The following is a 249,893-nucleotide window of genomic DNA, read 5'->3' on the forward strand; positions in this document are numbered from 1 at the left end:
AGAACTGGAAAACCTTACTTTTCAAATTATTAGAAAATATTTTCATAAAGTTAAATGAACACTATAAACAATTCCTTTTTTAAAAAAAATTAGAAAAACAGAGACCACTTTAGGGTGAGGAACTACATTTAGTGTTTTCATTTTTCTCAAACGAGTGTTTGTTTTAAGTAAGTGAGAAAAACACCTAAATATTGCCCTTGAATTGGGTTAACTTAATCCTTATTTGTTTGATAAGGCCTTTGGCATGCTTTTAAGTCAGTTGAGTTAATCTTTCTTTTTTGGCTTAATGGATGTATTATGTAGTGAAAACTTGGTATTGGCCTCAGTATTCTACATACTTCTTTGACTGGAAATTTTACTCTTCAAAATAAACTCTTCCAAGGAGAGTTTAAAATTCCAGCTTTAGACAAGTACAATGGATATTAAATTAAGAAATGGGAAAGTCATCAAAGTGATGAGCCTGCAGCTTGCATTTTTTCCCAGCCACAGATACTGAACAGTGAGTGAACCCCTTGTTCCTGACCTTTGTTCAGGAAAATGGATCTATTTGTGTCTCTTCTTGACTGACTCCCAAACCCCATTCCTCCCCTCCATCCCCACCCCACGCCCTTCCCGCCAGTGTAAGTACACATTTTAACCTAAGAGCAACTCTGAAACATTAGATTAGTGAAAACAACTTGTCTAAACCTGGGAGATGAAAATTGTCAGAGCATAAAGTGCCGTCTGTCCTAGGTTATGAGTCTATGTTTGATCTGTACATAATCTCAAAACTCACCTGTAAAGTCAACCAATCTATACATAAAAGAAGCCCAGTTAATATCTCTATCCATCAACATTTTATTATAAATACTTTAAAGCATAAAGAAAAGCTGAATATCATATAGTGAACATTCACATATTTACCATCTAGCTTCTATCATTTTTAAGCATTTTGCTGTATTTGCTTGATCATGTACCTATGTATCCACTCTTTTTTGCCTTAATTCTTGGTACATTTTAAAGTAAGTTGCAGACTTCCAGTACATGTCACAATATGTCATTTTGGACACCACAAAAATTGAGTTGGAGATAAATTTTGTGTGACTATAATTAACCTCTAAGAATCATATGTGAATTCACCATAAATCCTAGGTTTTATCATTATTAGAAAAATCCATTGCTATGAAAATCCTCTGAAAAATGCATATTTTGGGTATTTTGTGTTCCTTTCCATGTTACTTTTAGCTATCCCAGACCCCTATCATACAGACAACCTTTACAATTTCTGCCATATTCAAGTACCATGTGTAATATTATTTTCTTATTTTCTCTAAACATTTTTCTATTAAATTTATTATTTATTTTATAATTTTATTATAAAATAAAATTAAAATTTATTATTATTATAAACTTCATATTGTTACCATAAAAGGAAAACCAGTGATCATTTGTCATAAATAAGTTAACTTCATTTTTTTTTTTCAACACACTAAAACAGATTCATAATGTACACCTTGGCATACATACCACACTTGGGGAAATACTGAATGACAGTCCCTGTTCTTTCCAATTTTCCTACCAGAAATACTGGGACACAAGCAAAGTCAGAGCTGCACTGAAAGTTGGACACATAGATAACACCAGGGAGGGACAAAAACATCACATCCAGATTTGCACAAGTCTCATTTGATGATGGAGACAGCCAAAGGGTTTCCTAGCAGCGCTAGGAAGGGTCTGTCAGCAGCCTGTCTGAGATATGCCCTGGGTGGGGTCCATTATTCATGAGCCCCATGCTGCCAACTCCAGTGGCCCTGCAGGCCCCACACTGGCAGGAACAGAACCAAAGTCAATCTTTGCAGCTGGGGTTCCTACTTTAGGGTCTTCTCAGGGCTGTGGCCCTGACCACAACCACAGTTTTCATTTTGTTTCCTCTTTTAGCCCTCTCCTGCCAGCCCCTCTTCTCCGCAACTATGTCTGTGCTAGCATGTGTTGTAGGAGACCGACACCACGCCCATCTTTCCCTCCTGAAATTAGAGCCTATTATTGGAGAAGGCAATGGCATCCCACTCCAGTACTCTTGCCTGGAAAATACATGGATGGAGGAGCCTGGTAGGCTGCAGTCCATGGGGTCGCTAGGAGTCCGACACGACTGAGCGACTTCACTGTAACTTTTCTCTTTCATGTGTTGGAGAAGGAAATGGCAACCCACTCCAGTACTCTTGCCTGGAGAATCCCAGGGACGGGGGAGCCTGGTGGGCTGCCGTCTATGGGGTCGCACGGAGTCAGACACGACTGAAGCGACTTAGCAGCAGCAGCAGCATAGGAACCAGACACATGGAGATAAAAATAGCAGGTAAGGTAAGCTGGAGGACTTCCCTGGTGGTCCAGTGGTTAAGTATCTGCCTGCCAACGCAGGGATCACAAGCTCAATCCCTGGTCTGGGAAGATTTAATATGCTGCAGGGCAACTGAGCCCATGCGCTACAACTACTGTGCTCTGCAACAAGGGAAGCCACTGCACCTCAGCAAGAGAAAGCTCACGCAGAGCAACAAAGACCCAACACCATTAAAAATAACGTTTTAAAATTTTTAATGTATACACACACACGCATATATATATATATATATTCTAGTATTAGTAAGCTAGAGAATGTGACTTTGGTCTGCGGTGAACTGGGCTTCTTTCTACATCCCTGTGATCTGATCGCCTCAGCCAGTCACTGGCAGCGTTGGTAAAAAACAAGCCTCTCCTGGCAGAGGTGGAAGCTGTCAGAGATACAAAAACATATGCATATTACCTACTACCGACAGGCTGGCTGTGTTGTGAGGGAACAGAGAAGGCACCCAGCCAAGCAGGCTCATGTCCTGCTCAATCCCACTCAGATGAGTCTGTCTTCTTGTGACTTGAACTGTAAATTAGGGGCAGAGAGAAGCTGAAGCGTTCCTCCTGTGCCCTGTTCCCTTGAGAGGTGGGGGAAGTTCCCTCCCTTTCATACAAACAGGAGAAGAACAGGATGTTATCGCCCAACAATTACCTCCTATTGCTTCCTCCTCTAGTGACCAAATGTCACAGGATGAACTTGGGCACCCTTCATCAAATGCAGCAGGAAATAGAAATGCTGAATGGCATGTTGGCAGCCAACAACAATATACCAAGGTTTCCCAGGTAATTGCTAGGAAATCACTGTCATTCGGCACCCTGGTTAATCTGCACAGTGACCAAAACTGGGCATATTCTCGCCTCTCTTGATCAGTCCTTTTCTCCTCAAGCCTCTCAGGCCATGTGCCAGCTCTGGTGCCTCAAGCTTCAGGGGCCCAACCAGTCTTGCCCTCCCCTCCCATGCCCAGCACAATCTGCCTCCTTCTCCTCTGCCTCCAGGGAAAACTCACCTGTTTGACCCTCCAGTGTCACCGGAAAGTGTGCAGTGCCCTCGTCTGATTAAAATGCTATGGTGTTGATGGCAGGGTTATCTGTACTTTATTTTAAAATGAGAGCATCTATTTTAAAATTAAGCCTCTTTTAAAGAATATGCAAAGAAAATATCAAGGGAACTCTATGAGTTTCTCTGGGTTCTTTCTGTTGACTGTGGGCTCCCTTGATGCTGCTGCTACCCTGCAAGGTCACATTCACTTCTGGGAGATTGTAAGCCATTGTATGAGCCATCTCCACTTCCCAAATCTATTTACATCCTTAGCCACTGCGGAACAGTACTTAAGTTATCATCAGCTCTGTTCTTCATGCACTTACACAAGGCCCAAGTCATAAAGGGGCTGAGCTTCTAGCAAATCACTTAATGGAAATTTTATGAAAGCCAGAATTGCATGTGTAAATTAATTGCATATGAAAAGCCTAGGCTAGCCAAAACAATACTGGAGAACCAATACTACCTGATTTTAAGGTGACTTATAAAGTGATACTAATTTAGACAGTACGGTATTGGCACCAGGATAGACAAAACATCCATGAAACATAATAGAGGGTTCAGAAAAAGATTCATATGTATATGGACAACTGATTTTTGACAAAGGCAATCCAGGGTAGAAAGAATAGTTTTTTTCAACAAATGTTGCTGGAACAATAGGATATTCATTTGGAGAAAAACCTTCATTAAATATCTTATACCATACAAAAATTAACTAGAAATGCATCATAGATCTAAATGTAAAGCATAAAAGTACAAAACTTCCAGAAAAAAAAAAACCCTGGGTTATGCAAAAATTTCTCAGGTCACCAAAAATGTGATCCATAAAAAAACAAATTGCTTAACTGAAGTTCATCAAAATTAAAAGCTTCTGCCCTTTGAAAAACATTGTTAAGAGAATAATAAGATAATCCAGAGTGGGACTAAATGTTTGTATATATCTGATAAAGGACTCGTATCCAGAAAACTCACAAATCTGAATAGTAAACAAACAACAAAACCTCCAAAATAATGAGTAAAATATGTAAACAAACACATATTTTCATGAAAGAAGATATGTGGATAGAAAATAAGTGCAACAGTGACTCATTAGGGGAATGCAAATTAAAACTACAGTAAGATACTACTACATCCTAATTAGAATGGCTAATTTTAAAAGACTGACCCTGGTGGTCCACTGGTTAAGAATCCACGTGCCAATGCAGGGGACACGAGTTTGATCCCTGGTCTGAGAAGATTCCGCGTGTCGTGGAGCAACTAAGCCCTTCACAGCTGCTAAGCCTGACCTTTGGAGCCCAAGAGGCACGACTACTGAGGCCCAGGCAAGTACAGCCTGTGCTCTGCAACAAGAGAAGCCACTGCAATGAGAAGACTTCACATTGCAACTAGAGAGGAGCCCCGCTCACTGTAACTAGAGAAAGCCTATGTGCAGCCATGAAGACCCAGGGCAACACTCCCCTCACCCCAAAAAATAGCCTGACCCTACTGGTGAGAATGTAGAGGAACTAGAACAGCCATCATGCTGGTGGCAGTGTAAAATGGTTTGTAAACATTTGGCAATATCTTAGAAAGTCGATGGAGAAGGCAATGGCCACCCACTACAGTCTTCTTGCCTAGAGAATCCCAGGGATGGCAGAGCCTGGTGGGCTGCCGTCTATGGGGTCGCACAGAGTCGGACACGACTGAAGCGACTTAGCAGCAGCAGCAGTAGAAAGTCAAACATACCCACACCATGTGATCCAGCCATTCTACTCCTGGATATTTATCAAAGAGAAATAAAAGCTTATGTCCATTAAAAGGCTTGCACAAGAATGATCATGGGAGACTAGTTTGTTATGAGCCCAAACAGGAAATAACCAATTCAAGTGTTCATCAAATAGTGATATATCCATATAATGGAATATATCTCAGCAATAAAAAGTAATGAACTATTTATACCCTCAACATGGATGTATGTCAAAAGCGAAAGACTAAGACAAAAATAAGAACATATCATATGATTCTATTTATATAACATTCTAGAAAAATACAAGCTTACCTATTGTAATAGAAATAGCAAATCAGTGATTGGGAATTGAGGGGAAATGCTTAAGGGAACTATTGAAAAACAGCATGAGGAAAATTTGGGGGTGATGGATATGTTTATTTCTTGACATGCCCATATACATATGTCAAGACCTAAAAATTTGTATATTTAAATTATATACAAGACTTCCCTTCTGGTACAGTGGATAAGAATCTGCCCACAAACTCAGGGGACATGGGCTGGATCCTTGGTCCGGGAAGATATCACATGCTATGGAGCAACTGAAGCTCTTGGAACACAACTACTGAGCTGGTATTCTGGAGCTTGCTTGTTGCAGCAACTACTGTAGCCCACAAGCCGTAGAGCCTGTGCTCCACAACGAGAGAGACCACCACAATGAGAAGCCTGTACACCGCAACAAAGAGTAGCCCACTCACCGAAACTAGGGGCTTCCTGGTGGCTCAGCAGTAAAGAATCCGCCTGCAATGCATGGGCCTCAGAAGATGTAGGTTGGATCCCTGGGTCGGGAAGATCCCCTGGAGGAGGATATGGCAACCCACTCCAGTATTCTTGCCTGGAGAATCCCATGGACAGAGTAGCCTGACGGGCTACAGTCCATAAGGTCACAAAGAGTCGGACACATTTGCAGTGACTGAGCCCACACTCACCACAATGCATGGAAGATCCAGTGCAGCCAAAATATTAAAAAATCAGTCTTTAAAAGAATAAAATATATACAGTGTATTTCATGTAAATTATACCTTAGTAACACTCTTAAGTGTATACATGTGCAATTGTGTATTGTACCTCTGAGACTCGTGTAGCACATTATTCTAAGATTCACAGTGTAACACTGCCTGTGAGAGCAGGAACTCTGAAGCCAGTCTTGGTTTGTGTCTCACTACATTTCTTGGGCTATTAACATGATTTTTCTGTCTCAGTTTTCTTAACTGTAGTATGGGGATGGTACCCACTACCTCTCAGAATTGTTGATGGGATTAAAATATATTAAAGCATTTAGGAGAGTACCTGATGCTGTAGTAAGAGCTCATGAAACGTTAGTTATCATTATTAGTAGTGTGGCATTAATTTACAGTTTTCAGCAGTAAATATAATCACTTTCAAATCATAAAGGCCCCTTATAGAATACTCAAGTAATACAGATCTCTTACAAGTGAATGTCCCTTTGCTTCAAAAAAAATCTCAAGTGATGAATAAAATAGATTCAAGGAGATTAGCCATGTAGTGATCTTCATTAAGGGCTTCCCAGGTGGCACTAGTGGTAAAGAGTCTTCCTGCCAATACAGAAGACATAAAAGATGCAGGTTCGATCCCTGGGTTGGGAAGAGCCTCTGGAGAAGGAAATGGCAACCCACCACAGTACTCATGCCTAGAGAATCCCATGGACAGAGAAGCCTGGTGGGGTACAGTCCATGGCGTTATAGAGTCAGACACAACTGAAGCAACTTAGCACACAGCACGATCTTCATTAAAGCAGAATGCTAACTCACCTCTTGTCTCCTATTCCACTCCTGAAAAGGATTTGGAATGAGGAGGTTTTCTTAGATTATCCAGATGGTCCCTAAATATAATCACAAGTGCCCTTATAAAAGGTCAAGGGAGGTTTGACTGCATAATTAGTGAAGGGCGGTGAGGGTAGGTGGGGCGTCCCCTGTGTCTCAGGAGTAAAGAATCTACCTGCCAATGCAGGAGACCCAGAGATGCAGGTTGGATCCCTGGGTCAGGAAGATTCCCTGCAGAAGGAAATGGCAATCCACTCCAGTTCATACTTGGGGAATCCCATGGACAGAGGAGTCTTACGTGCTGCGGTCCATGGGGTCACACAGAGTTGGACATAACTGAAGCAACTGAGCACCCAGCACAGCAAAGGTGGGCGAGGAGATGAGTGACGTGCTGTGAAAGAGGGATGCCCGCAGCCCCCTAGAGGAACGAGGAGCAGGATCTCCACTGCATCCAGAAGGAAGCAGCCCTGCCTGGATTTTAGACCACAAGACTCAGTTCTGACTTCTGGCCTCTTGTTTTTTTTGTTATTGAGTTGCCAAGTCATGTCTGATTCTTTGTTACCCCATGGACTCTAGTCCTCCAGGCTCCTCTATCCATGGGATTTTCCAGGCAAGAACACTGGGTTGCCATTTCCTTCTCCAGCGGATCATCCTGACCTGTAAAATAACAAATTTTCACTTTTTTTAAGCTGCTAAATTTGAGAAACCCTCTTTAGCTCCTCAATTTAAACCTGCCTAAATCTTCAGGCCTCAATTCAAAAGGTGCTTGCTCAGAAGCAACTAGAATAGATGCCCTCCTGTAATTGCTTGTTCTCCCATGTCTACTGCTTTTGACCTGTGATTCTTAACCCTTGCTGTGCATCTGATCTTCTACAGTCATCGCAGGTCATTGTGACATGCAAGCCAGACTGAGAACCGCTGCTCTAGATGCGGGTTCTTCGGACTAGTTGGTAGTAAGAATAGAGCAACCTGGGCATGCGTGCATGCTTGCTCAGTTGTTTCAGTCATGTCCGACTCTTCGTGACCCTTTGGATTGTAGCCCACCAGGCTCCTGTGTCCAGGGGATTCTCCAGGCAAGAGCACTGGAGTAGGTTGCCATGCCCTCCCCAAGGGGATCTTTCCAACCCAGAGACTGAACCCTCATCTCTTATGTCTCCTGCATTGACAGGCGTGTGCTTTCCAGTGCTACCTGGGAAGCCCAGCCTGGGCATATCCAAGTTTAGGAGACGGTTTTGCAAATGCTTGCAGGTCTTTGTTCCTTTCTAAGACACATTTACTTGAGCAAGAATTTTGATCTTACAAAATAAAGTACTCAAAGCCATCAGAAATATTTCTCTAATATCTTTTATTCTTATATATTTGTTTAAAGCTAATAGATTTTAAAAACTTGGCTTTATTTCTTTTAAATGAGACAGTTTGTTTTTAAAAATTCAAACAATATGAAAGATACAAAGATGAAAGCAAAAGTCATCAAAACTCTAAACATTCAAAAAGTGGTTTGGTAACATATCAGTGACTATCCTTTCAGACATCTCAGAGTCTATTTAATATTTATATAGTTTTGTGTATGAAATCTTACAAAATGGGACTGCATATGGGACTTGCTTTTTAAACTCAATATCATATTCTAGGTCTTTCATGGTCAATAAATAAAGTTCAGTTCAGTTCAGTTGCTCAGTCGTGTCCGACTCTGTGACCCCATGAATTGCAGCACACCAGGCCTCCCTGTCCATCACCAACTCCCAGAGTTCACTCAGACTCACGTCCATCGAGTCAGTGATGCTATCCAGCCATCTCATCCTCTGTCGTCCCCTTCTCCTCCTGCCCCCAATGCTCCCAGAATCAGAGTCTTTTCCAATGAGTCAACTCTTTGCATGAGGTGGCCAAAGTACTGGAGTTTCAGCTTTAGCATCAGTCCTTCCAAAGAAATCCCAGGGCTGATCTCCTTCAGAATGGACTGGTTGGGTCTCCTTGCAGTCCAACGGACTCTCAAGAGTCTTCTCTAACACCACAGTTCAAAAGCACCAATTCTTCAGCGCTCAGCTTTCTTCACAGTCCAACTCTAACATCCATACATGACCACAGGCAAAACCATAGCCTTGACTAGACGGACCTTTGTTGGCAAAGTAATGTCTCTGCTTTTCAATATGCTATCTAGGTTGGTCATAACTTTCCTTCCAAGGAGTAAGCGTCTTTTAATTTCATGGCTGCAGTCACCATCTGCAGTGATTTTGGAGCCCCAAAAAATAAAGTCTGACACTGTTTCCACTGTTTCCCCATCTATTTCCCATGAAGTAATGGGACCGGATGCCATGATCTTCGTTTTCTGAATGTTGAGCTTTAAGCCAACTTTTTCACTCTCCACTTTCACTTTCATCAAGAGGCTCTTTAGTTCTTCGCTTTCTACCATAAGGGTGGTGTCATCTGCATATCTGAGGTTATTGATATTTCTCCTGGCAATCTTGATTCCAGCCTGTGCTTCTTCCAGCCCAGCATTTCTCGTGATGTACTCTGCATATAAGTTAACTAAGCAGGGTGACAGTATACAGCCTTGACGTACTCCTTTTCCTATTTGGAACCAGTCTGTTGCTCCATGTCCAGTTCTAACTGTTGCTTCCTGACCTGAATATAGGTTTCTCAAGAGGCAGGTCAGGTGGTCTGGTATTCCCATCTCTTGAAGAATTTTCTACAGTTTATATACATCATCATTTTAGTGAATTTATAGTATTGCGTCTTATAGCTTCTCAATGATGTACATGGGCTTCCCAGGTGGCACAGGGCTAAAGAATCCAACTGCCAATGTGGGAGATGCAGGACACACAGGTTTGATCCCTGGGCTGGGAAGATCCCCAGAGTAGGAAATGGCAACCCACTCTAGTATTCTTGCCTGGAAAATTTCATGAACAGAGGAGCCTGGCAGGCTACAGCCCATGGGGTTGCAAAGTATTGGACACGACTAAGCAACTGAGCATGCACACATGAATGATTTACATAATCAGTCCTCACTGATGGATATGAAGGTTATTTCTAATGCTCCACTGTTATAAGCAGTACTGGTATGAACAATCTTGAGCACAGAGAGGCTTTTTAAAATTTAAGAGCATAGGGATGCATGAGTTAGTGAATGAGGGAGTGAAATTGCTCAGTCATGTCTGATTCTTGGCGACCCCATGGACTGTAGCCTACCAGGTTCTTCTGTCCATGGGATTTTCCAGGCAAGAATACTGGAGTGGATTGCCATTTCCTTCTCCAGGAGATCCTCCCGACCCAGGGATTGAACCCAGACTCCCACATGGTAGGCAGACGCATTACCATCTGAGCCACCAGGGAAGTCCTCTGGGGATGCATAGCGGAGGGACAAATTGGGAGACTGGTACTGACATTTACACACTGTTATGTATAAAATAGGTAACTAATGAGAACCTACTCTATAGCACAGGAAACTCTACTCATTTCAGTTCATTTCAGTTGCACAGTCATGTCCGCCTCTTTGGGACCACATGGACTGCAGCACGCAAGGCCTCCCTGTTCATCACTGACTCCTAGAATTTACTCAAACTTATGTCCATTGAGTTGGTGATGCCATCCAACCATCTCATCCTCTGTCATCCCCTTCTCCTCCCACCTTCAGTCCTTCCCAGCATTAGGGTCTTTTCCACATGAGTCAGTACTTCGCATCAGGTGGCCAAAGTATTGGAGTTTCAGCTTCAGCATCAGTCCTTCCAGTGAATACTCAGGGCTGATTTCCTTTAGGATGGACTGGTTGGATCTCCTTGCAGTCCAAGGGACTCTCAAGAGTCTTCTCCAACACCACAGTTCAAAAGCATCAATTCTTCAGCGCTCAGCTTTCTTTATAGTCCAACTCTCATATCCACAGCTTTGACTAGAGGGACTTTTGTTGGCAAAGTAATGTCTCTGCTTTTTAGTGTGCTGTCTAGGTTGGTCATAACTTTTCTTCCAAGGAGCAAGCATCTTTTAATTTCATGCAATCACCATCTGCAGTGATTTGGAGTCCAAAAAAATAAAGTCTGTCACTGTTTCCACTGTTTCCCCATCTATTTTCCATGAAGTGATGGGCCCAGATGCCATGATCTTAGTTTTCTGAATGTTGAGTTTTAAGCCAACTTTTTCACTCTCTTCTTTCACTTTCATCAAGAGGCTCTTTAGTTCCTCTTCACTTTCTGCCATAAGTGTGGTGTCATCTGCATACCTGAGGTTATTGATATCTCTCCCGGCAATCTTGATTCCAGCTTTTGCTTCATCAAGCCCAGCATTTCTCATGATGTATTCTGCATATAAGTTAAATAAGCAGGGTGATATATACAGTCTTGTATATAAATACTCCTTTCCCTATTTGGAACCAGTCTGTTGTTCCATGTCCAGTTCTAACTGTTGCTTCCTGACCTGCATATACGTTTCTCAAGAGGCAGGTCAGGTGGTCTGGTATTCTCATCTCTTTCAGAATTTTCCACAGTTTATTGTGATCCACACAATCAATGGCTTTGGCACAGTCAATAAAGCAGAAATAGATTAAAATTATACATTTTATGCTATATGTATTTTAACAAATTAAAAATTAATTAATTTAAAAATGATATATCCAATGTGATAATGATCAAGGGATCAATCCAAGAGGAAGTCATAACAATTTTAAATATCTATGCACCCAACATAGGAGCACCACAATAGATAAAATAAACACTAACAGACATAAAGGGAGAAATTGACAGTAATACAATAACAGTAGAAGACTTTAACACCCCACTCACACCAATGGACAGATCATTGAAACAGAAAATTAATAGGAAACACAAGTCTTAAATGATACATTAGATGAGATGGATCTCATTGATATCTTCAAGACATTCCATCCAAATGCAGAAGAATACAGCTTCTTCTCTAGTGCACATGGAACATTCTCCAGGATAGACCACATCTTGGGTTACAAACCAAACCTCAGTAAATTTAAGAAAATTGAAATCTTCTCTGACCACAATACTATGAGACTAGATATCAATTACAAGAAAAAACTGTAAGAAACACAAACACTTGGAGATTAAACAACACATTTCCAAATAACCAACAGGTTACTGAAGAAATCAAAAGGAAAATCAAAAAGTTTTAGAAACAAATGACAATAAAAACACGACAACTCAAAACCTATAGGATGCAGCAAAAGCAGTTCTAAGAGGGAAGTTTATAGCAATACAATCCTACCTCAAGAAGCAAGAACAACATCAAATAGACAACCTAACTTTACACCTAAAACAACTGGAAAAAGAAAAAAAAAAAACACGCCCAAAATTGGTAGAAGGAAAGAAATCATAAATATCCAAGCAGAAATAAATTAAAAAGAAATGAAAGAAACAATAGTAAAGATTAATAAAACTAAAAGCTGGTTCTTTGAGAAGATAAACAAAACTGACAAACCTTTAGCCCAACTCATCAAGAAAAAAAAGAGAGAAGAATCAAATCAACAAAATTAGAAATGAAAAAGAAGAGATTACAACAGACACTGAACTGAACTGAACTGAACTGAACAACAGACAATGCAGAAATGCAAAGGATGGTAAGAGACTATTATGAACAACTATGTGGCAATAAAATGGATAACCTGGGAGAAATGGACAGATTCTGAGAAAAGCTCAATCTTCCAAGACTGAACCAGGAAATGGAAGCCGTGATCAAAAATACCCCAAAAAACAAAAGCCCAGGACCAGATGGCTTCATAGGAGAATTCTATCAAACATTTAGAGAAGAGCTAATGCCTATCCTTCTAAAACTCTTTCAAAAAATTGCAGAGGAAGGAACACTTCCAAACTCATTCTACGAGGTCATCATCATCCTGATACCAAAACCAAAGACAACACAAAAAAAGAAAACTATAGGACAATATCACTGATGAACATAGATGCAAAAATCCTCAACAAAATTTTAGCAAACAGAATTCAGCAACACATCAAAAAACTCATACACCATGATCAAGTTGGGTTTATTCCAGGGATGCAAGGATTCTTCAATATATGCAAATCAATCAATGTGATACACCATATTCACAAATTGAAAGATAAAAACCATATGATAATCTCAATAGATGCAAAAAAGCCTTTGACAAAATTCAGCACCCATTTATGATTAAAACTCTTCAAAAAATGGGCATAGAAGGAACCTTCCTCAACATAGTATGATAAGCCTACAGCAAACATTCTCAATGGTGGAAAACTGAAAGCATTCCCCTAAGATCAGGAACAAGACAAGGGTGTCCACTTTCACCACTATTATTCAACATAGTTCTGGAATTCCTAGCTACAGCAATCAGAGAAGAAAAAGAAACAAAAGGAATCCAGATCAGAAAAAGAAGTAAAGCTCTCACTGTTTGCAGATGACATGATACTGTACATAGAAAACCCTAAAGATAGTATCAGAAAATTACTAGAGCTAATCAGTGAATTTAGCAAAGTTGCAGGATGCATAATCAATACACAGAAATCACTTGCATTTCTATATACTAACAATGAAAAATCAGAAAGAGAAATTAAAGAATCAATCCCATTCACTATTGCAACATAAAGAATTAAATATCTAGGAATAGACTTACCTAAGGAAACAAAAGAACTGTGTGCAGAAAATTATAAGACATTGCAGAAAGAAATCAAAGACGACATAAACAGATGGAGAGATGTTCCATGTTCCTGGGTAGGAAGACTCAATACTGTGAAAATGACTATACTACCAAACACGATCTACAGATTCAATACAATCCCTATCAAATTACCAATGGCATTTTTCATAGAACTAGAACAAAACATTTCACAATTCATATGGAAACACAAAAGACCGTAAATAGCCAAGTAATCTTAAAAGGAAAAAATGGAGCCAAGGAATCAACCTTCCTGAATTCACATTACACTACAAACCTACAGTCATCAAGATAGTATGGCACTGGCACAAAAACAGATATATAGACCAATGGGACAAGACAGAAAGCCCAGAAATAAACCCATGCACCTATGGGTACCTTATTTTTGACAAAGGAGGCAAGAATGGGGCAAAGACAGCCTCTTCAATAAATGGTGCTGGGAAAACGGGACAGCTACATGTAGAAGAATGAAATTAGAACACTTCCTAACACCATACACAAAGATAAACTCAAAATGGATTAAAGGCCTAACTGTTAAGACCAGAAGCTATAAAACTCTTAGAGGAAAACATAGGCAGAACACTTGATGACATAAATCAAAGCAAGATCCTCTATGACCCACCTCCTAGAGTAACAGAAATAAAAACAAAAGTAAACAAATGGGACCTGATTAAACTTAAAAGCTTTTACATAGCAAAGGAAACTATAAGCAAGGTGAAAAGATAACCCTCAGAATGGGAGAAAATAATACAAATGAAACTGACAATGGATTAATTTCCAAAATATACAAGCAGCTCATACAACTCAATGCCAGAAAAACAAACAACCCAATTAAGAAGTGGGGAAAAGACCTAAACAGACGTTTCTCCAAAGAAGACATACAGATGGCTAACAAACACATGAAAAGATGCTCAACATCGCTCATTATTAGAGACATGCAAATCGAAACCACAATGAGATATCACCTCACACTGGTCAGAATGCTGCTGCTGCTGCTAAGTCGCTTCAGTCGTGTCCGACTCCGTGTGACTCCATAGACAGCAGCCTACCAGGCTCTGCCGTCCCTGGGATTCTCCAGGCAAGAACACTGAATGGCCATCATCAAAAAGTCTACAAAGAATAAATGCTGGAGAGGGTGTGGAGAAAAGGAAACGCTTTTGCACTGTTGGTGGGAATGTAAATTGATACAGCCACTATGGAAGACATATAGAGATTCCCTAAAAGACTAGGAATAAAACCACTATATGACCCAGCAATCCCACTCCTAGGCATATTCCCTGAGGAAAACAAATTTGAAAAAGACACATGTATCCCATTGTTCACTGCAGCACTATTTACAATAGCTAGAACCTGGAAGCAACCTAAATGTTCATCGGCAAATGAATGGATAAAGAAGTTGTGGTACATATACACAATGGAATATTACTCTGTCATAAAAAGGAACACATTTGAGTCAGTCCTGATGAGGTGGATGAACCTAGAACCTATTATACAGAGTGAAATAAGTCAGAAAGAGAAAGATAAATATCATCTTCTAGCACATATATATGGAATCTAGAAAAAAGGTACTGAAGAATTTATTTACAGGGCAGCAATGGAGAAACAGACATAGAGAATAGATTTGTGGAGATGGGGAGAGGGGAGGAGAAGGGAGATGTATGGAAAGAGTAACAGGGAAACTTACATTACCCTATATAGAGTAAATAGCCAACAGGAATTTGCTGTATGGCTCAGGAAACTCAAACAGGGGCTCTGTATCAACCTAGATGGGTAGAATGGGGAGGGAGGTTCAAAAGGGAGGGGATATATGTATACCTATGGCTGATTCATGTTGAGGTTTGACAGAAAACAAAATTCTGTTAAGCAATTATCCTTCAATAAAAAAATAAATACATTAAAAAAATGAAAACAGTATATACTATGTGAGGTTTAGATTGAGTTTTATATTTTTCTTTATGGATGTTAACTGTTGAACAGAATTTGTTGAAAAAAGCTATCATTCCTTCATTGAACTGCTTTTGCATCTTTGTAAGAAATCAGTTGTACATATTTGTGTGTATGAATATCCGAGTTCTCTATTCTGTTGTATTGATCTGTGAGCTTCCCTGATGGCTCAACCCGTAAAAATTCCTCCTGCAATGCAGGAGAAAGAGGGGACACCTTCAATTTTCTCTGAAAAAAAAGTCACACAGTGCCATTTCTGCTACATTCTGTTCTTTGAGGCAACCACAGAGCCCCAACCAATTTCAAGCGAAGGGGAAATAGAGTCTATCTTTTGAGGGGGTGTGGCAAGGGTTTTGAAGAGCTTGTGAGACCAGATATATTGCTGTGGCCATTTTTGAGAATTCATTCAACCACAGCAGAAGCTTGTCATGGTTAAATCTCTAAAGCTTGTAAAGTGAAAGTGAAAGTGAAGTCACTCAGTCGTGTCCGACTCTTTTCGATCCCGTGGATTGTAACCTACCGGGCTCCTCCATTCATGGCATTCTCCAGGCAAGAGTACTGGAGTGGGTTGCCACTTCCTTCTCCAGGGGATCTTCCCGACCCAGGGACTGAATCCTGGTCTCCCTCATTGGAGGCAGACACTTTAACCTCTGAGCCACCAGGGAAGCGCTAAAGCTTGTAAGTGGTTCAGAATTCTAACTCCAAAGCCCTGACTCTGATCCAGATATTCCTCTTTGTGACTGAAAACTATTAACAGCACATTGTCAATTCCCTTTTAGTCTCTAAACAAGTTCTTATGAGCACTACTCATTTTCCTATAGGAAGACCACACGTGAACTACTATCTTTAAAAGGTATGTAGATACTATTGTGGGTTCCCCAGTAACTCAGTGGTAAAGAATCTGCCTGCAATGCAGGAGACACAGGTTCTATCCTTGGGTCAGGAAGATCCCCTGGAGGAGGGCATGGCAACCCACTCCAGTATCCTTGCCTGGAGAATCCCATGGACAGAGGAGGCTGGTGGGCCACACGCATGCAGATACTCACTATTGTGCTGCATTAGGTAGTGATTCATTTTAGAGCATTTTTGCATTCTTGGTTTTTTTTTTTTTTTTTAAATTTAGCAGTGTTAGTCTCAGTTGCAGCACATGGGATCTTTCATCCTCGTTGCAGCTGTGGGATCTTTAGTGGCAGCCTGTGAACTCTTAGTTGCAGCATGCGGGATCCAGTTACCTGACCAGGGATCAAACCCAGGCCCCCTGCATTGAGAGTGCAGAGCCTTGGCCACTGGACCACCAGGGAAGCCCTTTGGTGGTTTTTAATCCATGGAAAGGGAATAGTGTTCTCCAGGAGGCAGACATCAGAGAGAACACAGCACAGGTGGAGAACAGCGTAGACGGCAATGTCTGGAGGGGAAGATAGGAAGGCAGATCTGTGAGAGATGGGCTTAAAAAATAAGCAGGGCTGTGTCATAAGCAGGCAAAAAATTTAGACCCTGTCCTGAAGCTGGTGAGTGCCAACCATTGAAATATTTTAAGTCAGGAAGTGATGGATTCCAGATACGGTTGACGTGGATGGGGGTGAGAGGAACGTACGAAACGTCTTCTGACCTATTAAACAAGAAGACCTATTAATGTCTTCTGACCTATTATCTCTTTCCCAAGATAAAGTCTAATTTTCCTCCTTTTCCTAAGTTTCAGACTTTCAGACCCCTTTAATTGCTGTTGTTCAGTCGCTAAGTGATGTCTGACTCTATGTGACCCCATGAACTGCAGCACTCCAGGCTTCCCTGTCCTTCACTATCTCCTGGAGTTTTCTCAAACTCATGTCCATTGAGTCAGTGGACTGTTAAACCTAATTAATTGGCTACTAACATAGATAAATTGTTTACATCCAGTGAGGTAACAGAATGGAATATCTTGGCTAGTTGAATGTTAATTAAACACTGTAAGGAGTTATAATGCAATAAAACACACTATAGTAAGCATAAGTAAACTTGTTTTGATGATTCAAAAATCACTTTAGAATCCCCAAATAGTTCACCATCTATTATTATTATTATTCTACATACTCATGTTTAAAGCACTTAAATTTTATAAGGAACTTTCATATGTTTTATCTGACTATAATCTTCATGATCATTCTGTGCAATGGGTATTATCATCTTCATTTAATAGATGAAGAAATGGAGGAACAGAAAGATTATTTGCCCAATATTACAAAGCTTGAGTGTGGCTGAGCTTAAACTCTACACAGCTGTCTCTATACCTAATGACAATCAGAGATTATTGTTCAGTCCTAGAGAGACAACCTGCAGGCTGTATCCTACTGATATTCGAATGGACCTTGAAATTGGTCCCTAATAAACCTCTAATTATAAATCCCTAATAACAAGACTTTTTTGGTCTTTTGTTGTCAAAAGTGTTCACTGCAGAACTAGAACGCACTGAAGTTCTAGTTAAGGGTTGTTAGGGTTCTGGATAACTGAGTTTATTCTGTTTTCTTAATTTGTTGTATTTAGATCCATACAGTCAAGAAACTTCATGAAAACTGAAAAATTATTGTCAGTCTCAAAGGCTAATTTAGCTTCTTTATTCAGGCTGACATAAAGTGGGCACTTGCCATATATTAGATTTGATTTAGAGTTTTCTTTTTCAGAGTGGTTTTTAAAAGATAATTGTTTTTCTTAAAAATATGATTTCACAAAAGGACTGGAAATGTATCTTAGTTGACAAGGAATAATATGAAATCTCTTTCACATCTTCTTTCCTTCCCCTCTTTAATAAAAGATTAAAAACAGTTTAGAATATCACATGTACAGGTGACAGAGAAACCCTATTTTTTGCCCCTTGGAACGCTGGCATTGTTGCAGAAAAACACAACCTGCATTATTTACCACCCACGCTGCATATGTTTTTAATGTCGTATTTGTGAACAAGGAAGCATTTGGAAGCAATTACACAATTTTTTAAAATCCTTATTGTCTCCATATACTTCCATGGCTGGTTTCTTTGATGTTTGGGGTTCTACTCTGATGGTGTGAAGTGGTTTTACATGAGCCTGTGACCCTCAAACAGCTCAGCAGCTGTGGAAGGAGTGAATTCATCACACAGGGTTTAATTTGCCCTTCACTGAGATATTCAATTTCCGTTGCAAGGGCCTTGTTCAGTCACATAGTATCTGACCTGGCAATGGCAGCTTAGCAACCAGGTGGAGAGAGCCTACCCCATGCAGGCTTTGGATGCAGGGCACAGAGAGTGTTAATTATTTACAGTGGTGGATTACCACTGAGGCTGCGGAAGTGGGCCTGGGCCATGGTCTGCTGGAGCCAACGGCCTTCTCATGCGAAGCGCACCCAGACTGTATGTTTATCTGAGGGCCTGAAAATACACTGGCTTAATTATGCAACATTTCTTGGTGGGAAAAAAGCAGTTAGTACAGCTGAATGATAATTAAATTTAATCTAATAAATCAATCCTTATTCAAATGATTAATTTTCAGAGTAGTCATAAGCATTTTAAGTTTTGCAAAAAAACAAGCTACTTTCAAACTTTAAATACTACATCCAATATGTCTGATCTCTTACTAATATGATCAAAGGCTAATATTAAACTAGGCATGCAGAGCCCCCACTTAAGCCATGCTTGAGAGTGAGAGACATTTTCATTATAATTAATAACAAAAATGTTAAAATCAGAGAGTATTACCTAGGACAAAGAGAAAACACTATGGCTTCTCTGGCACATGAGTGTATACACCTGAGACCAAGCAAGAAAAAGAGGCAGCATTCATTAATCACTAACTATGTGTCAGATTACATGGTCTTTGTAGGAGGTAGGCATGGTTATTAGCCCAGTTTTACAGATGATGTAACCCCCTCTTGGGGGACAGAACAGCTGGATGATAAAACTGAGTTTAGGACTCAATTTTGCTAGGATTTCAAGACCCCATTTCTTTTCACTACACTGTACACTAGATCGAAAGATCTAAGTGCAGAAAAAGAAGACTGGGTTGGTCCACAGTGGGGAAGGAGGGGCAGTAGGGGAAAGGGCTGGAGCCCTAAGAACTGGAAGGAGCCACAGCAGGGAACTCCATTTTCATTGACACTCAATATTTCTACACCTTCAGTCAGAGTTCCCAGCCTGGGAACTGAGCCCCAAATGTATTCTCTGATAGGATTCAGCAGGTCTGACCTTGTCTGCTATGTGGAGAGTCTGAGCCAGAGAAAAAAAGCATTTGCTGGAGAAGTTGAGGAGTCTTGGAGAGAACGCATCCCAAAAACGAAGGAGGCGGCACAGTGAGTCTGCGCAAATTCCAAAGTCTCAGAGGCAAAGGGAAGAGAGCATGCTGGGTGGTCTGAGACTCACCCCATGCATCCTCTTTCCTTCCCTCTCCTCTTCCATGGGTACCAGACCTTCATCAAGTTCTGAAGGCTCTCCCTCGCGTCTCCTGCTCAGCCTCCCAGTAAATCTCTTGCACACCTAGTCTTGCCTTGGTGTTCACTTCTTGCTGGACCTGAACTAACACATAGGTCAGTAACCTGAACTAACAATAGGCATTGACCCAGCATGTTCCCCGCTGTCACAGGCCATTAGCATCTCTAGCATACTTGGAGAAGGGAACCTTTGAGGGCCTGGTGGCTGTGGGCTTGTTTTTAAACATACGACTCCACCTTCTTCCCAGGGACTACAGAAGCCTGAAGGGGCTTCGCAGAAGGATGAAATACCTGATAAGTAGGTGGGACAGGATCCCATGAAAAGTGGGCTATAGCTGTTTATGTGACTCCATTGGAGGCCTTAGGCTGGTGAGATGATGAGATCTGGAAAAACTGAGGTTATAAACACACAATAAAAATTTCACACTGAACTGATAATAACTGCTTTCATAGGCAAGATGAACCCCATGTTTATCAATAGCATGAATATTACAATCATATTGTATTTAAAAATTAGATAAAATAGTAGCAAAACATTTACTGCTTGCTGTATGCCTGACCATGCTAAGCTCTTTACTTGATAACCCTAAGGGAGACACTTCTTCAGTATCTTCTGTGGTAAGAAAACCCCACTTTTGTTTGAGACAACAATGTGCCAGCTCCAGGTAATGGATTTTGTCATGTAACCACGACACTCCTGTTTTCTCTGTAGTCCCACCTTCTTCTTTTGTACTAAGAGTTGACCACAGAAAGCTAAAGCAAAAGTCATCCGGGGTTGAAGAGGGGGCTGGGTTAGGAAACACAGTCTAGAAGACGGCAGGGCAAAACCCTTCACCTTCTTCAGATCCTTGATCCAATGTTGCCTTCCCAGTAAGACTTACCCTGAATGTTCTATTCAACTATATTTGTCGTTTAGTCATTAAGTTATGTCAGACTCTTTTCCAACCCCATGGATATATAATCTGCCCGGCTCCTCTGTCCATGGAATTTCTGAGGCAAGAATACTGGAGTAGATGGTCATTTCTTTCTCCAAGAGACCTTCCTGACCTAGGGATCAAACTCACATCTCCTGTATTGACAGGCAGATTTTTTACCACTGAGCCTCCTGGGAAGCCCCTTTCAACTATATACTTCAATTAAAAAAATATTTTTTTAATGTAGAGCCTGGTACATAGCAAGTACTCAAAATATTTTTTTCCCTTTGAGAGAGCATATGAAAATAAAACAGGGAAAATCACTACAGAAAGCACAGACTATTGAGTACAAATACCTGGGTCAGGACCAAGCCTGGCATGTTGGGTGGAAGGAGGCTGCCATGATGGTGGGATGATGAGGGGAGGAGGAGGAGAGATAAAACCCAGCTGACAACAGAAAGTCTGACCACATGAGCACTTGCAGGTCCAGGAAAGCCTTTGGCTCCTACCCTGAGTTAGCTGGGAAGCTGAGGAGGAGCTCTGAACACAAGAATGACAGCCACTGGCTTCCACTTAAAACCACCCCCTGCCTGCTGTTGAGACTGAAGAGAGGACTGTTAGGAGATCAATATGACAATTCCACCAGTGATGAAGGTGGCTTGGACCATGGTGGGAACAGTGGGGAAGGAGAGGTGTGACCAGGTTCTGGGTGTATTTTGAAGTGTGGTCAAAAGAATTTGCTCATAGATTGGCCATGAATTGTGAGAGAAAGAGAGAAATGAAGGATGACATCAAGACTTTTGCCCAAGCAACTAGAAGCAAGGTGACTAGAGGACAGTGGGAAGGAAGCATGGATTTTGGAGAGAAATTCAGGGACTCAATTTGGGACATGTTTAAATATGAGATGCCTACTGTACTCCCAGCCTTCCTCAGTGGCTCAATGGCAATCTGCCTGCAATGCAGGAGACGTGGGTCGAGAAGATCCCCTGGAGGAGGAAATAGCAACCCACACCTGTATTCTTACCTGGAAAATCCCAAGAACAGAGGAGCCTGCTGGGTTACAGTCTGTGGAGTCACCAAGAGTCGAACATGACTGAGCAACTGAGCATGCACACATTATACACCTAAGTAGAGACATTAAGTCACCCCACTCCAGTACTCTTGCCTGGAAAATCCCATGGACAGAGGAGCCTGGTAGGCTGCAGTCCATGGGGTGGCTAAGAGCGATTTCACTGTCACTTTTCACTTTCATGCGTTGGAGAAGGAAATGGCAACCCACTCCAGTGTTCTTGCCTGGAGAATCCCAGGGACAGGGGAGCCTGGTGGGCTGCCGTCTATGGGGTCACACAGAGTCGGACACAACTGAAGTGACTTAGCAGCAGCAGCAGCAGAGACATTAAGTACTCAAGTGAATATACAGCTCGATTTTATGGGAAAAGTCCCAGCCAGGTATGGAGGTTGTATGTAAAGCTATGAGACTGGATAGGTTCAGCTAAGACATGAGTGTGGATTATAAAAAAAAAAATGAAAGAAAAAAAATTCAGGCACAAAGTTGAGTCCCTGAGACATTCCAGTAATGACACTAACATGTGCTGGACACCATCACTTATATGCAGGTGTTCATCTGCTGTTATAAAATGTTACTCCACAGAAGGAGAATGTTTCACAGCAGTAAGTCATCTGGCCAAAGGCACTCAGACATGTGCTACTACTTACCTGACTTTTGGTAAATAACTTTGAGTTTTACTTCCTCTAGCAATTTAACTTATAAACCTTGGCATCATCCTTTGTCTTCCCTATCCCATCCAATCAGCCTTTCATTTTTATTTTAAGCTTTGGGACAGGGTGTCCTAATCTTTTACCCTGAACTATTATAACTGTCTTCTGTTAGGATTTCCTGCCTCAAGGCTCTCCCACTCTAACCTGTTCCTTATCTTCCTGAATATAAAGCTGACCACGTCACCTTCCTGCTTAGCCCTTCCATTAATTCCCCATTATTTGAAAACTCTAATCCAACTTTCTTTGCTTAGTTTAAGGGAGCCTTCACCATCTGGCTCCAAGTCTCAGCTCCAGTCTCACCTCCAGCTATTTTCCCCTTAACCCACCTCCCACGCTGGTCACTTTGCCATGATGTTGAACCACTTTTTTTTGCAGGGGGAGGGCACTCGGCATGTGGGAATCTTAGTTCCTTGACCAGTTATCAAACCCGTGCCCCTTGCAGTGGAACTATGGAGTCTTAACCCTGGTGTGCTCAGTCGCTCAGTTATGTCCAACTCTTTGTGACCCCCTGAACTATAACTCGCTAGGCTCCTCTGTCCATGGGATTCTCCAGGCAAGAATACTGGAGTGGATTGCCAGGAGATCTCCTCCAGGAGATCTTTCCCACCCAGGGACTGAACCTGCATCTCTTGTGTCTCCTGCATTGGCAGGTGGATTTTTTTTTTTTTTTACCACCAGCGCCACCTGGGAAGCCCTGGACCGCCACAAGGGAAATCCCGTGTGTGTGTGTGTGTGTGTGTTGAATCTCTTATTGAGACACATTAAGCTCTTTCACAACTCAGTTTCATATGCTGTTGCCTTTGTGTGCCCACACTGGTTAAGCTTCAGTTTAACCAGATACTGATTAGAAGACGGGACAGTGCACATCATCTCATTCCACACTTCTGAGGGAAACTTTCAACTTTTCACCATTAAGTATAACGTTTGTTGTAGGATTGTTTTAGATACCCTGCATCCAGTTAAGGAGGTTTCCTTCTTTTTGTAGTTGCAAAGAATTTACTGTTTTATCATAAGTGGCTGTTGAATTTTAGTGAATGTTTTACTGCGTTTATTTGGTATCATAAATTCTCTCCTTCAGTCAATTGTTGATTTACTCTCTACTGTTACATTGGGCTTCCCAGGTGGCGCTAGCAGTAAAGAACCCACCTGCCAAAGCAAGAGATGTAGGAGATGCAGGTTTGATCCCTGGGTCAGGAAGATCTCCTGGAGAAGGGTATGGTAACCCACTCCAGTGTTCTTGTCAGACATGACCAAAGCGACTGAGCACTACTGTTACACTAACTTTTTATTTCCTAGATAAGCTCAATGTGATATCTTCATACGTTACCCTCTTTCAGTGTATATTTCAGGATTCAATTTACTAATATTTTGTTTAGCTCATGGCCTGATAATCTGTGCAGTGGCCCAGTGGGAGCACTTGGTGGAGATGTGACCAAAAACAACCTGATAATTAGAAGCAAAGTTTGATTTCCCCTTCTGGTCTGGGATCAGGGGTTCTGAATAGATGTTGACTGAGGATTGAGTGTGGATGTCTTAAGCTCTGTAATACTACAGGAAAATGAAAGCTTCATTATCAAACCCTTTTATATTCAGTACAAAGTTTAGTACATATTCAGTCCCCAAACTGAAACAGATCTTGTTGCTTAATTCAAAAGTTTTAATTGTAGTGAGATAAAAACTTAATATGTGCAAGTAAATCTTTTTAATGTCTAGTTTGCTAGCTCACCTTACATAAAAAATAATGAGCAAAAAGAAAATTCCCACAGACCCCCAAAACACCTCTACAGAAAACTTTTCTACACTAATTCCACGTATGACATTGATTCTTTCTCTTTGCTTAGACCTAGATTGGTGAGGATAGTCTTCTCCAGTTCCAAATAACTCTCGTAGTCCATTTTCAATTCAGCCTCCAGTTGTTCTTTTGACTTCTGAAACCTTTTCTAGGGGGAGAAAAGCAAGTCATTTGTATAAAACTCTGACAGCTAGAGATACCAAAGGCTGGAGGAGGCTCTTTCCTTTTAAGATTTTGATGTGGACTTTTTAAAGCCCTTATTGAAGTTGTTACAATGTTGCTTTTATGTTTTGGTTTTCTGGCTGTGAGGCATGTGGGATCTAGCTCCCCAACCAGAGACAGAGCCCCACACCTCCCTCCGTTGGAAGGCAAAGTCTTAACCACTGGACCACCAGGGAATTCCCGTGGAAGGAACTTCTGTTATTTCTGAAGGGCCGGACTGGCTGCTGTTCTCCAGAGGGCTTTGTGGGGCAGGGGGCAGGAGGGCATCTCTTGCATAGTCAGGGAGAGGGGCTGCTGACCCTGAATAGGAAGGGCACAGATCAGCAGAGTAGTGTGTGCAGTCTCAAGGTATCTCCTAGTGGTGGAGCTGATCAAATTTTGTGATGGACTGGATGTGGGCTCTCAGGGGCAGAGGGAATCCAGGCTAGCCTATGAGCTCCTGCCACTGGTAGAGGGAAGAGCATGCTGAGAGGGGAGGGGAAAAACAACAGACCATTTATTCAGCTAATTTACCCAACACCACTTGCTGAATAATCTGAGTCATCTGTTTTGTTCTTTGATCTGTCAATGTTTGCATGGGTACTGTTCTGGTTTAGTTAGTATTTTAATTTAAATTAAATTAATTAATTAAAGTTATTGTATCTGCTAGGGCAGTCATTATGATTTTTAAGATTTTGTTTCTTCTCATCTGTGTCTCCTTTCAGATGAATTTACCATTACTTCATATTGGTATGTCGTCCTGTGATTTTTAAAAAATAATCTTATTTATTTCTTTTGGCTGTGCTACACAGGTTTTTCTCTGCTTTGTGGCAAGTGGGTGCTCTTTTCTAGTCGTGGTGGCTTCTCTTGTTGCAGAGCACGGGCTCGAGGGCACGTGGGCCTCAGGAGTTGCGGTGTGTGGGCTCAGTACTTGTGGCACTGGGGCTCTAGAGCACAGGCTCCATAGTTGTAGTGCAGGGCTCAGTCGCTCTGTGACATGTGGGATCTTCCCAGACCAGGGGTCGTGCCCGTGGCTCCTGCATTGGCCGGCGGACTCTACCACCGAGCCCCACAGGATCCCCCTGTGTTGGTTCTGTTTCTCCTCCTCTTGCCCTCTCCCCACCCTAATGTCTTCCTGTGCCTTCTGGTCTCTTGTCACAAAACTCTGTCTTTGAGGATTCTATCGAGGGCACCACCACCGTATTTTATTCTAGTTTCCTGAGAATCATTTGCAAGAGGCATTTTCTTCTTTTCAGTGTTCACCATGCCTGAAGTTCCCTTCATCCCCTGCTGTATTTGTGCTTTATGTTTGCTTTTTCCCTTTCTTAATATCTCTGCTTCCTCAGATTCCTCATGTCTAATCACTGTAACCACATTATACCACTGAGAGTATTAAATGAATTATTAAACATGGCAGGTCCTCAGAATGGTACATGGCACACAGTAAGCACTTAATAGGTGTTAACTACAATAACCAGTTCACAAAAAGAGCAGGACTTGATAGGGTGAGAGTAGAAAGATGTTATTCTCCTAACTTTTGTCCTTTGCCACATTTGTGACAGATTCTGTAGCATTTCCTACCACTTTTAGATATTAGGAATAGTGTCATTTTCAGATTACCTGAAGATCCAGCCCAGCCCAGTATGTAAGTGAAGAACTGAAATGCCCCCGCGCACTTCCATTCGTCGCCTCCACAGGTTGCCTCACTCCGTTAAGAAAGTCCTTTGAGGCATCTGATTTGAGCCTAGCCACTTTCAAGTTCCCACCTGACCCCAGGACAACTCACCCCCTCATTCTGCCATCAGTACAAGTTCTTTGCTCACTGGTCCTCTCTCCACTAGTCTGTCAGAGCTGTTCAAGCCAACCTCTTGCTTGCAGAATTTCCAGCCATAGGAGTCAGGTCCCTGTCCCTGGGTTTCCTATATTCTCCCTGGACGGTCTGCTCTGGTCCCTTGGCAGTTTCTGGCCCTTGGATTTCTGTGGCTCAGCGAGCCTCCTGCCAGGGGTATGAGGCCAATTGTCCATCCTCACCAGCAACCTGTCCCCAGCAGTGCTTCCCTTGATGGTCTCCTCCCAGAGTCTGGGTGGTATTGCAGGAGTAGGAATGGGGAATACACAGCCCTCCAATGCTTCTCTCAAAAAAAAAAAAAAAAAAAATTCTCTCTTCCAACCTCTTTCCCCATAGCTCTTGCCTCCCTTGTGTAGCCTGGATGTGGGTCATTGAATAAGGGCTGCAGAATTGTTTTGAATTCTGAATGAATCACATGGAAACTACTGCTTGTTTTCTGCTTTGGGTCTTCAGCTGAAATTCCAGTTAAGAAAATTCCCATTTTGTGTGCTGTTAGAGCTGTAATTACTATTATTTTTCAATAAGTGAGTGGTATCCAGATTCAATGTTTGCAAAGAGATGGGTATATGATTACCCTCATATCTGTGGGTTGAAGTGCATAGCCTAATCTCTGCCAGCTGAGGGGGGGCACTCATGAAGACCGGCCTTGCTGGATGGATGTGTGATTATCTCCTGCCCTCTGTAATAATACTAATAGTGGACACATTAGCACTTCCCATCTGTCAGTTACTGGCTAAGTGCTGTAAATATTTAACTCGTTTAATCCCCACGGCAATTGTCTGAGGCTGTTACAGTTTGTTCCCATGTCTCCTATCATCAGCCATCGCTTGTAAGGAGATACTTCTGATGAACATTTAGCTGTTTTTCCTTGGTGACTCTATTCATGTTCTAAATGTAGCAGAGGAACCCCTTTAAATGTACTCATTTATCCACAGTCTAGTTCCAGAGAAAACTTGAGACATGGAAGCTCTGCTTTAAGGAGGGTACAATGCCAGATGGAAATGAAGTTACAACAAGGAGGTGGAAAAGTTTTGGAAACTCAGTTCCAAGATATGATTATTACAATATTCAAGTGTTTTAAAAGTACTTCACATGAAAATTATTATTATCTTATATGGATAATTAGCTGTCACTATGCTATTTAAACACTCCTAGGGGCTTCCCTGGTGGCTCAGTGGTAAAGAATCTTCCAGCCAATGCAGGAGACTGGGGTTCATCCCTAGTCCAGGAAGATCCCACATGCTGCGGAGCAACTAAACCTGTGTGCCACATCCATTGAGCCTGCGCTCTAGAGCCCAGGAACCGCAACTATTGAAGCCCTGGTGCCCTAGAGCCTGTGCTCCACAACAAGAGAAGGCACTGCAATGAGAAGCCCGCACACTGCAGCTGGAGGGTAGCCCCTGCTCTCTGCAACTAGAGAAAAGCCTAAGCAACAGTGAAGACCCAGCAGAGCCCTCCTCAAATTTTTCAATAAATAAATAAAGTACAATTATAAAAAATAAATAAGTAAATGCTCCTAGTAATTGCGGATGATTGCTGGTGTTGGAAAATGTGGCAGGTAATCTCCCATGGCAGAAGTTCATCCAATGTTTGTGATCATGTAAAAGAACAGACCAAGACCATTTTTTCTGTAGTAAACAAGGTCAATTAATTGGCTTTTTTTTATATCTCATCACCACTAAACAATGTTTTGAAATGATGCTTCATCTGCTTTTGTTACACTAATTTGTATCTAACAGTATGATAATGTTAATCTATTTGCTAATGCAATACATGAAAATATTTCCATATGTTTGTGTTTTTAATTGAGACCTAGGGTCTCACATGAGTAATTATATTGGGGGAGGCTATATATTTGGCTATAAGGAAACAGAAGGCAGTGATGAAATTGTTGTTGCCAAAAGGGCAAGGAAGGGAATGAGCAAGAGAAAAGCAGAAATATGGACTGAGATGACCTCAAGTGAGAAAGAAAGAAGAGCTGAATTCACAGACTGTTTAAAGACCCCAATTCCATTGGTCAAGGGAAGACCAACAAAGTAAAATCACATCAGAGAGGTTGAGAAAGACGAGGGTGAGGGCTTCAGAGCTTTAGGTTCCTTTTTGGTAGAGTTTAAGAAGGATGTGTCCTACACCAAATTATCCTCAATCGCAAATTTCACAGTTCCAGTCTATTACAGTAAAATTTGTATCTATTCGTTCATCTGTCTCTATATACTGTGCTGTGCTGTGCTGTGCTAAACTGCTTCAGTCGTGTCTGAATCTTTGCGACCCTATGGACCATAGCCCACCAGGAGACCGTAGCACACCAAGAATACTAGAGAGGCTTGCCATGCCCTCTTCCAGGGGATCTTCCAGACTCAGGGATAGAGCCCATGTCCCTTACCTCCCCTGCACTGGCAGGTGGGTTCTGAGCCCCAGTGGCTCAGGGGAAAAGAATCCACCTGCAATTCAGGAGACTCAGGAGATGAAGGTTCAATCTCTGGGTTGGGAAGATCCCCTGGAGGAGGAAATGACAACCCACTCCAGTATTCTTGCCTGGAGAATCCCATGGACAGAGAGACCTGGTGGGCTACACAGTCCATGGGGTTGCTAAGAGTCGGATGGGACCGAGCAACAAGTAGTAGCTATTATGCCCTCTATATACTAGCTCCCACTTAATGCCAGTTTATTATTTGTCAGGTTACCTAACTGAAATACTCACAGTAATCTTAAAAGGTTGTTACTAGTATTCCCATTTTAAAAACAAGAGAACCAAAACTCAGCAAAGATGCAAACCTTGCTCTAGATCTCATGGCTAGTAAGTGGTAGACATGCGATGTGAGTCCACATGTCTTAATTCATATTCCACTCTTTTTTACACTATTTTAATGCATTATTCATTAAATATTAAGTTTCTATGAAATGAAAGCATTCAAATTTTGAATCTCTGTATCCATATTGGTGTTTAAATACCACCTAATCTAAAGCTTCCCTGGTGGCTCAGAGGTTAAAGCATCTGCCTCCAATGCGGGAGACCTGGGTTCAATCCCTGGATTGGGAAGATCCCTTGGAGAAGGAAATGGCAACCCGCTCCAGTATTCTTGCCTGGAGAATCCCATGGACGGAGGAGCCTGGTAGGCTACAGTCCACGGGGTCGCAAAGAGTTGGACACGACTGAGCGACTTCATTTCACTTCACTTCACTTCACTTCACTTTAATCTAAGGACTTGAAATATAGAAAATGTCAGAATCTAAATTGGATAGAATCTCACTAGGTGTCCAATTGGTAGTTTGACTCACACTAAGCTAGGAAATCAGAGAACTGCCCTCTTGACTCCCATGAGAAGAAGAGAAGAATGTGAAAAGGCATATTTTTTCTTTTGAATCTGTGGACTAAGCCAAACAAATATAATCCTACTAGTGTTAGAGGAAAGCAATTTTGGTTTCTGAAATTTAACTTACAACTTTTTTCTTCTCCAGTTCCAGCTCCATTTCTCTCTTTTCCTGTTCACGAATTTTTCTGCGCTGTTCTACATATTCCAGATGTTTGACTTCTCTTTCAAAGTAGTGACTTACACTTGATACCTGTTAGAAATACAGGCCCATGAGAGCGGGGCTCACACAGAAGCCTCCATGTTCTTGACAAGGCTCTGGAAGAACGTCTGCTGCTTGTAAGTTATTAGCTAGATTGCCTGCTTTGGGATAAGGCCCAAAGCCCACTACCAGAGGGCTGAGGTTTAGGGACCTGCGAATTGGGGGGTGGCAGAAAAGGAGTGGGATTGGAAGGAGAGGGCTGCAGAAAATGGTAATTTTGTAAGAGAAATGTCCTTGGATGCCTCTTTTCCCTCCTTTTTCTCCTTCTCACTTTTAAGGCTGAGGGAAGTTTTGCATTATCAGTCAAACTTGGAAAACCCAGACGAGGATGTCAGTGGAAACCCTAGAGGGGCTGGAAGCAGAGTTGAGTTCCTGGTCCCCTGGGGAGCGTGTGTGGGCAGAAGAATAGAGCAGGGAAGGTATCAGAGACCTTGGGCGAGGTGACCAAAGCAGGGAGAGTTTTTTGCCTGCAAGTAACTAGGTTGATATTGTTGGAACTTGCAACAGATTGCAATCTATATATTTCATGTTTACTGTATCCATATTTATGTACTATTTATTGATATTCTTTTTATAAAATAACTATTAACACTGCTTGAAACAAAACCCCTGGATGCTATGCATGCAGGGGCAGAACACTGCCACTTCAGACCTGCTGCCTGCAGTACACCAAGTTGGGGAAGGATGGATGGAGGCTGGCGATGGAGAGATGCAAAAAAATGTCAGCTGGGTCCTCTGGGAAGGGTATCACCAAAATAAAGTCCCATGCTTGGGTTACAATATGAAAATAACTTCCTATGATTATGAATCCCCAAATCAATTCTTCTCTGAATCTGGGCTTCATTTACTTGGCCTTTCTTTCATCGCATGCTTTTTTCCCCCTCTAGCTTTAAGTCATTTATCTCATACAACAGGAATACATCCCCTCATTATTTTATTTTATATTGGAGCATAGCTGATTAACAATGTCGTGTTACTTTCAGATGCATAGCAAAGTGATTCAGCTACACGTATACATATATCTATTCTTTTTCAAATTCTTTTCCCATTTAGGTTAACATCCCCTTATTTTTGACTGCATGATTCTTTTATCTTCTTACAGAGCAAAAATGCTGTCATTTCTGAATATATTTCTAAAACCTGTCTCAGCAGTATCTGATCACATAAATCCTCAAAGCCAAAAGTTACTAACCTCATTGGTTGAAGGGTGACTTAATGTCCAAGGAATTTCCAATATATGCAGTGTTCCATAATAATCAGCTATGGCTATAAATTGCTGCTTAGCTAAAAGTTTCAAAAAATGGGGAGAAAAAACAGCTCTGCAATCAGAAAGTCATCTTAGAGGTTAAACATGTACTGCATTTTTGCTTTGTGATTTCCCAAAGGGCCTGTTGTGATTACAATAATCTTGGCATTTTCATCAGACCTTCATGACTGGAGATTATAATAACACATGAAAGACACTTTCCAGTTGGTGAAATGAAGGCTGAGACCTTGAGCCTTTCTCAGCCACCCTGCTCATCCCCAATCATGTTTTCTTAGTCTCTACTTTAAGGACTGTGACTCCCAGGTGAGGTTGACCCTCTCTGACTGGATCCATGGCAGATTTGAGAAGGAAGCGGGTACAATACATGGAAGATATTCACAGAAAAATCATGATGCTGATTTTCACCAAAGACAGTAAGGGCTAAAGGATGCCATTATCCAGATGAATTTCAAATACAGCCAAAACCAGTTTTCTTATTACAGAAACAAATTGCTCCTTTTGGTCATTTTAAATGGGTATAAAACACAAGCATATTTGAGAATTTTAATTTCTTATCTAAACTTTTTTCTCCTCCTTTTCAGAAGGTCTGGTTCACATTGGTAAATCCTAGAATCGTAATCCCTTTAGGTATGCAAAAGCAATGTTTTGCAGCAAATATGGGAAAACACATTTTTGTGACACATACGGTCAAGTAGTAGCCAGACTCTGACACTCTAGAAATCCTGAAGACTGTGTTTCTAAACCTCATGTTTTTTCTGAGAAAATGACAATTTTATGCCCGTGCATCTCTGGAAACAAAGGGAAACTTCTTTTAAATGAGGCAAATATATACTTAGTCTGGGTAGAAAGTATTACTTGGGTGAAATGGAGAAACTGAGATAAAGGATATAAATTACTTTTCTATCGACATGTTCTTGAATTTCTGCTTGCTCTGTTATACATTATTTTTTCCTCACAGTTAGTTCAAAAGTTATAGTTTAAACAGATATATGACCTCACAGAGTCATTGAGATTTCATGAAAAGAACTGCTTGATATTGTCCAGGGGAAAGCCATAAAAGTGATAAAATATTGAACATTTGTGACATAACAAAAGATTAAAGATACAGAACTTATTCTATTTGAAAAAGAAGCAGCAAAAGGTAGCAAGGATTTAGGGTTCACCCTGTGATTTAGGGACCCAGAGAGGGTGACAAGCATGCTTTTCATTGCGTGGTTCAAAATCAGCCCCTGCTTGACATACTAAAATGTGTCTCAGAAATAACTGATGAAGAAACTAGTGAAACTCAGGTTGTAACCAAAATTTGAGTAGAAGAGGGAAGGGAAAGGAAGTGCAGTGATGGAAGGGAGGAGGTGGCATGGGGAGAAAAAACTTGAGAAGCAACATCAGAGGCTTTCCAGATGAATGTCAAAATGTCCCCGGCCCAAAAAATGCAAAATGACTTTGCTCCTTTAATCAGAGTTAACATACCAGAAAAGGTCCAGGGTTTGATGTACATGATCATAGTTATACAGATGTTTTGGGACTGGGCTGGTTCATGAGTTTTCTCAAGAAGGTCCCAGATATCGATGTATCCATCTTCTCGGCCAATATAGAAGACTCCAGGCCTGGTCAGGGACCAGTGCCCTGAGGTGTACCTTTTGGGTGCACAGCATGACTGAAGGAGGGGTCCGGTCTAAAATTAAAAACAAAAGTTTTTGTTATTATCTGAGGGATATTTACAAGGTTTTTTTTGTTTTTAGAATAAAACTCAGATGGCTATGATCATATAACAGCAGAATTATGCCTACTCAGAAGTCTTCTTTGTTTTCCTTATAGGGTTTTTATATATGCTGGCTCTTTTCTTTCTTGTATATTTTTATAGCATTTTTTTTCTTATTTTAGTGACTTTTTAAAAAGATCAAATTTTCTAATTGAGCTATTGGTGGTTCTAATTCAACTGTTCCTAAAGCCCATTGCTATTTGTTTGGAGACTGGTGGACACTGGATGAGTAAAGATTATAAGATTATAAATTTTGCTTATATCTTTATTTTCCTGTCAGGTGCCTACGATGAACAGTCAGTTCTGTGAGCTGCATCCAGTAGTTTATGAATATTCTGGGGGAGAGATTTTGGACCACCAATGTAACATAATAAGATCATTTCTCTTCTCTGCTGTGGGGTACTTTGCCTTCTTCGAGGGGTTTTCATAGAGACAGAAGATCAAAATGCATTCTCTTCCCACCATCACGCTCTACCTGGGACTAACCTAAGCTATGGAGCTGCCTCCTACCTTCCCAAACATGCAAACAAACGCTTCTTGTGGGGGACAAACACCACTAATTCATGGACTCCTTACAGGAGACACTGCAATCTGTTCTTGCTCAGTTACTTCGGTTTCTGTGGCTAACCCCTGCACAGTCTTTGGACAATCTTGGCTTAATTTCTTTTTTCTTTAACTGAAAAACTAATACTTGCTTGTTGTAAAGACAAAAAAAAAATCATACCAAAGGACATTGGTATGAAGTAGCAGTCCTTTTCTGGAAGGACACTTAAGGAGATTCCCAACTTTTTTCAATGACAAACTTGTACATGTATCACACACAATTTTTTTGAGTATTCATGTAAGTTAGACTCCCAGAAATAAAACGGAAAAGTGTTAGGTCAAAGAATATATATATTATAGATATGAAACTCATATATATATATATATTTCCCCCCCCCCCAGATTTTGATAATTCTCTTAAGTAGCTCATGAAAGGGACATATCTGATTTTCCCACACTCCTGCTTCATTCAATTATACCAATCTTTCTAGGTTTTGGCAGTTTAGCTTCTGACTATCTGGATCCAGGCCCTGTCCTAAATCCTGACCACTGGATTCTTGGCATTGCCCCATCCTGACCTCTGCATGTCTCTGTCTGCCTGGTGATAGAGCCCTTAGATTTCTTACTCCCGCTTTCTGGTGACAAGTTGCCTGGTGCAGGAGCAAAGATGATAGACCCATTGCTTCTTTGGGCTTCATACAGTAATCAGTATCCCATCTTGTATTTTAAGGGGAGGGGAAAAACATAAACCAAGAGAACAGCTCACAACGTATTTAGAAGACAACACTGGTTTCAGAGAACAAAAAACTTGTAAATGTTTCCTGCCTTCAGGGAAGAAAAGCAAATGGTTGTGTTTTCCAAAGGCTTGCATTGGTTCCGCTGACAGGCTGGGGCCCAGGCCATCTGTTCCAGTATTTCTAAAAAGCGTCCCAAAGGCATTGTTATGTCAGAACAGTCTGTTGTTCCTATTGTTTTTCTCAATAGTAAAGGACCACACACCTACTCCTCCATTTTGCAGGCAACTTACCATAATACCTTCTTTCCAGATGGCTACGTTCCAACCCCCAACAGTGAGGATAATGTCCTTGTAGAAAGGTGACCTCTGAACGGTGTGGACAGCTCCATCATGGACTGTGTAGAGGCTCACAGGCTTCTTTGCTGTTGGAGTGGAAAAGGCCATTTCATCTTTCATAACACTGTTTACATTCCTACAATGAAGAATGGGCAAATATCCGATGGACAGATAGGTCCTGATTAATGAGGTCTGAGAGTGGAGAACCAGAGGTCAGTTGAGGTGAATCAATCTGTCAAGGGACAGCTCCTCCTCCTTTTATGGAAAGTCCAGGGAAATTCCCATCGAAGCCACTTTGGAGGCTCAAAGGAACACTTTCCGTTCTTATTCATTTACTCATTTATTAACCCATCACTTAGTCAGTGTTATAGATTGTTAGTCAATAGATATTTGTGGACTGTTTGTACGTACCAGCTGCTATGGATGGCTGGGTAAAAAATGGTTAATAAACAAACATGATCTGCCCTCTCAGAACTTAAAATCCAGTGGAAAGACAGGTACTCCACAAACAAATCTCAAGGTATATAATAAGAAGATGTGAAATGTATTATGAAGGAAAAAAATACAGGAAAAAATAACAAGGGACATTTCGAAAGGATTCTCTGAAGGTGAGTCATTTAGGCCTGAGTTCGGCACGGGAAGATTTTGGTGTGGAGTAAATGGCACCCCACTCCAGTACTCTTGCCTGGAAAATCCCATGGACGGAGGAGCCTGAGAGGCTGCAGTCCATGGGGGTTGTGAAGAGTCGGACACGACTGAGCGACTTCACTTTCACTTTTCACTTTCGTGCATTGGAGAAGGAAATGGCAACCCACTCCAGTGTTCTTGCCTGGAGAATCCCAGGAATTGCAGAGCCTGGTGGGCTGTCATCTATGGGGTGGCACAGAGTCGGACAAGACTGAAGCGACTTAGCAGCAACAGTAGCAGCATTCCAGACAGAAGGAATGATACACAACAAAGTCCTGGGAAGTATTTAGAGTATCTATAATTTTGAGGAAGGCAATAGGACTGGAGTCTGATAATCCAGAAAGTGAAGAGGAACTAAAGAGCCTCTTGATGAAGGTGAAAGAGGAGAATGAAAAAGCTGTCTTAAAATTTAACATTCAAAAAACGAAGATCATGGCATTCAGTCCCATCACTTCATGGCAAATAGATGGGGAAAAAATGGAAACAGTGACAGACTTTCTCTCACGCTACAAAATCACTGTGGACAACGACTGTGGCTATGAAATTAAAAGACGCTTGCTCCTTGGAAGGAAAGCTATGACAAACATAGTGTATTAAAAAAACAGAGACATCACTTTGCTGACAAAGGTCCGTATCATCAAAGCTATGATTTTTCCATTAGTCATGTACAGATATGAGAGTTGGACTATAAAGAAGGCTGAACACTGAAGAATTGATGCTTTCAAACTGTGGTGCTGGAGAAGACTTTTGAGAGTCCCTTGGACAGCAAGGAGATCAAACCAGTCAGTCCTAAAGGAAATCAATCTGAATATTTGTTGGAAGGACTGATACTGAAGCTGAAGCTCCAGTACTTTGGCCAACTGATGCGAAGAGCTGACTCACGGAAAAGACTCTGATGCTGGGAAAGATTGAAAACAGGAGGAGAAGAGGGTGTCAGAGGATGAGATGGTTGGATGGCATCACCAACTCAATGGATATGAGTTTGAGCGAACTCCAGGAGATAGTGAAGAATAGGGAAGCCTGGCGTGTTACAGTCCATGGGGTCACAAAGAGTTGGAGACAACTGAGCAACTGAACAACAACTGATAATCCCAGGGTGAAACATAGGAAACAAATGAAGACCTGGTGAGTCCTGGTGCTGCAGAGCCTTATTAGGAAAAGCATTTAGATTACATTCTAAGTATAATGTGATTTAATGAGTCCTTTAGGGCTAGAAGACGATCTGACTGATATATGAAACGATTCTCTGACTGCTGTGGGAAGAATAGATCAGAGGAGATAAAAGCAAAGAGGGGACACTATGGGAGGTGGATGCTGCATTTATGGTGAGAAAGGATGGTGACTTGAATGAAGATGCAAGGGAGGAGTGGATAATCAAGAAATATTTGTGAGCTAGAGTTGACATGCAGGGTGAAAGAAATGAAGTGCTGAGAATGACAGCCAGGTTTCTGTTAAGAGCAATAGGCTCATTGTACCTTCCATTTATCGCCACTGGGAAGACCAGAGGATGAGCTGGTTTGGATATTAAAATGATGACCTCCTCTTTGTCTCTGTCCTGGGCACCAGGGTACTCCTGCTCCCCTAGTCTGTCTACTCTGCTGTGGCTTGGTTTCCTCTCCCCTGGCCTGGCTTTGGAGCCGGCTGCTCCTCTCGCCTTGCTGCCCAGACCCACAAGTCCCAGGGATGGCCCTAAAAATATGCGCCTGTCTAGGTCAAACTACACTGTGTGTCTACTTTGTACTAAAACCACCAACTTACTCTGAATCTCAACATATTAATAGCTATGTGAAGGTTTGATTTTTTTTTTCTCAGAACACCAACACAACATTAAGCAGAAAAAAGAGCCACCATAATCTTTCCAAAAGATGATACAATGTCAAAGAGATTTTTGTCCACCCATGTTCACAGAAGCATTATTTGCAATACTGAAAAGGTAGAAGCAATCCAAATGTCCATTAATGGATGAATGGATAAGCAGAATGTGGTATACCCATACAATGGAGTATTATTCATCCTTTAAAAGCAAGGGAATTCTGACATATGCTGCAACATGAATGAAAATTGAGTATATTATTTTAAGGGAAATAAGCCAGTCACAAAGAGGCAAATACTGTATGATTCCACTGACATGAGGTACTTATGACAGTCACATTCATAGGGATAGAAAGCATAAAGTTGGTGGCCAGGGGCTGAGAGGAAAGGAGTGGGAGCTACTGTTTAACCAGAACAGAGCTTCAGTTTCACAAGGTGAAAAGAGTTCTGGAGACTAGTTGCACAACAGTGTAAATATACTTGACACCATGGAACTATACTTAAAAAATGGTTAACGTGTTAAATTTCTTGTTTATGTATATTTTTATCTCAATTTAAAAATTATTTGAAAAACCTTATAAAGTATAAATTTAACTGTAGCTCTTCTAAGTTAAAAACAAACAAACAAAAAGGCCAGTTTTCCTCTAACCAAAGCTCCATCTTGAAGACAGCAGAGAAGACTTATTTCTAAGGCCATCTTGAAGTGATCTGGAAGATTCCTGGGAAGGCAGGAGATCCCTGGAAACCAGCAGCTTTATTCTTGCTGATGCTGTATTTCTCAGATCTTGGTTTTGTCTTTGTTGAGCTGGATTTCCTATACCATCTCATTCTATGAACAGGGCTATCCAGGAGTCTAGAAGCCCTCTGCCACCAGTGATAGGAATATAGATAACCATCAAGACTGGTGCTTTAATATGTTGAATGTTCTCAGCCCATATAACTTTTCCTTCCTTTTATCCTTCGAAAGACCTTAGTGCCATTCAGCAGTAAATGGAGCTATCCTTAAGTTATTCAATGAAATGCCAGAGCCCCTAGTCAGATAAGAAACTTAAACAAACAAAACAGTAGTTCCCAGAGTCATTATCGAAAGAAGGATTTAGCATCCTGATGTGGTTAAGAGCACAGACAGCCTGGGTTCAAATACACAGTGTTGCTGTGAAGATTAAATGAGTTAATCCATGGAAAGTACTGGGAAGAGTGCCTGACACATGACACGTGCCAACTTGTGAGTTGAGTGCATGAGATGATTATGTCAACTGTCATCATCATCAAATATATCAGCCTGTATTTCTTGGGTCATCTGGAAGCCTTGTTTGATTGTGACTTCTTCATCACACATAGCTCAGGTAGGGTAATCCATCTTTCAGAAGAAGAAGAAACTCTCCTTCTTGCCTTGCACATTTGAACTTGGGGCAGATCGAGAGAAAACGGGTCCTAGTAATTGCCTCATCTTTACTCAGGAAATGTCCATGCTGTTTATGAATGCCATTGGGCTGGTAACTCCCAAGGAAAACACTGCCAGTTCACAGAATGTAAATAAGCCGTACAATTTACAGTTCAGCACCTCTACACATTGACAGTCCCTGAACTTCACCATTATCCAATGGGAATAAGTGTCCTTTGACTTTCCATGTTACAAAATCCTTGATTGGTAATTTTTAAAGTATTAAAGTAAGAAGATGATTTTAAAATGCCCTTTAAGTAGGTGGTTAGAGCTATTTCTCTTTCTCTCTCTCTTTTTTTTTTTTTTTTGGAATGAACTAAATGCCAAGAAATTAAAAGCAATTTCTCTTTTACTTTTCCACTCATATCCCACTGGCCACAAAGCCCTGGCATGTTTATCTCTAAATCTCTCCCTCTTGAATCTCTGTCCATCCTCATCACCCTGCCTGCACATCAGTCCTCTCCATTCCTCATCTATGCTATTGCAACTGGTCATCCTGCTTCCATCGTAAGACCCACCAATAAATTAATCCAAACCTTGCTCTCCTGACAGAGTGATTTTCTGATCATATCAATGGTACTAGGATGAGGTCCATGGCTTAGTGAGGCACTCAAGGCTCTTTGCCATCTAGACCCGAGTGTCCTTCCTGGAGCCTTTCCTGCTGCTGTAGTCCTCTCTACTGCTATGCTTTGGCCAGGAGGTCTCCCTGTTTCCTACTTGTTCACTGCTCTTTTGAGCTTCTGTGTTTTTGTATTTGTTCCTCTTTCTACCTGGAATGTCTTTCTCCATCTGGAAATTTGAGATCTACCCTTTAAGACCCAGCTCAACTGTATCTCTCTATGGTGGGGCCTTTTCTTTTTTTTTTTAACTTTTTATTTTGTATTCTGGTATAGCCAATTAGGGCTTCCCCAGTGGCTCAGCAGTAAAGAATCTGCTTGCAATGCAGGAGATGCAGGTGATTCGGGAAACCCCCCCTGTAGGAGGAAATGGCAATCTACTCTAGTATTCTTGGCAGGAAAATTCCATGGTCAGAGGAGCCTGGTGGGCTGTGGTCCAAGGGGTCACAAGAGTTGGACATGACTGAAGCGACTGAGCATGCATAGCCAATTAACAAGGTTGCAACAGTTTTAGTGAACAGCAAAGGGATCCAGCCATACATACACATCTATCTGTTCTCCCCCAAACTCCCTGTAGAGAGTTGGTCCCCTTGTGGGATTCCATGTCACTTAGTGTTTGCTGCCAGCCACAGCACCAAGGACAGTGCAACGTCATCATTTGTTATGTGGCTGACTTCCAATAAATCAGTGTTCTCCTTTAGGGGAGAAATTATCTTGTTTATCTTTGTATCCCTAGTGCCTGGCACATAGTAGATTCTCAGCAATGATTTGATGAATGAATGGAAGTAAGAACAAACATCAAAGAGGTATAAACATAAAGCTTTTGGTTTTTAAGTTTATTGTCACTGTCTCTGTAGATGGAATACAATTCATTTAAAATAAATAGCTCAACCTGTTTGCCATGGGCTACCTTAAAAGCAGTTTAGGGTAAGCCTCCAAGAAAATCTGAGACCAGGAGGAACCCATGTCCATCTGTGCACAACCAAGTCATGGTGTCACAAACTGAGTCATTGCCTCAGCTTGTATCCCAGGGGTGTGGAGGAGACCGTTATCATGTACTAATGTGCCTGGCCTGCAGCACATGCACTACTAACATTCATGGATTATTAAATAAATAGAAACATAAATCAGCATAAAAGTAGTTAAATGTAATTCACTATGTTATATTATGCTCAGTATATAATGTTGAGTTCAACCTTAAATCATGGAATTGAAAATGACTGGAAAATGGGAAATCAGTCTCGGTTCTACATGTACTTGACTCTTTTTTAAGTCATATACAATCCTCTCTCAATGCCCCACTCTTATTAATAACACATATTTAGGTCTCTAGGCAGGAGACTTGTGTAAGAAAGGTAGGAATGCCTTTGTTTCCAGATGAAAATGACCACCCTGGAGGCAATGCTGACGAAGCCGATTTCGCAGGTCTAAGGCAGACACTAGCCTGCAGAGCCAGACTCAGAAGTGAAGATTAAGGTGGAGATCTGAGCCCCAACAGCTGTCCCCTGCAGGCAGTGGCTCTGACCTTTGGACCTCAATCACTCGCACATAGGTCCATCTGCTCCAACCACCCACAGGACTGACTAGATACCCTTCTGCAAACCAAGCCTCATTCCTTCTTCTCACTGCTCCACAGGGTTCAAGTGGTTCCAGGAGCTGCCTCTTCCTTATCTCATGGTTATTCCACACTCTGAGCAGGTCAGATATATGTTCATGCCATGATAAAATCCAAAGCATTAAAGCAAGTGGTTGTAATTGTAGTGTGTCCCAAGGCTCTGAGCTTTGACGGGGAACTTTGCTTATTGGTGGTGGTGGTTTAGTCGCTAAGCCATGCCCAACCCTTGTGACTCCATGGACTGTAGCCTGCCATGCTCCTCGGTCCATGGGATTTCCCAGGCAAGAATACTGGAGCGGGTTGCCATTTCCTTCTCCAGGAGATCTTCCCAACCCAGGGACTGAACCAGTCTCTTGCGTTTCCTGCATTTGGCAGGTGGATTCTTGAGCCAGCAGGGAAGCCTGAATCATTGACTCTGATTCTTGTTCATACCTGGGTGTGACCCTCATACCTCTGTTCAGCTGCCCAGAGTCCGGGCCTAGGATCAGGGGAACACGTGGACACCACCAGTCCCAGCCCCTAGAGTTACTTCTCCCTTACAGTGCTGAGGTCTTCAAGATCTTGGTGAATTTAGCTTATAATTTCACCTTGACTCAGGTTTTTCACACTGCTGAGCTACTGGGTTGTTGAAGTATTGAAACAGCATTGTTGTTTTAAAATTGAATTGTCCAAGCGTCTCCATAATTTAAGCACCAACAGATTAGTGCTCCTCAAATTTTGGTGTGAAAACAAATCACCTGGAGAATTTTATCAAAATCTGTATTTAGATTCAGTAGGCCTGGGGTAGCATCCTGTTTTTCTAACAAGCTCCTAGGTGACAATGGTGCGGCTTATCTGAAGCCCTCACTTCAATAGCAAGTGTAGGGTCAGAACCTCACATGCCTTCCCTCCCATAAGGCAGGCCAGGGCTCCTCGGTGCTTTGGAAAAAAGAAACAGCTTATTAATAATGGAGCAATCATCAAAACTTACTCATAGGATGAACCTAGAACATATTATACAGAGTGAAGTTGTCAGAAACAAATACTGTATATTAATGCATATATATGGAATCTAGAAAGACAGTACTGATCAACCTATTTGCAGGGCAGCAAAGGAGACACAGACATAGAGAACAGACATGGTGAGGGGGAGGAAGAAGAGGGTGGGGTGTTTGGAGAGAATAACATGGAAACATGTACATTACCATATGTAAAATAGGTAGCCAATGAGAATTTGCTGTGTGACTCTTTAACAACCTAGAGGCGTGGGATGGGGAGGGAGGTGGGAGGGAGGTTCAAGAGGGAAGGGACATAGGTATACCTATGCCTGATTCATGTTGGTGTTTGGCAGAAACCAACACAATATTGTTGACCAATTATCTTTCAATTAAAAATAAATGAATTGAATTATTGAAAAATCATAGGAAACATATAGAAACAATAAAGAAGGAAAAAAACCTCACCCATAAATCGGCCAGTTTCAGGGTCTCTTTCCATTTTCCAATCTGTGTATATCACTTCACCTTCCTAAAAACATGACAGGTTTCTGATGAGTACACTGACAACTTAAGAGACAGAAAACCTCACATTCATGTGCTAAGACTGATTGCAACCCAAACACAAAGCAACAAGTTGATTTAATCAAATGACAGTTGGGTGCAGTGAGGGTGATGGGGGAAGGTTCAAAAATGATTACTTGATTTTATATTAAACAAGCAAATGAATTTGTTGAGTTTTTATCTACACACAGTGATTGGAAGAACTCAGGCAATTATGAAATAATCTAGCTACAGAAAGTCCAGCTGCTGGGTTTCCAGAGTCTGTTGTTAACAGAAAATTGTCCCAATGGATGTAAAGCTCCAGAAGGGGAGGGATCTCATCTGATTTATTCAGTGATGTGTTCTCAGCATGTTACAAAAAATCATGCAATAAGAGAGAAGGAGGAAATATGTATTCATCATATAGTACTCATCATCTTTGAATGCTGAGAACAGGAAATAAAGTTCCAACCAAACAACATAACAATTAATATATATTCCAGTTCTATTTATGGCCATTTTAAGGAGAAGAGAAGACAAAGGAACCTGGTGTAGGCAGAAATTACCACTCAGAGGAGAAAGACAGAGAGAACCAGTGAATGACAGAGATGGGGAGAGGTTTAGAGAAAAAATTTAGTCTCATGCCACCATCCTATAGATATAAAACCCAGACATAATCTCCTAATCTCATTTTTTTTCCACCAGATAATAAAAGGAAAACACAGAGAAGGGTGTATCAAAAAATGAGTTAAGAGGACTCAGAAAAGGGGATGGATTGGGATTATAGGGGAGGGAGGGGAGATGCAAAAACACTTGATTTATACAAAGTGTAGGACAATCTCAAGCAACCAAGGCCACTCTTTCACTCATCCATGTCAACTCACTTGACAGACAAGGACTGTGTTTGGTGCTGGAAATTCAGAGTCTGAGGACAAGTCTTCCCTCCCCTCTTGGTGCACAGTCTAAGGGAACAGGCACCTGGGATATGTCTACTGTACACATCACCCTTGGGGCTATGGGGTTTACTCCAACACCATAAACTGTGGTGTTGGAGAAGACTCTGGAGAGTCCCTTGGACAACAAAGAGATCCAACCAGTCCATCCTAAAGGAAATCAATCCTGAATATTCGTTGGAAGGACTGATGCTGAAGCTGAAACTCCAATACTTTGGCCACCTGATACGAAGAACTGACTCATTAGAAAAGACCCTGATGCTGGGAAAGATTGAAGGCAGGAGGAGAAGGGGATGACAGAGGATGAGATGGTTGGATGGCATCACCAACTCAATGGACATGAGTTTGAGTAAATTCTGGGAGTTGGTGATGGACAGGGAGGCCTGGCGTGCTGCAGTCCATGGGGTCACAAAGAGTCGGACACGACTGAGTGACTGAACTGAACTGACAGTGCTTGCTGGAGTTGTCAGGAGCTTTATGTGTGTGACCTCAGCCTTTACTAAAGTCCTCTAAGAGAGTTAGTATCTCCTGGCTCTCATAGCTGAAATGAGGAACTTTGACACTGAACTGAGTCAAAGGAATAATTTGTACCCAGTTAATAAATATTTGTTAAGAGCCCATTATATTGGGCTTCCCAGGTGGTTCAGTGGGTGAAGAATCCACCTGCAAATCAGGAGACACGGGCAGACATGAGTTGGATCCCTGGTGGGCAGGGGCAGTGGGCATCCTCTGGAGGAGGGCATGGCAACCCAGTCCAGTATTCTTGCCTGGAGAATCCCATGGACAGAGGAACCTGGTGGGCTACAGTCCACAGGGTCACAAGGAGTTGGACATGACTGAAGTGACTTAGCACACACACACACACACACATCCATTATAGCGCCAGCTACCTGGCTGGAAACCTTCACATCCATCTGGTTACTTAGTTCTGACACTTCCACTCCCCCTACACCGATGTGACATTCTTGTCCCCACTGCTCAGGCCCTCTTCACCCCTGGGTGGGCCCACCTGAGATCACCGTCAACCTGGCCTCTGCTTCCAGGGTTCCACTCCCTCCTGATTCAGCCCTCTGCCCCCCTTAAACTCCCTTATATTACCTGTCCAAAGTAGAAGGATCAGTCAGCCGCAGCAAGGGCTGGTAGAAGAGTGCCCCACTGGAATGTCAGGCCCTAGAGGGCAGGGAATTCTAGCTGTTCTGTTCACTGCTATATTCCCTGGGCAAAGAACAGTGCCCAGCATATATTAAATGATCAGTAAATAACTGCTGAATGATGAATGTCATTCATTCCAAGGAGTGCAGGGATCTGAAAGGCAGGAAAGACTTTGGTACAAAAAATGAGAGAGAAAAAAATCAGAGCAGAAAGAGTGAGGAGATTGGTACAGATGAGGTAGAGAGAGAGAAAGGAGGCAAGTTATGCAGAAACTTACAGGCCTTGGTGTAAGGAGTTTGAATTTTTCATGTATCATGAAGAAGTCACTGAAGAGGAGTTAAAGCCAAGGGTGTCAGGCTTTCAGTTAGTTCAGTTCAGTCACTCAGTCGTGTCCAGCTCTTTGCGACCCCATGAACCACAGCACACCAGGCCTCCCTGTCCATTACCAACTCCCAGAGTTTACCCAAACTCATGTCCATTGAGTCGGTGATGCCATCTAACCATCTCATCCTCTGTCATCCCCTTCTCGTGCTGCCTTCAATCTTTCCCAACATCAGGGTCTTTTCAAATGAGTCAGCTCTTCACATCAGGTGGCCAAAATATTGGAGGTTCAGCTTCAACATCAGTACTTCCAATGAGCAACCAGGACTGATTTCCTTTAAGATGGACTGGTTGGATCTCCTTGCAGTGCAAGGGACTCTCAAGAGTCTTCTCCAACACCACAGTTCAAAGCATCAATTTTTCTGAGCTCAGCTTTCTTTATAGTCCAACTCTCACATCCATATATGACCACTGGAAAAACCATAACCTTGACTAGACGGACCTTTGTTGACAAAGTAATGTCTCTGCTTTTTAATATACTTGTCTAGATTGGTCATAACTTTCCTTCCAAGGAGTAATTTAATTTCATGGCTGCAATCACCATCTGCAGTGATTTTGGAGCCCAAAAAGATAAAGTCTGTCACTGTTTCCATTGTTTCCCCATCTATTTGCCATGAAGTGATGGGACCAGATGCCATGATCTTAGTTTTCTGAATGTTGAGCTTTAAGCCAACTTTTTCACTCTCCTCTTTCACTTTCATCAAGAGGCCCTTTAGTTCTTCTTCACTTTCTCTCATGAGGGTGGTGTCATCTGCATATCTGAGGTTATTGATATTTCTCCCGGCAATCCTGATTTCAGCTTGTGCTTCCTCCAGCCCAGCATTTCTCATGATGTACTCTGCATAGAAGTTAAATAAGCAGGGTGACAAATACAGCCTTGATGTACTCCTTTTCCTATTTGGAACCAGTCTGTTGTTCCATGTCCAGTTCTAACTGTTGCTTCCTGACCTGCATATAGGTTTCTCAAGATGCAGGTTAGGTGGTCTGGTATTCCCATCTCTTGAAGAATTTTCCACAGTTTATTGTGATCCACACAGTCAAAGGCTTTGGCATAGTCAATAAAGCAGAAATAGATGTTTTTCTGGAACTCTCTTGCTTTTTCCATGATCCAGCAAATGTTGGCAATTTGATCTCTGGTTCCTCTGCCTTTTCTAAAACCAGCTTGAACATCTGGAAGTTCATGGTTCACGTATTGCTGAAGCCTGGCTTGGAGAATTTTGAGCATTCCTTTACTAGCATGTGAGATGAGTGCAATTGTGCAGTAGTTTGAGCATTCTTTGGCATTGCCTTTCTTTGGGATTGGAATGAAAACTGACCTTTTCCAGTACTGTGGCCACTGCTGAGTTATCCAAATTTGCTGGCATATTGAGTGCAGCACTTTCACAGAATCATCTTTTAGGATTTGAAATAGCTCAACTGGAATTCCATCACCTCCACTAGCTTTGTTTGTAGTGATGCTTCCTAAGGCCCATTTGACTTCACATTCCAGGATGTCTGGCTCTAGGTGAGTGATCACACCATCATGATTATCTTGGTTGTGAAGATCTTTCTTGCACAGTTCTTCTGTGTATTCTTGCCACCTCTTCTTAATATCTTCTGTTTCTGTTAGGTCCATACCATTTCTGTCTTTTATTGTGCCCATCTTTGCATGAAATGTTCCCTTGGTATCTATAATTTTCTTGAAAAGATCTCTAGTCTTTCCTAGTCTATTGTTTTCCTCTATTTCTTTACATTGATCGCTGATGAAGGCTTTCTTATCTCTCCTTGCTGTTCTTTGGAACTCTACATTCAAATGGGTATATCTTTCCTTTCCTCCTTTGCTTTTCACTTCTCCTCTTTTCACAGCTATTTGTAAGGCCTCCTCAGACAGCCATTTTGCTTTTTTGCATTTCTTTTTCTTGGGGATGGTCTTGATCCCTGTCTCCTGTACAATGTCAGTAACCTCCGTCCATAAATCATCTTAAAGATTTTCTTTCTGAAGCTGTCATCCTTGGCTTATAAAACTTTGGTGTGCACAGAGACAAATATTATATGATTCCACTTGCATTTGACTACTAAAACAGTCAAATTCATTGAGAAAGTAAGTAAAATTGTGGTCGCAGGAGCTGGAGTCAGTAGGGAATGCAGAGTTACTGCTTTAACTGGGACAAAACTTTAATTTGGGATAATGAAATAGTTCTCAAGACGGATGGTGGTAAGAGTTACCCAACGATATGAATATACTTAGTACCACTGAATGGTATACAAAAAAATGGTTAAGATGATAAATTTCATGTTTATGCATAGTTTGTCATTATTGTTACTATATCCAATTGCTATTTACCTTTTGAATTGAGTGAGTTTTTCACTCTCCTATTAGATTGTACTGGCCTAACAAAACAATATATTTTCTTAGTAAATCTGAAACACTTAGCATAGTTTTTCCATATGGTATAGGTGTTTGATAAATATTTGCAAGTTGATAATTTATTAGTAAAAAGAGTCATACTTACTTTTATAGTCTTTTATTAGTAGAAAGTCATATCTAATTTTATAGACTGTTCACATTTATGAATTTAAAGACATCTAAGAACTTGATAGACTATTCAAATATGAACCTATGAGACATTGAGGTTAAATTTTTTAAGTGTAAACAAGCATATAAAAATATGAAAACAGGATAAATATTGTAAGCCAAAAGATAGAAGACTAAAAAATGTATTGTAAGCCCTCATAAGACAAACATACTATAGAGGTCATAATCATATATTTAAATGTAATTTAAATGCTAATTTTAGAAGCAGGTAATTCCAACTCACCTCTGTTCCCACAAAGAACTTGGTGCAGAAGTCATCTATTGGCTTGAGAATATTGCTCAATGCATTCTCCAGATTCTGGTATGGGTTCATTTCTCCTGCCTTCACTGCTTTGCTCTGGGCTAATATTTTTTCTTTTAGAGATATTTGGATAGAAGAAGCACATATTTACATTGAAAGATCTTCTAAAATATGATTAGTTTATATTCTCTGTCCTTTCTCACACATATCCACCCTACTTCCTCCCCAGTGTGGTGGGCATAAGTCCAAGAATTTTTAGACTTCTAATTTAGCAGTAGAATGCATTTTTCAAGCCACAGTTTATATGGAATCCCTTGCCTTTGAACCTGATCAAAGCCACACTGCTCTGGTTTTCCACACACTGGAAAGGGAAGACTCCTCTGCCCACTTTTCAGGGGCTCTAAAAGTTTCCATGGCACAGTCTGAAAGTCACTTCTACAATATCTATATTATCTCAGAATTATTGACAGTATACTGGACACAAAATACATCCTCTAGGTTATATAACACCCTTGGATTTTCTCAATAAGAGATATCATTGATATTTCTCTTGAATTAACACCCTTGACAATCTCTAATGAGCAATTCACATTATTTTTATACAGTTGGCATCATATAGCAATTTTTAAAAATAATTCAAGGTTAGCCTTTCACGTGTAAATTTTTTAACTGCTAAAAACTAAATCCATCTAACGTGTTATTTGTGTTTGTCATAAATACAGCATGTTGAACGTTATTTAATGCTGGCTGATTATTTCAGGTTTATTGTTTGAGAACTTCAATGATTATACTGTATCATAGTTCTCCGTGTAAACAGTATGAGCACAGCTAAACTAGGGGGTGAAATTCAAATGTCATCTGTAACTTTTATCTTTTTAAAAGCATCTGAAAAAAAAAAGCATCTGATTAATCTTAATTAATCTAAAATTAGTAAATGCTATTTTTTGAGATCTTAATAAATGTTAATTGAAGCTTTTAAAAAGAGAGAAAAGCACGAATAAAAGAGCAAAAATCATTCATTATCACATTTCCCAGAGGTATCACTATTAAAATATTGGTCTATTTTCCTCTATTACTTTTTGGTGATTATATATAGACAGTTTATTTTTTAAGTGGGTTTTCTAGCTTTACATCCTTCTTTTCTATTCTCTTAAAGATATATCTTGGGCATTTTTCCAAATCACTTATTTTTTTTTAACATGATATTATATTCCTAGGAAAGATCATAAAGAAATGTTAAGCTCACAATACTTTACTCATCACACAAACCTTTAATATATCCTCTGGGTTATATTAACCATGGAAGAACCAACAAAAGTATAAATGAAAACTAAATAGGAGAAGAAAACTTCAACTATACTAAAAATACATTTTGCATTTCAAAAACACTTTGCCATAATCTCAGACAAAAGTAAAAGATAATCATCATGATTTAGTAAGCATAGTCAACCAACACTTCCTTTGTTTGGGATCTATACACTTTGCGCAATCCCTTTTCATACTGGGTAAGACATTAAAAACAAATACCAAAGTAAGCCAAACATGGGATCTTTAACTATCTGTATTACACAGTGTCATCAACACTTCAAGAAATAACTAGACACATTCAACCACACTGTTCTTTCTAAAAGATATTATTCACAATGCATTTAGCAAGAGCAAAAAAGGCATTTCATATCTATTTAATACATAAAATTAAAATATTTATTTCAAATTCTTCACTCTCATTTTTATGTGTTTTTCTCTTTTTAAAATAATGTACATAAATATATTACCAGAGTAGAACATACATAAATACATTGTAAATAAATACATGTTCATTGGGAATATGTGCTTAAAAAATGTTTGCTGAGATACGTTCGTTAGGTTATTCCTTTCTGCCCATGGATGCTGCAGAGAAAGCATCATTGAAGTCTTTCCCCCCTCCACTGCCGTCATGTCTAAATCAGTCTCCCAAAGAGCCTGAACAGCTGCAGAAGCTCTTCATCAGAGGATTGAGCTTTGAAACAACTGACGAGGGTCTGAGGAGCCGTTTTGAGCAATGGGGAACGCTCACAGACTGTGTGGTAAGGAGGGATCCAAATGCCAAGCGCCCCTGAGGCTTCGGGTTTGTCACATACGCCACGGTGGAGGAGGTGAAAGGAAGGCCACACAGGTGGATGGAAGAGTTGTGGAACCCAAGAGGGCTGTCTCAAGAGAAGATTCTCAAAGACCTGGTGCCCACTTACCTGTGAAAAAGGTTTTTGTTGGTGGCATTAAAGAAGATACTGAAGAACATCACCTGAGAGATTATTTTGAACAGTATGGGAAAACTGAAGTGATTGAAATCATGACTGACCGAGGCAGTGGCAAAGAGAGGCTTTGCTTTTGTACTCTTTGATGACCATGACTCCGTAGACAAGATTGTCATTCAGAAATACCACACTGGGAATGGCCTCAACTGTGAAGTGAGAAAAGCCCTGTCTAAGCAAGAGATGGCTAGTGCTTCATCCAGCCAGAGAGGTCGAAGTGGTTCTGGAAACTTTGGTGGCGGTCGTGGAGGTGGTTTGGGTGGGAGTGACAACTTTGGTCGTGGAGGAAACTTCAGTGGTCGAGGTGGCTTTGGTGGCAGCCGTGGTGGTGGCGGATATGCTGGCAGTGGGGATGGTTATAACGGATTTGGTAATGACGGAAGCAATTTTGGAGGTGGCGGAAGCTACAATGATTTTGGCAATTACAACAATCAATCTTCAAATTTTGGACCCATGTAAGGAGGAAACTTTGGAGGCAGAAGTTCTGGCCCCTATGGTGGTGGAGGCCAATACTTTGCCAAACCATGAAATGAAGGTGGCTATGGTGGTTCCAGCAGCAGCAGGAGCTATGGCAGTGGCAGAAGGTTTTAATTACTGCTGGGAAACAAAGCTTAGCAGGAGAAGAGAGCCAGAGAAGTGACAGGGAAGCTACAGCTTACAACAGATTTGTGAACTCAGCTGAGCACAGTGGTGGCAGGGCCTAGGTGCTACAAAGAAGACATGTTTTAGACAATACTCATGTGTATGGGCAAAAAACTCGAGGACTGTACTTGTGACTAATTGTATAACAGGTTATTTTAGTTTCTGTTCTGTGGAAAGTGTAAAGCATTCCAACAAAGGGTTTAATGTAGATTTTGTTTTTGTACCCATGCTGTTGATTGCTAAATGTAATAGTACGATCATGATGCTGAATTAAATGTCATTTTTTTTTTTTTTAATGTGCTGCGTAAAGTTAGTCTACTCTGAAGCCATTTTGGTAAACTACTGTGTGAAGATAGAATTCCTTCAGGGTGATGCCAGGTTCCATTTGAAATTTATTTACAACCTGCTTTGGTGGAGAAGCTGTTGTCTTCAGAACCTTGGTGTAGTTGAATTGACAGTTACTGTGTTGTGACCTGGAGTTTAAATGGGTGACCATTTAAAGGGTCACCCATGCAAAGTCATGGAGTTTTTTTTATTATTATTATTATTAATGACTGTTGGCACATCCTATGCAATATATCTAAATTGAATTATGGTACCAGATAAAGTTTTAGATGGGAATGAAGCTTGTGTATCATCCATTATCATGTATAATCAATAAAAGATTTAATACCCTCAAAAAAAAATGTTTCCTGAGGGAGTGCTCCCCTGGTCTAACAAGGGGAACCAAGTGTCTCATCCAAGGGTCACTGCTGATAATGCAAAGGAAAAGGCAAATGTGCGAAAAGGAAAAGGCATTGTGGACACAGATTTAGTTATCCTCTGTGAGAGACGGCATGGGGGCCTGAGGACAGAGGCAGGGGTGACTCATGTTATGAGTTCTATTCTAGATGCACTGACGTTGTATGGGTGGGGTGGGCTCAGTACAAAGAGACAGTGAGAGACAAGACTTAAGGATCCTCAGCACAGGTGGGAGAGCACACTATGTTATCAAAGGGAGAGTGTGCAACAGGGAAAACACACAGCTCAAGTAAATTCCTGATGAGAGGGCAGCAGGGCAAAATGCAGCCAGGAAAAGGATCAGAGGAGGGACACTAAAGAGGGATCAGGAAAATCTCAGAATCCAAGGTGGGAGCTCCAAGAAGACGGGCTTAGTCAATAGCATTGAATTTGATGGTCAAAGAAGATGAGGCCTGAGAAAAATGTTATCATCAGCTGCATTTATTCAGACTTGCCTGGAATAACTTGGATATGTATTGAATTCAACATCATCCACACAGGTCATGAATTTTCCATCAGCAGCTGCTAATAGTTGCTAACATTTACTGAGTGCTGACTACATACCAGGCACTAAGCTGTGTGCACTAAACCATATCATTCCATTCTCACAATAATTCCCAAGGTGTTGAAGTGTTAATCCTCCTTCAAGGGTGAGTAAACTGAGGGTCAGAGAGATTAAGTAGCTTGCCCAAGGTCTCACAGATGGTAGCTAATGCTGATTGTGAGTTGATGATAAGCAGTTCTTACAGCTTACATGTATTAGCTCATTTTATCTTCATAACACTCTAGGAGGTAGTTGCTGCTATTATTTGCTCCCCTTAGTTTCATCTCTCTCCTTTCAAACACATGGGGGGAAAAGGCACAGACAGATCTGTTCAAATAATAAATTGTGGCTTTTGAATTTAAACCCAGCATCCAAAATCTACATCCTATTGCTTATAAGAATATAAAGACAGCACCTCAAAAAGCTCTGAAAAATTACTCCAAAGACACAGGGGGGAAAAATCAGTATATATGTTATTTTGGTGAAAAGGGAATATATGCAACTAAGCACATATTTTTCCAGAAGGTTTCTACTAGTACCATGAAGCTTTTGGTATCATGAGGAATCATCATCACCATGAAGGACTTTAGTGCTTTTCTTGATAAGAGGAGATACAACAATTGGACTCATAAAATCGGCTCCTGAAAATATCTCTCTGAAGACCACTATTTGTTAAAAGAACACTAGAAAAAACTTACCATGAAAGAAATGGATAGAAAGGACAAAGTGAATAGGATTCACAGAGTTGCTTTCAAAGAATATTCAAGAGAATCTCTAGATAAACTAAAAGATTTAGCCAAGTTAGTTGCTTTGAAATTAGCATTGTCTTATACTTAATATAAATTCAAAATTATAATTTCAAAAAAGAATCCCCATTCACAATAGCAAGAGAAGTTTTAAGAAATATAGAAAGAATTCTTTTTTAAGAAAGGAGATTCAGACTGATTGCAAAAATTAAAAAACCTTATCGAAAAGTTACTATTTAGAAGAGCACTGGCTTTTATGGCTCTAACTTGGCAGGCAATGGCACCCCACTCCAGTACTCTTGCCTGGAGAATCCCAGGGACGGAGGAGCCTGGTGGGCTGCCATCTATGGGGTCGCACAGAGTTGGACACAATTGAAGCGACTTAGCAGCAGCAACGTGACAGGCCTGTGGCCACTAGATGGCAACAGAGTACCAGACACAAACTGAAGGAACTCAGGAAAACGATGGTAGAACAGCATGAACCTGTGATTCCTAGTCAGTGAACCCATCATAACAAGCAAAATGTGATAGAGAAGCCTATGAGTGTGTTCTAGTCAACAGGTCCAAATCTGGCCAGAGTAGGTAGATAGATGGCAGCGTGTGCAAGGAAGATCTCAAAATACCATAGTTAGATCTCCAACTCCTGAAAGGTGACCGGCGACAGGAGACAGGACATGGTCATGCCTTTAGAGATAAGAGGCATATGTTAGAAAGATCCAAGGGGATCACCAAGTGAAAGTTAAGTCTTTTTCTGATTTGTGGTACTGTTGACATATCAACTTAATACAGGTAAGAGGACATGGCCAACTATAGTCTCAGATGAGAATTAAAAACATATGCCATATCTCCTTTCTGAGCTGATTTAGTCAAATACACCTTTTTCTAAGGAATCTCCAAGGGCCATAAGAAGTATATGTTAGAAAGACCCAGGGGATCAAGTGAAAGACTTAACTTGGTGATCCCCTGGATCTTTCTAACACATGCCTCTTATCTCTAAAGGCATTACTATGGCCATGTTCTGCCTCCTGTTGCCGGTCAGCTATCAGGAGTTGGAGCTCTAACTAGGGTATTTGAGAGTCAAACATGACTGAGTGACTTTGGGCTTCCCTGATGGTTCAGTCGGTAAAGAGTCTGCCTACAATGCAGGAGACATGGGTTTGATCCCTGGGTCAGGAAGATCCCCTGGAAAAGGAAATGGCAACCCACTCCAGTATTCTTGCCTGGAAAATCCCATGGATAGAAGAGCCTGGTGGGCTACAGTTCATGGGATCATGAGTCAGACACAACTTAGTGACTAAACCAAAAAAATCTCAACAAAATGATTTTGTCTGGAAAGAGAACATTCATTTGATGAAGCTCCTGTTTGATGGCATTTGGGTCATGTTTCAAGTTTTATTTTATGTAGTCCCTTCCTTAAGCAGATGCAGATATGGATTTGTCATTTATTTTAGTGTGTGTCCCACCAGAATGTAAGCTCCTTGAAAGTAGGGACTTGTCTATGCACAGATATATCCTCAGACACTGGAACTTTGTAGGAATTTAATACATTTCATATCTGTTTTGAATAGATACAGATATGACGATAATAACAATGGGGAAATTATCCTCTAAAAGTTAAAGGATGACAGTATTTCTAAATAATTCTCTTACCACGTTGAGCTTTATGTGCCCATTCCCTATTGTTAGCTGTGCCTACACTAAAATGAAATATGATGTTCTCTAAGGAAAAAAAGGTTTCTGTCTCCTGAGATGGTAACATATTTAGGCAATCATCAGAAAGAGATGGGCTAAGAGTCTAATGTAAAGAAATGAAGGATCAATAGAAATTATACTCACTTGAAGAATGTTAAAGTTACAATTCATATTTTTTTAAATAAGTAGTCATATTTCATAATGCATTTTAAAAAGCACACTTTAGAAAGACCTCTGCTTTGGGTCAAGAAGGAGCATAACTTAGCTTTATTAAAGTTAAAAACTTCTGCTTTTCAAAGGAAATGTTAGGAGAATAACACAATGATTTATTAGAGTATAAATCACAGGCTGAGAGAAAATATTTGCAAATCATGTATTTGATAAAGGACTAGTATGCAGATTATATTAGGAACTCATAAGGCTCGATAATAAGAAATCAAACAATACAACTAAAAAATTGACAAAAATTTTGGACACTTCACCAGGGAAGATATACAGGTGGCAAACAAATACATGAAAATATGGTCAACATCTTTAGCCATTAGATAAAGGCAAATAAGATATCAATAACATATTTTAGTATTCTTGCCTGGAAAATTCCATGGGCAGAGGAGCCTAGTGGGCTACAGTCCATGGGGTTGCAAAGGGTTGGACACAACCGAGTGGCAGAGCACACACACACACCATATTTCAGAATGATTAAATTGAAAGGACCAGTCACACCAACTGTGAGGATGTAGGAGAACAGGAAACTCTCATATACTGCCAGGGGGAAATGTAAACGGTTACAAACACTTTGGACAACACTGGTGGTTTGTTTAAAAGTTAAACATACACCTGCCATATGGTCTAATCAGTCCATTCCTAGATATTTACCCAAGACAAATGAAAGCATATGTCCATACAAAGACTTGCATATGAACATTCACAGAAGCTTTATTTATGTCCTAGCTGAAAACAATGCAAATGCCCATCAACAGTGGAATGAATACACATCTGTGGTATATCCATGCAATGAAATATTTCTCTGGAATAAAAAGGAATAAACTACGGATATACACAACTTGGATGAATCCCCAAATAATGAGCTGACTGAAAGAAGACAGACCCAAAAAGTATAACTGTGTGATTTACAGAAAACTCTAGAAAATGCAAACTCTTAGTGACATAAAGTGGATCAGTGGTGGGTTGGGAGTGGAGGTGGGAGAGGTCCTGGAGGAAGGGATTGCAAAGAGAGTCCCTACAGGAGTTAACTTTTGGAAGTGATGGATAAGCTTGTTATCTTGATTACAATGATGGTTTCACGGGTTTTTAATATGTCAGAATATATCAGATTGAACATTTTAACATGTGCATTTTATTGTATGTTTACTATACCTCAATCAAATGGTTAAAAGGAAAAAAAGCCCACACTTTAAAGGCCATAATCGTACCCTTACTATAAACTGGATAAAAGCACTAATACCCTGATGATCATCTTTTTTCATTAGGTTAAAAAAATAAGATTAGGACATCGATAACTTTTTACAAGTTACAGTCTTGGTTTTCTTAATTTTACATTGATAATGATAACTCCCAGCTTGTAGGACTGTTCTAATTACTAGTGTCTATTTTGCTCAGCATTGCACTCCCAAGGCCTAGCATAAAACAAATGCTTCATAAATATCTGTTAAATGAATAACAGCAAGTGCAATATTAGCACAGTACCTGACCCATGGCTGGAATTCAATCCATGGAAACCAATAGTGGATTACAAAGAGGAGGAGCTGCAGGAGGGAGCTCTCCGTACTCACCCTCTGGAATGAAGGAGGCCCGAGTACATAAAACACATGCAGTGTGTTAATATTGCTTTGAAAATGTCTCTAAAAATTCTGTGATTCCATTTTTTTCTTTTCAGCATGAGGTATTGGGTTGTTGCTATGAAAATATACCTTCAAGGTGAATTTTGCCCAAGCTTGATATTAGTTATATTATGTTTGCCTTATGTGTCTTATTACTTAACACTGAACAATTTATAAATGTAAGTCCTTTTGATAAGGCAAATGTTTGGAAAATACTTCAGCTGCTAGTGATTCCAGTATACTTTCATTATGTGTTGCTCTCCAGGTGGGATATTAATCCGTACCTTTAAGTTTTGACAGCCTATAAGCACACCCTTCAATTACTTCCAAAAGGCTGTACAGGTTGCGATATATTTAAAAATCAATTGTTCTTTCTCTACTCAGTTTTATTATGGTGCTGTATAAACACTAGTTTTTCTATTCTGATTGAGAATGGTGGTTTGTTTCTGAGTACTTCATAATTTAGTTTGCTAGACTTGAGATGCATTCCATTCTGTAGAATTATTCTTTGAGCACATACATACTCATTAAGTGATCTTCATTAAATTTTTTAGTATAATGAGCTTTCAAAAATATATGAATGTGCTCAATAACTATGAAACTGAACTGAACTGAGTTCTATCAAGTCTTCTGGTGTATACAGGCAGTTTCAGCGTGCCTGGTGTAGCTATCACAGCAACTGTAAAATTCCATACTGGAGGGTTTGCTTTTCTGTTTTTTTTTTTTTTTTTTTACAAATTAGACTATCCCAGCAAGTAGTCACCTTAGACATAAGAAACTACTAACTCTGGAACCTTATTAAATGCCTTTTTAATAAGCAAAGGCAGTTACCTTGTGCTTTGAAAAGGAGATTGTCTTCGCTCAGGCTTAACTTGGTTGGGCAGTGGTCTAAAGTTGTTTCGCCTTTAGACAGCCTTATCTTTTGAGAGAACATATAGGAATGATTATTACCATATATCCTTAAACTGTCCATGGCTGATTTATTCTTGCCTTTCCCTCTGTCCCCACACGGCTATGTCCCTACTTCTCTCTCTTCCTCCCTTCTCCATTCTTCCTCAGATTTTGGTTGCTTTTCCCCACAGAAAGCACCTAAACCACAGTTTCTAAAGCCAGGCTACTGAGGGGAGCTTGTCTGGGGGCTCATTTCCAAATCCCAAAGTCTCATATGCTGTTAAATTTCTCAAACTGTTTTGTCTTCTGTTTCATACTATCTTATTGTTAGTTTTAATATAAAATAATGGCCTGTTTCCCTGTTCCCTAAATCTTTCAGTTAAAGAAAGTTCTAAACAGTTGTGCAGGACCTTGCACCTCCCTGGAACTGTCAAGTCCCTTCAGGGACATACAAGCCCTTGAGTTCCGCCAGTGGCCCAGCTCTGCTCCAGAATGGGAAACCATCACACACAGCGTTTCCCCCTCATGGCTCCCTCCCCACTTTTCTCCGTTAGAAATTTTGTCCACATGCTAGACAACTAGTCTCAGGTGACCTTTGTTTACTTGTTCCTTTTAAAACTATCTACAGCTCTATAAATCCTGCCTAGAAAATTTCTAATTCTAGTTACTTCATGAATATTCCCACCCCTCTGTGCTTTCCCTTCCACTGGGAACAAATGCATGATAACGTAATTTTAGTGATACTTGTAAATCAAAAGAAAATAAAAATATTAAATTTGGAAATAGAAATAGACATTTCAAAGAAAAAGAGCCATCTATGTCAGAAGTTTCTTCATACTTCTCACATGCATCTAATTCTCAGCCCTACTTTTCTTAAATTAAAATTACTTTTCTTCAAGCTCTGCCATTGAAGACAACTACAAATAATTCTTCTTTCAGCTACCTTCAGTTTTATTTGGTCATAAGTATTGTGATACAATTCTACTATTGATGGGTAAAACATGTAGAATTTTGGCTATAAGACTGATAAAATTAGCTTTTCTGGGCTAACTTAAGAGCTTACTAATTTTTAAGCAACTGCTATGTAATAATGAATAATTGTTAAAAAAAAAAACATTGGTAAGTTGCTGCTTGCTTATACATGAACAAATATCCATCTTGAGTTCATGGTAACTGTGATTTCTGTTTTGACCTAGGCAGACATAATACTTCTCAATGAAAGAATTTATTGGTTGAATGAATACATGAGTTGTAATGCCCTGTGTTAATCTGAGGGGCTCTACTTTTAAACTATATAGTGTATATAAGCAAATAAAATGGACTAAATCCCATGTTACTTACCTTTGAGAGAGGTTTCCAGCTGAGATCTAGATGCAGAAAAGTAGATGGTATATCAAAAGGAATTTCAATACTTTCTTCTTTCTTTTTCTCTGCCTGTGGTTGAGGGGTTAAGGCTTTCTGTGGTCTGATATCCCAAAAGCATATTGTGCTTAAAAAAAGTTTACAGTTTATTTTTAAACTAAGTACAAAGAAGAGGTATAACCTCAAGACTACCATCCTCGCTGCTATACATTGACATTGTGATTATGGCTATATTTGATATCTCCAAAATTAAGATTTTAATGAAATGGGACTATTTTGCATTTCATATTTTAGAGAATTATAAAGTTTATAGGATTATTTAATGATTTTGCTAGTATTGAGACTAATATTATCATACATGGCAATTGAATTTGGCAACTGACAATTTTTTTTGTGATGCAATCTTTTTTGAAAAAACTTAAGAACTTTATTGAAATATAACTCATATGCCGCAAAATTCACCCACTTAAAGTACACTTAAAGTGCTTCCCTGATGGCTCAGTGGTAAAGAATCTGCCTACAATGCAAGAGATGTGGGTCTGATCCCTGGGTGGGGAAGATCCCCTGGAGAAGGGAATGGCAACCAACTCCGGTATTCTTATCTGGAAAATCCCATGGACAGAGGATCCTGGTGGGCTATAGTCCATGGGGTCGCAAGGAGTTGGACACAACTGAGTGACTAATACTTTTACTTCACTTTCTTTCACTTAAAATACAAAATTAAGTGGTTTTTAATATATTAATTGAATTGTGCCAACCATTACCATAATCAATTTTAGAAGATTTTATATCACCTCTCCCCCAAGAATTTGTGTACAGATTACCAGTCATTCCCCATTTCCTTCAGTCCCTCCCACCAGCCCTGAGCAACCACTAATCTCCTTTGTCTCTACAACTTTGTCTATTTTGAACATTTCATATAAATGGAATCATACAATATGTGGTCTTTTGTGACTGGCTTCTTTCACTTAGCATGTTTTTGAAGGTCATTCATGTTGTAGTATATATCAGCACATCATTCCTCTTTATTGTCAAATAATATTCCATTGTATGGACTATACTACACTTTATATCCCTTCATCATTTGGTGGACTGATGAATGAATAAATAAAACTGGGTTACTTTCCCTTTTTGCTATTATGAATAATCCTGCTATGAACATTTGTTGATAAGTTTTGTGTGGGTGTAGGTTTTCATCTCTCTTGGATATGTAGTAAGGACTTGAATTGCTGGGTTACATGGTAGCACCTATGTTTAATCTTTTGAGGAACTGTTAAGATTGTTTTACAAAGCAACTGAATCATTTCTGAGAATTCCAATTTCTCTACATCCTTACCAGATGTATTATTTATCTTGAAGATCCCAATTTCTCTACATTGTCAACAACACTCACTATTTTTTGGTCTTTTTTATTTTGGCTATCTAGTGTGTGTGAAGTGGTATCTAATCAAAAGTGATTCTGATTTGCATTCCCTTTGCTGGTGTAATATCTAGGAAATCATTACCTAATCCAAGGTCATAAACACTTATATTTATGTGTGTCCATGTTTTTTTCCTAAGAGCTGTTTAGTTTTAACTCTTACATTTAGCTCTTTATTTCATTTTCAATTAATTTTTAAATATAAATTTATTTATTTTAATTGGAGGCTAATTACTTTACAATATTGTATTGGTTTTGCCATACATCAACATGAATCAATTAATTTTTGTAGAGAGTGTGAGGTAATTCTTTTGCAGGTGAATACCCATTTGTCCTAGTACCATTTGTTGAAACATGATTTTTCTCCACTAAATTGCCTTGGTACCCTTGTTGAAAGTCAGTTGACCACATACATATGGGTTTATTTCTGGGTTTATCTCTTCTCTGAATCTTGAACAGTTATACAATGATTGGAACTGATCCCTTCTGATGGAAGAGGCTGGCCATTCATTCTGGCTATTCACCATATACATAGTGAGCTATAGGTAGATGATGCATTTGTCTTCAAAGTCTCATTTCCTCGATCCATAAGTATTTTTTCAGGGTTATTGACAATATAAAAAGAGTTAACCTGCTAAAGCATGTATTACAGTATTGTCATAAACTTCCAATAAATTAATTTTGTTCACTTAAGGTAACTATAGTCAATTTCTGTTGCTTGTAATCACAGAACCTTACCCAATACATGTCCACAGGATTAATTAATTCAAGTTATTTATGCCTTCATCTGCCATTCCACAGCTGCTTCTGCTGCAATCAGTGCCTAAAGCTTAAGGGGTCGTGATTTCTACGGGGGTCAAAGCTATTTGGAATCGTAAAGTTTTGCTAGTATCTGGATGTAGATAATACTATTCCCATTCATATGTCCTACTTCACTATGAATTTTCAGTTCTATAAATTGAGGGATACAAGTTTTAAAAATAAACATTTTTCAACATAGTTCCTGAATTATTTATAAAAACACTTGTAATAAATGTTCAATAAAAAGTGCAAGACTCTTCCACCTTCTAAAAGAAACTTTACCAAATTAAATGTTGTCATCTTCATAATTGTGAGATAAAATTGAATATAAACAAACATTGCAAAATTACAAGTATGTGACTATGAAGAGCCAGAATAATTATGGATAATGTTTATACAATACTACCAATCATGAAATCTAGTTCATTCTTCTTTTTACAATATATCCGTATCCATAAGAAGATTTTTTTTAAACCAGCAACAATGTAAAATTCTGTCCTTTAGTTAATCAGGCTTAATTGCTGCAACAAAGATTATTTAAGGAACAGAAGAGCACAACAATCTAATAAGCATCAGATAAAGATTATATTGTTTAAAAACAAATAGGTAATGATTAAAATAAGACATACCAGTCTGCCGAACAAGTGACAAGTTGACAGGATATTCCACTTCGATTTTCAAAGACATTTCCCAATCTGTTAATCTATTTTTAAAAATGCTAGAAATAAGTTCTGTGTACCTAGAACAGTGATGACTTTTTTCTCAAAGCTTTTTATGTTAAAATTTTTTCTTCTTTAACATTTTTTAAAAGAACATAACACAAACACAGAATTTGGAAACTGGAAGGTTTTGAAATCAAATATAATTCTGACATACATCTTTTCCAGTCCTTTTTCACAGAAACATTTTTACATTTTAAAATTAGTTTTAGTTAGTATGAATATAAATTTCCATCCTAAGATTTTTCAGTTACTGCAATTTGAAAACTTACCTATATAGTCATAAACCATTCTGGTTTTTAATATATAGATGATATGCCATAACTTTATTACTATTATTATTAGAAATGCAAAATGTAATAGAAAAACTTCTGTTTTTCACTGTTAATTATGGAGCTGAACATAGGTGCTTTTATGAGATTGTTAAGCAGGTAAGATCAATAGATAAGAGGCTTGGTGTTAAATTAGATACAGCATGCAGTGAATACTGGGCACCTGCATTCTTTCAGTAATTAGTGGCACAACTCTGCTAGCACACAGAGGAGTCCAAGGAGGGTTAGTGGCTTAGAGTCCCGAAGGTCCACGTTTCCAACCAGCCAGCTCGCAAATGAGGTGAAAGATTGTTTGTGGCAACCTCTGACAGCGTTAAAGGAGATCAGTCCTGGGATTTCTTTGGAAGAAATGATGCTAAAGCTGAAACTCCAGTACTTTGGCCACCTCATGCGAAGAGTTGACTCATTGGAAAAGACTCTGATGCTGGGAGGGATTGGGGGCAGGAGGAGAAGGGGACGACAGAGGATGAGATGGCTGGATGGCATCGCTGACTCGATGGACGTGAGTCTGAGTGAACTCTGGGAGTTGGTGATGGACAGGGAGGCCTGGCCTGCTGCGATTCATGGGGTCGCAGAGAGTCGGACACAACTGAACGACTGAACTGACTGACTGATGAGAGCGCTACTCTCAAATCAACAGGAAAAATGACTTTACAATGCCCTACCTACCCGATAGAACTGATGAGCAAAACGGCAAAGGTGGAGGGTTCCAGCAGCAAATAAACAGTGACAGTAGGGGTGGGAGAATACGCGTGCTGCAGTGCTAAGGCCTGTGGGCGTCACAGGAGCGAGGACCCTGGAAGCCTGGCTGACTCTGCTGTGGCCTGAGCCCAGTCAGGTTCAGTTACAGCTGTCACCTTCCACTGTGATTGACAAACAATCAGGAACCCATGTTTCCTTCCCCTTTAAGAAGGCTTCCCTCTTGTAGGAAGCTCAAGACTCCAGACTTGCACTTACTCTGGCGCTTTATGCATTAATGATTGAAAAAAAAAACAAAACATAATTATGAAAGTTTGGGAAATAGAAGTTTTTAAAATCAAATATAGTTCTACCTTATATCCTTTTCCAATCTTTTTCACGGATACACTTTGACATGATTTGTCAAGATACGAAAGTGACTGTGTATCTTAGGACACAAATTGGATTATTTCTTTGTATAAATTCCCCAAGTTTTATATTAATGGTCAAAAACTTTGAAAATGTGAATGATTTAAGAACCACATTGGCTAATTGTATTCTAAAACTTTTATATTGAAACCAGGAATGTTACAGTTTATTGATTTCACCATTTCATCTTTTCTAACACAATACTTGAAAGTCTCATGTAAGAATTAAATAGGTCCAAAATAATACATTATTATTGCTTTATGATTAATTTCTTTGATTATTAGAAAGTCTGAATGATTTTCCTGTTTATCTGCTAATTGTTTTTCAGTATATGTCTTTAGCTTATTTACTGGAAAATTTGTTTTTATCATATTTGGGGCAAATATTTTTCTTCATTTTGCTACTTGCTCTTTATTTTTTAATTAAAAAATTTAAATGTGCGTATTTTAAATTTCTTTCAATATTATTTAGCTTAGAAAACTATAGAATCCAGGATTATGATATTCTGATTCATTGTATTTATTTTGGCCCATTAGAACTTTGAAAAGTAATTGTATTTTTGCATAATCCACTTGAATACCCTGAAGGGCTAATCACCCTTCATAACTCTGCTGCTGCTGCCGCCAAGTCGCTTCAGTCGTGTTCGACTCTGTGTGACCCCATAGACGGCAGCCCACCAGGCTCCCCCATCCCTGGGATTCTCCAGGCAAGAGCACTGGAGTGGGTTGCCATTTCCTTCTCCAATGCAGGAAAGTGAAAAGTGAAAGTGAAGTTGCTTAGTCGTGTCCGACTCTTCGCGACCCCATGGACTGCAGCCTACCAGGCTCCTCTGGCCATGGGATTTGCCAGGCAAGAGTACTGGAGTGGGTTGCCATTGCCTTCTCCCTTCATAACTCTTAAGTTTTTAGAATATTCTTCAGTATTCTCATCTTTTAATATTTCAAAGTACATAGTAGACCCCTAGTTCCTTGAGGGAAACATTTGGGAGGATTATTAGTTTTCAGATTCACAAATACCAGACTTCGCAGGTAAAGCACACAACTACAAAGCGAAACTGCAGCACAAATGCTGGGCAGTCAGCCGGGCTCACTCACGGCACAAGTGTCGAGAGTTTTCACCTATCAGCCTCACGACGCACTCAATTCACGACCACTTTGCAAAATGACACATTATCACATGTCACAGATCTTCACAGTTGTCCGCTCTAAACAGCTGAAACCATAAAATTTAAATTTGCGAAGGTGTAAAATATTTGTTTCTATTTATACAACCTTCATTTTCTCCATTATTGTATTATATCAGTGTTGACACTACCTACATTTTTTAGTGGCTTATAAACCATGGAAGTTGAAACCCTGGCCTTCTTCTCATCCCCAAGTCAGATCTTGGTTTGTCAACAGTGACACAGTGTGTGATGTTTAGTTCCTGGTAATTCACAATTTAAATGCAGATAAATTTTTTACTTGAAACATTCTTTTTGAATAAAATTTTCCAAAACCCTACAAGTCAGCAGGAGAAAAGTATGAAGCCATCAAGACTCACCTCAAATGTATCAGGCAGCCAATGTATATCTGTAATTACTTTCCTATGTCCACTTTCTATTGAGGAGACTGCACAGTGTCTGATATATATTGCTTCTTTATTACTCTCTGGTTCAAGGAGAAACATAGGCTGTAAAATGTTACAAGAAAGTTATGTGCTAATTTCAGAGAGCTGATGAAAGAACTCATACTTGACATATCATTCTAATTAAAATCAATAATTTGAAGAAATACTAGTTCAAGGAAAAACATAAATTACTATTTCTATGTATTATATAGTTAGGTAATTAGATTATCTTCTTTCCGCTTCAGTTCCCAGGGAGCTTTTCCAGGCAAAAATACTGGAGCAGGCAGTGGAAGTGATGCTCTATGATGTTCTAGAAGAAAGTCTAAAGTAGTCATGTGAAGACACCTCTAAGAGACACAGGTGGAGGGGCACCTGTAGAGTCAGCAGCCTGGGGAAGCCTGGGTCAAAAGCCAGCATCGCCCCTCAAATATGTGAGTGAAGATGCCTTTGGATGATCCCACCCCAAGTTATCAAGTAGCCCCCTTCTTCAAGATGCCAGTCTCCCCAGATGAAGCACCAAAGAGAGTGGAACAGAAACAAGCCAACCCATTAAGCCCATTCTAAAAGCCTACCCATTGAATCCACGAGCATAATAAATGTTTTAAAAAGTACTTGTTTTAAAGTACACATACACACACGCAAAAGAATACTGTAGTGGGCTGCCATTTCCAACTCCAGGGGATCTTTCCGACCCAGGGATCATCTCTGGCATCTCCTGCATTGGCAGGTGGGTTCTTTACCACTGCCCAACCTGGGAAGCCCCTAATTACATTAGCTTCTTTCCACTTCAGTTTAGGGTAAGATTTTACCTCTAAACTTTTTACAAGAATGAATGACCCATACCCAAAAGAACCAATGAGATTCCATTTTTGAAGGAGTATTTTTTTTAAGTGCACAGAAGACCACATCCATGGTTTCTTGGTTGGAGATCTATGACGCTCAGGTTGAAGGACTGGGGATGGGAATGTACAAATGGTAGGTAAGCACTGAGCTGGGAGCTGAGGCATCTCTTCTCAGACCTCTTGGCAGAATCCACAGCTTCACAAGTCAGAGCATATTATTACCAGGAAGGACTGTAACTCATTTTATATGCAAGAAAATCAATGCTTGTGGGTATTTGGGGATAGGGGAACATACCCAAACTCATGAAACTGTGATCTAAAGCCTAGTTACGTGGAGTTTCTCTCGAGTGCTTTTTCAACTGCATCACTTTAGAGAATCCCTTGGCTCTTTTATTTAACTGCTACTGCTAAGTCACTTCAGTCGTGTCCGACTCTGTGCGACCCCATAGACGGCAGCCCACTAGGCTCCTCTGTCCCTGGGATTCTCTAGGCAAGAATACTGGAGTGGGTTGCCATTTCCTTCTCCAATGCATGAAAGTGAAAAGTGAAAGTAAAGTCGCTCAGTCGTGCCCGACTCTCAGCGACCCCATGGACCACAGCCCACCAGGCTCCTCAGTCCATGGGGTTTTCCAGGCAAGAGTACTGGAGTGGGTTGCCATTGCCTTCTCCATTATTTAACAACAGTGACCACAAAAAAGAACTCATGGGATAGACAGTACAATCTGTTTTGTGGTGTTTTTAATCAAGGGCCTCAGTTCAGTTCAGTTGCTCAGTCATGTCTGACTCTTTACGACCCATTAACTGCAGCATGCCAGGCTTCCTTGTCCATCACCAGCTTCTGGAGCTTACTCAAATTCATGTCCATTGAATCAGTGATGCCATCCAACCATCGCATCCTCTGTCGTCCCCTTCTCCTCCCACCTTCAATCTTTCCCAACATCAGGGTCTTTTCCAATGAGTCAGTTCTTCACATCAGGTGGCCAAACAATTGGAGTTTCAGCTTCAGCATCAGTCCTTCCAATGAATACTCAGGACTGATTTCCTTTAGGATGGACTGATTGGATCTCCTTGCAGTCCAAGGGACTCTCAAGAGTCTTCTTCAACACCACAGTTCAAAAGCATCAATTATTTGGCACTCAGCTTTCTTTATAGTCCAACTCTCACATCCGTATTGGAGAAGGAAATGGCAACCCACTCCAGTGTTCTTGCCTGGAGAATCCCAGGGATGGCGGAGCCTGGTAGGCTGCTGTCTATGGGTCGCACAGAGTCAGACACTACTGACTCGACTTAGCAGCAGCATCAGTTCACATCCATACATGACTACTGGAAAAACCATAGCTTTGACTAGATGGACCTTTGTTGGCAAAGTAATGTCTCTCCTTTTTAATATGCTGTCTAGGTTAGTCATAACTTTCCTTCCAAGGAGTAAGCGCCTTTTAATTTCATGGCTGTAGTCACCATCTGCAGTGATTTTGGAGCCCCCAAAATAGTCTGTCACTGTTTCCATTGTTTCCCTATCTATTTGCAGTGAGGTGATGGGACCAGATGCCATGATCTTAGTTTTCTGAATGTTGAGCTTTAAGCCAACTTTTTCACTCTCTTCTTTCACTTTCATCAAGAGGCTCTTTAGTTCTTCTTCACTTTCTGCCATAAGGGTAGTATCATCTGCATATCTGAAGTTATTTATATTTCTCCTGGAAATCTTGATTCCAGTTTGTGTTTCATGCAGCCCAGCATTTCTCATGATACAAGTTAACTAAGCAGGGTGACAATATACAGCCTTGACATACTCCTTTCCTTATTTGGAACCAGTCTGTTATTCCATGTACAGTTCTAACTGTTACTTCTTGACCTGCATACAGATTTCTCAGGAGGCAGGTTAGGTGGTCTGGTATTCCCATCTCTTGAAGAATTTTCCACAGTTTATTGTAACCCACACAGTCAAAGGCTTTGGCATAGTCAATAAAGCAGAAATAGATATTTTTCTAAAACTCTCTTGCTTTTTTGATGATGCAATGGATGTTGGCAGTTTGATCTCTGGTTCCTCTGCCTTTTCTAAATCCAGCTTGGACATCTGGAAGTTCACAGTCACGTACGGTTGAAGCCTGGCTTGGAGAATTTTGAGCATTACTTTACTAGCGTGTGAGATGAGAGCAATTGTGCAGTAGTTGGAGCATTCTTTGGCATTGCCTTTCTTTGGGATTGGAATGAAAACTGACCTTTTCCAGTCCTGTGGCCACTGCTGAGTTGTCCAAATTTGCTGGCATATTGAGTGCAGCACTTTCACAGCATCATCTTTTAGGATTTGAAGTAGCTCAACTGGAATTCCATCATCTCCACTAGCTTTGTTTGTAGTGATGCTTCCTAAGGCCCACTTGACTTTGCATTCCAGGATGTCTGGCTCTAGGTGAGTAATCACACCGTCGTGATTATCTGGGTCATGAAGATCTTTTTTGTACAGTTTTCCTGTGCATTCTTGCCACCTTTTCTTAATATTTTCTGCCTCTGTTAGGTCCATACCATTTCTGTCCTTTATTGTGCCCATCTTTGCATGAAATGTTCCCTTGGTACCTCTAATTTTCTTGAAGGGATCTCTAGTATTTCCCATTCTATTGTTTCAAGGGCCTACATAAAAGCCAACTCAAAATGTGCTTGCAGCAGATGCGAAAACAGGAAATAATATTTTTTTTTCTGTTGAGTCTTTGTTTAGCTTGGCAACCCTGTCATATAGTTTTTGATAAACTCCTAAATAGAATAAACTTGCAGGTTAAAAGTTATAAAAACTAACCTTGAGAGTGACTTTTTTACTTCTACTACCACCTGCCTTGATATTTTCTATTCGATCGGCATGTGCAGTAATATCCCACATGACAACCTAAAAGAGAAATAAATGTTATTATAACATAGTTTTAGGAATTAGCAAATTGAGTCTTGAACTTTTAAAAAAATCTATTGGTACTGTATGCACTCTGATAAATCAATCACCTTGGGAGGATAATAAAAAATAGCCTATATCCTAAGTCAGCAACTTTTAAAGGTAATATAGAAAAGTTTTGTTCTCTATAAAAGCATTTTCAGCTCTTTTTTGTGCTTGTGTTAATGAATGCCAAAATTTTTAATCCAAGATACACATCATGCAATTCTCTGCTTTGGGAACAGCTCTTCCTCTGTTTGGAGGAATGTACTGATTAAGGGGACAACTGCTTTAGACCCAGGAGAAAAGTCTGTTCTCCAGATTTAAGTACAAACACCCAGAATTGACTGAAAGGCTAGGAAATGATGATTTCTATTTCTCTGAATATCATGGCCAATTCCAGGGCTTCTCAGGTGGTTCAGTGGTAAAGAATCCGCCTGCCAAGCAGGAGACCTGGGTTTGATCCCTAGGTCGGGAAGATTCCCCTGGAGAAGGAAATGGTTACCTACTCCAGTATTCTTGCCTGAAGAATTCCATGGACAGAGGAGTCTGGTGGGCTACAGTCCATGGGGCTGCAGAGTCAGACACAACTTAACAACTGTGCAGCAGTAGCAGCAGCACGGCCAGCTATGAATTTGCATATACATCGATGGTCATTTTTTGAAAAATCAGAATAAAGTAGAATGTGCAATGCTAGAATAATTTTCAATGATTAAAAGTCATTTCCATACACTAAAATATCAGGATTACAAAATTGTGGCTGATTTTATTTTCATCATTTGCTTTTCTAAAATATTCTTGTTGATGTATGGCAAAACCAACACAATATTGTAAAGTAGTTAGCCTCCAATTAAAATAAAAAAAAAAACTAAAATTAAAAAAAAAAAAATTCTGAAAAGTTGTGCCACCTTCTCAATCAGTAAAGAGGGCAGTATTCGCGGGGCTTGGAGGATGTGCTCTGGATCCTCATTATAACCACTAGTTATTGTTGAACAAAACCATGGAAGAAAATTAGTTTACTTAGATGTCTTGGTTCTTGATAAGTGAGCATGGATGATGCAGTCATTTACATTTCAACCACAAGAAAGCTTTCCTAGCCACACGATAAAAGATCATTATATCCTTGTAATGGTCAAATTCACTATATCACAATGAACTTAAACTTTGATCATAAAATAGCTATAAGCTTTTTGTTTTGTTTTGTTGGATAAACAGGCAACTGGAAGAGAGAATCTAAGTTTTATACAAATTACATAATTTTTAAAAGGTGTCAAATTATACATACATAAATTCAGTGATATAGGTATGTTTTCCAGAGAATTCTGTCTAAATCCTGGATCATTCCCTAACTTCTGCCCCTAGGGAAATTTCAGAAGAGACCTCCTGGCCAAGAGGTATTATGCTTATGGTTTTTGTTCTTCCATGGAATCTTACACAATGTATGGTTCTAGTTCAGCAACACAAATAGATCTGACCTGGTTTTCTTCCAGTTACCATTTAACTGGGTTACCCTGTGGACATCTTGAGCCCAGATGCCGTATCTACCACATTTTTATACCCCAGTTCCTGGTATGGTGATTGGCATGCAATTGGCATGCCTTTCCTCTGCTGAATTGAACCCTTAAGTTCAGAAAAATAACCAGTCAAACTGTATAACAGAATGCTGCCTAAATTAATAAAGAGCTGAAAAAAAAAAAAACAAACCAGATGTACCTGTCCATTTATGCAGCCGCCAGCAATGATATTAGGGTCAGTCGGACAGAACTGGAAGCAGAAGATATCATCTGGGCTTTCCAGCATTAACTAAGGTAAATCCCCAAATTCAAGAGAGAATGAGAAAAACTATTATGATCATAGCAAGAAAATAATATTAATAAAGTCACAAGTCTAATTTTATAGTTATTTATAAAAACATGCACATGGAGTCCATTCCCAGAATTCTACCTCCGGAGCAGAAGCTGCTTTTGCTGAATTTATTCTGGATGTTGATCATGCACATGAGAGCAGGATTCTCAAGGGGAGCTGGTCTCCCCTCCTCCACCCTCCGTGGGTCAATGTTATATATATATTTTTTAATAAATAAAAAGACTATGAAATCAGTGCTTCTGAAAAATGTGGAGAGCAAGCTATGGGAGGTCAGGATATTTGTATGATTTATTTCCATCCATATATACTAGCATGGCACAGAATGAGCACTCAAAAATAAACGTGTGAACAAAAAGAGATGATGGAGTTGCCAGTGATATTATTTCAAATTTTAAAATAATACAGAACCCATAAACAAAGTCAAGTGCCTGGGGGGTAGGGAGGAAGCACTGCAAGGAATACAACAGTATGAGGAAATAGATATACTAACCATAGTTAGCATCTGTGCTACTGTGTCACCACCAAGCTCAACACTTGCATGGTTATCATTCTTCTTTAAACATTAATGACCAAAAATAAAGATTCCAAAGGTCACTGGTTTACCAGCACTGAGCTAAAGCTTTCAAATTGGAATTGGGATGGATTATCTTGGTTTATTTGGCATTTTGTAAATTCTAGGGAAAACTCTACTTTTGAAAATAAAATCTTTTAATACTTTCTTATAGTTTTGATTAGAACAAAGACAAAATCACTTGCATTATATCTTTAAGAAATTATTTGCATATCTTTTAAAAACTATTCTTGAAAATAGAGGAAAGAAGAGTGTTTCTTCGCTCTTCCTATTTGCCAGGAGGTTCAGCCACACTTCCATGGCATGGACTGGAGAGTAGTTCTACACTACTGGAAAATGCTAGAAAACCCCTGTGAGAGATGGCACCATTCTTGTGGTAAGTAGGTAAGGAGGAAGAATGACAGAACTGTCATTTTGATCTCAGTATCTATAATAATTAAAGCATCTAGACTCTCTAGTAGTAAAAGTTGTCTTTATTCAGATGAATTAAGGAAGAAGGAATAGGGGAGGCTAAGGCTGGAAAATTCTGAAAGAGACGGAAATACCAGACTACCTGACCTGCCTCTTGAGAAATCTGTATGCAGGTCAGGAAGCAACAGTTAGAACTGGACATGGAACAACAGACTGGTTCCAAATAGGAAAAGGAGTACGTCAAGGCTGTGTATTGTCACCTTGCTTATTTAACTTATATGCAGAGTACATCATGAGAAACGCTGGAAGAAGCACAAGCTGGAATCAAGATTGCCGGGAGAAATATCAATAACCTCAGATATACAGATGACACCACCCTTATGGCAGAAAGTGAAGAAGAACTAAAGGGCCTCTTGGTGAAAGTGAAAGAGGAGAGTGAAAAAGTTGGCTTGAAGCTCAACATTCAGAAAACGAAGATCATGGCATCTGGTCCCATCACTTCATGGCAAATAGATGGGGAAACAGTGGAAACAGTGGCTGACTTTATTTTTGGGGGCTCCAAAATCACTGCAGATGGTGATTGCAGCCATGAAATTAACAGACGCTTACTCCTTGGAAGGAAAGTTATGACCAACCTAGACAGCATACTAAAAAGGAGAGACATTACTTTGTCAACAAAGGTCCGTCTAGTCAAGGCTATGGTTTTTCCTGTGGTCATGTAAGGATGTGAGAGTTGGACTGTGAAGAAGGCTGAGTGCTGAAGAATTGATGCTTTTGAACTGTGGTGTTGGAGAAGACTCTTGAGAGTCCCTTGGACTGCAAGGAGATCCAACCAGTCCATCCTAAAGGAGATCAGTCCTGGTGTTCATTGGAAGGACTGATGTTGAAGTTGAAAGTTGAAACTCTAATACTTTGGCCACCTGATATAAAGAGCTGACTCATTTGAAAAGACCTTGATGCTGGGAAAGACTGAGGGCAGGAGAAGGGGATGACAGAGGATGAGATGGTTGGATGGCATCACTGACTCAATGGACATGAATCTGGGTAAACTCCAGGAGTTGGTGATGGACAGGGAGGCCTGTCGTGCTGCAGTTCATGGGGTCGCAAAAAGTTGGACACGACTGAGCAACTGAACCGAAATGAAGGCTTATTAAGGAAACTTTAGTTATACAATGCTTTATAGAAACAAAATATTAAGATATTTAAGTATGTTGAAAAAACTTAATTTAACACTATAAACTCCCTCCCCCTAAACAGAACTCATCTTGAGCAGACATTGGAGACTGAACACTGTGGGGGGTAAACCCAGCCATCAGCCTATTTTATTTGGATTGCTGTGTGTTTTGGTTTAGTTTTAGTTGAGGCATTTAAAACTTGGGAGATCTCCCACAAAATTGCTGAATTCTGTCAACAAGCGGGACCACTTGACAGCAACAGCTGAAGAGTACTGTCCCCACAGATGGGCTGTGCACTCTCCAGAGCCACAGTCCCCACCACTCCCCACTATCTCCCACACAGTCCTCTTTACTCATTACTACCTCCTGCTGGTGATCCTTGGAATTGATGAAGTTCATGGGAGACTAAAGTCTCTTTGCATTTGAACAATTAGTATTGAAATAAAGCCCATAAAAGAGTTTGCTCTTTTAAAATCAATTGAACATTTCTCTTACAATATTTTTAAAAATAATATGTTGATTTATTCAATAACTTTTTCAATAAGCTGAGTGTAAACTTGAGTTTCGCTCAAATTGAATGACAAAAAAATTCTGAAGAAAGCCTAGCTTTATAGGGGTTTACAACCTTAAGTGATTATAAAATGATTTGCAATTAAAACTGCTAAAGATATGTGAAAGTAGTATTTGAAATTTTTAGACCATATGGATGACTCTCCTGTATTACCTGAGGATGTATGGGATCGGAGAAACTCCAGAAAAGAATCAGTGATGGTTGCAGCAATAATTTACCAGAAAATTGGACCCTCTCTTCAAAGGACAGTCGTACAGCCACCGACACAGCTATTAGCCCTGTTTGGAACACAACTGGGAATTAAAATCTGCAGCCATTGTGCACAGAGAAGTGTTTTTAGGTTTTGTTTTGCTACATAGTCACTGTTCACTTCCATTTTAATGGAACCTGTGTAAAAATATTCTACAGGAGACCAAGAGTATTGTTAGAGCTACACTGTCTCATACTACATTGGTTGCCAGTAGCACTGTTGCCTATTAGCACTTGACTGTGGTTGGTCCACATTGACGGACTGTTGACATAAAATCAATGCTGCACTTTGAAGACTTAGTAAGAACAAAAGGTGTTTGTTTTTGTGAGGAGAGGGCCAACACTGGGCAGGAAAGGAGGAAGAAAGAGAGCAAGGCTGGTTCTGTCCATCGTTCCGCCCTCGCACATTCCTACCCTCTTAGCTGCTGAGCACTTTAAAGGATATGTGTCTCTTATCTTGCCCAGTAATCAGAGAGGCAGAGTGTTGCAGGGAGTGAAGCTAGCCTTGGGAGCCCAACAACTCCCAGTCAAATCCAGATTTGGCATTACACCAGCTGGGCAATGTGGGAGCTCTGGTCCTCTCTTTATAAAGTACAGACCACAGTGTGGTCCCAAAAGGTAGCTGGGAGGAGAGACGAAGAGAGGGTGAAGAAAGCTCTTGGCAGGCACAGGCACTCAGGAATAGAGACTGTCTTATTTAAAGTGAGCCAGGTTGCAACTGTACATATAAAAGCAACAGGTTATTCTGATGTCATCCCAGGAGGGAATCCCAGTCAAGACTCTGCCTCACCGTAGATGACTGGATGCCAGGAGACGCAGGTGATCATCTTCTCGGTTAGGCTGTGAAGGTCAGTAAAAGACTGGTACTCTTTCAGGTGGGTATCCGTCTTATCCCCAAAGGTGCCTTCTTCTTCTGCCAGGCATTTCCAGTCATGAATAAATGTATTCATGATTTCATTTTGCTGTAGGGCTATTTCCACACTATTTTGTAAATGAGAAAAGAATTAAAGGTTGAATTTTAGTATTTAATGATACGTCTTTCAGCAGCTCCTCCTGCTTCATTTATACTGAAAGAAAAAAAGTTCTCCGTTGTATTTCATAACTAACGATTAACACCTGTGTGAAATATTAAATGACTTGAGCGAAAAAAAACTCATGGCAGTGTGCTACTCAGAACTTCTAGTGCCAGGATACTGTTAGCTGACAGCCTCTGCGTGCTCAGTTGCTTCAGTCATGCCTGACTCTTTACAACCCCATGGACTGTAGCCCCCCAGGCTCCTCTGTCCATGGGTTCCTCTGGGCAAGAATACTGAAGTGGATTGCCATGCCCTCCTCCAGGGGATTTCTCGACCCAGGGCTCAAACTCATGTCCCTACATGGTAGGCAGATTCTTTACACTGAGCCACCAGGGAAACCCACAATAGCCTCTAACAGCATCACAATATGCCTCAGCTTCCCAGCCAAGCTCATGCTCTCTGTGGGTCAATGACAGCACGTCGGCTGCATACTCCAGGGTTGCCGATTCTGCCCCAGGCCAGACTCCTCCAACAGGCCATCTTCCTCTGCAGCTCCCTGTCGGGTTGGCTGAGACTTTGTCTAAAGCTCTCCCTGCTCCATGCTTCCTCTTCCTTTATTTTTCACAGTGAACTTCTCAGTAAATGTCTACTTTGAACTTGATCTCATTTGCTTTTTAAAAACTCCAAATTGATAGAAAGAGCAAATTCTTTTAGCCATATTCAGTACCAAATGATCATGTATACTAATTACTGTATTTATATATAATTATTATACTGATACATATAATAATTATACTATATATATAATTCAAAACAACAAATGAGAGTTTCTCAAGGGAAGATTTGGAGTTTAGAAATGTGTGTATATGCATGGTGTGGGTGGTGGTTTTAGCATCACAGTGTCTGGGAAGTGCTAGTGTGTTTAATTCTATTTCTAATCTTCCCACAATGGATGAGACAGTCCTTAAAAAATGAAAAATTATCCTGCTAAAAGTACTAATATTGCTCCTTTGAAAAACAATCTGAGTACTCTTCTTAGTTTAAGGAACTCAGCTTGACAAGTTCCTGTTTTATAAGTTGCTATAATGTCTACTGTCCCTTTATGTGCTTAGGCTAGAAAACTCAGCCCACTCCCAAGGCCTCTAGGAGCTTTCCCACAAACAGAATGCCACCCAAGGTTTTACCCTAATGACTGAAAGTCCAAATAACTTTCAGCATCACCATGACTTGGAGCTATTAGAAATGCAGAGTGACAGGTTCCACCCCAGATCTACTGAGTCGGAACCCGCATGTTAACAAGATGCCCAGGTGGCTCATATGCACATTAAAGTTTGAATCACCCTGCGTAGGGCAGGCTCACACCCAGAGCTTCAAGGTTTAAACTCAGTTTCAAGTAGAAGCATTTGTTATTAATAGCATTTTCAAAATCATTTCTTTCTGTTTCAGCCTGCACTGGGAAGTAACTCACAAGGAAGAAGTGAAGACAACATCTTTTCTCTGGTTTCCTGTTTCTTGATTTCCCTGCACTGTACTGCGTGGTTCCTGAGCTGATGAATCTGAGGCTTGCAAAGCTTGTAGCCTGAGTGAAAGCCCATGGGTATTGTTTTTTTCTTTTTCTTAACCTCAAGATGAATGTTTCTCAGTTGCTTTGAACTCCCCTGAAGTTTCTCACTTTCCTCTCAGATCATTTTCTTCTTTTGCAAATAATGCTTGCTTTAGTTTGTTCTAGACAAAATTCTATGACAAGGAAGGAACTCATTTCTAAAAGAGTTCTCATCCAGAACAAAACAAAGTTTATTTTAATTTAAAAAAATTAACCAAACCTTAAAACAGTTCTAGAGTGGGAAGCATGGCTGTGATGTTTATGTGGGTTTCTTTTTTATTCTTGGCCAGGGCTGTTAAAATTCCTGTACCAATTTTCCTTCTTTCTTCTTATAGTTCTGGCTCCTCCATCCCATATCTCAAGGAAGGAATTATCTAGCTCTTCCCTATCCCTCTCTTTGTAAGTATGGCAACTGAAAGGGAAGAATAAAAGTCCAAGTCTAAAGATAATATGCAGTGTACATAATTGAGAATTGGCTATAGAGCATTTATTCCCTCAAAATTGATTGTATATAGACAGACTTCTCATTTTTAATGTTCTTAGGAAAATTTTCAATAATTACTGAATTTTTGTGTGGAAAGGAAAAGAAACCTCAGGTATTCTGGTTTCTTTCTAATTGTCCACATAGGAAAAACTATAGCACACTTGCTGTGAGTGAGTGGAAAATAGTTAATAAGCTCTTTCTGAATAATTATACTGAAAATTTGAACCAGCTTCTCTCTAGGTAACAACTTTTTGAGAGTTGTTGGAATTTTCAAGACATTTACTCTTAAAATGTTTCCTTAAAAATAAAAAAAGCTTAACTTGGGCTATGTATGAATTTGTCTACCAAATCTTTAATTTTGGGAAAAAAATGGAACCCAACCTATTGGCACAGCTGGCAGACTTGTCCACCATTGGTTCCACTCATTTGAACTCTGATATCACCTTGATGAGACATTCAAACTTTTTCTCTGGTTTAGAAGTCCTCAGGGTCTGCCTAGGGCCCTGGTATGAGTGAAGGGGACATTCTGAAGACACTTCTCTTTCAGAGCCAGTAAGAGTGCAGCAACACAGGAATTAGAGATAAGGATGGCACATCCAAAAATTATATCTGAACTGAATTCAGATTCTCATTTAAAATATATTTTTGTAAATTCCTATCATGGTGATGATCATCCTCAATATCCACAACATCCCCATTTGTAATCCTATAAAAAATCAAGAAAAAGACTTAACTAATAGAAACCATGGTAAATAAATGGTAATTTGCCATTAGGAAAACATCCTCACGTGTTCAGCAGTATACACCTTCCAGGTTCATGCCGTTTGGTGTGGCCCCAGATGTCGCCGTTTGGTGTGGCCCTAGCTTGGAAGGCCCAGGATGTTGCTTAGCAATAGAACGGAAAGGAAGACCGAATCTGTAGAAAGCATCACATGTTCATGGGTGTCTAAGAACTGTCTTCACACTTTCTACCTGTACATCAGGTATGGAGTTGTTTTTTAAGGTCTCTTATTACAAGTAAATAAACACATTTTATGTTTCTTTAATTTGATACACAGTTTTTACCTTGTGGACACACTGTTAAGAAACTCAGTTAAAGTCTTTGATTGTCCCAATGCCTCTTTTTCTTCTTCCAAAAATTCTCTTGGATAATATTGCGTAGTAGCATTTTTGGGATGTGTCCTAATAAATTAAAAGAAATTGAATACCAAAAATTAGATCAAAGACAAATATAGGTCATGGCAGGTCAAAAATTTTTCTCTGTGACCATATTAGGATATTATTTAATATTTAAATTCTATATATTGAATTTTTTCCTTACCTTAGATACCAGCTGCCATTCAAAGTATTTGTGAATTTCTCTCTGATGTAATCAGCAAGTTCTTTATTTTAAAAAAATTTAGATACTATTTTAAACTTACAGAAAAGTTTTAAGAAGGGTATAAGAAATTCCCATACACTCCTCACCCAGATTCATCAATTATTAACATATCTAAACATTTTTAATTGGAAGATAATTGCTTCACAATGTTGTGTTGGGTTTTGCCATACAACAACGTGAATCAGCCATAAGTGTGTATATATATATATATCCCCTCCCTCCCACTGCCTCCCCATCCTGCCTCTTTAGGTCCTAACAGAGCTGCCAGGCTGGGTCCCTATATTATATATTAATAGCAGCTTCCCATTAGCTATTTATTTCACATATTCGGAGAAGGCAATGGCACCCCACTCCAGTACTCTTGCCTGGAAAATCCCATGGGCGGAGGAGCCTGGTAGGCTGCAGTCCATGGGGTCGCTAAGAGTTGGACATGACTGAGCAACTTCACTTTCACTTTTCACTTTCATGCATTGGAGAAGGAAATGGCAACCTACTCCAGTGTTCTTGCCTGAGAATCCCAGGGACGGAGGAGCCTGGTGGGCTGCCATCGTCTACGGGGTCGCACAGAGTTGGACACAACTGAAGCGACTTAGCAGCAGCAGCAGTATATATATGTCAATGCTACTCTCTCAATTAGTCCCACTCTCCTTCCCATACTTCCCACAAGTCTGTTCTCAATTATTAACATTTTGTTACATTTGTTTTTCATTCTTTCTTCATTTCATTAAATCAGAGTTTCTAAACCAGTGAGATCCTATCCCATCGTCTCAATCCAGGAATATTTGGTAATGTCTGGAAACAATTTTGGTTGTCACAACTGGAAGTGCTTTTGGCACCTAGTGCATAGAGCCCAGAGATGTTGTTAAACACCCTAGAGAGTACAAGACGGCACCCCACCCCTCACAAAAGAGAATTATCCAGACAGTGGTGTTGAGGTTGAGAAACTCGGCTCTAAATATACAAAACCAGAAATAATTTACATTTTGGCAGTAATGACAGCAGGATTCTGGGAGAAATTATTCCAGCCAGTTTGCTCTCAGTATTCGCCTCTACCCCTGGACATTATACATTGTATTATACCTCTGGGCTTTGTCAGTCTCACCCACTAGACTGGGTGAGCTCCTTGATCTTAGGGTATGGGGCTGTAGTAAGATCATGTGATACAGTCCTTAAGAGAGTACACTCTGGTGACAGGCTGCCTGGCTTTGAAGCCGGGTTCTGTCACTTACTAGCTACATGACCCTGAGCTAATGAATTACATGTTGGCCGAAAAGTTTGTTTGGGTTTTTCTGTTACATCATATGGAAAAACCCAAATGAACTTTTTTTGCCAACCCAATATTGAACCTCTCTGTGCCTGTTTTTTAATCTCTAACTGAGGTTCTTAATGTCCCCTAGCTCACAGTGTCATGGTAAGGATTGAATGATGCAATAGATGCAAATGAATAGATGCAAAGCTTGTAAAACAGTGCCTAGCACATTTTAAGTGCTCCAAAAATTTAGGTTATATGTAATCTGTGTTTGTCGAACAAATGTCAGTAACATGTCTCTGAAAGGCAAGTATATTTGTCTTTACAAATGGCAAAGTAATCAAAAAGAGTGCTAAAGAGAGTTTTGTTCATATTTAATTAAACAGTAAGTTCTTTTTTCCCTGCCTAGATCAGTGTCCACAGCAGAAGACAGGATGATGGAGAGAAAGAATGTTGGTGTTGGAACCAGAGACTGGGGTTCAGATAGAACCCAAGCTTTACCTTTTGGTTTCTATCCACACTAGGGCCCTCTGGGTAGGATTATGCGGCTCCTGGTGGTTTCATCAAAGTAGCAACATGACTGAGTCACTCTCACTTTTTAACCTGTGATTTGTTTTGTTGTTTCTCAGCAAATCTATTCATTACTGCTTAAAATTTAAATTATGTTCTAAACATTGTGCTTTCATTTTTAACCTCTTTGCTTTAGTTTCTTTATTTGTAAAATGGAAATAGTGTCTACCTCAGATGGCAGTTGTAAGAATTAACTGAGTTGTGTGTGCAAAGTACTTAGAAAAATGCCTGGTATGTCGTAAGAACACTGTAAACATTTATTTTCATAGTCATTAATCTTTGAACCTTATCTCTGATTTTTTTTTTAACTTCTTCCATCACAATCATATATCCCATCTTTTCCACCTAATTTCTGATCTTAGTACATGGTACCAGCATTCTCCTAAGTTACTTAGATGTGAACTATTTGAATTCCTTGTCATTCACTCCTCCACACTTTCCTCCACTTTGTGGGTCAAGATCTGCAGCTATTTCTCGTTTTTTCTCTCCAGCTACATAGAAACAACTGTCCATCATAATCACTCAACATGCATGGAGAACCTACTAAATCTAAAGTCCTGTGGTTAGGGCCCCTGCTGTCATAAGTTCCTTCCTGAGTCTACCCTGGCTGACTCATTCTTTTTATTTTTTTGGAGTATAATTGTTTTATAATGTTGCATTAGTTTCTTCTGTACAATGAAGTGAATCAGCTATATGTATACATATATCCCCTCCCTTTTGGACCTCCTCTCACTCCACCCACATCTCACCCATCTAGGTCATCACAGGGCACTGAGATGAGCTTCCTGTTCTTTATAGCAGGGTCCCACTATTTATCTATTTTACACATGGTAGTGTCTATATGTCAATCCTAATCTCCCAATTCCTCCCTTCCTTCCCTTCCCCTGCTCTGTCCACAAGTCCGTTTTCTATATTTGCATTTTTATTGCTGCCCTGGAAATAGGTTCATCTGTACCATTTTTCTAGATTCCACATATATGTGTTAATATACAGTATTTGTTTTTTCTATTTGTCTTACTTTACTCTGTATGACAGACTCTAGGTCCATCCACATCTCTACAGATGACCCAATTTCATTCCTTTTTATGGCTGAGTAAACAGAAATCTCTAGTTGGCTTGACTAAGAAATTTGTCTCAAAATCCAAGTTTCTTTTGTACTAATGAATCACCACTGTCCTTCCGGTCTTATCCTTACTTGTCAATGTTTAATGATTTTTGATGTCCTAATTCTCTGCCAAGACGTGACTACCAGTCCTTGTCTACCAATCCTTGTCTTTCTCTTCATCTCTTTTGGTTTGGCCTGTCTGTCCATATGCTCCCTGACTTCTGAGTCATCTTATCCTGACCCCTGGTATCGATGTACATGTGCTCTAACTTAAAAAATTCACCCAAGGATTAAGTGTAGTTAGAAAAAACATCAAAAGGAGTTAGATTTGGGGGTCCTTTAATGTTTAGAAGTTGGGAGGACAAGGATCCAGTAAAAGAGACTGAGAAGGAGCTGCCAGTGAGTTAGAAAGAGTACATTGAATATTGCTCATAAGCCAAGAAGAAGAAACAGTCAACCATGTTAAATACTGCTGAGAAATGGAGAGAGAGGGTATCTGAAAACTGGATTAGGCAATCAGACCACTGCAGGTCTTTGGGGACCTTGTTAAGACTACAGTGGGCTTAAGACAGAATGGAAGAAGAGAAGGTAGAATTAGCAAATGTGGAAAACTTCTGTGAAGAGTTTTGTTGTTAAGAAAAAAAAAAGCAGAGAAATTAGCTAATTGTTTGTTGGTTCTAATGATGGGAGTTTTAGGATTTTGTATTTACACATGTCTCCTTTTCACTCTTTCTTGGTTTACTGCCACCACTTTATTTTAGACACTGGTCACATTTTACCTGTGACCAGGTTTAATTATAGAAGACTCTTATCTGGGCTTCCCCGGTGGCTCAGGTGCCTGCAATGCAGGAGACATGGGCTTGATCCCTGGGTCAGGAAGATCTCTGGAGGAAGGCATGGCAATTCACTTCAGTATTCTTGCCTGGAGAATCCCATGGACAGAGCTGCCTGGCAGGCTGCAGTCCATGGGGTCGAAAAGAATCAGACATGACTAAGCGACTAACACACACACACACACACACACACACACACACACACGGACTCTGGCCAATCTCCTCAACTACAGGTTTTTTTTCCCCTCTGTACTCCCATACATACTGCCTTGCTCATCTTTTTTTTTTTTTAATTTAAATTTTTTTAAATTATGAAAGTATGATAACACATTTACAGGAGACTTGGAAAATACAGGATAAGGTTACATATAGTTCCATTATATATTCCAATTTTTTTAAGTAGATAAATTAAGATTTTTAGTTGGAGTTTCAATACTAAGCTCTCAAAAATTAATCTGGCTCAATTTATTTAATAGCTTTAATCTTTCCTCTTCTTTGCTTCAGAACTTGAAAAAATTCCTTCCTGCCTGCCACAGAAAATCTGCTTGTCTTCTGCCTTTGCTACTCCGTCCACCCAACCTGGGCTAGTCCTTTGCAAACTCTGCTTATACCACCCCCTGGAACTGTTCAGGTCATTAAAAAAATTCTGGGCAGTTTTCTCTTTCTCCAGGTCTCAAAATCATATCCAACATTTGTGGCTTATCTTCTATGATCTAAAATTACTTCAAAATAAAAGTTTTTTTAATCCTAAAAATAAGCCTGCGTGCATGCTAAGTTGCTTTAGTCGTGTTTGACTCTTTTCGAGCCCATGTACTGTAGCCCGCCAGGGTCCCCTGTCCATAAGATTCTCCAGGCAAGAATACTGGAGTGGGTTTCCATACACTGCTCCAGGGGATCTTCCTAATCCAGGAACTGAACTCTCGTCTCCTGCTTTACAGGCCCATTCTTTACCGCTGAGTCACTGGGGAATCCCCTTTATACAGTCATATATATACTTGTATTTCATTTTCCCAGTAAGATTTTTAAGAAGCATTGGTAATTATAATTAGTTTTTCTTGAGCTGGATTTCTCTGTGGAGATGTGGCATCACTGTCAATTAGTTTCTATTATAAAGCTCTGTCACAGTAATCACAGATACTGCCAGGTTTTACCATAGTTGCTTTTTTGAAAAAAAAAAAAAATATATATATATTCATTTCATACTTACCATCTTGTCTGAGTACTTGTTTCCTTGATTTGGGGGACTACTTGCATGCCAACATCTCTCTCAAGTTGCTTAAGAGTGAAATTTTTATCTGGGTAGGCTGTACATTCAATATAGGCATCTTTCACACTGGAAGCGTTCTGGTCACTGAACTTAATGGGGGCGCCAAATTCACTTCGTTTTCGAGAAATCATATATGTAATCTGCAACACAGGTGAGCAGTAAAGGAGACAAAAGTCTCTGGAGAAGAACAGATGTGTGGTCGACAGCACTGGTGCTCTGTCCACATCCTCCTGGATGTAATTTCTGTGCACCTTTCCGGGTCTTGCGCTCTCGGTTCCCAAAGCCACCACCTATTGCTCCTCCATGGAGGATGCTCTAGGGCTACCAGGTCACTTTGCCTGATGGCACAAGGAACAGGAAGTGACTGGCAGTTTATATCTTGACCAGGGATAGACAGTAGGAGACACAGGTAAGCCCATCTCTTTTGCTTTAGTTTGGGACAACTCTGAGGTATAATTTACACTCCAGAGTTCCCTAGGGGTGAAGGCTGAAGCCTTCCCTCTGCTAGACTTTTGCCTAAGAGTGCACCCTTGCAAGGCTTCTGCCATGTCTCTGTCCTGCTGCTCCCCCCATTCTTTTCTGAGACACTTAAATCACTTCTACACAATTGCTCCTGGAAGGGGCTGCTCTGGGAATGCCCTAGTTTCCTAGGGCTGCTGTAATCACATACCACAGACTAGGTGGCTTAAAGCAACAGCAATTTATTCTCACTTATTTGTGGAGGCTAGAAGTCTGTAATAAGGATGGATGTGTGTATATATAGCTGATTCATTTCCTTGTACAGCAGAAACTAACACAATATGGTAAAGCAACTATACCCCAACTTAAAAGGAAAAGAGCTGTCAGAGGGTTGGTTCCTTCTGAAGACTCTGCGGGAGAATGTGTTCCCTGCCTCTTTTTTTTTTTTTTTTTTTTTGTTCCCTGCCTCTTTCCTTGCTTCTGCTGACACGGCCAGCAATCCTAGGTGTTCCCTGGGGGCAGATCCATCACTCCAACCTCTGCCCCCATCTTCCATGGTGTTCTCCTGGTGTTTCTGTCTTCACAACCCCATCTTCTTATAAAGACCCCTGCCATAATGGATAAAACTCCCCTTATTTCCTTTCTGAAGTACTGGAGGGTAGGACTTCAACTTATCTTTCAGGAGGAGCTATAATTCAACCCATAACACCCACCTAAGACAGTGACCATTCTTCTATCAAAAGAAAAACCATGACTCCACAGCAAACATAGCAAAGCATATGGATTCCTCAGGAATAACTGTTGCTCAGCTCTAGGGAGGTGATAACTGGAGATCATATTCAAGCTGCTGACCTGTTTTGTAGATTCCTTAACTGATTCTTCTTCGATTTCTTTTTCACTGCCCAAAGAAACCCACGGTTTAGAAATAGGTGGCCTATAAATATATGTTTCTTCAGGAATATGATCTTTATATTCTTCTTGTTCTTCTGGTAGTTCTGGGGGCTGGAATAAAATAAATAGCATTCTAAGATGTACTACCAGAAAACAAACTTACAGTTACCAAAGAGGAAAAGGGAAGAGAAATAAATTAGAAGTTTGGGGTTAACATATACATACTAATGTGCGTGAATGTCTGCAAACTCGCTCAGTTGTGTCCAATTCTTTGCAACCCTTTGGACTGTAGCCCACCAGGCTCCTCTGTCCATGGGATTTTCCAGGCAAGAATACTGGAGTGGGTTGCCATTTCCTTCTCTAAGGGATCTTCTTAACCCAGGGATCGAACCCATGTCTCCTGTGTCTCCTGTATTGGCAGGTGGATTCTTTACCACTAGCACCACTTGGGAAGCCCCATATACAAACTACTATATATAAAATAGATAACCAACAAGACCTACTGTATAGCATGGAAACTACACTCAATATTTTGTTTTAATCTATAAGGGAAAAAAATCTGAAAAAGAATATATATGTAAGTATATGTGTGTATATATATATGTGTGTGTGTGTGTGTATATGTCTGAATCACTTTGCTGTACACCTGAAACTAACAACATTGTAAATCAACTATACTTCAATTTTTTAAAAGAGATAAGTTCAGCAAAAAATACACACATATATAACCAAATTTAGGTTATAGTTATACATGTATATTCTGCAATGAACTTTACTTTTATATAAATTCATGAAGCTCTCCCTTATTATTTTTCTTCTTTGTTGGTTCATGCTGTTCAGTTATGAGAAGGAAACTAAGCCAAAAAGGGAAGAATAAAGGGCAAAAAAGAAAGAATTTAAGGACAAAAAAGGAAGCTGAAAGAAGAAAAAGATAGGAGAAGAATAAAGGGAAAAGATGTGTGATAAGAAAAAAGTATTGAAGAATATGGAATGCTAAAACTCGATAAAATACAAAACTAATTTTCTCTGATTTAATAATGCTTTTTGATAAGAGGATTACATGTATGAATAAACATATCCACTAAATTATAAAGAGTGAATGTTTTTTTAAACCAAGATGTCCACAAGGAAGAGGTGCAAAGAGATACAGATATGGATATAAATACAGATATAGATCTATAGATGTTCATTGCTACCTTATTTATAATAGTGAAAAAAAAAATGGGCAATTAAATGAATGTCAGTAAGGAAAGGGTTGATACACTGTGGAATAATCAGAAAATAAAATCTCATAAAACAATTGGAATGAACAAACTCAATCTGTATGTATATGATGTCTAAATGTATCAAAATGAATAGATCCTAGAATTTTACAATTCAGTGAAAAACAGAAGCTGCAAGACAAGTTGTATAATTTTATGTAAATTTTAAGCAATAATATATATTATCTGTAGAACATACATACATGGTGACAGTATGAAACCTTGAACAAAAGACAACAACAACCTTAGAACAATACTTCCTTATAGAGATGTTTGAAAAATTGAATTAAGAAAGATGTGTAAGAGGGAGTGAAACGTTATCTGTTATATTTTGTTTCAAAAGACTTTAAAGTAAATATGATAAAATATTAACATTTGTTAATTCTGTATAGATATTTGTTTCATCATGTATACCTTTCTATACACTGGAAATATTCCACCATAATAAAAAACTAAAACATAGAGAAAAACAACCATAAAAATGAAATTGAAAATGTTGACTAACAAATATATCAAATTTAAAAAGTCTTAGGTATTTTAAAACTCTATGGCGTTCTTTTCTTTTTCTTGCTACTGGGCAACCATGCAAACTCCTTTGTCTCCCTCACTTTGACTACACTTCATCATGAGGATGCTAGACCAGAAGGCAACTTGTTACCTTTCATGACTACTTTGAATGCAACACCCCAAAGGTGAATTGACTTCATTTCCTTGGAAACTATCATTCTTTTATTTTTTGCTTATCTTTGACACCCCATTCCCTTCAACCGCCCAATGACCAAGTTGTCCTTTCAAATTTTTGCTTTTGAATAATCATAGCAAATATGTATGAAGCCCCAGCTTTGTGTCAGGCTCTGTACAAAGGGCTTTTCCTGTATTGGCTTATTTAATCTTCATGACAGCTCTACTGGTACCACCATTTTGCAGGTAAGAGGTTCAGTAACTTACCTGAAGTCATGGAGATGGCAGGAGAAGAACCAGGAATATAGGCCAACGAATGGCTGAGAGCAGATTCACTGTTTCCACTCTCATTGGGCAAGTGAAGGGCAAAGAAGGAGATGTCTTAGCTGCCTCACTGCACACTTACTGCTCACCTCCTCTAGGTCCCAGGGAATCAGAGCCGAACAAGAACAATCATGAACGTGTCTGCTCCCCACCCCCAGAGGTACTGCTTCCTTCTGACAATCAGCAGGTTGCACTGACTTAGGGTGTGCTTACATTTAAATAGTTTTCCTTGCCCTCTTCAGTTCCAATAAGATAAAAGTTAAGTCCATACTTGAAGTCTCTATCGTAGACAAGGAGAAGCTCATCTCCAGGATATTCCTACAAAAATATAATCAAAAGAGAAGGTTAATGTTCAGCAGTCATTCAGTTTATTCAGATATTGACACCAAATTAATATTTCTTTAATCAATCAATCGTAGAAGAAAACCATAGTGCTAATCTATCGTTAATAACCCCAAATTGCAAAGTTATTTTATTAACTTACAAGAGCTCTTGAAACACAATGGGTGGATAATATATATGGCTGTGTCCCTTCACTGTTCATCTGAAACTATCACAACATTGTTAATTGGCTATAACCCAATACAAAATAAAAAGTTTAAGAAAGAAAGGAAAAAAATAGAAACCACAATGGGTTCAGGGAAATTTACCATGCAATTTTATTTCTAACGAGGAAAAAAAGAAGTATTCCTTTTATCTGGTGTTGTACTCTTTAGCACGTTTGCAGACAAATTAGGACTAAAATTATGAACGTTTACAATCAAAGCAGTATGGGAAAATAGAGTAGGTTCCCTTTCTAGTTAAAATAGGGCAAGAACGAGCTTTTCTGGGTGTGGAATAAGACAATCTGTCACTGATAGGAGTTTGTTTTTCACAAAGGGTCATTGAGAAGGATTCCCAAAGAGACATGGATAAGATAGCATTTGCCCGAGGTAATGGGAAATGTCAGATTTGGGCTCAAGAATCTCTCCAACTTTTGTGATTATGTATCAGGAACCTCTTGAGGTAAGGCTGAAAAATAAAGAGGGGTGACATACCTACCTGAACAATTTTTTTGACTGGGTAGAAATCAGATACTGCAGCTCTGTTTGCAAAGTCTACAAAAATATCTTCTTTCTTGATAAGTTTGTAAGGTTGTTCTTCTGTGACATCTTCATCTACTCTGCAGTTAAATATTTCCTGGGTCTTGGTAGTTAATACTAATGGATAAATTTCTGGATGACCTGGGAAAGGCAAAGTGAATTTAGACATTAAATATAACCATTTAAAATATGAACACTAGGAAATATGCAGTTGTTTGCTTTAAATAATTGTCTTGCTTAAAATTTTAAAAGACTTTAAAATCATTGTTCATATTTTAAAAGTAAGTTTGTCCATTATAAAAAATGTCAGCAAATAAATTTGTTTATAAAACAGAAACAGACTCACAGACTTAGAAGACAAACTTACGGTAACCAAAAGGGAAACGTGGTGGGGGAGAGGGATAAATTGGGAGTTTGGGATTGACATATACTCACTACTATATTTAAAATAGATAACAAACAAGGACCTACTGATTAACACAGGGAACACCACTCAATATTCTGTAAAAACCTAAAGAGGAAAGAATCTGAAAAAGAATAGTTATATGGATGTGTGTAACTGAATCACTTCTTTGTACAGAAGAAACTAACTCAACATTGTAAATCAATTATACTCCAAAATGAAATAAAATTTCTTAAACGTCAAAAAGATAAAAAGGCAGAAATAACAATTACCCATAATACTATCTCTCAAGAGAGAACCTATATTAATTGTTTGTTTCATTCCAGTCACTCCATACATATTAATAGTATCTTAAATGAAATTCTAAATCCTGCCTTTTGTACTTAACATTACGTCAGTAGAATTTTACTATGACATTATATAATTTTTCTAATGTATCATTTTAAACTAGCATAATTCTGTAGCATAGTTTTTAATCACTCTGTTGTTGGTAAGCATTACTTTTATTTTTCTAATTTGTTTCTAATGATTATAAACAACTCTACAAACAAATATCTAGTTTATAAAGTTTTATCACATTTCAAATTCTTTTCTTAGGATAGATTTTAAAAGTGAAATTTTGGTTTTAAGGTATTATTGCCCTTTTAGGCTCTAACCTAAACCTGTATTGCCTTCCTAAAACACCCCCCACCCTCTCTGTTCACCTGCTGCTCTCTCTCACCAGGTGACCTCATTTGCCCTCACAGAGAAAATCTGTCTGTAAAGCAAAGAATCCTGCGACAGCCTGCAGCCCTGCCCACCAGCTGATCAGCACAAGCCCTGACTTTCTGCCTTTCCCTCCAGTCTGAAGACCTGCCTGCCCCTCTTGGCCCTTCTCAGCCCATCAATGCTTCCTCCCTACTGGCATTCCTACCTCCGTACTGTTTGCCCTTAGTATGCCCTTCAATAGGTACCTCTGCTCCCCAGCGCTCTTTTTCACAGTCAAACCTGTTATTCAGTTCTTCACATCTTAAAGCTACTGACTTTCCAATTAGGTCATACTGGTAAACCTGGCAGTGAGGAAGAAGGTGGGATAGGGAGTTCCTTTTCCCTCCTCTGGTTCCCCAATCCCAGAACTGCCCCCAGAAGAGGAGGAGGGGAGGTTCAGGAGGCTTCCACTCCTCTTCTTCCTATCCCTTTGCCCCCACCCCAGGTCAGTGCTGGGCAGCAGCAAGCCCTAGGACAGTGGATGGAAGGGAACAAGGTATCATTTTGCCTGTTGCCATCTCTTCTCTCAAGCCTTCTTCTCATTTTCTTTTTTCTTTTTTTATCATCACTAGCTTCTACCACCCCAGTCTCAGTTCTGCATTTACCCCCAGAACTCTGTCCCCTAACTACAAGCTCCCAGAGTCCCAGAACCCACTCTCATCCTCTCCAGGCCCCACACCTGGGTGTCTGACACCCTCCCTCCACTGCTCAACAAGAGCATCATTGAGGGGAGAAGTGCATGTGGCCTTTCAAGTAGGAATTGTGAGCTTTGTTTTTAGTCTCCATAGGCGTAACACTGATTATATATGGAAATATATTGCAAAGTACAGTCAGTTGGCATAATAAGCAAACATTTGGAATGTAAGTTGTTGATGAATTATAAACAAATTGCCAGTTTTTATCTCCTGAAAAATACTAATCAGTGTTACACCTATAGAGACTGCTGCTGTTGCTAAGTCGCTTCAGTCGTGTCCGACTCTGTGCGGCCCCATAGACGGCAGCCCACCAGGCTTCCCCATCCCTGGGATTCTCCAAGCAAGAACTCTGGAGTGGGTTGCCATTTCCTTCTCCAATGCATGAAAGTGAAAAGTGAAAGTGAAGTCGCTCAGTTGTGTCCGACTCTAGTGACCCCATGAACTGCAGCCTACCAGGCTCCTCTGTCCATGGGATTTTCCAGGCAAAAGTACTGGAGTGGGTTGCCATTGCCTTCTCTGCCTATAGAGACTAAAAACCCCCAAATCACCTGAATAATTATATCATTGAGCCACTAGGGCTAGAAGTCAGTGTTTCTGTGGTCGACACCAAAATCAGATTGATTATATTCTTTGCAGCCAAAGATGGAGAAGCTCTATACAGTCAGCAAAAACAAGACCGGGAGCTGACTGTGGCTAAGATCATGAACTCCTTATTGCCAAATTCAGACTGAAATTGAAGAAAGTGGAGAAAACCACTAGAACATTCAGGTATGACCGAAGTCAAATCCCTTATGACTATACGTGGAAGTGAGAAATAGATTTAAGGGACTAGATCTGATAGACAGAGTGCCTGATGAACTATATATGGAGGTTCCTGACATTGTACAGGAGACAGGAATCAACCATCCCCAAGAAAAAGAAATGCAAAATGGCTGTTTGAGGAGGCCTTACAAATAGCTGTGAAAAGAAGAGAAGTGAAAAGCAAAGGGGAAAAGGAAAGATATACCCATTTGGATGCAGAGTTCCAAAGAATAGCAAGGAGAGATAAGAAAGCCTTCCTCAGTGATCAATGCAAAGAAATAGAGGAAAACAACAGAATGGGAAAGACTAGAAATCTCTTCAAGAAAATTAGAGATACCAAGGGAACATTTTATGCAAAGATGGGCTCATTAAAGGACAGAAATGGTAGGTACCTAACAGAAGCAGAAGATATTAAGAAGAGGTGGCAAGAATACACAGAAGAACTGTACAAAAAAGATCTTCATGACCCAAATAATCATGATGGTGTGATCACTCACCTAGAGCCAGACATCCTGGAATGTGAAGTCAAGTGGGCCTTAGGAAGCATCACTACGAACAAAGCTAGTGGAGGTGATGGAATTCCAGTGGAGCTATTTCAAATTAAAAGATGATGCTGTGAAAGTGTTGCACTCAATATGTCAGCAAATTTGGAAAACTCAGCAGTGGCCACAGGACTGGAAAAGGTCAGTTTTCATTCCAATCCCAAAGAAAGGCAATGCCAAGGAATGCTCAAATTACTGCACAATTACACTCATCTCACACGCTAGTAAAGGAATGTTCAAAATTCCCCAAGCCAGGCTTCAGCAATACGTGAACCGTGAACTTCCAGATGTTCAGGCAGGTTTTAGAAAAGGCAGAGGAACCAGAGATCAAATTGCCAACATCTTCTGGATTATTGAAAAAGCAAGAAAATTCCAGAAAAACATCTATTTCTGCTTTATTGACTATGCCAAGGCCTTTGACTGTGTGGATCACAATTAACTATGGAGAATTCTGAAAGAGATGGGAATACCAGACTACCTGACCTGCCTTTTGAGAAACCTGTATGCAGGTCAGGAAGCAACAGTTAGAACTGGACATGGAACAACAGACTGGTTCCAAATAGGTCAAGGAGTATGTCAAGGCTGTATATTGTCACCCTGCTTAGTTAACTTGTATGCAGAGTACATCATGAGAAACACTGGGCTGGAGGAAGCACAAGCTGGAATTAAGATTACCGGGAGAAATATCAATAACCTCAGATATGCAGATGACACCACCCTTATGGCATAAAGTGAAGAGGAACTAAAAAGCCTCTTGATGAAAGTGAAACTGGAGAGTGAAAAAGTTGGCTTAAAGCTCAACATTCAGAAAACGAAGATCACGGCATCTGGTCCCATCACTTCATGGCAAATAGGTGGGGAAACAGTGGCAACAGTGGCTGACTTTATTTTTCTGGGCTTCAAGATTGCTGCAGATGGTGATTGCAGCCATGAAATTAAAAGACACTTACTCCTTGGAAGTAAAGTTATGACCAATCTAGACAGCATATTCAAAAGCAGAGACATTACTTTGCCAACAAAGTTCCGTCTAGTCAAGACTGTGGTTTTTCCAGTGGTGGTGAATGGATGTGAGAGTTGGATTATAAAGAAAGCTGAGCACAGAAGAATTGATGCTTTTGAACTGTGGTGTTGGAGAAGACTCTTGAGAGTCCCTTGGACTGCAAGGAGATCCAACCAGTCCATCCTAACAGAGATCAGTTATGGGTGTCCATTGGAAGGACTGATGTTGAAGCTGAAACTCCAATACTTTGGCCACCTGATGCGAAGAGCTGACTCATTGGAAAAGACCCTGATGCTGGAAAAGATTGAGGGCAGGAGGAGAAAGGGATGACAGAGAATGAGATGGTTGGATGGCATCACCGACCCAACGGACATGGGTTTGGGTGGACTCCGGGAGTTGGTGATGGACAGGGTGGCCTGGTGTGCTCCGGTTCATGGGGTCTCAAAGAGTCGGACACGACTGAGCGACTGAACTGAACTGAACTAAACTGAATGCCTGGTAAGAGTTCTTGCAGTTTTGTCTTAGAAAACCACTAGGTGGAACTGTGAGACCGACACAGCTAGAGCTGGAAAGGAGGTGGCTGTCCTTCATGAACAGAGGTGCTCACAAAGGCCAGAAAGCTTCCTACCATCCAAGAAACTGGAAGGGCAGGGACCAAGATGTGTTCTATGTCACCCACTGCCACTAAACATACTTCAAATCCTACTGGCTAGATATTCTTCATAAACATAATCCTTTCACACTAACTGAGCATTAAAAAAATATTTATTTGGCTGCACTGGGTCTTAGTTGCAGCATATGGGATCTAGTACCCTGACCAGGGATTGAACCCGGGCTCCCCTGCATGGGAGTGCAGAGTCTCAGCCACTGGACCCCCAGGGAAGTCACTAACTTGTCTTTGTCAAGGCAACTTTAATACAGGATAGAATCTTACATTCCTTTATCTAGAAGTTAGTAGCATTAGTAGCCCGTTTCTGGCTGGGATCTACAATCAGTAATAACCATAGGCAACTAGTAGCCAGTAGACCACGCAGAAGTACTATAGTCAGTACCTCCACGCCCTACCTGAATAGCGACCAAACTAAACACAGCAAGGTCTGACCTTGTGGACACCCCAAGGATCTCTGGCTAAATTTAATGAAAGAACTGTTGTTATTTAGGCTTTGAGGCCTGCGCTGAAGACAGCACTGTAAGTGTATGACAGTGAGGCTCTGGTGATTTGTGGTGAGATGGGGTCTGGGCTCTGCTGTGCCTCTAGCAGAGTGGGAAACTGGCTGGTCCAGGAGGGTGAGAAAGATGCTGGAGCAGAGGAGAAGGCATGCAGGGCCTCCTGAAGCTTGCAGAGGTCAGAAGTGCTTCCGTGGGGGCAAGACCTGCTGGACATTTTGCCAGCCCAGGGCAGTAAGTGAATGACAGTGAGTGAAAAACAGCCTGCTATATATAAGCTTCTGGGAAGCACCTACTGCCGGGCACTGTTCCAAGCACATTACACAGATTATTAATTTATTTACTCTTTATAACAACATTCTGAAGACATTACTGTAACTGCCTGCATTTTTTAGCTGAGAAAACTGAGGCCGGCAGAGTACAAGTAAAGTATCCAAGGTCAGGGGCTAGGAATTAGATTTAGGGGACCTAGGTTCCAAACCAAATTCCCTGCACTGCATCTAGCATGCTGTACTTTCTCTCAAATGTGTGACACAGCAGAGCACAGCAGAGGGTCCTGCGCCTCTTCACACACGGTCAGGGAGGTAACAAAGGTCCATCGCACAGGATGCAGAGAGTGCAGTTATTCACCTAGGAGCCCAGCAGAGCAGAGGCCCAAGGCAGACTCAAGCTCTCCACAACTAACTCGCTAGGGATCCTACGTGCACAGGGATGCAGGCTGTGCAGTACAAGCCACAGGCCACCCGGCAATTAGGCCAATCCTGCGTGCTGAACCTGTGTGTACATAAGTCCCGTGCATTTCATCCATATCTTTCTTTTAACATTTTGGTTTACTTTTTAAAAAACAGTTCTAGTGAGATAGAATTGATAAATAATAAACTGTAGATATTTAAAGTATACAAATTGATAAATATATGCATTGACCCATGAAACTATCACCGCAATCGAGATAAAGAACACAACCGTAATACACAAACATTTCTTTCTGCCCCTTCTCCCAGCACCTCTCCTCACTCCCAGGCAATCAGTGATCTGCTTTCCATTTCTATTGATCAGTAGTTTGTTTTTTATGGCCTATTTATAAATGCACATTATATGCTTTTTGTCTTCTTTTGCTTAGCATGATTATTTTGAGATTCATTTATGTTGTTGCACATAGCAAGAGCTCATCCCTTTAGCTCATTCTGACTAGAATTTCATAAAAGAAAAAACCAGTTAGGCAAAGACTTCTGAGGATTTACAGTTTTGGGTGTTTTTTTTCCTAGGAAATTTTTGCCTAATCCAAGGTCACAAATATCTTTCTCCTATGTTTTCTTCCAGAAGTTTTATAATATCTGGTTTTACATTTAGGTCTATGATCCATTTTGAGATAATTTTTGTATGTGATGTGCAGTATGGGTGGAAGTTCACTTTTTTGCCTGTAGAGATCCAATTGTTTCAAAATCGTTTATTGAAAAGACTGTCTCTTCTCCACTGAATTGCCTTTGTACTTTTGTAGAAAATGAATCGACCATATATATGTGAGTTTATTTCTGGACTCTTCATTCCCATTCGTTAATCTATTTCCCTACCGTTATAGTAACAACAGTTACTGCAAACCTTCTCTGTGACCGCCCTGTATAAGGAAGCGTGCACGTATTACCTAATTGTCCTTCTGCCTCATGCTCACGAGATGAGTGTCAGTACCTCATTCTTCAGATGGGGAAGAAGATCAAAGAGGTGAAGTCATTTGTGGCCACACAGTCATTAAGTGGCAGAATTATGATTCAAACCACATCTGTCTAATTCCAAAAGCTGTGCTCTTAATCTCTTGTGGTAAACAGAGTAATACTTCACCCAAAGACAGCCATATCCTAATTCCCTAAACCTGTGAACGTATTGCCTTACATGACAAAAGAGACTTGCAGGTGTGAGTAAGTTAAGGATCTTGAGGTGAGAAAGTTATTGGGTGTCTGAGGTGGGTCACGTGAAATCACAAGGGTCCTTATAAGAGGAAGGCTGGAGGGTCAATATCAAGGAGAAGTGACAGGGAGGCAGAGGTCAAAGTCAGAGAAAGATTAGAAGATGATACGCTGCTGGTTTTGAAGACAGAGGAAGGGGCCAAGAGTCAATTAACACTGAGAGCCTTTAGGTAGGAAAGGTAAGAGAACAGACTATCCCTTCAGAGACTCCAGAAGAACCAGCCCTACCAACAATTTGATTTTACCCCAGGGACAGCAATTTCAGATTCCTAATTTCCAAAACTGTACAATAATAAATTTGTGGTGACTTCTTACAGTGGCCATAAGCCATTAATATACCATGGATGTTCTAACCTGTATTAAACTGTGACACATAATTTGGGTAAATTATTTAACTTTTGGGAGTCACAGCAGCTCCATCTTCTAATGGCCACAGTAACGCTAACTTCCTAGGGCTAAAGGGATGAGAGAAGTATTCCTGACACAAAGCTCAATAAATGTTAATTATGTGGAAAAATCACACATCATCTCTAGAAACCTCCAGATATTGCCTGTTAGGGCCTTGGTGGTGGTGATTTAGTTGTTAAGTAGTGTCCAACTCTTGCAACCCCATGGATTTAGCCTGCCAAGCTCCTCTGTCCATGAGATTCTCCAGGCAAGAGTACTGGAGTGGCTTGCCATTTCCTTCTTCAGGGCATCTTCCCCACCCAGGGATTGAACCTGTGTCTCCTGCATTGCAAGCAGATTATTTACTGTCTGAGCCACCAAGGAAGGCTGTTAGAGCCTTAGGAGACATTTTTTAGCTAGTCTGTTGATCCCTTGGTCCTTGGTCGGAAACGGAATCCTACTCTCAAGCAGCATGACAGCCCCAAGCCTTGAGTGACAGTTGGCAATTACAAGGAGCCCACAGCAAGGGAGTCTGGGAGTAGAGAGTAGAGAGAGACAGGTTGTAGGACAAAGGGATGCTAAATCAAACCCCTCAACTCTCACTACAAAGTGCTGAAATTTCTTTTTTCTTCCTTAAAGAAACATGCATGCATGCATGCAAAGTCATGGATCTGCTTACTAGTTAATAATTATTTAGTCAGAAAATATTTACTGAGCACCTAGTATGTGAAAAACATGGTGCTAGTGCTAGGGCATACAATCTAGAGGGGGAGACAGATGTTAAGCATATAAACACACTCAGAAACAAATAAGGACAAATGGTGACAAGTGCTACCCAGGGGAAAACTGGGTGGGAGATAGAACACAGGACTAAGGAGGGCAGGAGTGCTGCTGGTCTATTAGAAAGGAAGAATAGGGAAAGCAGTTTACTCATTCACTCAATCAATCAACAAATATTTATTGAGTGTTTATTCTGTATCAAGATAGGCATTGGGGTACAGGGGTAAACAAGAGTTTCTGTTCCCCTGAAGCTTGTGGGTGTGCAAGAAAGAAACAGAGAGAGAGAAAGAAAGGGAGAGATGGAGAGAAGTGTAGGAGGGAGGGAGAAGAGAGAGGGTGAGAGGTAGTGAGCACACACAAGGGCGAGTCAGCATGGGTGTGTGTGTGAATAGGATATGAATGCACAAACAAATAAATATTCTCCGTCCTCATTATTCACACATTTTGTACTTGCAAATTCACTTTCTAAAATGCATTTGTAACCCAAGATCAATAGTTGTGGCACTTTCACATTCACTAGTGGACTTGCTTTAAGGTGGCAAAAAATGTGAGTTACCCAAAGTGCACATGGCCAAGGAGGCTCTACCGTCTTCTACTTGCCCTCAAACTGCAGTGTCCTTTCTACTGTTGATGTGGTGCCACATTTTTTCTGCTTTGTATTGATGATTTGCCTGTTTAAAATGGTCCCTGAGCTTACAGCTAAAGTGCTGTCTAGTGTTCCTAAGTGCAAGAAGGCTGTGATGTACTTTATAAGAAAACATGTGTATTATTAGATAAACATCAGTCAGGCCTGAATTACAGTGTTGTTGGCTGTGAGTTCAATGTTAGTGAATCAACAATATATGTGTTTCCCTGTTTCTAAACATGAACTACATCATCTAAGAAAACTCTAAGAGAAAATTTCAACAATGACAAAAATAAAAGTTGTTAGAATAAGATTATTTAGCCTCTAAAAGTAGGAACAACATCAGTTTGGTTGTTTAAGTTATAGTTTATTTGCTTAAAAATCAGCTTCTTTCCTTGAAATTATAGAACCCTACATCCGCTGGATCATTGAAAAAGCAAGAGAGTTCCAGAAAAACATCTATTTCTGCTTTATTGACTATGCCAAAGCCTTTGACTGTGTGGATCATAATAAACTGTGGAAAATTCTTCAAGAGATGGGAATACCAGACCACCTGACCTGCCTCTTGAGAAACCTATATGCAGGTCAGGAAGCAACAGTTAGAACTGGACATAGAACAACAGATTGGTTCTAAATAGGAAAAGGAGTACGTCAAGGCTGTATACTGTCACCCTGCTTAGTTAACTTATATGCAGAGTACATCATGAGAAACGCTGGGCTGAAAGAAGCACAAGCTGGAATCAAGATTTCTGGGAGAAATATCAATAACCTCAGATATGCAGATGACACCACCTTTATGGCAGAAAGTGAAGAGGAACTAAAAAGCCTCTTGATGAAAGTGGAAAAGGAGAGTGAAAAAGTTGGCTTAAAGCTCAACATTCAGAAAACAAAGATCATGGCATCCGGTCCCATCACTTCATGGCAAATAGATGGGGAAACAGTGGAAACAGTGTCAGACTTTATTTTTCTGGGCTCCAAAATCACTGCAGATGGTGATTGCAGCCATGAAATTAAAAGACGCATACTCCTTGGAAGGAAAGTTATGACCAACCTAGATAGCATATTGTAAAGCAGAGACATTACTTTGCCAACAAAGGTCCATCTAGTCAAGGCTATGGTTTTTCCTGTGGTCATGTATGGATGTGAGAGTTGGACTATAAAGAAAGCTGAGCACTGAAGAATTGATGCTTTTGAACTGTGGTATTGGAGAAGATTCTTGAGAGTCCCTTGGACTGCAAGGAGATCCAACCAGTCCATTCTAAAGGAGATCAGCCCTGGGTGTTCATTGGAAGGACTGATGCTAAAGCTGAAACTCCAATACTTTGGCTACCTCATGCAAAGAGTTGACTCACTGGAAAAGACTCTGATGTTGGGAGGGATTGGGGGCAGGAGGAGAAGGGGACGACAGAGGATGAGATGGCTGGATGGCATCACCGACTCGATGGACTTGAGTTTGAGTGAACTCCGGGAGTTGGTGATGGACAGGGAGGCCTGGTGTGCTGCGATTCATGGGGTTGCAAAGAGTCGAACACGACTGAGCGACTGAACTGAACTGAACTGAACATGACGTACAGATATATGTTGCCCATGAGCCAGAGTTTGAAAAATATTATTATACAAAGCAACAACTCTATTGTTAAAAAATAAATAACACACTCTATAGTTACAAAAGGTCTCAATAATCATAGGATGTTAAATTTTTAAGAGACTGTTCAGTTTGAAATTCTCTTCCACTCTTTTAATCTTTCTTCAAAACATTTTATTTTATATTCTAAATAACATGATGTACTTTTAGTACATGCACATTTTGTTCAAATTTCAATTTATAGTATTCTCCCTTGCTTATCGCATATTAAAATGTTGCAGAACTGGGGACATGGATTCTGAATTGTATTTCCACTTACCCATGCTCTCCATATTCAAGGGTTCTGCTTCTTCACTAACTAGAATATAATAAAATGATGTTAAATTTACATTTTTGAATCAGATATGTATCTTAGTCTTCTACCAAGTCTTAAAACATAAAGCAGAAAAGCAAATACACAATGAAGACTTAAGCTATGTATTAATAATCAAATAGAAACTGAATAATTGTCTTTCTCACAGAATAATCTCATAATGATACATTTACTATAACATTTATGTCATTTATTACATGATATTTAGTTGATATTATAATGATATGAATAAAAATAATAATAAATCCCCATATTTTGAATTCCACTTGCGTTTGACTTTATGACAGCAAAAACTGTTTGAGAGATAACACCATGAATGTTTTGGCTGCTAACAGATGTACAAATACTAAATCCATAAAAATCCCATAAATGAAAAAACAGTCCTACCAGGTAATGTCATTTTGGTTTTGGCATGTTTTGTTCTCTTTCGTTTTTGAGGTTTTGGAGCCATGGCTCAGATTTTCAGCTGCATAAAGAGAGGATATCATTAGCATCATTTATAGTTTCAAATAATAAGTATTATCATCTAATAAACATAAGAATATATTTCCTAAGTTTTGGCTTTGGCTAAATCATCATGTGGGTTTCTCTAGTGAGAAACTAGTCCACTAGTAAAGAATCTGCCTGCCAGTACAGGAGACACAGATTCAATCTCTGGGTGGGGAAGATACCCTGGAGAAAGAAATGTCAACCCACTGTAGTATTCTTGCTTGCAGGATTCCAAGGACAGAGGATCCTGGTGGGCTATGGTCCCTGGTGTCACAAGAGTTGGACATGACTTAGCAACTGCTGCTGCTAAGTCACTTCAGTCGTGTCCGACTCTGTGTGACCCCATAGACGGCAGCCCACCAGGCTCCCCCGTCCCTGGATTCTCCAAGCAACGACAGCAAATCAACATGTATCTTCACAGATGGGTGTTTTGTGAGCAAAAGTTTATTGCAACAACAGTCTTCCTAGTGAGATCTTGCTATTCCAGGGGAGCCATTCAGCTGAAGCTGAAGTTTTGGCAAGAGATACATCAAGGTTTCTGCCACAGATCTTGCCATGGAAGCACAAAAGAGGACATTGGATCCCCTGCCTCCTGCTACTGTTTCCATTTTAGGAAGCTGCTCTGTGCTGCCCTGTGCCTGGCAGGTGTCCCAGCTACAAACACAGGCTTAAAGTCCATAGGCAGGCACAGACTCACAATGTGTATATATATGCATGATTTTTGAATAATATAAATCCACCTAGACAGCATATTAAAAAGCAGAGATGTCACTTTGCCGACAAAGATCCATATAGTCAAAGCTATGATTTTTCTAGTAGTCAAGTAGGGATGTAAGAGATGAACCATAAAGAAGGCTGAGCACTGAAGAATTGATACTTTTCAATTGTGGTGTTGGAGAAGACTCTTGAGAGTCCCTTGAACTGCAAGGAGAGAAAGCCAGTTAATCCTAAAGGAAATCAACCCTGAATATTCACTGGAAGGACCGATGTTAAAACTGAAGCTCCAATACTTCGGCCACCTGATGCGAAGAGCTGACTCATTGGAAAAAACTCTGATGCTGGGAAAGTTTGAGGGCAAGAGGAGAAAGGGGTGACAGAGGATGAGGTCGTTGGATGGCATCATTGACTCAATGGACGTGAGACTGAGAAAACTCTGGGAGATGGTGAAGCCTGGCGTACTGCAGTCTATGGGGTTGCAAAGTACAGACACCACTTAGACTGAACAACAACAAAATTTAAATAGTACTTTTGTCCTAGAATGTGTACATGTAACCACTGTCTTTATTTGCACTCTCAGAGAATACCTCCAAAAGTTTTCTGTGGAATTACTCAACAATTTTGACAGGATATAACATGTCCAAGGTCATTGCCATGACACTAAATCCCTGTCCTCTCAATGATCAGCTCTGACCCATCTTGTTAGATGGATAAGATGTGATTTCAGGAGTTTGACCAGCAGGGTTTAAAAACAGACCCTTCTACCAGCTTAGTGGCCTTAGGCAAATTATTGTGCAATGGATGGCTCTGACCCACTATTTCCGCCTGTTGAGTCTCCTCCATCCTACTTTCCAGCCTGAGTGTAATTTCACATCTTGGACCTAGTCTTTTTCTCAGAAAATTTTTCATCAATGTACCCATCTCTATATTCTATCCCAGCTATATTTGACTTAAAGGACACAGAAACTTTGTGAAGGTCACCCAAACTCACCTGACATGTGGATACACCCCTCCCCACACACACACACACTATTTCACAAATATTTACTGAGTGACTATAATGTGCCAGATGCTTTCCTAAGTATTAGGAATACAGCTGTGAAAAAATAGGCAAAACTCCTGCCCTGATAGAGCTTATGCTCTAGTGGGGAAAGAGACAGCAAAGAAAAGAACAAAATAATCAGTCCCTCAAATGATGATAACTATTATGGAGAAAAGGAAAAGCAGAGGGGGGTGTAGGAGGAGAGAGGGTGCACGCAGGGAGACCTCACTTAAGCAACATTGGAGCAAAGTCCCAGGAGAAGGGAGGGAGCTGGAAATGCAGGTATCCCGGGAAGAAAGGGTATTTCCAGGTGGAGGGAATGGTAGGTGTAATGGTTCTGGGGCAAGTGTTTGTGGGGCGCTTTAGGAAAACACAAGAAGGTGATGATGGTTGGAGCAGAGAGACTGAGGCGAAGACTAGGACCTGAAGTTGGTTGGAGAAGTAATGGAGCTATATTAACAGTCAGTTTTGCTGTAGAAACAAATGTCCTTTGCTGTAGAAACAAATGTTCAGTAACATGCAACAGCAAACATTTCTTTCTTCCCATGTTCTGTATTATGGCTGGGGTGAGATGCTGCTTCCAGTCTTTTTCTGGGACACAGGCTGAAGGAGCAGTGCCTATTTGACACACACTACTTTTGCGGCAGAAGAAAAAGTGAGAGCTAATAAAATCGAGTAATGCTTTCTAACTCTTCTCCTTGGCACTGGTACACTGTCCTTTTTTTCTGCTTACATTCCATTGGCTCAAACAAATCACACAGTCAATCCTGATAAGGGGGTAAGAATGTATGCTTCTATGTTAGTAATGTATGCTTCCAAGCCATAATACAGAACATGGGTCGGAATGTATGATCCTCCTATAAGGGAGGTGGATAGTTGGGGGCAATTATATAATGTACCACAAGAAGGCTAGGTCATGGAGAAGGACTTTGGGTTTCACTGTGAACGAGGTGGAGAGCTTTGGACAGTTTTGAGCTGAGGAGTTACTTCACTTGACTTGATTCACATTTTGAGAATCACTGTGGCTGCTGTGATGCCAAGACTATAGCAAAGAAAGAACTGAAGTAGAGAATCCAATTAAAAGACAGTCAATTATCCAAGAAAGAGATGGTGGCAGTTTAGATCAGGGAGGTGAGAGTGGCGTGGAAAAAGTGACTGGATTCAGGATAGATTTTGTAGAACCCATAGTATATTTGCTGATGACTTGGATGCAGGTTCTGAGAGAAAGAAAGAGATCAAGGATGACTTTAGTGAGTTTTGCCTTAAGAACTGAAAGCATAGGTTTGCTGTTTATTGAGATGGGGATTCCCCGGGAAGAATAGTTTTGAAAGGGAAGATTGGGAGTTCAATTTGGGGCATGTGAAATAGACTATATACTGAGAGGATGGAGGTTCACTTTCTTTCCTATCGTGACCTCTGTAACTGGCACAGTATACGTACCAAGAAAAATTGTTAATGATTCCTTGGTCCTTCCTTCCCTTCTTCTCTATTCTTAGCTTATGAAATTTCAGTCTAAAAAAAAAAAAAAAAGCTTTTGCCTAAACTGTGAATAACTTCCCTGGTGGCTCAGATGGTAAAGAATCTGCTTGCAAAGCAGGAGACCCATGTTTGATCCCTGGGTTGGGAAGATCCCTTGGAGAAGGGAATAGCTATCCACTCCAGTATTCCTGCCTGGAGAATTCCATGGACAGAGGAGCCTTTCGGGCTACTGTCAGTGGGGTGGACATGACTGAGCAATTAACGGTTTCACTCTTGTTTTTTTCTGTGAATAAGCTGTATGCATGCTGTATTAGTGTTCTGTTGCTGCTAAAACAGTTATCACAAACTTAGTGTCTTAAAACAATAAAAATTTATCTCACAGTTCTATAGTTTCAAAGTCTGGCTAAAATCAGTGTGTCAACAAGGAAATGAACCAACACTTCCATCCTTTCTACAGGTTCTAGGGGAGAATTCATCTCCTTGCCTTTTCCTACTACTGGAGGACCCTAGCATTCCTTGGCTTGTGGGCCCTCTGCATTCCTTGGCTTGTGGACCCTCTGCCTCCATCTTCAAAACCAGCGATGGTGGGTTTAAGTCCTTCTTGCATAGAATATTCTTACCTTCTCTTCCTCCTCTCTCTTCCACTTTTAAGAACCCTGGTGATTACCTTGGACTCACCTCAATAGTAAAGGATGATCTCTCTCTTTTGAGGTCAACTGATTAGCAATTTTAAGTTCACCTACAAATTTAATTCTTCTTTGCCACATGTAGTAAAATAATCATGGGTTCCAGGCAGGTGCCACTTGAATGTATAGGTCTCAGCTTAACATAAACCATCCGAAGAAAGTTCAAATCAATTATATGTGCCCAGTTCTTTTCAAATGTTGCTATTAAATGTGCATGGGTGTGCTCAGTCGCTCACTCATGTCCAACTCTTTGTGACTCCACAGACTGTAGCCCTCCAGGCTCCTCTGTCCCTGGGACTTTCAGGCAAGAATACTGGAGTGGGTTTCAGTTTCCTTGTCCAGGGGATTTTCCTGAACCAGGAATTGAACCCGTGTCTTCTGCATTGTAAGCAGATTCTTTACTGTCTGAGCCACCAGAGAAGCCTATTAGGGCCTTAGGAAACATTTTTTAGCTAGTCTGTTGATCCCTTGCGTCCTTGGTAGGAAAGGGAATACTGGTCTCTTGTATCTCCTGCATTGGCAGGTGGGTTCTTTACCACTGAGCCACCTGGGAAGCCCTAAATTACAGCTGCTACTGCTGCTAAATCACTTCAGTCGTGTCCAACTCTGTGTGACCCCACAGACGGCAGCCCACCAGGCTCCCCCGTCCCTGGGATTCTCCAGGCAAGAACACTGGAGTGGGTTGCTGTTTCCTTCTCCAATGCGTGAAAGTGAAGTCACTCAGTCGTGTCTGACTCTTAGCGACCCCATGGACTGCAGCCCTCCAGGCTCCTCCGTTCATGGGATTCTCCAGGCAAGAGTACTGGAGTGGGGTGCGATTACCTTCTCTGTAAATTACAGCAGGTCTTACTAAATTTTTTCATAAAACTAACAGCATATTTTGTGTAGTGAATGTGCTATATTATATTTTCCAAAATTCTCTCATTAAATTGACTACTTCAAGGTCATGAAAAACTTTCAATACAGATATCACCTTACTAAAATTACTCTGAAATGCTCACCATATTTTTCCTGTTCCCAACGGAAGTAAATTCATCATGATTAAGAGTAGCAGAAGAGATATTCTGCTAAATACCTAAAATAAAGATTATGTCTACCCCAGAGGCTTGTACTACAATTGGTTTTCAAAGCCACCATAGCTGATTGAATTTAAAAACAGAATTTATGAAAGATAATACTTATAAATATTTAAGAATTCCATTTAAGTATTTTTGATATTAAAACTATCAATTTGCTTTGTAAATTAACTCACTCATTCCAGAATGCCTTTTTGCTACCAGTGTACCAAAGGACACATTTTCTACCTTCCACAATGACAGCAAAAGACAATTGGGAGTGACAAAAGAAGTGAGTACAGTGGACCCTCCTCCATAGCTGCGGGTTCCACAGTCTTGGATTCAACCCAACTCAGATCAACAACATTGAGGCAAAGAAATTCCAGAAAGTTCCAAAAAGCAAAACTCGAATTTGCCATGCACTGACACCTGACCTGCCTCTTGAGAAACCTGTATGCAGGTCAGGAAGCAACAGTTAGAACTGGACATGGAACAACAGACTGGTTCCAAATAGGAAAAGGAGTACATCAAGGCTGTATATTGTCACCCTGCTTAGTTAACTTCTCTGCAGAGTACATCATGAGAAACGCTGGGCTGGAAGAAGCACAAGCTGGAATCAAGATTGCCAGGAGAAATATCAATCACCTCAGATATACAGATGACACCACCTTATGGCAGAAAGTGAAGAGGAACTAAAAAGCCTCTTGATGAAAGTGAAAGAGGCAAGTGAAAAAGTTGGCTTAAAGCTCAACATTCAGAAAACGAAGATCATGGCATCTGGTCCCATCACTTCATGGGAAATAGATGGGGAAACAGTGGAAACAGTGTCTGACTATTTTTCTGGACTCCAAAATCACTGCAGATGGTGATTACAGCCATGAAATTAAAAGACGCTTACTCCTTGGAAGGAAAGTTATGACCAACCTAGATAGCATATTCAAAAGCAGAGACATTACTTTGCCAACAAAGGTCCATCTAATCAAGAACATGGTTTTTCCAGTGGTCATGTATGGATGTGAGAGTTGGACTATAAAGAAAGCTGAGCACTGAAGAATTGATGCTTTTGAACTATGGTGTTGGAGAAGACTCTTGAGAGTCCCTTGGACTGCAAGGAGATCCAACCAGTCCATTCTAAAGGAGATCAGCCCTGGGTGTTCATTGGAAGGACTGATGCTAAAGCTGAACTCCAATACTTTGGCCACCTCATAAGAAGAGTTGACTCATTGGAAAAGACCCTAATGCTGGGAGGGATTGGGGGCAGGAGGAGAAGGGGACGACAGGGGATGAGATGGTTGGATGGCATCACTGACTCAATGGACATGAGTTTGAGTGAACTCCGGGAGTTGGTGATGGACAGGGAGGCCTGGTGTGCTGCGATTCATGGGGTCGCAAAGAGTTGGACATGACTGAACGACTGAACTGAACTATTATTTACATTGTATTAGGTATTAAAAGTAATTTAGAGATGATTTAAAGTATACAGGAGGATGTGCTTAGGTTTTGCAAATAATACACCATTTTATAAAAGCACCCTTGGATTTTGGTATCTATGTGGAAGCCTGAAAAAAAAAACCCTGCCCTAGATAATGAGGGAAAACTGTACCAGGTAAATGCTCTGTGCAACAGTTCACATTCAAAACCTGTGATGGTACTCCACTGATAATGAGGAGCATTGCATTCAGAGCTGTCCATGACTTGGTTCCAAACTAAAGATTTGCCTGGGACTGTGTTTTTCTATGAAGCTTCAGGAAGGTAACAACTGCAAATGAAGGGATAAGTGACATGAATTATAACTGACATAATATAGCGATGTAAACAGTTGTTAGCTTCCTCTCTTCAGTTTATTCTGCTGTATTGCACATACCTGTTTACACATTCCCATCTGTTACATGTATGCCTGCGTGGCTCACAGCCATTCACGAGATTTTTAATTCTAAGAAAACCTGTAGCACTGGAACTTCATCTTCACCTAGTGTTTTTCTATGAAAGTATTACTTCCTTAAGACTTCTTCAATTATCTGACCTTATATAGATGACCACCAGCCTCTTTATCCTCTTTTATCTTCCCAAAGTATATGTAAGTTCATCACGTTTGCCTCCATCACTTTCACTTTTGTTAAAAAATAGAGATTTAGAATAAGATCCAAGACTAACATCTTGGGAGTCTTATAAGTATGTCTCCAAAAACTGCTGCTTCTTGGTCAGTCTCTACCAAGATCCTGATGATTAAGCTTCAAGGTTCTCCTGGGCTCTTCTGCCATCTTTGGAGAAGTGCAACCCACCCTCCAGAGATAACTGTTTCTATAATATGTGTTAGTCTTCTCATTTCTCCCCTTCTAACCTACTTCCATTTATTTCCAAGATCAGATATTTACTTATTTAAGTAGATGCTAACTCATGACTTCTCCCTTTGGTCTATCTCCTGAATTCCAAGCTTTCCTGTCCTATAGCATCCTCTGGTTTAGGCCTTCAACATGTCCTCCTATATCAGGAGTTCCTATCTTGTGCCATAAACCCCTTTGGCAGCCTGGTGAAGCCCATGCATCAAACAAAAACATGGGATTGCAAGGAATACATTATACTGAAATACAGTTATCAAATTATTTTCAAAATTATGATATAATAATTTGTGTGCTTCTTTATTAATATATTAAATAAGATCTAGCAGTGGTTCTAATGACTGCCTTAATTTTGAAGAAGTGGTGAGCATAAATAATATTACATCCATGATATTATATGAAAAGGTGTATAGTATCTTTTGATGACAAAGTCACAGGTCCCGTGAGTACTACTGTGGTTTGTTACCAATGAATGCATTTCAATTAGTGGTTAGTCAAAATAAACATGCAATTTTTTTTTCTGTCCACAGGTTCCTCTTCCCCTACCCTGCCACTAGACCAAGTAGATCATGAACATTTAACTTACTCCCCGCCTCTGTTCCAACCAGAACAGTCCCACAGGGCAGGCCTTCAGAGTGCTCTTTCTAAAATGCAGATCTTTTTTTTTTTTTTCTGAGACTTTTTTATTGATCATTTCATTTGTTCCGCACAATTGATTTGTAAGGTTGTAAGTTTTTAAAATATAAATTTATTTGTTTAATTGGAGGCTAATTACTTTACAATATTGTATTGGTTTTGCCTAAAATGCAGATCTTAACAAGCCACTTCCCTGTATACTAGGGAATATAAAGTGGGTTTCTATCAGCCACAGAGCATTCTCCTCCAGTGAAAGTGAAGTCGCTCAGTCATGTCCGACTCTTTGGAACCCCATGGACTGTAGCCTACCAGGCTCCTCCATCCATGGGATTTTCCAGGCAAGAATACTGGAGTGGGTTGCCATTTCCTTCTCCAATTCTCCTCCAGTAGTATAGAAATAGAATTCATTTGAAATGCAAGTTTCCTGGACTCCCACTGTGATTCTGAAGATCTGGGTGAGCCTGGGACTCTGCATTTTTAAAATTACTAAGAGGCAGTCTTACACTTGAGGTCTGAAGACCAGCAAAGCAGGAGGGAGTCCAAATTGTAAGCATCACTTTTAACCCCCTTGCAGCCAGCCTCACTACACCTATTCTTCTAGTTCTACTCTGGCCTCATAGAATTACTATCCATTCTCTAAACAGAGAGTGAAAATGCCCTGCCCTCCCCACCCCCCATCTTCCATATGATGCACATCTCTGCTTGCTGAAATCTTACTCATTCTTATAGGCTCAATTCAACCTTCTCTCTGAAACCTCTGCAACTTTCTCACTCAGGCTAATATAATCCTGTTTTCCTTGATACTTTCTAATCACACTGCAGCCTAGTTAATTATGCCAGGCTTCTGCAAAGCCAAGAGCCTCAAACTCAGAGCTGCCTGAAGGATTGCTGTAAGTGCATTCAGCATTCAGAATACACCGTGGGGAAAGAGAAATTATTGAACATCAATCAGGTTCTGGAAGTCAACAGAGGAAGAAGACAAGGCCCTTACTTTCAAAGGGCTAGTGTTCCTCTGTTTACCTTCTTCATGCCATCTACTAAAGCCCTTTCTTAAGTCCTGAAGACATCTAATCACTTCAATCCACATTAATCATTTCTTCTTTGATCTGCTATACCAGGATCATGCTGTTTTCCTTTTCATCCATCTATCCATCCACGCAGTAATTATTGGGTTTCTACTATGTTCCAGGCAATGTGAAAGCACTGGGAATATAAAACCTGTGTACAGGTACCGGCCCTCAAGGTTCTCAGAATGTCGTTAACTGCTCTCTCATTATTATTTTTGTCCCCTGGCTAGCCTGGAAGTTCTTTGAAAGCAGAGAAAGTTTTGTAGATTTATGTAGTCTTCACCATGTCTGGTACATCGCTGGCACAGCGAGTGTTCCTAATGCCCTTGAAAGAGTGAGTAAAATACTGACTGGTTTTCAAAACCTCCTTTCCCACTTAGAGCTTCCCTTACCTGATACTGCTAAACTGAAGGGAAAAGAAGCCTCTTCGCAATACCCTGGAGAAAAATTCCTTCGGGAGCTGGAGATGAGAGTTTGACTCTCCTCTCTCAGAAAAACAAGTCCCAAGAACACAAAGTCTAGTTCCCCCAGCAAACTGTTACCCTGACGCATCCGTTGCTAAGAGAAAAGAGGCTGGTCCTCTGCTGAGATTGACAAAACGGCCTCACCAATACAATGCCCGCTCCCTCCGGTCTCTTTCAGAGCAGATTTGTGATTGGTTGCTATGGTGATGACGTCACTCAACCCGACCCGAAGGGAGGTCCGCAAGTTTCCCACCAGTAAGGAAGGAGATGTGCAGTTTGAAAGTGTAGAGAGCTGCAACCTGGCCTAACTCCAGGACTGCAAGGCTTGATCCATGCCTCGTCGTACGCAGAGCAGCCGTACCCAAAAGAGAACGGTTCTAGGGTGAGGTCTCTAGCATCAGGGAACGAAGGACGATGTGAAGATTTAGGGCTGCTGCTCTGCCTCCCCAGCTGCGACCTGAGGCCCTCCCTGGAACCTGCCTAGATTTCCGTCTGAAGGAAAAAAATACGGCTCGATCGGGTTTCGCGGTGTCCTGGAACTTTTCACGTTTTACATTTAATTCTTGCCAAAACGACTTTTGTACAGAGTGTGAGCCAAAATGAAAGAATGAATCTCCAGGAGAAGTTGATTAAATCCCTCAGCTACACCAAGGTTCATTTTATCTATAATTATGGCTCCAAAGGGATCCATATGGTAAAGTTCATCTGTTACTCGCCCTCCCCTCCTTTAGAAAAATAATTAAAAATGCCTCATTTCTAAGCTGGCGGCATTTAATAAAGTAATTCAATTGATTTCTGTAATTGGTCTAAATTACTATTTTACACCCAATTAAAACGAAAATATTTGGCAACAGCTTATAGATTCATAACATATCTGAAATTTAGTAACCCTGAACAAGATGACTTTATATGGTGTGTAGGAAGATCATGTACATTCTTTCAAATATCTGAAGAATTTATGTTTTTCAAAATGCAAAAATGCAAATAAATTTTACTAAATCAGTCATTAAAAAACAAAACTAGGAGGAAGTCTTATTATTGTGACTTTGAGAAAACCTTTTCCCAGGCTCTTCCACTTTCTCACACTGAAAGGTTCTCCCCTGGACTCAGTCCTGAAAAATCTTTTCCTACTCTTTGCACTCTCCTGGTGGCATCATAACCATGCTGCTTAGCTTCAACCATCCCTCCAAACGCATCAGTGACTTCCATTTTTATACTCTCAGCCTAAAACATCTCTTAAATTCCAGACCTGAATTTCCACTACCTCTTGGATATTTTCAAGTATATCTACCTCAGTTCATGGTGTTTAATGGTTGCTAAATAAAGATAATGAATAATTACTGTGCCAGAGGCATCACATTTTAGCAGAAGCAAAAAATCAATCATTATCTTTCATGTCTTTCAGATATCTTCAGAAACTTCTTTTTTACTTCTTTACTGTCCGTTAGTTTGCAAAGCAAGAAATCTGAGTCACCCCTGACTCCTACCTCCCACAGTCAATATCACTAAATCCTGTCATTTTCCTTTTCTAAATTATCTCTCAAATAATCTATCTCTTCTTAGCCATCTTCACTGCCTCTGACTTATTTTAGGTGGTAATAATAGTCTGTTGACTTGTTCTGTCTCTTGCTCTCTAATTTATCTGCCACAGTGCCACAGAGTGTTTTGAAACATAAATTCAATCCTGTTAGCACCCTGCTTACATATTCTCAATCTGGCATATGAAACTCTGTACAAATAAGGTTCTGAAGGATACCTTAAAGATATCCAGAGGATAATGAGTTATGTTTTTAACCTCACTTTCTGCCTCTCACCTTAATTCAATCCACATTTTAGTGGTTTTTTTCAGTTGAACCCCTTTATGAGCTGAGAGGCATGGAACCATAAAAGTTGGGGCTTGGTAACAGACTGATATTTAGAGGGGTTACAGCTTGAAATGGACTTCTGCAACTGAGAGATGTTTGTTTCATACAAAGAATTCATGAGGTTTTAGCATTCTGCTCCACAACGTGTTCGTGCTTGCCTTTGTTTTTTAATATGCCTAAAATCCTTATTCATTTATATTTCAATAAACTGGGGAAATGTCCAAAATCACTATTAACTAAAATGGACATAACATTGAAAAAACTCAAAAAAGCCCTGGGCAGCTGTGACATGCTCACCCTGGGGGTTTCCACAGCTCCTGGCATACCACTGCCCAGGCCCGGGAGTCTGTGTGTCCCAGGATGAGAGGCGGAGCTCTGGTTATGCAGAGCCCTGGACTGCTCCCTAAATATGCCTTGCCCTTTAATAACTGTGCATCCACTTCTACCTCTACTCAACCTCTAATGCCTTCCTTCATCTGCATTATTCAGTAAAGTATTTTTCAAGACCAACTTAAATACCATATTCCCGGAAAGACACCCAGACACCCAACAGAATTAGTCACTGTTTCTTCTGTTTTTTGTTTATAGCAACTATTACATTGTGTGGCAATGGCTTGTTTGTATGGCTATCTCCCCCGTTAGACTTTAGGGCTGGGATAGTGTCTTATTCCATTATATTGCTGTTGTTTAGCACAATACCTGATATGGGTATTTAATATATGTTGAATCATTTAATTGATTAACTCTTCTTGAGACCAAATCTAGATAAAGCTCTCTAACAAAAGTTTCTTTGTATTCTTCCAAAGAGTTTTCTTTTCTTAAAAAAATTCATACTTCATTACAGCCAGATTTAAGGAAGTAAATATTATAACCTTGTGATTTGGATGACACATCAAGCTTTTGTGTCATCTTTACAGACATCCCAAAGGGATGCCCATTTGGAGGAATGAGCCATAGATCCCAATACCAAGAAGGCTAGAAATCAAATGGAAAATGTTTAGTAATTTCTTCATGTTACAAATTCAAATTATAAATGAATGTTCTTTCATGGATGTGGTCCCCATGGTGGCTAGTGAACACTTCTATGCTCTCCCAGGGGATGCTGAGTGAAATCTTCCGGCAATATGAAGATAATTAAAAATTAGTTTAGTTTTATTAGTTGCTTCCCTGGTGGCTCAGATGGTAAAGAAGCTGCCTGCAATGCAGAAGACCCAGATTCGATCTTTGAGTTGGGGAAGATCACTTAGAGAAGGAAATGGCAACCCACTCCAGTATTCTTGCCTGGAGAATCCCATGGACAGAGGAGTCTGGAGGGCTACAGTCCATGGAATCATAAAGAGTCAGACATGACTGAGTGACTAAACTTATTAGTTGAGTGATAATGTAATGAGTCAAGAAGCTGTTACTAAAAATACTTCTCTGATGGTTTAAGGACATCTTGATAACTTCAGATTGGGTTTACAGAGAGTAATCCCTTGGTGGCTCAGACAGTAAAGAATCTCCCCACAGTGTGGGAGACCCAGGTTCAATCCCTGGGTAGGGAAGAACCCCTGGAGAAGGGAGTGGCAACTCACTCCAGTATGCTTGCCTGGAAAATGCCATAGACAGAGGAGCCTGGCAGGCTGCAGTCCAGGGAGTCTCAAAGAGTCAGACAGACTAAGTGAATAACACTTTCACTTTCACAAATTAGATATGTTAGATTTTTGCTACTTTAGGACTCCATTTCCTCACCCCTACTCAGAATTTTGTTTAAGAGTTAGTTGAGCAACTAGAGCTTGAATACCCTTAATAGGAGTCATTATGTGTTTCGTTGGGCTTCTGTGGTGGTTCAGATTGTAAAGAATCCACCTGCAATGCAGGAGACCCAGGTTCCATCCCTAGGTCAGGAAAATGCTTTGGAGAGGGGAATGGCTATCCATTCCAGTATTCTGTCTGTCTGCATCAGTATGCATGGGAAAGAGAAAGGGTGGGAGAGAAGGAACTGTCTCTGTTTGAGTCCCAAGTTGCTGAGATTCTGACACGTTTGCACAGTGCTTGGGAAAACTATCATAATCTACTACCTGAGGAACTGAGGAGTATCCCAGAAGAGTACTCAGATTCAGAAATGAGAAAAGACCAAAAAAAAATCTGACCTGGGAACAAAGCTTTATCTATTGGGGAGAAGACCAATTGTGGCAATTCTAGGGGGAAAAAATGAATGGAAACTTCTATAAGAAGTGAGAATATGTACAACACTAAAGTGAGATGATAGGCTTTCTTATGACTTCTGCACAGAATGGCTTGAGTCTAATGGTGACTAAAGAGAGCACAACCCTCATTCCCATCAAAACTGTTGGTACTTCCCACAAACGAAGGTGGGGGCATATGGACTGTCTGTAGGCTGTGGGCAGCCTGTGTCTCCAGAGGGACCAATGCAGAAGTTGAGGAGGAGAACACAGGGCCATGTGGTAGCAGAGTGGACTTATTTGTGAGTATAGATGAGACTCCACTCTTAACACCAGAAACAGTTGGTGAGTGAGAGAGTCCTACAGAGGTGATAGTCCTACAGTATCAACAGGCATCAGGAACCAATTCTACATGTATACTTATCAATGCTATCAAGGGACTTTAAATTCTACTTTTTTAAGTGGATCATTCAAATAATACATTGTATAAAGTTAAAAAATTATGTTAGAGCCAAATTTGTCATTTTCTGGATAAATGACCTCAGACAAGCAGTTGAACTCCCTCTAACTCTGTTTTACTTCTGCAAAATCTGGGATAATGATGCTTTCCTCGGAGCCAAGTCACATAAAGAGTGAGAACACCCACACTGCTGCTGAAAATGGCTTTCTTCAAAAAAGATAACTCTTCACAGTGTGAATTGGAAACAGGCAGTCTGTTAGTTCAGGTTTCCACAGGGGACTTCTTACATTCCAGGACAGAGATAAAATTGATTCTTCTCTCAACCAAGTAGCTTCAGATTTGAAACAAAATCATGTTAATATTTTTGCCATATGAGGGTACAAATCACAAAATTTTTTTAAAAAGGGTAAAGTTCCCATTCCTGAGTTTAGCCAGTTTTCATATTTAAAGTTTGAACAGTTACGTATGTCCCCAGTAAAAACCTATTCAGAAGCAACTAGTTTAGAAAATTGTGTTTAATACATTTTTTTTTCGGTTTAAAGAAACCATATACATGTTTGTTAGCAAAAATCAGTTTTTGCCTATTCCTACTAGATATATAGTAAAAATAAAATTTTAAAGAATATTAGTATAAAGGGATACCAGATTACTACCTTGTCCAGATTACCCACAGATCTTAATTTGTCCCTCCCTCATAGCACTGCCATTAAAAAGGCCAACATAGTGCCTCAAGTGTGGTATATGCTCAAAACCACCACAATATTGTAAAGTAATTAGCCTCCAATTAAAATTAAATATATATATATATACAATATAAAATTTAAAAAAATGTGGTATATGCTCAATGGTGATTGTTGAATCAAAATTAATTTGAAACTCTGTTCAGTGTCTGTTCAGACTTTGCCTCTGCCCTTAGATGACAGTTGAAGGTAGATGTGAATATTCAACTGTCTACTAGACATTTCCATTTGGATGTCTAATACAGGGTTATCCAAAGTGTGACCCTCAGATCAGAATCAGTCAGGAAATATTTGTTACCAGTCCAGGAAATATTTGTTAACAATCTACAACAAAAGAAGTACTGAAATCGAAGTTGCTTAAAACCTTTCTAGCATTTTGATAGAGTTACTAGTTTTTATCACATATGAAAAAAATTGGTTTGTACTCTAAACGTCTTTATTCCATTTTCTAGGAATATATTTGTATTGTATTTCACAGAAATATCAGTCTGTGAGAAATGGAAACAAAACCAAATCACGTTGCTTCCAACAGATAGTTTGAGAAGCACTTAACTGACATCTCAAACACATGTTCAAAACTGAGCTCCTGATTCTCTGCTGAACTGATGAACTACCTGCTCATCCTGCAGTCTTCTTTACCTCAAGTGATGGCCACTCCATCTTTACAGTTATTTAAGCAAAGACCCAGGAATCATCCTCTGAGGCCTTTGCTTCCATCCTTCACCCTTTTGGGATGTATTTTCGACATGGCACTCAGAGGGATGCACTTGTAAAACATAGGTCATATCATACCAGTCATCTGTTCAAAACTCTCCAAAGGCTGTCATTTCACTCTGTGTAAAAGCCTAAGTACAAAGTTCTCACAATGACCTACGAGGTCCAGCTTAATCTGGCCCGTTACTAGTCTCATTTCCTACCATTCTTCCCTGTGGCTCACGCCTCTGCAGACACACTGGCCTCCTAGGGGTTACTCAAACACACCAGGCATGGTCCTGCTCTGCACTAGCTGTTCCCTCTGACCAGAACACTTAAACCAGATCTCCTTCACGTTTTTGCCAAAATGCTAACTTCTCAATTAGGCCTGGTGGTGGTTTAGTCGCTAACCCGTGTCCAACTCTTGCGCCCATGGACTGTAGCCTGCCAGGCTTCTCTGTCCATGAGATTCTCCAGGCAAGAACACTGGAGTGGGTTGCCATTTCCTTCTCCATCAATTGGGCCTACCCCCACCATATTTAAAATGGCAGCTTCTCAATTCTCTTCCCTCCCCATTCTCTGCTTCATTTTTTTCTGACAATATTTATCACCTTCTAAAACACTCTATGGGCTTCCCGGGTGGTGCTAGTAGTAAGGAACCTGCATGTCAATGCAGGAGACAGAGACACAGGTTTGATTCCTGGGTGGAGAAGATCCCCTGGAGGAGTGCATGGCAACCCACTCCAGTATTCTTGCCTGGAGAATCCAATGGACAGAGGAGCCTGGCAGGCTACAGTCCATAGGGTTGCAAAGAGTCAGACACTACTCAAGTGACCTAGCACACATGCACTCAAGACAGTCTATAAATTCCTTATTATACTTGTTGCTTCTCTTTGCCACTAAATTATGAACTCTATAACGGCCAAAGATTTTGTCTTTTTTACTATACTGCTGCATCCCCAGTGCCGGAATCTGTTTGTCAGATAGAAGGTGCAGCATACAATGTTCATTAAATGATCTGGAACAACCACTTTGGGGAGTTATTTGGCAGTATCTAGTAAAACTGAAAATGTATATATCCTATAATCCAGCAATTCCACTCCTGGATATTTACCCTAGAGGAATTCTTACACGTGAGGAAATGGTTCATATATGTTCACTGTAAAATTTTTGTAATGGCGAAAGATGGAAACAACCTAAATGTCCATTAGTAGGGAAATGGATCGAATGCTATGGTACAGTTAATAAATTGCCATAAAACTGCTAAAATAAATAAACTTGCATGGATATAACTCAGAGTCAAAATGGTGACGTGAATGTTGAAGACTTATGTACAGAACAATGCCATTATTGACAAAAACATGTACGAACTACTTCTGTTTATTATGGGCACATGTATGTGAGAAAAACATTACAAGTGAACTATTGAGATGATTCATACCCATTCATGACAGAAAGTTCCATTTCGGGAGGGATTGTTAATTTTACAATGTTTTATTTCTCATTTGATAAAAAGACTGGAAATGAAATAAAATGTAAAATTTGTTGCATTTGAGGTTGTGAATATTGAGTGAGATTAATGGGGTTTTTTTTGTACTTTTCTGTATTTAAATTTTTCTTAATTAAAAAAAATTATCTTCTAGACTGTAAGATTTTTAAGAGCTGGAACTATGTTTTATTCATAGTCCTATCCATAGTACCTAATACTCTTACTAGAATATAGGCGCTTCTCAAGATATACTTGAATATATATGTATTGTATAAATAAACATTTTAATTTTAAAAAAGATAAGGAACTAAGAGGTAAATAAGATGAGTGGTGCAGATACAAAAAGAAAGGTAGGAAATATTTTGGATGGACTATGCATGACCTGGACTTCCCTGGTGGCTCAGCTGGTAAAGAATCCACCTAAAAGGCGGGAGACCTGGGTTGGATCCCTGGGGGTTGGAAAGATCTGCTGGAGAAGGGGATGGCTACCAACTCCAGTATTTTGGCCTGGAGAATTCCATGGGCCATATAGTCCATGGGGTTGTAAAGAGTCGGACGTGACTGAGCAACTTCCACTTCACTATGTGTGACTTAATACTCATGCTTCCTAAGGCTCTCAGCTGACCTAGGTTACTCTGAAACAGACAGGATTTTTGAGAAGAAGATAAAGTTGTGAAAAAAGCTCTTTTCCATGGGTCAGTTACCAAGAAGGCTATAAGGGATTCACTGGTTATTGCAGTAGTGTTTCCAAATTCCCAAAAGAAATCAATCTTTGAGATTCAGACACAACAACAGCAAAAAAACAACTCCTGAAATAATGACCTATTTTATATTTTTCATAACCCTTTTTCACATGTTTTTAAAATATAATGGTAACCATGATAATAAGCAACTATTTTACTGTGATAGGGTTATATTAAGAGTTTCAGAGATTTCCTTCTGTTTTTTAAAAAAATAATAAAAGTGTCATTTATTATTATGATGAACCAATATATTGGACAAGATGGTATATTTCAACTATACACTACCTGTTATAGATATTTCATAATAAAATCATTAAAAGAGGTAAGCATTAATGCAAAATAAATTCTAAATAATAATTTTTATAGATAAAAAGTAAAAAATTAATATTTAAAAATTTATTCCTCAAATGAGAACTTAAAACACATAAACATTAATTGCCTTATCCAATAGATTTGATATTTGTTTTGCGACAAATGTTCCAGGTGAGAGAAAATTCCTCTTACTCTGTTTGATGTTGGTTCAGAGGTTAAAAGTGCTTCCAAAAGTATTATCAGATTGGGCATTAGAGTATCTGTTGCTTTTTATAAGTTCAATTACTTTTTTCACTATGAAAATATGTGGTCTGTTTTACAAAGAACTGTATCTTTTAGTGAATATTCAAACTCTGAAAAATGCAGCAAACATGATTAGATAATATTCAAACCATGTAACACTGGGATTTCCTAGCAAGAGCAATAGTATTACATATAAATATGTTGAAATCACCAATTTATGAAGTTATTTTGCTTGCAAAATGTTATTTCTTGAAATACCATCCACTGGATTAGCACATTTTTGTATTCTATATATATATAAATTATTAATTATATACATATATATTAAACATTAATTATATAATATATATAAAGCATATTACTATTTATGTTATTTGTAAGAAGTACTCAACAGCAAAGCCAGGAATACAGTTTAAAATATGACAAGTTACAAGCAAGACAGACTTCTTAGATATTAACCTTTCTAATATGCTCCTGACATGCTTCCAGAAATGTTTACCTTAATTTTTCACTCTGTATGTAAATATTTCGGAGAAGGCAATGGCACCCCACTCCAGTACTCTTGCTTGGAAAATCCCATGGACGGAGGAGCCTGTTAGGCTGCAATCCATGGGGTCGCTAAGAGTCGGACACGACTGAGCGACTTCACTTTCACTTTTCACTTTCATGCATTGGAGAAGGAAATGGCAACCCACTCCAGTGTTCTTGCCTGGAGAATCCCAGGGACAGGGGAGCCTGGTGGGCTGCCGTCTATGGGGTCGCACAGAGTCGGACACGACTGAAGTGACTTAGCATAACATAGCATAGCATGTAAATATTTCCTGTCTTCCTTTAGACTTGACGTCAGTACTGTTCCTGCTGGCTCGGCAGTAAAGAAGGAGCCTGTCAATGCAAGAGACGAAGGTTCGATCCCTGGGTCGAGAAGAACCCCTGAAGGAAATGGCAAATGCGCCAATATTCTTGCCTGGGAAATCCCACCAGCAGAGGAGCCTGGAGGGCTACAGTTCACGTGATCGCAAGAGTCAGACACGTCTTAAGAAACTAAACCACCACCATCAGTATATATTGTATTGTATATATTGCTCTGAACCAATAATATCACTATGTTGATTGCAAAAGCTTAATTTTCCCCTTTACATTGTTTTAGCACCTTTGTTAAAAATCAATTGACTGTATGCGTAGGAAATATAGATAATCGATAGTCTGTTGCATTCTGTTTTACTTTTGTATGTCTTTTTTCATAAACTCCAAACTGTCATGCTTATAGAGCTTTATAATAACTTTTGAAATCAGGTAAAGCAAGTCTTTAAATTTTGCCCTTATTTTAATATAGTGCTTTGGCTCTTCTAGATTCTTTGTATTTCCATTGAATTGGGATGACCCAGAGGGACTGGGGAGGGAAGTGGAAGGGGGTTTCAGGATGGGGAACATATGTACACTCATGGCAGATTCAAGTCAATGTATGGCAAAACCAATACAATATTGTAAAGTAAAATTAATTAATTAATTAAAAAAAGAAAAAATAAGAAATAGCCTGTCAGTTTGTATAAAATTTTGATTGAGATTGGACTGAATCTATCAATGAACTTGGTGAGAACTGACATCTTAATAATACTGAGTCTTGCAATCTATGAACATAGTTGAGTTTTTCACTAATTTAGATTTTTCAAAAATAAAAATTTAAAAAGGATTAATATTTGCAAGTGTATAAAATAGGCCAGGCACAGTAATGGGTGCTTTGTATGCATCCAATTAATTAAAATTCCTTATTCCTTTTAGTCAAATTATATGTGGAAGAAAATGGGAAGGTGGAGAGCTTAAGCAATTCCCTGAGGCCAGGCAGTAGGTGGCTTAGAAGGGAATTTGGGCCCCTAGGTGCCTGACATCATGGGCTTCCCTGGTGGCTCAGTCGGTAAAGAATGTGCCTGCAGTGTAGGGCACCCCAGGGTAAGCCGAGTGTGGAGAAAAAGAGAATGAGCCCAGCAGTCAGGCAGAGAAAAGGAAATTTATTAAAGAGAATGAAAGGGAGAATGGCCCTTGAGAACAACCAGCAGCCCACCGTTCTGGTGGATCCCTCTTATACCCGTAGATGGGAAGTCAGGTCCCCTGAAGTGGGATGGTTAGTTTAGCCTGCAACTGGAGTCTGGCCATCATGTAGTCTTGAGAGAGCCTCAGGTGTCCCATGGCAGGGCGGTCGCATAATGTTGAGAAAGTAAGTGCCAGCAGCAAAAACAGGATGTCGCTTAAGCAATGTGGTCAGTTTCATGTGTCACTGTGACTATCTTTTGTTTTCGAGGTCAGCACAGTGAGCCATTTTAACAACGGGCCCCCATGCAGATCCCATCACCAGGTTTGATCCTTTTGGTGGGAAGATCCCCTGGAGAAGGGAATGGCTACCCAGTCCAGTGTTCTTGCCTGGAGAATTCCATGGACAGGGGACCCTGGCAGGCTACAGTCCATGGGGTCGAAGAGAGTCAGACATGACTTACTAACTTATTTCACCTGCCTGACTCCAAAGCCTGGCTTTTTCTATTCACCAGCCTACTTAATTCAGCTCTAACTAGGACTAGCACTTAGGCCTGCAAAACCCTCTAAAGTTCAGATTGTTCCTGAACAATCAAGCATTTCAAACTCCCACCATCACTGTTATGGTGGAGAAAGTGCAAAATGTGGAGGCATAGGGGCATAAAAGATTAAATTACGTTTTCCAAATTGCACTTGAGAATTGAATGTGCCAATTAGACCCCTGTGACTACCTTGTTCATAGCACTTGGAATTCGAGTTCACGAACATCATAAAATTCTTGTACCCCATTGCAAGAAAAGATATTCCCATTTATAAACTACCTATGCAAATTATTCTGGTTTAGGATTTGGAAAAGTTTTTGTAAAATATCTAAAAGCTCTTGATATGATTTGAGGAACGACCGGTTATGGAAATTCAGTGACCTTTACAAACTAGCTCAAAGTCAAAAAAAGAAAGAAATCAATGAAAACAAATCCAAATTGGTATCATTAAAAGTAATCTAAGTTCCTGATTCATTATTCCTGATGAGTTTAATTTAAAAAAAAGAATTCATGAAGAAAAAGGTTACGGTTGGAGATCTATTCTCAAAAAAATTGTCAATGACAGATTAAAGTGTCCATCCAGTTAGGGACCACTGCAATGGGATTTTACAGTGGAGGAAGAAATGGAACTCAACTCCTAATACAGCATGGCAAGTGGAAATATGCAGGGTAGGGGGTCAGTGGATGGAAAATTACTAAGAGAAAACAGGGCTAAGGGGAGTTCTGGCGAAATTAACCTAGCAGGATTCTTGTGAAAAAGAGCCAGGATGATCAGACATCACCTGGGGAATGGTGGAATATGTGGAACCGGATCATATATTGAGGATCATCAGATACTGGGGTGGAGGGGGGTGTTGCTAGTTAAACTGACTTAGTAAAGTTCTTGCTAAAACTGGATTTTAGAAGGAAGTGCACAGATGAGCCTAGGAGAAGGTTTCAGGAACCTGACTGAAGTCTGGCCAAGCAAAGACTCTTTACTTCAAGTATTTCCAGTCACATTTCTTTTAAGAGCTTTTCAGGGCTCTTTCAGACTCGACATCCAGTTTAGAAGCGCCTAGTCAACACCCACTAATGTTATAGCAATTCCCTCAAACCGAAAGGCCTCGAGAGTGCACAAGGCTCAAGTTTGAAAGATCTTCCCCTTCTCGGTTTCTTTTGTCTACAAAAATTAGAATAGAAGGCGGCTAGAGAGGGCTGGGTACTCACATGCCTTCAGGCATTTGACATCCTGCCTGGCTCTTTTACGCACCCACCCTTCCCCGCAGCCCCACGTAGAGAGAGCAAGCCAGAAGCCCACGCCCTCGCACCCAGGCAGCGCAACTCTGGAGCAAAGTGAGAAACCCGAGGAGGGCGGAGAGGATCGTTTACGCAGACAAGGAGGGGCGCGAAGGGAGTGAGGCGCTCCGAGACCCGGGCGGCCCCAGGCTAGTTCAGACGGCCTCCTGCGCCCCAGGTCCAGAAAGACCACTGCAGAAAGGGGCGTGGAAGGGAGCGGAGCTGCGGAGGCGGGTCACGGGTTCACTAGGCGGCGGAGGGAGAGTGCCACCGCCGCTGGGCTCACGTCGAACCCCGGGCTGAGCTGGGCTTTAGAGGCTTCCAGAGTGGGCTGACCTGCCGCGGCCCGGGCCGCGAAGTAGGCCCCCCACCGGCCCTCTTTGGCACCCCGCTTCCCGCGCCGCGGCCGCAGGTGAGCCGAGCCCAGCCGCACCCCGAGGCATCAGGTGTCGTGGGAACGGCGCCCGCGGCGCAAAGGGAGAGCCCTCTGTGTCTCCAGCCATCCGTGATACACGGCGGGAGGGTCGGGTCCGACGGCGGCGTTATGCAGGGGACACAGGAGGGAGCGGGGTGCGAGCTGCAGCGGTTCGGCCCCCCGGCTGCTCTGCAGCCCTCACAAGGTCAGTGGCGCCCCCGCAATTGCGGGGACTCGGGCTGTGGCACGCCGCCACCGGGAAGCCGGGCCTCACCCGCGACGCCTGGGTAGGGGGCGGCCTTCCGCGTGGTGCTCGGGGCTTGGTGGCGGTCTGCTGATTGCACAGCCAACTTCTCCGGACTCGGAGTGCTGTTTTATTAGAAGGAAGGGGCAGGATGTGCTTAGGCTCAAAGCCGGCGTCCCCGCGCGGGGAGAAAGCACTCTCTTGGTCTTGAAAGGAGCTCGCGTCCTTGTCATCAACTACGAGGCTGTTAATATTTACACGTATTCTTCGGCTTTAACTTTCTGCAGTTCACTACAATTAAGCCTGTCCTCGCCCTGAATAAAGAACCCCAGGGTGTTCGTTTGTAGATTGTAAGACCAAACCCAGTATTGCGGATCGACTCTCCTGACCCGCGTCTCCACGGACCCTGCATCCTGCGCGGCGCCCGGGTGGGTGTGCAGGGTTTGGGGCGACTCGCTGTCAGTGGCGAGGGGTTCGGACAGTCTCCGTTTTTAAAGTGCGCCTTCAGACGGGCTTCTGTGACAGTAAAGCGAAGGTCTGCAGCGAGTTCAGCGGTCAGTCCTTGTGAATGGAACATCTTCTTTTCCGTAAGCTTGGTGCGCGATGTGCTGAGTAAGTTAATTGTGCTTGGCTTCTTTTTCACTTTGTTCCTAATGGTTACGGTTACACGGCGTGTGGATAGTTTTTTTTATAGTTTAATTTTCCTTGTATTAAAAATAGAAAGGGCTGAATGTGAGCTCAAATCTGTCATTCACTAACAGAGGCTGTATTATTAACAGTTCCATTCTTTTGTTACTGTTCATCTGTGAATTTCCATGAACTGGCATGAATCAGCTTCCTTATAAACCCCATAGATACAGTGTCTTTAAATGCTGATGAAAATATTAATATACCCTTTTGAAGAAGGAAATAAAATGTTCTTGAGTGAAAATCCTAAGGGATTATCTTTTTTCTCTCCCTATGTCTTTATCCAGGAGTTACTGTACTCAGACTTTGACAGGCATTTAAACACACACAGCAACCATACTTTACTGAATTCTATCATAATTAGTTCACTTTGAAAGCACTGCATATGCTATTGTAAATATATGTATGCTCTATTGCCCCAGCAGTATCTTTATTAATCTTTTCATTCATCAAAAATTTAAAAACCTTCCTCATGGATAGTTTTTACAGTCAGTATCTACTGTTTGGAGATGGTGGGTTTGCTAACAATATTTGACTCAGAACCAAATGTTGGATTCTAGACTTAGAAAGCACCTAAACAGTGACTTGTTAGGTATTGTATTAGTACACTCTGACTCTTCCCCACATCCCAATCTCTGAGTAGAATTTTCGGTAAAAATATCACACAGAATCAGCCTTTCTATTCTGTAAAAAAGAACAATACTGTCCATAGTGGTTTGTGGTATTTTATTTTGAAGAAGTTTCCATAATATCAAGATTAGTCTGAGGGACAGTCCAGGATGGGTTCCAGTTTACAAAGTGACTTCTTTATCACTTTGGATAAGCTGACTATGAAGACAGTAAAACCAGGCCTATCCCTTTCAAAGGGACAAAAAAAAGTATGAAGTGCTTTGAAAAGTAAAATGTGCTGTATAAATATAAAGGCCCTCAATAAAAAGCTTAATGCAAGTGATGTTGCTGATTGGGATTTGAACTTAAACTGAGATTCTGAGTTCTTTGCAGACCTCCTTTGCTCCTTTGTAAGTCCCCTGAAGCTCACAGTGCCTCTTAAGAACTTTGTTGGCTGTTTACGAAGCTGCCATGTCTGCTGGGGCTGTAGGGAAAGTAAGGCTGATGGTTTAGTGTTAGACCCTGTGCAAGGGCTTTATTTTCATTTTCTCACTAGAAACACGTGAAGGTGTAGATGTTCTTATTCCCATTTTGCAGAAGAGAAAACTGAGGCTCAGACAGGCTGAATGACTTGCATAAGGTCACAGAAGTGTCTCAGTGTAGAACCAGGATTAGAAACAAAACAGAATCTTTGTTCTCTACATCACATTTTTTACTTTTAACTCAATGGTTTAAAAAAATTTTTTTTAATCTGATAAACTGTATCTCCCCAGGAAAATTGCCCATATCCATATATATACAAAATTCTGCACATAATTTCAGAGTCCAGCCTGCTTTCTGAAACCTTTCCAGTGCTTTCAGGACACCCTACTCTAACTATGTCTGTTACTGAATGAGGCAAAAACCATATACATACTATATATTGGTACTATAGTCTTCTATTAACAACAGTCCTTTGAACTTGGTAGTTTTCTCTGGGTAAAAATTCATTCAGTGACTGAAATGAAAAGAAAAATGACTTGCTGTGTTCTAATTGATTCTGTAAACACCAAAATGCAGTTTATTTTTTTATAATTGTAATCATATTCTTTTAATTTTTTAATTAAAAAAGTTTTATATTATAGTTGACTTAAAATGTTGTGTTAGTTCCCAGTGTACAGCGAATTGATTATCGTCCATATACATATACCTATTGTTTTTTCAGATTCTTTTCTCATCTACATTATTACAGAATATTGAGTGGAGTTCCCTGTGCTATACAGTAGGTCTTGTTGATTATTTTATATATAGCAGTGTATATATGTTGGGGCTTCCCTGGTAGCTAAGTGGTAAAAGAATCTGCCTGCAATACAGGAGACTTCGGTTTGATTCCTGAGTTGGGGAGATCCCCTGGAGAAGGAAATGGCAACCTACTCCAGTACTCTTGCCTGGAGAATTACATGGAAAGAGGAGCCTGGTGGGCTACAGGCCATATCTAACGGATAGAACAAAATGACTAAGCGGCAGCAGCAGTAGCAGTATGTGTATGTTAATCCCAACCTCCCAATTTAACTCTTTCTCACCTTTCCCCTTTGGTAACCGTAAGTTTGTTTTCTGTGACTGGAAGTCTGTTTCTGCTTTGTAAATAAGTTCATCGTATGACTTTTTTTTTTTAGATTCCACATATAAATGATATCACATGATATTTGTCTTTCTCTGATGTCATTTATTTAGCATGATCATCTGTGGATCCATCCATGTTGCTGCAAATGGAGTAATTTCTCTTTTATGACTAATATTCCGTATATGTATTCATACCACATCTTCTTTGCCTGTTCACATGTTGATGGATGTTTAGCTTGCTTCTATGTCTTGGGGATTGTAAACAGCACTGCAGTGAACCTTGGGGTACATGTATCCATTCTAACCATGTTTTTCTCCAGGTATATGCCCAGTACTTGGATTTCTGGATCATATGGTAGTTCTGTTTTTAGTTTTTTAAGGTACCTCCATACTGTTCTCCATAGTGACTGTGCCAAATTACATTCCCTTCAGTAGTGTAGGAGGGGTCTTTCTCTTCACACCCAGCATTTATGTTTGTAGATTTTTTGATGATGGCCATTCTGACTGGTGTGAGGTAATATCTTCATTGTAGTTTTTTTTTTAATTGGAGGATAATTGCTTTACAATGTTGTGTTGGTTTCTGCTGTACAACAACATGAATCAGTCATAAGTATACATATATCCCCTCTCTCTTGAGCCGCCCTCCCACCCCCCCACAATCCCACCCCTCTAGATAGTCAGATGGCCCTGGGCTGAGCTCCTTGTGTTATATAGCATCTTCCCACTAGCTATGCATTTTACACATTATAATGTATATATTTCAATGCTACTTTCTCAGTTCATCCCACCCTCTCTTTACCCCACTCTATCCACAAGTCTGCTCTGTATGTCTGCGTCTTTATTTCTGCCCTGCAAATAGGTTCATCAGTACCATTTTTCTGGATTCCATATATATGCATTAATATGCAATATTTGTTTTCTCTTTCTGACTTATTTCACTCTGTATAACAGGCTTTAGGTTTTGTCTGTTCTCAGTTCAACTGACTCAAATCCGTTCCTTTTTATGGCTGAGTAATATTCCATTGTATATTTGTACCACTTCTTTATCCTTCATCTGTCAGTGGACATCTAGATTGCTTCCATGTCTTGGCTGTTATAAATGCAATGAACATTGGGGTACATGTGTTTTTTGAATTACAGTTTTTTTAAGGGTATATGCCCATTAGTGGGCTTCCCTGGTGACTCAGTGGTAAAGAACCCTCCCTCCAATGCAGGAGATGCTGGTTCTATCCCTAAGTTGGGAACATCCCTTGGAGAAGGAAATGACAACTCACTCCAGTATTTTTGTCTGGAAAATCCCACGGACAGAGGAGCCTGGTGGGCTGCAGTCCTCGGGGTTGCAAAAGAGTTGGACACAACTTAGTGACTAAAAAACAACATGTTGGGGTTGCTGGGTCATATGGTTGTTTTATTCCTAGTTTTATAAGGTGCCTCTGTACTGTTCTCCATAGTGGCTGTATCAGTTTACATTCCCATCAACAAACAGTATAGGAGGGTTCACTTTTCTCCACACACACCATTTATTGTTCATAGATTTTTTGATGATGGCCATTCTGACTGATGTGAGGTGATACTTCGTTGTAGTTTTGCTTTGCATTTCTCTAATAATTAATGATGTTGAGCTTCTTTTCACATGCCTCTTGATCATCTACAAGTCTTTGGAGAAATGTCTATTTAGGTCTTTGGCCCATTTTTGATTGGGGTTGTTTGATTTTTTATATTGAGCCACATGAGCTGCTTATAAATTTTGGAGACTAATCCCTTGTCAGTCACATCATTTGCAAATATTTTCTCCTATATATTTTTAATATTTGTCCGTGGGTTGTCTTTTCATTTTGTTTGTGGTTTACTTTGCTGTGCAAAAGCTTTTGAGTTTAATTAGGTCTCGTATGTTTATTTTCGTTTTTATTTCCGTTACTCTCAGAGACAGATCAAAAAAGATACTGTGGTGATTTATGTCAAAGAGTATTCTGCCTATGTTTTCCTCTAAGAGTTTAATAGTACCCAATCTTACTTTTCGGAGAAGGCAGTGGCACCCGACTCCAGTACTCTTGCCTGGAGTACTCTTGCCTGGAGAATCCCAGGGACGGGGAGCCTGGTGGGCTGCCGTCTATGGGGTCATGCTGAGTCGGACACGACTCAAGTGACTTAGCAGCAGCAGCAGTCTTATCTTTAGGTCTTCAATCCATTTACAGTTAATTTTTGTATATCGTGTTAGAGAATGTTCTAATTTCATTCTTTTACAGGTAGCTATTCAGTTTTCCCAGCACCGCTTATTAAAGAGTCTGTCTTTTCTCCATTGTATATTCTTGCCTCCTTGTGGTGGATTAATTGACCATAGGGTTTACTTCTCGGCTTTCTGTCCTGTTCCTTGATCTTCGAAGGTGCAGTTTAAAACAATGGCGCTTATTTGAAAGCAGATCTTTTCTTTGGACTCCATCAACCATCCTGCAAAAACAAAGAACATAGATGTTGCCTTTACTTACAGTTTTGTTTTTTGTTTTTCCTCCTAGAGATGGCAAATCCTGAGGCTGCTATAAGTAGCTGCAGCTCTCATGAAGAAGAAAATCGCTGCACTTTTAACCAGCATACATCTCCCTCTGAGGAACTTCTGTTAGAAGACCAGATGAGACGAAAACTCAAATTTTTTTTCATGAATCCTTGTGAGAAGTTCTGGGCTCGAGGTAGAAAACCCTGGAAACTTGCCATACAAATTCTAAAAATCGCAATGGTGACTATACAGGTAGGCACCTCAGATCATGAGTTTAGCAAAGTCTTCTTTTACTAACAAAGATGACTATGTGTTTTCTTTTGTTTTTAAATAACTTTTTAACTATATGCCTCATAACAATAAATTAGGAGATACACAATCTTAAATCCTCTCTCTTCCATATTTGTGAAAGAAGACTTTTTTCCCCTAACTTGTTTCTTTTCATCTTTCATTAAATTGTAATTTTACTCACATAGTGTAACTAGATTTCAGGAAAAGAAAATTTTAATATTTTGCTTCCAGTCAAGAAGTTTAGCTGAAGGTTTCTGAATCAGCTTTGAAAGCTAGCTGTTGCTGAAGTAGAGAATTCTTTTTTTCCTAGTTAGTTGCCTGAAAATTTCTCTCTCTTCATAATTATTTGGATTCTCACATCCCTGTGATCGTGGGAGCCCTGAAGTAGAAGAGTGTGGAGCTGATTAAAAGGAGTAACATAGGTAGTGAAATATGAGACTTCATTTTAGAAGATGTTGAATCTCATTTCCTTGGCTTCTCTTAACATTTTGGGGGGAAATTATGTTTTGTGATTCTTTATATATATTTATAATTTACTCTTGTGAAGGTATGTTCCTGCTAGTGAGAGTAATTATCTCTTGTTTAAAGCAAAAGAGCAAAAATAAAAGCATATTTCAATAGGAAAAATAGGTGATAGGTTTATTTTTTTCTTTTTTAAAAAATTATTATTATTTTTTACTTTATATTTTTTCTTAATTTGGTGAAAAATGCATATGTAAATAAATGACTGGATTAAGGAGAATTTTTTAACTCTGAAATCACACATTTTAGCTGATTATTGACCACAAGTTCTTCTCGATTGTTAGAAGCTGACAATCATATGAAGTTGGTGAAATTCTTTTATTTATTTATTTTTTAACTGGAGGATAATTGCTTTACAATTTTGTGGTGGTTTCTGCCATACAGCAATGCAGATGAACCGTAATTATATACTCTCCCTCTTAAACCTCCCTCCCCTCTCCTCCCTCTAGGTCATCAGAGTGCCAGACTGAACTCCCTGTGTTGTATACTTCTCACCAGCTATCTGTTTTACACATGATCGTGTATATATGTTGATGTTACTTTCTCCATTCATTGAAGTTGATGAGATTCTTGCCTAAGTTTCTTTCTGATGCTAGATGTTGTGTAAAGGAAACTGACATTTGAGTGATTATCTTGTTCCACGACATTATTTTGTTTAATTTCAACAGTACTTCTATTGGATAAATACTGGACTCCTTCAGTTTACAGAATGAGGAGCTGATATTTATAAAGTTTTTTGAATGCCACGTGACGAGTACTGACTAGTACGGCCAGTGGCAGAATTAATACTTTAGAGACACGTGCTCTTTCTAATTATCAACATAAAAATGGTTGTTTAATTCCCAATATACTTGGCAAGTTGGAATTGAAATTCTTAATTTCCAAGTGATAATGTATGTCACAATAGTGAAAGTATTTCTCTGTGTTAAGTCGGAGGGGAAGCCTGTATCAGTTCAGTTCAGTTGCTCAGTCGTGTCCGACTCTTTGCGACCCCATGAATCGCAGCACGCCAGGCCTCCCTGTCCATCACCAACTCCCAGAGTTCACTCAAACTCACGTCCATCGAGTCGGTGATGCCATCCAGCCATCTCATCCTCTGTCGTCCCCTTCTCCTCCTGCCCCCAATCCCTCCCAGCATCAGAGTCTTTTCCAATGAGTCAACTCTTCGCATGAGGTGGCCAAAGTACTGGAGTTTCAGCTTTAGCATCATTCCTTCCAAAGAAATCCCAGGACCGATCTCCTTCAGAATGGACTGATTGGATCTCCTTGAAGTCCAAGGGACTCTCAAGAGTCTTTTCCAACAACACAGTTCAAAGGCATCAATTCTTAGGCACTCAGCTTTCTTTATAGTACAACTCTCACATCCATACACGACCACAGGAAAAACCATAGCCTTGACTAGACGGACCTTTGTTGGCAAAGTAATGTCTCTGCTTTTGAATATGCTATCTAGGTTGGTCATAACTTTCCTTCCAAGGAGTAATCGTCTTTGAATTTCATGGCTGCAATTACCATCTACAGTGATTTTGGAGCCCCCCAAAATAAAGTCAGCCACTGTTTCCACTGTTTCCCCATCTATTTCCCATGAAGTGATGGGACTGGATGCCATGATCTTAGTTTTCTGAATGTTGAGCTTTCAGCCAACTTTTTCACTCTCCACTTTCAGTCTCATCAAGAGACTTTTTATTTCCTCTTCACTTTCTGCCATAAGGATGGTGTCATCTGCATATCTGAGGTTATTGATATTTCTCCGGCAATCTTGATTCCAGCTTGTGCTTCTTCCAGCCCAGCGTTTCTCATGATGTACTCTGCATAGAAGTTAAATAAGCAGGGTGACAATATACAGCCTTGACGTACTCCTTTTCCTATTTGGAACCAGTCTGTTGTTCCATGGCCCAGTTCTGGAACTGTTGCTTCCTGGCCTGCATACAGGTTTCTCAAGAGGCAGGTCAGGTGCTCTGGTATTCCCATCTCTTGAAGAATTTTCCACAGTTTATTGTGATCCACACAGTCAAAGGCATTGGAATATGTTAATATACTTAAATTTAGAGACGAGTTGAAAGAATATTTTTATTTTTGGCCTTGTTATCACAGTTTTGGTAATTAGTCCTAGAAATATAGTTTGATTATAAGACTTAAGCTTATATATTTCTTCTTATATATTTGTTTAAGAAGAGCTTAAACTTATATATTTCTTCTTCTTATAATTTCTTTTATTGTACACCTGCTTCAAGCCTTCTTGATGTCCTGAAGAATTCATTTTGAGATCTTCTACTTGCCCTTCAAGCTCCTGCACCATCTGACTTCAGTGTTTCTGCTCACATTTTTCCTCACTGTTTCTCTAATTGACTTATGCTAGTGTCCTCAGTGTCCCCCTCAAAGTGCTAAGTTCAACTCGACCTTCTTAGCTTTCTCCACACACTCCTCAAATGTCCCCTGCCCCAAGTTATGCACTTACTACAGGGCTTCTATTATTCTTTCTTCCCTTAGGAAACCTTCCAATTTCCTTAGTCAAAGTTATCTTGCTCCTCTGAGCTAAAGAACTCCTAAAGGACTTCTCAGAGCTCCCACAGTTTTTATTGGTGGGGACAATGTCATAAGTGAGATCGTACATGAAAATAAATGTTGAAAGTATGCAAAGTCAGTTTCTTTTAGTTTAAAACTAGAAACCCACCTTATCTGTAAGGACAAATTAGATCCCAACTGCCAAATGTTTAATTTCTATAGAATATGTTAGGAATTAATTAGGTAGTGAATCTTGAATAGATGAATTAATCATTTAGTGGAGACCTTTATTTCATTGCTGTTTCACCCTCTTTTTCTTTCTTTTAAGCTGATCTTTTTTGGTTTGAGTAATCAGATGGTTGTAGCTTTCAAGGAAGAGAACACTATAGCATTCAAGCACCTCTTCCTAAAAGGATATATAGACAGAATGGATGACACATATGCAGTGTATACACAAAGAGATGTGTATGATCAGATCGTCTTTGCAGTGAACCAGGTAAGTCAGGCACATGCATTCTTTACTTTGGAGAAAGATTAGACTGGAGAATTGTTAGCAATGTGCAAAATAGAAGCTGACATTCAGGGGTACAAGGGTGAGCATTTTTTAATGAAATTATAAATATCATGTATGAAACCATTAATTTTTTTTAACTTTGCCAACAAACTTTTACAAAACTGTAAGTTGAGAAGAGCTTTTGTTTAGTAACAGAGAGACAGAAACTTTAAAGACTTAATTAAAAGAGTCAGATCTAGGGCTTGACATAAGAACTTCAAAGATTTAAAATTATTAACCATGACCTTGGTTGTAAGTAGTCATTAAGTTTTCAGAGTTTATATGTTCAGGGACCCTTAAAAAATAATGAGATTATTAACCTTGAAGAATGTGTAGAGTAACCAAGACCTGAAATTCATTTAAAAAATAAGAAAGGCCTTTATGTCACATAAGGCAATGGTTTTATTGTAACATTGATTAACTGCTTCAAAAAGGAAGCTTGTTTTTCATACATGTGGGTCAAATTTCTACTCTGAGTTTCTAATCAATTTGTTTTTGCTATAAACAGTACTTTCTCAAGTCCAAAAATCTCCTATTTTGTAGGAATCTTTGGCAACTTTCTTGAAGTCAGCATTTCCAACCTGAGTTAGTACTGCAGACAACATTTCTGTAGTACTAACTGCAGTATATATAAAAATTGTAACTCTTCTTCAAAAATTGTTATAGTGTAATTAGGGCTTTTCATTTTCCCAAAGGCAAACTATGGGATAAAATACATATTTTTGACAGTAAGGCTTTCTGATACCATTCAGATTACAGAAATTGTCCAGAAATCTATAATAATAGAAGTAAGCTACATGCGTTGTTAAATAGAATTATGTCCTACAGTTTGTAAGGTCAAATAGTAGTGAAATTCTGGAGATATTAAGTTTTGAGATCCTTGTTTTAAGATTACTAAGTTTATCTAAATTACTCTGAAGCAAACTAGTAATTTCTTTTTGACAGGAGGGGTGGGTAGAGGCAAGAGATACACAGTTCAATAAATTCTTCCTAAAACATTTTGACTTTTATTATTAAGGTTAAAAACAGTCTTAAGTATATAGTATTTGGCATTCAGGCAGTTCTGTTTATCAGATTTCTTTTTGCTTTATAGAATTGCATGTAGGTAGATTCCTTGTGCTAGTAAATAGGTAGATACTATTTGGGGTAGAGTTTACCCCATTTGAGGCAAGTGACTCCCTACCATCTTCCAAGCACTATCATGGATTTTAAACTGAAGGTAAAAAAGTATCTTAATCACAATATTAGTGAATAAAGTTTTTGTGGTTAATAAGGTCAATTATTCTACATGATTCCAGAGAAGTGAATAGGGAAAACATGGACTGATATGAAAGAAACATCTTTGTCTGCTGTAAGGAGATATTTTGATAGTTGAGATGATAGTCACCAAGAACTGACAGGTAGGTTTAAGACACAAGTTTCTATGATAGGAGGTTCAGATCTTTAAGTAATTCTTGTCTGGACTGCCTCACAGGGAGTGGGCACTCAGAAGGGCTATAGGGGCCCATACAGATGTGACCCCTGCCTGCCTTTCTGGCTTTACCTCCGTTACAGGCAGGAGGTATCTCACATTTCAGGCATATTGGTCTCCGTGGTACCTTACCACATTCAATATCTTTTACTTCTTTTTTCATTTAATGTATTCCTCTTACTCTCTCCCATGCCCCAATATAAAACTACCCATTGGACTCTGAGTAGCTTTAGAAAGACTTAAGGCACTTATTTCCTTGTATGGGAAATATCTCAAAACTAAATATGTCTAGCATTATACTGTTTCCTCTAGATGCAGGACATAATACTATTTAATGATTTATACAGCTTAATTATATTACTGTAGATTTCTGGCGCATTTTCCCAGTCCCAGTGCTAGCAGAAATGTTGGTGCCGTAACAAATCCTATCCTAGCAGTTTACCATCTTACTGTGTGTAGATGAGCTCTAGTGGATGAAGATCTTCTATCATGTTATAATAGTTTTTCACCTCACCATTAACTTGACAAATATTTGAGTATCTACTCTGTGTACTCTTACCTGAGAGCTGGGTTTGCCTCTTGGTGGATGTCGAGCCAAAACAACCAACCAAGCCAAAAATCAGAAGGAAGGATTAATTATTTTCAGCAAATAAGGAGACCACCAGGGATCTTTCTCAAAGCAGTGTCTCCTGGGACAGTAAAATTGGGAAACTTTTAAATTAAGGCACCTGCATATTTCTGAAGGGGCTTGGGCAGTTGACAAGAGTCCAAGTTTTAGTTGACTGAAGTCATGAGGGTCAGAAAAGGTTAAGTGTTATGGGCTAATCTTTACCACTGAAACAGAACTGGGAATCTTTACAATGGATGTGTTATCTATGCTGTTGTTACTTTTCTTGTCTGATAATAGTCATTTGTTTGTACATTCATTTGTTCCCTTAACATTGTTAATTACTGAGACCTGTTTAAGAACCAGCATTTGATCCAAAAAGGCTGAGGCCAAAAATGGCTTCTCTTACGACAAAGTCTCACATTCTCTTTCTCCAGGGACCCACCCCTTGCCCAGCCTATCTGCTTACCTGGTTCTAAGTGCTCAGGTTAGTGCAGTGGGCTTGATAAATTCCTTGCCCTGTGGAACTTAGATTCTAATGTAAGAGATGGATTTTAAACAAATTTAGCAAGACAAACAATTTGACCTCCAACAGTGATGACTGCTATGAAAAAAAATTAGGTGGCATAAAACATGAACAGTGGCCTCAAGATGGTCAGAAAAGGCCTCTCTGGGGATTTGAAGTCTGAAGAAGAATATTTCAGACTGAAGGAGTGGCAACAGCAAAGGCCCTGGAGGCTGAAAAACATTTAGTATGTTTAAGACAAGTGTGCAAAGGAGTGAGGGAAGAGCCAGAGGTAGGGCTTTCCAGGCAAAGAGCTTTTAAGTTTATTTTGAGACACAGGAAATCATGGGAGGACTTTCAGTAGGGGAATATTGCTTAAAAGTGACTAAGCTATATTCTTGCAAAGATAAAGATTTAAAAAAAAATTATCTTTAGACAAAGCTTTGCTGGTTAGTCTGGAACAGTTTTATCCCACTTCCTGTATTATAGTAAAGCAGAACTCTTGACTATTGAAAATAGTTCAAAGATAAATAAAGTTTGTGCTCACATTAAATGTAAAAGTCACTTCCTAAACATAGTTCTTTAAAGGAGGAAAGAACTTGAAATGTTATTTAAGGTTAAATTCAGCCTTTAATTTTGCAGGTAAGAAAGCAGAGGCTGATAAAGTTTGTGACTTGCTCACAATCACAGAAATGAGACTTGAACCCAAAACTCTAATTCACAAGTGCTCTTTGCCCTCTGCCATCCCAGTGCACAGTAGCATGTCAATTACTTTCCAGTCTCCACCTGGACAGGAGGTGGGAACCTACCGTTTCAAAGGCAGGGAGGGAGGGGAACCATGGCTTCACTTCTGCCTGGCTGGGTGCTCTCATTTTCTGTTTCTCTTTTTGGTTGAAGTATTTGCAGCTATGCAACGTCTCAGTTGGGAATCATGCATTTGAGAACAAGGGCACGGAGCAGTCGGCCATGGCAGTCTGTTGGCACTTCTACAAGCAAGGAAACATCTATCCTGGAAACGATACCTTTGACATTGACCCAGAAATTGAAACTGGTGATATTCTTCTATAAGCTAGAACTTCCATTTTTAACTCCTTGATTTAAAGGCAGTAGTTTCATCTCTGAAAATATTGATTTAGCCTGTGCTATTAGGTCATAGTAAGAACAGTATCAGTTATGCCAGGTACTTCATTATACCTCATGATTCTTAACCAAACCAACAAACGAAAAATCAACAAGACAAGTTTATTATTATCCTCATTTTACAGAAGACTAAAGTGTGGCTCAGAAGGTTTAGTAATCTGCTCAAGGTGGACCTAGTAAGAGATAGTGCTGAAATTTGACCCAGGCTGTGCTCTTAGCCATTTTATTCCACAACCTCTCTTCTGGATAAGCCAGTTTAATAGATAGATATTGCCCTTATAAAACAAATGTTTGCAAATTCTTGAATATATAAAACTTTATCCCCTCAATAGTACTTCACTATTCAGTATCTTTGAGGGGTAAGTTGAGGAGTAATGAGATTCCCTCATAGCTCAGTTGCTTAGAGATATGCCTGCAGTTCAGGAGACCTGAGTTCAATTCCTAGGTCAGGAAGATCCCCTGGAGAAGGAAATAGCAACCCACTCCAGTATTCTTGCCTGGGAAATCCCATGAACAGAGGAGCCTGGCGGGCTACAGTCCATGGAGTCTCAAAGAATCAGACAGAACTTAGCAACTAAACCACCACCAGTGAGAACCAGAATTTAGAATAGCATAGCTTATTCCTATTAGCAAAGATCTATTTACAATTTGTACCTAAAACATTATCTTAGTTCATTGAGTTAAAAAGTAAGTACTTTTAACAGTTGCCACTGGGACTTTTTCTTTGAGAAAAATAATAAAGGAATTTAGTACTGACTAGTAAAAACCTTCTAAGATGGTGTCTTCCCTTTTTTTTTAAAAGTGTTTATTGAGGGAAAATTGTCAACACATAGTATTTTTTAAAAATAGATACTTTAAACATAGAAAATTTTATCTTAGACACTCTAGGGGCTTCAAATGTATGCATAGGATACAAAAAGGGAGAGGGGCCTCAAAATTTAGGCTGAAAAAGACAGAAAGGAAGATGGCCTTTTATACAAGATTAGTGAAATAGAGTTCAGATCTTTCTCTACTTCCATCCTCTCAAGAAATGTTATAATCACGTCTTACAAACAAATAAAAGTCATTGTAACCATGTGGTATGGATGTTTAGATTTAAAAATCTTAATTCACAAAAATACCAGAATCTGAATATCCAGTTTTCATTATATGATCCTTTCAGGATGCAGTTTTCTATGTTTATTTCAGGTGCTGTATTATGTTTTGTTCCTTTCTATGGCAGAATGTTTATTTGTGGAACCGAATGAACCTTTTCACATTGGAACACTAGAAGAAAATAAACTCAACTTAACACTGGACTTTCACAGGTGAGGGAAGCAGGTGGGAGGTAACTCCTGTTTGTGTGTACGTGGTTTCACTGCGCTAAAGTCTCCTGTTTTCCAGACTCATAACAGTGGAGCTGCAGTTTAAACTGAAGGCCATTAACCTGCAGACTATTCGTCATCATGAGTTCCCGGACTGTTACGACTTTACTCTGACTGTGAGTGTGGGTACTCTGACTGTGGGTGTGGGCTGGGCTAATTTGATTCCTGTCTGGAGAAAAATGGTTTGATATAGTTATGTGTTCCATCTACTTGTGTTGAGGGTTGATCAAATGTATAGGGTGTTCTTGTCCTAACTGGATATGCACAGAGGAGACATTGGTTCAGCTAGCTCTGTTAGTCCTTTCTTAACTGCATTTTCACTTTCCGAGGTTTTAGTTATCATGGTCAACCTCTGACCTCTGTCTGAAAATATTAAGTAGAAAATTCCAGAAACAAACCATTCATGTATTTTAAACTGCATGTCATTCTGAATAGCATAATGAAAACTTTCTGACCTTCCTCAGTATGAATCATCCTTTGGTCCAGTGTATACCATCCATTAGTCACTCAATAACCCTCTCAGTTATCTACATATCACAGTACTTGTGTTCAAATAAGCTTAATTTTACTTAAGAATGGCCCCAAAGCTGGTGATTGCAATATGTCAAAATATTTCTTTAGGTGAAAAACTGAAAGCATTTAACTTAATGAAGACAGAAAACCAATTGTATGTTGAGATTGCTTAAGCTACAAGAAGAAATCTATAGGTGACATTGTGAAGAAGGAAAAAGAAATCCATGCTAGTTTTACTGTTGCAGCTCAAACTGCAAAAATTATGGCCACAGTGTGATAAGTGTGTAGTTAAGATGGAAAAAGGCATTTAATTTGTACAAGATACTTAGAGAGACCACATTCATGCAACTTTTATTATAGTATATGTTATAGTTTTCCTATTTTATTATTATTGTTTAGTCGCTAAGTCATGTCTGTCTCTTTTGTGACCCCATGGACTGTAAGCTCCTCTGTCCATGGATTTCCTAGGCAAGAATACTGGAGTGGGTTGCCATTTCCTCCTCCAGGGGATCTCCCCAACCCTGGGATCGAACCTGCGTCTCCTGCATTGCAGGTGGATTCTTTACCACTGTGTCACCACGGAAGCCCACTTTTAAAAATTATTATTGTTTTTACTCTCCTGTGCCTAATTTATAAACTTAATCAAAGGTGTGTATGTATCAGATCAGATCAGATCAGTCGCTTAGTTGTGTCCGACTCTTTGCGACCCCATGAGTTGCAGTACTCCAGGCTTCCCTGTCCATCACCAACTCCCGGAGTTCACTGAGACTCATGTCCATTGAGTCAGTGATGCCATCCAGCCATCTCATCCTCTGGTGTCCCCTTCTCCTTCTGCCCCCAATCTCTCCCAGCATCAGAGTCTTTTCCAATGAGTCAACTCTTTGCATGAGGTGGCCAAAGGACTGGAGTTTCAGCTTTAGCATCATTCCTTCCAAAGAAATCCCAGGGCTGATCTCTTCAGAATGGACTGGTTGGATCTCCTTGCAGTCCAAGGGACTCTCAAGAGTCTTCTCCAACACCACAGTTCAAAAGCATCAATTCTTCAGCACTCAGCCTTCTTCACAGTCCAACTCTCACATCCATACATGACCACAGGAAAAACCATATAGGAAAGATATTATATATGAAGTTTGGTATTATCTGTGATTTCAGGCATCTGCTGGGGATCTTGGATAAAGGGGAGGGACTCTTGTACCCACTTGTTTAGTTGTTAACCATCGGTCTTCTGTACCTCAATGTAAGTTCTCTGAGGGCGGGGACCTTGTCTTGTTCACTGCTGAGTCTTCAGGACCAAGAACAAGGACCACAAAGAACAGACGTTTGTACGTTTGTATGGTTAGCTCTCAGCAGTCGGTGGCAGTCTGCTTAAGGTCATTGCCAAGGGTTCTTGCTGCTGAGTTTCCTCACTGAGGATGCTTGCAGCCTATGGAAGTTATAGCTCACTGTGCCTCCTGCATGCTGCCTCTGAAAGTTCTGGTTAGTTTCCTCTTCTCTGTATTCCAGTTGCAGATGGAGCTTTGATGCTCTCTATGGAGCACAAGATGCCTCTCATGCTGGTTCATCACCTCACAGGGATCAGAGTCAGTAGCGCAATGCTGAGAGGCATATGCAGGACAGCATTTGATAACAGCTTGCCTTCACATGGTCCAGATTTCTAGTACTACAGTAGCAGTTTGTATCAAAAGTTATGTCCACGATACTCAACTAATTGTCTATTAGAAATCAAATTTTCAGAAATTGAGATTAAAAATATTTTAGGATGTAGTATAATATAATAATTATGCATAATGTTTAGTAAGAAAAAGCACTAATTCTGTAAGACTGTATTTGGGCTACACATTTTGATCCTAATAGTAACCAGCAAGTTGTGAATTTTTAAAATTACATGATTTTTTAAAAATTGAGCTGTTATCCACAGTCTTCTCTCTCTGTGTCTGTGTGTCTGCCTCTCTCTTGTAGAGAAATGATACTTTTTTTAAAGTCTTATAATCTTTTAAGGCTTTGGTCAACTGAAACCTTCTTCATGGACCTCTTTGTGATTTCTCAGTTAGAAATACATTCTGTGCTCTGAAGCCCTAGATTTTGTTTTTATTTTGTATTGTATGTCTTACCACCTTCTCTTTTAAGTTTTTCTAGATGTTTATCATCAGCTCCACTAGAATGAAAGTTCCCTGAAGGCAGGAACTGTTTTATCTTTTCATCTCTCAGAAAATATAGTAGGTGACTCAGATATTTGTTGAATGAGCAAGCAAAACACTAGTGAAATGCAGATCTTTTCCCATAACACATTACAATGTAAAAGCATCCTGGCCTTTAGCCACATGCAGATGTTATATTTTTGGCATTCTTGGAGAATTACCGGCTATGACTGTTCATTGTGTATTTAGCAGTACATCTCATAGAACTGTGGTGGAAACTGTATCCTATCAGGTAATTTGATAATAAAAGCCATTAGTGTGACTTTTGCCATAAATAAACATGAACTGTGGCAGTATATCCTGATGTAACATACAGGGACTTTCAGTTCAGCTCAGCTCAGTTCAGTCGCTCAGTCGTGTCCGACTCTTTGCGACCCCAGGAATCGCAGCACGCCAGGCTTCCCTGTCCATCACCAACTCCGGAGTTCACTCAAACTCGTGTCCATCGAGTCGGTGATGCCATCCAGCCATCTCATCCTCTGTCGTCCCCTTCTCCTCCTGCCCCCAATCCCTCCCAGCATCAGAGTCTTTTCCAATGAGTCAGCTCTTCGCATGAGGTGGCCAAAGTATTTGGAGTCAGACAAATCTAGATTTTAATGTTAGCTTACCAGTTAGTAGCTATGTAATTTTAGGCAAATTATTTAATTGGCATGAGCCTCAGTTTTCTCATTTGTAAAACCAAATTAATGCCCACCTACTTGACAAAATTGTTGTGAAGTTAAAATATAGCACATATGAAGGACCTACTAAAATTATCTGGTGTGTGGTAGATGTTTGATTCAACAGCTATTTATTAAGGTTGTCTTGTGTGTGCCCAGTTGGGTTCATAATATAAAAGTAGTGCATTGTCATTCATTCATTCATAGTAGTTTGATAAATTCTTGCAACTTGTATTTTGAAGCTCTTTATTAAGTGTATAGACATCTAGGGTTTTTTGTGTTCACTTGAACTTTTTAATCATTGTGAAATGGCACTTTTTAACCCTTATCATATTCTTTGCTCTAAAATTTACTTTGATGTTAATATAAGCATTCCAGCTTTCTTATAACTAGTGTTAGCATGGCATATCTTTTTTCATCCTTTTAGATTATTTGTATCTTATATTTAAGGTAGGTTTCTTGATACATAGTTGAGTCTTGCTTTTTTAATCCAACCTAACAATTTCTACCTTTTAATTAAGGTGCTTATATCATTTAAATTGCATGAAATTATTAATATGGTTTCTTTCTTTTTCTGCCTTCTTTTGGATTAACTGTTTTTTTAGGATTCTAGTCTATCTTGTATGTTAGCTTATTAGCTATAACTCTTTGTTGTGTTATTTTATGGTTTATGCTGCTGCTGCTGCTAAGTTGCTTCAGTCATGTCCGACTCTGTGCGACCCCATAGTACACATATTTAACTTATTACAGCCTACTTTCAAGTGATGGTGTGCCAGTTACATGTATAACATAAAAACCACTTGGCATGGTTTTCCTTCTGCTTAAAGGGCTTCCTTTAATATTTCTTATAATGCAGATCTGCTAGTAATAAGTTCTTTTCACTTCTGTATGTCTGTAAAAGTATTTCACCTTCGTTTTTTAAAGGTAGTTTCATAAGGTATAGACTTCTAGCCTGGCTGTTTTTACCCTGGAACTTTAAAGAATTTGCTCTTTTGTTTATATTGTTTCTGATGAGAAATCTGCTGTCTTCTTCATCTTTGTTCTTCTGTATGGGATGTATTTTCCCCCTCTGGATGCTTTTAAATTTTTTTCTTCATTTCTGGTTTCAGTGGTTTGATTCTGATATACCTTTATGTAGTTTTCTTCATGTTTCTTGTATTCGGGGTTCATTGAATATCTTGGATCTGTGGGTTTATAGTTTTTATTACGTTTGACATTTACTCAGTGTTATTTCATCAAATATTTTTCTATCTCCTTCCCCCTACTTTTCAGAGATTCCAATAATATGTGTATTTGGGCACTTGAAGTTGTCCTCTTTCTTTGATTTAATTTTTCTAATATTTTCTCTGTGCTTCACTTTAAATAGTTTTACTGCTGTGACTTCAAATCACTAATCTTTTTTCCTGTATTATCTAATATGTTATTAGTTACACTCAGTATATTTTTTCTTTTTCATTTAAAGAATTCAGTTTCTTCTAAACCTTGCTTAGACGTGATTGACATTAAGTCAGAGTTTATTAGATATTTAATGAGCGCCTACTATTTGAAAGACCCTGAGGCTCTTTGTTTGGGCAAAGCATGGTTTATTCTTGGCAAAGATTTCTGACTCATTCAAATAGTACTGAGCATCTTTCTTGTGTGAGGCTGGGTCTCCGCAGTGATAAAGATGAGAATACATTATCAATATCCTTGGTTGCTTGTCATGGGAAGAAACATACAGTCTAACATGAGTGGAAACAGAGTAGCTAGACTTACTAAGTTTATTTGTAATCTTTTGTCTGAAGTGGTATCTGTTCCAGAAAAACATCTATTTCTGCTTTATTGACTATGCCAAAGCCTTTGACTGTGTGGATCACAATAAACTGTGGAAAATTCTGAAAGAGATGGGAATACCAGAACACCTGATCTGCCTCTTGAGAAATTTGTATGCAGGTCAGGAAGCAACAGTTAGAACTGGACATGGAACAACAGACTGGTTCCAAATAGGAAAAGGAGTTCGTCAAGGCTGTATATTGTCACCCTGTTTATTTAACTTATATGCAGAGTACATCATGAGAAACGCTGGACTGGAAGAAACACAAACTGGAATCAAGATTGCCGGGAGAGATATCAATCACCTCAGATATGCAGATGACACCACCCTTATGGCAGAAAGTGAAGAGGAACTCAAAAGCCTCTTGATGAAAGTGAAAGTGGAGAGTGAAAAAGTTGGCTGAAAGCTCAACATTCAGAAAACGAAGATCATGGCATCCGGTCCCATCACTTCATGGGAAATAGATGGGGAAACAGTGGAAACAGTGTCAGACTTTATTTTTCTGGGCTCCAAAATCACTGCAGATGGTGACTGCAGCCATGAAATTCAAAGACGCTTACTCCTTGGAAGGAAAGTTATGACCAACCTAGATAGCATATTCAAAAGCAGAGACATCACTTTGCCAACAAAAGTTCGTCTAGTCAAGCCTATGGTTTTTCCTGTGGTCATGTATGGATGTGAGAGTTGGACTGTGAAGAAGGCTGAGGGCCGAAGAATTGATGCTTTTGAACTGTGGTGTTGGAGAAGACTCTTGAGAGTCCCTTGGACTGCAAGGAGATCCAACCAGTCCATTCTGAAGGAGATCAGCCCTGGGATTTCTTTGGAAGGAATGATGCTAAAGCTGAAACTCCAGTGCTTTGGCCACCTCATGTGAAGAGCTGACTCATTGGAAAAGACTCTGATGAAGGGGACGCCACGCCAGAGGATGAGATGGCTGGATGGCATCGCTGACTCGACAGATGTGAGTCTGAGTGAACTCCGGGAGTTGGTGATGGACAGGGAGGCCTGGTGTGCTGCGCTTCATGGGGTCGCAAAGAGTCGGACACGACTGAGTGACTGAACTGAACTGAACTGAACTGAAAAGAATCTGCCTGCAATGTAGGAGACCTGAGTTCAATCCCTGGGTCTGGAAGAGTCCATGGAGAAGGGAATGGCAACCCACTCCAGAATTTTTACCTAGAGAATTCTATGGACAGAGGAGCCTGACGGGCTACAGTCGATGGGGTCACAAAGTCAGGCACAGCTGAATGACTAACATCGCAAATGGCAGACTTGAAAAGAACTTTCCTTTTACTTTAGGACTTGAGAGAAGAGGCACCAAAAATGAAAGCAAAACCCCCAAACCAGACTAATTTCCTTAGTTTGCCTTCCAGGTGTCTGCAAGGAGAAGGTGGGGGGAGTTTGAAGAGGGAGACAGTGGAAGAGCTATGAAAGGTATCCTGGCGTGGCTTTGTCCTATTGGTGCCTGGTGTCCCCAAACCGTTATCATTGAAGCCAGACATACTGTTGGTTCCCTGTGACCACATTCTTTGTAGTATTGTACATGTGGTTCCAGAATGACAAGGAAAACGAATCTTAGAAGGAAAATTGAAAAAGCTCCACCTGAAATGTTTCAAGACGGAAATAATGAGCATCTGTGTTAGTAAGAACAACATTAAAAATCTGTCCCTAGCCAAGGCTCTGCTGGAAGAAGGGGGAAAATGTGCTTGTACTTGCTCAGGAGGACATCTAGAGGTGCTTAGAGTGAGAGGAGGGGGAAGTTCTCTTGTTTTACAAGTGGTTCAGGGCTTGAATCAGATCAGATCAGTCGCTCAGTCGTGTTGACCCCATGAATCGCAGCACGCCAGGCCTCCCTGTCCATCACCAACTCCCGGAGTTCACTCAGACTCACGTCCATCGAGTCAGTGATGCCATCCAACCATCTCATCCTCTGTCGTCCCCTTCTCCTCCTGCCCCCAATCCCTCCCAGCATCAGAGTCTTTTCCAATGAGTCAACTCTTCACATGAGGTGGCCAAAGTACTGGAGTTTCAGCTTTAGCATCATTCCTTCCAAAGAAATCCCAGGGCTGATCTCCTTTAGAATGGACTGGTTGGATCTCCTTGCAGTCCAAGGGACTCTCAAGAGTCTTCTCCAACACCACAGTTCAAAAGCATCAATTCTTCGGCCCTCAGCCTTCTTCACAGTCCAACTCTCACATCCATACATGACCACAGGAAAAACCATAGGCTTGACTAGACGAACCTTTGTTGGCAAAGTAACGTCTCTGCTTTTGAATATGCTATCTAGGTTGGTCATAACTTTCCTTCCAAGGAGTAAGCGTCTTTGAATTTCATGGCTGCAGTCACCATCTGCAGTGATTTTGGAGCCCAGAAAAATAAAGTCTGACACTGTTTCCACTGTTTCCCCATCTATTTCCCATGAAGTGATGGGACCGGATGCCATGATCTTCGTTTTCTGAATGTTGAGCTTTCAGCCAACTTTTTCACTCTCCACTTTCACTTTCATCAAGAGGCTTTTGAGTTCCTCTTCACTTTCTGCCATAAGGGTGGTGTCATCTGCATATCTGAGGTGATTGATATCTCTCCCGGCAATCTTGATTCCAGTTTGTGTTTCTTCCAGTCCAGCGTTTCTCATGATGTACTCTGCATATAAGTTAAATAAACAGGGTGACAATATACAGCCTTGACGAACTCCTTTTCCTATTTGGAACCAGTCTGTTGTTCCATGTCCAGTTCTAACTGTTGCTTCCTGACCTGCATACAAATTTCTCAAGAGGCAGATCAGGGCTTGAATACTATCCTAGAAACTTAGGATTTTTAGAGACTAAACATTCTTTATGGAAGATCTCACTCAACTTTCTCAGCTCACAGAGAAATAAAGGGAACTTCCTGAGGTTGAACGGAGTTAGCATCAGGTGAGAGTTGAGGGTCTGGGTTTCCTGTAACTTTGGGAGAATTGTTTCCTAATTAATGCATAGCGGCATCTTGGCTTTAAAAGTAGTAGGTATGTTTTTGACCCTTTTCCTGTTCTTCACAGATAACTTTTGACAACAAAGCCCACAGTGGAAGAATTAAGATAAGTTTAGATAATGATATCTCTATCAGAGAATGTAAAGACTGGCATGTATCTGGATCAAGTAAGTAATGAATTTTACTAGTTTTCAAAATGGTTATTAAATAATATTAAATGGTTGTTAAATTACTCATCCCAAGGATATGTGGAACATCAAATGAAAGAATTGGATCATGTCCAAGTCCCTAATTCATTTTAGTTATCTAATGTTCCATTCATGTAATTCATAAGTTATTAGTAATTTAAATGGTTTTTCTTGCCTTTTCCATGAGCCTTCACTGGCTAGGCCTTACTAAAAAAAAGTGCTTATAATTCCCCCAACAACAACAAAAAATTTACATCTACTCAAACCAGTATTTATCGAGTGTTTATTGCATAAGTACTTTGAGCTACACTTTCCTTACTTCAGAGTTTTAAAATATCTTTGAGATAGGTAGCATCCCTATTTTTACAGATAAAGAAACTAAGGCTCAGAAGTGAATTTTGGTTTCTTTGGTCATATATCCAGGGAGAATTCAGGTAGGATTTGACCCTGAAATATCCAACACATTATAATTATCTTCTATCCAGGTCAAAAAGTAGATGACATAAGGACAGAGTACAGTCCTAGAAATATGGACACAAACTCAAGTATAAACTGAGTATCACTGAGAATTTTGGAGCTGAACTAGACGAAACCTACTGGAAAGAATTGATCTCATTCCCTAGTTCCTTGTAGTGGTGTGTTGTGCTTGACTTTAATGATTAGGTCAGAGGATCTTGGATTCTAGTAAGCAGAAGCACCATTCCAAGTACCTGCTAAGATGCAGTTTTCCCAGCTTCACACTAGACAGTCAGTAGGTCTGGCGGTGAGACCCAGGAATGTGCAGTGAGTCCTTATTCAGACCATACTTGGATAATAATTACTTTAGGGTTCCCTACTAATGGATTCACAAAGTTCAGAAATAGTAATGAGATAGCATGAATAAATGAAGTAAAATGTCTTCATTTTAGTATTCTTTTCACTAATAGGTAACTTCAAATATATGAAGATCTGGACTCACAAACTTCAATTATAAAATTTCAATCACAAAATTGTTTATTTGAAACGCAAGCCTGTTTTGTCATCTGTAAACATCTTAATACTTCACGTACTTGGGAACAGGGAAAATGAGAGCATATGAAGGTGCCTGGGACATAAGCTTTCTCTCAAATGTTTGTTTCTTGGATTTTAAGTTTTTCTGAAGTAGATTTAGTCCTTCATATATCATTTAGATGCCTCGTGACAAAATTTTGGGTTGCTTCATTACAGTATAGTCTTGAGTTCTTTCCATCAGCAGAGAGCAGCCCAACTTGTTAAGTAAGAAAAGCTCTGTAAGAGAGTATGTGACGGCCACCCTCTGCTCTTCACCTAGCTGTGCTTCTGCTGGGAGGACTGATTCCCAGAATTCCTGTGTGGGTGGCTCTGCTTTGTCATTCAAGTCTCAGCTAAAAGCCATCGCCTCTGGTGAGGCCTTCCTTCACTGTGCCGTAGGAACAAACCTTTCTTCTCCCCATTCCCTCTCCCAAAGCTCCCTCAGCAGTGGTGCTCATATTTTAGTGTTACCTGGAGAGCTTAGGAAAGCAGTTTCTGATTTACTAGGGCTAGGGTAAGGCAGGAGGATGTTCATTTCTAAAAGTTCCGAAGAGATGCCAAGAACCACTGACAGAGTGACGGATGTTGGAGACAAACTGCAAAGGTTTGAACACTGACTCTGCACTTTTCTGGCCATGGAATCTTAGGCAAGTTGTGTGACCCCTCTGGGCTTCAGTTTTCTCGCCTGCAAAGTGGGGATGATCACACCTACCTCGTGGGGTTACTGTGAGGTGCAAAGGAGTTAAATCTTCAAAAATGTCTGAAACTATGACTTAGTAGCTATTTGGATTTACTTTCTTCCTATCACGTACTCCTATCAGGAAGTATTCTGTTCATTTACTTGTTTACTTTTTTCTCTTATCTCACTGGAGTAGAAGTTCCACAAGGTCAGGGACTCTATCTGTCTTGTTCACCATTGTATTCTCAGCACGTGAAAACACACCTGATGCTTAATGAGTATTTTATACCTAGATAAGCATGTTTAAGTAAGATATGCGGGAACCCTAACTGTATTAGAACAAAAGATGACAGGTGATAGTTAAAGATCTTTGGTACATGATTTTGAGGACTTTTAACCTTCTTTAAATACTAACAGAAGAATCTGTATCAAAGCTTTTTCTGTTTGTTATCTTTGTGGAAAGAATACTTGAATTTTTAAAATTATTCTAAGCATGAGTATGAAGAAGGATCTATATAAAACTTGAAAATGTTTCTGAAGGATGGAAAAAAAAAGATTTGACACATTATGTTTTTTGTGAAATGATTTAACATGAACATGTCAATTCTCCCTAGATTAATCTATAAATTCAGCATGATTCCCCCCAAAAATTAACAGTAAGATTGTTATTGGAATTTGACATTTTGGTCCTGAAGAAATATGGGAAAATAACAAGCAAGACTAGCCAGCAGAAAGTCTAGGAAAGTAATGAGACGTATTTTTCTTAGGCATTAAAACACACAAAAAAGTTGGAAGGGGAAGATACGGTACTTGAATACATTCAACAGCTGTTTGGTACATGATAAAAATGGCACTTCACATCATTTGCTCCTTTTATTGGTACAAATTCATGAATACTGATGTCCAGTGATGAAGAAGATGTGTGATGTGTGTAGATATGTAAACTGGCATGATATTTTTGCAGAGCAATTTCTTAGATCTATTTTTAGAAAGATGCATATGCTTTAACCCAACGATTCCATCTTTGGATATTCATCCACCTAAAGAATCTCTTGAACCTGTGCACAAAGAGGACCTGGAGAATGGACTGTAGTAGTGAAACCAGATGACAGCCTGAACGTCCTTACAAATCAAGTATTGTACATCTGTACTGAAATAACGCAATGCAGCTGTTAAAATAAATGAGGCTAAAAATGGGGAAAAAAAGAAGTAGAAGTAAATGTCACCACATTGATGTTCCAGTACATAAGCAGGTAACCTTCTTTCCTCCAGTTCAGAAGAATACTCATTACATGATGATCTTTGATGTCTTCGTTATTCTGACATGCTTGGCTTCGTTAATCCTGTGTGTTCGATCTGTGGTGAGAGGACTTCAGCTTCAGCAGGTGGGAGTCACTGCTTTCTAGCAATGCACTGGTCATTTTGATTGACAGAAATTCACCATGCCTCCCCTCTTTTTCCTAAAGGAATTTGTCAATTTTTTCCTCCTCCATTATAAGAAGGAAGTTTCTGTTTCTGATCGAATGGAATTTGTCAACGGATGGTATATTATGATTATTATTAGTGACATATTGACCATCATTGGATCAATTCTGAAAATGGAAATTCACGCTAAGGTAAAATTTTTTCCTATTTATGTCATTGTTAGTATCAGATTTGCCTTAACTGTCATTTGTTTTTCCAAAATGTAAGGATTCACAGAGTACAAGATTGTTTTTAAACATTATATTGAGTAAACCTGAAATAACAGTAATTTGTAAGAATCTAGTCAGGAAATATTTTAGGCTGTTTTTCAAGGTGTGATTTAAGTCCTCTGAATCAGGGTCATTTGGGTATCTGATAAAATACCCCACGTTAGACCTACTGAATGTGAACTCTGGGGTTGGGGCCTATGAATTTGTACACACACTGAAAGTCATACACACACCAAGATAACTAAGGTAAAAGATTGTTTTTGTTGTTCTTAGAAGGAATGCCAGAATCTTCAACAGAAAGAGTTGGACTGTGGGCAGGAGATAGGGAGTGAGGCCGAAGTACTATTGTTCGAGTCCTTGCAGTTTTTCCTTTGTCCATTCAAATTGAGAATATTCCCATTTTCTTACTGTTACCATTGATGTACGACAAAGTTTTCCATTTTAAGTTAGGACTAATCCAGCTTGTATGTCAACCCTCCCCCAAAGCAAAAAAAAAAAAAAAAAAGAAATACTGTTCAAACTAATCTTGTTCAGATTTATGTTTTTCTGTCCTTGACTGTAATTAAGGATGAGTATGAACCACATGGGGAGCCTGTTTTGGTTCAGATTCCTGGACAGAGATCTCAAATGCAATAGCTCAGATATGATAAGAGCTTATTTCTCCCTCGTGTAATTGTCAGGGTGGGTTTTCCAGCCTGGCAAGTCACTCAGCTCCACACAGTCATTCAGGAATCTAAGTTTCTCCCATCTTTTTCTCTGATGACCATTGAAGGCTCACCCAGACTGCATGATTGATGCTGGATTGTCTCATGAACAGGTTGCAGCCCATGGAAGGGAAAACCTGGTATGGTAGGTAGTAGGTCTCTTACAGTCTTATGCCTTGGCTCAGAATGGCAGCCTTCATTCTGTACAGTCCTGCTGGAGAAAATTTAGTCACATCTGACTGCAGGGGAGCTGAGGAGACAGCCCGCGCATGTACCTCAGAAAGAGAGAGTGAGTTTAGAAGCCATGGAGCATCTGTCACCATATGCCAGGGTAATATATGTCATTGAAATAGATATTTAACTTTAGGGAACAAATCAAGAGAAGTAGGGGGAGATTTGCAGCAAATCTTCATTTTTACTAATCCCACCTACCATTAACTTCAGTGAGCCCTTAAGGGTGTCCAACAGTCTTTCTACATTTTTCTAGACCATGCATTCCCCCTGCCTTCTAGCTGATCATTTCATATTTTTTCGCGCTTGAAACTTTTAATACCTCTTTTCCATCCTTTGTTTCAGCTGATGACCTCACTCTGTTTCACAAATAATAAACAGAATTGAAATCTACAGTTTCCCACTTCATTTATTTACCCATCAGCATCAATGGCCATACACTTGGCATTTTCTCTTACTGTGGATATAATATTTAGGTTACTATCCAGGGCCAACTCCTCCACGGGCCTATCAGATGCTGTCCCGACTTGCTTGTTCCAGAGCACGGCTTCAGCTATTCTTACTCTGTTTCTTATGCATCCTTAATTTCCTGTTCTCTGCCATGGCATTTCCATGAGCATGTATTTTTTATTTTTTTTCCTTTCTAAATAGACAAAATCTCAACCTGTTCTCTCTCCAGCTACTTCCCCATTTCTCTGCTCTCCTTTACATAGCAAAAGACCTCAAAAGAGTATTTAATACTGTTTCTGACTCTGTTCATCCAGTTCTATTTTGTATCTGTTCTAATCAGGCTGCACGGAAAGTGTATTTTCCAATGACCTGTAACTGTTGCTGTGTCTAATATTCAGTTATTTATCCTCATTTTGACCCATTAGCAGCTTTTTAACACTGCAAGCACTTTCTTTGTTGATGAGTTTTTTCACTGGCTGTCACTTACCTAATCTTTCTCTTGAATCATGGCTGGTCTTCACTTCCCTTTGCTGTTCCCTCTGACTTCACCAAGCTATTTAAGTAACAGAGCTGCAAAGCACCATGCTTAAACACCTCGTTTTTCTGCCTTTGTTTTGTGATCTTGTCCTGTCTTATTGCCTTAAAGAGTACCTATTTTTCAATGATTTTCAAATCTGTTTCTCTAGTTCGGAATTATTCCCTGAACTCCAGTGTCAAATATCCAACTGTTTCTTCCACATCTTCACTTGAATGTCTACTCAGCTTCACAAATTTCACATACCTAAAACAATCATTGTCTCAATGGACATGAGTTGGCGCAAACTCCGGGAGTTGGTGATGGACAGGGAAGCCTGGCGTGCTGCAGTCCATGGGGTTGCAAAGAGTTGGACATGACTGAGCGACTGAACAATAAAACAACTCCTCCTCCATAGTCAAAACTCACTTCTCTGTGGCCTTTCAAATTTCAGTTAATGGCAGCTCTTTTCAGTTGTTCAAGGAAAAAAAACATAGATTCATCCTTGACTCCTCTTTTTTTACTAATTCCCTCTCCTCCGTATCTCATCCAAGAGAAAATCCTATTTGTCTACCTTCAGAAATCACCTCATCACCTCCACTATTCCCAGCCTGGTCCAAAGCACCATCAGCTCTCATCTGCAGTATTGCAGTAGCCATCTCTCTCTTCCACAGTCTGCTCTCAACCATAGAGCCAACATTGGATTACAGGACTCCTGTTCAGAGCTCTCAGTCTCCACCATCTATTCAGAGTAAAAGGCAAAGTTGTTAAATTATATTTGTGAAACTCTAAACTACCTGCTCCCTCACCTCGGTGACTCCTTACTCTCCCCTATCGTTCTCTAGCCAGACCCACTATCTTGCCAGATGCCCTCCTGCTTTTGGGCCTCTGCTGATACTGGTCCCTCTGCCTGGAAAGCTCTTACCCTAGATTCTTGCTTGGTTTGCTCCTTCACTCCCTTCATGTCTTTGCTCAAATGCCACCTTTTCAGTGAGACCTTCCCTGGTTACCCTTTTGAAATGCAGTGCACAGCCATCCTTTGTCCCCTCCCCTGAATTTTCTCCTCACCACTTACCATCAGTCCATGTATGAAGGGTTTCGCTAATTAACTTCTATCATCTCTCTCTACACCCACTAGAATGTAAACCTCATGAGGGCAGGGAATTTTGTCTCTTCACTACTTTGTCCTTGGCACCTAGAATGGTGCCCAACTCTTTGCTACTCAATAAATAATTTTTGCCCCAATGAATTTCTGCTATATAACTGATAATTTTTTTCCACTGTGTTTTAGAGTCTAACAAGTTATGATGTCTGTAGCATACTTCTTGGAACCTCTACCATGCTTGTGTGGCTTGGAGTTATCCGGTACTTTGGTTTTTTTCAGAAATACAATGTAAGGAATTCCACAGATCTCCAAGCTGTTGGTATTTCTCTTTCAAAGTTACTGCACTGCTTTGTTTGAAGGACAAAGGGATTCTAATGACCTCGTTTACTTTCCCAGCTCCTCATTCTCACCCTCCAGGCGGCACTGCCCAATGTCATCAGGTTCTGCTGCTGTGCAGCCATGATTTATTTAGGCTATTGCTTCTGTGGATGGATTGTGCTGGGGCCTTATCATGATAAGGTACTGGTAAACAATTTTCTCTATTGCTATTAAGCTCTCAGGGTAGTACCAGTGACTTGTTATTCTTTTAAAATAAGCTCATTTTACTTTGTGACTCAGCCTTAAACATTGAAGGTATTGTGTCTGTTGCCATGTTTTTAAACTGGTGAGGTAAGACCAGGTGGCACTAATGGTAAAGAATCCACCTACCAATGCAAGACATGTAAAAGATATGGGTTCAATCCCTGGGTTGGGAAGATCCCCTGGAGGAGGGCAGGGCAACCCACTCCAGTATTATTGCCTGGAGAATCCCATGGACAGAGGAGCCTGGCAGGCTGTAGTCCATAGGGTCGCAAAGAGTTGGACACGACTGAAGCGACTGAGCACACACACAAGGTAAGACCAACCTGAGAGGATGGTTGATTCACTTGGTTGCCTCGGCTCCTTTTGTGAGTGTGTCAGATAGTTAAGTCCTTCTTACCATCAGTGAAGCCAGGTTTGACAGTTTGATTCATCAATATATATTTATGGGCTATTTAGGTAATTTTTATTGAAGTGTGACTTTATTTTTAAAAGTAGTATAGGGAGAAACTTGTAGAAATATTTGAAAATTTTGTTTACTAGAGTTATAGTCTCGACTATAATACCATCATCTTAAATGGAATGAACTTTAGAACAGAAGCATGATCATTTGTATTCGAGACCTGAATGCTCTGCAGAAGCATTTCAAGGATCTCTTTCTACAGAAAAGTAAAGGAGAGGGTAAAGGCTTGACTCAGAAGAGCTGGTCTGTACCTCAGTGTTTTTCTTCTTCAGTTCAGGCTCCTCTGATGAAAAGGAACATCAAGAAGGAGCTCCTTATTCCTAGAAAAAGAGTGGGCATGTACATACTATGTAGATCACAAAACAAATGTCTATAGCAATGACTTTTCTTGGTTGTCTCCATTGTGTACATGTTATTAAACTTTTGTTTGATTTTCTCTTGTTTAAAAAAAAAAAATGCCTGTGGTTACCCGAGGGTATTTGTTTGAAAGGGTAACTTGGGATATCTAGTTCCACTATTTTTATCATGGAGTCATGATCAAAGTCTCCAATGGGAGGGAACATGAAATAAAATGAATATTTTTTTTTTTTTTGCAGTTCCGTTCTCTGAACATGGTCTCTGAGTGTCTTTTCTCATTGATAAATGGAGATGATATGTTTGCTACATTTGCGAAAATGCAGCAAAAAAGTTACCTGGTCTGGCTGTTTAGCAGAATTTACCTCTACTCATTCATCAGCCTTTTTATATACATGATTTTAAGTCTTTTCATTGCACTGATCACTGATACATATGAAACAATTAAGGTAGGTTCATCAAGAACCTCAAGGAGTGACATTTTCCTAGAACTTGTAGAGAGTCAATAAAATACAGTACCTAATGGGGAGGAGATCAATGGAATGGTAATTTCTTCTGAGTAGAGAAAAAGGACTTCAATTTTAGATCCCAAGAAACAGAATTTCTAGAATGTTGAAAGTTTTGTCTTTGAGTAACTGTGTTTTCAAACAAGCTTTCTAATCTTTTATTAGCATTGTAAGGATCATTAGGTATTGGGTAAGTGAAACATGACATTTCAGATGGTCAAAATTTTGTGGGGAGCTTTTAAAATCCAATTTTCATGAAGAAAAATTGACCTCTTTATTTGAAGTGTGCTGTAACTGAATGCATCATTCTGCTAGGCCCTCCTTTCTTGGGATCACCCCAGAGGCCTGGTCTCCAGAACAGTCAAGGAACTGATAGGTCAAGAACTCGCCATGTATATGTTCCACATTTAGGAGCATGATTTGAAAAGATGTTATCATTTAGTCGCTCAGTTGTGTCCGACTCAATCACTAATACTATTATTCACACTGGATTTTAAAAGTCAGTTTGAGCCCTTTAAAATATGGAAAGGCAGAATAAATATCCATATGTATTCAAATTTCTAATAACCTTCCCACATGGCGCTAGTGGCTCAAGAACCCATCTGCTAATGCAGGAGATGTAGGAGACTTGGGTTCGATCCCTGGGTTGGGAACATCCCCTGGAGAAGGAAATGGCAATCCACTCCAGTATTCTTGCCTGTAGAATCCCATGGACGGAAGAGCCTGGTGGGCTACAGTCCATAGGGTTGCAAAGAGTCGGACACGACTGAAGCAGCTTGGCCTGCACATACACGTTAATAGTAGCATGTTAGATATATTATTGGCATGCTGCTGCTACTGCTGCTAAGTCGCTTCAGTCGACTGAAATGGAAGGGTCTATGCCAATAAGACATTGGCATAGACCCTTGCATTTGGGGACTTCTGTTTCTGAACATGAGAGGGGTAATGAAACATGATGCCATGTGAATAGATAAAGAGAAAGACAATCAAGAGTTGATGGATTATATATTGGTAATTACAAATACCTTGTTTAGGCAACTAGGGCTGTGATTTCATTCTTACTGAATCAGGTGTCAAGAACTGACTGTCCTCAATGCTCACTTGACCGACTTGCTTAGAGTCACCAAGGAGACTGGAAAGAATGTAGTTGTACCTGTCCAAATCCCTTCCCACAGTGCTCTAAAAGCTCACTGCCTTCACCTCTGCATGTAGAAAGCTATATGTTCAAGGGTGATGATATCTGAGGTCTCAAAGAGTAACGTGAATGGACAGCTCTTGACACAAGCCTATGACTCTTAGTTTAGATGTTAACCTCTTTCCGTGGACTCAGGGCACTTGTCACATGGGCGAGTCCTTTCTGATCCTTTCTGGCCCAGGGCCCATTCTTGGGATCTTAGATCCCCAAACTGAAATAAATATTAGACCCTTATATAAATCTCTCTGTCTGGAAGAGAGACTCCAAAAGGCTGTGCAGGCTGGGTTTTCCCTGGAAGGAGGTCTCAGATTCAGATTCAACATGTCCATTTCAGGTTGACTCAGACCACGAAAGAGAGCCCAGGAGGGCACTGCAGAATCTTAGACCCACTTTTCCTTAGGCAAACCTAAGAGTGGCTCAAGAGGCTCCATCGCCATGAAAATACGTGGAAGCGAGTGAACTATCCCTTTAGAAAAATCCCTACCTAACCCACCCCTGTGGGTTTCCCAGGTGGCACTAGGGGTAAAGAACCTATCTGCCAATGCAGGTAGATGTAAGAGATGCAAGTTCGATCCCTGGGTTGGGATGATCCTCTGGAGGAGGGCATGATAATCCACTCTAGTATTCCATGGAGAATCCCATGGACAGAGGAGCCTGACCATAGAGTCGCACAGAGTTGGACATGACTGAAGCGACTTAGCATGCATCCCACCCCTGTAGCCAAATGATCCACTCTGAATTTGAAATAAAGCTGTTCTCAAGGGACTTATTAATGAAAACTTTTTTTTTTTAATTCTCCTGTATAGCAGTACCAACAAGATGGCTTTCCTGAGACTGAACTTCGTATATTTATATCAGAGTGCAAAGATCTGCCTAATTCTGGAAAGTACCGATTAGAAGAAGACAATCCAGTATCTATATTCTGCTGTTGTAAAAAGTAGCTGTTAGGCTAATCTGTGCTCTGGAGAGAATATGTTACGTAAATGAGTTGGGAGATAAAAATAGGTATTTTAATATCAGATGTAGTATGTCTGAAGACTACTATTATGAGCAAATTGATGACTATAATTCATCAAGAACTGTGTTTATATTTTTAGAGCAATATTTAATGTCTATAGCTTTGTGCTAGGTTTATTTAAAAAAAAAACACTTTGATGAGGGAAACTGTTGGATTCTTTTCCTGTTTATTTTTCCAGTTTTAGAATATGTTTTCCATACCGTTCTTTACTCTTGCTTCCAGTTATTTTGACTGTGCTGACTGTGTCATCAGTAGAAACAGTGCTTGGTCTGATGTCAGCCAAGTCACTAACCCTGGCCTGGACCATTCTCAGTGATCATCTGAGAGACAGGATGGTTGCTGTCTATCCAGTAATCATTGGTGGCTCAGATGGTAAAGAATCTGCCTGCAGTGCAGACCTAGGTTCAATCCCTGGGTGGGGAAGATGCCCTAGAGTAAGAAATGGCAACACAGTCTAGTATTCTTGCCTGGAAAATTCCATGGACCAGAGGAGCCTGGTGGGCTATAGTCCATGGGCTCGCAAGAGTTGGACACGACTGAGTGACTTTAACTTTCAAAAGAATGAGAAAGAAAAAAATCACCAGCTAACAGTCACATATTTGGTTCTGAAGGACAACTGTTATTTGATACTGTTTTGATTTCTAGAGAAGATCAGATTTTTTGGTACTCATGTATAGGTTTTCTCCTTTCCTATAGTATTAAAAGACAAAGCTGAAAGAGTATTCTATATATCTATGAAAATTAAAGTGCATACCAAATTCATATTCAATCCCACAAGGATTGATTTATTGATACTTGCACAGCCTTGTGAAAAGTACATGATGCACCAGGTCCCTTGGGGGCACATTCATTCTCACAGAAAAGAGTAGCATTTCAGGGTCACTAATCGCAGTTTCATGGGGAGAAGTTCTATAACTGACATCAAAAATATTTTGGAAAACAATTATGTTCAAAATTTAAAAATAAATGGGAAATGTATGCCTTAAAAAGACACAAAACCAGTCTCCACTCCTTGCAGACTGCTGATTAGAAGCTTCAGGGATTTTCACAATGTAAGTCTTTGTTTTGTGTGCTATTTATCCATACAGAAATTAATTCAATGATGTGATGTACAATAAAGGTTTTCTGAAAGCAAGCTCTTTTTTTTCAAGGAAATTGATTTGTTAATTTTTTATTTTAAGGGCTAAATGAAGGTAACCTCAAGACACTGGAATCTTATTGTTTTAACACAATAACATTCATAATAATGACTCTAGGTGTCAAAATGTGAGATTCTGCAATAATAAGCTATTTTGTAGTACCTATGGCAATGGCAATCCACTCCAGTACTCTTGCCTGGAAAATCCTATGGATGGAGGAGCGTGGTAGGCTTCAGTCCATGGGGTTGCGAAGAGTCAGACACGACTGAGTGACTTCACTTTCACTTTTCACTTTCATGCATTGGAGAAGGAAATGGCAACCCACTCCAGTGCTCTTGCCTGGAGAATCCCAGGGATGGCAGAGCCTGGTGGGCTGCCATCTATGGGGTCGCACAGAGTCGGACATGACTGAAGTGACTTAGCAGCAGCATGGCTTTAAAAAACTAGAAATCTAATCTCTGGGTGAATTTTTTTTTTAATCTTCATTGTAATATTTGTGTCACAGTCATTTTTGGAATTTGCTGGAATGCATTGAGTTTTGAGATTGTATTCATTATCTGACAGATACTTCTTTTTACCCCTTAAGAAGTTTTTGGATTAGCAGTAATATTTCAGTGGAAATGTGAGACCGCTGACTTACTGCTCTGAGGTTTTGCTTTGCCCTGAGGTCACTATGTTCCTCCTGTGGAAATACAGCCAATGACTTGGCACCTTCACATCTTTCTCCTGATTGTCCAAGCTTTCTTATTGTCAGGAATCCATGATAAACTCCAAGGCCTAATTTTTAGTAATCATCCCCATGATCTTAGCTGGAAAACTTCTAAGTTTCTCACCATTAGGTAGGATATGGGCTGTAGATTTTTCACAGGTGTCCTTAATCAATTGAAGCCATTTCTCTCTGGTCCTAGTTTGCCGACAATTTTTAAACTCATGATTGAGTATTGGATTTTGTCAAATGAATTATTGGCATCTATTGATATTATTGTGATTTTTATTTTTTTTTGAGCTCACTGATATGATGAAGTACATTAGTTTGAGTTTAGAATGTTGAACTAACTTTGCATACCTGGAATAAATCCCACTTGGTTGTGGTCTTTGATTATTTTTATTCATTGTTGTATTCAATTTGCTCATCTTTTTTGTTGAGGATTTTGCATCTATGTTCATGAGAGAGATTGGTGTGTAGCTTTTTTGTTTGTAACATCTTTATCTTTTTTTGTTATCAGGGTAATGCTAGCTTCATAGAATAAGTTAGGAAGTATGATCTCTGCTTCTATCTTCTGGAAGAGATTATAGAGAACTGGTATAATTTCTTCCTTAAATGTTTGGTAGAATTTACCAGTGAACCCATCTGGATTGGTGCTTTCTGCTTCAGAAGATTATTAATTATTGATTCAATTTCTTTAATAGACGTAGGCCTATTGGATTGTCTATTTCTTCTTGTAGCCCAGGAATAGATCCGCATCAATATAGTCAACCGATCTTTGACAAGGAGCAAAGGCAATACAGTTGAGCAAAGACAGTATTTTTCGCAAATGGAACAACTGGATATTTACATACAAGAAAATGAACCTTGACATAGACTTTACATCTGTCACAAAAATTAACTCAAAATGGATCATAGTTGTATATGTAAAACTGTAAGATTCCTGAAAAAAAAAAAAAATAGAAAAATCTGGATGGCCTTGGGTTTGGCAACAACTTTCTAAATATAACATCAGAGGTACAATCCATGAAAGGAAAATGCCTTATTGAAAGTGAAAAACAATGCCAATTGTGAATTAATTTACTAGTTTAGAATGGTCAAGATTGGGTACTTAGAAACAATAATTTATATCTTCACATGTGTGATATTTACAGCTCTCAGCCATCTGACTCCAACTATCCTTCAGTCCCACACTGCCCGCCTCTTGTCCATCCCCAATTCCCTCAAACACTCTGTTTAAACATTTCCTAGAACCTTGCTACTTAAAAAGTGATGGGTGGACCAGCAGTATCAGCAGCATCTTCTAGATAGAAATGCAAACCCTCAAATCCTATTCCAGGCAGATCCACTGAATCAGAGTCTGTTTATATCAATTTGCTGATATAAAAAAGTGTTATCCCAGTTTACGGTCCCCTTCTAAAGGGACTGTGGTTCCTAGTGGAGTCCTAACATTTTGAAGTGAAGGGTTGTCCCTTTATAGTGGCTTTGTTTGTTACAAATCTTTTTACCTTGTTTTGGGGTATAGACGATTAACAAGTGATAGTTTCAGGTGAACAGCGAAGGGACTCAGCCATACATATACATATCCATTCTCCCCCAAACCCCTCCCATCCAGGCTGCCTACAGTGGCTTTTGTTTTTAATTAAAAAGGCTTAAAAATTCTTTCAGTTCAGTTCAGTTCAGTCGCTCAGTCATGTCCGACTCTTTGCAACCCCATGAATTGCAGCATGCCAGGCCTCCCTGTCCATCACAAACTCCCAGAGTTCACTCAGACTCACGTCCATCGAGTCAGTGATACCATCCAGCCATCTCATCCTCTGTCATCCCCTTCTCCTGCCCCCAATCCCTCCCAGCATCAGGGTCTTTTCCAATGAGTCAACTCTTCGCATGAGGTGGCCAAAGTACTGGAGTTTCAGCTTCAGCATCATTCCCTCCAGAGAGATCCCAGGGCTGATCTCCTTCAGAATGGACTGGTTGGATCTCCTTGCAGTCCAAGGGACTCTCAAGAGTCTTCTCCAACACCACAGTTCAAAAGCATCAATTCTTCGGCGCTCAGCCTTCTTCACAGTCCAACTCTCACATCCATACATGACCACAGGAAAACCATAGCCTTGACTAGATGGACCTTTGTTGGCAAATTCTTTAGCATAAAAATTATATATATAGATATATATCTGTATAAATATAATATTTCTTACAACATAAACTTCCTTCAACACTCTCCAACCAAGCTACAGTCTGCCTCTTTACACCAGCGTCCACGTCCTTCCCACAAGGACAGTGCTGCAACATCTCCTCTCCTTCGAAAAAGGAACCACACCACTGCTGCACCCACCTGCAGGGACTGTGAACACACAAACAGGATCTTCCAAGTCTGTCTATACCCAGTGGGTACCTCTAATGAAAGGCTCTAAACTCGGGCTTTTGCCCAATGGCCTATTGAAAGTGACTTTTGAAAGTGGTGTAAAGAAACAGTGTTGCCTGCCATTTCAGTTCTACAAGGATCAAGCCATGGACAGTGTACCTTGAGGGGAATTCAAGATGATGAAAAATAGCTTTCTGGGCTTGGTTTTATCTAGATAGTTAAGATATATATCTAAGTCAGTGACCCCAGATTCTTCTCATACATATAAAAGCACTAAGATCATTAACTTGTTTGTTCTTTATGATTAGCAGTGATCTTTGAATGTTCACCCACCCCAGCAAAAAATTCATGCACATTCTGGCTCTTCCCCTACCTCCTACTGAAATGAAGCACGATCCTAAGGAGACCCAAATAATAATAATGTAGCCATTAAGCATAGTCAGAGACCTTTAGTTCCTTCTCAAGGGCTATAGATAATATTCTGAGCCATAGCCTGTGAGCTCTCTTATAGATACTGAAACTCCTACCAGGAGGAAGAAGTTACCTCCATGATGACCAGACTCTGTCCATGACATAAGCTGCCACAATTCCGAGAACTGGCCTCAAAGTGAAAACAAACCCACCCTGGAACTGAAGATTAACTGTACCTAGAACAATCAAGATGATGTTGGTCAGACCACTGATGACCAATTTCAAGATGACTGCCAGAGCTGAGTGAACTGCTTTTGCAGGTAGCCCCTTTCACTCTGGAAAAGCTCTTGCCCTTGATTATGTGGGGAGGGGGAGCTGGCCTTTGGACAGGTGTTCTCTTCCCCACCCAACAGGGCATCAGAAATAAAGCAAACTCCATCATCCTGGCCTGTTGATTGGCTTTTGAGCTGTGAGCAGCCACACCCCGCTTTCGGTCACGCTGTTAGTCAGACACGACTGAGTGACTGAGCATACACATATGCCTTAGCACCTCAGAGCTATCTGATGGGCTGTTTCCTGCACTATTGTCCTCAGTAAAGTCCTCAAACAAAATTTAACTCCCAACTTTTGAGTCCTGTTCTTTTCTTTCTGTGGACAAGGGGGTAAATTATGTATCCTTTTATATATGTTATATGTGTTCAGTTGCTTCAGTTGTGTCTGACTCTGCAACCCTATGGACTGTAGTCCACCAGGCTCCTTGTCCATGGGATTTCCTGGCAAGAATACTGGAGTAGGTTACCATTTCCTTCTCCAGGGGATCTTCCCCATCCAGGGATCAAACCTGCCTGTCTTGCACTGCAGGCAGATTCTTTACGGCTGAGCCACCAGAGAGACCCTTTATATATATTACATACTTCCAACTGCTTCTATCTGGAGATGCATATTGGCAGAATATTCTTTGCCCAAGGTAAACCCAAAGACCTTTTAAACAGTCACGAATTTGAACAGCCTGGACCTCTCAGACTTTGCTGCTCATAGGAATAGGGTCCCTTGGAAAAGAAGCTATTGGCCGGTTGGGACTTCCAAGGCAATATAACCCTCAGCTGAAAGTGGCATTTGGGTAAGTAACCGTGACCCTCCTTTCCAAGATTCATGTCCCGTTTCCAACAGGCGTCCTCCTTAGAAGCTCTGGGAGGGCAGAGCAACAGTGGATGCAGACCAGCACGTGGTCTTATCTGGGGGTCCTCAGTGCTCAGCCCTGGGCTTGGCATTCGTTGAAAGTGTCCCTGGTCTTGAACGCATCAAAATACAAATGACTTTTAAAATGGTCAAAGGACGGATGTCAGAATCAAAAGAATGCAGAAATCAAGGAAGAATAGAGTCAGGCGCCCCGGAGGACAGGGAGTGCGCAGCCCAGCCGCCCGGGGGCGGTGTGGAGGGCGTGGCGGCTGCCCAGCGTTCCACCGCCCGCGCCGCTTTTGAAGGTGCTTCTCCGCACTACAGCCCGGCCAGCCACTCAGGAGGCCGCCTTCTCCCGCCGCTCCGGGCAGCACCATGGCTCGCGACGTGGAGGCGCTGGACCTGCCGGCGTGGAGCAGGGCCTCAGGTCCGTCCCAGGGGCCCCAGTGCAGGTCAGTACCCTGGGGGCGATCGCCGTGGGGGCCCCCTCCATCCTGCGGTCGCTCTTCGGGAGGCCCACAGACACCCTTCCTCGAGCTGCTCTCCTCCTTGCGTCTCCTGGCGCTCGCACCTCTGCTCCGGGGGCTCGGAGGCCGGCTGGCGCGGAAAAAGTGCTCCAGGACACCAAGTTGAGACGCTCTCCGGACGTGCTCCAGCCTGGAGCTTGGAGACCTGGCGGAGGTGGGGATTCGCGGCGGGGCGGGACGCCTGGCCACGCGCCCCTCTCCCCAAGGCTTACGCCGACCAGCCTGGCTCCCAGCCGCCAGAGCCGCACGAGCGACCCCGCGACTCCGTGTGCCTGCTCTCCGACCCGGGTCCGCGCGCACCGGGCGGCTGGTGGAAGAGTAAGAGAGAGGGGCTAAACGGAGGGGGCCCCCTAGGAGCGGATCTGACTTCAGCGGAGGCGGTCTCGCAAAGCCGAAACGCGTGCATTGAACTATTTCGCCTACTCCAAACCCCGAGAACAGTGGAAAGTTTTGAAGGTGCAGGCATGGGCGGGCAGCCCTATCCTTTTCCCCAGGTCAGAAAGCCAGAGGAAAGATCAGGTGTTTCCAGGTTAACCGTCAGATGAGGCGCCTGAGCTGTGTCTTTCTAGATACTGGACTCTGAAGAAATCCTCATCAAGTAGATGACTTTCCTGTTCTAGACTAGAGCTTTCTTGCTGCCTTGCTTATAGACTGCTTGCAGTTAGTTAAACCAGGCTGGGCTTTGCCTTCCGGAACAAACAGGCCTTTTCCTCAGGTGGGAGGGTTACAGTGTGGTTAACCCCAGTTCCTCTGCCTGTATGAAAAGGCGTACAGTTCAGACCCGTGGCTCTGCCAGGGGGCCCCACCTTCTCGGTCAGAGTTCCAACCACCCAGCCGTGCAGCTGAGCCTGGGAGGTGCGGACAAACAGGCCTTCGCTCCCCTTTTAATGATCGCAAAACAAATACAGTGGTAGGTTGTTAAATTTTCTTAAAATAGTGCGGAGACATTCCTGACTGTCCTGCGTGGCGCTCTCCATATTATTACAAATGAACTTAATTCTAGCAAGGAAAGCCAGAATTCGTGGGAAGGATTTACTTCATTTCTGGTCGCTGTCCAGATACGTATTTACCTAATTCCAAGTAACTCTGGTATGTATTTTTTTAGACTTTGACAGACCAATTTTGAAGTAGACGACAAAATTTTGGTGCAGCTTTTCTTGACAATCTGATACCCGTGAATGCCACATCGAAATAACTGAGTATCACGTAATTTATAGGGGCTTCCGAGGTGGTACTAGCGGTTAAGAACTGGCCTGCCAATGTAGAAAATGGTAGGTTTGTTCCCTGGGTTGGGAGGATCTCCTGGAGGAGGGCATGGCAACCCACTCCAGTATTCTTGAGAAGAATCCCCATGGACAGAGGAGTCTGGTGGGCTACAGTCCACAGGTTCACAAATGGTTGGACACAACTAAAGCAACTTCGCATGCACACATGTAATTTATAAACTCTCTCTCTTAATGCTGTTTATTTTTAATAAAGCAGATAGATAGAAATTAAACACTGCTTCCATCTACCATAGCCCTAAAATCCTTGTTGTAAACGTAGGGAGCAAGTTGATCCTGGGTTTATTTACTATCTTTTGCTTGGGCCGATGAACAGACTTGTGCTTATGATGGGTATGTTGTGTATAATCTTTATTTCTTAAGTTCACTTTAGTTTTTTTCTTAGCATATTTCCTTCAGGAATTAAATGGTTTTCTCATGTCCAGTGAGTATCTTCAGAAAGTCCCATTCTTAGAGAACACATACTTGGGTGCACACATAAATAGGTTTTGAAGGGATTCTGATTTGAAATATACATATGTCCGGTTGTGCAGTACCAGTGGCACAGAGGATTTTGTTTCATCTCAAACAGAATGGAAGGTGCAGTCAGTAAGAAAGAGGTAGGAAAGGCTGTCTATGGATGTTAGGATGCAAATTCTGATGTGTTATGTTGAGGGGATTAACTATCTTGTTCTTGCAGAGGTGGGGTGTGAACTTCGCACGTCAGAAGTGTGTGTCCACAGAGATGCTCATCATCTCTGTGATTCACTAACCACATAGCACAAGTTTGGGGGAACCTGGTATCTCCTTCTGAATGAGGTTTTAGCTCATCTTCCTCTTCATACTTTAAGAGAAGTTAAACTCCCATTACTGTGAACTCTTGTTTCTACTTTAGAATTGTGCTCATTCGCCCAGTCATGTCCAATTCTTTGTCACCCTTTGGACTGTGGCCTGCCAGGCTCCTCTGTCCATGGGATTTTTCAGGCAAGAATACTGGAGTGGGTTGCCGTTTTATCCTTGGGGGATCTTCTCACTCCAGGGATTGAACCCGAGTCTTCTGCATCTCCTGCGTTGCATGTGGATTCTTTACCTGCTGAGCCATTAGGAAGCCCACTTTAGTAAACCTGCCATAAATCAGACCCTGTGGTTTGGACCCTTTAAAAACAGGCACATTTCCCACACATCTCCTGACCATTTTCATGCAGAGGCCATCATAATAGTGCAAATTTCTCCTGCACATAAAAGCTGGTAAATCCTGATGAAGTGTTTGAGGAGGCCACATCCTCCTCCTTTTCTCCCAAGGAAGGGCATATCAAAAATGTTTTTAACAGTAAGATGATACATGTGAAATGTCTTAATGAAGCAAGTAGGAAGAATGGGGAGACAAGTAATGTACAAAGTGGCAGAGAATACAGAACTGAAAGTCAGGGGTGATCATATATGTCAGCTAATCTCTTTGACTAGGTCTCTATCCGTGAAGTGAAACCTAGAATAAGATAATTCTTGAAACTTAGTGCAAAAACAGGTCGGTTCTTGTGGCTACAATTTTTCTAGTGGCCAAAGAAAACCCTTTTGGCTCTGAAAGTTGAAAGTGGAATCTTCTTTGAGACTGGGCTGCTCTCTTTAGCTGAGGCTTGGAGTCCAAGCCCTACGTGTCTGTTCCTAAGAATGAGATCACCCTTCAGTGAGTTCTTACATCATGTGTTCTGAGCTTCATAGAGAAAAGTAATTGTATTTCCAGACTTCATTTTCTTTATCAAACTGCAATATTCTTCTCAGTACCAAATGTGTAAAGCCATGTTTTGGTTTGTTTACCTATTTGTTTGCTTTGGCAGTCACCCAGGGTTTTTTCTTCCCACTTTCCCCAGCCTGCCTCCAGCTGAGCTTTTACTCGATTCTGAGCTTTGGCTCCACCTCCTTTTCCCTGCGTGAGGAGAGCTTTTCGGATATGTTGCCCATAGATATTTATTCCCCCTCAGCTGGGAAGACTGCTTCCTTTTTTCTCCTTTGAAGCTTGTGTTTTGTTATCTCCCCTTGAATACATCTAGTGATTTTAGCCTAAAACATTTATCATATAAGAGTTAGTGACTAGTGAGGCTAAAGACTCTGGAAAGTTGTCCTCGGTATAATTCCAAAAGACCCACAGTTTAAAGGGTGGGCTTAAAAAAAAAAAATCCTATCACCTATAGCAACTAGAGGGAGTTGCTAGAGAGAGCGTGAATCTAGGGTCTCCTCAACTGGCACTGAGGTGGGCTTGTCCAAAGATAAGGTAAACTCATCCCATTGTTTGAGGAAAAATGGTAAATTATAATTTTGTTGTTGTTGCTGTTTAGTCGTTGTGTCCGACTCTTTGTGACCCCATGGGCTGTAGCCCAACAGATTCCTCTGTCCACAGGATTTCCCAGGCAAGAATACTAGAGTGGCTTGCCATTTCCTTCTCCAGGGGATCTTCCCAGCCCAGGGATCAAACCTGTGCCTCCTGTGTTGGCAGGCGGATTCTTTACTTCTGAGCCACCAAGGAAGCCCAATTATAACTTTAGTTATAACTTTATTACTTCTTTTAATGTTCCTTCTCCTTAGGGAGAGTCATCAGCATGACCCTGTTATATCAAGCACTTACTGAAAATGTTAGAGAAACCAAAATGTAGGCAATAGTGTAATTGCAGTCATCTTTTCCAACTTTCATTGCATTTGGAATCCTGTGGTGGCTCAGACGGTAAAGCGTCTGCCTGCAGTGCAGGAGGCCTGGGTTCGATCCCTGGGTTGGGAAGATCCACCGGAGAAGGAAATGGCAACCCACTTCAGGATTCTTGCCTGGAAAGTTCCATGGACTGAGGAGCCTGGTAGGCTACAGTCCATGGGGTCGCAAAGAGTCGACTGAGCGACTTCACTTTCACTTTCTTTGCTTAGAAATGGAGTTTTGCTTTGCTTTTCTCTCTGACATGGAGAGCTGATTCTTCAGGCTGTGTTTTCAGAATACATGTTCAGAACGAGCATTTTGAAAACGCCAAGCCCTAGTTCTGCTTTCCTGCTGACCTGAGGCAGCAAAGTAATGATGGGAGATGATTTTATGGGAACTTGGTGGCACAGTTGTCTTTAGGGAAATTCCTGAAAGTTGTAGCATGCTCATCTTTTATGGGTGACAGGAAAACGAAAAGCCCCTAGTCTTTTTTCCGGGTATTTCTCAGAATTAGAATGACCAAGTCATTTTTGTTTTGAGTGCTGTGCTGAGAAGGTAACTATGGTTTCTTTCTCTGACTTTTTTTTTTAAACTTACTTTAATTGGGGTCCAGCTACCCTAGAGCCTGAGCTATCTGGACATCTTTCTCTTTTTCTCTCTTCTGAGCTTAGCAAATCTTGAGAAAATAAGTTCATTATAGGAACTAGAGTCAAAAAATAAACAAACAAACAAAACCCATGTGGAAGTTTGGGATTGGGTTAAAATCTTCTATCTGCCAGATCTCCTAGGACATTCACCCTAGGGTCAGCATGATCATTGCTGTAGAAACCCCGAATTTTAGTCTGCATTTACTTCCCCTGATTCTCCTCCTCCTATCCACTGCTCACAAGCTAAGGACAGGGAAATATTGGATTATCTGATATGTGTTATTAGGCTCTGTGAAATAGCTTATTTTAACTCAGAATGATAACTCGAGAATTCATGTTAATCACCCCAAATCAAGAAAATATGGAAAACTTAAAGAAGAAAATTAATATTACCTATGATACTACTTCACAGAGATTACTAAAAAATTTTTTTCTGGTTTATGCACTTTTAGACTTTTTAAATGTCTACATATAGCAATAAATGTCCACATTTTTGGAAAAATGGGATCTCAATATGTTTATTTTGTAACTTTGAAGAAATCTAACAGTATGTCATAGACATCTTTAAGTCAATACAGAGTTACAAAGAGGTTTGCAGTGAACGTTTTTTGTAACCGTGTTTTTGACTAGTTATTTAAACATTTGTGATCTAAATCCATAGAGTTTTAATTCCAAGATCACAGACACTCTTCTGATCTCATTCTCTTCTACTGCCAAGTGTCCTTCTTTACATTTCCTTTCAATAGATGGTTTGTGTGGGTGTGTTATTGATAAATAAAATTGAAGATAGATTTTAACCATTGTGACTGTTAGTAAGTTTGTTGTTAAATGACCATTGGCTTGTTCCAATCCCTTATATGTAACAGGATAAATGTTGAGTTGACCTTCCCTTATTAATAATCTGGAGCTCTCTACAGGTAACGGATAGTAAGCTTTTGCCTGTTTAAATATAATGTAGACATTTTTTCCCCCTAGTCTTTTTAATTTCTTAAAGTCATAACTTTTTGTGTTAAGATCTGTCAGTTATTTTCATTGGCTTCTGAACTTTCTCATACTTAGAGAGGCATGTTAAATTATATTTTAAAAAATCCTATCTTATGGTTCTATCAAATTTATTTTTAAAATGTGCCTAAGTTTTATTTTTGCATTTGGTTTGAGGGAGGACTCTAGCTTTCTCTCTCCCCAGTGGATCACAAATTTTCAAAACAATTCATTGAATAATTCATTCTTTGGACAGACTTCAGGAATATTAATTGAAACAAAATAAGTTTTTTATCAGCAAACCAAGCAACTAAACTACCTAAAACCCTCTAATATATCTTGGCTAAGATATTTTCAGTATATTTTAAATTTAATTTTTTGTATCAATGATTTTAGATTTTCTATTAGATTTTTTTATTTGTTGTTATTTTATTATTGTTATTATTATTTGATCTTAATGGGTGCTGGCCAAGGAAAAGTTCACACAATTAGGATTGTCATCTTTTTTCACTGACTCATTTCTTTTTTCCAAAAAATATTCACTGAGCATCAATCATGTGTTACCTACTCTGCGGTATTCTGGGAATATAGTCATAAGCAAGACTGGGTCTTTATGAAGTTCTCTTGTAGGGAAGACCAAAACAAAGATTTCAAAGTCAGTTATGAAGGAAATTAACTGATGAGAGAGGCTGTGGAGAAGTCCTATTTTAACAAAGTGATCAAGGAGCCCACTCTGAAGAGGTGTCGCTTGAGCTAAGAAGTGAAGGTGAGAAGAATCTGGATGTGTGGCGAGTCGAGGGGATGGCAGAAGGGTAGGTGAAGTGGCAAGTGCACATGCCCAGAGCTGGGAGGGAGGTCTAGTGGGGTGGCGAGGAAGGGGAAGACAGGGTATGGGAAGGAATGGGCAGGGAACTTTTAGGCCATGGCAGGAGGGCTGGATTTCAGTCTGAGAGCAGGGGGAAGCCACTACAGGGTAGAGGAGTGATGTCTGCCTTACACTTTCAGACTTCCTCCTCTGGCTACTATGTGGAAAACTGGGAAACTGGCATAGTTTTCTGGTGAGGGATGATGATGCTGGGACCAGGGAGTCTGCAGTGGGTGTAGAGAGAAGGGAGCCACTCCACATTGTGTTTTGAAGGAAGACTTGCTCAAGTAGGTGTGAGGGTTGAAGAAGAGGAAAAATCAAAGCGTGACTCTGCAGCAAAAGTTCCTGTATTTTGCTGCATGTTAGAATTGCCTGGAAAGCTTATCAAAATCTCTATGCCCAGTTTATACCTGTGGGTGTGCTAAGTTGCTTCATTCGTGTCCAACTCTTTGCGACCCTATGGACTGTAACCCACTGGGCTCCTCTGTGGATGGGATTCTCCAGGCAAGAATACTGGAGTGAGTTGCCATACTCTCCTCCAGGGGATGTTCCCAACCCAGGGATTGAACCTGCATCCCTTACGTCTCCTGCACTAGCAGGTGGGTTCTTTACCACTAGCTCCACCTGGCTTATACCTGGTCACCAATTAAATCAGAATGTCTTGGCACTGAAACCTTTAAAAAATCCCCAGATGATGATTGTGCAGCCAATGTGGAGGACCACTGACAGAATGAGGGTTTGCAGCTGAGACATCTGGATGCATGGATGTAATCATGGTGTTGAGCACATGTGCAGAGAAGAGGGTGGAGGAACCTATTAGTCATGTGGGTGGAGTTTCAAGGAAGAGCTTGGCTAAGGGAGCCTGTTTGAGAGAGACATTTGCTGGAGATGCGAATGTGAAAGTCCACATCGTGTAGATAATATTTAAAGCCGCAGGACTCCATGAACTCTTCTGGAAGAGAGGATAGAGGAGCTCTGGGCTGTGTGTCCTGATGAGGCACTCTGGCATCTGGAAGTCAGAAGGAAGAGAAGCCAGTAAAGGAGACAAAGAGAAGCTCAGTAAGGGAGGGAGAAAACTAGGGCAGTGGGATGTCCTAGAAGTGGAGAGATGAGGTTGTTCCAGGTGTTCAGCTGGATCAAGTGCTGCTGAGCCACCAAGCTGAGGCCTGAGAAGTGGCCATGGAATCTGCAGCAGGAGATGGTTCCCTCTGAGCAGGTCCAGAATGGAGACCCAGTGTTTGCTCTAGAGAATCTGAAGCACAAAAGTACCTCGACAACATTAAATGCTGGGTTCATTCCATCACGTGTCTTTATTTGTTTTTTCCTTCTCATTTCAATAACATGACCATTTAGAAGTTTCCTAAATTTATGGCATAGGGTGCTGTGGTCTGCCAAATTGTCACACTTTTAAATAGGAGAAATTATGTTGGAAACATTAGTTTATTTGAATATGCCATTTTCCCCCTTCATTCCTGACCATCTTATAGGCCATTGCTCTTTAAGAAATACTAATTCAGGGATCAAGAAGGAACACTGGACAAGGATTCTTATGGTATTCTTGGATCCGATTCTTATTCTAAATTGGATTTTTATAGCTAAGGGCAAATTGCAGCCCCTGGGCACGTTAGTTGCCTTGTTTGTGAAATGAAGAAATATGAACAGGTAATCTCTAAGGTAAGGAGTTCAAACTGGGTGCACATTAGAATCACTTGGGGAGCTTTTTAAAAGCCCCAGTGTGCAGGCTGCATCCACACCAATCAGGCCAGAATCTCTGAGGGGAGAAGCGGGGTATCGTACTTCTGAGGTGCCCCAGGTGACGTGGTGTGCAACCAGGTGTGGAAACAATAATCTAGCTCTGATACTGAATTATTCTGTCCTTGGTATACATGCATTCCTGCCCTCAAAATCAGGAAGAGGGGAGGAATGAATAGAGAGTGGATGGCAACAAACAGTGTCTGTCCTGGGGGATCTCAGACTTCCTCACATAGGAAGGGATTGAAGGCTGCTCTCCACAAAAATGAAGGGGTAAAGAAAGAGGTGGAGATGGAATCCAGGAAATGTGGAATCCAATTTGGGAAGGAGGCAAAGGAAATTTCCAAATTGATGGCCCCTGAAAAGGGGTTAGAAAGCAACCCATGTAGCTGGAGGGTTTCCCTGGTGGCTCAGACTTTGCCTGCAGTGAAGGACACCTGGGTTCGATTCCTTGGTTGGGAAGATCCCCTGGAGAAGGAAATGACAACCCGCTCCAGTATTCTTACCTGGAGAATCCCATGGACAGAGGAGCCTGGTGGGCCCCAGTCCATGGCATTGCAAAGAGTCGGACACGACTGAGCAACTAAAACACACGTAGTTGGAATAGGAGGATGAGGGCGACAGGAATGATATCTCTGGAGAAGAGAGTTGACAGGATGCCCAGCTTGGCTGACTGTACTGAAAAGGAGCTGGCAGATTCATCAGAGTTTGATGCTAAAGCCCTGGTTGGTATGTGGAAAACTAAGCAAATGAGGGAAAAGGCAGTTAACTCCAGAAAGAAAATTTTGTAAGTGAGAATGTAAAATCCCAGTGTACTGATGGCTCAACTCTAAAGAGTATTTGCATACTCACTTCATAAGTTCTGAATATTAATTTATCCAAAATTTTTATCAAAACTTTGTTGGGAAGATGAGTGGGGAGGTAAACTGTGTATGTTGCCTGGTGGGGGGCAGCTATAAGAGCTATATCCTTATTTCCCTCAGTAGGATATAAATTGATAATATCCCAAAGAGAAAAGAATTATGGAATAATATTATTTAGAAATATTAAAGTAAATAGAAACAACAAAACCCCAAATAAAAGTGGTTGTCCCTAAGGGGCAGAACCAGGAATGTGGTTCATTGTAGTCCATTTAAAATTATGTACACAATTAAGTTGAGGGGGGAAATGACTGGGACCAGATCCTGGAGAGCTACCCAGATGTCAGTTCCTCGAAGGAATCCTGGTAGTACTCTTCACTGTGAAGGGGATGCAGGAAGAAGGATAGATTTGGGAAATGAGCTACAGAGATGTCAGTTCCTGGAAGGCAGCCTGGTAGTATTGTTCACTGTTATGAGGATGCAGGAAGAAGGATAGATTTGGAAACTGGTTCACCCTACTTCCCCTGCCCTATCCTCTGTGACTAGGAGGTACTAGTTGTGAGTTAGCAAAAACATTCTTCTCGTACTGCTGCATGATACATGATATCTATATAGATATGATAAGAGAAGGTTGCCTGTCAGTGTTATTTTCCATTTATTTGTTGGAGCCAGAGGAATAAACATCAATTTCTCTCAACATCAGCTGGAATAACAAAAGAGCAACCACATCTCAGTGGGGCTGCAGTTCTGAAACGCTCAAGAAATCCTCCCAAATATTTTTGATAACTTATCCCCATCAGTTAAAAGAACATCTACTCTATCTGAATGGATATTTACTTATATATTGTATGTAAAACTCTTGAGAGTCCCTTGGACTGCAAGGAGATCCAACCAGTCAATCCTAAAAGAAATCGGTTCTGAATATTCATTGAAAGGACTGGTGCTGAAGCTGAAACTCCAATACTTTGGCCAGCTGATGTGAAGAACTGACTCATTTGAAAAGACCCTGATCCTGGGAAAGATTGAAGGTGGGAGGAGAAGGCGATGACAGAGAATGAGATGGTTGATGATATCATTGGCTCAATGGACATGAGTTTGAATAAAATCCAGGAGTTAGTAATGGACAGGGAAGCGTAGAGTACTGCAGTCCATGGGGCTGCAAAGAGTTGGACACCACTGAGCGACTCAACTGAACTGAACTGAAAACCATATATACTATAAGACAGGTAAAACGAGCATTTTAAGGGATGCGACTGATAAGGGTGTTAAAAAGAATTGCTAAGTGTAGTGACTTTATGGTATGATTATCATTCACAACATCATTATATAATGTCTTAGGGTACAATATATACACTTAGGGCCAGGTTCATCACGTAACAATAGTAGATTTTGTTAGCATTTTAAATACTCTCTTGATAAATCTATTTATTTCCCAACTTTTTTTCAGATCAGATTTTCATTTCATCTTTTTTTAAACTCATGGCCAACCAATGTTGTGTTAGGGAAATGTTAGCTCTCCCATTTTCTTGATGTAAATTTAGATTTACATTAGTTTTACAAGGAGTCTGATGTTTTGCAAGAATCTTTATTCCCTTGCTCATTTTACGAGAATTAACTAAAGTGGATAATATACTCCAACAAATGCTTAAGTGGGCTCATATAAACCCTAAGTGGTGGGAATGTGCTGTAACCAATTTAGGGCGCCACCTGCTCTGGGAACCTGCACTCTCCCCTCATATTGCCTCCTGTACTTAAGTGAAATACATGCATCTGACTTTCTGCCCATGTGAGGGTATCTTAAGTGTATAATTCATACACTGAAACTTGTAAATCTTAACTTCTCTTTGCTCGGTTAATACACTTAGAAGCCCTAGCCCTGTCTTCTCCACTGTTATCCCAGTGGACAGTCTTGCATACCTTCCTTGCGTGTTTACACCCCACTTTGGAGGTCACTGCAGTAGAAAACAAGCTTTCATACCTCTTTTTGAGTAGGGCGAGGGCCTTCCACAGAGAAGGCGGTGGCACCCCACTCCAGTACTCTTGCCTGGAAAATCCCATGGACGGAGGAGCCTGGTAGGCTGCAGTCCATGGGGTCTCGAAGAGTCGGACATGACTGAGCGACTTCACTTTCACTTTTCACTTTCATGCATTGGAGAAGGAAATGACAACCCACTCCAATGTTCTTGCCTGGAGAATCCCAGGGACGAGGGAGCCTGATGGGCTGCCGTCTATGGGGTCGCACAGAGTCGGACATGACTGAAGTGACTTAGCAGCAATAGCAGCAGCAAGGGCCTTACAAGCTGAAAAGAAGTAGCAGTCTGAGCTGGTTAGCATATTTACTGAGCAAATTGTGCTCATGGGAACAAGGTACCATCACTGAAACTGATATGTGTATTTTTCCAAGGCAAAGGTCAAAAACCTTCACAGGTTCCTTGGGGGTTTACGATCCTAGCAAGGTTAAAAATTGCTGATAATTTGTTCTGTTTTGTTATTTTTCAAAACTTCAAGCTTCCATCAACTCTTTTGGCTGTTGATTTGCTAAAGTTGGAATTGCCCTTGGTCATATGATTGCCTTAAAATATGGTCATATGCATGCCCTTTGTGTAAAACCCTTCACCTACTGGGAGAACTAGGGAAAATCCACAAATTTAGAAGAATAGGTCAAGAAAGAACCTTCAGAAATGTAGAGTTTAGAAAGCTTACACATTTGCATTTTCCTTGAGATACCAGAATTTTTTAACCTAAGTATCATTAATATTCTTTTCTGTATTTCTATCATTCTGTCATTAGTTGATCATATTTGACTAATACTAGCTTCCAGGTGGCTCAGTAGTAAAGAATCCCCCTGCCAATGCAAGAGATGCAGAAGACATGGGTTCAATCCCTGAGTCAGGAAGACCATCTGGAGGAGGAAATGGCAACTCACTCCAGTATTCTTGCCTGGAGAATCCCATGGACAGAGGAGCCTGGCAGGGTCGCAAAGAGTGGGACATGACTGAGCAACTAAGCATACATGTGTCTCTACCAGTGTACATTCTGTGCACATCCTGTATTTCAGCTGTTGGCTCCTGTATGCTTGAGGGGAAAGGTTTCCATGCTGCCCTTTTCATTTTTCTTTTTCTTTTCCTTAGTGCTAGGAGTACTGCAGTTATTCTCTAAACGTGTGTTCAGTTGCTGTGTCGTGTCCAACCAGCCTCCTCTATCCATAGGATTTTTCAGGCAAGAATATTGCAGTGGGTTGTATTTCCTTCCCCAGGGTATCTTCCCCTCCCCAGGGATTGAACCCACATCTCCTTCACTGGCAGGCAGATTCTTTACTGCTGAACCATCAGGGAAGCCCTATTGTCTACCTCAGTGAAAAATGTCAGGAAGGATACAGGAGTGTGAATAATTTAACACCACAAGTGATCCCCATGATCATTATCTGGTACTTTGCCCTTTTTTTCTTGCCCAAAACTTATCTTCTTTAATTAGTTTTATTAGTTTAATTTTAATGTCAAATACCATTTCTTGAACATTTAGTGGCCATATTAATTGAAACCAGCAGCTGGAAGAATTACTTGAAGCCTCTTGGAGCAGTTGGGGTGCATCAATTTCCTTTTGTCTGTTCCAGGGCCCTCAATGAATACTTCAGTTTGAGCACTTAACACATTTTATTGTACTCTTATCTCTTCACATTTCTCCCTTCCACTGGACTGAGCTCCTGGCAGGCAGGAGAAGGTCTCTGGCAGAGCTTGGCTCACAGCTATTCACCAAGCACTTGACCTACTGCCCCTGTATTTCCACCACTGTTTTCCAGAAAGCAACCTCCTGTACAGGGTTTCTCACACTGGGGACTGGGGGTATGTTCTAGGGAGGAGTTTCCATGGCCTTATTTTCAGGGTGCTATCACAACTTTGCAGATGCCCTTTTCATTTTATTAAGTGAAAAGACATTGTGAATCATCAGGATGAATACATTAGCTGCACGGAGCCACTGAAGTGATGGTGGTAAATACTAAAGCCCGCAAGGCTTCCACAGGCGTGTTCTCAGGGGTCTAAAGTTTCCTGTTGGAGACTGTGGCTCTCAGGCACAGTTAAGATGTCACCTTATTCTTAGAAATGCCTCCCTCAATGCTTCTTGTCGAGAGCCCTGTAGCATCTACCACTCCATGTATTTAGGACACGTAATGGGATTCCTTCTCTGGCTTTCTGAATCTGTCTCCCTTGCTTCCATGATACATTTTTTTTCTTTTGAAAAAATTTATTATTTAATTGGAGGATAATTGCTTTACAATATTGTGTTGGCTTCTGCCGTACAACAATGTGAATCAGCCATAAGTACATATATGTCTTCTTGAACCTTCCCCCACCCACCCCCCACCCCATCCCACCCTCTGCTGCTGCTGCTGCTGCTGCTAAGTCGTTTCAGTCGTGTCTGACTATGCGACCCCATGGACTGCAGCGTACCAGGCTCCTCTGTCCATGGGATTTTCCAGGCAAGAGTACTGGAGTGGGGCACCACTGCCTTCTCCATCCCACCCTCTGCTGCTACTGCTGCTGCTGCTAAGTCACTTCAGTCGTGTCCAACTCTGTGCGACCCCACAGACGGCAGCCCACCCTCTAGGTTGTCACAAAGTACTGGGTTGAGCTCCCTGTGTTGTAGAGCAACTTCCAATTGGCTATCTGTTTTACACATGGTAATGTATTAATATATGTTTCAATTCTACTCTCTCAGTTCATCCCACTCTCTGCTTTCCTACCTTGCTGTGTCCAAAGTCTGTTCTCTGTGTCTGCATCTCTATTTCTGTCCTGCAAATAAGTTCATCAGTACTATTTTTCTAGATTCCATATAGTACAGCATCCACTGAGCTGATTGATAACTTACACATTTGTATTAACAAGTCTGTCTCTCCTATTGGATGCTGAACATCTGAGCTTCAGGGAACCTATTTATCTTTATGTCCTAAGAACCCAGTACAGTCGCTCAGCACAGCAAGTGCTCAGTAATTTGGTTAGATGGAATCAGGACATAACTATAGCAGGTGCAGGGAAAACACATTTAAAAAGTCTTCTTATTCTTTTGAAATGAGACTCATTTTGGTCATTGATTTTTCATTTCTAAAAGTTTTTTTTTCCCTCAAGATTTTCTTACAGATATTTTAACCTCTATGTGTTTTTGAATGTGGTAAGCATGGTTGTTTTTTAACCTGTGTCTGAGTCTGATGTGCTTGGCTCTGCTTCTGCTGTTTCTAAGTTGCTGTTTTGTGCTGCTTGGTTTCCTCGTGGGCCTGGTATGTCTTAGTACCTGTTGGTCCATGTGCCTTATAAGCTATTTGTTGGAGCTCCCCAAGTCCCAGGATGAGCATCTAGAGAGGTCTACATGTGTTTGCCAGGAGAGGGAGGGCAATTCCAGTCTGAAGTTCCCTGAACCAAGCAAGCTGACAGTTTGACCCTGGGTCACCCAGGCACGAGGCTCGAAGGATTGGGTTGTGACCCTCATTTCTCAGTATGGGTCCCTGCCCTCCTCTCCGTCTTCCTCTCTCCTTCCTTCCCCCGCTCCCTCCCAACTTCCTTCCTTCTTCCCCTCTTCTTTCCAGCAAAATAACCTGGCCTATTAATTCTGGAAATAGGAAGTCTAAAAATCAACTTAAAAATAGAAAATCATTAGCAACTGAATATAAGCCTTAAAAAGTCTTAAGATAACTCTTAATATAGTTTTTTTTTTAGCATCTCTTTTTTTTTGAGTTTCTTTTAAGTTTGTTAGTCAAGCTACATAAGTCATAAATCAATATAAAATATCATTACAATATTTCAGGTGAAAAGATCCCCAAGAATGACCCCCAATTATAAACATTTTCTGAGAAATGAGTAGCTTGAATGATGGCTAAACTTAATAGAATTTATTTATTAAACTTACCATCAAGACATTTCTTGTTTCAAGAAACAGAAATGAACTTAAAGAGGCCTAAGTCCCAAATTTGTTGACTCAATTTGAAAGTCTTGGATGGCTTCAGGCACAGCTGGCTCCAGGAACTCAGACACTGTCATTAGGCAATCTTGTCTGTTCTTTGTTAGCTCCACTCCTTGGCAAGCTCTCCTACAATGGCTTCCAGAAGAGATGGTTAAAATGGCTTCTAGGAATTCTAGACTCAGTCTATGCTTTAGGTCTATGATCCCCAGACTTTGCTGATTATGCATTCATCAGTAAAAGTTAAGCACATATCCCCAATGTGTATATATTTGTTTATATTAATAAAATATATGCTACTATATTACCACTGTTATTTTATATATTGTCAGTAGAGCTCAGTTTTTCTGTTTTGAAGATGAAGACTAAAATAGAAGTACTAATGTTTTCTGTTCTCCCAATGGATGTTTTGCACAGCCCGCTTTAGGGACTACTTAGTGGAAAGACTACATCTCTTCCATTGGTTATAATTACAGTCCTGTGTCCACATCTCATTGCTTCTCTTTGGCCTCGGTTCAGTCATGTGCCCCATTTCTGAGTTCAGAGTCCTTGAAATAGTAAAAGCAAAATGTTTCTAATGTATGAGATGCCAGAAATATCTGACTAGGCATAAATAGAGAGATGATATATTAACTTTAAAGTGATTTATAGTTTGAAAGCTTATAATTACTGAGGCTCCATGGCTCAGTCATGTCTGACTCTTTGTGACCTCATGCACTGTAGCCCACCAGGCTCCTCTCTCTATGGAATTTTCCAGGCAAGAATATTGGAATGGGTTGTCATTTCCTACTCCAAGGATGCAGATATTTCTGACCCAGAGACTGAACCTGCATCTCTTGCACCTCCTGCCTTGGCAAGCAGATTCTTTCCACTGTGCCATCTGGGAAGCCCCCATAATCACTGATATATCATGCAAGATACAGTCTTTTCAGAACAGAGTTACAAAACAGAGATTCTCTATTTCTCGTAACAATTTAATTCTAGTAGTCTGTGCTAAATTTCTGGGATTTCAAACCTAGAATATCATGAAAGTATTCCATTTAGTTATTGTTCATACTCTAGTAACGTGTGAATGGTATATATTAAGATGTTGGAATTAACAAGTCTTGCAAATAAAATCCTGTTTTTATAATTTTGATAGTGGCCATTTGGAACAAGATGGATAGCTATATGTAAAGGCAAGTGATAGAGGATCCTGAATCATTTTCAGATTTCTAAAGTGAAAAGGATTTCACTGTTTAGAGAGAGTTTTGCTTTAAAGAGTGGGTAAAATATGTGAATGGAAAGTATTCTTCAGGAGATTTCAGGCTGTTCAGTGTATTTAAAAATTGATCTTTGCAGAGACACAATGGCTCATATTGATTCTGAGGTGAAAGAAGAATGTCTGAGAGAAGACCTGAGGTTTTACTTCATGAACCCTTGTGAAAAATTCCGAGCCAGACAACAGATTCCATGGAAAATGGGTTTGCAGATTTTGAAGATAGTCATGGTCACCACACAGGTAAATGATATTATCAGTTCATTTGTTTTTTATTCTTCCCCCAAGTTGAAACTGTTTTTCCATGTTCTGCCACTTGACTTTTGTCCTGAAAAGGCCACACACTCATGTTCATAAACCTCTAAAATTATGTTGACTCTGGAGGGCAGATGGTAGGTTGAAGTTCAGTTTAGATGACGACTTTGTTTTAGTAAGGGGCTTTGAGGTCATCTCTCACGGGTTGTGTAAATATAGATAGTGTTAGATCTGAAGTGGGTAGGGTTTCTATATCTGAATGAGGCACAAGGCTGGTGAAGGCTGCCTGGCCCAAAGTGATCTGTGTTCTTGAAATCTTTCATCTTTCTTCAAATATATCTAATTTAAATATACTTTTGAAGTCTGCATTTCAGACCATTTTGATTTTGGATTTACAGAATGCTAGTAATGCTAAGTTTTCATCAGAAGCTAAATGCTTAAGTAAACACTCCTCAACCTTACCCACGCCCCACCTACCTCCCCAGGCAGGCCTGGGTAAGGTGGGGGAGTGTTTGCTTAGGCACTTAGGAGTATATCAGGAGTGTATAAAGGCTGCACTGGGACTTTTTGCTCAAATTGAAATTGTTAAGTATTTTATTATCAATATCACAGCAGTCACCCAAGTTGTCATCTAGTTTTGGGGCCTGAACCAGTTTTAGGGAGGCTTCTCTGTATGTAATTATATTTGAAACATGTGTCCTTTAAAAAACAGTACTGATTTGGAATATTAGGCTCCATGAGCAAATAATCATTCTGTCATCAGTGTAAGTGTTTTTAAAGATTTGATTTCCGGAACACAAAAATAAATAGCTTCCTAAAAATAGCTCCATATGCTTTAGAAATGAGAGAGGTGGTTCCTGCCATAACGAAAGTTGCATCTTTATTCTTTATTCATAAAGAGGTCTTGTTACTGCATGACATGCCGCACCAGCTCATCACATTTTAGGGTAAGCAAGCTACTTCCAAAGAAACAAAGATGAGAGGCAGGGTCACTCTTAAATGTACATGCTTAGATTTTTTTTCTTTGAAATTTTTTTTCATTTTAATTCTTGGTTTTGAAGTTTTAATTTTGGCAGCCTATAAAGTAGTGCATTGTTAGTATAACTTGGAAGAAGAAATAATGTTCCCTTTTGCCATTTGGTTAATTTTAATTGTTCCCCAATTACTTCTCTTGCCAAACTAGCTTTCAAGTTTTTGATCTATTAATATTATTAATATTCTAACTCACCTAGGCATAAAATATCATCACCCTCTTTGACTTACCTTTTTGGTCCTGATAGTTACTGAATTCCATGGATGCTTCCTTCAAAACTGCATCTCCTTATGATTTGCTGTATTCACTATCTTGTCTCCAGCATAGACTCTTACCTTGTTAGTTAATTTAATATATTGATGTGTATGAAGTACTTAAGATGCTCCACACTGTCTTGGGAATACAGTTGGAATGTGTTACACCTGCTGACAGCTCACATGTAGCCCAGCAGTTCCATGTGGTAGGCACAGTAAGTGCTTTATGAGTGTTAGCTCATTTCGGCCTCACTAGACTCCATGAGGTAGGTTCAATTTTTACTCCCTTTGAATAGATGAGAATACTGAGCCAAAGACAGTTGAGTAATTTGCATGTGGCCATTCAGCCAGGAGAGGTTTCCCAGATGCTCAGTTCAGTCCTCAGTCGTGTCCGACTCTCTGCGACTCCATGAACTGCAGCACCCCAGGCCTCCCTGTCCATCACTAACTCCCGGGGTCCACCCAAACCCATGTCCATCGAGTTGGTGATGCCATCCAATCATCTCATCCTCTGTCATCCCCTTCTCCTCCTGCCCTCAATCTTTCCCAGCATCAGGGTCTTTTCAAATGAGTCAGCTCTCCACATCAGGCGGCCGAAGTATTGGAGTTTCAGCTTCAACATCAGTCCTTCCAAAGAACACCTAGGACTGATCTCCTTTAGGATGGACTGGTTGGATCTCCTTGCAGTCCAAGGGACTCTCAAGAGTCTTCTCCAACACCGCAGCTTAAAAGCATCAATTCTTCGGCGCTCAGCTTTCTTTATAGTCCAACTCTCATATCCATACCTGACCACTGGAAAAAACCATAGCCTTGACTAGATGGACCTTTGTTGACAAAGTAATGTCTCTGCTTTTTAATATGCTATCTAGGTTGGTCATAACTTTCCTTCCAAGGAGTAAGCGCCTTTGAATTTCATGGCTGCAGTCACCATCTGTAGTGATTTTGGAGCCCAGAAAAATAAAGTCTGACACTGTTTCCACTGTTTCCCCATTTATTTCCCATGAAGTGATGGGACCGGATGCCATGATCTTCGTTTTCTGAATGTTGAGCTTTAAGCCAACTTTGTCACTCTCCACTTTCACTTTCATCAAGAGGCTTTTGAGTTCCTCTTCACTTTCTGCCATAAGGGTGGTGTCATCTGCATATCTGAGGTGATTGATATTTCTCCTGGCAATCTTGATTCCAGCTTGTGCTTCTTCCAGCCCAGCATTTCTCATAATGTACTCTGCATAGAAGTTAACTAAGCAGGGTGACAATATACAGCCTTGACGTACTCCTTTTCCTGTTTGGAACCAGTCTGTTGTTCCATGTCCAGTTCTAACTGTTGCTTCCTGACCTGCATACAAATTTCTCAAGAGGCAGATCAGGTGGTCTGGTATTCCCATCTCTTTCAGAATTTTCCACAGTTTATTGTGATCCACACAGTCAGAGGCTTTGACATAGTCAATAAAGCAGAAATAGATGTTTTTCTGGAACTCTCTTGCTTTTTCCATGATCCAGCGGATGTTGGCAATTTGATCTCTGGTTCCTCTGCCTTTTCTAAAACCAGCTTGAACATCTGGAATTTCACGGTTCACATATTGCTGAAGCCTGGCTTGGAGAATTTTGAGCATTCCTTTACTAGCGTGTGAGATGAGTGCAGTTGTGCGGTAGTTTGAGCATTCTTTGACATTGCCTTTCTTTGGGATTGGAATGAAAACTGACCTTTTCCAGTCCTGTGGGCACTGCTGAGTTTTCCAAATTTGCTGGCATATTGAGTGCAGCACTTTCATAGCATCATCTTTCAGGATTTAGAATAGCTCAACTGGAATTCTGTCACCTCCACTAGCTTTGTTCGTAGTGATGCTTTCTAAGGCCCACTTGACTTCACATTCCAGGATGTCTGGCTCTAGGTCAGTGATCACACCATTGGGATTATCTGTGTCGTGAAGATCTTTTTTGTACAGTTCTTCTGTGTATTCTTGCCATCTCTTCTTAATATCTTCTGCTTCTGTTAGGTCCATACCATTTCTGCCTTTATCGAGCCCATCTTTGCATGAAATGTTCCTTTGGTATCTCTGATTTTCTTGAAGAGATCTCTAGTCTTTCCCATTCTGTTGTTTTCCTCTATTTCTTTGCATTGATCGCTGAAGAAGGCTGTCTTATCTCTCCTTGCTATTCTTTGGAACTCTGCATTCAGATGTTTATATCTTTCCTTTTCTCCTTTGCTTTTCACTTCTCTTCTTTTCACAGCTATTTGTAAGGCCTCCCCCGACAGCCATCTTGCTTTTTTGCATTTCTTTTCCATGGGGATGGTCTTGATCCCTGTCTCCTGTACAATGTCACAAACCTCCGTACATAGTTCATCAGGCACTCTGTCTATCAGATCTAGTCCCTTAAATCTATTTTTCACTTCCACTGTATAATCATAAGGGATTTGATTTAGGTCATACCTGAATGGTCTAGTGGTTTTCCCTACTTTCTTCAATTTAAGTCTGAATTTGGCAATAAGGAGTTCAAGGTCTGATCCACAGTCAGCTCCTGGTCTTGTTTTTGCTGACTGTATAGAGCTTCTCCATCTTTGGCTGCAAAGAATATAATCAATCTGATTTTGGTGTTGACCATCTGGTGATGTCCATGTATAGAGTCTTCTCTTGTGTTGTTGGAAGAGGGTGTTTGTTATGACCAGTGCATTTTCTTGGCAAAACTCTATTAGTCTTTGCCCTGCTTCATTCCATATTCCAAGGCCAAATTTGCCTGTTACTCCAAGGAGTAAGCGTCTTTTAATTTCATGGCTGCAATCACCATCTGCAGTGATTTTGGAGCCCAGAAAAATAAAGTCAGCCACTGTTTCCACTGTTTCCCCATCTATTTGCCATGATGGTGCTAGTGATAAAGAATCCTCCTGCCAATGCAGGAGATTTAAGAGATGTAGGTTCAATCCCTGGGTCAGGAAGATCCCCTGGAGTAAGAAATGACAACCCACTTCAGTATTCTTGCCTGGAGAATCCCAGGTACAGAGGAACCTGGCAGGCTACAGTCCATGGGGTCATGAGGAGTTGGACATGACTGCAGCAACTTAGCATGCATATATTCAGCCAGGAAGAGGCAGAGTCAGGGTTTGAGCCCTGGTAGTCTGGCTCTAGAGTCTGCACTCTTTTTCTCATATTGTTTCTTTCCAGATGTAGAGCCTCAGAGTTTGCACTTGAGAAATACACATAAGTTAACTAGGCTGCTTCTGGAATTCATCTTATGCCTACCTTTTTAATCTCCAAGCCTACCAGTCCATTCAATATGCATGTCAGATTAATTTTTCTTAGAATGCTCTTATTGTGTCTCTTCTCAGAAACTTCTGTGGAACCATATTTGCCATAGAACTAAATTTTGACTCTCTGGCCTGGGATTCACAGATTTCCATAGTCTCCTTCAACTTGCCTTTCCAACAGGTTTTCATCTCCTGTTTCTTCCCATGTCCCAGCCAGATGGACACACTCAATGATTCTGGCCCCTGCCTTGTTTTTCCTCCAGGTACAGAGGAGCTCTTTTCTCCCTCATATTTCAGCTGCTATTTGAAGTCCACCTCCCCCGCTAGCCTTGCCTGATCGCTCAACATGTTTTTTTTATTGGTTCACTGGTACCCTGTGCTGGCTACATCACTAATTTCATTTTTAATAAAATATTTCTGGGACTTGATCATTTACTTTTTGGATGGGTCTCCCCTGCCTCTCCTAATAAAACTGAGGTGGTTAAACTTGTATTCTCCTGTAGGGTCATTCTAATAAATTTTGCTACTTGGGTAATATATAATTGGAATGGAATCTTCGAATATCTTTCTTTCCTTCAAATACCACTTTCCCTCCTCCTCTTTTTCTGTCTCTTTTAGCACTCCATTCTCAAGTCTAATGGAATGGGTGGTGTTTTATAAAGGTTGATGGGAAAGAAACATCTTTTAAAAGACATTCCTACTCTGCATTCTGCAGTAATTTATAATCTTGAGAGAGGTTTCTACATTCTTTTGCTAGATCTGCTCTTTTCCTCCCGTATTCTTTGTATATTATTAGAGTGGTATCTTGTTTTTACCTGGCACAGAATATTTTCTCTTCCATTGATTTCATAATCAGGTCTTAAATTCACAATCTTTGCCAGGCTGCACTTAATATGTGATTATTTTTCTGTCTTATAGTCTCAGCAAATCTCAAAATCTAGTTAGTGGGGCTAGAATGAATATTTTTGTCATTCCTTTCTTGAAAATAAAGTCATTTGACCAACCCTTTATCATCTCTTCACCCTTGCTCTGTAGTGGACCAGCCCTCCATCATTTCTTCACTCTTGTTCTGTAGCGTATGTTTCATTCTGCCATAGTAAGAAGGGGACCTCAGGATCTCCTCCCCAGGGTTTCTCTCTACTGAGATGTTTGGGGAATCCTACCTGGACCTGGTTTGAGGCTATACACATGGATCTTGTCTTGTTCTATGAACAACAGTATGGAGGGAATTTCTTGTTCTTGATGCCAGATGGGGGTGGGTCCAAGTAGAGATTATATCTCCATATTCTCTCATTCCCAAAGTTGAAGTAATGGGTTTTGAATCTAAATAAGGTGGTGTTAGTTGCTCAGTCATGTCTGACTCTTTGCAACCCCGTGGACTATAGCCCGCCAGGCTCTTCCGTCCATGAGATTCTCCAGGCAGGAATACTGAGGTGGGTTGCCATTTCCTACTCCAGGGAAATAAGATGGGAGCTGAAAATATCAGTGCATTGAATGCTGCTATCTTTGTTAAGTTATTCACTCCCCATTCACTTTTTGGGTTTCTTTAGCTTAACTATGAGTGTGGCAAGAGGGACTCTCATGTCACCTCTTCTAGAGTTAAGTTGGCAGCTTTTCAGTTTGAGAGGTTGTCTGGCCAAGTGGTCAAGAGAACTAACAGGTGAGTCAAACAGACTCGCTGTCACATTTCTAGCTGTTCCAACCTGGAAAAAGTACCCAACCTCAGGTTGCAAGTGTATAAAACGGGATGGACAGACTCAGTACTTGACTCTGACATTGTGATGGCCACTATTCCAGTTCCTGAATATATGTGCCTGTGTGTGTGTGCTCAGTTGTGTCCAACTCTTTGTGACTCCCATGCACTGTACCCACCAGGAATTTTCCATGGAATTCTCCAGGCAAGAATACTGGAGTGGGTTGCCATTCCCTACTCCAGGGGATCTTCCTGACCCAGGGATGGAACCTGAGTCTGCAGTGTCTCCTTCACTGGCAGGTGGATTCTTTACCACTAGCACCACCTGGGAAGCCCATTCATTTGTGTATCAGTACATAATCAAACCCCCAGTCATGTGTATATTGGTCCCCTGGTTTACTTTTATAGCTTTTGAAAAGCAGCATGACCTTTCCTTTTCTATCATTTCCTTGCAGGCACCATTGATAGACATCACATGCTTGAAAGAACCTTTAGCCTTTGGCTGCTTGATTTTCAGCACAGGTTGGATGTTGTGGGACTTCTTATCTATCTTCTTTAGAACATCTGGTTCAGCAATCGCTCAATCTTTTGATTTGGTATTTGAGGAATGTGCTCTGGTGAGGCTCAGATACTAAAGAGTGTCATCTGTGTACATTCTTCAACAGTTGCAGTTCTGGAAAGCGAGCACCTAAATTCTTTCCTCAAAAGGGAGGCCCCAAATCAGAATTTTCTGCAAATGAAAAATCACGCAGCATAATAGAAGTGACTTTGGAGTTAGACGTGGCTTTCATTCTAGTTAGGTGACATGGGCAGTGTTATGAGACTAAATCTCAGTTTTTACATATGTGAAGTGGGGGTAACAGTATTAACATTTTCATAGGGTGGTTGTGTTAGTAAATGAGATAGTGCAGGTAAAGCAGTTAGTACAGTACCTGGAGAATGATAATTGCTGAAAAGTGGTAACTATTTAAAATTATTTAGCCTTTTTAAAAAGTCAGACAAAATTTGAAAAATAAAAGACATAAATCACTAAAAAGAGTATGTAAGTTTGCATGTGCAAATTAGCATCTGTTCATCGGAAAGTTCTAGTAATTAAACTGTGGAGTGACAGCAGGTAACACAAATGTTAAGGTCATCTTGTTGAATTTGCTGGTTTCACATGACAGCAGAGTCCCAAATTGTTTTGGTGACTTTACCAGGGTGAAGTTTGGGGCAAATTCTCTGGACTCTCACTGTCTTGGAAAGCAGATGAGGAGATAAAGTGGGGAGATGGGGAAGAGTGTGTGGGCCAGGGTTTATAAAGGTTTGACTTCTACAGTTGCATATGTGTGTCTGTGTGTGTGCATGAGACAGAGAGAGAGAAGCAGAGCACTTGTGAGGCTGTATGTATGAAACAGGGTATGTGAGATAGTATTTATGAGAGTGTGAGAGCAAGTGTGCAAGAGAGTGTGAGAGAGTGTCCATTTGAGTGTGAGTGGAGAGAGAGGCTGTTTGTGTGTGGAATGTCTTGGGTTTGGGGGTAAACAGTGCCTGCTAATTTCTTCTCCTTATTAGATTCTAAGAGGAAAACTTTAAGGCAGAAAGAATACACTCATTCCTGGTGAAGAGAGACTTTGGCATCTAACCCTGTGCTATGATACAGTTTAAGGGGAATAAATAGAAGTTCTATCACAAGAAGATGAGTGCTTGGTGTCAATGAGTGGGTTTGACATCACGGAGGTAGAGTGAGCCCTGTTATTCTGTGTGGTGCTTTGATGCTGTAGATCTTGGAGGCAGGAACGCTTAGGTGTAAATCTTATGTGAGTTCTTGCAGAGCTAGAGGAATTGAATTCCTTTGATGACAATTACCTCTTAGCTAGAGGAAGTATTATATAGGCCACTTTTCAAAAATGTTTTTAAAAAGTTGCATGCAAAACAGTTATGATTTTTAACAACAGTTGCAATTTCTAAATGTCAGATCATTTAGATTTGACTATCAAACAGTAAAGCACGAGAATTAGTGGTTTACTAAGTATGGTTGAACATAGCCGGCTTGAATCACACAGATTCACTTTTACATAGAGATATATTTCAGTACTGAATACAGCAGTGCTACACAGTCCATGATCCACAGTTGGTTGAGTCCTTGAACCCTCAGGGTGGACTATAAATCATGCTTAGATTAACCCCTATATTGTTCAAGGGTCAGATGTATATCAGTTTTGAAAACCATTAATTTGAAATGCAAGTATAAGAAAAATGGATTCAAATTAGATAACCAAGGACCTACTGTATGTCATAGGAAAATATACTCAGTATCTTGTAATAACCTATAATGGAAGAAAATATAAAAAATAATGTATATATTTATATAGATGTATAAATCACTTTGCTGTACATCTGAAACTATTACAACATTGTAAATCAATTATATTCAATAAAAATTTTAAAAAGAAAAAATAGCATATCTCTTTAAAAAAAGAAAAATAGATTCAGGCTTAACTTTGAATTTCTCCTTTCTCTTCTCCTTCTCTGTCATTAAAGGCCAGTAAGGGTATTAGTCACTGGGAGTGGTCACCTCTTCTAATTTTATGCTACTTCAAGTTGCTAATGTAGCTTGATGAGGTTGTTTCTAGGGGGAAGAATTCTTATCTTTTGACATTGATAAGATTAATAGAAACCAAAGCAGTGAGATTTTTCTTGCTGATGTTTATAGGTGAGGGTTAATGATAGTAAGAAGGCATTTGCCTTCCCTGGAAAATGGTAAAATACATATATTTCTATTTTATTTTCTTTCCTAGCTTGTTCGTTTTGGTTTAAGTAACCAGCTGGTCGTTGCTTTCAAAGAAGAAAACACTGCTGCTTTTAAGCACCTGTTTTTGAAAGGATATTCTGGTTCAGATGAAGATGATTACAGCTGCAGTGTGTATACCCAAGAGGACACATATGACAGCATCTTTTTTGCTATTAATCAGGCAAGTCTTTTGTTGTGAATTATTAATATCTAAACTTGAAGAATATATTGGTACTTGACCTTGACCTGTTGTCTTAGCAAAAAAAAATTATGCGTATATTCTGGTATATATAACATGTTAAGATATATAACATGTTCTGATTTAAAATTTTGCATCAGTTCAGTTCAGTCGCTCAGTCATGTCCGACTCTTTGCGACTCCATGAATCGCAGCACGCCAGGTCTCCCTGTCCATCACCAACTCCCGGAGTTCACTCAAACTCACGTCCATCGAGTCGGTGATGCCATCCAGCCATCTCATCCCGTCATCCCCTTGTCCTCCTGCCTCCAATCCCTCCCAGCATCAGAGTCTTATCCAATGAGTCAATTATTCGCATGAGGTGGCCAAAGTATTGGAGTTTCAGCTTTAGCATCACTCCTTCCAAAGGACACCCATGACAAAAAGTGTTTATTGCTATTTCTGTAGCTACATTTCCATACAATAGATTTTGCCGATTTAAATTTTTATTTTTTAAGATTTATATTTGTATTTATCCCTTCCCACCCACTTCTATTGGGAGATTACATTATCCCAGATCAGATAGCCAAATAGCTAAAAATAGGCTTATATTCTCAGAAGGTTTGATGAATGAGAGATCAAATCTAAGATTCTAAGTCTCAATTTTGGTGTTTTATCATTAATAAGCTTAGCTGAGCCCTGAGAATATGGAGTAGGACATGACATATGTAGGCAGTACTGAGAAACCAGATTGGTAGGCCTGAAGAAAGTGTTTAAAGGAGAGAAATACTTATTCTTTCATTCATCCATTTACTCAATCCATAAATATTTTGTTACCTATTATGTACCAGGTACTATTCAACACACTGGGGATACATCATGAATAAAAGAGACAAAACCCCTGTCCTTATAGAACTTAATGCTAGAGGGGAGAGCCAGGCAAATGAAAAGAAGCGAAATAGTACTAGATGCTGATTCCTTGAAAACACCACCCCACCAAAAACAAATGAATAAAACAAAATACATGGAGAACAAAACTAAATTCACTGCTAACAGTAGTAACAGAGGTGCTCTGTTGACTTGACTAATGGTCAGGGTGCTCCTTGACTATTTTCCGTAGAGTGCAGAGTGCAAACTCCAGATATAGATTTTGAAGTCTGGTTTAAGGCAGGTCTTTCAGTGTGAGGGGAGCTTGATAAGAATTGGGTAAAGGTCCTCATAAAATAGTTTAGGATTTGTGGATATAGCAATCCTATATCCCCAAACCCCTATGAGGGTTTGGGGAGTTATTGAAAGAGTCTTGCAGGTTGTTAGACTGAATCTTCAAATCGGTCATTTGTTTGAGGTTTTTCAGTGTTTCTGAAATAAACAATACAGTTATTGTTTTTTAAGTTCCTGGGGAAAAGTTTCTTGGAATAATAAATCCATGTTAATAAAGATAGTTGTTGTTCAGTCGCTAAGTTGTATGTGACTCTTTGCAACCCCATGGACCGCAGCACACCAGGCTTCCCTGTCCTTCACCTATGTCCTGGAGTTTGCTCAAATTCTTGTCCATTGAGTTGGTGACACCATCTCATCCTTTGTCACCCCCTTCTCCTCCTGCCCTCAGTCTTTCTCAGCATCAGGGTCTTTTCCAATGAGTTGGCTCTTCACATCAGGTGGCCAAAGTACTGAAGCTTCAGTTTCAGCATCAGTCCTTCCAATGAATATTCAGGGTTGATTTCCTTGATTCAGAGTTGACTGGTTTGATCTCCTTGCTGTCCAAGGGACTCTCAAGAGTCTTCTCCAAGACCACAATTCAAAAGCACCAGTTCTTTGGTGAGATGGGGGCCAGTGAAACCCTGTTAGTGCAGATAGGCAGATGGGAAAGCTGTGTTAATGTAAGCTGTGGGTCTAGATGGCTTGGGTCCTCAGAGGTATGTCGAAAATGATAACTGGAATAAAGCAGGGGAGGAGACTGGACTGCCTGTTGATGCCTGTATATTAGAGATAGATGTTTATAATTTTTATTGGGGGATAAGGACAGGCCTCCTGGAGGCAATAATATTTGCATAAGGTCTGAAGTGAACCTTGCAGATAGATAACCTGGGCTTCTAGGCAAAGGCCACATCAAAGGCCCCAGGCGGGAGTGTGCCTTGAGAGTTCCAGGAACTGCCTGGAGGCCCACATGGCTTGGGAGGTGGTGGGTGGAGCCAGTGGCCGGTAGTGGGCTAGGAGGTCAGAGAGATAGTAGTTGGCTCTGAGTAGTTGGGAACCTCTGTCCACGTGTTTACTTTAGTTTCAGGTACTGTGGGGGCAGTATGTTTTTACTCAACCCAAGAAAATTACCTTGTAGTATTTTACTTTTGGGGATTTCTGTTGAGGAATATGAGACAAACAAACAAAAAAAGTTAAATGTATGTTCCATGTGTTGTAACTTCTGATGAAACTTGTTAGGCTCATAAGTATTTTTATTTAACTATTTTTAATAGTTTCATCGGCTAAGGAACTTATCTCTGGGAACCCTTGGTTATGGAGAAAGCGAAGACAACAGGATTGCTTTAAAAGTCTGTAAGCAGCATTACAAGAAAGGGACCATGTTTCCTTCTAATGAGACACTGAATATTGACAGCGACATTGAAATAGGTAACGCAATGGTAATTTCATTCTATGCCTTTATTATCTTGTGTGTTAAGAGTGAAATACACCCTCGTGCACAGGCAACCCAAATGAAACCACTCAGCTAATCTATTTGAGGCTTTAACATTTGCCTGCCAAGAGCTTTGGCTCAGAAAACTGTGGGTCTGCTGTGATTGGAAAAGGAACATTTCTGGATCTTTTTGGTGCAACTCAAGATTGTTGGGGTTAGGGTAAATGCACAGGTGTTTCCTATTTAAATTTTTCTCTCCATGATGGGGTGATTAGGCTTTTTGAAAAAAAAAAAAAATGAGTCTGTATTTGTTAAATGACATTTAAAATGTTTGGTATGCTTGCTTTTTCATGCCCAGTCCTTCAGTCATGTCTGACTCTTTGAGATCCTATGGACTGTAGCCCTCTAGGCTCCTCTGTCCATGGGATTTTCCAGGCAAGAATACTGAAGTGGATCATTTGTAAAATATATTGCTGCTGCTGCTGCTGCTGCTGCTAAGTCGCCTCAGTGGTGTCCAACTCTGTGCGACCCCATAGACGGCAGCCCACCAGGCTCCCCCATCCCTGGGATTCTCCAGGCAAGAACACTTGAGTGGGTTGCCATTTCCTTCTCCAATGCAGGAAAGTGAAAAGTGAAAGTGAAGTCGCTCAGTCCTGTCCAACTCTTAGCGACCCCATGGACTGCAGCCTACCAGGCTCCTCTGTCCATGGCATTTGCCAGGCAAGAGTACTGGAGTAGGGTGCCATTGCCTTCTCCAGTTAAATATATTAATGCTCTTAAAGGAGAATTGTGATTAATAACTCATTTTCTCTGGAGACCGTTTGGCAAAAGTTAACATCTCATTAAGTAGAATTGTTTTGTGACATGCTATTAAGGATTTAAATGCATACCGTATATAAATGCAAAGTATTTGACTTGAGGCTCTGGAGGTTTTGTCATTCATTCAACAAACTTCTGGTGCACAACTTTCACACCTCAGGCATTCGTAGGGTTAGGGTTGCAGAGATAATCTGTCATGGCTCCTCAGTAAGCTAACAGGTCAGGAATCAGGGTCCTAGTAGCAGAGTAAATTTGGAGTGGTTTTATTAAAAAGAGAGCTTCATTGTTCATTTGCCCATATTTCCTGTAACTCGATTTTAAGGTGTCTTGGTAATATAATAGAGGGACATGCGTATAAAACAAAGGTTCTCATGCTTTTTTTCCAGCAGGCTATCTGTTTAGAATCTTTAATGAGGAAATGTGACCAGTCCTCTTGCCTCTAAAACAAACAGCCCCAAGCCAGCACTGTCACGTTGCTTCCAGAGACCCATCAATAGCTAGTTCTGTGGTCAGCAGCCTTATCTTATTGCCTCGCAGGATCTTCTTGGAGAAGGAAATGGCAACCCACTCCAGTATTCTTGCCTGGAGAATCCCAGGGACAGAGGAGCCTGGTGGGCTGCTGTCTATGGGGTTGCACAGAGTCGGACACGACTGAAGCGACTTAGCAGCAGCAGCAGCAGCACAGGATCTGCTATCCTGAGAGCTGTTTTGTAGTCAGTCTGCAGGGGCTGATCCAGTTTCACCCTGAATCTTTTTCCTGAGCTCTCAGCTGTGCTCCCCGCCTTGGGCAGTTCCTTGTAACTGTGATGAGTACTGAGAGGTGGAGCTGAAAGCTTGTCCAGTGACCCTCTGCTTACAGTAAACTACTAGCCACCTGTCCTTTTAAAAATGAGACTTAATTGGATCATATGACTGTTTTCCAGTGATTCATATGTTGTTTTCCTCAATTGATTTTTCTTAGAAAAATGATTAAAGAAATGTGGCCAAGTAGGTATCAGTGGCTAGGTGAGACAGTGCAGAAAGCAGGATTTATTCCCAGACTATCAGACAGGGGTGTTCTTGGTCACTTCCTTTCTATCATATGGACCATTTTTAACCAAATAGAAGTTGGTTATTAATTTGACTTTAAGAGACTGCTGAAGCCAGCCAATTGTATCTTTTGACTTATTAAAAATAACTTGTCAAAGAGAACTTTTTGATGTATCTATTCAAAAGGTGTAAAAATATTCTTAAAAACACTTGATACTGGGTTTTTGATTTTCTGGTCTTAGGCACGTTGGAGGAAGCCTGCAGACAGTATAAATAGGGATTGAGTTTGACTTGATTGGTATGGTGTTACAGTTTAAGTAGGTGAATTAGCAGAAGCTGTCCTAGATGACTTATTTATGAATTTTGCAGTGCCTTTCCGATTAAGAGGAGCACCCTTCAGTGTGCTCAGGGCAGAGATCTGTCCTGCACTGCTTTCCTGGTGGGTTTATGTTTAGCTGCATGACTGATAGAACAGTTCAAACTAAGGGTTTCCCTTAATTCATGCTGAGGGTATATACCCCTGTCTGTTCTAGACATATCGCTTTACAATTCAGCTTCACTGGAGACTGTTGTGAATCCTGTTAAAATAACTATTTTTTACAACATTTAGATGGGTATCATTCTAATACGGTGCTTCTCTTTGTATACTGCAAATTTTGAATTTCTTAAATTGTCCTTTCCACATGTTCCTAGCGTGAAACATTATGACCACTTCAGCATTAGCCCCTGTCATTTTAAGAACATATCCATTCCACCCTCCCTTTGTCTCTGGGAGGGTTGTTGTTCCATCTGCTCGAGTGTTCTGCCCTGTAAATGAGAAGCATTTGAAAGATGAGGCTGCTACTCCAATACCAGTTTGTTCTGTTTGAGGTTTGATGTTTTTTTTTTTACTTAGGGCTTTTGCCATCAGTTCTTAGGTTTTGCTGCCACCAAGTGTGTGACTATAGCATAAGGTAAGGCAGATTCCAGAGTTCTTAGTGTGTGTGTGAATAAAGTGTAACTCTATTATCACAACGAAAGAATCTGAATAATCAAGTAGACTTTTATAAGGCAAATTTTACAGATAGTATAACACTAACATATACTGCCACATTTCTCTGAATCTAAGATGTCATCAATTTTAAAAAAGAGTCATCGGTTTTAGAAACAATTGAAAGTGACAAAAATTAATATCTTAGAATGAGTGAAACACAGGAGAAAAAGACCTAGGATAGTATATCTGGCACACAGATTTTTAACATATTACTCCTCCTTTCAGAATATTGTCATTTACTCAGATCAGTTTAATTTAAATGTTATTTTTTCCTCTTCCTTTAGAATAAGAATGTTAGAGGTAGAAGGGCCTTAAATATCCTCAGTTTGAACTTCACTTTACAATTGAGGAAACTGAGGCTCAGTCAGACTTGGTGATGCCGTGATTTAGTGACCAAGGGTCTTTGCTTCTCCAAGCCCAGTGACATGGAGCTCACCTGGGAGCTTGTGAGACAGGCAGAATCTCAGGGCCCCTTAGAGCTGCTGAGTCTACATTTCCGTCTTAACAAGATCTCTGAATGATATGTACACACATCAAACTTGGGAAGTACTGGCTTCGTACTCCCCAGCTGAAGGCCTTTGACTTCGCGCAGATCTCTCTCTTACCAACTTCACACATTTTCTACCATCCATCACCATCAGCCTTCAGCGCACCCTGCACACACTAGGACCCCTCTGCCCCTCAGTATGCTATGCTCTGCTATGCTTAGTCTCCCAGTCGTGTCTGACTCTTTGCGACACTATGGACCTCCAGGCTCCTCTGTCCATGGGGATTCTCCAGGCAAGAATACTGGAGTGGGTTGCCATGCTCTCCTCCAGGGGATCTTCCAGGCCTAGGGATCTATCCCAGGTCTCCCGCATTGAAGGCGGATTCTTTACCAGCTGAGCTAACAGGGAAGCCCCACCCATCAGCATGTTCCCTTACAAAAGCCGCTTGGGCAGGCGCTTGCCTGTTTCACTTCTTTCTCTCCTGGATCCTCCCAACCGTCACCAGGGTCTTCCATTGGTGAGCCCCACTGCCCCAGCTGCTGATGCCCCTGGAGAAACAGGCCAGAGCAGAACACACTCACGCTGCCACCATAATCTGCAAGCCTCCTGGCACAGCCCTTCTTCTTCACCCTGTCAGCCTGGTGTTACAGAGGTAAGGCCATGGTCAAGGCCCCCCCGGCACCAGAGCCCACCTGTTTCAGCTATCAGAAGTCAAACCCCTCCTCTCAGCTCAGCTCCTCCCTGAACTCCAGACTCCTCCTCCATTCACCCCACTGTAACTCAACTACTAAGGATTTCAAACCTGTTGCGTTCAAACAGAACATTTCAAACCTCCCCCGCTCCGCCCCTGCCACCCCGTTCCTTTCTTACTCTTCCCCATCCCAGAAAATGAAAGCAGTGTTTTCATATCATGTCATCATATTCCTAGTTGCTCAAGCCCCAAACCTGAATGTGTTGATTTCTCCATTTCCATCGCCACTTCTGTACTCCAAACCTCTGTCGTTCTTGCTTGGATCTTCACCCGCTGCCCTATCCCTCAGCAATCAGAATGATATTTTTTTTAAACTTGGGGAAATGGAATCATATCATTCCTTGGCCCAAAATCTGTGAGTGGCTTCCTGTTCTGTTTAGAATAAAACCCTCAAGTCCCTAGAGTACTGGCCAACCGTCTGCCTCCGCTCAGGCCCTCATACCCACCCCTTGTTCATTGTTCCCACCTCTTTGCTGCTTGTTAAGCAAGTCAAGATCTTTCTGACCTGGATCTTAGTGTCGGTCAGTCATGTCTGGCTCTTTACAACCCCATGGACTATAGCCTGCTCGGCTCCTCCATCCATGGGATTTTCCAGGCAAGAATACTGGAGTGGGTTGCCATTTCCTTCTCCAGGGGATCTTCCTGACCCAGGGATTGAACACGGGTCTCCCGCACTGCAGGCAGACTCTTTACTGTCTGAGCCACCAGGGAAGCCCCCAAACAAGTCAAGAGTTTTCTGACCTGGATCTTAGTGCTCACTTTAAAAAAAAAAAAAAAAAAAATTTTTTTTTTTTTTTTTAAATTGGAGGATAATTGCTTTACAGTATTGTGATGGTTTCTTCCATACATCAACATGAATCATCTGTGGGTATACATATGTCCCCTCTATCCTGAACCTCCTTCCTGTCTCCCACACTATCCCACCTCTCTAGGTTGTCACAGAGCACTGAGTTGACCTCACTGCATCACCCAGCAAATTCCCGCTGGCTATCTGTTTTACATATGGTAATGTGTATGTTTCCATGCTACTCTCTCAATTCGTCCCAGCCTCTCCTTCCCCCAACTGCGCCCACAAGTCCATTCTGTATGTTTGCGTCTCCATTGCTGCCCTGCAGTGGAGGTTCATCAGGACCATCTTTCTAGATTCCATACACATGCCTTCATATACAATATTTGTCTTTCTCTTTCTGACTTACTTCACTCTGTACAATAGGCTCTAGGCTCACCCACCTCATTCAGATTGACTCAAATGAGTTCTTTTTTATAGCTGAGTAATATTCCATTGTATATATGTACCACAAGGTTTGCTCTGTCTGGAGCACTCCCTTTGGATCTGTGCTCAGCTGGGGCTCCTTCCTCCTTCAGGTGTCAGTTCAAACAGCTCCAGTGCCTCAAAGCCCCTCCCCAGCAGTTCTCTCCAGGTAGGGCCACCCCACCCTCTGATCCCCATCACTTCGCTCTGTCTTTGCAGTAGTGTGCATACTGTGAAATCGTCTTGTGTGTATTTTTCATTCTTGGTTTATCTCCCCCTCTAGAGTGTAAGCTCCATATGGACCTTGTCTATCTTGTTCATTGTTGTCTTCACTGCCTGGCCTCTGAAAGCTTTCAGCAGATATTTACTGAACATCAGGTAGAAAGCCTGGGTCTCTTGAGTTTCTGAAATAGAAACTCAGGGGTCAGCCTCATCAGTGTACTGGGGAAAAAAGCTCAGGCTCTGGAATTGAGCACATGTGGACTTACATTCTAGTTGGCCACCAGCTAGCTGTGTGACCTTGAGGAAGTTTCTTGGCCTCTCCGTGCCCTGGTTGGTCCATCTGTAAAATGGCAGCAATAGTGTCCATCTTACAAGGTTGCTGCAGGAGTTAAACAAGATAATGCATTAAACAAGAGAACATATATATATACCCCCAAGCACAATGCCTGGCAGAGAGTAAGTCCCCATATGTGTCTGCTATTTTCATCACCATGAGTCTTTTTCTGTAAAAAGTGAGTTTCTTTTGATTCTATCCTCACTGTATCAATCAAGGCCCAGTCAGGAAAACCAGCACTGAATTGCTTCTCGACCCTAATGTTCCATTTGCCAAACACAGGGAGACACCTGCTATGACACCTGCCCTTAAATATTGTGGCTGGTGAATTGTCCATTCAGCTCCATGTCCTCAGTTTTGGACCAGAATACCTGATTTTCGTAAAATGTAAGTGTATCCTCCATAGCTTGAGTGTCCTATATGCTAAGCAGTGTTTAACAGCCACAACAGTTATGCCCTTGCTCTCACAGACCTCTCCTCTAGTTGAGGGAATAGATGAGCAAATAAAGAGTCGAACTGTGGCAGAAGATTCTCAGAGAACAACCCATGGGCCCTGCCCAGATTCTCAAGCACCTAGCTAGTGTCTGGCATTGCAGGAGGCCCTGACTTTCCTATTTTCGAGGCGGGGCCAAGGTACAGCAACAGCCTGGATGAGAATTGTCAGGCTGGTTCACGCCAGTTCTGGCATCAGGGCTGGATGACCTTGAAAGGCACGGACCATGAAAGGTGTTCATCGTCTCCAGGCCTCCTCAGTTTCCTGCCAAGGTGTTAGGCTACAGAACAATGAGACTAATTTTTATGTGAAGGTCTTGGAATCATTCTTATTTAGTTTACAGCTCCTAATTTGTTTTTATTTGAATACAATCTAAATTCCTTTCTTCTCTCTTAATATTTTTCTTTGGAAAAAGTATTGGACTAAACAGAAACCTTGCCAGCTAGCACATAGATGTCCTTGTATATCTTTCATCTAACCTTCCCAAATGCTAAACAAAGGTACTTAACCAAAAAAGTTAATTTTACCACATTTACTTTATCATTCTTCCTACATATAAAAATTTTTCCTGAAACATGAGAATAAGGGACAGACATGATGTCTCTGCTTCTAAATACTTGTATAAAGAAAGAAAAGTAAAAGTGTTAGCTGCTCAGTTGTGTCCCACTCTTTGCGATCCCATGGACTGTATCCCACTAGCCTCCCTCGGTCCATGGGATTTTCCAGGCAAGAATACTGGTGTGAGTAGCCATTTCCTTCTCCAGGAGATCTTCCTGACCCAGGGGTCAAAACTGGGTCTTCTGTGTTTCAGGCAGACTCTACTGTCTGAAGCACCAGGGAAGCCCAAAATACTTGTGTGCCTCTCCCCAAACTGAACAGTGTTCAAAAACACGAGTTAACATGGATACAACAGTATAATCTACAAGGCCTATTCACATTTCATCAATTGCCCTAATATTCTCTATAGCAAAAGCCACACCCAACTTTCTGGTCCAGCATCATATACTGTACTTAGGTGTCATGTATCTTTAGTCTCCTGTAATCTAGAGAAAAATGAAGTTTTTTTGCTTTTTATGATCTTAACATTTTTAGGGAGTAGAATGTCCCTCCCTTGAGTTTTCCTGTTTCTTTGTGACCGGATTGAGGTTATGTATTTGGTGTGGAAATGCCACACAGATGGTACATGATTTCAGGAGGCATATGATGTCTCTTTATCTCATTCCTGATGATGTTAACTTTGATCATGTGGCCAGGGTGGGACCTGCCAGGCTCTCCACTGTAAAGTTACTGGTCTTCCTGTTGTGATTAATAAACATTTGAGATGCTTTGGAACTTGGTGAGCCTCGTGCTTCTCATCACACTTTGGCCTTCTGGTTTTAGCATCTGATTCCTACCTGACAGTCACTGTGGTTCTTTCATGGCCCTAGACTGCATTCACCTAGACCTCGAGGCACTCTCCAAGGACCCTCAGGACTGGAAGAATTCATCATTCTTCAGACTGGAATTTTATCGGTAAACACATTTTTTTAAATTAGTTTTTTCGAATTTATTTTTTTAATTGAAGGATAATTGCTTTACAGAATTTTGTTGTTTTCTGTCAAACTTTAGCATGAATCAGCCATAGGTATACATTTGTCCTCACCCTCTTGAACCTCCCTCCCATCTCTCTCCCCATCCCACCCCTCTGGGTTGATGCAGAGCCCCTGTTTGAGTTCCCTGAGACATACAGCAACTAGAGAACCCCCGTGCAGCAGTGAAGACTCAGCACTGCGCGGGCTTTCTCTAGTTGCGACGCGAGGGGGTTACTCTCTAGTTGTGGCACGAGGGCTTCTCACTGCAGTGAAAAGCACGGGCTCCAGGGCGCGCGGGCTTCCGTTGTTGCAGCATGTGGGCTCAGTAGCTGTGGCTCCCGGGCTCTAGAGCACAGGCTCAATAGTTGTGGTGCACAGGCTTAGTTGCTCTGTGGGATCTTCCTAGATCACGGATAGAACCCATGTCTCCTGATTTGGCAGGTGGATTCTTTACCACTGAGCCACCAGGGAAGCCCCAGTAAATACATTTTTAAGTCTCATTACCCAGGAGACATGGATAGGGAAAGGAGAGTAGGGTAGGAAGACTGTGACAATGTATATCTTGTAATATGTTTTTATTCAGGCTCTTGCAAATTGACATCTCCTTTCAACTCAAAGGCATTGACCTGCAGACGATTCATTCCCGAGAGCTTCCAGACTGTTACGTCTTTCAGAATATGGCAAGTATCTATTTCACTAAGCCACTTTTTATCCTTTTTCTTGACTCCTTTTGGAGTTGCAGAGTGTACAGTGCACCTGCCTGTAAATGTATTAGACAAAAGTGTGTTTAAAACAGTTTGAATGCCGTGCTATAGCATCGTTGGTCCAGACACTGTGACTTCTAAAAATGAGGCAAGCCTGTTCCAACTTTTTAAAACTAGATTTCTGGGTTGAAAAGAGGAGTTTTCAAAGTGGACTTTGACTTCCTACTCTCCTAATACTTTTTTTTTTAGTTTATGACCAGTGCTTTGAGTGTCTATAATGTTTTTCCTTTTTTCAAAGGAAGGTCTTTGCAAATGTTGTAGCACATGTTTTCAAACCTCAAGGCAGAAACTGCCCCCTTGATCTGAAGTCCAGTCTGCAAAGCATCAATTGCCGCAGCTTTTATTTTTGGATGGGCGGCCATGTGCCGTGGAATCCTTCCTGTCTGCCTTCTTTCTTCCCTCCCTTCTTTCCTTCCTTCCTCCCTCTGTTCCCCTTCCTTCTCTCAGGTTTAGTGATGGGCAAAACTGAATGCTAAACTGGCTGTTATGTGTTGTTGCTGTTTTAGCAGTTCAGAAGTGTGCTTCATTTAACAACAATTGCTAAGTGCTCTATGAGTCCCTACGAGGCACCAGGCAGGTTGTCATGCTCTAGAGGTACCATGGCCCTCAGGAAGCTTATACCCTAGTGGGAAAGATAGATAGAAAAACAGGTCAACAAAGAAATAAAAGTAATTATAAATTGTGATGTGTAAGTAGGGAAGAATGTTTGGATCAGAAAGTAGCATGATTTATCTCCTGGGGTGACCCACACATTGCAAAATGCATTATGAAATCCAAGGCGAAGAGCTTGGAGAGCTGAACATGTAGGTTCAGCTATGATTGAACCCATGATCAAATCTCTGATTGAACCCACAACTGAGCATCTTTGAACACAAACCACATGCATGCTACACATTCTCAGTGTAATCCAAGAATATCTCTATGGCCAACCAGAGGTTAGGGAATTAAGCTACACAAGCCTCACTTCTATACCTATGAGCTAGGACTAAACTTCCACTAGTCCTGGCATTCAAAGCCTCGTTCCCTCCAGGAAGGCCCTGAACATGCTTCTCTTAAGTCCTAACATACTCTGTATATGTCACTTATATACTTTAAATGCTTGCTATATAATGTGGAAGACTGAGGGCATTTGGAAATCTTAAATTCAACCCCGTAACCTTGGAGCAGTCTTTGCCACATCTGAAAACATTGTATGTAACACTCCTGAAAACATTATATGTAGTGCTTGAAGCAAATAGAAAAATAATCTCTAGCATAGTACAAGCCTAGAATTTCATACCCAAAGGACTAAATTGAAGCAAATGCTTATAAATTGCACTCAGGGTAATAAATGACATCTTTGTGTTCTCTTGTCAGAAATTGGTGGTGAATTCTCATTTTCGTTCCTCAGACCATTTGGCTGTTTTGCATTAGGGTTTCTCTGAATCTGAATGTGGGTTTAGTAGAATTTCATGTCTACACCCCTTAAACCAGCATCTTTTTGGCACCAGGGACCAGTTTCGTGGAAAACAATTTTTTCACAGACTGGGGGAGGCAGCACTCGGAAAGGATGGTTTTGGGGTGATTCAAGTGCATTACATTTATTGTGCACTTTATTTCTATTATTATTGCATCAACTCCACCTCAGATCATCAGACATTAGATCCTGGAGGATGGGGACCCCTGCTTTGGACCACAGTTTTCATTAATAATAGGAAGTTGTGAAGGAATCATGTGATGAGGACATTTTCATTGGCCTGATTCTTTTTGGATCACCATTTGGATGCCATTGATATTTTAAGCAGAACTGATCTAACGCGTCATACTTTCTGCTGGGCTGTAACCTCTTCATCTTTTTGTGTCTCTAGATTATCTTTGACAATAAAGCTCACAGTGGCAAAATCAAAATCTATTTTAACAGTGATGCCAAAATCGAGGAATGTAAAGACTTGAAAATCTCTGGATCTAGTAAGTATGTTACATACCTGTCCATTGTGGATTATGAATGATCTTGAACACTTCATCTGGGGATTTGGGGTATATAAAGGGTTTACTTGGATGATAAGAAGAAGAAAGAGCTCCAGAAAACCACACTTTGAATGTTTGCTTCTGTCAAGACTACTTTGAAGCTTTGCATTTTTGTTCAGTTCAGCAAATGTGGATTATAGACCTCGTAGGAGAGGCTGTGTTGGCCAGTATTTAGGAGCAGTTTCTAGAGCCTGACTGCCTGGGCTTGGGTTTTGGTTTTATTTCCTGTGCCTGTGATCTTGGACAAATTCCTTCGGCTCTCCACGTCTCAGTGTCTTTCTCTGAAAAGTGAGAGTAACAATAGTACTTACTTTCCAGGATGTTGAGTAGTAAATGAATAACTATGTAAAGCGAGCAGTGAGAGCCAGAGTTGGCAGACAGTCATTGCTAGCACTCTGGGAAAGAAAGGAAACACCTTCATGAGGGACACTGACATGCTTAGAAAATCTCTAGCTTGTCCTGGATCAGAGTAAGTGGTGGAGGCACAAGATATGATGGTCAAAACAGCAAAGGTTCATTTTGACGGGTAGAGCAGGACATACAGTAGAGCAACACTTCTGGGAAAAGATCTGATTTGCCCTGAGCCTGTGACAATGGAGCAGGATCAAGGCCTTCAGAGCCCAGACAGCAGCCTGTACAAACCTGGGTCGGTTACTCAGTCATTACTCACAAAACCCTTCTTGATCCACAGGCTAAAGTGGGCTCCTGAGACCCCTTTCTTGTTGAGGGGGTTTGGATGATGTTAACAATGGGTGGTCAGTGATTTTTCATTTACAAGTTTTGTTTAACTGAACCTGCCTTTGACCAAATCTTAGAACAAAATAAAATGTAAAATACTCGTTGACTATTTTGTGTTAGTTTTATTTATTTTACTTTTATTTGCATTCATTTTTTGCGGCATTTATTCCCGGGCCATAAATTTTTGTCTCTTCAGTTTCTTCTGGGATATCTTTTTCTTCTGTGCAACCTCCTCTTCTGGTTTAGTAACAATCTGTTCTTTTTCAGTAAGGATCATCTCAATATGGCAGGAAGAGCTCATGTAGAGGTTGATCCAACCGTGAGCTCTGTAGGTCCTGCGCTGCATCTTGGGGGCTTTGTTCACTTGGATGTGCTCAATGACCAGGGGATCTACATCTAAGCCCTTAAGTTCAGCATGACTCTGCATTTTTGAGCATGTGTAGTAAAAATTCAGCACTCTTTCTGGGCCGCCGACCCTGAGTCCAGCCCCGCTGTTTGGCCTGTGCACACCTACCAACTCCACCGATGTAGCGACAGAATGGCACACATTGCTTCTTTAAAGTGACATCCTTCAGATACTTGGTGGCTTTTCGGATATACATACCCTTTATGGCCTGGGCAGTTTCCGAGTGTTCTTAAAGTGAACACGAAGATTTGAACCTCTTGATTTGCATGATTTTGTGGGGTTTTCTGGGTCGAGTGAATAGCGTACCATTTTTAGGGATCACCTCAGGATGCTTATCAGAAAAGCTATTTTGTATTAGTTTTAAATTAGACTAATTTTGTGGCTTTTCAGCTATATAATACGTGTGTGTGTGTGTGTGTGTGCGTGCACGCACGCGCGTGTGCTCAGTCTTTGCTCAGTCCCATGGACTGTAGCCCACCATTCCTCTGTCCATGGAATTTTTCCAGGCAAGAATACTGGAGTGAGTTACCATTTCCTCCTCCAGGTGATCTTCCCCACCGAGGGATCGAACTCACTCTCTTGTGTCTCCTGCATTGGCAGGTGGGTTCTTTACCATTAATGCCACCTGGGCTGATGATTCTGAAGTTTTGGCTTTGTAGTTCCATTTGCTGACTCAACCTCTGATCAGAATACACACTTTTAGTTTCTGTTAGAAAGTGGTTACTACTCCTCAGCATTCTCCATACAGAAAGGCACAGATCAGATGTGAATTTTCCAAGCCCAACTGCAACTATTTTATGTGAACAAAGCTAACCCCTGTCGTACAGGAAATGTGGTTTGGAATAGTCGCTTGACCAAATAAGTGAGTTAAACAGGTTTGCCAGACCCCGGTTTCCTTCCTTCCCGTGGGCACCCTGACCACACTGGGAAGTTTTCCCTGAGCCTTTACTCAGAAGAGAGGAGCTCTAGCTCTCTCTTGTGGCAGTGCGGAGAAACACAATCTCACAGCTAGAAATATTTGCATATTCTTCTTCCAAAGCTGCACCCTATGAAACCAGATTCCATGACCAGGAGAGAGCAAATTTAAAATAATGTGACAAGTCTTAGAAAGCCGAAGTTTGGAAAACAGCTTAGAAAATGGATTTTTTTTTTCCTTCTGTGTAGGAAGCTGTCTGGTGGATTGATTGCCCTGGTTTTTGGGGAGGGGGACAAAGGCAAGGGTGACATCTTGGGGGGTCCTTGTGCTATTTGCAAACCATTCTGAGATTCGTTCACATCCATACACTTCCCTTGACACTTCTCTAGCTTTGTCGTTAGTTGTTATCTCAAGGTGAAATAAAAGAGGATATCCAGAAAAAAGAGAGGATGGCCATTTTCACATACAAACTCAGAGTTGCCTTTTATGACTTCTAATACCCATTCCCAGTACATCACTAACATTCATGTTAACTTGGTTTTGTAACTGTAGCCATTTGAGCCTGGGAGCTGGAAGGGATGTGTACTGACAGACAGGACTCCCCATCGACAGGTGATGTAAATGAATGTGAAGCGTTGGTCAGGGTCACACAGATGGCAGTGGGCGTGTGTGGGGGACTTCTCAGGGCCCTGGAAGGACTGGGTGGTGGGGTAGGATTTCCTTAACCAGGTTGCCAGAAGCAACTCTCTGGACTAGAGTTTTGCAAACCCAGTTTTGGGAACTGTTCTTGTGGGAATAACACAGTGTCAGTAGAATAAGAAAGCAGTTATGATGTTTGGGCTTCCCTGGTAGCTCAAATGGTAAAGAATCTAACGGCAATGCAGGAGACCTGGGTTGGATCCTTGGGTCAGGAAGATCCCCTGGAGAAGGAAATAAAAACTCACTCCAGTATTCTTGTCTGGAGAATTCCATGGACAGAGGAGCCTGGTGGGCTACAGTCCATGGGGTTGCAAAGAGTTGGACATGACTAAGCTACTAACACACACATGATGTTTATAAAATACTTTTTGTAACATGTCAAAGTAATCTCAATAAATCAAATTTTAAAAATACAGTACTTGTTTCTCTGTTATGAGGGACGATTTATCTTCTTAGTTCCACGCCTCAGTTTTCTTAACTGTAAATAAGGCCCAATTCAAGCAGTCTTAGAGATTTTATTCTCGTTATAGGTCAGAAAAGAAGGTACCAGATGCTGTGCTTGCATTTTTTAAAGATTTCAGCTCCATCTTTCCAAGAACTGCCCCTATTCTCTGCCTCATTCATGGATCCAAAACAAACAAACAAAATGGTGGTCTTGGGTTTTGGGCAGGTTGTGTTCTTACTTACCTATTAGATAGTATCTCGAGAAAACTTTAACTTGTGAAGTGAAAAATGCTAAAGAGGGAGGTAAGTGCTGCGTGAGAGGCACTAACAAGCTCTTGACAGGGATGGTTTGCCTGATTTCCTAACAGTGCATGAAACTGGTACAACTGTGCCTCCATGTGGACCCAAGGCACCTGAAGCTGAGCAAGGCTGGGCAACTCGCTCAGTGAATTATATTTACTAGCTGGCCACACACGTAACCCACTGGATGAGCTGCTCTCAGACACATGCCGAGATTGCTCACGCCGTTATTATCTCTAAACCTGTGGACACGCTCCCGTCTTCCTCTTCAATGCCTTCTCTGCAGAGGTGTCTCTGTGCAGCACCCTGACTTCAGATGTTCCTGAAGGTGGCCTGTCCCCAGTCCTGCATCCTGCTTCCCTGGCCTTTCTCCATCTGGTCCCTGAGTGTGTCTCCTCTTCTAATTCCCAGACGTTGCCACCCTGCTGCCTGCATCCCTCATCCTTCCTAGTCTGCATTCCTGTCTGTCATCTCTGATTGGCTGAAACCCATGGTTTCAGTCACCACCAAGTCATCCTCTCTTGTCATGAATGTCCAGAGTGAGCCAGTGGACCCAAGACAGAAAAGAGGTCATTCTTGATCAGTCCTTCCTTACTCCCTAAGTCCCATTGAATCTCTCCTTTTCATCTCTTGCTACTTTGTGCCTTATCCTTCTGTGTCTTCTCTGCCTCTGATGTTGCTCAAACCTTCACAAATTCCAACTTAGATTATCGTAGTCTTCTTATGTTCTGCTGGGGTCATTGTACTTATCTGTAAGCATGCTGAAGCATTATGCTAAGCACAGGCATTGTAGTGTTGAACAAAATATATCCAGTCCCTGCTTCCCAGAACCAATCATGTAGTGGGGAAGATGAACATCAAATGGTATAGTAACTGCTCTGTTTGTTATTACATGTATGGGGCAGTTCTAGGTGCTTTCATATATGAACTTACTTGATCCTCATGACAGCCCTATAAAATAGATTTTTTTTTCATTGTACCCATTGTTTTGGATGAGGAAACTGAGGCAACTTCCCCGACTCCATAACTTCCAAGTGCAGAGTCGAGATTCAGAGCCAGGTCTCAGGCTCCAGAGATTGTCCTTTTTCATTTTATACTGTCTCTGTGCACCTTGCTGTGCTGTCTTTGAATATGCAAAGTTTGAATATGCAAAGTTCAGTGACCATCAAGCAAAGGGGAGTAAATGAAGCTATAGGTATGTATACCTGTGGACAGGGCTATGATAGGGTTTGGAGGGAAGAGTTAATAGGGATGAGAATTTAGGGGATTCTGTCCTGAGGCAGAAAATACTCAAGGCTGAATAATCCCCTTGTGTGATGGGGAGGGTGCTGTTCCAGGCAGAGGTGCAGTGTCCCTGCGGGGACAGAGAGGGAGAGAGAGAGAGTGCGCGCGAGCCCCTGGCAGGAGCAAGGAAGACGGAAGACCAGAGTGGCCTCAGGGTGGAGGAGGTGGGGGCTGGGAGAGAACAGCAAGCTGCCAGTGACGGAGCCATCGTTGGGATTTGAGACAACACCGCAAAGTCTGGGAGAAGCTAAGCTTACAGTTTGGTCTTTGTACATTCCCTGTGCTACTGTGTGTTCCAGGATCCAAATCTCAATGCTCTTTGGTGACTAAATATGAAGGAAGTCTTTAAACAAAAAGGGATGTATGCATATGTGCAGCTGATTGACTTTGCTGTACACTTTGTAAAGCAACTGTACTCCAAAACAACAGAGACACAAATCTGATTACTACTCGCTGTACTCTCATCCCAAGTGGTTGTTTTTCCCACAAGTAAGAAGAGCTTATTGAGTTGGCACTCTTTGCTGGGAAAGTGCATAGTAAGATTGAGAAGCAGAAACGGGGATTTTGAGTGGTGGATTTTAAGGTGTTTGTGCTGTGCTTAGTTAGTTGCTCAGTCATGTCTGACTCTTTGTGACCCCATGGACCATAGCCCTCTGTCCATGGGGATTCTCCAGGCAAGAATACTGAAGTGGATTGCCATGCCCTCCTCCAGCAGATCTTCACAACTTAGGGAAGCCCTTTAAAATGTTTGTTCCTTCGTTAATGGAGAACTTATGATTTTGATTTTGTGTGAGAGAACTCAAGAGTATGTCAGTAGTTTTGCCTCTTTTGAATAGGGTCCAAATGGACCACCTTCTATTGAATTCTGCTGCTGCTGCTAAGTCGCTTCAGTCGTGTCCGACTCTATGCGACCCCAGAGACTGCAGCCCACCAGGCTCCCCCATCCCTGGGATTCTCCAGGCAAGAACACTGGAGTGGGTTGCCATTTCCTTCTCCAATGCATGAAAGTGAAAAGTGAAAATGAAGTCGCTCAGTCGTGTCCAACTCCTAGCGACCCCATGGACTGCAGCCTACCAGGCTCCTCCGTCCATGGGGTTTGCCAGGCAAGAGTACTGGAGTGGGGTGCCATTGCCTTCTCCGTATTGAATTCTACTCTACGGTAAATATTTATAATACATTTTAGTATATCTGTTACGAATTTATATGTTTTTAATGTATAATTTGACATCAGGGAATGATTGACTTGTTTGTGAAGCTCTGAATGAATGCAGTGTAATTTGTTTCTGATGTTGAAGCGTTTATCATTTGATCTTATTTTCCAGGTGCCATTTTGTTTGGAAATTATTCCCAAGTAAGGTGTGTTTGACGTTTGAATTCTGTTTTTGTTTCTCAGTTCAGAAAAACACTCAGTATGTCCTGGTGTTTGATGCATTTGTCATTGTGATTTGCTTGGCATCTCTTATCCTGTGCACAAGATCCATTGTTCTTGCACTGAGGTTACGAAAGGTAAATGTGTGTTGGAATATTCTCCCTCACTTCCTGACCTCCGCCTTCAGCTTGTCCAAACAGTGGGGACTTGATGAAGGGTTATCCTGCCCTGTGTGGGGCCTTGACTAAATTAAATTCCTTTGAGTGATTGTCCTCCAACAGGGCATTAATCAACCTGGGGTGTAGAGAATGAGTCCAAGCTCCTGGCAGGTCAGGTAGAATCAGACAATTATCCTGCTTCAACTTGAGTTAATAAGCACAGATGCACAGCAGTGAACTTCTCAAGATTGAATGTTTCTAGAATAAATGAGACCCTTTTAAATTCAAGAGTGATCTTAAGAACAGAGTAATAGCATGTGTGGGTTTCATCTTTTGTCATCAGATCAGAGTTCATTTTGACAGGAAGGCATGGTAAATGGGTTATAATGATGCATAAAATACTTTATCCTATTTTTACAAATAGTTTTTAATTCTCCCCTGAGGTTCCTTTTACCTTTTTACCCTTAGGACTCCTGTGACCATATACTCTAGCACAAATTTTATCCCAGTGTGTGGCACGTGTATAAACACAGACTGGGGTCAGTGGAAGTAGGAAGTCATCAGAATAGCACACGTGGAGCAAGAAAACGGTCTTCATTCTATTTTCTACTTCTTGACCTGTGTCGATTTATTTTGTAAATACCCAGTTCTCTTACCCACCCACCCCTACCTCAAGTCCCTTGATATTCTGAATCCAGAGTCAGGGGCTGGGTTCTGCACGAGAGTAGGGGCGTGCTGGGAGCCCACACCCAGGAGCTGGACCGCCTGGACTCAAGTCCTGGCTCGGCTGCCCTGTGTCTCCATTCTTTCCTCTGGAAGGAGGGGTCCATGGTGCCTAGTTCATAGGGTTGTTGTCTGGTTGAATGTGTTGAGAATATGTAAAGCGTTTGGAATGGACTCTGTGTTAGCTATTTCAACAAGAGTCTGTTGGAGGGAGAGCACAGCATTGGGTGTTGGAGTCACTCAGTTCACTGGTGTGCTCATCTCCAGCTGGGATAGATGGTGGGAGAGGGTGTGGGCTGTTATCTGTACCCTCCAAGTGAGAATCCATCACGTTGGAAAAGGCAGTGTCAAGCCATCGGATATGCGAGAGCTCTGTTCTGCACTTTTTTCCTTCCAGAGGCCAGTGCAGTTTGTTAGAAATGCTTTTTTTTTTTTTTTTTTTGCTGCAGAGATTCCTAAAGTTCTTCCTGGAGAAGTACAAGCGACATGTTTGTAATGCCGACCAGAGGGAGTTTATCAACCAATGGTATATCCTGGTGATTATCAGCGACCTCCTGACAATAAGCGGATCCGTGTTAAAAATGGAAATTAAAGCCAAGGTGAGGGCAACCCATTTTAAATCTTTTGTTCTTTCTATTCTTTTAGGTGGTCTCACATATTCTTGAGATATGCAGGAACTCTCATGTTTTCTCTTTTCTCACATCCATGAAACTGAAGCCTCCTTTGACCTGTTTTTTTGTGAGCGGAAAATGAGGAGGTGGATGTTCTGTGGAAGGTGATATTCCCGTGAATGTTCTCTCGGGAACTTGGCAGCATCTTCAGAATAAGAATTGAAGTGTGAGAGGATTGATTGCTTGGTCAGGATTTATTTATTTTTTTAAGTTGCAAAAAGTAGCCTCTGACCCTTGATCCATGCGCCAGGGGTGCTCACCCATGACTGATGGGGGTTCTGAAGGATAGAGGTTTTATTTGAGGATGATTTGAGTGCCTCTAGTTGCCTGGCTCTTGGGTAACTTAGTTGATTTAGTTTCCCAAGTCTTGACTCCTCCCCTCCATGCTCTGCCTTCAGTTAGCAAATCTTACCAGCCTTCTCTCCTGACCTCTAACACCTCCCTCTCATCCATGGCAACTGCTCCGCTTCCTCCAGGACGTCTTCCTGTCTGGTCTAGATCTTCTCGTTGTTGCGGCTCCTCCTCCCGCCACAGCGGTGTCCTCATTGTTGCTTTGCCTTCAGCCCTGTGCCCCTCGGACCCGTCCACACAGCCGTCAGAGTCATCTTTCTGGCGTCTGTCTTGCAGTGACAATCCTTTCTGCCTCAGAGACCCCCTTTGGGATGAAGTGGCCTTTCTTCAGTGTGGTCTCCAGGGTCCTCATCATCCAGCTCTCCTTCCCTCTCCCGCCCTCGCTTTCTCTGGCCTATCTTGTGGGCTCCCAGCCTGAGGCACTGGTTCAGCCTCTGCTGACTTGCAAGGCTCTCCCAGCCTGTCAACCAGGCTGGCACCACTCTGGGGTCATGCCCGTGGGAGCCCTATGTAAGAAGTCTGGCTTGTGCCTCTCACTGCACATAGCACATTGTATTAAAATTGTGCTTGTGCATGTGTCTCTTCAGTTAGACCTGGAAGTCCTTGAGAGCACAGTTAGCAGATCATGCTGGGGCTTTCTTTTAAAAGTGTTAACAGCTGGAAAGTATTGTTTGATATTTAGCAAACATCATTAGTTTATGTGCTTTAATACCTAAGTCAGTGGTAAATGCAGTCTCTAGTTCAGAGTATTGTTTGAACAAAGATTTAGTTCAACAAATTGCAATACTAAAAGGAAATGAGAAACACATTCAGAATTGTGCACTCTTATTATTTTCTTCTTCAGTTTAAAAACTCTTAGAATCACTGTAGAGAGGCAGGCAGACCATTCTTTTCCAGTTAGTTTCAAGGGAGGTTCCTGAGCTGAGTGGAATAGAAAATTTTACTAATACATCTTTTTTTTTCATTTCCTAGAATCTCACGAACTACAATCTGTGCAGCATTTTGCTTGGAACATCTACACTTTTTGTCTGGGTTGGCGTCATCCGATACTTGGGTTACTTCCAAGCATATAATGTAAGGATGTGGGCCCTGGGCGGCACCACTGGGATTCAGGTCCATTTCTCTGGGATCTATTAGCTACTTTTTAATAACTCCCATTCTGCCATTTTGTGTGTGTGTGTGTGTGTGTGTGTTTTTTCAGGTGCTCATTTTAACAATGCAAGCCTCGTTGCCAAAAGTCCTTCGCTTCTGCGCGTGTGCTGGTATGATCTATCTGGGTTACACCTTCTGCGGCTGGATCGTCTTAGGACCGTATCACAACAAGGTGTGTAGCCTAATTCTTCCTCCTGCACACGGGGCACTTGTGGCCCTTAAAAGTGGGTTTCGGGACTTCCCTGGCAGTCCAGTGGTTATGACTCCACACTTCCAATTCAGGGGACTCGGATTGCATCCCTGGCCAGGGAACTAAGATCCCACGGTGCTGCACAGCATGGCCAACAAAAAATAAGTAAAAAGTTTTTTTAAAAAGTGGGTTTCTAGCATTGACCTTCATCCCACTTCTCTCCAGCACATATGCTTGACATCAGTGAACACATATCTTTATTGTCTATTGTTTTGTTAGTTAGTTTTCCTTTTCTTTCCCTTTCCTGGATGTTGAAGTGACTTTAGAATATTGAAACAAGAACTGCAGGAAACCGGAGAGCACATTTATTTCATGGTTGTCTGGGCTGGCTTAAGGGGTCACATGTGAACCCAGCTGGATACCACAGAAGAAGTGTTTGTACATGAAGTCACTATAATAAAAATGAAAATTAAATAAGGAAAAGCATTTCAAAGTCCTAGGGGTTACAGTTTTCATCCAGATTAACTGAGGAGGATGGATGGAGGAGGATAAAGACTCCTGGAATGACCACGTTAGTTATGATTAGAAAGATAACACATCTTGCCTTTGCAAGGGGCTTTGATTTCAGCATCATCTTACTGCCTTATTAAAGTTCAGTATCTGAATTCTTAACTATTACTGGGCTGCAGTCAGTATCATAATTTCAAGGACAACAAAGTTGTGTTCAGATGTTCTTGTTTTTTCTTTTTAAATGATTTTATTTATTTACGGCCATGCAGGGTCTTCAATGCTGTGTGGGCTTTTCTGTAGTTGCAGTGAGCCAGGGCTTCTCTCTGATTGTAACGTGTGGGCTTCTCACTGTGGTGGCTTTTCGTTGCCGAGCACGGGGTCTAGGATGCTCGGGCTTCAGTTGTTGCAGCACCTGGGCTCAGGACTTGCAGCTCCCAGGCTCCAGAGCACAGGCTCAGCAGCTGTGGCCCAGGAGCTTAGCTTCTCCAGTGCACGTTGGGATCTTGCCGGACCAGGGATGGAACTCGCATCTCTTGCATTGGCAGGTGGATTCTTTAACACTGAGCCACCAGGGAAGCTCTCAGGCATATTTTAGATTCTAGTTTTCTATACGCATATCTGGTGAGAGAGGCCAGGATCAAGAAGCCTGCATAGTTCTGGCTCTGCCATCAAAAGCTCTGGGGCCTTTGGCAAGCGTCTCAACTTTCCTGAGACTGTTTCCTCCCCTTTAAATGACTGGATACTTGCTCAGTTGTGTCAACTCTTTGCGACCCCATGGACTGTAGCCCATCAGGCTCCTCTGTCCATGGGATATCCCAGGCAAGAGTACCTCAGTGGGTTGCCATTTCCTTCTCCAGATGTTCTTGTTTTAAAATGATAAATTTGATTCAAAGATAGAGCAGGAAATGAAATTTGGTAGGTTTTGTTTTCAAACCAAAAAAGTAAAGCAATGATTGCATCTTATAGTTTTTTTTCCCCCCATGGGCCTTTGGCAATTGGGACAATAGAAACAACAAAAATATAAATAATAGCAGCTAACACTTGAGGCAATGCTAAGCATTTCTCTCTTCTCTTTCATTTAATTTTGTCAACAGCCCAGGGTAGTCATTTTGACTTAGGTTTCCTACAAGGAGAAAAGTAAAGATGTAAAGGATTGTATTGACACTGGTATACAGCTCAGCTTTAAGTTTTGACCTTGATAGTTGCATTTAAAAAAAAAAAAAACCATGATCAAATCTGGTTTATAAACTCTTCACAAAAATTGAGCAATCCATAGAACGCAAACTTTTGGTATTTTCCTACTAAAATAAATCCTAGTAACTTGGAATCCACCCAGACTTTCTCCTCTTTAAGCGTTACACTTAATTTGTCCAAAGAGAATTACCATTTTCCTATTTGAAAAACTGTATAGTCAACAAAGTGACCATCTCTGGATTATTAGCAAATCTTGATCATCTTACTGCTCTTCCAGTTCTAGCCCACTGATTTAAAGGTGGCTCATCAGTAAAAACCGTTCTTTGATATGATCTCTCTGATCTGGAGAATTTATTGTCTTGGTGCCCAGGAAAATTAACTTCCTTACTTGCCTCCTGGTCTGAATGCTTTACCACGTTTTTGTCACAAGAGGGCAGTGTTGCACCATGTGGAATAAATGCTGCTCTTCCACGGCCAGTGAATTTATCCAGTGGTCCCGTGGCTATTAATGGTTCTCTACCTTCCCTGGTGGCACTAGTGGTAAAGAACCCGCCTGCCAATGCAGGAGACTTAAGAGACATGGGGTCGACCCCTGGGTCTGGAAGATCCCCTGGAGAAGGGTATGATGGCAACCCACTCCAGGATTCTTGCCTGGAGAATCCCCATGGACAGAGGAGCCTGGCAGGTTACAGTCCATGGGGTTGCAAAGAGTCAGGCACACATCTTCCCTATCCCATCATTGTTCTGGAAGATGCTCAGAAATGTTGTTTTAATTTTACCAAACTAGCTACCATTCTCAAGTGCTATGTGCTAAATAGATAAGGTGCCCATGTTCTTTTCCTCCCTTGGTCTGTTAGCCCTCCCATTAACACTGTGGGAAATATTCTTATCTTTAGACAGAAAATAAGGATCTTAATAAGTTAGATTCCTGGGGTTGAATAGTTAGTGAATGGCTGAGATAGGATTCACACCCAGGTCACCTTTACCTTAATACACATCATTTGACCAATAAGCTGAAGGCTTTTCTTCTTTTCTTTTCTTGGCATTACCTAGAACAAATCATTACAAAAGAGCATTTAGTCTGACTCAAGAGTGGATCGACCATGAGAGGAAAGCCGAGTCATTAGTCTTCTTTCTTTCAATATGTGTCAAGGTTACCTTGTGAAAAATGGTGTTCTTTGCTTTGTGAGTCTTAACTGTATTTTCATTTCTTCCGTTCTGTCCTTTCAAAGAGTCCAGAGGATCAGCACTATCCAAGAAAAATATGAGAGCTACAAATGATAGCCATGTCTGTACTTTTAAATTTTTTCTAGTAGCCACATTAAAATTTTTTTCAGAGAAATGGATGAAATTGATTTTAATTATGCATTTTATTTAATCCAATATATTTCAAATATGACTTCAGCCTGTATTCAATATAAAACATTGAGGTATTTTACATTCCTTTTTTAGGCACCGAGTCTTTGAGATCTGGTGGGCATTTTGTCCTGACAGCACACGTCAGCCTGGACTGGCTATTCTTCAGATGTTCCATAGTCACCCGGAGCTGGTGCTGCGATATTGGATGTTTCACCCCTTGACTTATGTCTCTTAGTTAATCTCACTTCTCCCCTGGAGGAGTAGAGAGATAAGAACTATATCTCTGGGGTTGTATAGCAGGTCTGTTTATGGCTTCTATCTCCCATTCCTAACCAAGCTGATCTATTTGGAAAACACAGAGTTGAGTTAATTCAGTGGCTGCACTGCTCAATAGTTAGAGAAAACCTTCACTTTGGTTTTGGACTTCAGTTTTTTCTTCTCCATATTGCTTCTTCTTTGGGTCTACAGTTAAAATTGTTTACTCCCCCTGCACATCTCTCTCCAAACCAATCCAAATGGTCAAAAATGTCAGGTTCTGCCAGTCAGTCACTATCTGTTGAATCAGAAGACCTTCAAGTATTGCCTGAAAGCCGGACGGCACCATAGTGAGCATTTTCTAGAATTTCTAGAATCACAGCTAGCTTGGGTGTAGAAGCTCAATCGCTCTTTAAACAAACAAAAAACTCTAAAGAGAAGATATCAGAAAAACCGGAATTTCACCCTGATGCTTGTCTGGCAGCAGGAATCCCACATTTTAGCTTCTGGGTTTCCTGTTAGACATAGATTTCAATGGCTCAACTGAAAGAGAATAAAAATACAAGTGTCCTGCCAACGTTTACTCCAGCACTAATGGACATTGGCGCAACGCCCTTTCAAAATGTGTGAGCATGGTGGGCTGGAGCCTGTTGCTGTTTAATAATTCAAGATGAGGACTGGAAGAACATAATTGTAACGTGGCTTTGACATTTCCAGAGTACTTTCTGAGGAATATACCGCAGTCTTGCATTTATTGTCCCCATTTTTCAAATGAAAAGACAAAGCATTGAAAAATCACTGGTCTTCGCTGATGCCATGGGTAAAATTTCAGTGGCACCAGAGTTATACCTTCTTGCTTTCAAGGCCTCCGGTTTTATCCAAGCACCTTTCTTATTCAAAACAACTATTAGCTGGTTAAAACATTTTATATGAATGCTACATGAGACTCTTAGCACCAACTCTTGAAGCAAATTTTTATGTCACTCTCTGACATAAGCCATTGCAATTTGTGCTTTCATTCACATGAAAGTTCTTTTTGACTCAATTGAACAATGATCATTTGTGGAACGAATGCTTGGGTTTTCACTGTGGTAGCCTGGAGCCTGTGGAGACTCTTTGAGGAGATATCCATTTGATATTTATTCAGCATCTACTGTGCCCCCAACACTGTCAGATTCTTCTAGCCCAAATTCTTAGAGGACAGGGACCATGGATTATTGCTTTTTGCATTCCTCATGTCAAGTGTGGTACCTAGAACATGGTAAGGGCTTAGCAAGTTTGCTGAATGACGAGAAACAGAGACATAGCAGTACCTGCTTTCTGGGGACTTACAAACTTGTAAGAACCAAAGAAATTTCCTAGGAATGCATCTGTAGCCTGGAGGCACATTAGGACCTTATTTCTCTTTACCTTGGGTATTTTTTTAATCTCTATTTCTTAAAAATTGAAGTATGGTTGATTTGGAGAAGGAATGGCAACCCATTCCAGTATTCTTGCCTGGGAAATCCCATGGACAGAGGAGCCTGGTGAGTTACAGTCCATGGGGTCATAAAAGTGTTGGACACAACTTAGCAACTAAACAACATAATTGATTTACAGTGTTTCAAGTATACAGCAAAATGATTCGGTTATACATACACACACACATATATATTCTTTTTCAGATTCTTTTCCATCATAGGTATCACAATATATTCAATACAGTTCCCTATGCTATATAGTAGGTCCTACTTGTTTTGCTCAGTCGTGTCCAAACCTCAGCGACCCCATGGACTGCAGCCTTCCAGGCTCCTCCATCCATGGGATTTTCCAGGCAGGAGTACTGGAGTGGGGTGCCATCGCCTTCTCCGATATAGTAGTGTGTACCTGTTAATTCCAATTTCCTAATTTATCCTCTTCCCCTTTTCCCTTTGGTAACCATAAGTTTATTTTCTATGTCTATGAGTCTATTTCTGTTTTGTAAATAAGATCATTTATATTGTATTTTAGTTTCCACATGTAAGTGGAATCCACATATAAGCTATCATGTGATATTTGTCTGTCTCTGTCTGACTTACTTAGTATGATAATCTCTAAGTCCATCCATATTGTTGGAAATGGCATTATTTCATCTTTTTATGGCTGAATAATATTCCATTATATATATATATATATATATATATATATATATATATATATATAAATCTTCTTTATCCATTCATCTGTTGATGACATTTGAGTTGCTTCCATGTTCCATGTTTTGGCTGTTGTAAATGCTACAAATATTGGAATGCATATATCTTTTTGAATTAGACTTTTCTCTGGATATATGCCCAGGAGTGGGTTTCTGTATCAAATGGTAACTCTAGTTTTTTAAAGACCCTCCATACTGTTCTTCACATTAGGTATTTTTAAAGCTAACTTATACTGTGGATCTTGGCCACTGAAACTAGCTCACAGCCACTTCTTATGGTATGAAATGGTAGAGTATGTACCATTTACTTACCTTATTAGGTCTCTATTTAACTTTTTGGTAGGTTAAAATAAATCTCACGTGCCCAGAGAAGAGGGAGATAAATAACGCTAAATATAAGAGGGAGATAAAAAATGCTGAGATGCATATTATGTCCAAACTGATTCTAAGTAACTGTACAGGAAACTAAGGGATGAATTTGCACTGTGCCCACCAACTCGCAGTTCTGGAACTTGAAACACAGACTGCTGGACGTTCTTGACACTAAAGAAAGAATTGGCCAGTTTCCAAGAGAAACTGAGAAATATGGATTAAAAAATTTTTTTAAGTAATTAATTTTTGGTTCTGCTGGGCCTTCATTGCTTTTCGCGGACTTTCTTTAGCTGTAGCAAGTGGGGTCTGCTCTGTGTTGCAGTGCTCGGGCTGCCCACTGTGGTGGTGTCTCTTGCTGCCTTGTGAGGGCTCCAGGGCACATGGGCTTCAGTAGTTGCGCACACGAGCTTAGTTGCTCCTTGGCATGTGGAGTCTTCCCGGACCAGGGATCAAACCCATGTCCCCTGCACTGGCAGGTGGATTCTAAACCACTGTGCCACCAGGGAAGTCCCAAGGAATATGGATTATTAATGGTGCTATCAGAGTTGTAATCGATGTTCATAGAAACCAACTTGAACCACATTGTCTTAAGGCCAGTGGTGGGGTGGAAACTAGTTACTCTGGGAACTGCCTGTCTTATTATTAAATTATCTGCATATTAATAAGTGATTTGCTCCAATGATGTTCCCTCCAGATCTCTGTGGAGAGTGACTTTAGTCCACGTCTTCAGAGTTGTTGCTGATGTAGCAAAGCCATGGGCATGATTCTTATTTGGGGTATGTCCGTATGCTCTCCCTTGGTTACAGAATTTACCCCGTGAATCTGTCATGGACTGGGAGTTTGCTAGCTGGTTGGGGTACAGAGAAGTATGCAGACAACAATTAGAAACCAGTAGTTTCTTCTGTGGTTCTTACTGTTATAGAGAACAAATTAGAGCTGCCAGGGCAGTCTGTCTTGATGTAAGACTGAAATAGCCCTTCAACACTGGCTTCATTGGACAGAGACGATGACGGATGTACCAGATGAAGAGAATAAATCCCAGAGAGGTGACCCAGGTGTTGTGAGAGGAGGCAGACACACGATCTTGACACTGCCATTCAAGGGATGGCATGAGGCCCCATAAACGAGGAACTTACTCCAGGGTTCTTGGTTTGGATTTTTACTTTGCCTCCAGACTTTGCATTATTGTTAAGCAAGAGAAACGATCTGAAGGCTATGTTCTTTGAAGTTTAGATTTTACTGCAGCTTAGACTGGAGGCCAAAGAGGTTGGAGTGAGAAAGACTTCCCTGGAGTTTTCTGTAATAAATATTTAAGTGTGACATCAGAGAGGGGGTAGAAAGAGTGGGTTAGAGAAACACCATACAAACAGACAAACCTTATTAGAGAGCAGAGCAGGAAAAAGAAATTCATTCAACACACTGCTTTTTTTTTTTAATTGAAGTATAGTTGATTTACAGTGTTAGTTAATTTCTGCTGTACAGCAACATGACTGTTATACATATATATAGATTCTTTCTTTAAATATTCTTTTCCATGTGGTTTATCGAGGTTCCCTGTGCTATATAGTAGACTTTGTTGTTTATCCATTCTATATATAATTGCTTACACCTGCTAACCCCAACCTTCCACTCCAGCCCTCCTCCAGCCCCCTCCTCTTAGTAACCACAAATCTGTTCTCTATGTCAGTGAGTCTGTCTGACATAGAAAACAGTCTCTATGTCTCTATTCCACAGATAGGTTTCTTTTGTGTTGTATTTTAGATTTCACATATAAACAACACATAGTTTTAAGCACTTGATTATTTTGGAGTAATCTTTTTCTGGTAGGAGGCTGCAATGGCAGACAGAGATAGAGAAATTTGGAAGGGAAGCCCATTTTCTGGGCTCAGCTGGTGGGAGCTATTATTGTGTTGCATGTGAATCCATATTGATAACACAGCTCCGAACTGGAAATGTCCCAGAGACATTCACAGGGACTTGTCCCCACAGCCACACACGCTGGCTTGATGGATGTACTGGTCCCTCCTCCCGCTAAGGACAGAATAGGTTCTGTTTCAGCTTTACAGCAACCTGTTGTATCTGCATTTCTGAAAACTTTTAATCACCTTTTGCCTATTAACTCATTATCATTCTTCACATAGAAACTTTTCACACTCATCTAATGTTTAACTCTCTGACCTCAGAGACTTCATTCATTAAGCACTTGCTGTTTACTTTCTGTGGATATGGCAGCTGGTGGTCAAGCACATAAGCCGGGTGGGAGCTGCGAGCCTCCTGGGGCATTCCACACCAGCCCCTGCCCAGCTCTGCCCCCAGGGCTTCAGGTGTTCAGTCAGCCTCTTGCTAATTACCTCCTGTCCCTGCCTCTACCCGCCCCTTAAACTGGCCTTGTCTGGAACAGAGTCCATCCGAGGTTCCTCCCCCACCCTCCTGGGCTTACTTTCTCCCCACTTTCCTCTGGATTCCTTGCAGTTCTGGGCCCCTGCACTCTGTCCAACTGGCACCCTGGCCCCTGAGCTTCTCATTCTAGGAGATCTTCACGTGCCACGGAAACAGAGAGCAGATCCTATCCCTCTTCTCAAGTTTTCACTCTTCTCCAGGGAAGGCGGGATTAGTCTGAAATATTTATAAGCCCAGACAAGGCTCTGTGAGCACAGCACATACTCACTCTCCAACCACTCCTTAGGCTCTGCACCTTTTCCCTCCATATTCACTGAGCAAATTTATCTTCCTCCTCTCACTGATGAGCACCTCGGCTTTCAGGCCTGACTTCTGAGGGCCACTCCTTAGGCAGCCCACCCAGCTCCGCCACAGGTGTTAGGTTTCTTGGCAGTGGCCAGTCCACTGTTAGCGGGGGAGCCCTCAGAAGACACACCATGATCATTCATCCTAATGCACTTTCCCACCTCTGGTAATCTTGGGCTTTTAAGGCTCGAAAATTATCTGAATCCATGGTTGGAAAGGCTACAAAGAAACCAATTTTCTTGAGCCTCTGTCTCTGGCCCTTCCACCTTTGCTGGTGCTCTGCAGTTCTTTCAGAAAGCAGTTTAGCAGATTTTAGCCTTAAAATGTTAATCGTGGGCTTCCCTGGTGGCTCAGTGATGAAGAATCTGCCTGCCCATGCAGGAGACACTGGTTCGATCCCTCATCTGGGAAGACCGCACCTGCTGCAGAGCAACTAAGCACATGCAGCACAACTACTGAGCCCCCGCTCCGCAATGGGGGGAGCCCCCGCTCCGCAAGAGAGGAGCCCCCGCTCCGCAATGGGAGGATGCAATGGGGGAGCTCCACAGAGAGGAGCCCCCGCTCCGCAATGGGAGGAGCCCCCGCTCCGCAATGGGGGAGCCCCCACTCCACAAGAGAGGAGCCCCCGCTCCGCAATGGGAGGAGCCCCCGCTCCACAATGGGGGGAGCCCCCGCTCCGCAAGAGAGGAGCCCCCGCTCCGCAATGGGAGGAGCCCCCGCTCCACAATGGGGGGAGCCCCCGCTCCGCCAGAGAGGAGACCCCGCTCCGCCAGAGAGGAGCCCCCGCTCCGCAATGGGAGGAGCCCCCGCTCCGCAATGGGGGGAGCCCCCACTCCACAAGAGAGGAGCCCCCGCTCCGCAATGGGAGGAGCCCCCGCTCCACAATGGGGGGCAAGAGAGGAGCCTGCTCCACAATGGGGGGAGCCCCCGCTCCGCAAGAGAGGAGCCTAGAATGGGAGGAGCTCCCAGCCCTCAACGGGAAGCCTGCACATCGCAACTAGAGTGCAGCCCCTGCTCACTGCAACTAGAGAAAAGCCAGTACAACAGTGAAGACCACACATGGCCAAAAAAAAAAAAAAAAAAAAAGTTGATACTGAGACCTAATAATAGGAAAAAACTCAGTGCCGAGAAGTGTGATTTGCATTGTTCTTTACAAGAGCAAACATGATTAGGATGTCCAGTGAAAGGGAAATAGTTACAGTTGACATTTCCAGCAAATCATCTCTGGGTATGAATAATACAAGACTGTGTTAAGTAGAAAAGAAAGAAAAATCTGATCCAAAATTGTCAGGTGACATGATCCCAAATATATAAAAAGTCATTGGAAAAGACCCTGATGCTGGGAAAGACTGAAGGCAGGAAGAGAAGGGGGTGACAGAGGATGAGATGGTTGGATGGCATTATTGACTCAATGGACATGAGTTTGAGCAAACTCTGAGAGACAGAGGACAGGGAAGCATGGGTGCCACAGTCCATGGGGTTGCAAAGAGTCAAACATGACTTAGCATCTGAACAACAACAACAGAAAGAGTGCAAAGGGAAAAAACAGAGAGGTGCCAAGAAATTATCTTTGTGAATGTAGAGGAGAGTTTTGAGTAACAATTTGCAATGCATGGTATTCCAGGTGCCCTAAAGTGAATGTTAATTGTAATAAGAATGGCAGCAACAACGTCTTCAACAAAACCAGCTAACTAGATACTTCTCTACTTCATTGGCTAGCATATCTCAGACTACTTTTGGTCTCCCTCCTCCACAGTTTGAAAATCTGAACACGGTTGCTGAGTGTCTGTTTTCTCTGGTCAACGGTGATGACATGTATGCGACCTTTGCTCACATCCAGCAGAAGAGCCACTTGGTGTGGCTGTTCAGTCGCCTGTATTTATATTCCTTCATCAGCCTTTTCATATACATGATTCTCAGCCTTTTCATTGCAATTATTACAGACTCTTATGACACCATTAAGGTAAGCAGTTATCATTATTTCCTACCAAAAACTATTGCAAATTCTGTATAGATTGGAACATAGGAAAATACTATAGTTTTTTACTTACTTAAAATACTATAGTTTTACTTAGATTTTTGAGATTTTGTAGAAAAGAAACTTTTTAGATGCTGGGGGTTCATTTTAAATATGCATTTAGGACATTGTCCTTGGTGCCCAGATTGGGGTGGGCTGGTTTGGAGGTATAGTGGAAAAGAGAAAGGAAATGGGTAAAGATGGGCCTGCCTGCCTGCTAAGTCGCTTCAGTTGTGTATGACTCTAAGTGACCCTATGGACTATAACCCACCAGGCTCCTCTGTCCATGGGATTCTCCAGGCAAGAATACTGGAGTGGGCTGTCATACCCTCCTTCAGTGGATCTTCCGACCCAGGGATCAAACCCCTGTCTCCTGCATTGCAGGCAGATTCTTTACCACTGAGCCACAGGGGAAGCCCGTAAGGATGGGCTGAATTTGGTAAATCAGGTAGTTGGGCTGTGGATCTTAGTGCTTACAGGCGTACGTGCCTGTCCTGGAACTTCGGCTTTGAGTGCTAAGTTTCAGTGATAAGGGGTGACCATCTTCCTGACAACTGTCCAGATGTGGGCACCCCTCAAACACTGGATGCCACTCGTGTGATGCAGGTTTCCTTTAAGTTACAAATCTAAGGCTTTTGTGGCTGTTTAGCCTCCTACCTTCCTAAGCTACCCAGTGGACCCTGTGTCCTTTCAGACTGGGTCCATTTAACTGATCTGTAGCATGAAGGAAGTCCTGTAAACTCGGGCGGTGATGTCTCCACAGCAGGTGGTCGTGCTTGGAGCCAGCACCCTGTTTGGGGCCAGCATCTGAGCAACCAGGGATTCCATGTCCATGTCCTATGGTGTTGTCCTCTTCTTGAACCTTCTCAGACTATCCCAGAAGAAGCCAGTCCGTTAGAAATACTCCTGAGCATTTTGCGCAGAAGGGGACACATGTTCCTGTAGGAATGGGTGGTTGGCTGCAGGGGGGCTGGTCATGGGGAGAGGAGCCAGGCCTGCGCAGTGTGGGTGCTGTCCTTGGATGTGGCAGTGTCCCTGTGAGGGTGCCAAGCCTTGGTGACCTGGTGGATGATCTCACTGAACACGAGGGGAGGGGTCTCTCAGAGTCTCTGTGTCTGCTTGGAGGAACCTACTGCCTTCTACCTCCCTAAGCGACCAGCTTCTATAAAACTTCCCAGCCCAACTCCACATGGGCAGTGTGGGAAAGGGGAGGCTTCTCTTGGGCTTGCAGTGAACACGAAAGCTTTAGACTGCTATTTCCTTCACTCTTTAATTAACATGCCTCTAGGCTTCCTTGGTGGCTCAGTGGTAAAGAATCCGCCTGCCAGTGCAGGAGATGGGGTTTAGATCCCTGGGTCGGAAAGATCTCCTGGAGAAAGAAATGGCAACCCACTCCAGTATTCTTGCCTGGGAAACCCCATGGACAGAGGAGCCTGGTGGACTACAGTCCATGGGGTCACAAGAGTCAGGCACGGCTTAGCAACTAAACCATAACAACAACAACCCTTCCCCCACTAAGGCTTGCTTTCTGGAGTTTTCCTCCGAATGGCTCTCTGTTCCCATGGTAGCCCTGGCTTGGCTTTCAAGGGACCCAGAGATTGATTATTATTGTTAATATCAGTTCTTAGATCCAAGCTTGCAACGTGGGAGAGTTTTATTTTAGCAGAGGTGGGTTTGGTTCGTTGACAAAGGGAGCAATTTCTCATGCTATATAAATAAGGTAACCACATTGTGTACTTTTTAAAGAAATACCAACAGAATGGGTTTCCTGCCACGGATCTTCAGGAATTCCTGAAGGAGTGTAGTAGCAAAGAGAAGTGTCAGGAAGAGTCACCAGCCTTCCTGTCCAGCATCTGCTGTCTGAGGAGGTCAGTATTGTGTCGAGTCAGGTCTCCATGCTCCCAGGATGAGATGCTCTGTTGCCTTAACAAAGAGTCCTCCCAGGGCAAACGCTGCACTCAGAAATCAGCTGATTGGAGGAAACAATGCAGCCCTCCTTTCTTTCCTCCCACTGCACTTGGCTTTAGAAATCTATTGTTTCTTATAAAACAAGGTACAAAGGTACAGGACATGGTTGGAGTCTCTTGGGAATGTTAAAGCCTGTTATGAGATGGCATGAATTATGTCCCTGAAGGCAAGAGGGTGGGCTGCCCACAGGAAGAGATCAGAATCCTTCATTTATAGGTGTAGCTCCAGGAATGCCAAAGATGTTTTCCCCTTTTCACGATTTACTAGACATTATTTAGAAGTGCTCCATCATACCATTTCAAATCCCAAGATGCAGTTACTTGAAGGTTTCAAGTAACCTTCCTTGAGCAGAGCAGAAAATCTGCTTGAGAGGGGCTCTGTGTGTCCTTGGCTGCAAACACAAATCAATTGATCAATGGCTCTTTGCTCACCATTCATCGGGGCACTTACATAGTCCGGACCTCAGTGGCAAAACCTCCACACGGTGGGTTGGGGACCAGAATGGAGGACACATGAGGAAAATCTTAACTGTGCCCATGTTTGTTTTCATCGCAAGTCAGGGATGGGGTTGTTAGCTAGAAGTATCCCCGACTTGCGTCTTTTGAGAAGCATTCGCTAAACCAGAGTCCTGAAGGAAGAGGAAGAACATAATTGCTACTTAAAATCACAGGATGTATTTTTCGTTAATCAATTCGTACTGCATCTTGGGATTTGAAATGGTATGATGGAGCACTTGTAAATAATGTCTAGTAAATATGAAATGAGATCTTCTGAGAAGAGTTAAGTTTTTACAATCACATTTTATCCTCTCAGAGCATTAAAGTGCTGCCATGGAAGCAGGGATAAAGGGAAATTAATTTTCTTAATAGGCAGCTGCCTCCTAAGGGGTACCTTACATAAGGTACCTTTTCTAATTAGAAAGCTGCTTTTCTAATCTGTAGTTAACCATAAATTAAAAAAAAAAGTCATCTCAGAATGTAAAATAGTTGTGAACACTGGACAGTAATGGATAGGCTTTTGGTGCTTGATTTTTGGACCTTGGTTTGTACCAAAAAAAGCCCCAGAGGGTTGTTAGATGATTTCTCGTGCAGCCATATGAAACAAGTGAAAGATTTAAAGAGTGAACTGCAGGACTGATTGATAAGATTGAGTCTGGCTGGTGAGAACAGAGCAACATCAGCAGGCAGTTTTCCCCAAGGTGAACTAAGGCTTGTGGAGAAGGTATGTCTGGTGCGAAGAAGAGTCTGCTCATAGTGAGCAATGAGAGAATTAGCAGAACAGGAGGGTCAACCAAAGGAAACCAAGTGAAGAACAGGATGTTGAAAGTTTTGAAAAAAGAGGAGATCAAAAATAGAAACAGAAGTGGCTGTTACCAAAGATGGCCATGGGTGAAGTCAGCTTGATCGGTTTTAGCTGAATAATAGGATCAAAGCCTGGAATCCAGGGGGATCTGGCTGGACCCTGCACAGAAACAGTGAAGGTCATAGGGTCTAATGAGGGAAATGGGTTGTAGTGAGGCCTTGGAACAAGTGATGGTTTTGAAATCATTGAAAATTAAATATACCTGGATGTGTTTAACAGCTGGAAACTTAAGAATGAAATAAAATTGAGGAAGACGACTTAATTCTATGAGTCTAGGACTCATTTTATGACTGGAGAGTACATGTTGGAGAAGAACCATAAAGGCATCACAAGTGTTGGTATCTGAGCCCCTTTCCAATGCCCATGACACGCAACCCAAGTATCACAGCTCTGCCTCCTGCAGAGCACAGCCAGGTTGCTCTTCTTTAACCAAAGCGGCAAAACCACCACAGACTCATTCTCTCTTGAATAATTGACAGAGCCTCTAGCCTGATGGTCAGAACACTGGGGTTTTCATTTTGGATCCTGCCAATTACTGAATGTGTCCCATGACCTTTCCCAAGCCTCTGGGTCCCTCTGTGGTATCATCAGGGTGGAACAAGTAGCTTCTCTCTTCTGGTTCTATGGGGAGGTATACTTCTGGTCTGGTTCTCTGGAGGGCTGTGCTGGTTTGAGAAGATGCAGTTAATCTTTCCCCTTCTCTACCATAGTGAAGGAGGAAAATATGCAGTTCTAGCCATGGAGATGGAGGGTGGACAGCTCCTCAAAATTGCCAGAAGCATCTAGTCAAACCCCAAATAATGTAAATTGTCCTTTTCTTCCACTTATATGTTGCACTCAGCATGTCAGTAACTTATGTATGCCTACATGATAGAGCATGTATTCCTGTTCCATCTCAAAGAGTTTTAAGTTATTGCTCTCTTTTCTCTACTTCTCCCCCTTTCTGTTACAGGAATAGAAGTGATGACCATTTGATACTTATTAACTAAAATCCTCCTGCTGATGATGATCAAGTTTCAGGTCTCCATATTGAATGACAATGTAGAGGAGCCCCAAATGGCTTGGACCAGCACTTCCAAAAATACCGATTGTGGATGGGGAAAGAGGACTGACTGTCAGCTGGCTGAATAGAACTGAAGTTCCAAAGTTCCTTTTTATAAACTTGAATGATGAAGAATAGACCACAGTCACCTCCTGGGCATTAGTGTCATAGAGCAGTGAAATTCTGTCTTGGTGTTTTAAATTATGATGTCATATTTCAGAGTGTGTAAAACAATGGTATTTAAAGCTGTGTATTTGAAGATGTGAGTTTATCATCAAATATGGGTTTGTCTTAAAAGTGATTCTTGGGTTAGAAGACATTTCTTGATCCATGGTCTGCACAAGACAGAAATTGGTTGCAATACCAACCTAGAAACTCAATGCTGGAGAACTATTAAGCCATGTAAAAATTACACTTAAGTCAACAAAAAGCCTCTTGCAGTGGACGTTTCTTGGCCTATGTTTTCCTATGGTCTTCTCAGAGTGATCTGAAGAAACTGTTGGTAAAGTCAGTGGGAAGAATTGGAAACAGTCATTTGGACACCTTGTCACTTATGCTCCTTGTTGATTGTACACCCAGGACATGTGGACATTATACTACAGCAGTGGTCACTCATTTTAACACCTGAACTCCACTGTGGTGGGAATTTACCCTTGTCAAGCAAGGAAGGTGGTATTTTTTCCCAAAATAAATTAAATTTATTTTTATCACAACATATGGAACTATTGGCCTTCCCTGGTGGCTCAGACAGTAAAGAATCTGCAATGTGAGAGACCTGGGTTCAATCCCTGGGTTGGGAAGATCCCCTGGAGAAGGGAACAGCTACCCACTCCAGTATCCTTGCCTGGAGAATTCCATGGACATAGGAGCCTGGCAGGCTACAGTCCATGGGGTCACAAAGAGTCAGACACAACTCAGGTCTATACACAAAATACTTTGCTAAACTTATCATTTTAGTTATAAACTTCTTTACTTACAAAAAAAATGTTGTTACATTCAAGTTTTAAATTAAAGACTATTTAACCCGTATTTCTCGGAGAAGGCAATGGCAACCCACTCCAGTACTCTTGCCTGGCAAATCCCATGGATGGAGGAGCCTGGTGGGCTACAGTCCATGGGGTCGCTAGGAGTCGGACACGACTGAGTGACTTCACTTTCACTTTTCACTTTCATGCATTGGAGAAGGCAATGGCAACCCACTCCAGTGTTCTTGCCTGGAGAATCCCAGAGACGGGGGAGCCTGGTGGACTGCCGTCTCTGGGGTTGCACAGAGTCAGACACAACTGAAGCGACTTGGCAGTGGCAGTGGCAACCCGTATTTCTAGGGTCATCCCCATGCAGAATCATTGTGCAATTAGCTCACTTATTCACCCCAAATATACCCCCAGTACATCATTTATCTCTGAATAGAATTGCTATTAATGCCTTTTATACAATTTGAATTGAAGATTAATGATGGTCTTCCATGCTCATGTTTTTCTTTCATTGGCTTTCATGTTTCCTTTTATTTCTTTTCCCTCCAGCTGAACAAAACACTTTCAGGAAGAAAAATCTTTTTTCAAGGTTACCCTGTGTCTGTAGAAACATTGTTTTCTCTCTTTTTAAAGCTTTTAAACAATTGTCACCTTGACAACTCTATTATCTATTTGGATTTTATTGAACAATATTTTCTTATAACTCTGCGAATAGACATATCTGGGACAAACCATTTTCTTTCCTTTCCTACGCTTCCACTTGGAGAGTTCACTGAAAGTTAGGAGACTCATTCTTTCTGCCTCTTGGTTTCATTATGGGATCACAGTTCTTATAGAACATACCTCCATGGCTTGCAGTGATTTCCTCAAAGCCTGATGTAACATTCTTAGGCCTACTGACTTGGGCTGGTAAGGAAAGGTCATGGGTGATTTTCACTTCATTGAACTACTACTAATTTTTTTAAATGTACTGTTTTTTAACATCTACCTAGTGAAAAATTCAGATCACATCTCTATCAACTTACTATCTGGTCTTCAAAAGGGATTGCTCACTTTCTTAAAGGCAAAGTGAAGGAGATAGAGGGGCTAATTTGTAGGAATTAATAAATATTTATGATAATGACTTGTGATTAAGATCACTTCATGCATAGATTTAGTTCATACCTGAACTATCTTAGGGGTCAACTATTTTAAAGTTACTGGTGAAGAGTAAGATTTTAATTAAGTAGGACGTTCATTACAGGACTCTCCCTCATTGTCTCCTGCTCCTCCCCATCAAGCCCCTCCCAGGACTTTTCTGGTCCCCCCACTTCTCTCTCCATGCACCCACACTTTCATCATGTGTCCATACCACATCTAGACAGCTAAAATCCCAGTTTACCCTGTACTTGGTGCTTGGGCAAGTTACTTCCAGCTTCTAAGTGATGAAACCTCAACAAACCGTGGGATTGGCATTTAAGTCAGGTAATTCATGCGAAGCCTGACGTTGAACACTGAAACCTGAGCCATTCTTAGTTTTTATTTTCTGCCCGTTTGTATTAGTAAGTAGGTTCCATGGGATCATGGGGGAGTGAAGATGTTAAGCCATTTAGTCTGCCAGGGTCCCTGTCCTCCTCCTATCTGAGTCTCCTTGGACGGGTCACACCAGCCTTGGTTTCTTCACCTGTAAAGTGGGGATTGCAGGGATTAAATGAGTCAAATGTAAAGTGAGTAGAACTGGGCATGACTTATAAGTGCTCAGTGAATATTAGGTCTTTCAAAAGCTTTTCTTGCATGGTCTACACATGTACAAATCTATCACCTGGGCAAGCCAGGAAGATCTTTACTTTGAAGAGAGCTCACCAGTTTTGGTGAACTTTGTTAGGCCTCTAGGTGAGTAGATACGCACATCCATCTTTGTCCTGGGGGCAAAGATCAATTCAGTGTCTAAAGCTCAAGCAGTTGTGGAGGAGCCTGTGGACCTCAACAGCCTAAAGGCCCGGCCCTCGGGGCGAAGCTGTCAGTAGGATGGGTGGATAAAGGTCCCCGAGGTACACAAGTGTCACAAATCCTCAGTCCTTCACCCTGAGACCACCCCCCCCTACCCCCCCCACCCCCGCCCATACCCATCCTCAGCTAGGAGCCCACTGCCTTAACCAAATTTGTCAGAAGGTGTGCAGTACAAATCAGCTATTGCTGATCTGATGTAACAAATGTGAAAAAGCCAGAAAGGGTCTTCAGGAAAAGGTTTTCCTAAAAACCTTTCAGGAAGGTTTTCCTTCTTTCAGCCCCTGCTGAAGGCTCACATTGTAACAATCGTGGGAGGGGTGCCTGACCCACCCCTCACCCTCTCCCAAGGAGGCTTCAGCTCAGCATCTCAGGTTGATGAGAAGCACAGTGACCCAATCTCTTGATTACTAGCCAGACACCCTGCGGTTCCTGAGGCCTCCCTGTAAAAACAGCCCAGCACTGTCTCTGAGGTTCAGGGTCCCTAGTCATTGGGAAAGTATGTTCCCCAAGTGCCTACTATGGTCTTGGCCATGGATTGCTCTAGCCAATATAAGGAGCTGTGATGCTTAGAGGTCCGATTCCAGCTATCTGAATCACTCAATGTGTGGTGGCCGCCTTTTCCAGCAACACTGGATAACTAGATTGCATTTTGCTACTCTCTAGTTCCACATTTATTTTCATGTAATTTGAGCAAATTTTATTTTTCTACCCCTGACTTGAAGTTTAAATATCTCAACCACAGTATTCCAGTGGTGTGGAATCTTTCTCTAACAAATATCTAGAATTTCACATACTTGTGGAACATGCAGAAAGTAGCTCTTGTGTGACAGGGTGATTGAGGACCTCAAAGACAAAATCCTGAGCACGGCTTCCGGATCTTAGGCATCATAGGAAGGACAGTGAACGATGACAATGAGAACTGGTACTAGAGGAGCGCTGAACACTTCTGCCTCCTCTCCCATTTTTTTTTTTTTTTTTTTCCTATTTGAGAGGTTCTGAGCCCTTAACACTGACAAAACGCAGCTTCTTGGTTGTGTGATTTGTCCTTTTGAGAGGACTTCATGCTTGGTTTAATGTTCTTCCCTGATAGTCTTGAAATTCTCTATTTTTTTTAAAGATTTTTTTTTTATGTGCACCATCATTAAAGTCTTTATTGAATTTGTTACAATATTGCTTCTGATTTATGTTTTGGTTTTTTGGCCACGAGCCATGTGGGATCTTAGCTCCCCAATCAGGGATTGAACCTGCACCCCCTGCATTGGAAGGCGATGTCTTAACCACTGAACCACCAGGGAAGTCCCACTTCAATATTTTTTGAACATGGGGCCTCACAAGTGATGCAGCAAATTCTGCTGATTGGACTGGGTAACTTAGTGACTAACAATGATTAAAGCATAGCCTTTTAGGAAAAGGCTAGCACTGTAGTTTTTCTTCAAAACAATTGAAATTTAATGAAAGGAAAGAATAAAGCTGAATGGGAATTAGTTTTTAACAGAATTTCGGATGCATCATTTTTTTCAGCCTCTAATTTTGCAAATAAGTGGCTATGGGGTGGCTCCTCATCTCATATCTTGTTTCACAGATTAAACTTCTGTGGTTGGTGATATTGGCTAATATTGTTTCCATGTCACACTGGCATTTTGGAACTGGACTTCTCACCTTGCCCCTTTTCTCTGCACACCCCCTTCTCCCCAGCAATGAAGAGTCTCATTTTCCAAATTTCCACTTCATGTTTTTCCCTTGACAGAGAATCGACTTAAGGTGGTTCTTCTAAACTCAAGCATGTTTGCCCAGTTGCTATGTGGCTTCCAACCTGGCTCAACAAAGTCCTCTGGGACCTGCTCCTCCCACTGGACAATCAAGCACTTTCTCCAAGCTCTTTGCAGCCATTTACATTTAGAATGAAAGACGGTCTTTGAATGGGAAGCTGTAGAATTGTTCAGCGTGCTATGTATTGGAGAAAATAACATAATAGCACTGGGAAAACTTCAGGATGAACCAAATCTCAAAATAGACACTCAAGTTGTTAGGGAAAATAATACAACTCATGGCTGTTCTACCAGGGGCTTCTTTACAGCAAATGAGGCTGCAAAACAATGGATGAAATTGATGGCCAGTGTTTTTCTTGCCATCTCTCTGCCAGAGAACCAGGAAGTGAATGAGAAAATAATGGGCACACACAAAACATTTCCATACCAGCTGACGTAACAAGGACAGCAAAACTCTGATTTTCCAAAGACCCCTGGGAGCTATCAGCTGTGGTGGATGGAAGAGACAATTTGTTACCATGATATGTTTCTTAGTTTCTAATGATACATAAATTATCCCATGAGCCATGATACATAGGGTTTAGAGAGAATTTTAAATGAAAGCAATTTTTTCTTCTAGCAGCACTAATTGCCTCGCAGCAGTAACTGACTCATCACCTGCTGCCTGTGGGCTGTGGTCATTACTGTCTCCTGGAGGTTGAGCCGATGTCCCCCAAGAGAAATGTTTGCTTTGACAAAGTGAATTTACATCCTCACTTTGGAGCCTGCCAAGCCAGGTCTACAGAAGGAGAGAGTATTAACAGTGCCTTTCAGACTTATCTTTATGCATTTGTGTCATCCTGCACATGTTATTTATGAAACAGGACGGTGTGTTGGGTTGTCCTGCATGTGTTATCCATGAAACAGGACAGCATATTGGGTCATAGCTCTTGGCTACCTTTGGAGAAAAGTCAGGGAACTGATATCAATGCTTAATTTCCAGCTTGGTGGGGTTTGAAAGGTAGACTTAGATAAGAAACTTGGACACTTCCTAATGACAGGTTAAGCAGAGCAAGTTGATAAGCACCATTAATTTGAAGAAACGTGGATAAGTAACAAATGTCAATGAAAAATGGTGATGCTATTAATGACTAGAATTCAATACATGCTTGTTGATTTCGAACATTGTGCTCGGAACTACGGATGCAAGAATAAATGACATGATCCCTGCCTTCGTGAAGTGTGGTGTCCAGCGGGAGGAACAGTCATGTACCAAGATAAGACAAGGTCACCCACAGTACTGAATGACAGTGGAATGGCAGTAGCTCCTGACTTCCTGGAGCGTAACTGGAGGCCTTTTCCCATGGACGGAGGAGCCTGGTGGGCTGCAGTCCATGGGGTCGCTAAGAGTCAGATAAGACTCAGCGACTTCACTTTCACTTTTCACTTCCTGCATTGGAGAAGGAAATGGCCACCCACTCCAGTGTTCTTGCCTGGAGAATCCCGGGGACGGGGGAGCCTCGTGGGCTGCTGTCTATGGGGTCGCACAGAGTCGGACACGACTGAAGCGACTTAGCAGCAGCAGCAGCAGACAATGCTAGAACTGAGACTTGAATAATATATTTTATTTGACCAGATGGCCATGATGTGGGGTAGAGGTAGGGCTTCCTGGATAAAAGCAATGGCATAGCAATGGCTTAGACAGCTGAAAGAGAACCCAGCCAGTTGGGGAAACTATGTTTTCGGGTGGTCAAAATATAGGTCATTGTTGGGGAAAATTTTAGAAGATGAGACTCAAGCAACAACAAAGGAAACTTTAGACCTGGGAGCTACATGATCGGAAAACATAGAACTGGTAGAACTGGGAAGGATGGATTGGGGTGGTGTGAGATGAGCAAGGAAATCAGTTAAAAAGCTGCTACAATCATCCAAATTAAATTTTAAAAAAGTGATGCCATTATCCCGTAATTAAACTCAAAACAAGCACAATAAGAAGCCTGCTTGAAACTGTCTCTAAGGAATGTACCTCTCTCATATGCCTGTTTTGTCTGCCTGCATATGTATATTTTTTGCTTTCTTAAAAGATTTCTCTGCTAAATGCTGTGTCATTTCCCTGGGAGTTTATGCTTTTAGACTCTGCATTTAGAGGGATGGTCTATTTTCATAACTTCTATTATTGAGAAATATACTTACTGGGAAGAATGGGTTGAATGCATATATCTATCATATGCTATTTCTCCTTCCCACATATTTAAAAGATTATCTATTAATAAGACTGTCTCCGCATCACCCTTACCCACCTCCTCCACACACACCACACACACGTATACTCTGAAGCGCCCTGACCTTGACCAGCCACAGTTTATGGCTGTCAAGGTTGTGAGACTTGTGGGTGTGTGACTTCTAACAAAGCCAGCCTGACATCCATAGTCTGAAGCTTACAGGTTGCACACAGACTTTCCGAAGTTTCTGTCTCCCTGCCCCCTACTCAGGACAACCATGAAGATTTGGGTGTGCGGTCACAAAGGTCAGAACTGAGTGTGGCACCTGGGAAAGGAGGGTGTCACAGGAAAGAGCTGGGAGGTCCTTGGGTCGATGGCTCCTTAGTCTGGGGCAGTTTGTGGAGTTGGGGTGCTAGGCGGTGCAGGGGAGGGGGGCTGATGGAGGGACTCTGAGGAGAAACTGTGGTGCTCACCCCCACTGCCTTGATTTGGAGGTCTGTAGTGAATGTAGTCATGTTAGAAGAATGTTCTTGGGCCCAGGGTGCCCGAGACTAGGGGGAGTAAGGGGTGGGGGAGTTGTGGGCAGAGCAGGGAGGATGGCATGGCTTCCATCTCACAAATGAAGAAAACATAGCATGTACCAGTGCCCGAGTGCACCATTGCCTTCCAGACCCTGCAGAGAAAGGTCAGCAATTTGTGCTGAGACCAGCCCCAGTCGTGCCTCCTTCACAGTCTAGTGAACCCACTTCCTGAGGACCAGAGGTGGAAGACTCAACACTTCCTTAATTTGTGGAGTGGATGAGGATGTTGGCGGGGTCAGAACCCTATCAAGGGTTTCTTCACCTCTCAGAGTTGGAGGTCAGGGGAGCCAACCTGGGTGTTGGAGGCGAGAGAGAATTCTCGAAGCTCTACACTGACCACCCTGAGGGGCACAGTGGGTAGCCTGGCTTGGCCTTTGGGGGTTCACCTCTTGGCGTGCTCAGAGGGCCAAATCATGGCCTTAAAGGTGCTGGACGACCAGCAAGACACTGTGGGGCAAACCACCATGTCTGCAACTGCTCCTGCACAGTGAGGCTACCCAGCCCGAGGCTGATACTGGGGAAAAGGCATTGGTGTTTCTGGCCAGACTAACATGGAGACTGTTTGCTACATCTTTTCTGAAGAAAATCAAGTTTCTGAAACAGTATTTAAGGAACCACAGTAATGGACTGAGGCAGGGATGGGTGGATCAGTAATGATTCTTCTACTAGACTTTCAGCTCTCTTGCATAAATGGCTCCAAGTCCATCAGGAAAAGCTGAGCATGTGGGAAGAGATGACAGGCAGATGAGGGAAGTTTGGAGGGGAGGGGCATGGTTGTGGCTAATGGGTGATGACCTGGCTCACCCTCTTTTACACTTTTCTCTGGGTTTAGGGAGGCACCAACTTTTAGCCCTTATGCAAAATACTGTGTCACAGTTTCTACATTTATCTGATTGAGACAAAAGAACTGACATTTATTATTCTAAAAGTAAATCAACTAAATGGGAAAACCCCATAGATACACATTTCTATCCTATGGGCCTTTTCAAAGTGGGACAGTTCAAGTGCACAGCAGGCAGCTCAGAGGGTAAGTTATTGAGATAGAAATGAGAATAAGTCAAATAAACTAGTCTCATCAACCAGCATCATTAGGAAGGTATCTTAAAAAGATAACTATTCAGCACCTTGCAACCATGTAGCCAAATAAATTCCAGATGGATTAAAGATTTAAATGTGAAAAATGAAGACTGTAAGAGAACCAGAAAGAAGCAGATATGAATATTGATCTGATTCAAGAAGTAGAGAGGGCTTTCTGAGTTTAAAGCTGCAAATCAACCATACAAGAAAAATCAAGTAGATTTACTACACAAAAAGGAAAATTTGCAGAGAATTAAACATGTAAACAAAAGATTTCAGTGCCCTGTGGAAAAAGAATTGCAACACACATGACTGGGTAATATCCTTACTTGGTAAAGAACCATTACAAATTTCTGGAGGGTGAGCCCCAAAGAGAAGGAGTAAATTTTTTGCATTTCTGTATTTCATGGCTAAGGAGCTTCCCACATGGTTCAGTAGTAAAGAATCTGCCTGCCCCTGCAGGAGATGCAGAAAATGCAGGCTCAGTCCCTGGGTTGGGAAGATACACTGGATTAGGAAATTGCAACCCACTTCAGTACTCTTGCCTGGGAAAATTCCATGGACAGAGGACCCTGGCAGGTACAGTCCACGGGGTCACAAAGAATCAGACACGACTGAGCAACTGAGAGCAATTCATGTATATAGCAAAGTTCCTGATGAGTAGCAAGCACAGAAAGAATAGCATATTTTTGAAAGGCTATATTAGGGTCAATGCCTAGTATGTTCAATGCCTAGCAACACATATTGCTGCTACTCATCCCAAGAAACTTATAGCTTACATATCAGGATTTCCATTTTACTGAAGAGAAAACTGAGCACAGATCAGGTAACAGAGCCTGGTTTCAAACACAAATCTTCTGATCCAAAGCCCTCTCCCACTCCCCTTTCTTCTGCCTACTTTCTAAATAATGCTTACTGAACAGAACTGAATGGCAGAAAAAATGTTTAACCTCCTTAAAGAGAAATGTGACTTCTATTTTCAAACAACACCCTGTTAAACAACATTCCTCCAACTCACACAATACCAGTGCTTAGTGGAAACTAATCTGTTTTTTTGTAGGGGAGTTGAAATCTCCATGGAAGCTCCCAGTTCTTACACTAAATTGCCAAGTGATTTAAAACAAGATGCTTGAAACCTCAGAATCATTATCAGTACTACAGGGATAATAAAGCTGAGAATACAGAGAGGTCAAGGAACTTGTGCAAGGTCACACAACAGTAACCACCAGTGCTGGGACTTGGACTCAGGCAGTCCATCTTTAGAGCTGGCTAGCGCACAAGGTTGATGTAATGTCTAGAAGATAATGGATGTAAGTAAGCTTTGAAAAGGATAAACTGGACACATTGGATGAAAAGAGATAAAAATTAAAGCTATAAACCTGTTTTTGTGTATGTATGTATGTGCAAGAATTGTGAAAATAAGAGCTTGATAGGGATGTCTGGGTGTGTCCTTTTTGACCTTATATCTATTTAAAATTTTTTTTCAACTTAAAATGCACACAGGCAGAGTGGTCGTCCCCTCCCTCCTACCCTCTTTATGTCAACCAGCATGGGAGTACTGGTTAATGGATCAAAGACAACATGCCCACACTTAGAAACATACTCAACTGGCTCTTTTAAAAAAATAAAATGAAAATGAAACAGATAATTGCATCCACTGGGGTAGAATTGCTGGCATGTGCAATAATGAATCACTAGACAGTTGTGATTGAAAAAAGATAGCCACCCCATAAATCTCGACTCAGTACCTCTTTCATCTCACTGGCCAGAAGCCAGGAGAGCCAGTTTAAAAGGTGTTTAATATCGCTCATGTACTTTTCATGCCTCGGTACAGTATTTGATCACTGGCAAAGTCAGGGAGGAGATTCAACCAGTCCATCCTAAAGGAAATCAGTCCTGAATATTCATTGGACGGACTGATGCTGAAGCTGAAACTCGAATACTTTGGCCACCTTATGCAAAGAACTGATTCATTGGAAAAAACCCTGAAGCTGGGAAAAGATTGAAGGCAGGAGGAGAAGGGGACGAGAGAGGATGAGATGGTTGGATGGCATCACCAACTCAATGGACATGAGTTTGAGTAAACTCTGGGAGTTGGTGATGGACAGGGAGGCCTGGCGTGGTGCCCCCAGTCCAAGGGGTCGCAAAGAGACAGACACGACTGAGCGACTGAACTGAACTGAACCCAAAATCAGCAGTTCCACGTGCATCTCATTCAGCCTATCTTTTGGAAAACGCCCTCCATCTTCTGTCTCTCTCATTTATATAATTTATTTTTCTAAACCATTTGAGAGATGCTTATATATATTATGCCCTTTTATGCCTTAAAATTTCAGCATGTATTTCCTAAGATCAAGAATAGCCTCTTATACACAAGGATATGGGCTTCCCAAGTGGCTCAGTGGGTAAAGAATCTGTCTGCAATGCAGAAGATACAGGAGCTGTGTGTTTGATCCCTGGATCAGGAAGATCCCCTGGAGGAGGGCATGGCAACCCACTCCAGTATTCTTGCCTGGAGAATCCCATGGACAGAGGAACCTGGGGGGTACAGTCCATAGGGTTGCAAAGAGTTGGACACAACTGAAGCGACTGAGCATGTATGCACATGCATGCATGTGTACACGATATATTGTACAACACCAGGAATATAGCCAATATTTTGAAAAACTATAAATGGAGTATAACTAAAAATTGTGAGTCACTATGTTGTACCCCTGAAACTTATATGTATTGTACATGAACTATGTTTTTGTTGTCCTGTGTTACGTATAGCCCCTTAATTTGGATTTGCTGATGTTTCCTCATGATTACATATAGGTTAAATACTTTTGGCAGGAATGCCACAAAGGCATTGCAGGTTCATCCTCAAGGTATCTATCTAGAGGTGCATGATACTGGTGTGCCCTCATGGATGATATCTATTTGGACCACCCTGTCAAGATGTTGTCCTCTTCCTCCCTCATTATAGTGGCCATAAAAACACACAACTCAAATCTCCAGATGTGAGGAGCCTAACTGATGACTGTCCCAGCCGCTGTGCTCAGAATCCGTTTGTGTGGAGACCCCACTGACTGCTCTGGCCACTGAGTGAATCCAGCAATGATCACAAGGTAGGCTTATTGCCGCTAGAAGGGCACCCCTCTGATAGTGTCCCATCAGTCTGACTGAATTCTTCCTAGAACTGGGCTGCGTCTAAGACTCTCCCACCTGACACTTTATCTTCTCCTCCCTCCTTCATGAGGTCAGACCAGCATTGTCTGACAGCTCTCCTTGCCTCTTCTGCCTCACTCCCATTTTCCCCTCACAGCCACAGCCTCTCGCCCAAATTCTCTTGCATTTCCCATCTTGTCTTGGCATCTGCCTCCTGAAGGGTCCAAACTACACAGTAATATGGAAAGAAGTGATTGAAAACAGGTAGTAAGGTGAAGATTTGGGACTGAGTTAAGTCATCCCTGGTGGGTGAAGAGGCTATCATCCTGAGTGGCAGGTGGGGGACACATAGTCTCTGATACAAGGTGGTGGCCCAGGTACCCAAGATTTCACTCTTGGTGACCTGGGGGTGCGTCCTGGTGGTCATGAACGCCATTGCAGCTGAGATGATTCAGGATCCTTCAGGGATTTAGAAGATACAGGGAGAAGATGCTTATAAAGACAGATTGCTTCTAAGTTGACTGACCATCTGCAAAGGGGTGAGAAACTAAGGGCTGAGAAGAAGTAGTTAAACCAAGTGTGAATCTGAGGTGTTGGTGGTAGCTTACAAAGAGGACCTGATCTCCTCAAGTGTAAGAGTAGATAGACTGAGCTGAGGATTGAAGACCCTGTTTAGTAGACTTTCTTACCCTTATTCTATGAAAGTGGAAGCTCAGAGAGATAGAGTGACTTGCCTTTATCCACCCAGCTCTCAACTTTTTGACAGGTCAGCATACCTTGTCTTTCTGCAGATCTATTTGTGTGAATCCATGGACTTTACAGAAAAAGAAGGTGGCCATTGGTTTTGGGGGGAACATTGCTGTATCATGTGCACTGCATATTCCATCTCACCCCTTCTTCACAACAATTTTGACTGCCCTTTTTTCCGTTTTTGTTTTTGCCAGATTCATGCTCTCCAGCTCAAGAATTTGGGGATGCCTAAATAAGAGTGACGTGATGGGTCAGATGTTTTAGTCAGGTTCATAAGAGCTACAAAACCAACGACTAAGAAAAAATACTTCTTTACACTAAACACTGAAACAAGTTTTCCTTCTCTTTGGTGTATGTATAACTCCAGTGTATGTGTTTCCAGGGAGAGAAAGGTGAATGGTGAGAATTATTTTACTGGGCCATGATTTACTTACGTTTTTGTAACTATATAAATGGGAGTAGTTTTACTCTTAAACATTAGTAAAAGCACAATAACGAATAATTGAAATTTTTACAGACATGTTCAAGAAATGGTGGATAAAGCTTTTTAGTACTAACAACCCATCCTAGGACCATGGATTTATAATAATTTCTTACAGTTTCATAGTACTAAATGTTTACAAAGGGCTTTTACATACATTATTTAATTTCATTCTCACAACTATCTTGCACTAGATAGAGCAAGTTTTATTATCTCTATTTTAGATGTGGAGAAATTATGTTATTTCTCAAATCAAAAAACTAAATAAAGTTAATTAATATGCCCATGTGTTGTAAGAAATGGATCTGAAACCTGGCATGAGAGGAACTCAGTTTCTGAAACTACCTACTGTTCTGCCTGGAAACTTTCATTTCTTTTATAATTTTTAATATTTAATATGTTAATATAATTGCTGATACACTAAAGTCAGTGTCCCCAACCTGCAGAGAGCCCTCACTTAAATCTATATTTCCTTGTGCTGCTCTTTGCAATCAGGATTTAATAAATAAAACAGTATTAGCACTCAACATGATTTGCTTTTTTTTTTTTGACATTGCTGAAAATTTTAAGCAGCTTAAAATCTTTTAGATTGCTATGGTTTAATTTAAAAGGAGAGACAGAAGAACCAAACTTAGTAATTCTAGATCTGATTCATCTGGGAGATGGGATAGAAAGGGGTTATTATTTTTTTCCAGTAGGAATACTTCTGTAAAGTTTGCACAGGAAGACCTTTTCATAGGCAAAACAGCCCTTGTTTTTTTAAGCAAAGTCTTTTCTTGGGGAATATATATGTGGTGATTCTCTTTATTTCAAATAACACTTTTTGCCTTCAGGTCTCCTGCTGGGTATTGATAGAGTTACACAGTCTTTCTTTAGGTTAATATTTGCCTACCATATATTTCTTATCATTATGACTTAAATATTTCTCATTCAAATAGCATGTGGCTGGATTTGTTGGCTCAATCAAAGTATTTATATATAAACTGGATAGTTTATTTAGCTTATATTGCTGTGACAATAAATATATTTGAATATATTTGTACAATTCTAATTTTTGTTTTTCATAAATTATGCTCTTTTTTCCTTGTTTCTTTCCTTCTATTGGATTAATGGAGCTTTTCTTTATTCCCTTCTATTCCTTTTCTTTTGATATTTACTCTTAACTTTTACCTGACTTAGAATAGTCTCAAGTTAATCAAAATCTTGATGTGTCTCTTCAATAGATCCAAGAACCTTGGATCTTTAGTTTCAGGTCACCTTCATTTTCCATTTACTGTCTGTCTTACATGATTTTCTTGTCTAGTAATTTATTTCCTTTTTCTACCTCCCTTCCCTCATTAATTATTATTTTTACTTATTGTCTGGTACAATGTTTCCATAGTAAAAATATTCTTTGCAAACCACTTCCTCTTTCTGGGTTTAATTTCCTTCTTCCTTGAGTAGCTCTTTAATTGAGTCTCAATCTTCATTTGAAAAACATTTTTATGTTTTCATATGTAACTCGGTTTTCAATATGTAACTCTTTACCGGAAATTCAATTAAACGGTAATAGTATTCCACTGTACTAGTCTCTTGTTATTGAGAACTGTTATCAGTCTAAGTAGTCTGTCTTTTCTCAATGGTGGCTTTTAAGATTTACTCATCTTTACTACTTCAGTGTGTGTGTGTGTTTGTGTGTGTTTAAAAATTTACTTGTTTGAGGAAGCTGCGGTTCTTGAATCAAAAATGCATGTCTTTCTTCAACTGAAATATACTGAATCATTAGTTTAAAAACAATAGTATTTCTTCCTGCCCATTCTCTCTTATCTGCCTTTCTGATTACAAACCTGTTGAACTTTCTCTTTTTCATATCTCCTAATCTTTCTTTAAAGGCTTTCCTGGTGGCTTAGTGGTAAAGAATCCGCCTGCCAATGCAGGAGGCGTGATCCTCTGGAGAAGGAAATGTCAACCTACTCCAGTATTCTTGCCTGGGAAATCCCACAGATAGAGGAGCCTGGTGGGGTCGCAAAGAGTAGGATACAACTTAATGACTAAACAACAACGATCTGTCTTTCATATTTTAATCCCCTTTATTCTTTCTGCTACAGTGGTAGCTCAGCTGGTGAAGAATCCACCTGCAATGCAGGAGACTCCAGTTCGATTCCTGGGTTGGGAAGATCCCCTGGAGAAGGGATAGTCTACCCACTCCAGTATTCTTGGGCTTCCCTGGTGGCTCAGAGGGCCTTCCCTGATAGCTGTCAGTTGGTAAAAAATCCGCCTGCAAAGCAGGAGACCCCGACTTGATTCCTGGGTTGGGAAGATCTGCTGGAGAAGGGATAGGCTACCCATTCCAGTATTCTTGGGCTTCCCTTGTAGCTCAGCTGGTAAAGAATCTGCCTACAATGCAGGAGATCTGGGTTGGGAAGATCCTCTGGAAAGGGAAAGGCTACCCACTTCAATATTCTGGCCTGGAGAATTCCAAGGACTGTATATTCCATGGGGTCACAAAGAGTCACATATGACTGAGTGACTTTCACTTTGGTGGCTCAGATGGTAAAGAATCCATCTGCAATGTGAGAGACCTGGGTTCCATCCCTGCATTGGGAAGATCCCCTAGAGGACGGCATGGCAACCCACTCCAGTATTCTTGCCTGGAGAATCTCCATGGATGGAGGAGCCTGGTGGGCCACAGTCCATGGGGTCACAAAGAGTCAGACATAACTGCACACAGCACAGTATATAATGAATTTCTTTACAAATATCTTTCAGTTCATTAATTCTCTTTTCAGTGGTTTTAAAATTTTTGTTCAAGTGCTTCATTGAGTTCTTTTTTTTTTCTATTGCAGGGACTCAGTTTTTCATTCCTAGAAGTTCTTTTTGGTTTTCTTTTTGTACTGATTTATTTTCCCTTTTGGAGAAGGCAATGGCACCCCACTCCAGTACTCTTGCCTGGAAAATCCCAAGGAGCCTGGTGGGCTGCAGTCCATGGGGTCGCTAGAGTCAGACACGACTGAGCGACTTCACTTTCACTTTTCACTTTCCTGCATTGGAGAAGGAAATGGCAACCCACTCCAATGTTCTTGTCTGGAGAATCCCAGGGACGGGGGAGCCTGGTGGGCTGCCGTGTCTGGGGTCGCACAGAGTCAGACACGACTGAAGTGACTTAGCAGTAGCAGCATTTTCCTTTTAAAGTGTCTTGCTATAACGTTCAACATCTTGCATAAGCTGATCTCTTAAGATATAAACAAAATATAAATGTAATGTTTCTCTTAATTCCCATTTAAACCTGATGCATGCTGAGGCCTTTTCCCTGCTTTTGGGTGAAATCATACGCAAGTCTCATAAATATTCTAGTTATCATTAGATAATTAGGCATCCTGTGATTACTTTTAGACACAAGAACAATGATAAAAAAGACAACCCAATTTTAAGATGAGCACACTTGAACAGAAATGTTAAGAATATAAATGAATGCTAATAAGCACATGAAAAGATAATGAAAAGTCACCAGAGAAACATAAATTAAAACAGCCATGAGATACCACTTCACACACACTATAATGACTAAAATTAGAACGACAAAGAAAACCAACATTGGCAAAAAGTGAACCAATTGGGAGTCTTATATATTGCCAAAAAGAGTATTAAATGGTACAGTCCTTTGAAAACCTATTTATTAATAGCTATTTAATATATATTTAAACATACAGCTGTTCCATGACTCAGCAATTCTACTTGTGGTTCTTTACGCAAAAGAAATGAGAACATGTGTCCATAAAAGTCTTGTATGGCAGTATTCAGAGCAGTCTTATTTATAGTAGCCCCAAATTAGAAATAGCACAAATGTCCATTAACAGGTGAATGAATATGTTTTTTTATATCTATACAGTGGAATGCTACTCAACAACAACAAAAGCAATGAACTACTGGTATAGCAACAACTGGGGTGAATGTCAAAAGTATTAAGCTGAATGAGAGAAGCCAGATACAGTATATGATTCTATTTATATGAAGTTGTAGAACAAAGAAAACTAAGACCTAGTGATCAAAATCAGAATGTCAGGGATTCACTGGAAAAGGGCCCAAGAGAAGTTCTGCTCTTCTTTTTCTATCTTTTTTAGTTAGACGTTTAGGTCATTGATTTTTGAACTTTATTTCCTTCTAATATCAGTACTTAAAGCTAAATATTGTTTTGGCTGCAGCCCATAAATTTTGGTATGTAACGTTTTCATTATCATTCAGTTCAAAATATTTTCTAAATCCTTTTGTGATTTCTTCTTTGACCAATAGGCTATTTTCTGCATGTTGCTTAATTTATAGATACTTGGGGATTTTCTAGGTATCTTTTTGTTACTGGCTTCTAATTTATTACCATTTTGTCCAGAGAATTATCTCAGTCCTCTTAGATTCACTGAAACTTCTTGTATGATTCAGAAAATGGTCTAACTGTGATAGTTACATGTGCACTTAAAAATACATGTATTTTGTAGTTGGAGGGTATAATGTTTAATAAATGCTATTGGGTCAGGTTGGTTGAAAGTGCTGTCCAAATCATCTATAATCTAATTTTTTGTCTATCTATTATATAATTACAGAGAAACAGATGTTAAAATCTCCAACTATGAGTATGAATTTGTCTATTTCTCCTTTCAGTTCTGTTAAATTTTGTTTCATACATTTTGAAGTTCTGTTATTTGATGAATGGATCCTTTTAACATCATGAAATAACCCTGCTTTATTCTTCTGGTAATAATCTCATCTTTAAAAAATTAGTATACTATCTCTTGCTACTTTTCATTTCCATTTGAGATATGTACATTATTACATTTATAGTTGTAAAGATTGAGTGAGACTGGCCAAGTTTGTATAACTAGTCAATACTAAAAGCACAGCATACTAAAGTTAGTTGAGCATAGTAGAGCATACTAAAGTTTTTGAGTCTGACACAAAGTCTTCAAAGTTATAGCTACTTTAATTAATATAGTCTCCTATGATAAAGTTCTATAAAATGTCTTTTTTAAACTTTTTGGCTTTCACAATATTTAGCTATTTAATATTTATTCCTACATACATGAATCATTATTCTTATTAATATTCATGCTTCTGTCATTGTTCTTTACCTCCACTGTATTCATTCCCACAACAATACAACATTATCAAAGTAAGCTACGTCCCAGAAATTAAAAGGAAGCCGAGAATTGAGCTTCTTGAAAAAAATATTCAATTATAGGAAAATAATTTATTATGACATTTTCTTGTCTGTTAGGGAAAAATATTTATTAATGATTGCAAGCCCAGTATAAAATTATGTGATGTGATTATTACAATGTGCTTCTTTCATAAAAGCATAGAATCCTATTGTATTTTATATTAAATTCTTTGGTTTAAAACTTCTCCACATTGAAAATTTCTCTTGATCTTCTATTCTGAATGAATCAATCCTCTGTTTTAAATGGACTAAAGGTTAATCGCTCAAATCACTTCTGGAGTCCATTCATATCTTAGTCTTTTGTGTTACTATTCAAATTATACAAAAACATTAAATATTAACCCAGCCAGTGGCTATGAAATCCAGTTGAAACAATCAATCCTGGAGATAAGAATGTTAGGGTCATATTACAGCATTCTTTTGCAAAACAGGGAAAAATATTTAGTGCATGGAATGCAGAAAATTCTAACAAGATTATTTACAACTGTTTGCTTTTCCTTTTTCAGGTTTACTAGAATAAATATTTGTGCAGCTGAAAGTGTTGCTGGTAGCAGGTCCTTGATGGCTTCTCAGGGCAAATATGTAGTGGTAGCTTGAGTGTCAGGGTTGAGAGTAGAAGCTGGCCTATTACATAAGGCGTTCTCATTGTCTATGCATGGCTTCAGCTTTGCCTGCCTCCACCCTTAGCACCTCACTGTGGCTGGATACATGCAACCTCCATGATGTACTCTTCAAGTTATCTTGGTGTCATATGTACACATTTCTCAGAATGCAAACTTAGGCAGGCAGTCATGTAACTATTTTTCTGAAAGTGTATCTAAAATCTACCTTGAACCTCCTATTTCTATCACTGACAGGCAACTTCATCAGTCTTGGTCATTTGAAGTTAATACTTAGGTTTCTGCCCTTCCCATTTTCTCCCTACTGCAGCAAATAAATCCTGAACAGACTTATTAGTGTCCAAGTGTTGGGGTAGAATGAGTGGGTGATGAACACATGGTCTACCTTCTCTTAAGAGGTAAGTCTTTGGATGCTGGCTCAGTTCCTGGTATACCCACTGCCAGGATTTCCCTTCACGTACTTCTCCATACAGAACTGACTTCAGTGTTGTTCTGTATCAGTCTGGGACCCACAAAAAACGCAAACAATGGGTTCAGTTCCTTCTATGTCTAGCAGTGCTACGTCACCAGTATTGCTGTTCCATTTTCACCACAGCATGGAGCACAGAAGCAAGAGTGTTTCTTACCCGAGTCTCAGATGGACAGCAGGGCAGAGTATATGTCTACTTGTATTAATGAGGATTAATTCAGTTATGCTGTGGTGGCAAATGCTCCCCACATCTCAGTGGCTTAAAAGGACAAAGGTTTATTTCTCACTTGTATGTCACTCCTGGGTCAGGCATGGTACTGCTGGTTCTTGCCCTCTTTACTCCCGGGTCCAGGTTGATGGAACTGACTCTGTCTGGGACACTGCTGATATCAGAGCAGAGGAAGAGAGAACAGGGTAAACTTGGTTCTGGCTAGTAGCACAGCTCACACTTTATTGACCAAAGAAGTCAAATGGATAAGCAGAGAAGTATAATTATTCCCCAGGAAGGGGCAGCTTATGTTTTAAAATAATACAATCTACCACTCTAATCCTGGGTTCATAACCAAAGGGAAGGATCTATTTTTCTCTAATAATTTAGCAGGAGGAATGGTGAGAAGTCAGCACCTTCATGCTCAAGGATATCAGTGTTACTTTTTCTCAAGTTCTCCTCTCCAGCCAAGGAGGACCTTATCTAGTCTTTAGGGAGGATGGTCTGGTTCTTCATCTGTTTTCTTTTAGTTGATTGCTTATGGGGAAATTTTTTTAAGTTCAGTTTCTTTCAGGATTTAGCCCTTTGAAGATTAAGAGCACCCAACTTTTGCAAATCACAAATCTGAGGCCAAGGGACATCTAGTTATTATGGTTTTATAATGTATTTTCATATCTGCTAAACCAATCTAATTACATGGACCACAGCCTTGTCTAACTCCATAAAACTATGAGCCATTCGTGTAGGGCCATCCAAGATGGACAGGTCATAATGGAGAATTCTGACAAAACGTGGTCCACTGGAGAAGGGAATGGCAAACCACTTCAGTATTCTTGCCTTGAGAACTCCATGAATGGTATGAAAAGACAAAAAGATAGGACACTGAAAGATGAATTCCCCAAGTTGGTAGGTGTCAAATATGCTACTGGGGATCAGTGGAGAAATAACTCCAGAAAGAATGAAGAGACAGAACCAAAGCAAAAACAACACCCAGTTGTGGATGCGACTAGTGATGGAAGTAAAGTCTGATGCTATAAAGAACAATATTGCATAGGAACCTGGAATGTTAGGTCCATGAATCAAGGCAAATTGGAAGTGGTCAAACAGGAGATAGTGAGAGTGAACATCGATATTTTAGGAATCAGTGAACTAAAATGGACTGGCATGGGTGAATTTAACTGAGATGAACATTTTATCTACTACTGTGGTCAGAAATCCCTTAGAAGAAATGGAGTAGCCATCATAGTCAACAAAAGAGTCTGAAATGCAGTACTTGGATACAATCTCAAAAATGACAGAATGATCTATGTTCGTTTCCAAGGCAAACCATTCAATACCACAGTAATCCAAGTTTATGCCCCAACCAGTAATGCTGAAGAAGCTGAAGTTGAATGGTTCTATGAAGACCTACAAGACCTTCTAGAACTTGCACCAAAAAAGATGTACTTTTCATTACAGGGGACTGGAATGCAAAAGTAGGAAGTCAAGAAATACCTGGAATATCAGGCACGTTTGACCTTGGAGTAGAAAATGAAGCAGGTCAAAAGCTAACAGAATTTTGCCAAGAGAATGCACTGGTCATAGCAAATACCCTCTTCCAACAAGACAAGAGAAGACTCTACACATGGATATCACCAGATGGTCAACACCGAAATCAGATTGATTATATTCTTTGCAGCCAAAGATGGAGAAGCTCTATACAGTCAGCAAAAACAAGACTGGGAGCTGACTGTGGCACAGGCCATGAACTCCTTACTGCCAAATTCAGACTTAAATTGAAGAGAGTAGGGCAAACCACTAGACCATTCAGGTATGACCTAAATCAAATCCCTTACAATTATAAAGTAGAAGTGACAAATAGATTCCAGGGATTAGATCTGATAGACAGAGTGCCTGAAGAACTATGAACAGAGGTTCGTTACATTGTACAGGAGGCAGGGATCAAGACCATCCCCAAGAAAAAGAAATGCAAAAAGGCAAAATGGTTGTCTGGGGAGGCCTTACAAATAGCTGTGAATAGAAGAGAAGCAAAAGGCAAAGGAGAAAAGGAAAGATATACCCATTTGAATGCAGAGTTCCATAGAATAGCAGGGAGAGATAAGAAAGCCTTCCTCAGCAATCAATGCAAAGAAATAGAGGAAAACAATATAATGGGAAAGTCTAGAGATCTCTTCAAGAAAATTAGAGCTATCAAGGGAAGATTTCACGCAACGATGGGCACAATAAAGGACAGAAATGGTATGGACCTAACAGAAGCAGAAGATATTAAGAAAAGGTGGCAAGAATGCACAGAAAAACTATACAAAAAAGATCTTCAAGACCCAGATAATCACAATGGTATAATCACTCACCTAGAGCCAGACATCCTGAAATGCAAAGTCAAGTGGGCCTTAGGAAGCATCACTATGAACAAAGCTAGTGGAGGTGATGGAATTCCAGCTGAGCTATTTCAAATCCTAAAAGATGATGCTGTGAAAGTGCTACATTTAATATGCCAGCAAATTTGGACAACTCAGCAGTGGCCACAGGACTGGAAAAGGTCAGTTTTCCTTCCAATCCCAAAGAAAGGCAATGCCAAAGAATGCTCAAACTACTGCACAATTGCACTCTTCTCACACGCTAGTAAAGTAATGCTCAAAATTCTCCAAGCCAGACTTCAACAGTACATGAACTGTGAACTTCCAGATGTCCAAGTTGGATTTAGAAAAGGCAGAGGAACCAGAGATCAAATTGCCAACATCTGCTGGATCATCGAAAATGCAAGAGAGTTCCAGAAAAACATCTACTTCTACTTTATTGACTAGGCCAAAGCCTTTGACTATGTGGACCACAACAAACTGAAAAATACTGAAAGAGATGAGAATGTCAGACCACCTGACCTGCTGCCTTCTGAGAAATCTGTATGCGGGTCAGGAAGCAACAGTTAGAACTGGACATGGAACAACTGACTTGTTCCGAATAAGGAAAGTAGTACATCAAGGCTGTATATTGTCACCCTGCTTATTTAACTTATATGCAGAGTACATCATGAGAAACTCTGGGCTGGAGGAAGCACAAGCTGGAATCAAGATTGCTGGGAGAAATATCAATAACCTCAGATACACAGATGACACCACTCTTATGGGAGAAAGCAAACAAGAACTAAAGAGTCTCTTGATGAAAGTGAAAGAGGAGAGTGAAAAAGTTGGCTTAAAACTCAATATTCAGAAAACGAAGATCATGGCATCTGGTCCCATCACTTCATGGCAAATAGATGGGGAAACAATGGAAACAGTGACAGACTTTATTTTTTGGGGTTTCAAAATCACTGCAGATGATGACTGCGGCCATGAAATTAAAAGACGCTTGCTCCTTAGAAGAAAAGTTATGACCAACCTAGACAGCATATTAAAAAGCAGAGACATTACTTTGCCAACAAAAGTTCATCTAGTTAAAGCTATGGTTCTTCCAGTGGTCATGTATGGAAGTGAGAGTTGGAATATAAAGAAAGCTGAGCACCGAAGAATTGATGCTTTTGAACTGTGATGTTGAAGAAGACTCTTGAGAGTCCCTTGGACTGCAAGGAGATCCAACCAGTCCATCTTAAAGGAAATCAGTCCTGAATATTCATTGGAAGGACTGATGCTGAAGCTGATTCTCCAATAATTTGGCCACCTGATGTGGAGAACTGACTCATTGGATAAGAGCCTGATGCTGGGAAAAATTGAAGGCAGGAGGATAAGGGGACGACAGAGGATGAGATGGCTGGATGGCATCACGGACTCAATGCACATGAGTTTGAGTAAACTACGGGAGTTGGCGATGGATAGGGAGGAGTGGCATGCTGCAGTCCATGGGGTTGCAAAGAGTTGGACATGACTGTGCAACTGAACTGAACTGAACTGAAAGCAAGATCCCCATTATGATTTTCAAAATTGGTCACTTGGTACAAGGATAAAAATATGCAGAAGTAAGTAGTGATGGGATCAAAATCTAAGAAGTACTGATATTTTTGAATGATTCATACATATCATATGAGATGGCTTACTCAATTTAAATGAAGTTTAAATTAATGTTGATTTTTGATGTTTTGGTATTTCAGATTATTCCTGTGATTTTCATTATGGCTTTCCACTTGAAGTTACGTGCAGTTGAGAGAGACTCTACATGGCCATCACCTTCCTTGTGCCTTCTCTCTTTTCTTTTCATTTCTTTAGAAATGACCTTTTCTTCAGGCTTTCCTCAAAACCTTCCAGATAAGTTATTTCAGGTACCACTGACATCTCACTTTATAACTTCCATTTCACTTCCTTATTCCATTCACCTGCTTTAAGCATCATCATTGCTAGTTAGGACAGATAAGCAAAATTGAACGGTGATTCAGTTCAGATACTTCCCAAAGGTAAGAAAGACAAATCTATGAGCCCCTGCCCTATACTTGGAGGTCTAAGCTGAGCTGGGGGCAGAGGAACAGGAGCCTCTTTTCATAAGTCCTGAGAGGAAGAAGTCCTGCCTGTGTCCTGTTTTGCTTCTCATCATGGCAGCTGGCTGACCTGGTTTTAGTTTTGTTTGCTTGTTTATTTACTTTGCAGCATTTATTCCCTGCCAAGTAAATGCTGGCTGACACAAGTTCTCCAAGGTCATAATTGTTCTTCCAGCCATCACTACTCCATTCTATCAAGTATTGTAGAATCCATCCCCTACACTGGCCTGCCTTTCCCCTCATAGAAACAATGTTATAAATCTTTGGGTCTCCAGGAACATAAACTAGACCAGTTTGTATACAGGAAGCTGATCAGCAAATGTTTGTTGAAAAAGTTTTGAATGATTTTCCAGCCAGTGATCTTTAAGGCAAAGTATATCCTCAGGCTTTGTGTTTACCATTTTTTGCTGTTAATTTTAATTTGGTTTTACTGATTAAAATTTTTTTTTTTTTTTTTTTAGAAAAGTGAGACACTCTAGGCCCTACAAGGATTTACAGAATCTGGTGGATAATCCCTCCAAAAAACTAGAATTTAGAGCCACATTTGTCTCTTTACTTGCCCTTTGCGTTCTGTCTCCTTTTTCCTGTTCCTGCCTATAGGTCAATAAACTAGCTGTTCTTCCTGCCCCATCCCCTCTGCATATCTTTCTCGCATCACTTCCTTGTCTTCTGCTCAGATTTATTAAAAACCATCTAGTTAGAATGTCTTTTTCCTGTTGCAACACAGTTCACCATCTTTCCTTCTCCTTTCTCCCTTTTAAGAATTCATACATCAAAGGTAATCACATCTGGCCTACAAGATCCCTGTTCCACTTTGCGTTGCTCCAGTTCAGGAAGTTCCCAAGTTACAACATAATGAGTTGCCAAAATCCCTTTGCTAATAAGTTGTTTGGAACTTGGAACAAATTTCCCAGCAAAAAGAAGGCTCTAAGTGGTGTTTACAGTTCCCAGTCCAGCCTACAAGTTACTCACTCAACATACTACAGATTTATTGAGTCAAGCATTTGGTAAGTGCTGGTGGTTGAGAATTTTTGTGTTTACCACATTGCCCTTCAGCACTGTTATTTGAGTTGAGCTGTTCCCTCCCCTGGCCTCATACTCATATATATCGTCTGCAAGAGTTTTGCTTGTTCCGGTAAACATGATCTTTAGCACTAACTACAAGTTGTATCTCTCTATATACAATTCATCTGTAAGACAGCACAGTCGTTTTCTGCACACCCAGAAGAAGCAATAATATTTTGGGCACATGTTGATGAACGTATAACCCAATCTCTATGAAAGTTTGAAGCACACTAGGCTGTCATGGCCTACAGGATGAGATCCATTGCATAAAGAATAAAACATTATTATTTTCAGAGGAAGCAGAATTTCTTTAATGGTAAGAGGGAAGTTATCATTCAGATTGTTTCCTGGGAT

The 249,893-nt window shown here is 40.9% G+C and overlaps 3 protein-coding genes and 1 pseudogene across 8 annotated transcripts; 3 read left to right on the plus strand and 1 right to left on the minus strand.

The window, feature by feature from the left end:
* Positions 1–2,644: 2,644 nt before the first annotated feature.
* On the minus strand, positions 2,645–108,407 carry DNAI3 (dynein axonemal intermediate chain 3). Of its 2 annotated transcripts, none has more exons than XM_070367760.1 (23): positions 108,264–108,407; positions 98,749–98,827; positions 98,308–98,346; positions 87,255–87,436; positions 86,427–86,531; positions 83,908–84,057; positions 82,537–82,736; positions 77,257–77,373; positions 73,879–74,069; positions 72,993–73,117; positions 69,959–70,048; positions 68,120–68,206; positions 64,424–64,552; positions 61,353–61,426; positions 58,482–58,629; positions 57,081–57,168; positions 47,696–47,826; positions 42,337–42,400; positions 34,675–34,805; positions 32,813–33,017; positions 31,268–31,359; positions 29,944–30,066; positions 2,645–2,744 (listed from the first exon to the last, which is right to left on the minus strand). In XM_070367760.1, exons 2-23 carry the CDS (start codon positions 98,810–98,812, stop codon positions 2,688–2,690), a joined length of 2,592 nt encoding a protein of 863 aa, XP_070223861.1. In that variant the 5' UTR covers positions 98,813–98,827; positions 108,264–108,407; the 3' UTR covers positions 2,645–2,687. The 2 variants fall into 2 exon arrangements, with proteins under 2 accessions (XP_070223861.1, XP_005888507.3); XM_005888445.3 differs by lacking the exon at positions 2,645–2,744 and adding an exon at positions 23,437–24,600.
* LOC102276520 (heterogeneous nuclear ribonucleoprotein A1-like) lies at positions 49,597–50,595 on the plus strand (annotated as a pseudogene).
* A 12,389-nt stretch (positions 108,408–120,796) lies between the features above and the next one.
* On the plus strand, positions 120,797–156,401 carry MCOLN3 (mucolipin TRP cation channel 3). 5 transcript variants are annotated; one of them, XM_070367763.1, is made up of 13 exons: positions 120,797–120,944; positions 126,958–127,187; positions 130,582–130,749; positions 134,287–134,440; positions 135,752–135,836; positions 135,913–136,009; positions 144,114–144,213; positions 147,215–147,327; positions 147,409–147,558; positions 150,827–150,928; positions 151,037–151,159; positions 152,279–152,485; positions 154,544–156,397. In XM_070367763.1, the coding sequence occupies exons 2-13, from the start codon at positions 126,960–126,962 to the stop codon at positions 154,676–154,678; spliced, it is 1,662 nt and encodes a 553-aa protein (XP_070223864.1). In that variant the 5' UTR covers positions 120,797–120,944; positions 126,958–126,959; the 3' UTR covers positions 154,679–156,397. The 5 variants fall into 5 exon arrangements, with proteins under 5 accessions (XP_070223864.1, XP_005888509.2, XP_070223865.1 ...); XM_070367762.1 differs by having other exon boundaries at positions 120,813–121,507; XM_005888446.2 differs by having other exon boundaries at positions 120,813–121,299.
* A 4,464-nt stretch (positions 156,402–160,865) lies between these two features.
* MCOLN2 (mucolipin TRP cation channel 2) lies at positions 160,866–228,888 on the plus strand. Its single transcript, XM_070367765.1, has 14 exons — positions 160,866–161,007; positions 177,420–177,579; positions 186,596–186,769; positions 189,237–189,390; positions 197,243–197,327; positions 197,970–198,066; positions 199,998–200,097; positions 206,338–206,450; positions 207,644–207,793; positions 209,189–209,290; positions 209,418–209,540; positions 219,923–220,129; positions 221,930–222,051; positions 224,466–228,888. The coding sequence occupies exons 1-14, from the start codon at positions 160,931–160,933 to the stop codon at positions 224,500–224,502; spliced, it is 1,701 nt and encodes a 566-aa protein (XP_070223866.1). The 5' UTR covers positions 160,866–160,930; the 3' UTR covers positions 224,503–228,888.
* Positions 228,889–249,893: the final 21,005 nt, after the last annotated feature.

The sequence above is a fragment of the Bos mutus genome, chromosome 3 (assembly GCF_027580195.1).
Source record: "Bos mutus isolate GX-2022 chromosome 3, NWIPB_WYAK_1.1, whole genome shotgun sequence".
NCBI classification, from domain to species: Eukaryota; Metazoa; Chordata; class Mammalia; order Artiodactyla; family Bovidae; genus Bos; species Bos mutus.

What these genes read in the sequence shown, in the direction of transcription:
- MCOLN3 (XM_070367762.1), top strand. Translation starts at nt 121,432, where the DNA reads ATGCAGGGGACACAGGAGGGAGCGGGGTGCGAGCTGCAGCGGTTCGGC. An exon ending in TGACCCAGAAATTGAAACTG is followed by an intron (nt 134,441 to 135,751) that starts GTGATATTCTTC and finishes TTTCTATGGCAG; the next exon opens with AATGTTTATTTGTGGAACCG. An exon ending in GTTTTTTTCAGAAATACAAT is followed by an intron (nt 150,929 to 151,036) that starts GTAAGGAATTCC and finishes TTACTTTCCCAG; the next exon opens with CTCCTCATTCTCACCCTCCA.
- MCOLN2 (XM_070367765.1), top strand. Translation starts at nt 160,931, where the DNA reads ATGGCTCGCGACGTGGAGGCGCTGGACCTGCCGGCGTGGAGCAGGGCC. An exon ending in TCTTTTTTGCTATTAATCAG is followed by an intron (nt 186,770 to 189,236) that starts GCAAGTCTTTTG and finishes TATTTTTAATAG; the next exon opens with TTTCATCGGCTAAGGAACTT. An exon ending in AAATGGAAATTAAAGCCAAG is followed by an intron (nt 207,794 to 209,188) that starts GTGAGGGCAACC and finishes TTCATTTCCTAG; the next exon opens with AATCTCACGAACTACAATCT.
- DNAI3 (XM_005888445.3), bottom strand. Translation starts at nt 98,812, where the DNA reads ATGGCTCCAAAACCTCAAAAACGAAAGAGAACAAAACATGCCAAAACC. An exon ending in AACCAAAATGACATTACCTG is followed by an intron (nt 98,347 to 98,748) that starts GTAGGACTGTTT and finishes ATTATATTCTAG; the next exon opens with TTAGTGAAGAAGCAGAACCC. An exon ending in GTCACCCTTCAACCAATGAG is followed by an intron (nt 30,067 to 31,267) that starts GTTAGTAACTTT and finishes TATTTCTAACAG; the next exon opens with GTATCAAGTGTAAGTCACTA.